Genomic DNA, 284795 nt, shown 5'->3' on the forward strand with positions numbered 1-284795 from the left:
TTATTAATTTACTCTTGTTGAATTGATATGACGACATCTAGTGGCGAATGTATATATATTTCAAGGTGAGAAGGTGTTCACTCTAAGATTTGAATTTTTCTAATATATATTTTTTTGAATCGATACACTATCTAATTTTTTTTTACATTAAATTATAATAAATAATAGAATTCGAGGGTTAAAATTATTATTCAAATTTTATTAAATATCATATCATATACCTTAATATTTTTAATGAAAACGAAATAATTTGTTATTTATTTAAAACTGGTGACCAGTTTATAATTTTTTATAGTATAAATACTCAACAAACAATATCCCTATAATCATGAGACTATTTGCATATTGTACCCTTTGTTTCCAAGCATCCAAATCTCTCGCCAAACCCTAAAACCAAAGAAAAAAGTAATAAGCCTTCTATATAAGCAGCGGCAACATCATAGAAGCAAATTCTGGCGGCCAGCGGAAACCCTAATTTCCCGGTAAGCATACATCTTTACTTCATTTATAATTCTCGATCAAATATTATTTCAGCGTAGTAAAATTTTGTTAATGGTAAAGGAGGTAAGAAAGAAGAAATGGCGGTTCCACTTTTAAGTAAGAAGATCGTGAAGAAGAGGGTCAAGAAGTTCAAGAGACCCCAAAGTGACCGCAAAATCTCCGTCAAGGTATATTAACACATTTTCCTATTATCATTGAAGTTTGATTTTTTATTTTCTGTGGTTGAATTAAATTTGATTGAACGTGGATATGAAGGTAGATTTTGACACCCAGTCTGAGTCTATATATGCTGAGGCAGTTTCGATCGACTATCATGTACCATTGCTCCAACTGGGCTCTTCAGTCTTTTGAAGTATTGTAAGATTTTTTTTAAAGATATGGTAGGAGACATGATGATACATATCCATCGTTTCTGCATTTGAATGATGAATACAAACATGCACTACCATCTGATCTCTTTTGCATATTTTCTTGACTTTTTCAGAATTGTGGTAAAATTTTAATTGATTTTTTTTCTGTCGCTTGCTGCTATTAGTCTACTTGTTTCAATTTGGTTTTGCCTCTTGGAAATACTAATGAGAAGATTCTCTCAATATCGTCCGTGGTATCTAATGTCTGGTTTGTATGTATTTGTAACTTGGCATTGTTAGCTTTTTTCTATAACAAGCTTTCTGTTACTAAATCCCTGGTCACATTGGTTTGCCTCATATCCATGCACATTTTACTTTGTTTGTCTTAATATTAAATATATGAAACTTGTCTTACTTGTCATGTTTACCCGGTTGGTTGATGACAGACGAACTGGCGTAGACCAAAGGGTATTGATTCTCGTGTTTGAAGGAAGTTTAAGGGATGCACTTTGATACCCAACATTGGTTATGGTTCAGACAAGAAGACACGTCACTATCTTCCGAATGGTTTCAAGAAATTTGTCGTGCACAATGTTGGAGAGCTTGAACTGTTGATGCAAAACAGGCACCGTTAACTTACCAAGAATGAATGAATGATTGATTAATCACTGTTGATGTATATTGTTTATTTATGTGTTCTCAATTTATATTTGTTGCTTATCAGGACATACAATGCCGAAATCGCTCATGATGTTTCCACAAAGAAGAGAAAGAGATTGTGGAACGAGCCGCACAGCTTGATGTTGTTGTTACTAACAAGCTTGCCAGGTTGCGCAGCCAAGAGGATGACTGAAAGCATAAGCTTATATGGTTATATTTATAGGTGAGCTTTGTTTGATCAACTTGCTTATAAATTTTGGATAGTTTTGTTTTGCCGTATCACTTTCTTAACCGTGATTTTTGTTGGACATTGATGATCTAAGCATTATACGTACAATTCTTAAATTTTCTCATGTTCTTGGGTTTTCATTGACTTTTTGAATATGAGAACACCTCCAATATCTGTTGCTGCAAGATATAGTTCTCTGAGATTAGTTAAGTTCCCAATATTGTTCGATCCTGTGATATTATTAAAACATGAAATCTGCAACTTCCAAGGAGAAAATACCATAGATGGATAGTGGAATGGGATTCGAAAGCGGTTTGTATCTCAGACGAAGACTCTTCATCTTTTGAAGCTACTGATCTCGGACGGAGATTCGAGGCCGTGACTCGGCATTAATGCCATATGAAATGCCGGTCTAGTTGCATATAGAGCTGGCAGAGGGCCAGTTGTACGGTTGGATATTTTGAATTTTTGTAGTGATATGGGCTTCGAATTTGAGAAGAAGACATTGATCATTTGCAGCCATGCGTAAGGCTACGAAGATGGCGATCGAGTATTGTAACAGTGATATTGGGACAAAAAATGACAGATTTATGCTGGCCATTGACGCTGGATTATTATTATCATCTCCGAGTGAATGTGAAACGGGGATGCTTAATTTAGTTAATTGCTATACAAAATGGAAGGGGAATATAAAGCTTGTAAGGTCAGGTTTACAGTGTTTTGTAGGCTCTATTAACATGAAAATTCAAGATACTAAAAACACAATACACCAGCAAAATGGATAGGGCAATTTAACAATAAAATCAGATCAAGATCCGAAGAACATCAGAATGGAACACAAATTACCCAAAATCCATATGAGATCCGAATCAAAAAAAAAAAAACCGAGTGAATGAAACGCTCATACCTCAAAACGTCTAATGGATCGGATTTCAACTATCAGAAAAATGAGATCGAACATAAACTCTTTATCGGAATATTGAAACCAGACACGAGTGGAATACTCCACACATACCTCTTTCTCAGATCTGCTGTGAGGAGCCATTGTATTGGATTACGATGTGAAGCCAAAGCAGAGTTGCCGAAACAAAGAAAACAGAGGAGGGGATGAGGAAGTACCTGAAAAAGAAAGCATAAAAAACAACAATCAGTATTTGAGAAAAGGAGAGGAAAAAAAAAAAGTGGAAAGCAAAGGAATAAAAAAATCAAAGAAGAGAGAGAAAAGGCAGAAAAATGAAAACAAAAGGACGAAGAGAAGAAGAAATTTACGGTTGATAATAAATAAAATTCAATGCAAAAAAAGAAAGTAATAAAATTATAATATATTTTTAAAAAAACAAAAAGGGAAAAGTCAAGATATTTTCTAGTTAAAGTTAGTTTGAAAGTTGGTTAATCCTCCTCTGTCGAAATGAGTAAGATTTGATTCAAATTTAAAATATTTAATATCTAATGATAATATGGATTTTAATTATATCTGAAATTGAATTAAGTTAAATATTTAAATAAAAAAAATCGGAACCTTATTAATTTGTAGAAGTTAATTGCAAATAATTGAGACGAAAAAGAATTTAAAATTCCCACTATCTACAGACGGATGAGTTCTATATATTTAGAACCCTAATTCACTCCTACATGTTGAAAGGAAGCTTAACATGATTCGTTTTGGCGCCTGTTCTTCTCTGATTTAATCTGCGCCTTTGCGCTTGATCGCCCCATAAAAAACACGGCAGCGGCGGCGACGGCTACAGCTCCGACCGATGCAAATATCGAACCCCATTTGATCTTACTCCCATTATCCTCCTCCTCTTCATCTACTTCGTCTTCTTCTTCTTGTTCCTCATATTTCAATTCATTTACTTCCTCTTTCAGAGTCCGACCAATCAATTCCTTGGTTTTCCTGCTTTTCAACTCAACAATGGCGTTCCTCAGCTCGCATAACTCGGACTCCAACTCAGTCATCTTCTCCTTGATCTCATTCGCCATCTTCTCCGACCCTTTTATGGCCTTAACTTCATCCATCATCATCTGCAAATCGAGCATCCCGTAACTTCCCCTCTCTAACATAGCTTCCAGTATCTCGATTTCTTTACTCAATTTCTTCTCATCTTTAACACCATTACCATCGTTCACGTTCATAGCTTCGCCGATCGCTTTCCTGGTTTTCTCAATTTTCTGGGCAGCTTTTTTCTTATTCAGATTCGCTTTGCGCCTGGGAATATCGGCTTTTGAAATCTTACCCTTTCCGGATTTTTTTCTTCGTTCTTCAGCTCCGGTCCCTAAATCTTTCAATTTCTCGTTCAATTTCATCGCTTTCAAAATCTCTTCATCTTCCACCAATTTCTCCAATTCATCACCTTTCAACCCTTTCGCGAGCATCAACATCAGAACTTTCCGCTCCAATTGTTCGATTCCGAGATCCATTTGATTCTCATCAGTTCCCAATTCTTCAACCCCACGGTTTAACGAATTCAACATCTTATCATTCTCTACATCATCGAGGTTCAATCGAGGCGCCCCATGCCCTAATCTCTTACGAAAACGGTTCCGATCCGAAAGCTTACCTTCCATCCCTATTCCCACGCGGTCCTCGCCTTCGTTCTCCGCCACCTGATGGACCCGCGACGATGACGAAGAAGAAGACGATGAAGACGGCGGCGATGGGAAGTTGTAGAGCACGGAACTTCCCATTAGATTAACAGAAGAGATCCCCATTACAAGATGGAACGTGGATCGAGAAAACAGATTCTTATACTAAAATTTGAAAAAAATAAAAGAAAATTACTTTAATTTAACCAATCTAATGGAAGATTGATTTAAATTGCACGGTTGCGAGAAACGGAGAGTTTGGATTTTCCGTTTCTGGAAAATATTTTCGCGCCCTAATTACGGGGTCAACTATCATACATGTCGACAATTGATTGGATTAAAACTATTCATCTTAATTTAATCAGATAATAAGATAATAAGCTTAAGTTAGCTGACAATGAATGAAAAAGTGGCTAAACATGTAGTTTTAGATAAAAATATGATTAATACGACTATGACATATATAATTATATAATATAATTCATTAAAATCGTATACCATTGATTAGTCACTCTCACCTCTGCAGTATTTGATCTGGATTAGTCGATCATTAGATCGGATAGCAGTGCCGCTACCACTACCCATTGTTCTTTAGGGGGGAAGCATTGGCATTGAGCCTTTTAAATAAATTAGACTTGCCTTGTCTAACAGATCCCCATGAACAGATGGTTCTGCAGTAAAAAAGAAACCACATAACATGCGAGACATATGTGTGTATATGTATGTATATAAAGAACATATATTGATGGCGCAGAACAACAGGATTGTGCACCATAACATGATACTAATCCGGACATTTTTTCAAGAGGGGACTGCTTGTTATATGATTGCCTACGACTGCGAAGAAAGTGTATCAAATTGAACCTAGAACTACTGGGGATTAGTTCAAGCAAGGCATTTGCAGATCTTTGAATAATACCAGGTAGCTGAAAAACACTGATCGAATGACCAGCAATAAATTCCATATCTCAAGTTTCAGTTTCTCGTTGAAGCACTCTCGTATACCCACAAAAGCACAGAGGGTATGAGTTGCCGAGCATATATCGATATTCGATATGCAGCACTACAAACTATAAGGGAAGCATAATCTAGATTTTTCTTTTTAACTCAAAAGGATAGCCTGAACCTGTGATTATCTGTTCGAACCAGTGAGGACATCAAACAACCCACAGCAACTAAACAACGACGTTCTTTGCACCATCAGTGGAGTCGAAGCAACAAGGGGCTGTGAACCAATTCAGCAAATAAGCAAGACATCACTTTCCAGTCAAATAAGGGACTATTGAAATCCACAATTCTCAAAAGAAAAAGGGCAACATATACCTGTTTTTTAGAATCATCATGTGGCTCAGCATCCCGGTTTTTTCCCGCTACATTGCTAGTTTCAGCAGGTGGCATGCTTGAGGATGGGGAAGACTGTCCATTTCCTTCCAATTCAACCCCAGATATCCCATTTGATGGGGACAATAACTCTACTTCACTTCCCTTGGACCTTGATTCAACTACATTGTATTCTGATCTGTTTGCTGAAATTTCAGTACCATTCCCAACTTACAATGTCACAGTCTCGATAACGGATTCCGCTGCAGATTTACCATTAACATCCATATGAGTTCCATTTTCAGCAACTTTCATAGACATGATGGTAGCTGACTTGTCTTTCTTACCACATGAGGTCTCTTCAGAACCATTGTAGTCTTCTTCCTTCGACTTCTTCTAGGAGGCTCGAGATTCATCATCTGAACTATCGCTGCAGATAGAACTCTTATCGTGCTCAACATGCTGAATACGAGCATTTGCGGTGCCCCCAACATCATCCAATCCGGATTTTTCCGTGACTTTTGAATCTCTAAGGGTTTCTTCCACGGAATTTTCCTCAGTTACAAGTGATTCAACAGGTGATGGTGCTCTTTTCCTTTCTTCTTCCTTGTGATTGAATGGATGCTGGTGATTGTGGTCACCCTGAGATGCAGGGGAACCGTCACTGTCCCTTTCATCTTGTCTTTTCGTATCATAATTTCCTGGAACCATTTCATAAATCAAAATCATTTCAATAACCATGCAAACAAGAAATTTATCAATCCCATCTTGAAACAACCAAAATAAACTCTAGAAAACAAATCTGTCTTCAATTAGAAACTTCATTCAACAGCAAGAACAAAAATCTCCAACACAGTAATCCAAGAACAAAATGCCACTTACAAATAAAAAAGAAAACTACCCATCATCTCAAATCAAGGGAAAAAACAAAAACCCGAAACAAAATTCTCAAAAGCAAAGCAAAATACCATGTGGGTTGACTGGTTGTTGTTCCTTCTTCTTCTTGGCAGCTTTTCTCTTCTTAGAACCCGATGGCATGATTGCTTCCCTTCCTCTTCACTGAGCTGTGCTGGATTAAGTGATGTTTAGAAGGTGAGCGTTCACAAATTATGCTGCAATTAGTGGCAACAGCCAAAGAGAACCGCTGTTACTTGCTAGAAACTACTTAAGAAAACGCTGGTTTGTCCATCCGATTGCTTGGGTGCTCACTTGGAGAGAGATTTGGAATATTTAAGAGATTTTGAATTGATGGGGGAAATATTTGGAGGGTGTGGGGTATGTTCGAAAATGGATTGAAATGATGAAAGCTGCAATGAGTGGGTTGATTTTTGTAAAAGTTAAAAGGTTGTTTTGTTTTTGTCAATGGAGTTGGCTTACCTGCGGCTGGTTTATTTAAATATATTATTTTTTTATTACTATTCATAAAAATAACACTTTATAATTAAAGAATCATTTTATAAAATAATATTCTATAATCAAATAGTTTGTGTATTTTACCCATTTAATATTACTTACATATATTTGACCTCATGTAAATATTTTATAGATAAAAAGTATTAAATTAGAGTAAATATATAACTTAAACAGGGCTAATAGAAGAATTTGGCACAAATAAGTAATAATGTAATATGAAAGAAAAAGGTGCAGTAGAGGAAGAACAAAGGTTTATCTTTGAGCTCTCAAGTGTACCCAACACTCAGATCTGATCAGACATCCAATCAACAAAATATTAAGTAAAGTCCAGATCTTTAACAAATCCCAATTCGCTAATCGGTTTATTTGTGTTCAAAGAGTCGGAAGAAGAAGCTGCAATGGATGCTTTGAGGAGGCAAGCCAGTAAGCTCAGAGAACAAGTTGCCAAGCAACAGCAGGCAATTTCATCACTAACCTTTCTTTGTTTCTACTTTCAATTTTTTTGACTAATGAGAATTGGATTCTATTCATTGGTTTCTGGGGAAATGGTGGAAAACAAGAAAATTAAAAGCAAAGACTTTTCCTTTTCTCTTGCTTTGGTTTTAAATTTTAAGAAATGAACAATTTAGTATGTGTTACAGAGTTAGACGACAGATTTGGTTACTTTTTACTTGTAAAATTTTTGGAATTTGAGGACCTAATTCATTTGTTTCGAGAATTAAAGACTGAATTGTGAAGGTAATTCTAAACATTCAATGTATTTTATAGTCATCAATGTGGGACAATTTATCTGTATTTTATCTGCAATTTTCATACTTTTCTAACAAATTGAAAAGATTAGATATGGAGTTTCGAAAGTTTTATTATTGCAAAGCTTCATCCTTTACCTGAAAGCTACTGAGGAAGAGTGTTTTTCGAGGAAATGAAAGATAAAGTGAAAGTTGAGTGATCAATGAGATGTTTGAAACATCTACTGAGTGACGATGGACGTTTGAATGTTTTATGGAATTTGGTCAAAGCATAAGCATGAATGTCATTCATTTTGTTATTTGTTAGGATCGTTCATGTTTTTGCTAGTCAAGTTCAATTCTTGCATGTTCTTTTGTTACTTTGCCGGTTCCGTTTTGCTTCAAATGATTAATTTCTTCTCTCGTCGAGTTACAAAACTTGTTTTGCAGGCTGTAATCAAGCAACTTGGTGGAACTGGTTACGAGAGCTCAGATGTTGTAGTGATTGATGAGGTTGAAATGCAAAGACATCAACAACTGGACAAATTGTACAGGACTACTCGTTCGGGAAGGGTGATGATCATTCTCCACTTCATATTTCTGAAACTTACATTTGAAAAATCACATAGCATTCGTTTATCATCCATGTTTCATCTTCTTGAGAAAGGACTGAATACTCTCATGATCCCCTGCAATAGTTACAATTACAGTAGCATCCCCCTTAAGTTTCATTTTAGTGAAAAAATTTGCAGTCTGCCATATGACAGCAACGGCTTCGAAAATGGGCATCCTTTGTACTTAAGTTATTGTTACAACCTTTCGGTAATGAAATAACCAGCTAAAGGTGAAAAATTGCAGGGGGAAAGAAGAACATGATATTTTGAGCCTGCTAATGGCTTTATCATGCCATGATGTTTTAGCGACTCAGTTTATTGTTTCGTCTTGGCACTCTCTAATTTTCTTTTGTACTTACTGCAAATTTCATGGATTGATGGATATACTTTCTTCCTTTCAGGACTTTCAGAAAGATGTTATTAAGCTGCAGAAGCGTTTACGGCCATTGGGTATAAGCACATTGAAGCAGGTGCAACACTAGTTCATACTATTTGAACTTAAATTTCCCTATTATGGGTACATGTGCAATTAAATAACAAACATATATTTTGGTGATAAAACTTCACACTTATGGTTCTTAATTTTTATGGTAATCAGGAACCAAGTTCTCTGAAGAATGCTGTCAATATGGTGATGGTCGTAAACATGCAGAGAAGGAGCAAGAAGATTTAATCAAGCTGTTATCCAGCAGGTTGACTTTGATCAGATGCTATGCATTTTTGACCATATCGGAAAATGTGTTTACTTGTAAAAGAATTCAATAAAAACGAGTATAATGCTTTCTTTGGTCTCAACTGCATGCTTGTATATTGGCACAAAGCAGTATTTTTTATTTCGCAATTCAAAGCAATTTTTCCTTCTGTTTAATTTGGTCATAGTTGATTGAGAATAGCTAATGCCTAGTAGAAACATGACACTGTTGCCCAATGCATTAGGTTTTGGATCCATTGAGAGCAATGATCGCTGGTGCTCTTTAGAAGATGCTCGTCATCTTGCTCAGCGCTATAGTCGAATGAGACAGGAAGCCGAGGCCCAGGTAATTTAATAGAAAGACGAGCTTGCTCTGCATAAGTAATTTTCTATATATTAGACATCAGCTTAAGTTCCCTGTTCGTAAGATTTGCTTCAGAAGCTGAGTACATACTAAATATAATAAACAAACAGCAGCAGAGGTTTTCAGAAGACAAGCACGAATAAGAGAAGCTCCACTTCCTGAAAATGTTGCAAAGTTGCATGCCGCTGAAGCAAGGATGCAAGAACTTAAAGCAAATATGGCGGTTCTGGGTAAAGAAGCTGCTGCTGCATTGGCTGCTGTTGAAGCTCAGCAGCAAAGACTGACTGTATAGAGACTAATAGCTATGGTATACATGCAAATTAAACTTGGCATACAGAGTCTCCTATTTGAAGCATTGATACATAAAAGACACTTAAGATTCTGATATATGCATTTGTAGGTTGAAGGAGAAAAGACTTACCATTTGAGAGTGGCTGCTATCCTTAATGAGATTGAAGCTGAGGTTATTTCCAGTCTTCATTCTTTCTGATAAAGATTTTTATGTCGAATTCTGTAACCTGTACATTTCTCTGGAGCTTGTCAGATGGTATCAGAGAAACAACGTAAAGAATCTGCTCCTCCTGTGATTGCACCCGAGAATGGCTCAGAGAAAACCATATATTTCTTAGCTGAAGTAAGTTCACCTAATCTTGGAAATTTATGGAATGTGAATCAAGTAGTTGTTCCGATCTGTGAGCACTAATAATTTTTGAGTTTCATGGCACAGGCTACGCATCATTTTTTTGCTGAATCGGAGAAGGAACTGAACTTGGCTGCAGGTGACTTTGTTGTTGTGCAAAAGGTATTCTAGTTCCATGTTTAGACTTTACCTATGTTGCATATAGGTTACATTTAGTTCGATAGACTCAAAAGATCTGGATTATAGTCGTCTAAATCACTCTAAGCTAATGTGAAGGACAGAAAAATCAAAGAATAATGCTCTGGTTATATAATCTAGCTTAATGCCTACATAAAAATAACACTAATTGTAATAAAACTATGCAGTTGAGCCCATCTGGATGGTCAGAAGGAGAATGTAAAGGTAAAGCAGGGTGGTTTCCATCAGCTTATGTTGAGAAACGACAGAGACTCCAGTCCAATAATCTGGCCGGTGAAGCGTACTAAGTTAGTCGAGATTTAATCATTTATCCGTCTTCTTTTTTCCTTTTCTTTAGCCTGTATAAATCTTTCCATTACAGGGGAAAGGCATATTATGCTTCTAGTAATCATATGGGTTCTTTCACAATGTTCATGTATCTGCAAAAGAGGTAAAAAGTATCTTATGAAACATGCAACGCTATGAAACTTTTAACCCTGAACATGTTTTTCATTATGTCTAGAGAAAGAGGTAAACAGATATTTCAAAAACTAATCCCAAATCAAAATTTCGTGGTTCTAATATGAACACCCTTTAGCTGGAGAAATTGGAGTCTAGTTTGAAAATCTTGTTCATCTGCATGGTTATTGTAGCATAGCCTCTTCCATTAAATGTTTCTGCCTCACGTTGAAGTGTTTAAGTGAAGTGCTACCAAGGAGGCATAAGCCCCATCAGTAATATTCATCAATGCATCGTGTCCTCCTTTCTCAACGATGGCTCCGTTTTTCACGACTGCAATAATATCAGCGCCCTTTATAGTGCTAAGGCGGTGAGCAACTACGACAGTTGTTTGGTTCACCATTACTGCATCCAATGCCTCCTGTACCACACGTTCCGATTCTGCATCTAGAGCACTTGTTGCCTCGTCAAGCAGAAGGATCCTGGGGTTCTTCAATATGGCTCTCGCAATGGCAATCCGTTGCTTTTGCCCTCCAGACAACTGAACTCCTCGTTCTCCAACTGAGGTCTCGTAACCCTGCGGCAATGAGCTGATAAAGGTGTGCGCATTCGCTGCTTTTGTTGCTGCCACGATCTCTTCTTCGGTTGCATTTCCCTGTTTGCCGTAAGCTATGTTGGTACGGATGGTCTCTTTGAAGAGTATTGGCTCTTGGCTAACCAATCCCATCTGTTGCCGCAGCCAGCTTAATCTTAACTTTCTGATATCGGTGCCATCCAATAAACACTACCTGAGTTTGGATCATAAAATCTTAAGATGAGGCTAATGACAGTTGACTTCCCACTGCCACTCTCTCCAACAAGTGCAACAGTCTGCAAATATGATATAAAAACAAAGCAAAGTGAGTTCTCTAGTAGTAAATGAGATTTGGGTCTTAAATGGAATTGATAATAAATACCTTCCCATTAGGTATTGTGAGACACAGGTCTTTGAATATTTGAATGTCTGGTCGAGTCGGATACTTGAAGCTGACATGTTCTAACTCAATATTGCCTGTTACTGTGGGAATTGTTAAGCCATCCTCGCTGCTCGAGTCGATAGGAGGTTTTCTATCAAGAATGTCGAATATCGAAGCTGCTGAATCCTTGGCTTTATTGGTGTCAGGAGCCAAGGCACTGGTTTGTGAAACACCGATGGCTGAGATTGTCAATGCGAAGAAAACCTTGAATACCTCATCAAATTTTGCTTTCCCATGCTTCACAAGTATGGCTCCAAGGTAGAAACAGAAGGCATTTGTGCAATACAAGGCAAAGAAAGAGAATCCGAACCCGGTACCGCTTACAAGTCCGAGACGAACTCCCTGTTTCATGGGGGCTTCGCATTTCTGTTGATACAAATCCATCACCCTCTGTTCCGAACAAAAAGATGCAACAGTTCTGATACCTCCAACAGCACCATTGGCTACTTGGCTTGCTTCTTCATACTTCAACTGCATTCACATTGAACATATACATATATACTTTTTAGTATAACTGAAACAATCCCTTCATCTAAATTGTTCAATTTTCATAGGGTACCGCTGACCTTTGCATCAGCACTGAATCCCTTCAGAAATTTGGTCTGCAAGTATCCTTGAATTAATGTAAATGGCATGGCGGCTAGGATTGCGATCGCCAAAATCCAGTTAGCAGTAAATGCTATGACTAATCCTGCTATGATAGTAGCTAAATTTTGTACAATCAGGGCCAAGCTATCGCCAACTAGATTTCTTACAGTTGATGCATCAGTTGACAATCTAGCTCCGATGGCGCCGCTGTGAAGTTCAAAAGAAAGATTGTTGTTAAAGCAGCAAGAAATTTCACAGCATGAGAAAGTTTTAAAAAGGAAAAGGTTGCTTGAAATGTACCTAGAATTCGCAGGATCGTCGAACCAACCGATATTTTGGTGGACTACCTTCTCAAACATCATGGAACGAATTCTTTCAATAAGTTTTCCACCTGCAATGCCGAAGAAGAAATTCTGTGCCGGTCCGATAATTAGAGTAACCACACCTAATCCGACGTAACTAAGTGCCCATGCCCTGGAATTCTTTAAAAGCTTACTTGGGGATCATAGAATGATTTAATGGCTGATGAGAAAAGGAGACCAAATATAGGAAATACTAGTCCATGAACAGCTGCAGCAATGGAGCCAATCAATAGGACTGGAACCTCAGGCTTGTTAAGACTCGCCAGCCGTCTAATCGAAACTTTTTTGCGTCTTTCAACTTTAGCTTCATCCAGTATGCTTCTCTCTTCGCCTGTTTCTTCTGTTTCAGCAAAGTTAACTAGACCGGGAACACCGAAAGTATATGTGAAGGATTGTCGACTTGATGATGATGCACTTCTGCTTGTAGACCTTACCAAAGACGTACTCAATCTCTGGCTTCCAGACAGGGTAATTTCCTTATCTGTATCAGCAGTTTCATCTGATTTTTCGGTTTCCTTCCCTTGAGCACCGTTGCTTCTTTATCTCCCTCTTGCAAACGAACTAATCGGGAATAAGCACCTTCCGGATCTTTGATCAACTCCTCATGCGTTCCTAGATTTAATCTCTCAATGTTGCAGACTGGTGAATTAATATAGAAACAAAGGTTAACAAAGCTGGCATTGAGATGGTACCTTTCTCCACAAGTTTCCCTAAGTGCACCACTGCTATCATGTCTGCATTCCTGATAGTTGTCAACCGATGTGCCACCACCATGGTTGTCCTATTGGACATCACTCTCACCAGTGCATCTTGAACGATTCGTTCCGATTCGGCATCCAGGGCACTCGTAGCCTCGTCGAGGAGGAGGATTCTTGGGTTTTTCAAAATGGCTCTTGCTATTGCTATTCTTTGCTTTTGCCCACCTGAAAGTTGAGTTCCATGCTCTCCCACCATGGTGTCAAGCCCCTGTTAGACAAACAGCAATTTTTTCATTAGTCGCTTGAAATTTTCTGATCGGAAAACCAAAGTCGTATTAAGACCAATGCATTCTTTTTACCTTGGGCAACTTGTCAATGAATTTGGCAGCATTAGCCATATCAATTGCTTCTTTAATCTCTTCATGAGTCGCGTTGTCCTTTCCATATGCAATATTTTCCCTGATAGTTGTTGCAAACAGTATCGGTTCTTGGCTGACAAGTCCGATTTTCCCCCTAATCCATTGTAGCTGTATCTTTTTAAGATCAACGCCATCAATAAGAACTTCTCCGGATTCAGGATCATAAAATCTCTCCAAAAGGCTAATTACGGTTGATTTGCCACTACCACTCTGTCCCACCAAGGCTGCAGTTGTACCACTTGGAACATGCAATGAAAAACCAGCAAATATCTGCACATCGGGCCTTGCAGGATACCTAAAATACACATCCTTGAGTTCGATTTCACCCCGGATATCTTCCAGTGTTATTCCACTAGTGTCATAAGGATCAATCATCGGTTTCCGTTTAATCGTCTCGAACATCTTATACGCTGCAGCTTGCCCCGATGCAAACGCATTTACACTCGGAATTGTCTGACCCAACGACCTGAACCCAGCATAATAAACACAGTGGACGAGGAAACTAATGAAAATCTGAAGTATATAATACTATGTATACTTACATTCCTCCTGTCATGATTGCTAATATAACACTGATGACTTGCCCACCATTGTACCCGTGGTTTGCAATCAATTTAGCTCCAACCCATACAGCGAGTCCATAAGTGGAGAACACTACAAGCATCATTGTGCCAAGTCCCATGCCTGAAACCAGCCCTTGTCGAACAGTGGCACTATAGGCGATCCGCAGCTTGTCATTATATTTCTCTATGGCGTGTTTCTCGCCGGTAAACGATGCGACCTGAAAAAAGAAATCATCGCCGAAATGATTTGAGTTAGTGAATTCTTTTTCCCAAACAAAACCCAAACTTAGGTTGAATACTTACAGTTCTAATGGCTCCAACTGTTTGTTCCACAACGTTCCCGGCTTCAGCATAAGCAATTTGTCCTCTGCTTGACATTTTCGCCATTATCATCGCCATGGTTCCACCGGCAAGGACGACAAGAGGGATGCAGGATGTGAGAACTAGTGCTAGTTGCCATCCTTTTATAAAAGCTACTATAAACCCCCCAATGAAAGTTGTTAGAAGCTGTATAAACTTCCCAACCTGTAACAAAAACCATGTATCATAATCCTCCTATACACACACATACACACACATGGATATAGTATTAACCTTCTCTCCCATTGCCTCTTGAATGAGTATAGTATCCCCCGACATCCTCCCGACAACTTCACCGGTTGTCGTTTCAGTGTCGAAGAATCCGATGTCCTGTCGGAGTATGGTTTTTAAGTACAAGGCACGGATGCGGGTAGCCTGTCTCTCTGCTGTCACCATCCAACATGTTACCTCTGTAAAACCGCATAGATGTGTTAAAAATGCAAATACATAGGAAGCTGTCAAAACAGTTAATACAGTATTCAACGCTTACGTGTGAATGAAGTAATGCACGAATAAATCCCCAAGTATATAAACTTCACTGCAACCTGAAAAATCAAACAAGTAAAATATTAATTCATTAATATTCATTAATTAATATCATTAAACATTATTAGTATCATTAATCAACTATGACTACTTCACCGTATGTTATATTTATATATATATATGCTCACAGCTTTAAGCAATATTTACATCATAATACACCATAAAATAGAGAAACGATGAATATGATAATATTCGGATGAACTTTGGATCTAATGATAAGGAATTTGATACTTTTACCTTGTAAGATTACGAATTTATTACTTAAAATAATATCATTGTCAGGGTTTTAAATAGCGGTATGCGATCGCGATAGCGCCTACGAAATAGCGATAACGTCGCTTCCGATATACCCGCTATACTCACAATAGCGGCTGCTATGACTGCAATAGCGCCCACTACGATCGCAATCACAGTAAACACGATATGAAAAAAAAGCGACCGCGGTTTGATTCCTCATTGCTTCCGCGTGAAATCACGAGAAGAAAATATTCCAAAGAAAACCAAGAAAGGAAGGAAAGAAAGTTGTTTTTATATAACCTCCGAGACTATTTTAACGACATGGGATCGATCGGCGCGGGAGAAGTTATCGATCATTTCGCCGAATATGAGAGTCATGAGTGGCTGCGTCATCCCATTGGCCATGGCTGCGATGGTTCCCGCCGTTATCAAAAACACATCCAACCTATCAGCGAACGCAAACAGCTTGTAAAATGGCACTTTCTGTTGATCGGCAGATTTCTTGTTGCCGCCATTGTTTTTGCTTTTAGCTTTTCCTTCGGAAGCTGCTCCGTCACTTCTCACTACTGATGATGATCCGTCGTCATTATTAACTTCCACCATGATTCTTTATTTCGTTCTTTCGATCAAAAAAACTAAAAGAAAAAGAATCAACCCGAATCTTTTCTTGGGTTAACTAATCGATCTGGTGTTTTACCATAAAAGATTGCTTATTACGTGGAAACAAGTTCACAGAAATAAAGAGCTTATTACGTGGGTACTACGTATAAAGGATAAAATATTTAATTTTTATTTTAAGTTATGAATTTAATATTTTAAATTTAAGATAATTATTTTTAAAAGATATTATTTAATTTTTATAATTAATCACGATGATTAATTTTCATTCATCTAGAATATTAAAAGTGTATATTTAAAAAAAAATTATATTGTGTCAACTAGATTTATTTATTTTTTATAAATTTTATCTCTCTATTTTATAAAAAATTAATCTAATGATATTTTAGTTTCTTTATCAATTTAAACTTAAATTAAACTAAAATTTTGTTCCTTATAATTTTTTAGATTAGATATTTAACGAATCTTTATTATCTTGAACTTAAATAATTTATTTTTTAATATTTAATCTTAATTTCTTATTTAATTATATACAAATCATAGAACCGTTTGGCTAATTTTTACGTATAAAATTTTAAATTATTTATTTCTAGGTAACGATTTTCTAATTTAATTAATTTAAATTTTTTATAATGAATAAGCATTAAGTTATAATAAATTAAAGTAGCATAACATAACTAGCTAAAAGAGGAAAACCGTGAATAAATTTAGGGATTCGTCTAGAAAGCCAATACTACTTTGTAGTTATGGGTCTTTGTCACACCCGATTTTGCTCCCAAGTAGTAGAAACTTGTTTCCGGGCAGCTCCATGCTCTTCTTTACCTTTAAAAAGCAACTACGTGCTTTTTTTTTCATTCAAAAAATAGCTTAATATAAAAATAAGTGTTAAAATTATATATATATATATATATATATTAGATTTTTTTTATCAAATTAAGTACTTGGCTTTATTTTTATTTCCTTTAATTTAAAAAAATATATACATAAATTTTCAAAACAAAAAAAATCAACTTTGTTTCAATTTTTCATAAAATACCTCAAGACTTTCAATTCATCCTTCGGTTACTATCATCAGTGACCATCCACTCAGTCGTCGGTTACTCACTTGTTGACTACCCTCTGATCATTCACACGTTGATTGGATGGATATGTGTTAAGATTTAGGGATTTGATTTAATTTTGGGATTTGGGTTTAAGGATTTGGGGGGTCTGAAGTTATGATTGATGCTTGATGACTGGTGGATAGACGGTTCGTAGGGGCGACAGTGGCGGTGGACCGCTGATGGGTGAGGAGAATGCTTTAGGATTAAGGATTTTAGGACTTTTGAGATTTTATAATTTTTTTTGGTTTTTTTAAAATAATAATAATTTTAAGTTTTTTTTTAAATTAAAATTTTAAAAATTTATAAAGACGGTACATAGTATGTTTGGAGTGGTTGATGAAATTTTTTTAATATGTTACAGTCGATGCAACTAAATGATAACATTAGAAACATTAGACACTTATATTGACAAAAAATTTAAGCACATAAATGAAAAAGAGGTATAGTTTGAATATCATTTTTTATTTTAAACCAGAAAAGTAATTTTTTAAAGAGTATAAGTATAATTACATTTACCGGAAATTATGATGAATATAATATAAATCATTAGGAATAAAATAAATTATTATAAAATAATGATAAATTTAATTAAATTTTAGAATAAATTTGGATAAAAATTACATATGATAGATAAAGTAACAGATTGAATAATTTTCAAAATAAATATTAAAAGGTTAGTATCTAATAAACAGGATGTTATTTTCGATCAATATACTGATCAGCTTCTTCCAATTTTTTTTGGATCAATTTAAAAAATAATTAAATAAATTAAAAATAGACAAATAAATATTCCGATAATAAGTTTGAGGTAATTATAAAATAATATATGTTTAAATTATTTTCAAGTTATTGACATGCACACACTTTATCTGTAAACGTAACTATTCGAACCCGTAATTATATATTCTTAACCAAATATCGTAATCTTACATTCATGTTAAACAAATCAAATCAAACAAGATATTAACATTCTGATAATAATATTACATTCCATGAATTATATTTTTTAAATATTTAAATTAAATTTAATATTCAAGATTAAAATTTTAACTTTTTCTTAATAAAAATCAGTTTTACTGATTATCTCAATATCCATTTTCTATATGCTCATAGAAAATAAACGTGTAAGCTTTACTAGATGTAACTATATATATATATATATATATAGGATAAAATTCAATTATATTGTGTAGATTTTTTTTTGTGTAAAAAGAAAAAGTAAAATATAAATGAATTTTATATAATGAAATTGGATGTTAAGGCAATGAATTAATTGTTGAGAATAAGCAATCCCCAAACTGTTTTTGGCAAAGAAATCTTCATCTCCACCTTCATGGTCATCCGCCATTGGAGAGTGTTTCCAACGCGCCCGAAGAAACACCAAGATGAAAAAGAACATAATTTCTATGCCAACCCATTTGAGTTGCAGTTGTAGTAATTGAAGTCCACAAACCTGAAAACCAACAACAACAAAAAAAAAACTGAGACCCCAGCGTGTTAAATGCGGCCGCGCAGACAAAAATAAAGCACAAACAGCTACAGCTACAGCTACAGCTACCTCAGCAGTAGCAACAACAAATGACCACGGATACTGCAAAAAGGAAATAAAAAGCGAAATAATTCAATTTAAATTAACCCCTTCAAATTTTATATTTTTCAAATTCATCGGGAGTCGTGCAAAGCTATAAACTTTCACTTTCTTTACTCTCTGTAGTTGTGCTTGCCAGTTTTATATACCCAGAAAAAAACCTTGCTTTCCTTAAACCCTTTCTTTTTATCATATATATATAAGCTACATTTTTTAACATTAACCGTCTTTGACTCAACAAAATTTAGGGTTTAAAACGTGCTGCTGCTGCTGCTACTGCTGCTACAATGTCTCAAGCAGCTCACCGTGGCCATGGTAGTTTGCTCTTGCCACTACATTTTCCTGGGAGTTTGTTTTTGCCAAGAAGGTTCTTTCTCCCTCTTTTCCTTCATGTATCTTTAGCTTGTGTAGATGAAGATTAGTTCTTTTCTTTCTTTGTAGTGTTGTTTTTGCTGTTCTAGCTGATGGGGTTTGAGCATTTGGGGAGATTTTACTCTTTTAGCTTTGCTCCAATGATTACAATGTTGTCTGATACTGCTCTTGTTCCTCTGCAAATCCTTGCTGTTTTTGCTTAAATCCGTGTTATTGCTGTTTCCCCCCATCATAACTAAGCTACTAAGGTGACGATTAGAACAATCAGTCAAAATAGAAACTTGAATGTAGATAATTATTTGAAGTCGTGGTGTCAAGTTCTCTATGGCGACCGATCCGAATAGTTAGAGAGTTTAGATTCCAATGATGGAGCAAATATTGCAGAAAGATGGCCTAATCAAAATGCTCATCGTGTGCTTGTGTATAACTGTATATTGAAGTCTCTAGTGCAGATTTGTTGGACTGTTTGGGACTTAGATTGCTGAGCTAGATGATAACATGTGCTTTTCGGACTCGAATTATGTATCTTTGTGATGGGAAGAAATGTAATGCTACATAAGAATGAATGTCCTAAGTGTTTTCTGAGGTGCAGTTCGAGTCTTAGCTGAAGTTGTAGTTTGGATTCTTGGGAGAAACCATGACTATTCCTTGATATATGTCATATTCATATGCCAATTTTTGGTTTTGTACATTTAGTTACCTAAACAATACCATATAAATATCCTTCCATGTATCTATGACGCTTCCTGGACATGGGGAGGTGGATGTAGATCTTGGCACACCGGAGCTCCGCGGAGTCGAAATTTCCCTGACGAGTGGATTATTGTATAATGCATGTGAAAGTTCTTGCATCATAGTTTTCATTTTTCTTTTTCCCTACCAAAACGTTTTCCTCCACCATTGGAAGTTCTTCAATCATACACATACTGACTTCCTATTGATATTTCCTTGATTTCTGTATGCCCTGGTTTCATACCCCACCGTGTCTAAGTATGTACTAACTCATGAACGAGGAGGTTGAGCCATTTTGATGACGGTGTGGATTTGAAGTGACTTAGTCTATGGTTATACCTTTTTGTCTTACCTTTATGATGCTTCATATTGTTAAAACGGGTGAGCACGTGACCACCTTGTTGCGATTCTTAATTCTTCGGATAAGAATTTAATGGGTTGTGCGATAGTCACAACAATAAGCTTGTAGAGTGATGAAGCTAGTTATTGTTATGTTTGAATGTCCCATTGTAGGTTTTTCAGACTGCATTTACTGTATGCCGGCATGCCGAAGATTTGGTTTTGCTTTTACCCTTTTGAATGTGTTGGGTATTGTTAAAGTTTGCTTACAATTGTTTCTGATTTTACAATGTTAGGTCCAGGGACAATGCAACTGGTGCCGGCTGGAGTGATTCTGCTCTACTCCGAAATTCGTCATGAACGTATTAGCGGAAACCATAGATTGACATACTCAGAGTTTGGAGATAGGGAATGAAGCCTTTGGTCCTTGTAGCATAGATTAAAATTTACTGTAAATTTATCTATTTTTAAATCATTTAGATTATAGAACTATGTTTCAGCTTTTATTTCATCAGTTCATTTACTATTAATCGGAGAATTATTTTACTTCCTTTGCATTGTATTAAGATTGTTTATTTTCCGAACCATTCTCGAGTAGTTTACAAGCATGTGTTTCATTGACAGCCTGCATTCGACAATTAACATTATCGATGATTTATTCGACTCAAGAAATATATTTTTGCTGCTAGAGGAACCTAGAACGTCTACACTCACGGGGTCGACCCTGTGGAAATCGCTTCAAATCGGCACAATAATTGTACACCATGAAATACCTTTGCACCCATCTGAGTCGCCTTCTGCCACTTGCATCCAGTGCTTGAGTTTGCCAAACATTGTTTCTGGCAGCGTTCAGTACTTGCGAAGCACAATCAGATTTGCCATTCGACCATGTACATGCATTCGCTTTGAAATTCCGATAGTAAGCCGTGAAAGGAGCCTTGGACCAATCCGTTTTCACCAGCCCTCCTCTCGTTGCCCAGTCATCTGCGTCCCACAGGCTCGAGTATATGCTCATGGGCTGGTTTCTGGGGAAGGGAACTCCAATGGATTCTTCATTGTTGAATACTCTGATTGGTATGTTATCTACCAGGAAACTGATGAGTTTAAAAAAAAGAGTTAGTTCTTCTTCTAGTTTTTCATTGGCTTGGAGAATTTAAGTTACACAACCCGCCGACCGATAAAATACTATCGCTTCTCGCCGTGGCATGTCCCATGAGAGTGATAGTACCTTCCCGATCGAAGGGTCGTGATGTTTTAGCTTACATAATCCGATGCTGGTTCCAAACGATCGAGTAGGTGTGGAAATGCTGGGTCGGGTCGAACCATAGGTAGAATTGTTGTTCCCTGTCACCTTTGCCTTGGCAGTAAACATTAGTGTGCACAATATAAGGGTCCCCACTCAAGTTACCCAAGAATTCAAAGTCTATCTCATCATGGTTTGGCCCTTCGGAAGATAACTGCAAACAAAAACCAGACATTAGAAACAAGGTTTTTCAAGCTTACTACCAAAGGAGAGTAAGACAAAGACCTTACGTAGAAAGCAGTAACGGTGCCGGCAGAGTTCCCGGCGACAAGCTTGATCTGCATATCGATTCTTCCGAAAAGATACTCTCTTTTAGACCTGAAACCCGAGCCAGAGGCCTTATCGAGATCGAGTGTAAGAAGCTCTCCACCATTGAGAATCTGAGCACGTTGATCACCCCATGTCAGATCAAACTCTTGATGGAAATCACCGGCCGATGCAACTGAGAAAGAACCAACAAAAACCGAAAGCAAAAGCATCACCGGAAACCGAAAATTTCCCATCTAGAGAGGAAGAAAGAGGACAGTGTAATTTGATGTGTGTGTGAAGTTGTTGGAAACCCTTTTTACTCGTATATATATACATGATAGTGCTGCATAGAATGCGTGACCAAGAACCAAATACAGTGCACAAATAGCTGGAAACGACACTGCAGTAGCTAAAAACCTTTGTTTGGAAGCTGAGAATCTGGGGGTAGGCGTTATTAGAAACAACTTTATACGCCTACAACCGACGCAATACAATTGGCAGTAAAGGACGAGCTCGAGGGACCAGCCTTCAGTTATGGCATTTTGTCTTTGTATTTCACCAAATTAGAATACATGCAAACGTGTCTGTCTGTGAATTATCATCCCCGTATCGAAAATACGCAAGAAGATGTTTGTAACAGTGACAACAACAGTGAGTTGTTGTGATATTAGGGTAATGTTCTGTTTGAGGATCGACTTTGCTTGGGGTGGAGTGTTGATATACTGACTTTAGAACTGTCAATTTACAGAAACTTTTCTTATCTTCAAAGTAATCGTGTACATTGTTTTTATATCTGTTCATAGCTCTTTTCAAGAACAGTGGCTTAGCTAGCTAACAGTCTTAACTAACTGATAACAACTCTAACCACCTAACCAATTCTTAACAGCTTAACTGTTTCATTATTCCCTCTGCTTCTTCTCCCTTCTTCAACAAGGCAGTACACACATCTTGTTTCTGAAGACTTCGAACGCCGCTTTAGTCAGCGGTTTAGTGAGACCATCAGCTACCTGGCAGTTGGCTGGCACATAGCAGACACGCAACGCTTTGGCAGCTACCTTCTCCCAAATGAAATGGACATCCATGTCCACATGCTTCGAATGTGCATGATAGACCGGATTCATGCTCATAGCTATGGCACTTGTATTATCACACCAGATAATCGGTTCTTCACGTGGCTTGGTCCCAAGACTGTCAAGTAACGCATTAATCCAAGTTATTTCTGCTGCTGTGTCTGCTACGCTGCGATACTCAGCTTCCATAGTCGATCTAGACACCGTCTTTTGCTTCCTCGAGCTCCAAACCACAGGACACTGTCCGAGGAACACCGTGTGACCAGAAACGAACCTGCGATCACTTGCATCACCACCCCAGTCTGCATCAGCAAATGCTATTACCTTCAGCCCCGCTTCACTAGCCAGAAAGGTGAGACCATAGTCCAAGGTACCGGCTAAGTACCGAAGTATACGCCTGACTGCTGCCATGTGTGCCTCACAGGGAGCATGCATATATTGAGCAGCTTTGTTTACGCTAAACTCTATATCAGGTCGAGTATGGCACACGTACAGAAGTGCACCCACCAAGCTTCTGTACTCACGAGCATTACTGAGTGGCGATCCTGCATCATGAACTAGTTTTGTCGACCCAACCATAGGGGTTGCAGTAGGGGTAGCATGCAACATATCCACCCTCTCGAGTAACTCAAGAACATATTTCTTTTGTGACAACACTAGTTTGCCAGTGGTTCTCTTAACTTCTATACCTAGAAAGAAGCTCAGCTCTCCTAGGTCCTTGAGAGAAAAATCCTCCTGCAAGAGTCGAATCACTCCCTCAATATCATTCGTGCTCTCACCAGTAATAATTATATCATCCACGTAAACTAAAACAAGTGTATAGCAACCACTTCCACACTTCACAAAGAGCGAAACATCAGCCAAAGATTCAATAAACCCCATCCGCTCAAGACTCGCCTTAAGCTTGTCATGCCAATTTCTAGGCGCCTGGCGAAGACCATACAAAGCCTTGTGTAGTTTACACACAAGTGGTGATCCATCTGCAGCCACTTCTTCAAATCCTGGGGGCTGTTGCATGAAAACTTCCTCAGCCAACTCTCCATTTAAAAACGCGTTATTCACATCAACTTGACGCAACAGCCAATTCCTACTGACAGCCAACGAAAGCACTACATTCAGCGTTGCAAACTTCACGACTGGACTGAATGTGTCCTTAAAGTCATAGCCAGGGACTTGCGAGTATCCTTTGGAAACTAAGCGCGCTTTATACCGTTGAATAGACCCATCCGGATTCTTCTTTATCTTGAAAAGCCATTTGCAACCAACAACATCACGTCCTTTGGGTACAAGTACTAAGGACCAAGTCTTATTTCCTTGTAGGGCATCGAGTTCTGCCTGAATTGCTGCTCTCCAACTTGAAGACTGTAACGCAGCTCGAATACTGGTAGGGGTTGAGTCATCGAAGAAGCTAGTGTATGTTTTTGGCTTAAATATACCACACTTACTACGTGTAAGCATTGAATGTTTATTCCCGAGTACACCTTCAGCAGGCTGTTCTTGAGTAGATGCAGATGTACTGGCAGCAGCCCGACTGGAACTATTCTGCGCCTGACTGGTCATATGGGTGACAGAATTTTCATTGTCACTAACCAAAACAGGACTTGCCACTCTTGACGCAGCAGAATGCTCATCATCCGGACTTGCAACTCTCGATGTAACAGGATGCTCATCATCCGGACTTGCAGCTCTCGATGCAGCAGGATGCTCATCACCCGGGCTTGCAGCTCTCGATGCTCCATCATGTTCATCAACTGCGCCTGTTCCAGTTGAGAGAACCCTCTCGCTGTTTATTTCATCACGTCCCACATCCATTAAGGTAGCGTCGCCATGTGCACTGAATTTTCCTAGATCGGTAATCACTTCTAGAGGCAGTAGTTGTGGACTGATTTTGTGAGCTGAGGAACTTGTATGAGTAGGGCCTGCAAAAGGAAAATTTAGCTCATTAAAAATCACATGTCGAGACACATATATACGGCCATCGGGTGCAAGGCATTGGAAACCCTTGTGGTGAGGACTATAGCCAAGAAAGACACACGATTGCGATCGAAAGTCAAGCTTATGTTTCAAGAAAGGTCTCAAGTGTGGAAAGCACTGACAACCAAACACTTTCAGCCCCTCATATTCAGGTCTCTTGCCAAAAAATTTCTCAAATGGTGACTTCCCTTGTAACACTCTTGTTGGTAGTCTATTGATTAAGTGCACTGCAGTAATGACTGCATATGACCAGAAACGTATTGGCATAGACGCCTGAGCAAGAAGGACAAGTGCAAGCTCGATGATATGCCGATGCTTGCGTTCCACCACACCATTTTGTTCAGACGTGTGTGGACAAGTCACACGATGTAAAATACCTTCCTTAACCAACGAGGTTGACAGCCTCATGTATTCTCCTCCCCAGTCACTCTGGACTGCTTTAATGGGTAAGTTGAATTGGTTCTTGACCATTTTCTGAAACAAGCCAAACGCAACGACGGCTTCTGACTTGTCTTTCAACAGATAAAGCCACGAGTGTCTAGTACTCGCATCAATAAAGGTGACATAGTACTTAAAGCCATTTGAGGTTACTGGTGCTGGTCCCCATAAGTCTGTAAACACGAGCTGAAAAGGAGTATCATACACAATGTTCGAATTGTGAAATGGTAGTTTATGACTCTTCCCCATTTGACAAGCAGGACACATTTTATTCATTGACCTTGAAATGTTTACATTCAATTCTTTGCAAATTTTTAGTAAACTATCATGAGAGGGGTGGCCCAACCGTCGATGCCAAAGTTCGTAGGAGTCAAGTGAAGCAGCCATGGAACTAGCTTCTTCAGCAACTAGAGCTGTCACTTGAGGATCAGCAACAAACGAATACAAACCACCTTCTTCTTTTCCACAAAGCAAGACAGCCCCAGACTCTTCATCACGAACACAACACTCATGTGCATGAAATTCAAAGAAGGCATTGTTGTCCCTAGCAAGCTTCGAAACAGACAAGAGGTTCTTAGTTATCCTAGGAACATGCAACAAGTCGTTTAATAGTAAGGCTCTAGAAGACGAGCATAAGATAGAGTTACCAACTGCCTTGATGTCTAAGGCTACTCCATTGCCAACTACCAACTTACCTGGACTGTTGTAGTCATTTCTATGACTAAGGACTGTTCCATCTGGGGTGACATGATGGGTGGCACCTGAGTCCACCACCCATCTTTCGCGATTTGTTGTCGAGGTAAGCGCTTGAGGTCGTGTATCAATTTGAGACCCGCTGTTTCGAACACAACAACTTTCACACTCAGCAGGCTTAGTTTCATATGCAGAGTAATGTGCATCTGCAGGCTGGTCCTTTGAATACGACTTACTACCAGCTGTAACCCCAGGGAAGTCATGATCAAAACGATACCAACAGGTGTCTACAAGGTGGCCATTTTTACCACAGAGCTGGCACTGCATATAACGGCCACGACCTCTGCCTCTACCACCAGTCCTTCCATCAGAACTAGTCGGTGGTCGAGAAGGCTTACGATCGTAATAGTTGTTAGAGACGGATGACTTGTTTGAACCTGTCCCTTGAGCAATGTTAGCACTTATTGGCAACACTTCAGGTTGATCACCAAAGCCAGCTAACTGGGTTTTTGCATCCAGTAGCATCCTGTACACTGTGTCAGGAGTTAGGGCTTCACGTGTGGTTGTTATGACTGCAACAAACGGCTGGTACTCTCGAGGAAGGCCTTTTAGTATGCTGGCAACATGTTCAGCTTGGGACACGACACTGCCACACGACTGCAAGGCATCACACACTTCTTTTGCACGTGTGATGTATACTCTCATCGAGTCATCCCCTTTCTTGAGAGACTGCAGTTTATAGTGTAAGCTTATAACAGCAGTTATGGATCTGTTCCCAAAGAACTGAAGCACCGTGGACCAGACTGATGACGCCGTCTCAACACCCACAAACTGAGGCAGAAGCTGCGAGCTAATCGTGGAGAGCAACCACGACGCAAGGGCGCTGTCTTGAGCGACAAATTCTTCAAACAGCTCATTGGGCAAGACTTCTCCATCATCGCTAACTATGGTCTCTGGCGGAGACCTCATCGTTCCCATCAAGAATCGCTCAAGGCGATGGCTGCGAACTGTCAGCAAGATTTGCTGTTTCCAGAGCAAGAAGTTCGTTTCATCAAGAACTACGTTCACTTTTTTATTGGAGAACGCTTTAGTGCTTCTTGTGGTGAACTCCATGGCTGGAGAAGATGCATCGCTATTGAACATGATGAGAAGCAAACAACGCTAGTCACAGTTGAGAGAAGAGCCTTCTACACAGCGGAAACAAGAAACCTTTGCCCAGGAAATTTAGCGAATGATACCATGTTGATATACTGACTTTAGAACTGTCAATTTCAGAAACTTTTCTTATCTTCAAAGTAATCGTGTACATTGTTTTTATATATGCTCATAGAGCTTTTCAAGAACAGTGGCTTAGCTAGCTAACAGTCTTAACTAACTGATAACAACTCTAACCACCTAACCAATTCTTAACAGCTTAACTGTTTCATTATGGAGGAATGTTAAAAGAAGGAAAAAGGATGATGCTTCAGAGTTTGGTAAAGGATGAATCCCACACGTGAACAGAGTTGTTCATTTGCTTTGAAGGACAGGGAAGACAGGGAAAAAGCCATATAACTCCCCATCCTTTAGCCGCATATTTATATCTTAGTCACTGGTTTGGGTCATTTTAATTTTATTTCCAATTTATAGGTCATTTTTGTGGTATTTTCCCATTCTTGTCCTGTTAGGTAATTGTTAAGGTTTAAAAAGGAGGAAAACATGCTTGGGTCCCAAGTATTGCCTCATTTTTCCAAAATAGCCACCTTTTCCTTATTTATTTTATTATTTGAATCTAACGCTCTGACTTTACTAGTTTTCATTTTAGTCACAAATTTTGTGGGAAAATCGATCTTTAGTCCCCCTAGGTTTTCCTTTTTATATATTAGTCACTAGGAGCTTTATTTTCTTGCTTTTTCTGATTTTATCATTATGTTTTATTTTGTTATAATTTAGTCACTACTGTTATGCTATTTCTTTGAAAATCGTCATTGATCTTTATATTATTTCATTTTAGTCACTAATGGGTTCTGCTTTGTTATTTTATTTATAAATTGGATGTTGTAGTTTTAATTTATGCATATTGGTCACCATTGCATACTGCTTATTAATTATTTTTGTCATTGACTTCTCATTTTGTTTTATTTTAATATGGTCTCCATTTGTTAAGGTTGCAACTACTCATATATTCGATATGAATACTTAGTAAGTTTTTGTTATACCCGTATATTTTCAATAACATTTATAGTAGAATGGGCGTAAAAAGCACAACTTGATAGAAGTAGTGTGATCAAGACGACATTCGAACGAAAAGTAAACTTGAAATAAATCGAGTTTATTTTGAGTAAAATTGTACATTCTTATATTCTTTTGATGATTGTTTTTTTTTCAAACTCACTTTAAATAAAATAAATGTATTTCTAATTTTCCTACTTTCTACATTTAAACCGATAGTGCAAAATTCTTAGGGTGTTCGAATAAGTTGATAAATTATTATTCCTTTTTTAGTTTATATAAGGGAAATATACATGATTTATTTTCTTTAATAGCATTGTTTCATTTTTTATTCGACATTTCATCGTACAAATATTCGACTTATATATTCTTGTTACCAAGAATAAAGAGAGGGCATTCTTTTATAGAGAAGAAATCCATGAGATAACATTCTTAGTAGTTGGAGTGCAAATCCCTTGGTCTTAAATATGGAACGTTCTTTATTAAATAATTCGAAATAAATTAATCAATGTTCAATAAATGAATCAAAATTTAATTTTCTATTCGAATTTATAATTTCCACCACCACGACAACAAACAAGCGATTAGGTACCAATTTTTGGGCGTTGTGGGGTGCTAACTCTTCCCCATGCGTAATGGACTCCCAATCCTAAAATAAATCTTTGAATCCCGTGGTCTTTTCTCATAATATGGAATGTTCTTTATTAAATAATTCGAAACAAATTAATCAACGTTCAATAAATGGATTGGAATTTAATTTTTTATCCGAGTTTATAATTTCCACCACTACAACAACATACAAGCGATTAGGTACCAATTTTTGGGCATTGTGGGGGTGCTAACTCTTCCCCATGCGTAATCGACTCCCGAACCTAAAATGAATATTTGAATCTCGTGGTCTCTTCTCGGAATATGGAATGTTCTTTATTAAATAATTCGAAACAAATTAATCAATGTTCAATAAATGGATCATAATTTAATTTTCTATTCGAAATTATAATTTCCACCACCACGACAACATACAAGCGATTAGGTACTAATCTTTGGACGTTGTGGGGAGCTAACTCTTCCCCATGCGTAATCAACGCCCGAACCTAAAATGAATATTTGAAAAGCGCATACCAGTTTTTTGTCTTAAAAATGATTTTTTCTTAAAATTGTTTAAAAGACGTTTTTGGGGTGTTCTACCTACCTAACCCAAATGTCTACCTAACACAAATGTCGATGGTGACTTTAAATCAATTTAATCAAAATAAACAAAAAAATCAATTTTTCCCAAATAAGTCATAAATTCGAGGTTTTCATCAAAAACTTATTCGTTCATCAAAAAAAGACATTACGACAAATATTATAAATATATTTTATAATTTTAAATTATATTTTATTTATTAAATAACATTATAATGTGAATAAATATGAATATATATATATATATTATGGTTAGAGAAAATCAAAAAATAGGAATTAATTCTTACCATAATACTATAAATAATTATAAAAAAATTGTATAGAAATTCGAATAACTCGAATCGATTTGAAAAATGTTCAAGTTAAGTTCAAATTACAAAATACGACTCGTCAACTCAAATAACTCAAAATTTTTTGACTCGACTAGACTAGATCGAACCTAAAAAAAGTAAAATACAGGACATGACAGAGCGACCAATGGAAAATTTGTGTCCCATATATCCCCTTAAATTTAAATTTTGTTTTAAATCAAATAATTAAAAGAAATTGAATTCTCACCTTCCCAATTTTAATAATTATAATATTGTGTGTTGAATTTTATACAATTGAATATGATAAAATATGAAAATACATATACTATTACGGTGAAAAAATTTGAATAGATTTAAAATATATATATATATATATATTGTTATGAAATAATTTAAACGAAGCAATAGAAAATATGAAGAAGCAAAAATTGAAGAATAAGAAAAGAGGATCGTATTATTATCTCAATTTGAGTTGTGTATAATGCTTTCTCTAATTCTCTATATTTATAGTCCTAAGTAGTAGATGTAATATACATCTCTAATACTAATGGATATTAGAGACCTAATGATAATGTACATCAAAATCATAACTTATAAATAAAGATAGACATTCACGTAAATAATTATTCATAATTTTTTTTATAATGGGTTATTCAAAACACTTGGATTCAATTTGATAAAACTATAAACATAACGGACTTAACAAGTTATTTTATCTTTTTTATAGCTGTTAAGGTAGCGAGTAATTGTGAAACTGAATAGAAGCCAGGGGAGAGACCAAAGTTTTCAAATACAAAATAGTACATGGATTCAATTTAGTAAAAATAAAGTACAGGGAACAGTTTTTAAATTTTGAAAAGTATAAGGACATTTGGAATATTTAAAACTATAAGTTATACGGTATATAAACAAGCATCAGATTTCATTATTAGTCTTTGTACTGCGCATAAATAGTGATTTAACCCTTATACTCTAGCTTGGTCAAATTCAGTCCTTACACTTTTCAAATTTTAAAATTCCAACCATGATCCAAAATTCCAAATAATACATGGACAATATGACTAACTTACACTTAAAATGATCAAATTGAAAAACAAAAACTAAATCTGCAACATCTACGAATTCCAACTAATAGTATAATATGACTTAACAGATTTAACAATTATTATTTTAGTCCTTGTATTTTTTTTTAAAATTTGATAGTTGAGTCATGGATAGACAATAACTATTAAATACATTAGGTCGAATAATGTTATTAGTTCTTGTACTATGTTGAAGCTATACATTTAGTCATTGTTCTCTAATTTAATCATTTTTAGCTTGAGGATATAACGGTTATTGTTGGAGTTAAGATTACAATGTCAAATTGAAAAATTTAGGGTAAACTACGTCAAATACCACTCATCTTTAAGCTCGGGCTCGAAAATGTCACTGATGTTTTAATTTTGCCAATTTTAGCACGGACGTTTATGTTTCATTGCAATTTTGCCACTCCGCCGTTAATCCGTTAACGGGACGATGATATGACATCTTTGTTCCGTGACGGCGATGGCATGACTCCCTCATCAAAACGACGTCGTTTTGGCACGACCGTTTTGATGCTCAAAAAGCTCAAAACGACGTCGTTTTATTGATGAAAAAAATGTTTTTCATGGGATTCAAACCGTAGACCTTTAGAATCCTCTTAACAAAAGTATTATAAATGTTCATCACTACCACCGTCACCCTTATTATCTTCCTCCATTCATAACACTTCTACTACTATTTTTCAATCATTTTTATGACAGTTGAAGGAACACATTATTGCATTGCACACATGAAAATCCAAAGGAAATAGTTATTGTCAGATCCTTGAATCCATTGCTATCACGCTGCTTAGATTCATGGGGTGCATGTACTCATTAGATCCAGTCATTATTTGCTCCACAATCAATCTGTTAGCCTTCTCTGATGGATGGATCCCAAAACGCATACACAGCTCTGTTCGGACACAGGTTCGACAGCTGAGTACACAGACCGAGCCCGTTGTAAGGTCCTTATCCACAACACGGTATCTGCGATGTTACGAATCCTGTTCCAACCATCACGACATTGATTCAAGTTAAACCCTTGTTTTAAAAGAAATAATTAGGAGCAAGGAGAGTACCGAAGGCTCGAGGGTCGCTAACGAAATCGCTGTGCATCCTCTGAGTATTTGCACTGACGAAGACATCTTTGCCTATATGCTTGTTGAGTCCATTTAGCATCTGAACAAGTTGAGGATTGTACAAGGACGCAGCACGTTGTAGTTCTTCGGAGCATCCGCCATTGGTGCCACGCATAGCCAGTTCCGCTGGAATACAACCCATCGGTCCCGTGCCCGTCACTAGAACCCTGCGTGCTCCAGCCTCGTATAGCGTCTGCAATAGAAATGAAGTTTTTTTAAGAAAAAAAATGAATTCTAGGTTCTGATGTTGAAGATAATGATTGAAAAATAGTAGTATGAAGTGTTATGGATGGAGGAAGATAATGAGAGTGACGGTAGTAGTGATGAACATTTATAATAGTTTTGTTAAAATTATACTAAGTTCTTAAGTTAGCTTGATGGTTAGGTATTTAGTTTTAGATTCTAAAGGTTTACGGTTCGAATCCCATGAAAAATATTTTTTTTTATCAACAAAGCGATGTCGTTTTGAGTTTTTTGAGCATCAAAGCGATTGCACCAAAACGACGTCGTTTTGATGAGGGAGCCATGTCATCGCCGTCACAGAACAAATATGCCATGTCATCATCCCTTTAATCGATTAACGGCAGAGTGCCAAAATTGCAGTGAAATATAAACGTTCATGTTAAAATTGACAAAATTGAAACGTCAGTGACATTTTTGAGCCCGAGCTTAAAGATGAGTGGTATTTGACGTAGTTTACCCAAAATTTATTAAAATTATAATATATGAACTAAATCTATAATTTACATATAGTATAGGGACTAATAACAAAATTTGGCCACAAATAATTGTTTAATTCACATAAATTATTCTTAAAATACAATGATGTCGAGTCTCCTAATGCAAACAATATTACATATAGAGATTGGCACGAGTCGAGTTGGGTCGGGTTTTTTGTCCACCCAAGATTCGACCAAAATAAAATTTCACCCGACTCAACCCGAAATAATAATAAAATATTATTTTTATTCAATAAAAACAGTGACATAATTGAAAAATAATAATATACAGAGAGGTATTATTGTAATTATTCTTAAATATATAATGTAAAATTATATTATGTATATTTTTCACCCTAAAACCTAACTAAACCGGACCAAACCTAACCCAATCAGAATCGAGTCGGAATTCATCAGATTCGGATCCATGCCCATCCCTAATTACATATCTAAATTATATTATGTATATTCAAATTACAACAAGATCTCCTTCTAAATCATGAATATATATATGCGAATTTCCAGGATCTTCAAACTGGAATAAACAGAGGAAAAAAGAAAAGCAAATTTCTAAGCCAATCAAAACTGGAAAACAGAAGCTGTATATCGACAACAAATATTATATCAAGGAACAATCAGAGGATGCCTTAGTTCCTCTTGGGATGCTCTCTTGAAATAGGCATACAAGGCCAATTGTGCAGTCCCCAGCACTGTTCCAATTCCATTAGGAACCTGCATCGATGGCAGACAATTTTCACAAACAAAGAATCAAAGATTGAAACACTGGAAAAAATATGAGGGAAAAAAGTTTTTCAAAAAGGGAACTTACGTAGATGAAAGCGTCACGCTTGAGCATTCCATAGAGAGAGAAAGCTAGACTCATCAAGAATGTCGCCAAGGAGAGCGACAACGGCATGTACTCGACGCTTCTCATTTTGATCACCAGGTTCTGGAAAAGAAAACGGATGAGATACGGGATTCCGTCGGAAAATCGGAAGAAGGCGAAAGCTTTTAGTGAGCTTACAATGATGAGTAGAGGGGAGGCGAACATGGAGATTAGGGACGCGACGCTCAAGTATCCGACGAACAACTGCCGTGTCGGGGAGTCGAAGAACTCGAGGCTGACGAAGACGATCGAAGCGAAGAAGGCGAAAACCGATACCAGGAACCCGAGCATCTTTAACTTCATCGGATTTTCGGCGTATGCAATGAAGATGGCGATGTACACCATTTGGAAAGCTGCCCCAATGGAATTGACAGTTGCCACCAGGATGATACCTGGGGAAACAATGGGAATACCATACCAGAGACAAATCAAGCAGTTGAGGAGAGCATATATATATGGCATCCCTGAGAATTGTTCTGTTGAACCATTTCTGATAATTCTCCTAAATGTTGGTCTGAGAAACAACAAACACAAACAAATTTCAATTTCTGCAAATAAACATCGCAGATTCAACATTTTGTGCATTGTTTTTGGAAATGAACTTACATAGGTGACAAGAACAGCACAAAAGCAAAGATGTTTCCTGGAAAATTTTGGAAAAATCAACAGATCAGCAAAGCCTAGGACTTGATGAACAAGAAAACCCTATACCAAAAATCATCTTCATCTCTGAGAACATCAAAATAAACCCAGAAATCCCCATCATGTATATCTAAAAACTATGATTTAAACAAAGATGGAAAAGGAAAACCCTACCTGCAACCCCAGCTGCATCACTGCAGATGGAATAAACAGAAGATATCACTGTTAAAGACATGTCCTCTTGCAAATAAACCCCAGGAGAGAGCTTGTTAATAATATAAGACAGTGCTACATGATAATTGATAAACCAAACGTGGGAAAATAAAGATTTCTGATGTTTTCCTCCTATTGGATGGAATTTAATACCACATGTAATCAACTTATCATTGTCCAATTGGGTTTTCTCTTCTCTTTGTCGTTTTTCGTTTTTGAACCATATTCACATATTATAATATTTTTAAATAAAGTTTCGAGTTTGAATCTTGTAGGTAAAATCCGGGTCGATTCGATGTACATATTAGCAAGAATTAAGTGATAATTTGATGCAGAACACATGTTTTTGCATGCAAATCAAGCCACTGGAAAGGAAAAAAGTATCTGTTTCCTTGGATAAAGAAGGGTTGGGTTGCTGAAGATATATGGTGTAGAACGAAGATCAATATTACTGGTGTAGAATTGTAGGCAGAGATTCAAGTGGGAGGCTTTGATTTTTTCTTTTAGCAGGCTGTTCCTGATGTTGACACGTTTTCTGATATGTCGCTGTCTATTTATGTAGGCCACGTGTTTTACACGTATATAGTTGTATGTTTTGGGTGTCTTTTTCTTTAATATACGTATCTGATGCCCTATTAAACTGGATATGCGTTCTGGAGCTGATTGTAGAGATAGGAATGGTGGTCTGAGTCAAATTGATGGTTCAATTGCGTCACAAGAAGAACGACGGGGAATTGGAGAGCCTAAAATATAAGATTGAAAAATAATATAAATAGGTTGTAATTAAAAAAAATTCAGAAATATAATTTTATGTTTTGAAAGGGGTAATATTTTCAGTTGAAATAAAAAAAAACATTATATTTTTATAATATTGGATTGTAATCAAAATTATTATAAATTATATAATTTTTTAGATTATAAATCCTAAATCCATCGTAATGTAACTTAATAATGTTATAAATTCTACAATTTTTTAGGTTAAATAATATAATATTTTATGTTAAAAATTATTTTAAATTAGATTGTCGCACAACGTAATTATACAAAAACTTTATTATACGAAGTTCAGAACTTAACCAAGTAAGACGAAATTAAAATCAAACATGAAAAGAAAATTATCAAAATTATAAAAAAAAAAATAGAGATGGGTTTTCTGCAATGTAGTTTCAGTTGTAAAAAAAGCAGCAGCAAAATTTAGGCATAAAATGTATTAAGTTCCCATTTCATCTCAAATCAAAGCTTTCTGAGTTTATTTCACTTTGTTTAACAACGAAAGATGGTGTGGATGAAGGAAAGGTTTATTCCTTTGGTTTTGTCCTTTCTAACATTGGCGCATTGTTTTCTGATCCTCTAGGCACATTGAGTATTGTATGCATTCATATTTCACCCTCAATTGCACACAAACTAATCACGGTAAGTAACAAATTCTGAAGGACATCATTACATTTTCTAGAAGGAATCAATGTTAAAAGGTCCTTTTATGTTATACTGTTGTTTCTTTGTTGACATGGTCGACTGTGGAAGGTCTTGAAGAGGGAGAATATATGTTAATGTTGTGGCACCTTATGAGGCAGATGCCCAAATGACTTTCTTGGCTATCAGCAAACTGGTCGATTCAGTTATCACCGAGAACTCTGATCTTATCCCCTTTGGCTGTCCTAGAGTGAGTTGTGTATCTATTAACTACTTTCAACAACATACTACAGTTTCTCCAATGTTTACGAGAAATTCTTTTTTATCCATCTTTCAGGTTATACTTTTAAGGCCCATATCCTTAATAAATCATAGGATTAGTTAAAAAACTTATTAGTCTATTGAGAAACACTTTAAATTCCAATACCCCAACAAATAGCTCAAGGCATAGCAAGAGGTGATCTTGATCCATTTACGCAGATGCCATTTCAGGTAATTGTTCTATTTAGTATTTGAATTCTATATTTTTTCTTTCATAATTTCCACTATCTGGCGATTGTTCCTGACTACTTGGTCCTCTAACAGGGTGTCAATGATAGTTCTCGGCTAGTGCCCGACAGAAATTTACAGCTGAAAAGTTTTAAACCTGAGAGTGAAAGAAAAAGGCTGGATTTGCCTGTGCAGAAGAACCTTCTGACCAACTATTTCTGTATCCCCTGATGTTACTTTCTCTTAGCTTTGATTTATGACATATTTAGGGGGGAATTTGCTTTTATATGGAATGAGCATTATTCAGTTATCATGAAGCTGTCTAGATGTTTAACATATTAAAAGAGTACAAATGGTGCATCTTCTCATGGTAGAGAATTCTCTGTCATTTTAATCATCTCTCTCAGGAAAATTGGACAGTTTATGTTCTCTGTGTTACACAGTCCTGACATGATCTTCCTTCCTACCTGTCTATTCTTTCTAGCAAATAAGACATATAATTGTGTCCTTTATACTATGTATCTATTTGATAATTTCTCATGTTCGAAGAAATCTATTCATTCTTCCATAAGGGTTATAAAATGGCAGTGTCTAGGGAAATAACTTTCCATTATGACAGAAAAGAGTAAAAAGGCTAGAGAGCATTGAGACTTTAGGAGAAATATGGAGCTAAATGATTGTTATAAATGTATGGAAATGCCAAAGCCAATTATCTATTTAAACTAACTCTTAATAGTTATATCTAATTGATTAATTGCCTTTCTCACCATATTTCATCAGGGCGATTCTTCTTTGTCTTTATTTGTATGTTGTTGTTACTTAACAACTAAAGGCTTTGCATCTCTTGAAGAAAAAAGAAACTTCAAGGCCCCTAGGGTATCGCATAAGCATTCAAGTCTGGTTGCTAATTCTTCTACCAGTCCTGACAAACATGTTACTCTGGAGGATGCTTCTTGCAAAATTGATACACTGTTGTCAACCTCACTCGAGTCAAAGAATACTAACAACATTGTGAGTGATGCGAATGAGAGTTACATTTAGTTCATTTAAATAGTTGTAAATTTTTCTTACGCTTTCTGCCTCAATTTCTTCAGGAAGAAAATGTCTTCATTTCCGAGCTTTCTGAGAATGCAGAATCTCCAAATCCTGGTAAAGGTACATATCTGATAGTTTGATATATAATTTTACCATGAGTTAAATGCTTACTTTGTGTGCTCATGGATATAGAAGCCAGGTTTGATGAGACGAGAAGCCCTAACCGTGTGTTGCCTCAAGAACCTGATCGGCCAAAACATAGACCTTCTCCAGCTTTACCTGAGCATAATTATAGTACTCGTGCACGTGCGGCTAAAAGTAAAACAATAACAGATAGCAAAAAGAGCATTGTAAGAAGTCGTTACTTTCAGAAGAAGCAAGTTGACACAAATGATCAGGAAGATAAGCAAGCAAAATTTTGTTGCAAGGATGATAATACCATTCGGTTCCCTGAGAGTAGCAATCCCGATAGTTATGGGAATAACTATTTTAAAGGAATGGTTTCGAAAAGAAAAAATTCCTCACTTGAATACGATGAACCGGTCGGTGCTTTCACTTTCCTTTTTAAGGTTTTATTAATCTCACTATTGCTTTTTCTTGTGTTTCCTGATTAAATTATTTTGCTATTCTTAGGAAAATGTGAATCCCCAGCAAATCTACATGGATGCATCCCATGATGATACTGGTACCTGTTAATCACAATGACTCATAATGAGCAAATTTGCTGTTCTTCTTTATGGATTGATAAACTTATCTCGCTTAGTGCTAAACTTATATGGCTGTCATGGTCCTAATCTTGAAACGTTTGCGGAGACAAAAGCTAGAGGCAAAATTTGGATCCAACATTTCACATTTAGGCCATTACTCAAACGTAGCGGAGAAATCCATGGAAAGATTTGTTTCAGTAATATCATCATTTAGATTCTCATCACCCGGTTCTCGTGCCAGCGGTCTTCGAGCCCCTTTGAAATATGCTCCGAACACATGTATCAATAGGTAAACAGAGTTAAATCTTTATCTTTGCAGAGATTTCATTTTAAGTTTATATTCCAAGCTTTCATCAGTTAAAACTTGGTTTTATGCATTGAAGGTCATCTGCTGCTGTAGATATTAACCAGTTTGCGTACATACCGAAAAACTAAAAGGCCACATTGGCAACTCGGAGGTTTTGAGTTTCGGGAAATATTTCCTCGGCATTGTAAGCGACATCCTCGGTAAGGGTTTCAAACCTGCCAGGGTACTTGTGATTCTGGACTGCTGACGAGTTCAAGGAATTGCAGCCAGCAGGATTGTTATTGTTCATTTATATGGAGCTCTCCTGACTGAATAAAATGCCAACAACGTTGGTTTTGCAGATGTTATTGTTCATTAAAATTGCATTCTTGGCTAATATAATACTGTACAATTTTCTTATACTGGTCATGAGATCGTGACAACTGTGCAAGGGCCGTGAACTTACGGTGGTGGTGATTTTCTATTCACCGGCGACTATTATGTGGCGTACTATAATTGAGAAAAGGGTTATAATGAGTTGTTAGAAGGGTAAATTACAAATTCCATCACTACTTTCTTTTCACTTTTATTTTGGTCATTAAAGTTTAAAATTTTTCAATTTACTTACTGAACTTTTGATTTACTCTTATTTTGATCAATGTGTCGTAAAATATTTAATAGCATTATAATTGGATTTTTTTTTCTTACAAATTATGGGTCAAAGCTTTCTTATTTTTTGTGTGAAAAATCTCACCGTTTCAAATTTCCTTTGATTTCTTGATGATGAAGCATTTTCTTTCAAATTTCAATGGTGGTGAGGTGGAGGACAAAACGAGTCGTATAACTTAATTTCACATTTATTGGATGGTGGATATTATAAACTATAGTGATTTTATGATTCATTGTGTATTGAGTTTGGTGATCAGAGTGATTTGTCCTTGATTTGAAGCTTGAATCTCAGTGACGTCAATTGACCTATTAAAAAGGTTTTGAATAATTAATAAATAGAGCTAGAAATCATTCCAAAAACTAAAAGAGAACGTAAAACAAGTTTGATACCCAAATTCCAAGGCTTACGTGCAACCATTCTCTTAATCCCAAACCAAACAATCCTTTGGATAAGCTTGGTATTTGGTAGCAACAAGTCTCTGCAAACCCACTTTTCGTCCATTGATAGGTTTAAAAGCTGAAGAACAAATGGGAGAAGTATAGTATAAGAAGCCGTAAATGGAAACCTTGACGTTAAAGTATAATAAAAAATGGTTGAGAGAGTGCAGTCCAATGATATTGAGTAGCCCAATTAACAAGAAATGCTTTGCGGCACGTATCTCTCTCTCTGCCTTTCATGTTCATATTTATCTTTATCTTTACTTAGCTGACTATACAAATCATAGGCTGGTATGGTATCTCTTCTTCTTCTTCTTCTTTTGAGTGCTTGACAGCAACGTTTTCCTCAAACCAACTGCTTGCAATATATATTCTTTTGGTTTCTGTATAGATTCAATTTATATTATTGTAATCCAAATTATAATTACATAATGATTTAATTCATGTATTATTCTCATATCTTATTAGCCAAGATAATGCCCTTATCCTTGTGATAAAGGAACTCATGAAGCGATCGAGAATGGGACATTCAAATTTAAGCATAATAAAAATAGTAACCTAAATAGATTTATGTCCAACTTATACAAGTTATGTTGGCCAAAGTCTCTGTTTTGAAAACCGGACCGGCCGGTTCAACCGGGAACCGTTGCTTAGTCCGGTTCAATCTAAACCGGTTGAACCGCTACTAGTGAACCGGCTAGAACCGTTGAACCGTTCGAACCGGACCGGTTGAAAACAGAGAAAAACCGGAAAAAACCGGGAATTTTATTTTATTTTATTTAAAAAATTAAACCAAACAACGTCGTTTGTTAAACGAGCCAAGTCGAACTCGAGTATTGCTGAGCTCGACTCGAACTTAAAAACTTTAAAAGTAAGCTCAACTCAACTCAAACTCACAAGCTAAAAATTATCAAGTTCAACTCAAACTCGAAATATAATATTGAAACTTGAACTCAAAAAGGCTTGAACTCAAAAAAAAAATTAGAAGCTCGATTGAAGCCTAAAATTCGAGCTTGATTGAAGTGAAAGAATAGTTCACTCAATGCTCACCAAAAGGCTCCATGATTTTGAATGCCAAATTACCTCTATTATTTATAGAAGTTAGTTGTGATGATCTTCTATGTTTCTTAGCAATGTGAGATTGTTTTGTTCTCATATTTTTACTCTTTAGACTTTTGGGATGCTCTTCTATGTTTCTTAGCTATGTGGGATTGTTTTTTAAAAAAAAATTAAACCAAACAATATCATTTTGTTATGATTTTTTTAACCTCAAATTTATTTTTTAATTATAGTTATATAATTATATTTATTATTTAATATGTTTTATCTTAAATATTATGTTGTAGTTAATTTGAATCATTTTGTTTCACTTGATTTTTATAGTTTTTAACTTATATATGTTATGACTTGCTTTGAATATGACTTGTGATATAAAAAATTATTTTTTTATTAAATATTTTTGATATTTTTATTTAATTTTTTAAATAATTATGACGTCGTCCGATTCTTCCGACCGGTCTCAACCGGTTGAACCAGTGAACCGGTAGCATGACCGGTTCGTTAACCGGTCCGGTTCTGAAAATCATGGCCAAAGTCAAATCGAGAATGTAATTAAAAAATGCAATTAAAATTATAGAATCCTTGTAATAATTACGACAAACAGGTTAAATTCTTACCTAATTGATTTGACAAAGTAAATTTAATTAGTCAACTTATTTGCAAATAATCCATTTTGCATCCTAACGACCACACACTTTCAGCTCAAATATTCAAAACAATTAAAGATTATTTTTATTAAAATAATAATAAAAAGGGGAGATTTGTTTTTAAAGTGTCTACGGCTATGATTCGACCCACGCGAGCTGATCTCATACGTGGCTTCGTTATCAATTCCATCCTTATCCAATTAATATTATTTTAATGAAAAATATATGAAAATTATTTTGGGTTCAAATTCATGAAGTTTTCACTTTGGTATAGTTGTCATCCAGATTTTCAACGAAAATAAAATAAATAAAACAGTGGAGTGTAATATGCAATTGCAGATTATTAAATGATTGAATAAGATATATCAATTGTGATGCGGTCGTAATTTTAATCAATTTCAAACCATATTGATCATATTTATTGTGATATGAATTGCAGTTCACATGAATAATTGCTAAATTTAAAATCTTGTATGTATTTGTAGAACAATTAATCCTATAAACCAATACAATGTTTGATTAGCGAAAAGAAAACATAGATCTCATCAACTCTATTGTCGTCTTCCAAAACACGCAGTAGGCTGTCAGAAATAGTTAGCTGAGTTTTCTTTACGGTTCTTTTCTCACAATCAAAGAAAAACCAGCTGTTCCTGTTGGGACTTGGGACTATGTCCATTTCAAGACAAAAACTCCAACTGTGTTTTCCTTTTTTTTGGAATGGCGGTGCTGCTGCTGGGATTTTGCAGAATTTAATCATTGCACGAAAACGACAGATTCCCATAGAAGAGTTCTGATTTGATTGTTGATTATGTGAATTAAGAATCAACAGAGAAAACCCGGATGATAATTTAACGAATGAAACCGGGTTTTTCTTTTCGTTTCGTTTCTGAAATTTGGAAATGAAAGAGAAAGGAGAACGGAGGAGTATTTGACTATGCTTCCAAAAATCCAGTCATTCTGAGAATCGAATTCCGAACACGACTCAAATCCCTCCCTTTAAGCGTCCTTCCATTGCCGGTACAAACGGAAAACGCCACTTTCCCGGCAATTCTCCTCCCCGATATCACGTGCGGCGGCACCATTTCACCTTCCTCGATGCCTTCCTCCTCAAGATCGCCGCCGAAAACACCGTCGCGATGATGACGCGGAATGTTGACGGGAAGCGAACCGGCAGCTACTTTCTTCTTCTTCTGCTTCTTCTTCTTGGATTTTTCCTTGCGTGAAACGCCGGCGTTTCTGGAGAATCCTACTCGATGATCGAAGTAGCCGCCGTCATCGTCTTCTTGGTGAAGACGTGTGGCGTAAATGTCGCTGGTGTTGTCGGAAAATATAACCTCGGACTCTTGGAATTCTTCTGCGGCCATGACGAGATCTGATTGATTAGATTTTTGTAGTAAAAGTTTTTTTATAAACGAAAGAAGAGATTGATTGAATGGTTCTTTTCGGAACACAAAACAGTGAAGGAAAATGAAAGTAAAAGGAAGGGAATTTATAGGTGCGAATCTAAACCGTACTCATTACTCTTATTGATTGTAATGTTCATGTTGCCCTAGATGACGTCTACAAATGCATCTAATGGGTCCCACTCCTTTTTAATCATCTCTATTAGATTAATCAATATATTAATCTCGATCGAGTATTGTACAAGTTTATTTATGAGATGATTTTTTTTAATTTAATTTATTATATTCACAATATCAAAATTTGATCTTCTGACTTTATTCAAATGGTCTCGTATCGTATTCTACTAGATCAATTAATTTTTAATAGTTTCGTCCAATGATGGACATAGATGGGTGACCAGAGACAATTACTCCTTACAAAATTTAAATTATCGTATAATTTAAACATTTTTCACTAAAAATATATTTTTGATCTTAAAATTTTATAAATTCACTCTCTAATATAAATATTCTTTATTTATCATAATCTCACTCTTTTAATAATAAAAAATAATTTATTTTCAAGTTGCGAATAAAATATTTTTTATTTATTTAAACTAATCGATGAATAAGTGATATATTAATTATTATACTATATTTTAAATATTTAGATAATATGATTAGACCTTTTATTTTTTTATATTTGATGAGTATTTAGTATTTTTCACCCTAAAATACAGTATTATTAATATGATATTGTCCACTTTCATCAATATATGTTTTGGCTTATGATTGTTTCTTTCTGATTGTTTAAGTTATGAGTCGGCTGCCAAACGGGTTAGCATTTTATTAACTCTTATTGTCACGTTATATATTATATTTAAGGGTATAGTCCACAAATAGTCTCTTTACTATACAATAATGTTTTATTGAGTCTTTTTATTATTAAAATTTATGAAATAGTTTATCGATTATAGGGTGTTATTTTTTTAAGTTATTCGACTACTAAAAGTTACAAAAGATCACTCGGCTATTTATATATTTCAATCTCGTCGTTTTCTGTTACAAATTGATATTCATCTGAGTTGGATGCTAACTTGTTAATTGGGATATGATAACATCATATTTTAATGATGTCTACTGGCACCGCCGTTACTTTCAAGCGCTGGCTCAACGACATAATGTTTCAAGCACTAGCTCGACGACGTATGTAAGCGAATTCTTGATCCACAAAATACAACTTTGAGATAAGATTTTATTATATCTCAATCTAATAGGTTAACGTCAAGCTTAAACGACTATAAATTCTTTAATAAAATAGGACGAGTTTAGAACATATGTATAGTCGAGTGACCATTTTATAACTTTAAATAGTTAAAGAACTCAATAAAACAACACCCTATAGTCGGCGACTCAACAAAATAACATCATATAATCAGAATATCATGTGTGTACTCTACCTTATATTTAATTAAAAATAAATGGTTTAAGTCACGATTTAGTCCTTGAAGTATATCATTTTTCATTTTGCACTTTAAAATATATTTTTTATTTAGTTTACCCTAAAAATTAGAGTCGTCCAATAGTAACTTACCACTTGATATCATATAAGTTGATGTCGGAGCTAATTTGTTTATTTTTGGAATCGAGAGGGAAGTAAGGAGTCGTTAAAACAAAACAAAAAAAATTAAGGGGTCATGGATTAATTTGTTTAATTTTACATTGATAAGGATCTATGAATAATTAAACTAAAAATATTTTGGGCAAGGCCCCTGCTATTACAAAAGAAGCCGAGCCAAATGGGAAGCGGCTTGGCTGAACCGAGCCAACAACAATGGTTGAAACTAATAAATTTACAATTCAAAATATAAAAGGCGTAAGTTTAAAGTTAAAAGTCCGTCAGCTCGGCGTAACCCACGGCTTATGCGGCGCATAAGAGGTGGTACCATGCGAGTGAGGTCCACCAAGCTACCCCATCAGATGATTTGCGAATAAGACAAACCAATTATATAATGACACGTATGAGTGACGTCAACTGGTGTGCAAAGGGAAACACGAGGGCCAAAGAGGAATCTCATTATTCCCTGACCCCGCTTAGGTGCCACGTTGCCAGCCGTTGTTTTCGTGCAAGTAATTAATTACTATTAAGAAGAAAACTCAATAATCCTATAAAGGGATAAGACAAAGACTCCCAAGCATTTGTGATTTGTTAGCAACCAAAACAAGAGGTGTTATAGCGTATAGGTTCGGGTTCGGCTTTGGGTTCGGGTTCGAGTAACTACGTTTGAATTTATATTTTTTTAAAATATAATAATAATGATAATTTTGTGAATTGAGTTAAGATTAGAACATCTGATACTTAATTTCAAATAAGTTTGTGATATTTTGATACATAAATTTTGCAATTTTTCTCAAGTTAGTATAGTTTTTAATCTCAAAATAATATAAGTAAAAAGATAATATATTATGAATAATATTTGTTGTTATCTCTTGAAGTTCAGTGTTCGAACATCGCATCATTGTAAAAAGACCCATTATATTGATATATGAAATTAATAGTTGAAATGGTAGCAAGGCCCAATACCAAAGTCTAGTGTATTAGCATAACATATAGAAGGCTTAAAGTTGGGCACTTGACGTACACATTCTCTTTTCAAAGAAAATGACCCCAAACTATTTCTCCCTCCATTCATTGTATATTATCTATATTTTTTCAATGTATTTATGATATCGAACCAAGAATCTCGTCTATGAAAATTTTGATTAAAATTCTTGATTTGTGAGAGTTTGTGTCACGGCATTAGGCTACCTAATCATTGGAACAATTTGAATTTTGATTAAAATTTTTTTTATTTGTGAGGGTTTATGTCACGGTATTAGACTACTGAAAGCTTTTAATCACGAGTTTGTTTACATTTAATGGCCGATTAACACTTAGCAATGATAGATCTAAAAATATTGGCCGATTAACACTTAGCAGTGATAGATCTAAAAATATTTATAAGAGTGGATATATAATTTTTTTCTCGTATAAAATAGATACAAATAAAATTTTATGATGGGTATCATTTAAAATAAACAACTAATATAAAAAAAATCTAAATTTCAAAACGAGAAACAAACGCTTGCATCCGTGACTTACGTTTAGGGGAGGGAGAACCTATGCAGCGGGAATGTGGAATCCTTGTTATACGTGCACCAGAATCTATAATGATAAGAGTGCATGCTTATTTGGACTAATATTTTCACTCGAACCTATTAGAATAAAGTCTCGAAGATTCAAAGCATATATATTGTGAAGTATAATGTGAGTGAATTCTTAAAAGGTTATGACTTTTCTCCCTCTGATGTTTAAGATTCGAGGTCGAATCTTTTTGAAGAGAGGGGGGATGATACATGCACCACAAGGCTCACATTAAAGGAAGATGGACTAAATCTTCCAATTGATCTGCATGTCCAAGCCTAGGAAAAGAAGACCAAAACACCAGCAGACTTGCAATGACTTTTTGAATAGGATTCATGTGTTATTTGGTCGACATGTCTTCTGAAGATATGACTGAATGTTTCTTTTCTTTCCAAAAGTACTTGAATCGCATCAATCTGATGTCGGAAACTCAAGTTACATCAATTTTATTGAAGACAACGCATGCATAAAATCCTATAGGAGATTAATACATGATTTTATAAATATTATGGATTTTTAATATTTTTATTGATTATTTGTAATATAATTAATATAGCATGATGTGTTATCTTTTAGGATTAGATTTATTATTTTATTAGGAATTAGGATAGAATCGGAATATTATCTTTATTCATTAGTCATGTTACAACAAGGATTCATCCCCTATATAAAGAGGCTTCATTCAAATTTGTAAATCAGATTTCTCTTATTAATAATATAACTAGAGTTCGTTTTTGCAAGTGACAGTTGCCTTGTGCCTTCGAAGCATTCTTCATCATTAAGTCCTTTCAAGTTCTTCGTGAGGGAGATCTTCACATTCCGGTTTGCCTTCTCATTGCGATTAGAAGGGTTGGTTAGAGTCAATTATCAAGTTTGCCTAGTCAATTGCAACTAGGAGGGTTCGTAGGACAAATATCAATATATCTTCATTGTCACCATCATCATCCCACGACAATTACATCACCATAGCCATCTTCACATGCTAGGAGGAACTTTCAATTCAAGTTCTTCATATCTTTATTATCTTTTCGTAATTCTTTTACATGTTTATCATCTTTATTGTATTATTTTCCTAATCATCATCTCTTGTTTAATTTCCAGCAAGCTTCCCATTCAAGAAACCCTAATTTGCGACAAAAACTCTAATTACATGCAATCTCATTCTTTGATTGAGTCGAGATCCATAAGCTTGATTCTTTGACTTCGAGTAACGTTCATATCAATATAAACTGTTAGAATTAATTCCACCCTAATTAATAATTATTCAACCCTATTCTCATCGTGAACATTTTGATGCCAATAATGCATGTGGAACTCGTAAAACTGAGTCAGCAAGTACACAACTAAGTTGAGGTGCACATGCATGTTACTTTGTATGAATCAGCCCATCCTTCATTAAATCCGGTCATCTACCACCATTCATCACTTTCATTGCTTCATTTTTCAACGACGTAGACCTTTGCGGGATAAAATTCTTGAATCTTGACCTTGATATATCTACGTTTTGCCCTCTACTATTTTTTTTCAAGTCTTTTAATATTCGATAATCATATCAGATTTCGATTATATTAAAAGTTAAATCAAATTAAAATTCTTCAAACCTTATACATCCGTGTGAATCATTTCTTGTTTTTTTAAAAAAAATAGATTATGATGATTATAAGATAATATATGTTTATAATATTTTTTAGCTATTGACAAACGCACACACACCTTGTAGACATAGTTACTTAAAATCAAGATCTCGAGAGAAAATAACATCTCATTTAACCACTAAAACTTCTACGTGTGAATAATCTCAAATCTTCAAACCTTGTACTAGTATATTATGTATGTATACATATAGGTCAAGCTTTTTAGGATCGACTTTGCAAGTGTTCTTTTCCCCATGTTAAACAAATGGCTGCACTGTGGGTTATGTATAGGCGTTAAAAGCTAATGTAATGAAGAGCAAATCGAGTGAAAAATGGGGAAATGAAACGATAAAACCATGCGCACATGGTCATATTCAATAGCGTAGCTATAATATTAATTAGGGCAGCACTTCTATTTATTTTTCTTTCATTTATTACAAGCATAGTGTCGCAACCGTCTTTCGGTTGGGCCTCGGAATTGGGCTTCGACGTGAAAAATGGATTGGGAGTCGCCACCGACCACTTTAAAATGAATTTAGGTGGGTCAGACACCATCTTACCTGATCTGCGTTGTACCAGAAACGTGTCGAGTTCGGGAGTCGGTTACGGTCAAGGAAGGATTAGCACCCTTGAACCGCCCTTTCGGTACCAATTAATTTGCCGATTGTCTTTGATTGCGAAAATTAAAAATTTAAATTTAAATTTAAAATATTCGATTCGAATTACTTACCTCTGATTGGTTGGAATTACTACTGAAAAAAAGTCAAAAATATTTGATTCAAACATACTCAATTTCAACATCATGCATCAAAATTATTATTCGAATTCTTAATTAAGGCCAAAAGAGAGATAATTATTGAATCATCAAATTATTTCCCTATAGTCCAACTACGAATAAGAATAATTAATGTGAGTGTCTAGGTGTCAAAATTAAAGTCAATTAAAACCAATTAATAAATAATGTGAGTTTAAAACTAATTATCGAAACTGACAAAGCAATTAATCAATTAACAAAACGTTCCAAAAATTCTGATCTAATTATTAATAACTTATTAACAAACATGGAAACTAATCACGTTAGTCCACCCCCATTAAAACAATTAACGTCTGAATTAACCAAATTAATACCATAATTAAAAACCTCCATCAAAACATGGAGCTTAATGGCAATCAATGGTCACGTTTTCTTCATGCAAGTAATTCAGGGAATACAAAAAGCACCAAATCATGAATTCAAAGAAAATTAAAATTAATTAAACTAATTATGGAAGTTAAAGCCTGCGTATTATACAAAGAAGAAGTCACGTTTGTTATCAATTAATTAACCAAATCAAATTACGATTATTGGTAAAATTAAACTAATTAAACTTCGGCTAATGTTTAATTACCAATTAATACCATAAAAATTAAAATCAAGAAAATAAGATCAATCATGCTAGCCAAGAAGAGATGGAAATCACGTTTTAAACAAATGAACCAGGGAATGCAAAGCCATAAATTATGATTTTCTTGTCTTGTTTAATGAAGATAATGCAGATTTTAATTATTCCAATGCATAAAAAAAAGCCAATACAGAATTTGATCATCCTACTCAAGGAAAGAAATTAAGCCACGCTCGTTACAAGCACTTTCACCGAATTTGAAAGCATTCAACCATCAACCATGCAAACTCCAAAATTGTGTTGATACAATGAAAACAATTTCGGTTCTGTTACCTTCTTCCAGTTAAAAAAAATTTGCTGTTGAATGTTGGTTCGCCGAGATTTGAAGATTTACTTGCCGGCTTGATGCTTTGGCATTCTACTTCCCATGATTCATGGAGCTTTTCCTTTTCTCTTTTCGTAGGTTTTTCTTCTCCAAGAATTTTCCTCCCCTTTACAAGGTGTGAAGATGGGTTTAAATAGGGATATATGAGAGATGATGGTGAGAGTTCAAATTTTATGGGACTCTTGGGGAAGTTGAGTTGTAGTGGGATATTGGATTTCATGGGATAAGGTTGTTGTTAGTTTAAAGGATGTGGTGGTGGAAGAGTCCTCCTAGGAGATGAACTCTAGTTAATTTTCTTTTTATGTCTATTTTTTTGGAGGAAAAAAATAATAAGAAAATGAGTGTCTACAGCTGCCCCTCTTTGTCCTTTTTCGTGGAACGAAAAAATAGGACAAAGATAAAATGACACGAATTTTCGTTCGGTGGAGTTGACTCTGATGTTTCAATAACTCTCTATCGAATTGAGTTGTGAATGACTATTTCGTTGCGAAGTTGAGTCCTTATTGAAACGGAATTGAAGCCGTAGTTCAGAATTTGAATCAGAATGTGACTTCTTATTGCCAAACTGTAATCCACTTTGGTCTTCTTCTTGATTGAAAGACATTGGTTTGAGAATTCGACTGAAAAATCATTCTTTGACTCTACCATATGGTTGATAGGCCCTTAAGCTGACTGAAATCGAACCCGAAAAGGTCTTCATTGACAGATAGCTTTTCACGACTTAAGCTATGCTGCTGGAAAAACGATTTATTTTCACTAAGGCACGGTTAACCCAGGTCTTCTTCTCGACTTGAAAACCTTGATTGTAGCCGAACAATAGTGTGGTTGGGGTGTCATCGAGCTGAATGGAACCGAACTCGACAATTTTATTGACAAATAGCCCTTCTTGCCTTGAGCTATGTTGTAAATGATATGACCTCGAAGTTGAGTGTAATCGAACTCGGGGGTCTTTGGCAGATAGCCCTTCTCGACTTAAGCTATACTGCAAATGATGCGCCTTGGAGCTTAGCGTAGTCGAACTCAAAGGTCTTTGGTTGGCAGACAACCCTTCTAGACTTAAGTTGTGCTGCAAATGATATGCCCTCGAAGCTGAGTGTAATCGAACTCGAAGGTCTTTGGCAGATAGCCCTTCTATACTTAAGCTATGCTGCAAATGATGTGCCTTGGAGCTGAGCGTAGTCGAACTCGAAGGTCTTTTGGTCACAGATAACCCTTCTAGCCTTGAGTTATACTGTAAATGATGTGCCCTCGAAGCTGAGTGTAATCGAACTCGGGGGTCTTTGGCAGATAGCCCTTCTCGACTTAAGCTATGCTGCAAATGATGTGCCTTGGAGCTGAGCGTAGTCGAACTCGAAGGTCTTTTGTTGGCAGACAACCCTTCTAGACTTAAGTTGTGCTGCAAATGATATGCCTTGGAGCTGAGTGTAGTCGAACTCGAAGGTCTTTGGTTGGCAGATAACCCTTCTCGACTTAAGTTATGCTGCAAATGATGTGCCCTCAGAGCTGAGTGTAATCGAACTCGAAGGTCTTTTGGTCACAGATAACCCTTCTAGCCTTGAGTTATACTGTAAATGATGTGCCCTCGAAGCTGAGTGTAATCGAACTCGAAGGTCTTTTGGTCACAGATAACCCTTCTAGCCTTGAGTTATACTGTAAATGATGTGCCCTCGAAGCTGAGTGTAATCAAACTCGGGGGTCTTTGGCAGATAGCCCTTCTCGACTTAAGCTATGCTGCAAATAGTTTGTTTAAAAAAATGGCTTCCCTTAACGGGTCGAAGCCGGTCATGATTCTTCAGGTGGTTCCTCTGAGCGAGAACCAAGTAAGACAATCTTTGGATGACTCCCATTTTATGGGAAAGCCCGTTGATGAATTCTGACAACCAAATATCTTCCGTTGTGGAATTGAAATCTGGCTTGAAGACATACACTGGAAACATGTTGCTCATTGTTGAGTTGAGTTGAACTGAATTTGATCTGAATTGGTTCTCGAACCCATCTGAAATTGGTTCTGAGATCTGTAGATATGTAAAGTCAGTTGAGGTGTAGCTTCTTGCTGCTGAGTTACACCATCGTTCTTTAAAGGTGCTTGCAAGTCGAGTAGCCTTCATCCTGAAGTCGAAGCTTGACTCTGAAAGCTGCAAAATTATGTATGCTAAAATGATGAATATGATGCACCTAAGTATGTCTAAGATGCATGCAACATGAATAAATTATGTGCAATTTCTTGGATGGAGTCTCGTGCTTTGTCTGCTAATCTGGTCCTTGGAATCGATCGTTCCCCATTTGCTTCTCGAGCTTGGGCTTTACAGACCTTTCATATTTGAGACTGTCCTGTTTGAAAATGTTTTCTCCTTTTTCTTGTTTTAGGAGGGAAAAGGATGAAAATTCTGTAAATATTGTTCGCAGTTGAATCAAATTGTAAACATGAGTTCAAAGTATATCAAATGAATCAATAGCTCTTTTAACGTTTTCAGAGTTACAGCTCGTTGACAAATATTCAAATGGATGGGTTGGCTCTAGCTTGGCCTCCTTTCTAATGTCATTTTTTTTTGAAATATCGCAACATGCTTTGGCACTTCAATTGGGTGCGGACAAAATGACGCAACTAGCATGATCACTTACTAGACCTTTTATTTCAGTCCTCTGAAATCTTCTATTTGTTCAAGCTTTGTAGGCTCCTCTAACAAAGACAGTGCAAAAACATCGGTCTAAAAATGAAATTCTTGAGTGCTCGTGTGTAGTTGACTATAACAGGTGTTCCTTAACTCCCTTAGTCCATTTTACCGAAAATTTCTTGCTTAGATAAATTTGACTTAACTTGTCATTATCTGGCTAGCTGAATCCATAAAGCCGGGGCATTTAACCAATTGCTTTAGAGGGACAGCTTAATATTATAATCACTCTTATCAAGTTAACTGAAGGGTTCATTTCATCACAGAGTCTTCCGCCTGACAAGAGCAGTGGAGCAAACACCGAATTGCCAAGTGTCCGAGCAATGTCATGGTTTGAACGTAATCTACCCATAAGGCCAGGGCTTTCAAGTTTCCTCTATAACCAATTGCCTTAGCGGAATAGCTCAATTTTACGGATTTAATTTCTTAAGATTGTCAAGAAGAACCTGTCATAGTCTAGGTGTTTTTGAAAGTCAAGGAATCTCATCTTTAGAGTTCAATTTTCAAGCAACTGACCTAAACCAGATTCACCTACTCGACTCTTTCATTTGTAAAGATTCTCATCGTCATTGAACATCTTAAATAAAAACATAGTAATTGTCATATGCAAAGGATGCCCCATGTTGTCCGTACCTTATGAAAGGAAAGGGTTGTATTGGTTAATTGTAAGAGCAGGGTACGGTGTTTGAGGGTATATTCTGGGTAATGTCAAGGTCCTTGTTTTAAAACATGTTACTTTGTCAAAGATCCGTAACTTTGAACCATTCACATAGTTTCTTAATTCAAATGATATTCAAAGAATTGCAAGTTTGCAAATGTGATCCATTGCTTAACATCTTTTAAAGTAACATAAATTGATTCAAATGTTCTTACAGAAACTTGAGAAAAAGTGAAAAAAAAAACAAGTTCAAACAGAATGCCTCAAATGACGAAATGATATTCCTCACTTGGATGCCCCCAAGTTGTTGAAGTCGATCCAGTTGTGGTTACGCATCTTCTGTACGACTCTTTTGAATGCGTAACAGTTCTCAATTGTGTGTCCTGGGACACCGCCGTGATATTCACAATGTACATTCTCATCATACCACTTGGGGTATGGGGGATTTATGGGTTCCACCGGGTATGGTGACACTACATGGGTGTCAAGAAGTTGCTGGTAAAGCTCTTTGTAGGTCATGGGAATAGGGTCGAAATGTTCCCTTTCCCTCCTGGAATCTTGTTTAGAAGTACCTGACGGTACAGCTGCAGTTGATTTTGGGCTGGAGATTGTAACACCTTTGTTGAAGTGTTTGATGTTGTTAACCTCTCCATCTCTCTCCCTCATAGGAGGCTTCTTACTGGCTTCCCTATCCTTAATCTTGCCTTGCTTTATGGCCGACTCAATCATTTCTCCGGCCATAACCAAGTCTGAAAAGCTTCCTGATGTGATCGCCACCAGGTGCCCGAAGTATGGAGCCTTCAGGGTCTGCACGAAAAGTTTCCGGGTTTCCTTTTCATCTAACAGTGGATGAACTTGCACAGCTAAGTCCCTCCATTTTTGTGCGTACTGCATGAAACTCTCGTTATGCTTCTTTTCCATGTTTTGTAGCATAACTCGATCTGGCCTTATGTCATTGTTATGCTTGTATTGTTCCAGAAATGACTTGGCCAGGTCCTTCCAGGTCTTGATATTTGATCGGCTGAGCTGGTTGTACCACCGAATGGCTGAGCCCGACAGACTATCCTGAAAACAGTGGATCAGGAGTTGGTCGTTTCCTCCATATCCTGTCATCTTTCGGCAAAACATGGTGATGTGAGCGGATGGGCAACTGTTCCCGTCAAACTTCTCAAACTCCGGGGACTTAAATTTCGGGGGAAAAACCAAGTCCGGGACTAGACTAAGTTCCGCTGCATCGATTTCATGGTAGTCACGGTCTCCTTTGACTATATTCATTTGGTCCTCCAATTGTTTGATTTTTTTCTCCATCTTCCTCGCTTTTTCCTCTTCGTCCAAATCCGGTACATGGTAATAACCCGGATTGTTCTTAGGGTTAAATACAGAGGACGAGGGCTTTGCTTTTGCAGCAGATGAGTCCCCTCGAAGTTCTGGTAAGATTTCAGGTGAGATAACCACTTGTGGGGTAGGTTGTATAGTTACCCCTTCCGATGAACCTGCCCCAGGCGCACTGGTCTGTTGTAGGCCAACTAACTTGGCAACGATCTGATCAACCAAGGACTCTTGGTTCTTTGTGATTGTTTCTAGAGTATTTCGACTATTTTGGTCTATCTTATCTTCTAGCTCTTTCTGTAGTTTCAACATATTCTCTTCGATTTGTGTAATTCTGGCTTCCATCCTCTTCTTCTTCAAACGAGTGTTATGTGGATGGGGTGTGTCCAACGCTTGAGGCGGTGTATCCAGTATTTTCTCCTTTTGATGAGACATGTATATGTTAGTTAATGTGAATGCAAAGAAAAATGACAAAATGCAACATATGTCTAGATGCATAATGCATGCAATGTTCGAGGCATTGATCCAAAAAATGTGTCTGTTACTAGAAATAATCCTTATTGGGGACAAAAGTGTTTTATCTTTTAAGAGATAAAAAATATTCTGACAGCTTCTAACATGTTGACTAGTCTTCTGCCTTCATCCGTCATCAGTTGAATAACCTGTCGAACCGCTCTGGCTTCTCTGGATGAACAGTGCAAATGACGAGTTGTTTGCCCTAAAAAAAAGTCTTAAAGGACTGCACCTTCGGCATTTATCTTTCGTTGAGCTTGTTCCCAACGAATACGTCATTGGAGCCCTTAATTGATAGGAACTACGTTAAGTCCATTTGTCTGTTTCTTGAATTCGTCAGTAATGGTCTCCCATTTCAGTTATCATTTTGCCATTGTCGTCTTTGAAGTGACTCCTAAGATCAGTGGTCTTCATCTTGCCCCTGTAACTTCTACCAGTCAGTTCTTCAAAGATAGACTTTCATTGTGCTTGATGTAGACCCGGTTCATTGAGTCATTTATAATCCAGTATAGTGATATACTCTTCAATCGCGGGCACCACGTCTTCTGGATTAAATGTGACACATAGTCTCCTTGTAGACTGTCCTCTGCATTTTCATCTCTTGTATTACAACCCCTTTGTCCATTAATGCAGATTATTCATGTTTAGCAACACGTTTTTAGTGGATCAACACCTCTTTTAAATGATGCAAGGGATGAAAATAAAGTGAAAGAGAAAAAAAAAGTTAGTGAGGTAAAAATAATCATGAAAAATAAAAGTCCTACCCCACATGATATCTACCCGAACATGCTTAATATTCCTACTCGGACATGATTTCTATCCCGTATGCTAATTTCAAACAAATCCTAACCGCATATTTGTCTAGTTCGCATGCTTTGAACATAAAATAATGCAGGAAACGAAACAGCCTAGGGTTTGGAATGAGGTTTTGGGGTGGGCTCTAATTCCCTGTACTCTCCCGGTTTAGGTTCTAAAAAGGTACTCGAGTTCTCCTTGCCGGTGCCCCCTTGGGCTTGCCAGACCCTTAGTCCTAAGCCTATTACAAGCTTATATGGACTAAGTTAAACTCGAGAGGAAACATTCCCTTATGCCCATACGGAGAATAAATTCACACGAAGGCATAAGGTATATGAATCCCGAAGGTTACTTGCTAGGCCCATACGGTGAATAAATTCACACGAAGGCGTCGCTTTCGCCCCCACTTAAAAGGGTTCGGAGCTCGGGTATAGAGCCTGAGATAGAAACTTTTCAAAAATCTGAAATCATTGAAAAAATGTTAGTACAACTATTTATTTGAAAAATAATCAAAGGTAAATAATCGGAACCGAATAAATAAATTAAAATTTAAACTTACAATTTTCGCATAAAAAGACAACCAGAAATTAATTCTGGCCTGACTCACTTACCTGTCCCCAGCGGAGTCGCCAAGCTGTCGCAACCGTCTTTCGGTTGGGCCTCGGAATTGGGCTTCGACGTGAAAAATGGATTGGGAGTCGCCACCGACCACTTTAAAATGAATTTAGGTGGGTCGGACACCATCTTACCTGATCTGCGTTGTACCAGAAACGTGTCGAGTTCGGGAGTCGGTTACGGTCAAGGAAGGATTAGCACCCTTGAACCGCCCTTTCGGTACCAATTAATTTGCCGATTGTCTTTGATTGCGAAAATTAAAAATTTAAATTTAAATTTAAAATATTCGATTCGAATTACTTACCTCTGATTGGTTGGAATTACTACTGAAAAAAAGTCAAAAATATTTGATTCAAACATACTCAATTTCAACATCATGCATCAAAATTATTATTCGAATTCTTAATTAAGGCCAAAAGAGAGATAATTATTGAATCATCAAATTATTTCCCTATAGTCCAACTACGAATAAGAATAATTAATGTGAGTGTCTAGGTGTCAAAATTAAAGTCAATTAAAACCAATTAATAAATAATGTGAGTTTAAAACTAATTATCGAAACTGACAAAGCAATTAATCAATTAACAAAACGTTCCAAAAATTCTGATCTAATTATTAATAACTTATTAACAAACATGGAAACTAATCACGTTAGTCCACCCCCATTAAAACAATTAACGTCTGAATTAACCAAATTAATACCATAATTAAAACCTCCATCAAAACATGGAGCTTAATGGCAATCAATGGTCACGTTTTCTTCATGCAAGTAATTCAGGGAATACAAAAAGCACCAAATCATGAATTCAAAGAAAATTAAAATTAATTAAACTAATTATGGAAGTTAAAGCCTGCGTATTATACAAAGAAGAAGTCACGTTTGTTATCAATTAATTAACCAAATCAAATTACGATTATTGGTAAAATTAAACTAATTAAACTTCGGCTAATGTTTTAATTACCAATTAATACCATAAAAATTAAAATCAAGAAAATAAGATCAATCATGCTAGCCAAGAAGAGATGGAAATCACGTTTTAAACAAATGAACCAGGGAATGCAAAGCCATAAATTATGATTTTCTTGCCTTGTTTAATGAAGATAATGCAGATTTTAATTATTCCAATGCATAAAAAAAAGCCAATACAGAATTTGATCATCCTACTCAAGGAAAGAAATTAAGCCACGCTCGTTACAAGCACTTTCACCGAATTTGAAAGCATTCAACCATCAACCATGCAAACTCCAAAATTGTGTTGATACAATGAAAACAATTTCGGTTCTGTTACCTTCTTCCAGTTAAAAAAAATTTGCTGTTGAATGTTGGTTCGCCCGAGATTTGAAGATTTACTTGCCGGCTTGATGCTTTGGCATTCTACTTCCCATGATTCATGGAGCTTTTCCTTTTCTCTTTTCGCAGGTTTTTCTTCTCCAAGAATTTTCCTCCCCTTTACAAGGTGTGAAGATGGGTTTAAATAGGGATATATGAGAGATGATGGTGAGAGTTCAAATTTTATGGGACTCTTGGGGAAGTTGAGTTGTAGTGGGATATTGGATTTCATGGGATAAAGTTGTTGTTAGTTTAAAGGATGTGGTGGTGGAAGAGTCCTCCTAGGAGATGAACTCTAGTTAATTTTTTTTTTATGTCTATTTTTTTGGAGGAAAAAAATAATAAGAAAATGAGTGTCTACACATAGAGTGCTTTTGATATTCATGAAAATGATATATATATATATATTAATTGAAAATATTTATCGTCTTTTCTGATCAGCCTGTGTGGATCAATGTATAGAATCCCACACAGGCTCCCGCGTGAAATTAATGCGTGCAACCTACTACTTCAACTGTTACAGCTAAAAGAAATAATAGCAATTTGCCTTTGTGTTTTGATGATTGAATGCTCTTTTTCTCTATATAAATTCTCACCTGTTACCATTTATATTGCTCACCCAATGCCATTTATTTCCACTGCCTGACTTTCACACTTTTCCATCGTTCTTTCTCTTTTCTGATCAGCCTTACAAGTTTAATATGGAGAAATGGTATGGGATAGTGTTCTGGTTCGTGTCGGTTTCGAGTTTGTTGTTCGAGGTCAAGGCAGAACCTCAGGTTCCTTGTTACTTTATTTTTGGGGATTCATTGGTGGACAATGGGAACAACAATCAACTTAATTCGTTGGCCAGGGCTGATTACTTGCCTTATGGGATTGACTTCAACAATGGACCGACCGGCAGGTTTTGTAATGGGAAAACCACGGTGGATGTCATAGGTGGGTGACCTTTTCTGACTCTCCTTTTCTTCTTCCCGTTTTGACTCGTTCAACTTTGCTTTTTCCTTCACCGTTGTCGCCTTTTGAAAGCAACTGCTTCAATTAAACCATGAGATAGCCATCTATTCAGTACTTGGAGTTGATAGTTTCTAGTGTTTATGTTTTGGAAACTTCTTATTTTAGCATCATCTACCAATTGGTTGAAAGGATCGTTTTTCTAAATGTTTTTACAGATTAATTGATCGATGAATTGAATACTGATAATTATACTAAAATATCTTTTTATATTGGTGTTTTTGAAGTTTTCATATTTACAACATAGAGTGCATTTTGATCGTTTTACTAGTTTTTCTTATACATTACCCTTTTGTTTCCTCATTTTAGAAGTACAATGATTTTTTTTGAATAATCCGAGTGATTATAATGTATTATATGTTCATAATTTTATTAATTAATTGACAATACATACATTTTATAGACGTAATTGCTCGAACCTAAAATCTTTAAAGAGCAATAGTTTCTTTTACCACCGAGATCACTTATGGGTTCAAAAGTATAAGGATTAAAAGTCAATTTGTGAGGGCAACAATTGTCTTACTCTTACAACTCTAATCAAGTTCTACAATTGTATTGATAATTCATATATTTTACGGACGTAATTGCTCGAATCTAAGATCTTTAAAGAGTAATAGTTCTTTTTACCACCGATATCACTTATGGGTTCAAAAGTATAAAGATTAAAAGTCAATTTGTGAGGGCAACAATTGTCTTACTCGTACAAGTCTAATAAAGTTCTACAACTATATTGACAACTCAAAATCAACAATTTTTTATTATGATATTCTAAAATTTCGTGTTGTTTGTATATAAATTTTTTTAAAACGTAAAGTGTTTAAATATGGTATTCTAAACATGCACTCATTGAATGATTGAATACATTATCTATACACGAGCATTCTACAAAACACTTCTTTTGAAAAACGTTTTTTACCTGATTCGTTTTTACAAAAATAATACCATTTTAGTCAATAATATTATTTAAGAGCCATTTTGATAAATTAATATAAAAGGAGTATTATTCTTAGAATATTGCCGATATTGTACCTCATTTTAACACATTTATTTTCTATATAATTTGCAGCTGAACTTTTGGGCTTTGAAGATTACGTCCCTCCATACTCAACTGCAAGTGGTAGACAGATACTGGGAGGAGTTAACTACGCATCCGCGGCTGCCGGAATCCGAGAAGAAACCGGACAGCAACTGGTAACGATCGAAATCGATGGTTGACTTGTTTCATCATTCCATAACGATAATCATTACCCAAACTAAGACTACTTTTATCTGCAACTTTCTCTACAGGGTGCTCGGATCAGTTTCAGTGGCCAAGTTAAAAATTACCAGCAAACAGTTTCACAAGTGGTGAACGTGCTTGGAGATGAAGACACAGCAGCAGATTACTTGAGCAAGTGTATTTACTCCATTGGATTGGGCAGCAACGATTACCTCAACAACTATTTCATGCCACTTTACTACTCGACCAGCAGACAATATAGCCCCGAGGAATATGCCGATACTCTTATTAAAGAGTACACCGAGCAGCTTCAGGTTTGTAATGCCGTAAACGTTTTAAAGTTTAAGGAACAATCTAAAATCCGGATCATAGCTTGACGACGTAGGTGCCATTGGATGAATGGCTTTCAGGCTTTGTACGACTATGGAGCGAGGAAGTTCGTGTTGATCGGATTGGGTCAGATCGGATGCAGTCCGAACGAATTGGCTCAAAACAGTGGAGATGGTCGAACTTGTGTGGAGAGAATCAACGCTGCCAACCGGATTTTCAATAACAAGCTTAGGGGTCTCGTTGATCAATTCAACAACTCCAATTCTGATGCTAAATTCATCTACATTAATGCTTATGGAATTTTCCAAGACATCACAAGCAACCCCGCAGCTTATGGTAAACATACTATGATGCTAGAAATGTTTACGAAATACGCGAATCGAATTATAAATACGTGCACCTACTACATGGACACCTTGAATATGTAGCGTTAAAGATTAATAGTAGCGTAAAAGTGGGAATAATAGTGTACTAAAGACTTGATATATATTTCAGGTTTTAGGGTAACAAATGCGGGGTGTTGTGGAGTGGGGAGGAACAACGGGCAGATTACATGCTTGCCTTTCCAAACTCCATGCGAGAATAGGGATGAGTACATGTTTTGGGATGCTTTTCATCCGAGCGAGGCAGCCAATGTGATCATCGGAAGGCGATCGTATAGTGCTCAGTCTCCCACTGATGCGTACCCCATAGATATCCGCCGTCTTGCGCAGCTCTGAAGGCGAAGGTCGACGAGGTTTCTGATGGCCGGTTTTTATTGATAACTAATTAAATCATCCGTGTATTTCGTTACGTTTTTGTTGTTGTTCTGAACCATGAAAATCATTGTTCTATGGTAAGTGGCAATATGTTGTTTTCTCTTAGTGTTGTGGAGTAATTGATGTAAAGTTTTGGTTTGTATCATCAGTTAATAATGTTAAATGCTAAAATGTCAATGGCTTTTGGATTTGCAGTACCTGATCATAGTGTGTTCTTAGAAATGCTATGAATACAAAGAATCTCACATGGTAAATTTGGAAGATTACATGCTATGAATACAAATTATCAGGAAAAAGCTAAAGACAACGGTATGAAAATTTTATGCACAATTATATATTAAGCTGTGGAAGAATAGCTTCAGTCACTCATAATCTGCCGGTGGAACGAGACGATCCGCTCGGACTTGAATGATCTTTCTTCAGCATTTCCTCCAGATTGTGGAACCACTTTAATGGCCTAATCTGAAACATAATGCACCCCATAGAGAACAAATATCAGCCTAATGCTTAAAGTTTGCACCAGACCTGCACAATGGACTGAAATGCTAACAGATAGAATGACTGATGTTGGGATACAACGAAAGGCGGACACTTTTTTTTAGCACAGACTAGCCTAAAAAACACATCATCCCAAACTACAGATTTAAATTCGGCAACTTCGTACGACATCGAAACTTGATGTACACTCAAATTTCAATCATTAATTCTGAACTTTCATTGTGGGACCATAAGTAACTAATGTCTGAATCATTCTTCTTTGACAATTCAACAAGCAAGCATACAGACCTGAGAGTAAATGAGTGCAAGGGAATGGTACAATGGAGGTTTCAAGAAAGAGAGAGTAATACCTTCCAACTTTTTTATGACTGAAACTGTTGTGAATGGATTCCAGTCTTTTTATTATCTGTCTAAACGTTGGTCGCTTAGCGGGCTTCTCGTTCCAGCAATCCTCGATTAACCTGTAAGGAGGAGCATACCGTTAAATATTAATCATTCGGACAGAGAGAAATAAAATGACTAATATGCTAAAAGCCTAGTACTCACTCTTTGAGTCCATGGGCATAATACTTTGATGGAGCTTTGAAATGTGGACGCTCCCTTGATGCATATGCCTTGGGAACTTCATTGTCTAGCTTTGTACAAAATGGTGGGCAGCCTTCAATCATCTAAATCATATACCACATTTAAACCACTTATCAAGCCTGTTCCGATTATTTGACTTTGTCAAAGAACAATAATAAATAGGGATTGAGTCCGACATTGTCTCAACTTCACCCATTCACTGAAAATATGAGCTGAAGCCCGAAAATTTACCTCCTGTAGGATCAGAGCAAATGAAAACACATCCACTTTGGTATCATAGTCGTAGTTTTTGAAAACCTCTGGAGCGACATATCGGCCTGTGACAACAACAATCAACATGTTTAAGGTTAAAGAGGAGAGAAGTTAAATATACAAAATAAAGCCCAACATATCCAGATAGTTTCTAAAATGATTGGTTACATATAGAGGTGGGTATATGGGCTAAGGCCCGCGAGCTACCCGTTTAACCTGTGACCCGTGCGGGTTTTGGACACCAAAAATTGAAGCTCGTTTAAATTACGGGTTTTTTAGCCCGGACCGTTAAACCCCCGGGTTTAATAGGTATAACCGCGGGTAGCCCGCGAAATTTAAAATTTATAAAATTTAGAGATAATAAACTTAAAAAAATTTATATAAAAAAAAAATAAATTACCTATAAATATGATGTTACTTATAACAATTGTAGTTCTTAAATTTATTAGAGCATTTGTCATAATTCTACCGCTGCTTGATATTTTTTTCATTTACAATGTATCAAATTATTCTTCATTTTAAAAAATTAAAATTAAAATATTTATATAGTATTTTAGTCTTATAAAATTTACATCATTATCACTTTGATATTTAAAGATTTTTTTATTTAATTTTGACCTTTATTTTTTTCATCAAGTATGTTATCCATTTCGTTATTTAATTATAAAAAGTCACGTGATATTTTAATAATATATCACATGACACATAATATTTGAATTAAAAATAAGAAAAAAAGTAAAAGAAAAAATTGAAAACATACTTTGTTGAATTTTTCTATTTGAATTTCTGCTTGCAGACACTTATGTGTCTTCATATTATAGCATTGAATAATTGTGTTTTATAAAAGTATATTGTGGTTATTGTTTTATTTGTTTTTCAATTTGGTGATATAAGTGAATATTGTTTTTTTTTAATTTGAGTTTAAGTAATTATATCGTTATATATATATATTAATGATTAAAAAATAAAAAATTATTTTATAATCATTTATGACTATTTAAAATAAAATTTAAATATTATTTATTTTTTTACTGTGCTACATTCTTTTTCAAGTTACTGGATCATTTTTAAAGGTGTAGTAAGTTAGAACATTATTTTTTATTGCATTTAAAGCATTTAATTTTTTTAAACGGGCCGCGGGTAAGCCCGTTTAACCCGCGAGTTAAATGGATGGGCCACGAGTCTTAGAATTCAAAACCGTTTATGCATGCGGGCTTTTTATACCGCTCCGTTTAAGCCCGCACCGTCAAAACCCGCGGAATAAACGGACAGATAGCCCGTATACCCACCCCTAGTTACATAGTAAGAAGGGGGATAACAAGAACCAAATCGAAAGAGAACTTACAAGATGTCTCCAGACATGTTAGAGGTTTAACTTCTTTAACTGTGAGAAGCTTGCTAACGCCGAAATCTGCGACTTTGAGATGTCCAGAGTCATCCCGCAAAATGTTTCTGTCAATACAATTACAGGCACGTAAATGGCGCTGACTTTCAGAAAAATAAGGAGAACAAAACCATTGTCAACACGAAAACTTACGAAGGCTCGAGATCACGATGTATTATTGGTGGTTTGTTCTCATGCAAATAATTCATTCCCCTGCAAGAAAGTGGAAAATATGTTAAAGACAAGTTCGACCATTGGAAGCTCCTCCCAATAAAACTTAATTACCAACTTCATTCATCTAAAATAAACAAGTGAAGTTTGTGAAGTTTAACGTGTCACCACCAGTTTTCTCTCTACACTAATCTATCATGATTTTGGATTTCAGATTTGCCTATTGTCTATAGATATTCTTGACAAACATAGCGACCTTGTAACAGAGTACCTACTCATTTAAAACTAGCTGTAATTCTCAAATCAAAGTTGAAATCAAACTTCCCATTTATGAAAAGGAAAATAGCAATATGGCGTACTAGAGGAAAAGTTTATCAAGTGCAAACTGCAATAATGCCGTAACAAACCTTGCAATATCTAGTGCAAGCCGCAGAGCCATTATTGGTTGCAATGCTCCTTTTCCTTTCAAATAAGCTCGTAAATCTCCCTGCAAAATAAACAATGAATTAAAGTTTGAAAACCTTACTCTTAAAGAAGCAGATAAGGTTAGAGCTATGTTACAAAATCCAATTATCTAAAATCACCGAACAATAGAAGGGGGAAACTAAGATATGATACAGAAAATTCATATCAAGAATTATCCAGCGCTCAAACACAACAAAAGAACACAAGTTGAAATCAACTCAGCAAGCCATGAAATCAGACATAAGTAAAGGCATGTATAGATCATATGTACTATGATAGCAAATTAGATGCTAGTGTAATACCTTGGGTAGATATTCCGTCACAATCATCATTGGACTACTCTGAGTTACTGCACCAAGAAATTGGACTACATTTGGATGTCGAATTTTCTGAAATAACGCAAGTTCGTCTCTAAATGCCCTCCTGAAAGAATAAAAGAAAAACAGAACACATAAAGAACCCAGCATGGTTCAGTGGTTCTCTTCCCTAAGCCCACAGCACCCAACCCCCCCCCTCCCCAACACAAAGCTTCACTTAGTGAGCAACTTACACTTTATTCTCGTCAGCGATAACTTCATCCCCAAGCTTTTTTACAGCTACTTTTGTTCCACGCCATGAGGCTATACAAAAGGTTCCCTGCAATTTAATCACGGCAGAGAGCTAAGAGAAAAATTGAAGATGTAAAAGCACATGCTTGTCAGATTACGAGTTCAATATTTCATATGCTTGCAACTGCAACGCAAAGGGGCAAAAGCAGCCTAAGTTTTTAGTAGGAACTTTGTACATAACTTGTCTATTCACGCCTCTGTCCCGTATCAAATTTCAAACCTGCATTGCATAGATAACAAAACTTTGCTCCAGGCAACCGGGGGAAAAAAAAGATCTTCCAAGAGTAATCTAGAAACTCCCCATCGAATGCTCAAACTTACCACCACAACTAGAAGGAACAAAAGAACTCACAGTGCAACAATTGAGCCACTATTTCAAAAATACCAAGCATTCCTCACAAATTTGATAGGCATTATGCTAGAGAAACTGCTATAATGTAATAGTTTCCTTCTTATCAATGCCATGTGGGCAATATTAGCTAGTCGCCAAAACTTCCTCAATTACTCAATAAAACTATTCCTAAAGATCCCTATGATTTAAATCGTTAAAATCATGAACAATTACGCATTAAGAAAAAGAGATTACCTTAGTAATGTTGACGCTGTTAGTAAAATCAAGTTCTTTTGGGTCTATTTCGTACTCCGGGACTTCACGAGCGTGATTTACATGCATTGGAGCCATCTATTACCAAATTTCAACAATAAATATCAATAAAAAATAAAAAAAATGCGAAAAAATTTTCAACAATCAATGATGCAAAACTCACCAAAGGCTTAGCTCCATGCTTCTCCAAAAGCTTAATCACTTCATGATTCTTATAATATATAGCATCCTCCAAAGGCTATAACACCAAAATAGACATACATTAGAATAAAAAAATAGGAAAAGAGGCAAAACAGGAGAAGATGGCTCTGGTTTTTTGCTTTCGCTTACAGTGCTTCCCCAGCGATCTTTAGAATTGACGGTGGCGCCATATTGAATGAGCAAAGAAACGACATCGTTCTGTCCTTGACAGGCGGCGACATGGAGAGCCGTCCGATCATCGATGTCGCGGAAATTAACGTTGATCCCGGAGTCTAAGAGCTCGCGGATGCCGTCCAAGTCACCTTCGTTGGATAAGTACATCAGCCTAACTCCTTCATCTATATCGTCTCCTTCCTCTCTTCCATCCGGTTCGCCTCTGTCTCTCACCGGCGCCAGCGACGATTGCTTCCCTAACATAAACTTCATCGCCATCGATTATAACAGAAACAGAACTAGGAAATCAATAAGAGATCGCTACTTTGTTTTCCGAAATGAGTAAGATTGAATTTGATTAAAGTCTTAATTAAACGAGATTTAAACGGAATTAGTATGCAATGAGAGTCGATGAGAGAAGGATTTTAAAGAGGGGGAAAAGATAAAGGATAGGAGTTTGGGACGGCAGTTGAAGAAGCTTCAGTGACAGTTGCGTCGCGGGTTTTTTCTTCTTCCTATCCAAAGGGCGTGCCATTCACACGCTGCTGACGCGTGAGGCAAATTTCCGCGAAACGCCGCAGGAAAATATTCAATTGAAGGAAAAAGTATTGTACAGATCCCGTGCTATAGTGTAGATCATATTTTGGTCCTCATAGGAAAATGTCATTATTCATTCTTTTATTAGAAAATAAAAACTATTAAAAATAGTATTTTATATGGAATCAATTAAATTATTTGATTCTAAATATGAAATTTTTAAGTAATATAAAATAAATAATTAATTAAAATTTAAGAATCGAACAAATACATTTAATATGAACTGAATTTATAGACAATTCACATATTGAATGTAAAATAATAAGTTTTTTAAGTCATAATTGATCGGATGAATATTTTAAATCATAATTTAAACTAATATCACATTATTTAATTATGTCTGTTTTGTTGAATATTAATAGTAATTTTAAATGATTACATAAATGATCATTTTACATGATTTTCAAATGAGGAATTAAATTACAATTTCCATTATAGTACAAGGACCAGTACAGAATTTTTATTATTACGTGACCAACTAAAATCATGCTGTCAACGGGGCACCGAACAAGGATAGGGATGAAACGAGTAAAAGAACAAAGAAAATGACGATTTTCTACTTTTGATATTTTAGGAAAGGGTAAACAACGGGGACCGTCGATGAATCATCGGACGGTTGCTATTTTTGGTTTAGTTGATTGGACTACGTTATTTAACGCGGTTTAACCAATGCGAAACGGTGCCGTGCTCTTAATCCATGTAATTAAAAATTTAAGATTGCACGTGAGCAAATGATTTTCGGATAATGATCAGCATTCTTAATTTGTGGTCGGTAACATGAGACAATAAGTGGTGTCTGCTTGAATTGAATTTTTCGCTTAAGCCGCCCTTCGAATCATTATATGAGAGTAGTTATGGGTAGGGTAACCTTAATATACGGTTAATAAAAAAATTTATCGAAATATTAATATTTTTTTAACATTTTTGATAAAGCATTATCTAAAATATTATTTTTTTACCGAAAATGTTAATTTCGCTACTTAATTTTCGATAGAAAAAATAACATTATCGGTAACGCCTAATATTAACATTTATGGTAGAAAAAAATAATATTTTATGTAGCGCTTTACCGAAAATGTTAAACATTTTAGGTAGCGTCCAATATTAACATTTTCGGTAAAAAAATAATGTTTTATGTAGCGCTTTACCGGAAATGTTAAAAAATATTAATATTTCTGATAACGTCTTTTCTTAACCATATATTAAGACTGTCGTACAGTGGCGGATGCAGTAAGCTCCCATAGAGGCAAAGTGCATCTCATTATTTTGAAAAAATTGTTAAATTTAGCTTAATGTGTTAAGAAAAAAAGAAAAAAATTATAAATTTTGCATACTCATTATTTTTAAGAAAAGAAAATTAAAATTTTGAATCCCGATTTTTAAAATTTTGAATTAAAATTTCGGATGCAGTGGCGGATGCAGTAAGCTCCCATAGAGGCAAAGTGCATCTCATTATTTTTAAAATTTTGAATTAATCCTGTTGTCGTCCTAGTAATACAATATGTAATTGTTGAAAATTTCAACCAAACGCACAATTGAAATCTATTTCAATAATTTTCAAACCTTTAATCATGTCATAGTACAAAGCTCCGATGACACTGAAAGATAAATCAATGATACATGTTTTACACATTACACGATTTTCATAATATATTCTCTTTGTCCAAGGTACTTTTTAAAAGGAGAAAATAACTTCAGTGATTAAAAATATTTTATAATATACGAATTTAACTAATATTTTTTGAATTTGTCAAAATGACCAACAAATTCGCAACGTGAATTTCAATTTCGCAATCCAGTTTCCAATTTCGCAACGCGAATATGTAAATCGCATTGCGATTTTCCAAATTCGCAACGCGAAAGTCAAATTCGCATTGCGAATTTATAAATCGCAACACAGTCAAATTCGTAACGCGAAAGTCAAATGTTTTTACGCGAAACACAATATTAATTTCGCAACACAAATGTAAACAGTATTATTGCAAATCATCTCTAACCTAAAACCCTAAAGCACAACTCAGTCCCATCTTCATCTCTTACTCTCTACGGCGACATCCGTCCCCATCTCCGACGAAATCCATCCCCATTTCCGACGAAATCCGTCTATCTCCATCTCTCAGAGCAACCCTCACAACCATTCACAGTCAGAAATAGAAAATCAACCACCGAGGGTTAGTTTTTTTAATCTCTTATTTTTATTTTGAAATTTTTGTATTATTATTATATTAACCATTTCACTGAGATTGCTAAATTCATTCGGTTGCTGCCAATACTGCTAAACTGTTTAGTCTTTAACCCTGTGAAGTTAGTATTTGTCTTTGTTTTGTCTTTTTGTTGAAGAAACCCTAAATCGCAACACCAAATTCGCAACGCGAAACTAAAATCGCGTTGCGAATTTAAGTTTCATAAACTACTTTTATTCTGCAAATTGAAACTTGAATGAATTGCATTACTTCAACCAAAAAACAAAGACAAATACTAACTCCACAGTGTTGTTAATTTAAGTTTCAAGAATAAACTACTACTCTTTATGTTGTCCTTGAACCTGCACTAAACCTATATGTTGTCCTTTTAAATGTTTATATAAGTGCTTACTTCTGGAATATTATCTGATGCATTTTGTGAACTATGATAGAATAATGACTTGGGTGAATACCGTGCTAGTTTGAAACATATTTGGCTTTGTTTTCACTGTTTAATATCATGTCTGTTTATAGTGTATAATAAGGAGTTTTTGGTAAATCTAACTGTATGTTTATTGTTTTTGTAGAATTTTTTTTCGGCTGCATTGACCTTAAGGAATAAATTAAGCCTAGCCACTAAAATTGCGTCGACGCTTACACCTCTATAAAGAAAATTGTTTGAGGATACTTGCTTCGGGCCATGGCTGAAAGTGCACATACAGGTGGAGATGCTATGTTGACACATTTGTTTCTTCATACCATGACTAACGATCTACTCGAGGGGATATAACGTGGTGATGAGGAGATATGGTTTCATTTTTCTCTGGCAAATACTTGTTTTGGGCAGGAGGAGTTTTACTTAATTACTGGTCTACGCTTCGGGCACGATGATGTAGGTCTGTACACTAGTCATATCGCCCGCCCATCATGGTTATCTCGGGTTTTTCCTGAGCTGGCAAAGTCGAAGCCGAGTTTACATGTCGACGACTTAAAGAGATTATTTGATAAAGATGGTTTTACTCGGATGGATGACCTTGATGTTGTCCGAGTATGCAATTTATTACTTTTGCATACCGACTTTTTAGGCAAAGAGGGCAGACGACCTATCTCCGAGGACCTAATATTATTAGTAAAGGGCCTAAATGCATGGAACCTATTTCCGTGGGGTTCATATCTATGGAAAGCTACCTAGAAGAAGTTGTCGTCTGCATTTGAGGACCGAAAAAGTTTACGGGGCGATGGTTCTAAATAGACTTTGACAGGCTTTACTTGGGCCTTTAAGGTAAGAATTTCTATATAATGTTTCCAAAATTATAATCAATTATTTAACAATTACTAATGTTTGTGTATTATATTGTTTGTAGATTTGGATATTTGAGGCTTTCCCCAGCATGCGGACTATGCGATAAAAAGATCAAATGATATTCCTAGGGCTATTACCTGGAAGAGGATCCGCATGTTGGATTGGGAAGAGTTACTCCCATATACGACGATGAATGATGTAAGTTAACACACAAATAATACCATATATAAACAAGTTATTACTAGTACAAGTTTAACTTTGTTTGAGCTTTTATATTGTTAGGAGGCCAACTATCCATTACAGAGGCTAAGCTTGCCACTGATTGGTGGCAAGCTAGTAAGCGGTTTTTTGATGGGACGGATGATGAGCACCCCCTACTTCGAGAGCCATCACCTGATCGGGCCGATTCTACAGCTCGACACCCAGAGCCATCACCTGATCGAGCCTTTTCTCCACCTCCACCATCACCTATTCCATCATATCATCGAGCCTCTTCTCCACCATCACCTCATGATAGGCGACCGACAAAGAGGCCACGACATTTATCTCCATGTTCTCCACCTCTACGGGATAAGTTAGGGGAATTACGTGATGAGGTTGGTGCTTTGCGTCATGAGGTCGGTACTTTGCGTGAAGATAATGGTGCATGGCGTGATGAGGTTCGATCTTTACGTGGTGAAGTGGATTTTTTACGCGATGACAATGGTGCGCTACGCGGTGAGGTATCTACTTTACATGATGAGGTTGTCGCTCTACACGAGATTGTTTCATTGTTGGAGAATGAGATTCATACTCTACGCAATGAGGTAAATTTGTTTAATACTATACTAAAAATGCAAATAACCGTTTTTCGGCATTATTTATTTATTTATTTACTGATTTATGTATTAATTTATTTTTAGCAGCCCGATAAGGTAGATGCTTTACGTCGGGTTTTTTTTGCACGACGGGGTTCACGCATCAGACGTCGTGCGCGTGCCATTACGTCTCCGTTCACCCCACTAGTGCTAAGACTCCGTAAGAATAAGCCCGATACACCTATCATCATTCAAGAGGAGACTCTTATCATTCAAGAGGCCCCTCTCATCATCGAAGAAGCCCCTCCTACTGTTCAAGAGGCCCCTGTCATCGTTTAAGAGGTCCCGCCCACCGTTCAAGAGCCCGATTCACATGGCGTCATATGTCGACATATTGATAAACCCCCTCCCGTGCCCGATATGATGGACGCGAGTTTGCTTTCATATGTGTTACCGGCCAATACCATTCCTCAGCAGGAGAGAGAAACACTACCGGAAACAATTACGGATAATACCCTTTGGGCTAAGACCGTAGTTGATTTTTATCTACATGAGCGGAGCAAGGGGTGTTATTCTGACATATGCCAAATCGACGATGCTATTCATTTGTTTCTTGATCAGTCTTGGTGGGGTATTTTATTAGGGGTTGAAGATAATGGCTACCTCGAAGGGGTGGTAAGTATTATATTCTTCTTATATTGCATTTTGATTATTTTTTTAAATTATTAATAAATTCACTAATATATTTATTTTTTTTATAAAACAACATATTAATGCATGGGTGTCACGTCTTCTAATAATAAGTAAATTGAAGAAAAGAGGTACTCGATGGACTATTATGCCGACGTCTTTTCACGCAGCTCACTTGAAGGATCAGAGAGATGCTTCATATAAGTTGGCTAATGGAAAAGTTGTTTAATTGAATTTTACATTGAAAGTTGATTTGTTTAATTAATGAGGAAATAAGATTTATTTTTTGATTAATTGATTTGTAAAAGTCGATTTGTTTAATTTGATTTGTAAATAAGAATTATTTTTTTGCTTGTTTAATTGATTTGTAAAAGTTGATTTGTTGTTTCTAAAAAATTCAATCTGCATTATGTTTGAAGGCAAAAAAGACTTGTTGAAGGTACAAATTCGCAACGCGAAAGTCAAATTCGCAACGCGAAATAAGCGTTGCGATAGTCAAATTCGCAACGCTTATTTCACGTTGCGAATTTGACTTTCGCGTTAATCGCAACATACAACATCAAGGTATATACAACATCAAACACATTCCAAGCTATAAATACAAGCTAAGGACAGTTGAAGAAGCAAGAGAACAACTATCTAAAAAATCAAACACAAGAGAAAGTCCCAACATGATCAACTGAACAGATCATATCAATGTTCAAACTCAAGTTGTAGATTTTGATTTCCTTTTGCTTGGCACCATATGATATTTGGATTTTGATTTCCTTTTGTTTGGCACCATGTGAGCTTTGGATTTTGATGAGCATTGGAAGCATTTCGGACTTATGATTTGGGTGGTACTCAGAAGCATTTCGGACTTATTATTTTTGTTATTATTACAAGTTGTAGCCCTCAATTATCGGGATTTTTAGTTGCCATTTGTTGCATTTCTCGTATATCACCCAGATCATATGCCCAAAACATTTCTGACGCTTTAAAGTTGACCAAAAAATACGATGGTCGGGATTTCCCTCGCATTTAAAGTTGAAAAAAAAAATTATACATACAATATAATCAAACCAAAACATACATACACAACAAATTTATACATAACAATGTTCAAATAATGTACCCACAAAAACGAAATTAATCCGATGAAAAAGGGTTATTTCTAACGAAGTCCGGAACATTATTTTTCCAAATAATGTACCCATAACAATGTTCAAATAATGTACACACAACAATGTTTAATTGATTTGTTGTTTAATTTTCAATATGCATTATGTTGAAGGTAAATTCGCAACGCGAAAGTCAAATTCGGTTTACGATTTCGCGTTGCGAATTTGACTATCGCAATGCTTATTTCGCGTTGCGAATTTGACTTTCGCGTTGATCGCAACATGCAACATCAAGGTATATACAACATAAAAACACATTCCAAGCTATAAATACAAGCTAAGGACACTTGAAGAAGTAAGAGAACAACTATCCAAGCAATCAAACACAAGAGAAAATCCCAACATGATAACAACTGATTAGATCATAGAAATATTCAAACTCAAGTTATTAATGAATGTCTAACTGAAAATGTATGCATTCACACATAAAATACACATAATACAACGTTTGCATTTAAAAATCACCTAAGTTAATAAGTCCCAAAAGGTGAAGTCGGTTGTGATTGGGATTTTGATTTCCTTTTGCTTGGCACCATATGAGCTTTGGATTTTGATGATGATCCATTTTTTTGTAGAGAAAAAGATGATTGTGATGACACTGGTGATCCACAGGTCAACATTGTATGACCACTTTCCTTACTCCGACTACATGTCGATATCCTCTTCTCTTCACCCTTAGACGGTATACGATCGTGATTTTTTGGTCGGCCAGGTAGCCTGCTGTCCATGACTGGTGGCAAAACTGTTTTTAAGTCATCTGGTATGTCTCACTCAGAAGGATGTGGACATGGGTAGACAATCTCGGCTTAAGTCTGTCGATATACTTCTATAGTGTAGCAATCCATAACTTATGCGCTTGAATCATCTTGGTTTAGATGAAGAGCAACTTTTATAACATGGTCACACGAATAACCAGATGCTAGCCATTTCTTACAACTACACGTCTTTGCATTTAGATCGACAAGCCCATTTAAGTTATTATCCAATACTTCAAACAAAGTGTTTGAACATGGTTCAACTCTCCAGGACTTTGACTTCACAACACGTTTCGTTATTTTTTTTCATTCCATGGTGTAACATGACGTTCTAATGTTCCTGTAAATTTAAATAAATAATACTTAGTAAAATATATGATAAGTTAAGAATTTAAAGAAATAATACATGCATGGTTTCTTTTCTTGTAGTACCACTGTTGAATAGAGGCTCGAAAAAACTCCATTAACATAGTAATGGGTAATTTTCGGGAATGACGACTTAGAGCGTTGATTGATTCTGCACTATTAGACGTCATGAAACCATATCTTGCTCCAAGTTGATGTACTCTTGACCATCTTTCAAACCCGACATCTTTTAGTGTTTGAGCACATTGAGGCAAAACACATCTTAAACAATTTATATGCTTATTAAAATCCACTTCCCGATAAGCTTTTACAACCTTCCAGTATGTCCATTTGTGATTTTTTATACCAGCAGACCTTGATTTTAGATTTCTGTACAAATGAACACCACAAAGTCCATGAAAAGCATCTGGGAAACACCTTCTAACAGCGTTGTCAATTGAGTTTTCCCTATCGGATATGATTGTCAGATTGCTAATAGGACCTATGCAATCCCTAAGATGCCCCATAAACCATGTCCATGAATCAGAGGTTTCAGATTTGCCAACCCCGTAAGCTATTGGCAGTATCTCATTGTTAGCATCCATGGCTACTGCTAATAAGTTTACTCCAAGGTATCGACCTTTCAAATGTGCTCCATCAACTATAATAACTGGGCGCATGCAAGTAATAAACGAACGAATCTACAAAATTATAATTATTTACTAACCGCAGTACCAATAGCGATAAACAGCAACTCAAAGCGTCCATCTCTATCTGTTTTGATATGAGTTACCGACCCAGGATTTTTCAGCTTTAAATTGTGACAATAAGTCGTCAGTTGGGCAAACGATGCTTCTGGCGACCCCCTCAACAATTCCAAGGCATAACATTTGGCTCTCCAAGCTTGAGAATATGAGATACTAATCATGAATCGAGCATTCATGTCAGTCATAATTTTATGTCCCCGATATACCCTTCCATTCAAAAACATTAACTTAGCCAGAAAATCACCCAACACCTTTTTGTTTGCCTGTCTATGGTGAGGAAAAACTTGGGTTCTTGAACATGTATGTTTATCAATAAAAATCCTAACTTGAAACATTTTGCAATCTTTTATCCTCTTTGCAATCATACGCCACATACAGTTTTTGTCAATCATACACCTTGTTTCGAAACGATCTTTGCTTGATTTGTTAACTCTTAGTTGATAGCCATCTTCCACACATTTCGTATACAAAGCTATCTTCAAGTCTTCCTTTGTATCAAAACAATCATCTTTCTTGATACAAATAACTTTTGTGTAACAATCAACTGATATCTTTACCAATTTTTCTTCCGGTATCTGAAGTAATTATGGCATAACATTTGGCTCTCCAAGCTTGAGAATATGAGATACTAATCATGAATCGAGCATTCATGTCAGTCATAATTTTATGTCCCCGATATACCCTTCCATTCAAAAACATTAACTTAGCTAGAAAATCACCCAACACCTTTTTGTTTGCCTGTCTATGGTGAGGAAAAACTTGGGTTCTTGAACATGTATGTTTATCAATAAAAGTCCTAACTTGAAACATTTCGCAATCTTTTATCCTCTTTGCAATCATACGCCACATACAGTTTTTGTCAATCATACACCTTGTTTCGAAACGATCTTTGCTTGATTTGTTAACTCTTAGTTGATAGCCATCTTCCACACATTTCGTATACAAAGCTATCTTCAAGTCTTCCTTTGTATCAAAACAATCATCTTTCTTGATACGAATAACTTTTGTGTAACAATCAACTGATATCTTTACCAATTTTTCTTCCGGTATCTGAAGTAATTATGGCATATTCCAGTTATACTCCTGTGGCATTTTCTTCTTTTTTCTTTCTTCGGGGACTTCTTATTCTTCTTTTTCTTCTTCAGGGTTATATGAATTACAGAATGGATGTTCAACATGTTCATTCATAGTCGTAACTTCCTCCTCATTATCATCAACAACATCTTCCTCGGCAGCGACTGTTTCATTATCAAAATTCGGGTATTGACTAATATCAAAATCATTACATGCAGGGTATGTTTCTTCTTCCATCACATAATCAAAATCCGAGTATTGACCAAGATCAAAGTTCGGGTATTGACCAAGATCAAATTTCGAATACTGACTAGTACTCATAATTTTTTTTGTTGGCTCATAATCGTCTAACTGGTCAATACGAAAACCGAAATTTGGTGCTGAAAGTTGATTGGGATTTGGATTAGAAAAAGGTTGTGGGTTTTGAGATTGTGTTTGATATTGTGTTTGGTATTAGAAATGTAGTGAAACAAAATTTGCTTTTGTGGTAGAACCATTAAATTTTGGGTTAAAGAACTTAGTTGATTACTACCTGCTACTGACTCAACTTCACTACTTCTAAGTTCAACAACATACAATGTAGCATCATCTTCTTACGAAACACTAATGTAAGCAATGAATCGTTCAACATCTTCATTGTCGGTTAACAAATAAACTTTACATTTTCTCAGATAAGATAGCCTAAATCCACTTAGAGGCTCTAAATTCAATTTATTTGCAACACGTAATATTAGAGTTTCATAAGTTAACTTTTTTAATGACAGTTTTAGTTGAAGATTCATTGGTAAAGGCACATATTGTAAAACACCATGAACATTCTCCCATGACCCTCCAAAACACAAATCTATCCAAACATGATCAACATTAGATGATTTCATTCTAAAAATTGTAAATTAATTTACTAAACAAACGAGCTATAAACTAGATATCATCACTAACTTAGAGAAAAACATACCTTTATTAAGTCGATAGTTGATAATTTGGGAGAGAAATCATTGAAAAATTATATAGAAATAAAATTATGTAAAAAAAATAGAGATGGGGAAGGATGTCGTTGGATATAGGAACGGATGTCGCCGGAGAGAGTGATAGATGGAGATGGAATGAGTTGTGATTTAGGGATTTAGGTTATGAGTTGATGTTGCTGCGTTGTTATATACCCAAAACATTTGTGTTGTGAAACTAAAACCTGTTGCGAAATTAAATTCGCGTTGCGAATATGAAATTCAGTTGCGAATTTGAAATTCAGTTGCGAATTTGACTTTCGCATTGCGAATTTGACTATCGCGTTGCGAATTTGACTTTCGAGTTGCGAATTTGGAAAATCGTAACGCGAATTTGGAAAATCGCAATGCGATTTACATATTCACGTTGCGAAATTGGAAATCGCGTTGCGAATTTGTTGGTCATTTTGGCAAATCCAAAAAAAATTGATTAAATTCGTATATTATAAGGCATTTTTTGTCACTGAAGCTATTTTCTCTTTTAAAAACTACTACCAAATGAGTATACGATACCTTATAACTAAAAACTCAAACTAATCGTACAAACGAAAAATCCCTCCATAATTCTCAATGTTTTGACTTGAGAACACCCAATCGAAGTGAAAATGATGTTATGATCATGACCATGTCTTGCATTGAAAAGGATCCCAATCAATTTGAAAATTTGTATATTTATTTTGAAGCAAACTTATATTTGACATTTGAACGAACAAGTTGAGGGAAAAGGTCATGGTTGCTTAAGGTCGCAAGTGGGGATGTCGTTATCACGTTAGAGAAACTAAGGAATATCCTTGGTGGATGCGCTTGTTTGTTGGAACTGGGTGGCGTTTTTGACTAAGTATACACATCGGATAAGATCCCATGAGATGAACCAATTGTTTTCCTTGACCTATTAAAAGGATAAACTAAACAGATGAGTACGAGGATGATTAACTTGATCGTGTTTCAAACAGTGCTTATATTGTCCACTTTGGACAAATATTTTAACTACAATTTTAAAACGTTCACTTGGCTAACGTTACAATTGTATGACTTAAGCCCATTTGTTAACTAAAGCTTAACGGCCCAGCTAACAAATTAATCAACAACTGTGTTTAGATATGAACATTAGATTGGCGGATCGTCGAACGAAATGAACCCGAAGATGAGTGTGGAAAGTTAATAGATGGCGAGCTTCCTGTCGGCTATAGTGCAGCACCGGATAAAGCAGGAGATGTCGAGTTCAACAGACAACGACATTAACCGCATCACTTTCAATCCGAACATGAGGGATGTCCAGTTTAAGTGCCATATATATGCTCTGCGTGAGAGCTGCAGCTTCAACAAGACTCGGGACCTAAGGGCTAACAAACGGAATGGCCTGCACCGGAAGGATCCCCAGATAATTGGACGACACCATCGGCATTACTGGTAATGGTCTGAATATTTAGCTTTTGCCATCTTTCAGCATCGTCCGACAAAGAAGAGGAGAGTGAGAGGCCCCGTGCTGCAGAGAACGCAAAAATAAGAGCTTGACTAGTAGAGATAATCTGCCATCCCGGAAGCAACCTTTTTCATGAAGAAAGACGTTGCGACGATGCCAAATGTTGTACAACAAAATCAAAAGCATCGTCAACGAAGAAACAGGCAGCATGGAAAAAAGAGATTATAGCCAATCGTCGGTCGAGTTCTGGGGTGTGAACAAAGCAGACGATGTGAAATAGCAGCATGGAGTGCGGAAGCAACATCGAGGCGGTCTCGTCAGGCATGTAAAACAGTTTCCTCCACCTAACCACACAAACAACAAATCCCAGAGCCAATGTCAGCAACAAAGAGCTGGCGGCTAGTAGACAACACCTCATGGGCCACACGCCAACCAAATATCTGGATTTTGGGGGGAACAAGTAAGCGAGAAAGTGAAAGCAAATGGAAAAGACTTGCGAAGAGCGTGGGCTCACGAGGTAGGAAATCCCAACCATCCAATTCTTTTAGGCTGTCAAATAGAGTGACAAGAAACCATCGGCCATCCTATGGCGGAAGCAGACCCGGACCACCAAAAATCACGGAATAGAGCTTCTATATCCGAAATAACACTCGGAAGAAGCAAGAAACACCCCATGATATATGTGGACAAAGCCTGACACCCTGCCTGACTATAGATAGAGCGACTTCCGAATGAAAGTATTGCTTCAACCAACCACCGATGCGAGTGACTAATCTGTATCGGAGGAAGCTAAACGCAGCAGCTTTGTTTCACCCAATCAGTAGAGGAGCCCCGATATAGAAACCCGGATCTTCAACAGTTCAAACACCAAGCAGACCACTAAGATGAGTACGCGCTACCAAGAGAGATTATATTAGATAAGATTAAATTGAAGATTATAAACTTTTTAATTTAATTTAATCCAATTTTAATTTTTTTATGAAAATAACTTTTTATAAAATTAAAATCTTTCAAAACTAAGTCTCGATATAAATAATGCGGTAGAAAAAACTCAGTAAAAAATAATATTTTAAGTAACACTTTATTATAAATATTATTTTTACCTAATTTTTTTATCACATTTACTTATATCAATAATTAATAATTATACAAAATTAATAAAAATAATAATATTATTCATATTTTTTTATCAATTTTATTATTTAAAATAATAACAAAATCGTTAAAAACTGTTTCTTAGCCGTAATTCTCACAAGTATGCTAAACCTATTATACAAGAAATTTCAGATATTTGCTTCTTCTAGGCGCAATGTTAAATTTTTATTAAAAGAATCAAACCGTCATTTCGTTGCCATTTTTCCCCGATGGAATCCCAAAGTTCCGACGAAGAGGATCAGTTCTTCGACGCACTCGACGACTTCCACTTTTACGATTGCCTTACCTGTGAGCAATCAGAGCCTTCCAAGTCTCACTTACCTTCAACTCTCCGCCGACGAACCTTCTCTCGCCGGGGAATCGCTGGAAAGGGACCCGTTGAATCCCTTCCAGAATCTTCCACTCTCGAAGACCATTCTAGAACCAGTCTAGAGAGCCACGATACAATCTTTTCCGCGATTTGAAGTCAAATGAAAACACTTTGTCGGTAACCGAGTCATCTCGGGACGAAGTTAACTCGATCCGCGTCTCGGATGACAACAACAGCGTCGAATCAACGGTCACCGTAGCTGAAAATGAGGAATCAGTTGAGCAAGGCAGTAATAACTCCGCCAGCTCGAGCGCTGAACCCAGTGAGTCACTAAATTCTAATTCCAGTTTGCTACTATTTATAGCTGGTTTTGTGATCAACGCAATCGGGTTACAGATAAATTTGATGATTTACTCCGTTACATTGCCTATATCAGTTTTAAGTTACGGTTACATGTTTATTATTGATCCTTTTCAAACTTTCAGCCATGGTAGAACTTATATAATGGCAAAGTTGTTAAATTTACGGGATTCGATTTGTGATTATTTTAGTCCTATGATGAATGATTGCATAACCTATCATAAATCATTATGGAACCTCGTGTTTCGTTTCTGCTGGGGATTGTTCTGGGCTTCATATGTTGTCTGTGTTTTATTTGGGTTATTGTTTACTTCACTTGCTACTAGTGGGGTTCTGATGAAGTATTTGGTGGAGGAACAATTGGAGATAAAGGAAATGTTGAACTTTGATTATACTCAGACTAGTCCGGTTGCATTTGTTCTGATTGTATCTTGTGCCGCCGTGGGTTGTGGTGCGAAATGTATGGAGAAGATAGATTTCAGGAAGAATGTGGGTCCTCGAGCTATACCGCCGGATCACAAATTGAAGGTTACTGTTTCTTTGACATTGCCGGAGTCAGAGTTCAACAAAAATCTTGGGATGTTCCAGGTATTTGTTTGATTTATGGAATGCAGAGGTTGTTATTATTTCCATGTTATTTTACTTATTCATTTATGGTTTACATTTTATATATAGAAACCAAATTCATGGTTCTGTCTGTAGTTAAAGTTTGGTAAGTTTTATATGCTTACATTTTGTCCCTTGTTAAATGAACATGTGAAGTTAGTAAATTGTCTTGTTGTGGCTTTCGGAGTGTCTTTTGACCTTAACCATCGAGTAAATTTATTTCCTCAGGTTTCTTACCTCTTGAGCAGGGCAAAAATTTATAGTCAATATGTTTGAAGGAAATGATGGTATTGCTAACCTCATGATTCAGTGAATATTGTAGCATTCTGCCTCTTATACTAGCGTGTCTGATAGGTTATATGAACATGAGATAGGAAGTTAGAAAATTGTCTTGTGGCTTTCGGAGTGGCTTTTGACCTTAACCATCGAGCGAATTTATTTCCACAGGTTTCTTACCTAATGAGCAGGAGTCAGTTTGTTTGAAGGAAATGATGGTATTGCTAACCTCATGATTCAGTGAATAGGTTAATGTCAGCCGGATATCATAAGGAAATTCTAGAATAAGTTGGGTGGTTTTCCGGTGATTAATCAAAATTGCATAGAAGCCACATGACCTTAGAATCTCAGACCACTTGCCTCTGCTCTCCACTACTTGCATTGTTTGGTGTATTACATTATTGTGAACATTTCAATCCCATATGTATTAAATAACGTTATACAGTGGCCGGGGTTGATGTTAATTCGGCTGAAACCCGAGTCTAAAAACAGGCTATGGAAATTTGGTAACAAGGAAATATGGCCATTTTTTAGAGGGTGGCTTCTTCTTGAGTAGTGAATTTCATTTAGCTTTATCAATAATTTAACCCATAGCTTTGAGTAGCGAACAAATTGGTATTTGATGAACAGTACCGTTTTTCTTTCTGAAGGTGTGGGTAGATTTCCTGTCTATTAATGGTGAAACTCTTGACAGTTCAAGCCATCCATGCATGTTGAAATACATCAGTGAGCCTATCCGCCTTCTGCGGACATTCCTCTAGGTTGCTCCTCTATTAACCGGCTACACCTCAGAAGCACAGACATTGAATCTGAAGATTAGAGGTGTAAATGAAGGAACCGTGCCTACTGCTTGCTTAAAGGTAGTACTTGAGCAACGGGCAGAGTTCAGACCGGGTGCCGGTATTCCTGAACTATACGATGCTTTCCTCATCCTTGACTCGGAACTTCCAATTATCAAAAGAATCATATGGTCTTGGAGGAGAACTATTTTCGTATGGATCAGTATGACATTGTTTACGACGGAGGTACTGTTTACATTAGTTTGTTGTAGACCTTTACTCCTTCCAAGAACACGGACGAGAGATGGTTCTGCTAGGAGCACTTCTACACGGAATAGTCAACGAGCAGTGCAAAGTTGAAAGGTAATCATGCAATTAAAGATCTACCATATTCCTTTTCTTAACAAATCACTTATATTTTGTCTGATTAGGGGCTGCATAGATGAAGGGAAGCAAAATATGCTATTTCCTAGATTTTTCGATATCGATGCATATGAACAGGTTATTCGATTCATCAGCAGTAGATTTCTCATGCCATGCAGGAATCATGTGCTTATTGAACAAGAAGGCTCTGAACAACCTTTCCGAGGCGGCGCAAGACTATGAAATGCAGACGGAACATGGAGCATGAAACATGTGATCTTCAACTAATTCTTCCGAGGATAACATCCTTTTAATTAATTAATTAAGAACAAGTAGGTTGGTTAGGATAAGAAGATAAGTTTGAAGTCTTTTTGCAGAGTTTCGAAATTAATTCAAGCAACCAAGGCGCTGGGAATATAAATCAACTGCTTTCAGAACTTGGTATTCAAGCAACCAATGCAGGGGCCAAACTGTATGGGAGGCCCTTGTACCATGCGTTTTTTATGGACATAGTCCCTTTATTATATTTTAATTATTTTTTAGTTCCTCTACATTTTGAAATATGTATTTTTAGTACCAAGTATAATTTTTAATTTTGTCAAGTAATTCGATGAATTTTTTTTTGAACATGTGTTTTGTACCCATGATTAGGGGTGTTTTGTACCATGGATTAGAGGTGTTTAACGAGTTGAGCAGCTCAAACACGACTCGGTCAAAACTCTTTAAACGCTCGACTCGAACTCGACTTGAGACCTTAGCGAGCTGAGCTTAGCAAAATTTAACCAGACTCGATAAGTTCGTGAGCTGCTTGTTAATTTTTTAAAATATATTTTTAGTAATTACTTCAGTATTTCATTCAAAAAGTAAATCTAAATAATTATTATTAATATGAATAAGTAATAAAAATAATAAGTTAACTAATATATTATTTTTTTAATAAATAATAAAATATTATTAATTAATAATAGTATTTTAATACAAAAAAGACAAATCCAACCCTAATATCCTCATATAGTATTAGTAAATTTTATTTTTAGTTTAAAAATAAGGTAAATTTTTTAGTGAGCTTAACGAGTAACAAGTCGAGCTTAACGAGCAACGAGTCGAGCAGTAAATTTTTTTAACGAGCACGAGTCGAGCACAATTTTGATGAACAACGAGTCGAGTTGAGCAATAAATTTTTTTAACGAACACGAGTTGAGCACTGTCAAACTCGCAATCGGCTCGCTCAATAAGCACTCTACCAGGGATGGCAAAACCTGAACCGGATTTTAGGGTAAACTACATAAATGGTCCATGAACTTCTAGGGCATTTATATTTTGATTCACCGATTTTTTTAAACTTGCAATACATTATTTGCACTTTTAATTTTCTTCCATTACGTATTATTGTCGGTTGTCATAAAGAAATGTCGACGAAACAGAGATATATTAAAGTCATCTCTTTTTTCTTCAAAAAACACCTTAAGTTTTCTTGTCACCCGTCGCTTCTTTTATTGTAATTTTTACAGTTATTTGATTGTTTCTTTGCTTAAAAATATTATTAAACAACTCTTTTAAAAAAAATTTATCAGTTTAAATTCATCTGAAATTTTTTAAATCCGTTATTATTAACTATCATATTAATTTTAGACTCAAATATATTAATCTTTTGACAATTATTCTTCTCAATCATTGACAACCAATCGTATGATCAACTTAAAATTGATTTTTATTAACCTTTCGGTCAAATATAATTTTTCTATTGTTAAAATTGATCGACGATCACTTCATTCATCGAAACTCACTAAAATATAATTTTCTTTATTTTATTAATTTTCTTTAATTATTTACCTAGTTTTTTTTGTTGTTTATTGTCTGCTGCTTTTGATAGTTGTGGCTGCAGACAATGATCAAATAAAATTGGTAATCATGGTTTAGGATTGATGAATTACCAGTCCAGCTCAGTTGGTAGAGTACAAGGCTCTTAACCTTGTGATCGTGGGATCTAGTCCCACGGTGGGCAATTCATAATTCTGACTGCTAGAGATCTTCCACGGAAGCTGCTCTCAAGCTGGCATTGGGTCAATCTACTACCCTACCTCCCCCTTACCCCATTACATATGGGAATAGGGTCATATAATTTTTATGGTTTAGGGTTGATCTGGTCATGGATAATAGTTGTAGCTCGTGGTTTGTGGTGTTTGGGGACGTGGATGAAGTGATAGTGATGAATGATACGATAATTGTCAATTAATCTGATAAAGTTTTGTTTGCTTAGAAAGACTAACATACCATATTAATATGAATTACAGTCGATGATAAAAACCATAATAGAAGTAAATTAATTAAAATTCCAATGACTATCCTATAGAATTTGATAATCGAAATACAGCAGTAATGAGTCAAACCCCATTCTTCTGTTAATGATAAGTACATACCTTGTAAAATTGTCATCTTTGATTTGCAATAGTAACAAGGGTCTATCGGACACCACATGTAGTTCTGATTTACATAAACAATTTAACCGGAACTACGTGAACTCTTGAGGAAGGAAGCACTCTTGGTTATCTCCCTCAATGGCTTGTCGGTGTACCTCACCATGTTATAAACCCAGGCACCCGACACCGCCCCGAGTGTCGGTGCCGTGAGATATATCCATATCCCTTTGTAGTGATTCGACACAACCGCAGGTCCCAAGCTCCTCGCGGGGTTCATCGATGCTCCTGTAATCGGCCTGCCGAAAACAGTATCTTAAAACAAATAAGAGTCGTAGGAATAGCCAAGTGGGTTAAGGAAAGAGTTTAGTACCCTGCAAACATCACATTGAGCAGCACAGTGGCGCCAACGGCAAGTCCAGCAAGTTCTCCAATCTGTGCATAAATAAATGGCAAGTTCTTCAGTATAGATCAGATTTGTAAAACTAATTCGAATCTCATCGTCTTCGACTTTTCTTTTGTCTCTAGGGTGGTCGTTTTCGTACGGAAAAAATAAATAAATATTGATGGAAATTGAAGGCATATGGGGTTGGCTACTTGATTCACCAAACCTATTGCCTCACACTCATCATACTCCTGCAAGATGTCATCGGAAAATTGACATATTTAAAGTGTGTCGATTATTCGAGGACATCCAAGGAGAACAATAAAAGGGAACTTACGGCTCTATTGTCAGTTGCAACTCCGGAGATAATGAACATGAGATAGAAAGTGATGATGAACTCGACCACGAACGCCTGCAGATCAGACCCTTGCGGCGATGTTCCGGCGAACACATCGTGTGGTCCACTAAACAACAACCGAAGAGTACCAGCAGCCAAAGTTGATCCGATAACTTGAGCCGATATATAAGCCGGCACCTAAACAAAAGGGAAATCAAAATTAACCACTGGAAATCTCCGAGCAAAACAGAGCATTGAAACACAAATTGCGTCATCAAAATTTCACCCGTCTGGCAGGGAATCGTCTGCAAGTAGCAAAAGCAATGGTGACGGCAGGGTTGAAATGAGCACCGGAGATGTGACCGACCGAGTAAACCAAGACCATCACGGCCAATCCCCACACTATCGAAATCCCCGGATGTGAAACCACTTTCTCGTTGTTTACATTCACCACAACCGATGCACAGCCGGCAAATATCAAGAAATATGTGCCCAACAACTCGGCCATCAGCTGCAAATCGTAAAATAGAAGAAACCCATTGTCATCATCATACAAACAATACTATATAAATTATATGAAAAGATGGATAGATTGATAGATAAATCGATGGATAGATAGATAGATAGTTAGATACCTTCTGTATGAAAGATACCGATAAACCGATATCGGAGTCTTTTCTTTTGGGAGCCGACGGAGGAGGAAGATGGTTATTGATTTCACCATTTACATTCAAAACAACATCATGGTTTCCATTTGTACCAGATATCTCAGCCATGGCAAGATAAATTAGCAAAACCAAAGGGGGGGGGGACAAGCGTTCTGCAATAACCTATCAAAGCCAGGCAATTTAAGGGTTAGCTAAAGAAGAAGAAAATTGATTTTGCTGATATAAAAAAAGAGAGATTTGGCTATGAACATATTCATTCCATGCTGGATATATATGTATATGATTGTATGGACTTTGGAGATAACGTTGAAAAACGACTTTATGAACATAGAGAGAGGACAAGCATTGAAGGCTGGTTGAATTCATGTTCTAAGTTCAACCACCCACCGGTTATACAGAAAGTCATGAATGCCAACCGCTAGATGAGTTATGTTTCAATTTTGTTGTTGTTGTTTGATCCTCTTTTGGGGAAAAGTTTAATGTATTAAAGGTACCAGCACGCCATTTATGTCCAAATAATAGGCTTATTTGATGTTTATCCATAGAGGATAATGATCTTAAGTCCCATAATCGTTAATTTTTTTTACGTGGGATAATAACATAATTTGATATAATAATATTTTTTATTTTTAAAATTAATATATTTGACCAATTTAATCTTAATTTGAAATGCTTCAAAAAATTTATTTTTTTCATTTTTAAAAATTAATTCAATTTAATTCAATTTAAAAATTTAATTACGTCTAATCTTTAAAGGTGCTGTTTGTGAGTATGACTCGCTTATTATATGCAATCGGTTCCGTCTAATCTTTGTAATATTCTCTGCAGATATATTCATGATCTTTCATTTTTTACGTATTAGAGACTGATTCTTTAGCTGAACTTTTCTTCTTCATTAAAAAGATATCATTTAATCGAATGATGTTGTTACATTCGACGAGCATAGATGAGCATCATTAAATTAGTTTATAAAACGTTAAATTATAATGTATTAAACGTATAATTATAAATTAGTTAAAAATATAAATGTAATTTAATTAAAAATATAATATTTATAAAAGATTAGTTTTTAGGGTAAATTATATCATTTCCCACCTAAATATTTACTCCATTTACTTTAACCATCGATTTTTAATTTTGTCAAACATATCACTTAACTATTTAAATCTTGTCAATCAAGTCACCTGTCGTTAAATATTAACGGAGGACATGACGTGGCAATTAATAAATTTGTATAATTATACATTTAGTCCTTATTACTTACACATTCTATTAATTTGGTCGTAACTTGTATTTAATTAAATAAATTTAATCATTAATTTGATTGTGACATGTGTCACTGTGTGATTGGATGCTTTTTAATATTTTTTTACTTAATAAATTTTTCATCCAATCAAATGGTGTCACGTATCACCAATTGAATGAATGAAAAATAAATTAAATCAATGACCGCTGCTGGTGGGATTTGAACCTGGGACGTAAGCCAAAAAATTAAACGCCCTACCACTAAGTTAAACCACTAAATTTGTCTAATATATAGAACTTATTATATAAAATTTATAATATAGTCAATGGTAACAAATGACCTTATAAGGACTCAAACATGAAATAATTGAATAGTATAAAAATTAAAATAAAAGTAAATTTAATATGTTATAATTAAAATGTATCATTTTACATATTTTAAATTAATAAATTATCTTCATTATTCTAATTTTATTAAACTGAAATATATCATATCTTATATTTTCAAATATTATAGCGTTAATCGGATTCTAATCTTATTTAACAACTCTATATTAAAATATACTAATTTTATAAAATCAAGTTACCCCTAAAATTTTCTTCAAATATATAATTAATAAAAATAAAATATAAAATTCTTACTCTAACCGAGATATAAGCAAGTCAACGCATAAGTTAAAATGCTTACTACGATAAGCCCTCAACTATCAGGAAAATTCTAAGTCAACGAAATTTTTCGTTATATTTCAATTATAATATATTAAAATTATATTTATTTTTTATTTTTACTTTTTTATTAAAATTATTTAAAATATAAATAAAATACATTCACATATTAATCAGTTATAATATTTGTGTATATATATCATATTATCGTATTATTCAATTATTTCACGTTGGAGTTCTTATTTTCTATTTATTCAATTAATGACACGTGTCACTATCTGATTGAATGAAAAAATTATTAAATTAAATAAAAATATTAAGAAAAAATCCAATAACACAGTGACATATGTCATCATCTAATTGAGGATTAAATTTATTAAATTAATTATAAGTTAGGACAAAATTAATAGAATGCGTAAATAATGAGGATTAAATGTGTAGTTATAGAAATTTTATTAACTGTCACGTCATCTCCTCCGTTAATATTTAACGATAGGTGGCTTGATTGACAATATTTAAATAGTTAGGTGAATCGATTGACAAAATTAAAAAACCAATCGTTAAAGTAAAAGGGGTAAATAGTTAGGTGCTAGATGATATAGTTTACCCTAAAAATTAATGTTCTATAAATATTATATTATATTTTAATTAAATTAAATTAAATTTAGATTTTTAACTACTTTATAATTATACGTTTAGTACTTTATACTTTAACGTTTTATAAATTAATTTAATGATGTTAATCATTAATTGTGTTTATCCACGCTCGACGAACATTGTAGGAATTTTTTTAATCTAAAATACCAATTCATGAAACTCTTTCAATATAATATAAAACAAATATATAAATTATATGGATAAATAAAAACAGTTTGTTTTCTAAATTTGGATTCCACAAAACAGTTTCCCGTTATAGTTCGTTAACACCGAAGCAAATTTTAAAACATCTCCATGATATTATCTTTTTCTCCCTTTTATTGGCTCTTCAATTTTTTTCTCAAGAAAACAAATGAGTACTAATTTTCTCAGTAACCAAACATGATTTCCGATAAGCAAAGAAAGGCCATCCAGCGCCAGCAACTCCACCATCGTTTCCACGTACGAAGATGTTTCTCCGACAAAAAAAAATAAACTCCATCACCATCGCTGCATCGATAAACAAGTCTATCGTCAAGTGTGGCCATCGACTCACCCGAGTTTTCTCCGAGTTTGCCCGCCTGGTAACCCCATCGTGTCACATTAAAGGGTTCGAGGTCATCGGAGAGAAAACGATTACAACCCGCTTTGACGATGTCGATGTCGATGTTAAACCCGCTCCTAAGCTTGAATGGGAAACATGTAGCTTCAATATCTTGCCTAGGTCACCAGTTCTCTTCTTGCAAAGGAATTTGCTACCACCATTGGGGTCGGATATAAAAGGGACCATCGTGCTTGACTTGGACGAGACACCGGTGCATTCAAGCCTCGGCCCACCGCGGCCGAGGTACGATTTCACTGTTTCGAGGGTTGTGGACGGGGTTACGATATATTTCTACGTATTTATACGGCCCGGGGTCGACGAATTCTTGGAGATCATCAGCAAAAAATACGAGCTTGTCGTGTTCACGTCAGGGCACAAAGCGTATGCTTCCAAGGTGCTCGACGTACTCGACCCTAACGGGTACATATCGCATAGGTTTTATAGGGACTCATGCAAAAAAGTGCGCGGAAAATTCATAAAGGACTTGCCAGTGTTCGGAAGAGACTTGAGGAAGGTCGCGATCGTAGACGACAACCCGAAAACGGGATTCCGATCAAGCCGTTTTATGGTGACGAGCTCTGGGATCGGGAGTTGATGAAGTTGGCTGAATTTTTCGTGAGATGTGATGTTTTTTCAGATATAAGGGTATGGTAATAATCTTGTTTTAATCTTTTAATATTGAATTAAATTATACTACTTTATAACTGTAAATTAATATATAATATTAAAAGAAATAGAACCGAATTGCATGGAATCGCTACCGTCGTTCATCACTCGATGAGACGATCTTCGTCTTTGTCCATCCACTGATCCACAATCCCATCATAGCATCATACAATCTTGTCCAAGTTGGCTGGCCCTGGATAGGGATGTTTAAAAAACCCGAACCCGATCGAATTGCATGGAATCGCTACCGTCGTTCATCACTCGATGAGACGATCTTCGTCTTTGTCCATCCACTGATCCACAATCCCATCATAGCATCATACAATCTTGTCCAAGTTGGCTGGCCCTGGATAGGGATGTTTAAAAAACCCGAACCCGATAGGCAAAATTGAAAATTGAATTAAACAGGGCAGAGAAAAATCGTTTATACTAAACGGAGATGGGGACGAGAAAAACCGTTTATGCTAAACGGGGACAGGGACGGGAATGGGTTTGGTAATCTTCACCCTGATACCCGGCCCGATATCCGTCTCGATAAATATTAAAAATAATAATTATATATATATAATATTAATAAATTTAAATTAAATTAAAAAAATATATAATATTTATATATTTAATTTAAATATATATATATACCCGGCCCGATAAATATTAAAAATAATTATTATATATATAATATTAATAAATTTAAATTAAATTAAAAATATATATATAATATTTATATATTTAATTTAAGGGTAAAGTATAGTAATGGTCACTGAACATTTCTGAAGCTTGCATTTAGGTCCCCCAACTTTTAAAACTTGCAATACAGTCCCCCAACATTTATTCCGTTTGCAATATGGTTCCCAACTTAAACCATCGTTAGAAATTAGGGTAAATTATATAAAAGGTTATTGAACTTTTCAGACACTTGAATTTAGGTCCCCCAACTTTTAAAACTTGCAAAACAGTCCTCAATTTCATTCTAAACCCCAATTTCCAAAGTAATTCAATTTCATTCTAAACCCTAAATTCCAAAATAATTCAATTAAATTCAATTATGTCAGATTTATTATTATTTAATTTCATCTTATTTCATGTGATATGTATTTTTTATATAAATATAATAGTATAATTCTTATCTGTTGAAGAAATTTTTTAATTAAAAAAGTAGTTAGGATATAGAAGAGGTTTAAAATAATTCGAATTTTAAATTTATAAAATGTTATTTTGACGTATAAATAAAAGTGTAAACTACTAGGTTGACAACTTAACTATCTAGCCCTTTTTACTTTTGTCATCGATCTTTTAAATTTATCAATCATACAACATAATTATTTAACTGTTTCAACTAAGCCACTAGTCGTTACCAATTGATACAAATGATGAAGTGGCAGTTAAAAGGAATTGACTTTATTATACATTCAGTCTTTATTATTTATATAATCAATTTGGTCCTAAATTAAATAGAATTTAATAAATTAATCATTTAATTAGGATCTGACATGTGTTAGCACATGATCATGACGCGTGTCATTGGTGACACATGTCACCACCTAATTATTTATATATGCTATCAATTTGGTCCTAAATTAAATAAAATTTAATAAATTAATCATTTAACCAGGATCTGACATGTGTTAACACATGATCATGATATATGTTATTGGTGACACATGTCACCACCTAATTAGAAGAAAATTAAGTTACAAAGAAGTAAAATTTGGGTCTTGGGCAAACTCAAACCTGAGTCACGCAAATGAAAGATACAGGGTGGAGCCACTAAGCTAACACCATCGTTTGTGTTAAGAGATATACAATAATACATATACTAATAGTATGACCAATGCCAGAAAAAAAAGAATATAATGGAAAATGGAAATAATGAGATTTGAACTTCGGCAAAAAATTTGAAAGCAATAAATGATGGAAAATATTATATTTTTTTACAATAAAAATATTATATTTGATAAATTGTTTGATAGATTTAATATATTTTTTAAATATTAGTTGATACAATATTTTAAAAGAATAAATTTAAGATTTATATATTTTTAAACTAAATTTAATAATTATATTTTTAATATTTATAATTCATGATTATATATATAATCTTAAGTTGAGTATTTCTAATATAATTAATAATTTTAATTTCTTATTAAAAATAAAATATTCAAAAAATATAAATGATTCATACATTAATATATGAATATATTTTTTTATACATCTAAATATAAATATACATTTATATAAATATATTTGTATTCGTATATTGAAATATTTTGATTAAAATATAAACATATTTTAAATACTAGTTTATACAAGAAAAATAAAATATATCAAAAATATAAATGATTCATACATTTAAATATAAATTGAATCATTTATATTTTCTATACATCTATATTTAATAAGAAAATAAAATTATTGGGGGACTGTTTTGCAAGTTTTAAAAGTTGGGGACCTAAATTCAAGTGCCTGAAAAGTTCAATGACCGTTTATATAATTTACCCTAATTTTCTAACTGTGATTTAAGTTGGGGGACCATATTGCAAACGGAATAAATGTTGGGGGACTGTATTGCAAGTTTTAAAAGTTGAGGGAACTAAATGCAAGCTTCAGAAATGTTCAGTGACCATTACTATACTTTACCCTTAATTTAAATATATATATATACTCGGCTCGATACTCGTTTAAATAACCGTTTATGCTAAACAGGGATATCCGTTTTCCCGCGATTTTCCCTGATTACCCGATGGGGATCCCCGTTTAAGTCCTTGCGTTTTTTAAGCGTGGACGGGTATGAGTTTTTTAAATGGGAACAGGGATGGGGGGGACCAATACCCAGCCCGAACCCGGCCTGTTGCCATCCCTAGCCCTAGACGATAAGATGACTCCAATGTCGGGCCTAAAGTTAAGCTCAAGTTCAACATCGTAGCGGAGCTTGTACGTATTGAAACGGCCAGGGGTCAATGAGATCTTGGATACGATAAGTAAAATGTCCGAGGTCATGGTGTTCCCCGCTGCACCGGAGCCGTACGCTTCGCTGTTGCTGGATCTTTTAGACCCCAAAGGTCTGATATCTCACCCTTTATATAAGGATTCATGGCAGCAATTAGTGAAAAGGAAGTTCACCAAAGACTTGTCCAAGATAGGGAGGGACCTTGGGAATGTTGTGATTGTTGATGATAACCCTTTGTCGTACACTTTGCAACCTGAAAATAGGATCCCCACTGAGACATTTATAGATAATTTTGAAGGTAGGCAATTGTAGAAATTATTAATGTCGGTGGTGTTTATTCTTTAACATTAATAATGATATTTGTCCATTTTTTTTTATTTTTTTTCGAGTTATTAATTTAATTATTTTCATATATTATCATAATGAATAATCTTTTTGGTTAATGATTGTTTTGAAGCTAATGATTGAAAATTTATTTTTTCAAAGATAATGTTAAGATAAAATATGTCATTGGTCACTAAATTTTGATCGTATTATATTTTTTTTACAGTTTTTCAATTATAATATTAAAATCTTTAAATTTATTTTTTTAGTATTATAAATTAATCGAAATTTGATTCAATATCAAAATAACTTAAAAATCATTTTTAAAAGGGTAATAATTAGTATTATTATATGGATGGTTTATTTTTTATATCACTAAAAAAATCTATGGTATGCTTTTATATTGTACACTTTTTCCTTTTCACAAAAGTTAATATAGTTTATTAATTATCAATTGGTATCGTATGATGAAATGATAAGCCTCTTAAATAATATCAGGAGTTTGAATTAAAACATTATAAATGAAGAAAATTAAGTTGACGAAGAAGATAAAATAAAAAAAGAGAGAAAAACAATATGGATGACATGTGGATACCATGTCCGTAAGAGGCAGTCCACTTCAGCACATATGGTTACCATATCATCCTTTAGTTTATGATTTAACCATCGAATGAACACAATAAGACGTCAAAGAATGTCTTAAAAAACGTCAAAGAATGATGATTCCACACAGACATGAAATCGTACTTTCACATTTGGGGAAGAAGATAAAATCAAAAGAGAGAGAGGAATGATGTGGATGACACGTGACTACCATGTCAGTAAGAGACAGTATACTTTAACACATATGGTTATCATGTCACTCTTTCATTTATGATTTAAACCCTAGTGATCACAATAAAATAAAATAAAATAATTAATGATCAAATTAAAAAAAATTAAATTTTAATGAGAAAAATTAGAATGAGATCAAAATTGAGTATAAAATTTATCAACACTTGTTAATAAAACTCCATAAATAAAAATATCAATAAAGCGTAACGGTCCCCTTACAGTCCACAGAAGTTTCGAACCAAACTTCCCACTCCGAACCTCTTAAACTTCATGACCGTTACACCGAACCAATAATTTGAAAGCATAACGGCGCCTTCACTGAATCCGTTATGATCCGAACCAAAGAAAACCTCCAATTATGCTTCCATTTTTAAAATCTTACCAACTTCTCCTATTAAACGGCTAAATGATAATTCTCCATCGTCCTTTCATAATTCACAGCCCCGAAATGGTTTCCAAGATCATCAAGAAGCGATCTCCGCCGCGTTCCATCAAGCGCCACCACCAGAGAAAGACATCTCCAACCAAGAAGAATGCTTCTTTATCCGTCATCGCCTCCTTCAACAAGTCCATCAAGACTTGCCGCCGTCGGATCGTCAGGCTTTTCTCTAAGTTAGTCAACATAGCGACAACCCCTTCCACCGCCCGCAAGCGCTTCCGCCGGGGCTACAAGACTCTTCACCAGGAAGAAGAGTTGCCTGAATTCGAAAGCAATTTCATTGTTCCCAAGGCTCTCGTATTCGACCAGTGCTTGCTTCCGCCATTGGTTTCCACGACGAAAAAGACCATCTTTCTTGATCTGGACGAGACCTTAGTGCATTCCAGCCCCGACCCAGCTCCAAAAACGTATGATTTCGCAGTAACGCCAAGCATCGACGGCCAAATCATGAACTTTTACGTGTTGAAAAGGCCCGGGGTCGATTTTTTCTTGGAAGAAATCAGCAAGAAACGCGAGGTGGTGGTTTTCACGGCGGGACTGAAGCAGTACGCTTCCCAGGTTCTCGATAAGCTCGATCCAAAAGGCATCTTCATATCGCACCGGCTTTATCGGGATTCGTGCAAGGAAGTGAGCGGGAAATTCGTCAAAGACTTGTCCGGAATGGGGAGAGATTTGAGTAGAATTGTCATCGTCGACGATAACCCAAATGCTTACTCTCTGCAACCGGAGAACGCTGTCCCTATACGGCCATTTGTAGCGGATAGTGAAGATAGGGAGCTGGAGAAGTTGCTTCAGTTCTTTGAGTGGTCTGAACAGTTTGAAGATATGAGAGCAGCGGTCAAGCAGTGTTTTAATGGTGGTGGCACCGTCGGCGGTGGCTCTGCTGATGACCATGGCTTTGTGCAGTTGAAATTATGACGCTTTGCTCTGTTTTTTCAAGGATTGTTCGATTTCTTTCTTCTTTTTGGATTTTCGTTTTTGAACAATAGATTTTGTTCAATGTTTGCGGTGTCTTTTAATCAAATTTCCACATCTTCTTCTTCTTTACTATGTTCTTCAAGTTTTTGTTTTCAGATAATTTAATGTACGAAGGATCCATAACAACTAGTTTCAAACTTTTCGAAGCGCAGATCATTGAAGTGCTTCAAGTTCAAATGAAGTTTGAAAAAGATTTGTAGGTAGGACCATTTACACCGATATATATATATATATATTATATATATATATATATATATATAGATAGAGAGAGAGAGAGAGAGAGAGAGAGAGAGAGAGAGAGAGAGAGAGAGAGAGAGAGAGAGAGAGAGAGAGAGAGAGAGAGAGAGAGAGAGAGAGAGAGAGATAAAAAAAACAAAGAAAAAAATTACAATTATAATTAGCTGACTTTATTCCCATATGTAATGGGGTAAGGGGAAGGTAGGGTAGTAGGTTGTTCCCAACGTCAGGTTGAGAGCAGCTTCCGTGAAAGACCTCCGTGGACTCAATCCCACGACCACAAGGTTAAGAGCTTGTGCTCTACCAACTGAGCTAGACAGTAAAACTTTAAATTTCAATATTATAAATAAAATTATATATTTAATATTATGTTAATAAAATTGAAATAATTAGGGTAAACATTCAAATTTTGATATTATAAATATAAAAATAATTGAATTAAAATATTTTTTTATTAATGTATATCTTATTAAATCTAGATTAATCAATCAATAAATTAAATATTTTAATAGTAAATTAATAAAATTTAAAATTTTCAAGGCAATTTAAATCCTTCAACCTTATTTCTTCAATTTTATCCCTAATATTTTTTAATGATTTGGGGGTATTATTGGAATACTCAAAAGTTTGGAAATCAATTTGGAATGAGAGTTATGATATGGGATGAAATTGAAGTGTTCAAAAGTTTATGCACCAATTTAAAATAAGAGCCATAGTTTAGAGATTAATTTGAAATATTTAAAAGTTTAGGATAAATTTAAAATGCAAATCATATTATAAAGATGAAATTAGAATATTTAAAAGGTTTAGAGACTAATTTAAATGAATGACATATTTTAGAGATGTGTGGTGCAATTAACTCTTTCAACTTATATTTGTCTTTTATATATATATATATATATATAGTTTTTTCTAGGTTAACTACTAGTTGATCACTTATGTTTATGTTTTATTCACTTTTTCTCACTAATTTTTTTTAAAATATAATATAGGGTAACTTTCGTTTTTATTTAATTAAAATGTGGTCAGTACTAATTTTTGTTAGTAGTTGACAGGTTAGGTGACGTGACAGTTAAATATTTTAGTATAATCACACATTTGGTCATTATTATTGATATATTCTCTCAATTTAATCATATTTTAAATAAATTAAAATAAATTTAGATGTGGTCACCATTCGGTTGGGTTCCAATCAAGGCCGACTCCTTTGAGAAGCTTGAGAAGGTTTGAATTATTATTATTCCTCTTTATTTTAACGCTTTCCATAATAAAATTCTTTGTTTCTGAATATCAGAAATTGAAATCTTCAAATAGTTATTTTAAAAATGAATTATTCTTCAAACAAAACATTTTTTAAATTAAGAAAATCTTAAATTTCTTCTGTTGTTTTAAGCACGTTAATGATAATCTAATAGGGAAGTTTAATCCCATGCCTGTATAATTCAAAATATAAACTTCGACCTTGTTCTGCTTAAAGCGACTCTTATAATTAAAATAATAATATTTTAAACCATCTTATTGGTGGAAAATGAATATATTAAATTAAAATAAAGTTAGTCCTCCAACCGAATGGTGACATGTGGCGTCATTCGATTGGAGGATTAAATTTATTTTAATTTATTAAAAGTACGACTAAATTGAGAGAATATATAAATAACAATGACCAAATATGTGGTTATACCAAAATACCACATCACCTAATATGTTAACTGTTTGGTGCAGTTAACCCATGATGACTACATCTTAATTAAATAAAAACGAAAGTGATGATATATTAATTAAATAAAAATAAAAGTGACCATATATTATATTTTTTGAGATCAATGAAAAAAATAGATAAAATACAAACATAAGTGATCAACCATGTAATTAACTTTTTTTTTCTAATCAATTATATTAAGTGAGTGTAAATCAAGTATAAGGGGAACCAATCATGTCCCGCTGCAATAACTCTTACATATATGTAGAAATAACAATGAGGCGTTATTACGTTAAAAACCCTAAATTATTATTTTTTAGAAAAATAACCCTAAATTATTATTTTTTTGAAAAAATAACCCTAAACAGTATTTTCTAGAAAAATAACTCCAATTAGTCTTTATTTTTTTTAGAAAAATGACTATCAAATCTCGCATTTTCTAAAAAGCGATTATTATCTCGCGTTTTACGAAATACGGGTTCTATGTATATACAATATCCTTTATCCATAAATTAATGAAGTTATATAAAAAGTTAATGGATTTAACCTTTTTCAAAAAGTATTTTGTAAAATACGATGTAGTCATACATGGACAATTTGGATTTTATTTTTCTAAATAATATTATTTGATGTCTGGAATTTTAACTTTATTACGAGTCTATTTTCCACGTAATTTTATAAGTTTATGAAGGTAAAAAATATATAAGAGAAAATATATTTTTATCTCAAGTCAAGTCGAATCAAATTTATTTTTATTTTTATAAAAATTTAATCTCATAAAAATTTATCGAATCAAATTAAAATTTATCATATCTAAATCTCATACTCATCATTACCTATAATGTCAAACAACCAAGTCCAATAAACAAAACACTTAACATAAAATAAGAAAAATAAGGGAAAGCCCTTATTTTTCTAATATTATTAGAGATTTTCTCATCAAACTCAAAAAATATTAAGATATATATCATATAACATCGTTCAAGCGATTTCAGTTATTAAAATGATGACTTTTATTCTTAGAGGTCTTAGGATCGAGAACAATACTTGTAGAGTGTTTGAACGTTCATTGTTAAATGACTGAAAATCTTTCGAATGTCTATGGGAGATTTGACATTGATTAAAATTTCAATTTTTAATAGTCATGACTAAATTAAAAAGATATTTATTAAAATGAAAGAATCCTAATAGCTTGATGACTAACTGAGAAATTTACCCTAAACTTATTACAAATTAGTATCATATTAGAAAGTCTTCCATCTTTCTCTACTCTACGGCTCTACGCGGTTCAAAGAAATCTCTACGTATTCCCGGAAAAATAAAAAAAGGGAAAAGAAAATCTCCCCAGATTTCTAAAACGATTCGCTTTTGCTTTATTTGTTTGTTGGTGGTTTCGAATTCTGGGTCTCATCACCTTCTCTGCAATATCGCCTTTTTTTTCTTCCATGTATGGTCTCTCTCAGGTAACATCTCAACTAACGCTCGTGACTCATTCATCAAATTCTAATTGTTAATTTGTTTTCTTGTTTTCTTGTTGCTTTTGCTTCAAGCTTGTTTCTTTTGTGATTTCTTTTTTCATTTCATCTTTTGTAAGAAAATTAGAAAGAAAAAAGTTTTGATTGTGATTACAGTAAGACTGTTTAGCGACCTTTCAAATGGTCGATTTTTTCCAACCAATAATAGAATCGCAGAGGGTTTCTTTTCTTATCAATTTTTAGTTTAGTTTTCGTTTTAATCGTGGATTTTGTTGAATACAGGAGCTTTGCGTTGCTAATTCTGGATATTGGTGATGTTTGTTTTCTTTTTTCAATTTGAAGCTGAAATGGAATGATATACAGTTTATTGTTGAGAACAAAGTGTTTTGATTGATCGAAATTTGGAGAATTTAGGGGTTTGAATTGGGTTTTTTTGTTGTTGTTGGGATTTTTAGCAGTCTACATTGAAACAGCTGACATCTTTGACTGGGTTTTCTTTTATTGACTGGGAAATTGAGAATCTATTTTAGTTTAGTTTTCGTTTTAATCGTGGATTTTGTTGAATACAGGAGCTTTGCGTTGCTAATTCTGGATATTGGTGATGTTTGTTTTCTTTTTTCAATTTGAAGCTGAAATGGAATGATATACAGTTTATTGTTGGAGAACAAAGTGTTTTGATTGATCGAAATTTGGAGAATTTAGGGGTTTGAATTGGGTTTTTTTGTTGTTGTTGGGATTTTTAGCAGTCTACATTGAAACAGCTGACATCTTTGACTGGGTTTTCTTTTATTGACTGGGAAATTGAGAATCTTGAACTAGAGCCTCTTGGCAAGTAATAGATCCTGGTTAATAAGGGGATAACAATCTTCGATTGAAAACGATATAAGGGTAGTCAAAGGTTTGTTCTTTGGAGTGATATTGATTGTTGGAGTGAGGATGTTCGTCTCTAAGGTCTGAGAGTTCAATTTATAGGGCAACTTTTGGAGTTGGTTGACATTTGATTGCTGGGAACCAACTTTAGGGTGTTTCAGATTACATATACTGGGATTTTGGTATGGATGAGAATCAGGGCAGCTCAAGTTCGCTCCCTCCTTTCATTGCAAAGACATATGAGATGGTGGATGATCCTTCTACGGATTCTATTGTGTCTTGGAGTGCAAATGATAAGAGTTTCATTGTATGGAATCCGCTCGAGTTTGCAAGGGAATTACTTCCCAGATTCTTCAAGCACAATAACTTTTCTAGCTTTATCAGACAGCTTAATACATATGTGAGCCGCTTTTTTTTTGTTCTTCCCCATACTTTCCACTCGATTACACTTTTGTTTCTTACAGCTTGAATCAAGTTTTTTTCCCATATTTTGGCAGGGTTTCAGGAAAACTGATCCCGAGCAGTGGGAGTTTGCAAATGAGGATTTCATAAGAGGTCAGCCCCATCTTCTGAAAAAACATATACAGACGTAAACCGGTTCATAGCCATTCCATGCAGAATCATGTAGGCCAAGGTGCTTCGTTAACAGAAGCAGAGAGACAGAATCTAAGGGATGGGATTGAGAGACTTAAGAATGAAAAAGAGTCGCTTGCTTTGGAGTTGCAGAGGCATGAACAGGCGCGGCAAGGATTTCAGATGCAACTGCAGCTTCTGAGGGAGCGTTTACAAAGTATGGAACAGCGGCAGCGAATAATGATGTCTTCTGTGGCTCGAGTCTTGCAGGAAGCAGGACTTGCCATAAACCTGACACCGCAATTGGAGACTAATGACAAAAAGAGAAGGTTGTCTAGAATTGCTTACTTATATGATGAAGCCGGGATTGAAGAGAGTCAGACAAGCAATTCCCTAATTGCTAGAGAAAATGCAAATAGCAGATCCTTGTCCAACATGGAGCCATTTGAACAATTAGAGTCATCAATGGTGTTTTTGGGAGAACGTGGTACATGATTTTGGTCAAAATAACATTCGACGCAATTCAAACCTTGTATTGGATGAATCAACAAGTTGTGAAGAAACTCCATCAATATCTTGCATGCAGCTTAGTATTGATGCTCGACCTAAATCCCCCAGGATCGACATGAACTTTGAGCCTGCCCCCGTTGTTACTTCTGAGCCTATTACAGCAAAGGAACAAGTTGCAGGAACTACTGAGTCTGCAAAAGCTGCGATTAACGATGTATTCTGGGAACAATTTTTGACCGAAAATCCAGGTTCGACTGATACTCAGGAAGTTCAGTCGGAAAGAAAAGATTTCGATGCTCAAAAGAATGAAAGCAACCCAGGTGATCACAGCAGATTTTGGTGGAATATGAAGAATGTAAATAACCTTGCAGAACAGATGGGGCATCTGACTCCTGCAGAGAGAACTTGATATTGGTTGATTATTTTCAGATGTATTAAATCTAGGTATGATTGGTTTCATGTGGTAGTAAGTAGTTAACTTATGTTTGAGTTCATCATCTCAAGCATGTCATTAACCTTCTCATGTTCATTTGTTTTTAGGTGCTATTATAGTGATTTACATGACTTTTCCCTGTCTGCTTCAATATAGTTCAGATTCACATATTTTTAGAGAATCAATACCGATTTTAGTGTATTTGCAAAGTTGTTTTGCTACTATATTTCATGGCATATGTGATGAGTATCCTGTTGCCTGCATCATGGTAGGGTGAGCATTTGATAGGATAGAATCAAAATTTTTAAATTATTCGAGTTAATGAATCTTATTTTATAATTTAAATTTTGTTTGAAATCCGAACGTTTTTCTATAATCATAATATATATACATATATCGTGCAAAGTTAAGAGTATTGATTTAAACTTGAAAATCAATCCATTAATTATTAAAATTTTTAAGTTATTCCAATTATATTTTATAACTTTACTTAAATTTAAATATTTTTTGAGATGTATTGAATTTATAAAATTACGATTTAAGTTGAATTAAATTAAGTATTTTTTAGTTGAATTGAATTAAAAGAAAAAATAATCTTTTGAATCGGATTTTGTTCACCTGTCCAAACAATATCAGTGCAATGATGCTTGATGACATGTACATAATTGCCACTAAATCTAACATACAAGTGATTACTTTGATCTCCAGAAAGTTCCCCATTGTCTACATCACTTGTAAAATGGAACAAGAAAATTGTTGGTTCTAAACAAAATCAAGTCTTTTCCAGTATTATTGGATCATTGTGATCTAATTCAGTGGGATTATATATATATATATATAAGATCAAGCTAATTAAACAGTACACTTTCTGTAAACTTTTCTTCTTCTTCAATATCTGGAATTTAAATGAATGAATCTGTGAAATGTATTTGCCAACAAAAATGGGAACTAATGAGTTGTTACAATACCGAAATCGACATAGGGACTGACACATCGCCCGGTAAACTTGAATTGTTCGTATTTGAGTTGTCTGCAAATGCATATCCGACACCCAATCCTCCGAAATGTAAAGATGCATACTCGTACCTCTGGAACACTCTAGCAAGTGATGCAGCCTTTCTTCTTGCTCGCTTTGTACCGGTAAACAATAGCGCCTGAAGTAAACCAGCCAACGCTGGGGCTTTGAGCACTCTTTTAGTTGTGGTGGCCCCACCGGTGCGGCAAAACTCGAGCAATGCTGCAACAGCGTTCTCTTTTCCTCTTGGTGTTCCGCATCGCATCATTTCTATTAACCCTGCCACTGCAGTTTCTTCCTTCCCCACAGCTTCGGCTCCGATTGGCTGCCCGACAATGAAGGCCAATGCACCTGCTGCTTCCTCCGCCACCCCTTCATTTTGTAAAGCTCTGACGAGTGCTGTAATTGCTCCAGCCTCTATCATGCTCTCACAATTGTCTGTGAGAGTCGCCAGATTAAATAAAGCGGTCACTGCATCCTTCCTCCCTCTGGGTGTCCCCACTCTCAACAACTCTGCTAAGGCTTCGACTGCTCCTCCCTGATCCGCTATTTTCTTCTTATAGTTGTGAACTGCAGAGAGGCTGAACAATGTTGCAGCAGCGTTTTGCCTGGCCTCCGTTGTGAGCCCGAGCCTCAAGACTTCAACAATCGATCCTAGACAACCATCCTCATCCATAATTCGACTTTTGTTCTTCTCATAAATGGATAAGTTCAGCAATGCAGTAACAGAATTCACTTGAGCAATAGGGTTCGAGGACGACAACAACTTTTGTAAGTGCGTTATCGCCCCAGCCTCTGCAATAAAAGCGCGAATCTCCTTTCCTGTTTTAGCCAGCAAGCGAATTTCACGAGCAGCTACAGTCTGAGCTCCCTGAGATCCATTAGCTAGTTGCTGAATAAGAAGTGTTGCTGTTGCTCTATTGGCTTCAGTTGCTGCTTTGATTGGCAAAGCTGCAGCAAAAGATTCAGCAGATGCATCTGTGATTTCCGGAGGATCGTACGGAAGACCATGAGCAGTACACCACTGCGTGATCAAATTCCTCAAAGCCCGATTAGGAACAAGGCGATTATGGACGAGCATTTGCCCCGTTTTCGGACAAGTACAATGCCCTTCCACCATCCACCGACCTATTGAAATCCGATCATAAGTCTGCCCTGTCGAAATTATCACTGGGTCTCTCATCAAGCCCAACGATATTGGGCAACAAAAGTCTTTCGGAACAGTTGAAAACGTATCGGCAATCACCCGAGTAATCAAGCCTTTTCTCGGTTTCTTCCTATTCCCCAAAGAGAACTGCAACTCATCTTCCTCGAAACCGAATAACAAAAACCTACAATATCTGGTTATTGCAACAAATCCATTAAGCACAGAAACCGTAGGTTCGATATCTCCCCCGTGATTAACAATCTGCTCCTCCAAAAACTCAATTTCAGACCTGCAACTTTTGGCATCCTTAATCCCCAATCTCTCCACAAAGAACAGCCTCAATTCAACATGATTCGGTACCCTCCCATGCTCAAATTCATCAAGAAATGAAAAGAATCTAAGCCTTAAATTCTCATCACTTTTATCAACAATCAGTTTTGCTTTCCTAGCCTGTTTCTGCAATAGCTCAACTTGTTCCCTAACATCATCACTCAAATTAACTTCATTTATTGGAAAAACATCCAAAAGGGTCGAAATTTCTCGGTTCAAATCATGGAAATGACCTGAAATCGAGTGGTTTTGAAACAGAAGCCATAACTTACTGGATTGAGAGCAATAATCAAGCAGTATCTTGGACCTATACAGCAACAAATAGAGCTCCTTGAAGCACAATACGGCTGTCGAAGGCCGGTTCGACATGGACCCTGAACTCGAATCCCTCAAATACTCCAAAAGAAGAACAACAACTTCAACCTTTCGAATCAAGGATCGAGAATTTCTTCGTTGAAAGAAGAAAACATTGTTGGAAAAGCAAGAAACAAGCTCGGAGGAGAGATTTGCAAGGGTTCGAACGAGGGATACTCCGGTTAAGTCAACGGGGGCCAAGAAAGCCTCTAGAGACGGCGACCTTCGCCTCCTTAGAGAAGAGAAAATAGCAGCTGATGCCATTGTCGATAACCCCAAAGATGAATTTCTAAAACCAACTGTTGGCTATAGCTATAACACAGAATTAGATCTGCAACAAACAAAGGAAATGGAAAAATAAAGAGTACCCAAGAATCTCAGCGTTATGCTATAGTCCTTGGATCGTTGGCTTAATCTTCAAAGGATTCTTCGAATATAGATGACAGCAAAGATTGGTTTTTCACACACAAAAAGATAGCTTTTTTATACAAGTGAGATGGGAAGATAAAAATGGGGATTCTTTTCCAAGAGTGGAATCCGCGTTTAGCAAAAAGAAAAACTTTTGTTGATCTTGCTTTCCTAGCTAGTGTAAGAATTTCCATGGAGTTGCTGTGAAAAACAAATGGTGTGTGGCTTTGACCGATGATAATCAATATTTATATGTTCATACCAAACAGAAATGGATATCTAAATGCATCCAGCTTTGGTTAACTCTATCCTTTTCTGGTTTGTTTGTAAAACCAGATATTGTTAACCTGTAAAGGACGGCCCCTTTTTTGGGGATTTTCAAGAGTGATTATGTCACTTTGTCTGATTAGTATATGAGATAGAGATGGATATCAATTCAGATTTGACAGATTTTTATTTAATTTAATTTTAATAATATTAATTTTATTGAATTTAAATTTAGGATACAAGTTCTCTCATCCTGTCACTTCCTCACTATAATTTTTTTGATAGTGAGACACATCCAGGGATTAAAATTTAAAAAATTACTAAATTCAGGGATTAATATTTGTTTTACCCATTCCCACAAAATTATCAGTTGATCTGGAGCCAGTCCAACACTCAAAACATACGGAAAGCCAACCAAAACAAACAGATTAAAGAAGGGCAGAAAATGTCTTAAAATCTGACAAAAACTGTGTTTAGACATTGGAGATTTGCCACGTGTTACTCTATGGACACAACTGGCTCAATCCTCTCGTCGGTCGAATCACACGCCTCCACGTCACATCGTTCTCCACACGTCGGAAGGACACGTGTCTCCTTCATCTTCGTCAAATTATTGTTGTCGGCTACGATTAGGCCACGTGTTTTGAGCTTGGTCAACTCACTCTATTGAAAGTTAAAGAAATATTTGCACAAAAAATAAAAATATTCTAAATTTAAATATATCTTGACCATTAATTTGTTTATTTATACATTGTTATATAAAAAAAGAACAATATCAATATTTGGACCAAAATATCTCAATTAGAGCCCACAGATCGTCACATGATTTTGATAAATATATTTAATGTTAAAAAATTGTTAGTGTATAACGTTTTCCATTAAAACAATATGTCCAAATTATAATTGACATTAATTTTATATTATTTATAAAATAATATTATATTATTTAATTTGTTACGTGTGAACTATGAACTTGAATGATGGAAAAATCGTTCAACGCGAGCGACATTTAAGTTTTGTTTGGTTAGGTGAAAAAAATAATTTCGAGATTTTTTATATTGAATCAAATTACAAATTAAAATTCCACTTGTATTAAATTAAAATTACACGATTTTTGAAGGGACTAAATGGAAATTATACCATTTTTGGAACAAATAACCTTGATAACTGCTCCTCCTTGCTAGTGTAGTGGCAGAGTTTGAAGATTAAAGTGTGCTACTTTCTATAAAACCAGGATCACACTTTGGATGTCAAGAACACAACTTGGAGAGTCCGGGTTCAAATCTTACCATCTGCGGCTTCGGTCCGGGTTTATTCCGGTGAGTTGTCGAGATGTATTCCAGATCCGGTTCGGGATGAAAGTGGAAGAAAGCCTAATAGCATTAATGATTGCATAAACTAAAAGTATGGTTTTGCACTAATCTAGTTGCCTGCCTACATTTTCCTCATTGGAAAGAACTTGTAATTTATTCTAAGGAGAAAAGAATTTGACAGATTTGAACTTACCTTGTGAACTGGCAAGAAAATAGCTAATTACAACTGTAACTATGAATTCAATCAACTCATGCACCAAATCTTCAAAGGCATCCGGAATTTTCGTTTGTCTACCTCTACCTAGGAGATGTAGACGAATGACATTTTCCGCATGAGATGATCTTCAATAATGAATGCGATCTTTGTGTCCGAATTTTCAAGTGCGAGAGCTGTGGGACGTAAGCAGACTAACGATCACGCATTTTTCATTGGGATGATGCTAGATTAAGTAGGTTAAACAAATTACCTTCCGACGAGTTACTCTTGATGCTTTCCAGCAAAGCAAGCTTTTCTACCTAGGTTCCAATCTCCTGAAATGTACAGATACGAAGTTAATTCTTAGTTGAAGATGATAAAACAACGGATTTGTGCTTCACGGCAACTCCACCACAAAAAATAAAAAGCTGACATAATTGGAGAAATCATAATTGCACCAGATGTACACATACAGGTTCTCCTGTTTGAGTTTTTCAGCGATGGAAACTGCTTTGTGCTTTGACCACCCGTTCCGTTGTGTGCATCCTTCTGCCTGTTGAATTACATGTGCGAGGGACACCTTGCTCCTAACAATGCTCCGACTATGACTTAGTTCCCCGGGTTTCTGTCTTCTTGAGGTAGATGCCAACGTTGGTTTCCTATAAGCCGTAGCATCGGTCAGCGTTAAACTTCTTCTGTTGGATTCTAAGCTATCAGTGTGTTTGTTATCCTTGGCTTGTATTGGAGAAGCTGGTATTTCAACAATTTCACCCCCAGCATCAAGAGATTCGCCATGCAAGGTTGTGAGCCAACCCCGGCCATATGCATCCTATTTCCAGAATTGGACTCTGGATCCATGACCACCTGAGATGGACCACCCTCGGAAGCTGGTAAGCAAAGAAGCCCGTGAAAGACAGCTCCACCATCTTTCTTCACTTCACATCTAATTTCAATTGTCACAGACGAACCTAGAACAGACTCGAATGCTTGTAAAATATGCCCCATAAATTTCTCCGCCTTAGATTTTGTCATACGTGAACTGAACATCAACTGTACAGTTGGAGCTGAAGGAAAAGAACACTCGATTAAAAGGAGAAGAAATACACCACCCGTAGAGAGTTAGACTCTTAGTTCCGACGACAAAGGTTCAAATTCTGGTAACGATCAACTAACAAAAGAAAAAATATATAAACATATATACAAAGCATCAGTCAAGCAACCATCATTTCAAGTAAAATTATCATACCATTTCGTTCTTGTAAATAAAGGGGGGGAAAGAATGAATTTTTGAGTAATTATTATGTATATGTGGATGTGGAGCATGAAGCTACAATCTAGATGGGAAAGAACAATTGAAATAAACTTTTGGAACATCTTATTCTAGCTCGACCATAAACTTCAATAAACTTCATAAATCACTAAAATCTGTGTTACGGCTTCAGGTTTGCTAAAGTTTCTTCAACATAGTAATTTAGAAAAGTAACTGGCAACGATTCTCATCTAAAAGTATGTTGTAGCTGTATGATCAAGGCATGCAAAGATGAGCATGATGCACAGTAGGATATACCTGCACCAAAACTGACAGAGAGCAGCTTTCCTTCTTGATATAAGAACTCTTGCAGACAACTAAATTGAATCTTCTCGAGCACCTGCAACCAAATTTCTTCAAGTCCCTTACAGTTTTTGACCAAATTCTGCTTCCCGGGTACACAATGTCTCTTCTTATCATAGTGTACACCATTAGTTATACCCGTTTCGAAATCCCCTAAACTTCCAGCATGGAGATTTTACAACCAAGAATTTTTCAGCAAGCCTCGAGAGCCATTACGGAACTCATCTCTTCTATCCGTGTTGCTTTGAGGCAATGGGCTATGATGAGAACTAGTGCCGGCGGAAGACATAGGGAATATATACTGCTGATCAGGAGCAAGCTGAAGCAAAGCAGCAGTTAGCCATGTTAGTTTGTCACTTGACATCCTCAGTTGTTTTTCTTCCTCGGATAATCTTTTCAAAGCTTGGCGTAGTTTCTCCATATCTTCTTTGGACACTGGATAGCATACACCGAGTAAGATTCACAAATATGAAACTTCAATGGGAGCATATATACAACTACTACCAAAGTTCAAGAGGAAATGAATTATTTAGAATTAAAAGGCAGAAGATTAATTTTTCCTTTTAGACTCACATGGCCGTTGCCGAAAGAATTTCCTCCTATGCCTTTCTTTAATGAAATCATAACTGCCAGCAAGAATGTCAGTAATCACTGTAGCAAGGTGTGACATCAAAGCTAAAGGCACCACACCAGTTTCCATTATCACCCTCAAACTCTTTACAGTGTTTACGGTGTCCGCGGACAATGCAAGATCGAGAAGATCGACCAGCTTTTCATCAGAGATAAGCCCAACCTGTGAATCAGACCCAAAATATTACTATAGGTTATAGAAATACTAGTGCGTGCATGGTGTTATGAGTTATTATACTATAGGTTATAAAACTCACCAGTTCCTGAATCAGAAGAACCGAGATTTTTTGCCCGAGCAAACTGAGCTGCTCGAGTGTCGTCTCTGTATCCCTCAGTGATCCATCAGATCGAGAGACAATCAGTTTAAGCGCGCCTTTATCAATTTCGATATCTTCTCTGGATGCAATCCACTGCAAAGTATTAATGATATCTGCATTCTTCCGTTTGGGGAAGAAAAATTTCGAGCACCTGGACACGATTATATGAGGCAAAATATCAAGACATGAACTGACAAGAATAAAAACCACACGCTTGGGCACTCGATCAATGACCTTTGATATGGCACTCCAACAATCAGGGGACAAAGTATCACAATCATCAAATATAAAACCCCTGTACTGAGAAGGTAGCTGAGAGACGATCATATTATCCAGTAGGTCCATGATACTGTCGAAGTCGAAATTACTTACAGGACCAACTTCCCAAATATTTCGACTCTTACCTATATCATGTGAAATACAAGAATCGCAAAAGCCACACGGTTTAGGTTCTTCAAGTGATTGACAGTTCATAGCTCTGGCAAATATCCGAGCACATGAAGTTTTCCCCGTTCCATGAGGTCCATAAAAGACATAAAGGAACCCAATCTTCCTTTTCATAACAGCATTAGAAAGGGCTTGTGATACCAAGTTTTGTCCAACAAGGTCTTTAAAAGTTCTAGGCATGTATTTTTGTGTTATGTTTTGGTGCTTGTCACGGAGGTTCCTGCCTGGTCTGCATTGTTCACCGAATCTAGCTTCGGAAGCAAGGTCGGAATCAACATTGTGCTTCAATAAATTATCAGAAAATATACATAGCTCCCCTGAATAGTCATTTACCCAACGAGGATTCTCAGCGCTGTCCAGAGATCCAGATGCCTCGATTAGAAGAGGCAGCGCCTCCGCCTCAGATTTTGCAGATGAGCTTGATGGATCAGATTCCACAGGCATATCAAGAGCATTTCTTCCATGGGAACCTGCTCGACCTTTCCTTAATCTAGAATCCGATAGACCACAAGAAAAGCTCCTCCCTGCTATGTCAAGGAAAGTTTTACCCCGGTTGTGAATTCTTGACCAATTAAAAGGGATCCCACACCCATTTCTAGGAGCCCTAGTGACATTTCGTTCATATTCATCTTCTTCATCTTCCGTACCACACTATTGATGCAAAAAATCATGAGCAAATGAATTAGAAGCCACTGACAACTCATTTTGACCTCCAACCTCTCTAGAGGAAGGAGCAGCCTGAGCTCTTCTCGTTCCTTGAAACTTGCGCCTTCTCCCCCTGTTTAGTCCACTGGAATGACCACGGATGGCGACTTCAGGTTCCACACGAGTTTTCCCTGGTCGAATATGCCTTCCAAAAAGGTTAGCATTTGAAGATGCTACATCATCATTGTCTAGGGGGAGGTCATTCAATTGCTCAGACAAAGTTCTGACCTGAATACCTTGTGCTTGCTCCCCCTTTAATTTTCTACTCTTTCTATTTTTCAGTCCGGAATTACCGGAGATTGCATCAGGAGGCAAACTACTACCATCTTGTTCCATTACAGGCTCCTTGGTTTCACCAATAAGATCAGCCCTATTACTTCTCCTACCAGATTCTTCTCTCCTAATTCTTCTACCATCTCTAGCTCCACTCTTATTACTACGATCACTAGTCGCAGGCACTCCTTTGTTGACCCCACTAGCTTCAACCATTGCAACTCTTGAAGCTGCAAAATCATCTAAAGGTGGCGAGCTTACCGACAGCCTCCTTCCATCTGTCTTCTCCTCGACGCCCAAAGATCTTCTCCCCTCCCGGGCAAGTATCCTTACGACCCTTCTTGTAAAGCAAATCAACAACAGACGGCGAATGCCAAGAGGGAGGACTAGCAGAAGGGTCCCTGAGGGAGCGTGACCGTTGAAGGACAATAAGGTCCCTCATAAACGACCGGTCAGCCAACATAGGGCTGTTCTTATGCATATGGTTCTTCAAGTGGATACAATTAGTCAAGTGAATGTGGTTTCGAAGATGATCGCTAACCTTACCGTTCGCATCCTTGAGTACCCTATCTCCAACACCCCTGGTCATGATCAAAGCATTAATTTGTTCCACTGCAGAATCTCATTTAGCCTAAACATGCATACTAAAAACAGATCGCATTTTCATCACTCTCATTGATTATGGCTATTCCCATCGATTATTCCGCAAAACTGTCTTGAAAACCGAACTTGAAGCTCTGTCAGTCTTTTCCTCGAAAACAAAGCATTCATTTTCAAGGCACAGCAAACCCTCTAAGCTAGCCATCGTGTATTCAACGACATAGGCCTACAAGCATCAAACTGAGGTAAGCAACATAAATACCCAAGAAATCCAAGAATTCAAGCTTGAAAACCCAGAGGTTGAAGGCACAGAACAAACAACTTTTCAAACATGCAAAAATCAAATCATGGAATCAAACAAACAGAAAGGACAAAAGCAAACTCAATAGTTCAAATTTCATAGCTTTAGATTCCTCAAAGTTGTAGCCTTTTTTGAAAGAAATGGACACTAGAGAGGGAAGAAAGGAGAGAGCCGGAGGCTAAAAATCCATGGTTTTCAACGTCCAAAAAAAGTTAAAGGGAGGAAGAAGATGAAAGAAAGAAAGAAAGAAAGAGGTTATTTTCAACTGCATTAACCTGATAAATCCCAAAAAGCAAAAACAAACCGTTGCCTTCATTAAGAACCAATAGATCTCTCTTACTGTTTCGTCACCGCACTTCACATGTTGTTCCACAAAGCTGGCCCCTGGCTCTATCTTACAAGAGACAGAAACTGAGTCTCATTTATTTTTGTTTTCCCTCGAGACAGAGAGAGTACTTTAATTGAAACCAAAAGGAGGGGTGATCTTTTTCAAGTGTTTGTGTAAAAATTATTTCTTTAGCTTAGATTAGATCTGTTAACGATAGTAACAGAGAGACATCTCTTGAAACAGGACATGGTACCAATGAGGCGGTTTTGTCCGTTTGTTTTCAGCTTGTAAACTCATTTTTTGTGCAGATTTAAGGGTTAATTTCATCATAAGTCCTCAAACACTCAGGTTTTAGATTTGATCCTAGATTTTAAATGTGTTAATTGAGTCCCTAAAGTATCATTATCTCATCAACTGGGTCCTTGGTTCGGAGGCTAAAGCTATACATTTTATTTTAAAATAAATTAAATTATTAAATTTTAGGAGAGCTAAAATTGAAATTATAATTAATGTTACGTTTTTTTTAATAATCTAATGCGATTTCAAGTTAATATATGTTCAGAACTTTCTTAACCAATTGACAACGTACACATCTTGCAAATAGAGTTGTTTGAACTCAAGACCTTCAGGGATAAATAATAATATTCATTTTTACTACTAAAGTCACTTGATAAGTTCACGTTTTTATTTTTATTTCGATACTTTGCTGTCGAATTTAATCATTTGCTAAATGAAAATAGTGATGTGACATGATATGAGTTTTAATCTCCAATAATTACACATACTGTCAAATTAATTTTTATTCAAAATAATTTAATAAATTATTAAAATTAACGATGTAATATCAAAATAAAAACAAAACATAAATATTAAATATAATTTTTAAAATATAAATAATCAAAATATAAATGTCAAGAAAGAAATGCCGACGTTATCGTCATTGAAATATTGGGTGGATTTTGCAGAGCAGTATTAATTCAGAGACGGACAGAGTACATTGTTCTTTGGCTTGAAGCGAACACAATTCCTGCGTAACAGCGACGTCCCATTCCAAAATGTTGGGGACTCTTTGTTTTTGCGTAAGCACATCATATATTTTGTCATTCTCAGATACCTCTGTACAAATTTAAATAAATCTAAATACATAAAAAATTATAAAGATAATAAAACTTGGAAGAATGGAATGTTCATTTTTTGGGAACTTGAACCAGAGGAAGCTTGTTATCAATGGTGGGTTTCCAGATACGGCTTTTTTTCCCAGTTTATGCAGAGATGGGAAGAAGATTTTGGCTATTGCGTTGCTTGGGGTTTACGATGAGTGAACAAGTTTCAGTCTTTCAGGTGAAGAAGGATTGTAGATTCTCCGACGTTTATATGGAATATGTCAGTGAAGAATCACTCTATTGCGACGAAATTATCAGCAACGAAAACGTTGATTTTAGAGTTTGTTTCACGGTGGTTCCGGGGTTCAAGATCGGTAAAACTGTGATCCAAAGCCAAGTTTACTTATCTCCGGTGATTACTTCGGTGAGTTTAAAAGCATAGTAACTTCGCCATTAAATGGAACATGTAGAGATAATGTCATCCACGCTCGGACTGGTACAAGCGCCGCCCGTAGGGAGGTAAGTGCTGTTGTCAAGTGGGTTTAACTTCAGTTTCCACTCGAGAACTGCAATTATCTTCCATGATACGGAGACAGACAAAGCGGAGCATGAAGTGGCACTTGAACTTTGGTCTGTGAGCAGCGGCAACAGCATGTGGACTCATGGCCCGAGGAGATAGTGGAGCAGCAGCTAGGTTTTGGCCTTAAGGAGGAAAGGACAGTGGTCTTTTTTTCTTGGTATTTTTAGATTAGGTTTATAATATATTTATATAGGAGGAAAAAGAATATAGTAGTAGTAGTTGTGGAATACTGTTTTTGTAAATGTTAACTTGTCGAAAAGAAATCAAAGACAATATTTGCAAGTTGCATTGGGATAAATAATTTTCAACTCAAGTTTGCCTTTTCCATGATGCATGCATACGTGCATAATTCATACAGACATGTACATGCATGTATATATACATTTATGCATGCATGTGTGAATATAATTCACATACATCCACTTTTGAAGTTAAAGACTTGAGAACTAGATGGTAGAAAAACCAGTGTAAAAAGTTTACATATTCAATGAAGCAGATGGATCCAATAGAAAAGAAAGGCACTCAAATATATAAATTTGACATTTGGATATGTTCATTCAACAGGATGACCTTTTCAACCAGCTGAGGGAAACCTGCTATACCAGAAAGAACAATTTATATATTTTTTTGGGTGAAATCAATGATATACTATACTAATCAGGCTGTACTGCAATTCAATACACACATCCTTTATGTTACCCTCATGTTAGTCACTGCACAAAGGAGACTCCAAAGCACATGCATGTGATTGTAAGGAGTTTTTCCGTGGTTTTTTCTTTCAGTTTCCTGTCGTGTCTCTATGAATCAAACCATGGCAATGGCTTTCTTCCTCATCCATGTCTGGATGTCAGCAGGTCACACATCGATAGGTCAACCATGACATTCTTCCTGACTGGCCAAAACGGATAACAGGCCCCAAGTTCAATGTTAAAGTGGAGTATGTTTCAAATGGAGCTTTCTGATCCAGTATCTGATAAGGAATCGGGGTCTGAAGCTTCTGCCAAAGCTTTTAGCATGTTTATGACCTCCGCCGGGTCGTCCAAATAATACTTGGCTTTGCTAGGCTTCTGGCCAACCGTGCAGGCAAAAACAGATGTGTTTGAGGAGAGAACACCGCTGGAAATTGCACCACTGATAATCTCAAACATCTCCTCATCGGATCTGTCGTCGCCTATGCAGAGAACAAAATCAGCCTGCTTTCCCTTCTCGGTCATGGCTGTGAAGATCTTCTCGGCGACCACACCTTTACTGACTCCCTAAAGAAACAGTAAACGGTTGTTTCAATATCATGCATTAGTATAAACAACAATGATAATGTCATTAGATCACCTACTAACGTATTCATGATCATTAGAACAAGAAATGGATTCAATCAGTTTGCAACAATTCGAAACTAGAAAATCAAGCCGAGGTAAAATACCTGTGGTTTCACTTCAACAATATACTGGCCACTTTTAACAGACACAGGTTCATTTGCTAACACACTCTCGAGATGGTCTAACATCTCCTTCGCCTGGCTAGATCCGAAACCCAGGTCGGCGTCTCGATGATGCCAGACCAAGGCACTCTCCTTGGTTTCAATATTCGAGCCATCAGTGGCCTCTGTATACAATTTCATAACAGGCTCGGCTATTTGCTTCCACCCGAATTCACTGTTCTGTCCACAAATTTCCCACTCGTCATTAGCAGACCACCTGAAATATCAACAACTTCAAAGTAAGTCCACATATTGAAGAAGCACTAAACGGAATCAAATGCGAAAAGAAAAAAAGAAAAACAGCATACCTCATGAAATAACCATGTTCAGCTGCAATTCCCAGTTTCTTACATGGAGAAAACCACTTGCTTAAACTTTCTCTTCCTCTTCCACTTACAACAAAGACTGTATTCTTGGTATCATTAGAAAGCGAATTTACGATAGAGATAACCTCTGCACTTGGTGTCTTGTTATGTGACGTTTGGGGCATTACCGTTCCATCATAGTCCAATAGTATAGCCCTGTTTTTGGACCTTAGATAAACAGATACAGTGTGATCAATAGACAACTTTCTGAAGTTGGGATCGAGGGCTACCACTCTGAATCCAAAGCTCAAACCGATCCCCCAACAACGTCTTCTGAAATGATCTTTACATGTCCTTTCCATATCTTGGAAGAAGCTTCGTGACCAGAATGCTACATCATGTGAGCTAACATACCTATAATGCTTCTCATGGCGTAACTGCTTCTCACCGTCAGCCATGGAGATTGCCTCGTTCATTGCCTCTGCAGTTGATTCAATGTTCCAAGGATTTACCCGAATTGCGCCACTGAGCGAAGGAGAGCAGCCGATGAACTCCGATACAACTAGCATGCTCTTCATAGGTCCATTTGATTCTGAGGAAGATTCTGATTCAGACACTCCCTGCCGGCACACAATGTACTCATAAGGAGTAAGATTCATTCCATCCCTCACAGCAGTGACTACAGCACACTCAGCTATAGTGTAATACGCAAACCTTTCACAGAGGGATACCGGTCTATCAATTAAGACAATCGGTTCATAACCAGGCTGACCAAAATTCTCGTTTATTCTCTTGCAGCTCTCCTGTATTTCAGCCTGTATCTCCTCAAGATCTTTCCCTCTACCCCTAGCCGGGTTTGTAATCTGTACCAGAACTGCTCTTCCCTGCCACTTCGGATGCTGTTTCAGCATCTGCTCCATTGCCAACAGCTTCATGTTGATACCCTTAAAGACGTCCATGTCATCAACTCCGAGCAATACGGTCTTTCCTTCAAACTGTTGTTTAAGCTCAGCTACTCTCCACTCCTTATCCGCAAGACTCAATACAGACCTAATCTGCCCCATGTGGATCCCAGCAGGCATGATCTTTATCCCAATCGTCCTTCCATAGTACTCCAATCCGATGTAACCCCTCTTCGATTGATACTCTAAACCCAACATTCGACTACAACAAGACAGAAAATGCCGAGCATAATCAAAAGTATGAAAACCAATGAGGTCAGAATTCAATAGTGCCTTCAATATCTCTTCCCTTACAGGTAAGGTCCTATATATCTCGGACGAAGGGAACGGGATATGTAGAAAAAAACCCATTCTCAATCTATTAAACCTTCTCCTCAAGAATGTCGGCAGTACCATCAAATGATAGTCATGTATCCAAATATAATCATCTTCAGGGTTTATAACCTCGATCACCCTTTGAGAGAAGATCTTGTTCGCAGCAACATACGCCTCCCATAAAGATCTATCAAACCTGCCTCCGTGATTGGCAGAAAAAGGAAGCATGTAATGGAAAAGCGGCCACAAATGCTGCTTGCAGAAACCATGATAGAACTTTGTCAAAATGTCCGGCGGCAGAAAAGCCGGGACACACTTGAATTTATCCAACAAAAGCTGTGAAACATCATCTTGTTCAATAGGGTCGACATCAACCTTCAAAGAACCAACATACAAAACCTCCATTTCTTCTGGCAAACCATCTTTCAACTGTAACAACAAAGAATCGTCGTCCCAACTAAAACTCCACCCTTTATTATCGGGCCTCCGCTTAGCTTTAACCGGGAGTTGATTAGCTACAATAATAATTCTATCTTGAATAGCCGACGACGGCGCATCTGAGGTAACACTATTAGCATGATCATCATCGAGCTCCGAAATAACCCCGGGAACAGTCATTACACGCGGCAGCCGCTTCTTTTCACGAGGCTGACCCATCACCGGGAAATTACCGGACGCTAGATCTAAAAGATTGGTATACGACCTCGACATCATCTTTACCGACTTCTTTAGATACTAACCTCAACAAGAATCAATCAACAAAGATCCTAAAACTATAAAAACAAAGACCCCTCGAGATTTTTTTTGTTCAACTTCCAAAAACACTCTTTTAATTTGACATGATCTGCATTGAGTATCAACAAAGATGTCATCTTTACATGAATCACATAAATCATATAAATCCATGAATAAATAAGATCCAAGAAGAACACCGAAACTAATATCATAATCAAAATTACACTAAAAAGATGAACTTTTTTTCAACTAGATGAATCCAAAACAATGGTAGTAAATTGAACTTTGAAACTACACTTACCCCTTCCCAGCACAAAGTTGGTGTTTTTTAATGACCCTTTCGATGCAAATATGAAAATTTTTAGGGTTTGTTTCTGGTCCTCTCTTTATCTCAAAGAGCCGCATTAACAACCCCTTTTTTTCTTTCCTCCTTTATATTATACAAAGTATTGGAATATAAAAAAACAAGAGGATAAGGCCGGCCAGCAGACAACCCAGTAATGCCAGCTGGCATTGTTGAGTTTTTCACATCACGCGCCCTTTCTCTCTACGACCGAGGTATCTGCTTACGTGTCAGACAGTCGTATTACCACGTGTCTCTTTCAGTGCTACCCTCTTCGGCCCCACGCTTCGTCTTCCGAGAAAAGTATCCTAACCACTTTTGTTTCGACACGTAGGAAGTACCTTACGTGGCGCTGAATCATTGGATAAAGACTTGGATTACTCTGTGGTACGCCGTAGTACCCGAACGAACCCCCGGTTCCCTTACCGTTTTCACGACATCGCCACGTAATACGGACAAGAGTGTTTTTGCGGATGAGGTGGAGTACGTGATAACGTGGAAATAATTGACGTCACTGGTGAAGTCATGGTGATGAGGTGGCGAGACATGATTGGAGGACCTATTTTTCTCGATTTAACGCTGCGATTGGCTTATGATCTTTGGGGCCGGAAACAAGGTTTCTTTTCTGGCCTTTTTATCTTGATATGAAATGTCATTTCCACCCTTATGGAGTTTGCCACTTAGTGTGTCTATAGGGATTGAAATTTGGAATTAAATGAGAAAGTAGGGGTTAGAATTGAAATTACACGAAAAATGTGGGGTTTATAAAAATTTAATGTAGGTGTGACCAGACACCAAAGAAGCTGGTTAGGATCAGACCAAATTAGTGGTTCTTTTGTTTTGTTGAATATGATGTCTTTTAGCCATTTACCCAATTCTCCCTTGACATGTTTGGGGAATGGAAGCAAAATAATAAGAAGGGGGATGGAAGCAAAATAATAAGAAGGGAAATTGAATAATTCATGGTTTTATTATAGTTCCAATCCCTATACTTTTTACATGTTCAAAATTCAACCCTATTTCTAATTCCATAATTATGTTCTTACTACTGTTTTTATTTACATGTTTATGATTTAGTCATCAAACTATATTTTTTAATAAAATCATACCTAACGTCATCTTTTGTTTTTATTTTTATCATTTATCCAGCCTTAGGTTTAAACATTTTTATTTGTTTATTCAACTTTTTTTTCAAGTGTAATATTAGATACGTGTGTGAATGTCTTTTTAAATGCCAGCTATCTAATCTAATAAAAAATAAGTCACATTAAAATTCGAGGGATTAAGTTTTCTTATTAGTCCGAGATAATTACAATACAGTATTTGTTAGAAATATCCTCAATCATGTGATAAGAAACATTCAAAACACTCTTATAAATGCCGTGCTTGAATCCAAGATCTCTAAAAATAATAATCATCTTTTAATCACCAAAGTCGTTTAATTCGTACGAGAGGTTAAATTTTAAACGTAGATAGGAAAGTGGAAATAAATATGCGTTTGAGCGAGGGAAAATCCAATTTCAACATTTCACTTTCTTTTCATTGCCAAATTTTAATTTATGTAATTTAATTAGATGGAGCATATCCCTTTGTTCAGGACCACCTACCAAACTAATTTGAATGACCCAACATTTTAAAGTAAAGCCCACCTGACAAAATTTGGTCACGGTACTTAAATCCATTATTATTTTGCTTAAACGATAATCAAAATAATCTTTATTATAATGATAAATTAAGCAAGCAAGGCATTGCATTTTCCAAGAAAAAACAAGAAACCTAAGAACAAAATGCGTGTAAAAGCCAACTATGTGAACGTTCATCAATGGCGACAACATGACCATATTACAGCAGTAAAAGACATACATGAAAATGAAAAAAAAAACGAAACGAAACGACAAAACACTAATCTAGGCCTTGTGAATGTGGTTTTCGTGCTTTATGATTTCAACAAGAAAAATTGGTGATTTGAAGGCATTAATGATGACTTGTGTGCCATCTAGATTCCTGGAGCGGCGTCCGCAAGCAACAACATTATAATTAATGCTTTATTTTCTGATGTGAGTTAAACAATATCGATTTCTTTTGATTGATTGTTCTTTTACTTTATGTTATTCGGACCGAGTCTAAACATCTAATATGAATATAATTAGATTTTTTAGGTCACTTTTCTTTATTTATATATCTTTAGTCCGTTTATACTTTATCCGAAAGATCATAAGAAAAGTTGATGCTATACTCCAACGGACAGGGCATGGGGTTGGCCATCGATGATATACATCCCAAGGTCAAATTCATTTGCTAGCTATATTCATAACTTCAAAACAAATCTCAATTCGTTTGTGAATCAAGGTGCAATATTACAACAATGAATTTATTATTATTTCTAAAATTTATTGCTCGTTGTATATCTGACGTTTGTAATCCAACGGTTAGGATAATTGCCTTTCAAATAATAGATTCATGTTTGACTCTCGATAAACGAATTTTTATCTCTTGAACTTTTGAAGAGTTTTGTTTAAGAAGAAATTATAGAGTCCAAAAATAATGTTGTAAACAAATAGTGTGTGTATATTGTCACGGGCCGCGAACTTGTGATCAAGATCGGCCCACACCAGATTACCCATAGAGCTACAACCAGCACAAGGCAGACTGCCTCCACCATGGGGCCGAGACGAACACCCACCAGGACACCCATAGGAGCGGGACAGACGCGTCGCACAAGGCTAAGGACGCCCGCCCCAGTCTGCCCGCAAGCAAGACCTATGCACGTCAAGGACTGCCTAGGACCGAGGCCACTGCACACCAGGGGTCGCCTAGACCGCACGGACTTGTTAGCCGACAATCTAGTCCCGTTAGAATATATTATAGATTCAAAGGTGTGGTCGTTTTTAATTAATATAATGTTGCTTTATATGAAGAGGAAGTTCCGGAGTCTGCACCATGAAAATGCTTTAATGGCCCACAAATCACATTCCACCATGAACTATATATATTTCCTTCATCAGTTGGATGATACTATTTCCAATCTTCTCATCCGGAACCGTCTCTGCAATTCGAAAAACGCATTCGAGCGAGAGGGAAACCACCGCTGCTGCTCGAAACATGCTCTCAGTTTATGTCAAAAAGCCTTGAACAACGCCTTCCAGTCCAAGCCATTGGGGCAATATCATGCCCATTTTGGCCAACCATATGATTCAACTGTTCTACTTGTAGGCGTCACAGGTTCTTTGGTTGAACTTCATTTTTCTTTATGTACTAGTAGTTTATTTAGAAACTATGCATAGAAAATGCGAAAAAGAAAAAGGGCTTTAATATATATAATCAATTTTACATCCTAAATTGATAAAATTCAATTTTACATTGAGCAGAAGCTCTTGGTTCTTTCAAGATCCTTGCCTCTGTTTCTTCATTTATTTCCCCAGTGTTGTAACAGTGTCCTATCATCAGCTTCTTCAATACCAATGCATTCTTCAAGAAATATTTCACAACTCCCATCTCTCTTCTTCCATCAAATCCACCGATTTTAACTGTGTCAAGCTTCTTGTATAAAACGTTTGGTAACAAATTTGTCTGCAAATTATCATAGCAATATTGATATTCCTGTAATAAGTAGTAAAAGTATGAGTTAGATCAATATAAAAGTATCATAGGTTAAACCAAATTCGAGTCAAATCTACGTATAATATTAACATTCATATACAATTGTATGAACTTAACCTAAAATATAGAACACCAAAATCTATATCCATGGACGTACCTTTTCGAGAACCAAAGAGATCAAATTAGGTGAATGTGCCAATAAGAGAGACAAAGCTCGAGGGTCATACAAATTATCACTAGCTTTAACCTCAAGATGCTTCAAATTTGGCCAAAATACCGGTCCATCCACATAATTACTGTTGTAAATTTCATTCTGCAACACCATACATTAAATTAAAATCTGCAAAATTAGATATAAACATTAAATCAACTTTTGAGACTTACCCTACTCGTGAATAACATCATCTGCTGTACTATACCAGAGATTGAGTTCAAAAGATCAAAGGTGACTTGAGAATTGTGTTCATGGGTTTTAAGATCAATAATGCTTGCAGAAGCCAGGGATGATACACGGTTTGAATCACCATCTTCATGTATCCCACTAGGTTTAAGTTGGTATTTTATTTGTAGTTTATTGATCATAACCGTGGGTGTGTATATGCCAGATAGAACATAGCAACGTTCAATGTTAAAAGTTTCAAACCGAGGGCAGCCGGAGAGAAGCTTGTTCAATGTGTTACCGCCAACAATGGAAATCGATTTAAGTCGGAGGGTCTTAAGACATGGGAAGAACACTCGAGTATCGGTCGGAATTTCGTTGATATAGATTCCACCAGACAACCTTATACTTGTAAGTTTTTTACATGAAAAGATAATAGGAGATAAATCAACAAGATACCCCTCACCTAGATAAATATCCAACACTTGAAGATTAGAACAGCTTGCGGCTGTAGCAGAATCGATACACTTAGAAATCAGAGACTCCTTGCATGGAAGACTGATACACCAAAGACGAAACTTCCGGATGGTTGCCAAATTTTTATGAAACTTCAAGCCATTTTCAATGAGTTTTTCGAAGATACGTTTTGAATGATGATTGTCCCAAAAATCAAAAGTGGGGACTGACCTCCATAAGTACCGATATCTTGAGGATAGAGAGCTTAATCTTATGGATTGATGAGATTCAAGAAAAGAAAAAATGTGGCAGAGAATCTCATCAGGCAAATCGCTCATCCTGTCAACTTTTGCGGCAGCCTCAGCATTGGCCATTGTTGATGAAGGTTGCTAGGTATGACTTAGAGAGGTGGTTAGATTATATATATATATATATATATATATATATATATATATATATATATATACTGTGGAGAAGATTATATCTGTATTAGTTTAGAACTTAGACTTTTAAAAAATATTATTGAGAAAGTTGGAGTATTCGACAAGGTTAAGGAGTCTTCTTTTAATATAATTTATTTATTTTAATTAAGGATAAAAAAACCACGTAGAAAAGGTTTTTATATAATTATATTAAAAAAAATCATTGGCAAAGACTCCTAAACCTTGTGGAACGCTTAAGATGAACTTTTTTTAAAATATTGTTTAAAATTTTAATTCTAAACTAATACAAATAAAATCGTCTCAAGGATATATATATATATATATATCTAACCCTACCTCTCTAGGTCATAGCTAGCTAACCTTCATCAACAATGGCCAAAGCTGAGGCTGCAGCCGCTGAAGGTGAAGAGAGAACCGTTGATAGGATGAGCGATTTTCCTGATGAGCTTCTATGCCACATTTTTTCTTTTCTTGAATCTCATCAATCCATAAGATTAAACTCTCTATCCTCGAGATATCGGTTCTTATGGAGGTCAGTCCCCAGTTTTGATTTTTCGAACATTTATCATCCAAAACGTAGCTTTGAAAAAATCATTGAAAATGCCCTGAAGTTCCATGAAAACTTGTCAATCATCCGAAAAATTCTTCTTTGCTATACCAGTCTTCCAAGATGCAAATATTCACCTAGCCGAGACCTGGTATTTTGTTAATTTATCTCCTACTCTCTTTTCATGTCGAAAACTTACAAGTTTAAGATTGTCTGGTGGAATCAATATCGACGAAATTCCGACGGATACTCGATTGTTCTTCCCATGTCTTAAGACCCTCCAACTTAAATCGATTTCCATTGTTGGCGGTAATACGTTGAACAAGCTTCTCTCCGGCTGCCCTCGGTTTGAAACTTTTAATATTGAACGTTGCTATGTTCTATCTGACATATCCACACCCACGGTTATGATCGATAAACTACACATAAAATACCAAATTAAACCTAGTGGGATACATGAAGATGGTGATTCAAATCGTGTATCATCCCTGGGCTTTGCATTCATTTCTGATGAGACAACCCGTGATTACAACGCTCAAGTCACCTTTGATCTTTTGAACTCAATCTCTGGTATAGTACAGCAGATGATGTTATTCACGATCAGGGTAAGTCCCAAAATTTGATTTAATGTTTATATCTAATTTTACGTATGATGTTGCAGAATGAAATTTACAAAAATAATTACGTGAATGGACCGGTACTTTGGCCAAATCTGGCGTATCTTGTGGTTAAAGCTAGTAATAATTTGTATGACGCTCAAGCTTTGTCTCTCTTATTGGCACATTCACCTAATTTGATCTCTTTATTTCTCGAAAAGGTACGTCCATGATTATAAATCTTAGTGGTAACTTTACGTGAATGTTAATATTATTATTAGAGTACTCGACTTGAATTTGTGAAATACTTCTTGAAGAATGCATTGGTTTTGAAGAAGTTGCTCAAAGGACACTATTTTCATACCAAGAAATTGAACGAGTAAATGAGATGATAATACAAGTACCTCTAGGTATGTTGCAAGTGTAAGCCGCATTGTGGTCCATTTTATAAATAAAACAGTACCATTAACTAACCCTATTTCAATGTCAAGGCAATCAAAAAGGTAAAGAAATTATATTTATAGATCTACCTTTTCGAGAACCGAAGAAATTAAATTAGGTGAATGTCCCAATAAGAGAGACAGAACTTGAGAGTCATACAAACACAGATTAGCTTTCACCAGGAGGTGTATCAAATTTTGCCAAAGTATCATTCCATTTACATCATGATTCTTGTAAATTTCATCCTGTAATTCACATCATACACGAAGTTAAATATGATATATAAACTTTGAACTTAAATGTGTTAATCAAATATGATAATACACGATTCGAATCACCATCTCCATCTATCCTACTAGGTTTAATGTAGTATTGTATGCATAGTTTCTTGATGGTAATCGTGGGTGTGGGTATGTCAGATAGAAGATAGTAACTTTCAATATCAAAAATTTAAAACCGATGGCAGCCGGAGAGGGGCTTGTTCAACGTGCTACCACCGACTATGGAAATAGATTCAAGTCGTAGGATCTCAAGACATAGGAGAACACAAGAGAGTCGGTCGAAATTTAGCCATTAACGATTCCACCGGAAAATCTTATACGTAAGTTTTCGACATGAAAGATATTTAAAACCGAGAGGCTTGTTGAACTTTAATGTGTTAATAATATATGATAATACACGATTCGAATCACCATCTCCATCTATCCTACTAGGTTTAATGTTGTATGTATAGTTTCTTGATGGTAATCGTGGGTGTGGGTATGTCAGATAGAACATAGCAACTTTCGATATCAAACATTTAAAACCTAGGGCAGCCAGAGAGAGGCTTGTTCAACGTGCTACCACCGACTATGGAAATAGATTCAAGTCGTAGGATCTTAAGACATAGGAAGAACACAAGAGTGTCGGTCGAAATTTAGCCATTAACGATTCCACCGGAAAATATTATACAAGTTTTTGACATAAAAGATAGTAGGAGATAAGTCAACAAGAAATCCCGTGACTAGATTAATATCCAACCTTTCAAGATTAGAACAACTAATATTTGATGAGGAGACGACCAAAAGGGTGCGATAGTTTTATTTATTTATAATTTTAACAAGAACAAGAAGTTGACTTTCAATAAAAGTAATAACAAATGTACACACTTCAATAATAAAGCGAATCTTGAGAATTATATCCACCAGAAAGCTCATGAAGATAGAAATGTCAAATAATAAACTTAATTTAAGTTAAATTAAACTATTATCTATTAGCTCTTGAGAAAAGTCGATGCTATCTTCATAACGCAAGCAAATCCCCATTCGTTTGTGAAAGGGGCAATATTACCACAATGATTTATTTTATATATTTATTTTCTTTGAAACCAGTGCATCCTGCGTTTGTAGTCCAACGGTTAGGATAATTGTCTTCCAAGCATTAGACCCGGGTTCAATTGAAGTGGTGAGGGGGCAACATGAAAGGGTGAAGATGTAGTGTGTGGTTTTTAATTAGGATAATGTTGTTTTATGTGAAGAGGTAGTAACCAGAGTCTGTCTGCACCATGAAAATGTTTGGGGAAACATTAATGTCTAACAAATCACCCTCCCAGTTCACCTTCCTCCATCAACTATATGTTTCCTTCATCAGTCTGATGATACTATTCCCAATCTTCACATCGAGAACTGCCTCTGCAATTTGAATAACGGATTCGAGTGAGGGAGAAACCACCGCTGCTCGAGACATGCTCTCAGTTCATGTCAAAAAGCCTTGAACAACACCTTCCGGTCCAAGCCATTAGGCATGCATATGATGCAACTGTTCAACTTGTAGGCCTCGGGTTCTTTGGTTGAACTTCATCTTTCTTTTACTGTACCAGTTTATTTAGAAACTATGCATAGAAAAGTAAAAAAAAAGATCAAATTTGACATGAGAATTGTGTTTACGGGTTCTAACAGCAATAATGCATGCAGAAGCCAGGGATAATACACGATTTGAATCACAATCTTCAAGTATCCCACTAGGTTTAAGGTTGTATTTTATGTGTAGTCACATGATGGCAACAGTGGGTCTGAACATGTCTGATAGAATATAGCAATTTTCAATATTAAAAATTTCAAACAGAGGGCAGCCGAAGAGAAGCTTGCTCGGTGTGTTACCACCAAACATGGAAATCGATTTAAGTCGGAGGGTCTTAAGACAGAGGAAGAACACACGAGTATTGGTCGGAATTTCGTTGATAACGATTCCATTAGATAATATTATACTCGTAAGTATTCGACATGAAAAGATTATAGGATATAAATCAACAAGATACCTCCCGGCTAGATGAATATCCAGCACTCGAAGATTAGAACAACTTGCTGCTGTAGAAGAATTGATACACTTAGAAATCAGAGATTCCTTGCATGGAAGACTGACACACCAGAGACGAAAATTGTGGATGATTGCCAAGTTTTCATGGTATTTCAAGGCATTTTCAATGAGTTTTTGGAAGCTACGTTTCGAGTTATGATTGTCCCAAAAATCAATTGTGGGGACTTACCTCCATAAGTATCGATATCTTGACGTTAAAGAGCTTAATCTTATGGATTGATGAAGTCAAGAAAAGAAAAAATATGGTGGAGAAGTTCATCAGTCAAATCGCTCATCCTGTCGACGATTTCATCTTCACCTTGAGCGGCAGCATCAGCATTGGCCATTGTTGATGAAGGTTAGGTAGCTACGACTTAGAGAGATAGGGTTAGATTATGATTATATATACTGCGGAGAAGATTATATTTGTATTAGTTTAGGCTTTAAATGATAGGTGTGGTTCATAAATATACCAGTAAAGAGGACAGGGGATGGAGCGGAATGAGCGAAGCGAACATCCACTGTCCTTACAAAGAAAGTCTCGTAGAGGGGGTTACGATTATGTGGGTTGGGGGTGCGAGGGCGCAACCCCGCGGTACGGTACAAGGTTAATTATGTAATTATGTACTAGATTTTTTTATTATAAATAGAGATGTAACCTAAACCTATAAGACATTGAATAAAACTTCTAGCGTCGCCTAGGCACCGAGGACGTAAGCACATTACCGAACCTCGTTAAAATTCTTATGTTTTTTCGTTATCTTTATCCAATTTTTCAACATTAAAGTTTGAGTATTCAATAAGGTTAAGTAGTCTTTGGCAATGATTTAATATCAAAAGAAAACTCACCAAAGACATTTTAACTTTATCGAATATTATTTAAGCTTATCGGGTCGGGTTTTTTCAAAGGGGAGATTGGGTGCTTTGAGTTTAGGATAAAAAAATTTAATTTAATTTGAAAAAATAATATAATTAAAGATAATTGTAATAATGTTATTTCCTATATTATTATTTTAAATTAGGTTCTTATTTTACCTAATAAAAATGAATTATATACATAAGTCAGGTTTAATCATATAAGAGTGACAAACGTGATTTTATTGTCAAATAAAATTCATTATTCTCAGAATAAAAAGTAAGAAAGAGAGTAAGAAAAAGAAGTAAGGGTTGATCCATAGAGACTTTGGAGTTTTTGATTTAGAAGGCTTTTTGATTCTGATTTTGGGTAAAAATAAAGATAAAATGGGGGAGTTTGTTCTGAAAAATTGTAAAATAAAATAAGAAAGAACGTAAGAAAATAAATTAAGATAAAAATTCAATTATAATAAAAACAACCTTAAGTTTTTGTTTTGCCTCAATTTCAACTGATCATTGAATAAAATCTTCACTTCAGATTACAGTTGGTTATTGTCTACAATGTCAAACCCTTGTAACTTATTTTTCTCTCTTGTAAACCGACAATCTAAAAGCTATATTTGAAATTCCAGTCTTTCTGTGGACTAATTACGGCTATCGTCGTCAGCGTCAACTCAGTTTTAAGTTTTGGGAAAACTCGACTCGAACTATGTTGTCTCTATGAGAATCAAACTCGATCTTAATTTTCTTAGCGGACCACCGCTACGTGCGTTCACAGGAAGTCGAACTTGCTACCGGCTGATTCTTCCTCCTAACTTTAAACTAAAACAACATCCAAACCAACGTCGACTTTTTGATTTAAAAATGTTTCGATTTTTAAAGGAAAGGCCGATTGCCAATTCTAGTTTCTAGAAAATTGAGAATATAACCCTAATGCTTTATGTGCTTTTCAATTATTACAACCGGAATTGAGTCATCGCTTCACAATCGGGTTGGGTTTTTTAATAAAAAAATCGGGTTTGGGTTTGGGTTTTTTTAATGTGATGTTCGGGTTCGATTTAGGGTGAAAAATACCCGACCAAACCCGACCCGAAAAAAATAAATAATTTTACCTTATATATTTATTCCTTATTCTCGGGTCGTGTCAGGTGGACCAAAAACCCCACCTAACCCAACTCATGCCCATCCCTAGTTATAGGATCGTCTGGTATTCATCAAAAAGAGTTGTGGAGGATAATAGACGATATATATTCTTCGAGGGATTGGATATTGTCGGAATCTGACATATTTGTGGAAGGTTTGATCGACATCCAACGGCGAATCCACATTTATTTGATGGTGGGACATATTTATCCTGAAATCCAAAAAAATTTCGATTAATTATTTATTTTATCAATGATGTCTACCCTAAAATTTTATTATTACTCACCACATTCATTTATTTATATTATCGTTAACATACATGTGTATGCTCTCAAAAAAATATTTCTAAATCTGTCATTATCAAACTTTATTCATTGGCACAAGGAGTGTGGCGGGCAATAGGTTGTATATGTTTTCCAAAGGGTATTTGCCTATTGAAGCTATGGGTGCGAAAAAATTTCGATCCAAACTATCTGAAATTTCAGATATTTATCAAGTGATCTCATTAGTAAAAAAAATATTTAAATTTATAGACTTAAAGTATTTATTAAGTGATCTCATTAGTAAAAAAAGATATTTTCTATGGAGATCGTAAATTCGAGTAATTACGTTTGTAGGATATGTTTGTTGTCAATCAATGAAAAAAAATTTAAACAAATATTATCTTATAATCACTTTAAATTATTAGAAAAAATAATTTAGGCCCTTATTAACACGTCATAAAAGGTGGCCTTGATTCTCTAAGCTGGCATTTGTCTTAACTAAGCATCCCTGTGCAATAATCCATAAGAAGCTTAATTAATTAATTAATTAAATTTAAATTTCATTGATAAAACGTGCGATACGTTCAAAACTAACCACCACTGTTAAGTGCGGACAAAACTTTATATTATTTTAATTAACAGTAATTATTAACCAATTATTATAAAAGCAACTAAAAAATTTTAATCCTTTGTTAATATCAACTTGAGTCCTTCCCTCAACTACTCATTTTATTTATTATTATTTTATATAATATATTATAATATCGATATTTATATAATATATTTTAGCGAATTTAGTAAGGAGAGCTAAAATCGAGTTTAAGAGAGAGGGAGAAATCAAGAAATGCTGGTGAACATACTGGTTTTAGGTGAGATAAAATTGATTATTTTTCAATTAAGCCCCTATAACAAACGACGATGTTGGTGAAGATAAAAGATAAGGACGGAGTTTGTAATTTCGGAATTTTTTAATTATGCATATACTGCACAGAAATCAAGGCAAATTAATTACTGTGAAACAAAAATAAGAAATTCCAAATGTAAGAATTATTATTTTTAAATAAAATAAAAAAAAATTTGGTTTTTCATTTTTCTCTCACCATCCAAAGGGTACCGGACGACGAAGGAACCAACTACTTCACCACTTGCTAGTTGTTAATTATCCACGTGTCAGCAGATCCCAACTTGTGGTCCCACATTCCGATGGTGCCGAAACACAAACGAGCACTCCGGCAACTCGCCCAGATCGGCGAATAACGACTCGTCCTCTTCCCTCGTCGGGAAAATCACCGCTGCGTCATCCGCCTCTCCGATATCGCTTTCCGCAAATAAGGTGCTCTCCAAAACTGTCGACGACGCCGTTTCCATCTCCCCAAACCAAGCGAATTCATCCCCCGTCGTAAGAATAGAATCGTCCGTCAAACCAGGGAAGCTATCTTCCATCCCCGATTCCGGCTCAGTATCCGGCTGCGATGTGGACGGCTCCTGCTTTACAACTGTCGTACATTTAGTTGGCGTCTCTGCTTCTTCCGCCGCCGCAGCAGCAGCAGCAGCAGCAGCTTGTTTAGCGGCGGATTTATTGTTTCTAGAAGCTGGCCAAGGATGATTATGTTCGCAGGAGTAAGTGATCACTAACATTGCAGGATCTACACGGCTTCTATCGACTTGTTTCCTCGCCGGACATCCCTTTGAGCTACTACACCGGTAGTAACCCCTGCCGGCCGGTGCCGCAATATGAAAAACAAAAACATCAATCAAAACGTTTGATGATTACAAATTTACAATACATAACCCTAAACAACGTACTGCCCTTGTTGTATATCTTTAAATGATTTTTAGTTACCTGGGATAAGGTGAGCCTTTGATGGGTTTTTGGCCGTACTTCCGCCATGCCCAAGAATCCGACGGCGGAGCACTACTCTCACCTTTAAGGCGGGAACTTTCAAACAAATTTACAATACATAACCCTAAACAACGTACTGCCCTTGTTGTATATCTTTAAATGATTTTTAGTTACCTGGGATAAGGTGAGCCTTTGATGGGTTTTTGGCCGTACTTCCGCCATGCCCAAGAATCCGACGGCGGAGCACTACTCTCACCTTTAAGGCGGGAACTTTCAACTTCCTTGATTGGTATCGACACCACCCTTTTCTGCATGGATCTTTTAGTACTGTAAAGTGTAAACAGTTAACAAAACCCCATCACTTCAACACCCAAAAAAAACGAACTTCACAAAATTTTGATACTTATCCATAGGGATAGAACAAAATTACCCTTTCCGAGGGGAAGTGAGTTTCATATGGTTGAAGCTGGGAGGAGGAGGAGTTTCGGGTTCAGATGAAACGCTGTCGTTTTCTTCTGATCCTCGTTGATTCTTGCTGACAAAAGGGTTAACCATGGTTTTCGATGATTCAGAAGAGTTTTCGTGGTGATGCTGACTGATTAAGCAAAGGAGAGAGAAGAGGGGGTTAGGTCGAGGAAGAAGAAGAAGAAACAAAAAAGGGTGGTCCTTTTAAAAATGAGCTAGGGGCGGCATGTTGTTGACAGATCAATTGGAGTTTTAGACCCCCTTTTGTTTATTTATTTATACAGGTCGTGCAAGCAAATGTATATAAAATCCTAAAACTTATCTTTATTCAAAGTTTTATTTGAAAATGACCCAGTTTTTAACTATGGATTTCTTTCTTCTGCAATCATTCTACTCATGAATAGAAGGTTTGTTATCAAGCAATTTTATCTTATTAATTAATCTTTTTGTTAAGCTAATAATTAATTTAAAAATATCCATTTAAATATGGAGTGAAACATGTTTAAAATATTGTAAATACGAGTGTATCATGTATAGGTTTTCGGGTGTTAAAAAAGAAAAATAATAAATCAATAACTGGTTGGCCTAGTAGGATGAGACACTAGATCTCTTAAGTCAGACTAAGGATTCAAACCTTGGTGTTTGTGAATGGAGCAAATTGAATTGGGAGACTCGCCCTTACCTCGGCACTACTTATTTCAAATTAATCGATTAATAAATAAAAATGTGGTTATAAGAAAAAAAAGAAAATAACCATATTACATTTTATTGATAATAACTTTTTAATATGTTAGATTCAAGTTATTTATATGATAGACATGTATTTATACTTTAATTTATATATTTTAAATATATTTTTATTATATATGAATTATTTAACGATAGTTGGAGACTAGAAGTGCAATAACCCTTATATAATTTAAAATTTTATTTTATTTTGAAAGATATAATATTCCTCTGCTTAATAAAAATATTTTAAATTGACGCGATTAATCTAAACGTATTCTATTAAATAGATAGATGAAAAACATTATAATTTACATCAAAATAAATATTAAAAAATCAATAAAATTTATCTCTATTTATACTATTAAATAAATAAGTGAATAATACTCGAATTTTAATAATAAAATAAAAATAAAAGTTGAATAAGATTTGCATAAACCCAGCATTCATATACTTGTTAGGCACGACATGCGCGACTATCGACATAAATATATTTTAGTAGAAATCGTTTTACAAATGGCAAATATTATAATGTTTTTCTATTGAACAAACAAGATTATTATAAGATTAACGATTTAATTATTGTTTAATAATTAATTACAACATGGATTGTAATGGAATGCACATGACTACACTTTTTTCCTACATCCATGTAAAGTGGGAAACAAGATGGTTTGGATCAAGTTGGATAAAGTTTTCTTTTATTAAGTTGCAAATCACACACTTCCCCATTCTTAAACTAAAAGAAACTCCTTATGATTATAAAGCATTAGGTAAATTATTCGTTTGTTACATTAACTATTACTTTTGTTGCGTTTTGATCACTTAATTATTTTTTTAAAACGTTTCATTTTGATTATCCACCGTTAAAAAATTAATGATGATCAGAAGAAAACCTTAGGGTGTGTTTGATTGGGGGAATGTGAGATTCCCATGGGAATGGAATCCACATTCCCCCGTTTGGTCGGCCGGGAATGTCATTCCCGGTAATCTTACATTACCAATAGTGGATTTTTCGGGGTATATTACCGGGAATGTCATTACCATAATTTCTTTATGTATTGTTGGATTACCGGCGTTTTGGACTAAAATGCCCTTAATTTTTTTTTCTTTAAAAAATATCCTTATTCTGTCATTGAATAATAAAAATTCTACGAAGGTTCAATTATAAATTTATCCTTAAACTATTTTAGATTTACAAAAAAAACTATAATTAAAATTTTATATGAAATTCAGGGGTTAAAATAAAATTTTACCCTTTCATTAAACCTTTTTATATTTTCAATTTTATAAAAAAAATTATATAAATTTTATGAATTTAAATTTAAAAAAAATATATATATATAAATATTTTCCAACTTGTTAAAAAACAAATATTTAACAATGACAATTTGGTCAAATATACATTCCAATAATCTTTTATTCATTTAACCAAACACGATAATCTTACATTCTTACTAAACCAACCAAACACAAAATACAACATTCACAGTAATCTTATTCACTGATAATCTTTTATTCCAACTGATAATCTTACTGTGAAACAAACGCACCCTTAAAAGTAAAAAGTGTTGGTTTGCCGTTGGGATGGAACCCATATGTAGCTTTGTATTTCGTTTTATCCGTAGGAGTAAGTGTAGGTACCGACAGCACCAACTAATGAGTTGTCCAGAAGCCTTGACATCAATAAGTGGACCACCATTTATGAAATGCATGGACCAAACTCTTACCATACTGTGTACTCCCATGTCATATAGTAACAAACATTAAAGATCATACAATTTTCATCTTCCCTATCACATCAATTTATTATAATCTTTGACGGTCAATATGCACACACCATTATTTTGTTGATATTTTGAGCTTTCATCAGCTTTGGTTTCTGTCAAATTCTCTTAATTTATTTTGAAGATATTTGTTGATATAGTGGGAATGGTCAGACGTTGAACTACCTACCGGGTTTAAATTATTTTAATTCAATTTCCGGCAATGGAAATTTTTGGTTCCCTGTGTTTTTTAACTCAATAAGAAATGAATATTATAAAAAATATTATTCCATTGTCGTCCAGTGGTTAGGATATCTGGCTTTCACCCAGGAGACCCGGGTTCAATTCCCGGCAATGGAAAATTTGGTTTTTACCTCCCATTAAAGAAATTCGGGCATTTCATTTTTTTTTTCATTTTCAGTCTTTCATGGCATTAATCATATGGGTCTAGATTGCTGCTATTTAGAAAATAATTCAGGCTCTTTCATACCATTAAAAAAGAAAATATTGAGAAGGTAGCAAGATTGTTACTTTGTTAGATACAAAACATTAACATTCCAATCACATGACAACATTAATCAATTAACTCCTCTGTTACAAGCGTCTCCAGCTTCCCACCCTTGCTTTTCATCAATGGCCTTAACAACAGCATGTTTAATATCTCTGATACCAGTTGTTTGCTGTCCTCGAGCAACGGCAATGACTTCCATGGAAAACAAATGGCCGCAAGAGACACTAGCTCGAACAACATCCAGACCAAGTTCATCAAACGCCTCTAGAATCGACACCAGCTTGTCCCCTTCTCTGTTGCAGCAGCTCACTTTAACCACAAACTGTTCTCCAATCTTCTCCACTTTCACCTCCTGCTAAGCTCCACCAAGAACATCTATCTATATATATAGGCACTGTCAACATGAAAATATTTGAAATTAAGTAAAGCAAATCACCTTTGGGATTTGTATATGGTTCAATAGAGTGATGTACTCGTTTCTGATAACCCTGAGGATCTGGCACTCTCTTTGTAGTTGTTCCAACTTGAGTTTGAGCTTGTAAAAACGGAGAATATTTTTGAAGATGGAACCCCTTTTAGCCTTCAAAAAAAACATAATGGAACCAAAGTAAAACAAAATGGTGATGAAAAACAACAGTATAATATCTCATCATCTTACAGATTTGGGGTTTGCGGGAGTTTGCAGAAGGTGAAGCTTTGATGTTCTTCTTTGTAGCTTATTAGCAGCCATTTATGGTTTTTTGCCTATTATCTTTCAATGTAAAATGTTATATAGATTTTGAATTTAGTGTGTGTTGGAATTCAATATTTGTTTGCTAATTTTGATGTTTTATTGAAATGATTGTCAGATAATTAATTAGGTTAGTGCCCCAATAGGGATATGAACATGTGACACAAGGCGGCTGGAAAGTAGTTACTGCAAAGCTTAAGACATGGGAAGAGACAAAAGGGGTTTCATTGATTAACAGTAATAATTAAAGGTGCTGCAGACTTGAATCCTTTCTCCACTTTTGGTTTATATCAACCGACTATGGAGTATGGACAAACAAGGTAGTGTGTTGATAATGCAAGAGAAAGGGCAACTTGGGGCTAACAAGAAACACCAAAATGATAAAATGGATTATTAGGTTGTCATAACCCATATATTCCCTGTTTCAGTTAGAATTATTAATTTGCATGGGAAATGATGTGGGAATTTATTCATATGATTTCGGGAGCTACTAGCTAGAGCCAGAGAACCAGGCAGTCAATCAAACCATGGGTGCTACCAGTCCATGTTGGTTTGAGCCAGATTTCAGAGTCTTCCATGGATGGATCGAAAGGGTCGGAGGGGTGGTAGTATCTCTAAAAATTTTAAACTTTTATACAATTTAAGCATTTTTTTTAATATTTTCTATTGATAATCTATTTTTTCCTTCTTTAAATTTTATAAATTTTGGGACGTAGGAGCATTATAGGGATAGCCAATTCTGTTTTTTTTTTGGGTTAATAAAATGAAGAATCTCTGCTCTGTACATATCAGAAAGCTGGAGTACCCTATACCACTATGTTGTAGCAGTGTGTACAGTGTTCCTGTAATGACAGTACAATATACGAATTTCTGCAACAATAGCTATTATAAAGCTATCAATAGCTAACAAATATATTCTTTATCTTGTAATCCAAAATCATTCATATCTGATTCATGATATACATATGCATAAGTAATACAGATCTAAATAATAAATATTAAAGTGTGTTTATTCGCATATACTCTAAATTTGTAATAAGTAATAGTTCAATATCTGAATCCGCAATCTGAACTATAATTTCTATACATAATACATTCAGGATATGCCAATGAAAGAAGTAGCATATGCCAAGACAAAGCTGTAAAGATTCCCCCATTTCAATCATATGGATACATACATCGGTTTAGTGTCATCCTTCATCTTCATAAAATAGACAAAATCTTGGTGATCAAAGAGATATGCAATGGAACATGCCACTGGATCTTCCTTCTCAATGCTCTATGACTTTTCCTTTTCCATGCAGAAAATCTGAGTCTGAGCCATCATTCCATTTGGAATTCCACTAGCTCTTTGCATGCATGTTCTTTAACTTATAGGATCCAGGACCACATTGTCTCCAGGGAAAGTTCAAGCACATTACCACATGCTGATTTGCCTTCCTTTCCGCAAAGGCAATCACATTTAGATGGCAAGACAGATGTTTTCTGAAATCTGCAGGCTGAAATTTAGGCAGTAAGTTCAGTTTCTTTGTAACCATGAAAAAATATCAGTATGGTTAATAAACATTTGTCAAGACCTAGTAAGGATGATGCCGTTTCTAATGGAATCAAAAGGGATAGGACCAGTTTGGTTTAGAAACTAGTTAAACAAACTGGATTGTGCCTCGAATATACTGTTCTTCATCAACAATATATATAGGACTCAAGACCTGGAACTGTTTCATCAGAGTGAAATGCATGCATGCATGGTTGTATTGGTTTCAAGCAAAGGATGTTGGAAAATGCATGGATGCATTACTGGGTGAATCTCCTTTGGAAGGCAGCTAAAACTCATCTGCATCGTATGTCGATCGCCGAGGCACGTGGCCAGCGTCGGCAACATACGAAGCTTACTGCCAAAGGAGATTTGCCCCGCAATTCGGCCATGCTAAGGAAAAGATCAACCCATTGTTGGCGGTACTGTCTGGACAACATTAGAGGTTTACATGGGTTGAATAGTATCATCCTTGCACATAAGTTTGTATTTCACACAATGAGAGTAAATAAGTTCATGGGTAAAGCTTTCCCTTTTTTTCTCATGTCATATAAGTTTTATCATTGCTTACATAATTCATGTGTGGATTTACACTAAATTTGCCCATGAGTTGAATGACTCGTCTACCTGAGTTGGATATAGAAAAAATTTATAATTCTTAATATATTTTTTCCTCTTCATTTCTTCTCTTTTTAGTCATTTATTTTTATATATTTAAATTTCTGCACTGTTCTATTTAATAAATCTTTCCTTTTCTAGAAATGATGAATGTTTATTTCCTGCTATTGTAATGCATTTTTTTCTAGAGTTTTAGTTTATGTTATCTTTTAAGGTGAAGTTTATTCAATTATTTTATTGATATATCTTTAATTTGAATTTTTAGATTGATTTCCTATATATATATATATTTACAAATTCAATCTTCTTTTTTCCCTTGGAAAACATGAAATGTAAGCTTTGATTGTCAGATTTCTCTGCAAATACATGACACCACCAACCCACCCTCCATATGCCACCAAACGCCTTCCTTCAACCTTTCTTTACCATTACAACATATTGTCATCTCTGTTGGGTTCTTTTATTTCATATAAAAAAAAAACACTCTAACAGACACAAAGGACTGAGAGAACTAGAGGGAGACCCTTGGCTAGCATATTGTAGCATTGGGTTAAAGCCAAGTTCTTTTAGAGATGATGGAATCCGGGGCTCATGCTTTCACACTTTGTGGTGAAAATGTGGGGTTGAATGCCAGTGGTGAACCCTTTTTGGCTTGTCATGAATGTAATTTCCCTGTTTGCAAGACTTGTTTCGAATACGGCCTCAAGGAAGGTCGAAAAGTTTGTCTCCGGTGCGGTAGTTCGTCTGACAGTGTGTTTCATTTAGTTCTTGATTCTAGCTTCTACATTTTAAGTTCATTTCCCTTTGGTTCTTGATAAATCTTTTATTTTCCAAATGCTTGCTTGATTTTCCATGAGAAGAGTTTCTTCGTAATGGATTAATGTTTTGAAGTGATTGCATTACTTACCACTGTGAACTCCCCAGAGAACCTGCTGTACGATGTTGAGAAGACATCCGGCGATCAATCCACGATGGCTGCCAACTTGAGCAAGTCTCAGGTACTGTTTTTGCTGCCTTTGAAAGGTAATTTAGTGTTTAGGATTCTGAGAGCTCTCTTATATTCATGTTGGTTTATACAGGAAGTTGGGGTTCATGCAAGGCATATCAGCAGTGTGTCTACATTTGATAGTGGTATGTAACATCAATTTGTTCTATGGTATTTAATTTCTCTTATCAATTTTCGAAAAAAGATTCAATTCTAAAGCACTAATTGTCTCATCCGATGTTTTCATGAAGAAATGACCGAAGAGAACGGGAACCCGATTTTGAAGAACCGAGTGGAAAGTTGGACAGAAAAGAAGAGCAAGAAGAAAAAGCCTGCAAAAACTAAGGCTGACACAGAAGCTCAAGTCCCACCTGAGCAGCAAATGGAAGATAAACCGTAAGTACTTAACTAAAAAGCATATTAATGATAAGATCCAATTTAGTGCAATGTTTGTGTTTATGGCAAGTCTTACTGATAAATACAACATTTGCATTTGCAGGGCAGCGGATGCTTCACAACCCCTCTCGACTATAATTTCGATTCCAAAAAGCAGGCTGGCACCATACCGAACTTTGATTGTTATGCAATTGATCATTCTCGGTCTTTTCTTCCATTACCGTGTAACGAACCCTGTCGATAGTGCTTTTGCCCTGTGGCTCACTTCAGTCATATGTGAAATCTGGTTTGCCTTTTCCTGGGTGTTGGATCAGTTCCCTAAGTGGTATCCTATTAACAGGGAAACATACATTGATAGACTATCTGCAAGGTACAAATCTAATGATCAAATACATTCAGACATACCATTAATGTTGCTAATAATAGAAGTTATCTTATTTCAGTTGATTCTGTATCATAACTATGTAATATATGGTTTGTTGCTAAGCTTGTTGTATCTAAAACGACGTATTTTTTTGGGGATACCATGACAGATATGATAGAGAAGGTGAACCTTCTGCACTTGCTGCAGTGAACTTCTTTGTGAGTATAGTGGATCCTTTGAAAGAACCCCCGTTGATCACCGCCAATACCGTGCTTTCCATCCTTGCCCTGGACTACCCTGTGGATAAGGTCTCTTGTTACGTATCTGATGATGGTGCCGCGATGCTGACATTTGAATCTCTAGTCGAAACAGCCGACTTTGCAAGAAAGTGGGTTCCATTCTGCAAAAAGTTCGCCATTGAACCATGGGCACCGGAGTTTTACTTCTCACAGAAGATTGATTACTTGAAGGACAAAGTACAACCATCTTTCGTGAAAGAACGTAGAGAAATGAAAGTAAGTTCCTCAGGCTTTCTTTGGCTACATTTCTTGGAACATTATAGAGCCTAATAACATGTATGATTTGGTAATATCCTTTCGATTTGATTACAGAGAGATTATGAAGAGTTCAAAATCAGAATCAACGCTTTAGTTGCAAAGGCTCAGAAAACACCTGAAGAAGGATGGACAATGCAAGACGGAACTCCATGGCCGGGAAATAACACGCGTGATCACCCTGGCATGATTCAGGTTTTCCTCGGATATAGTGGTGCACGTGACATCGAAGGAAATGAACTTTCCCGACTGGTTTATGTCTCTAGAGAGAAGAGACCTGGCTACCAACACAACAAAAAAGCTGGTGCAGAAAATGCTTTGGTCCGGGTGTCTGCGGTTCTTACAAATGCTCCATACATTCTCAATCTCGATTGTGACCACTATGTTAACAATAGCAAGGCGGCTAGGGAGGCAATGTGCTTCCTGATGGATCCACAAGTCGGTCGAGATGTATGCTATGTGCAGTTTCCTCTAAGATTTGATGGCATAGATAGGAGTGATCGATATGCAAATCGCAACACAGTTTTCTTCGACTTAAGCTTAAAGCTAAACCCAGTTTTCTTCTTGGTTATAAAAGAAGCCTCTTGACTTCTAACAATTCTTCCAAATTTTCAACTTCAGGTTAACAATTCAAGGGCCGGTTTATGTGGGAACAGGTTGTGTTTTCAATAGGCAAGCACTTTATGACTATGGGCCACCTTCAATGCCTAGCTTGCCCAAATCATCTTCTTCATCTTGCTCATGGTGTGGCTACTGCTTATGCTGCTGCCCGGGCAAGAAGGACCCAAAAGATCCATCAGAACTTTATAGGGATGCAAAAAGCGAAGAGCTCGATGCTGCCATCTTCAACCTTAGGGAAATCGAAAGTAAGTTGAAACCTTGACTAGTACTATATCGAGTTATTGAATTGTTGACATATTACTCATGTTCTATTTTGTAGACTATGATGACTATGAAAGATCAATGCTGATATCTCAAACGAGCTTCAAGAAAACTTTCGGCTTATCTTCAGTCTTCATCGAATCTACACTAAAGGAGAATGAAGGAGCTGAATCTGCAAATCCTTCCACACTAAGCAAGGAAGCAATTCATTTTAGCTGTGGCTATGAAGAGAAGACCGCATGGGGGAAAGAGGTTCGAATTTTGATTCTTAATTATCATATGAACATTCTATATGATTGGTCAGATTGGATGGATATACGGCTCAGTCACTGAGGATATCTTAACCGGTTTCAAAATGCACTGCCGAGGATGGAGATCGATTTACTGCATGCCCTTAAGGCCTGCATTCAAAGGGTCTGCACCAATCAATCTGTCCGATCGGTTGCACCAGGTTCTTCGATGGGCTCTTGGATCTGTCGAAATTTTCCTAAGCAGGCATTGTCCTCTATGGTATGGCTTTGGAGGCGGTCGTCTTAAGTGGTTTCAAAGGCTAGCATATATCAACACCATTGTCCGTCCTTTCACAACTCTTCCTCTCATTTCTTATTGTTCTCTACCGCCAATCTGTCTTCTCACCGGGAAATTTATCATCCCCACGGTAATGATTGCTAGTAGTTCCTGTATTCTTGTTTAGTTTTCAAGATCATGATCATAATTCATAAGTGCTTGCATTGCTTTGCATTTTGTAATATGATGATCAGCTCTCAAACCTGGCAAGCGTTCTCTTTCTTGGACTTTTCCTTTCCATTATCGTGACCGCCGTGCCCGAGCTCCGATGAAGTGGAGTCAGCATCCAGGACTTATGTCGTAACGAGCAGTTTTGGGTCATCGGAGGCGTTTCCGCCCATCTCTTTGCCGTGTTCCAAGGTATTCTTAAGATGCTGGCGGGTATCGACACCAACTTTGGCAAAGTGTTCTTTTCATTTTGGGTCATCCTCCATCTTTATCCATTACTCAAAGGTCTCATGGGTAGACAAAACAGGACACCAACCATTGTTGTTCTTTGGTCGGTGCTGTTGGCATCCCTGTTCTCTCTCGTTTGAGTCCGGATCAACCCGTTATTCAACGCCGCCGGTAGCACCACCGTTACCTCGAGCTGCATTTCCATTGATTGCTGATGGTATATATTGTTGTCTTCTTCAAGAGTGAACCATTTGCATTTAAACTGGACTGAAAGATGTCTATAGTCTAAATTTTGAACAGTTTGTAAATTGTATGTACTCATTTTGTTCCCATAAGCGTGTAAGTGTTTCTAAGCAATGCTTAAACATACGATATTATCTTCAACTGCCAAACGGTCCCTATTAGAGAGTTTAAACATTTTAGACGTATGGTTCCTGCTTCTTTGGGCTACTATAACTTATTAATAAAGTAAATCTCATTTATAAGAAAATAGAAATATTTTTAAGTCATCAAGGCCGAAAACCATTTGGTCCTATGAATGAAGTCCCCTTCATTTTAAAATAATACATTTTAAGTCCTTAGGATTCATCATTCTTTTTCTAGTATTTTCCTTGTAAATTACAAAAGGTTGGACCAAATAGAAATATTAACACTTTGGTGCTAGTACTATTAATAAAAAGTGGAAGTTGGAATCCACGTCAATCCAGCTTCCAAAAAGTATTTTGGGATAAATTAATTTTTAGTCCTCCAATTTAATAATTTTTTGAACTTGATTTTTAATCTTAAACTTGATAACTTTTTTCATTGTTAGTTCCTTAGATGATGTGATGTTTGAGATTGTATTATGTGACACACACACCATTAACATGATTAAAAATTATTAAATTTCAATTATAAATTTAATTTAATGTGATAAAAATTTAAAAAATTATCACTTTGAGCCTTGTTATTTGTTTCGTACATCCCATGCATGGATAACATAAAATCTAGTCTTTTAGCTGTAAAATAATACGACTCCCAAGTCCCCTGTTCTTCTTTGTTGTCTTCTGTCCTGTCTTTTGCTCTTCACTTTGAGCTCCAACCTCACTAAAACTCTTCGACCGTAGACCACCACCGCTATCACTTAACTTAGTACCGTTCTTCTTCCTCCTCATCCTCCTCCTCGCCGTCTCTACCACCACTAATGCCACCATTGAAACACCCTCTTCTCCTTCCTCATCTATTCTAGACCCCAAACAAATAGAAGCACTCGATTCCCTCAACATCCCCACCGCAAGGGAACCTTGCATTCAACCTTCCCCTCACAACGCCACCGTCTGCGACAACTCTGAGCCCTTCCGCAGCCTCGTTTCCCTCCACCTCTCCAACTGCTCCGCCGACCTTTCCCTCTCTTTCACAGCTCTCAAGTCCCTCTCTTCCCTCCATTCTCTTTCCTTCACCAACTGTCATACTTCCCCTATCCGTTTCCCTTCTGATCTCTCCCTTTCCCTCACTTTCTTCTCCTGCGTTCGCTCCCTCCGCCGCCTCACCGGCGTCTGGCTCTCGCGTTTCGTTAACCTGGCCGATGTCACCGTTTCATTCACCCCGGTTAACACCACTGGCCTTTATGTGATCCTTGGCAATATGCATAAATTAAAGACAGTAACCATTTTCTCATGCTAATCTCACCGGTTCTCTTCCAAGGCACCTGCATCAGAATCTGACCCATGTTGATTTATCTGATAACAAGCTCAAAGGGAACATACTGTTGAAGAATGGGGAAAAGTAAATGAAATAACATAAGAATTTTAACGAAGTTCGATAATATGCTTACGTCTTGGTGTCTAGGTGGCGTTAGATCTCTATTTATAATAAAAAATTCTAATACATAATTATGAGTCATACCCTGTTGTCTTTACTGATATATTTATGAGTCATATTTTACCCATACCAACTTCTCTTACCTTTCTTGAAGATCTTGAATACTTAAACCTTTCTTCAAATAGGCTAAATGGGGTGATTCCCACTGAGTTTGGTGATTTGATATCATTAAAAACCTATCTTTGGTTCCAATTCATTTTCTGGGTCAGTCCCAGATTCTATATCAGGTATTCCAGGCTTGGTTCATGTTGATCTGAGTAATAACCAATTGAATGGTACTGTCCCAAGGTTTTTCTCAGAGTTGAAAGGCTTGAAAGTGTTGAAACATAAGAACAATGATCTTCATGGGGTTTTGCCTTTCAATGCTAGTTTCATAAAGAGACCGGATGCTTTCAAGGTTGGTGGCAATAGCAATTTGTGTTACAATCATTATGTTTTGTCATCAAAAATGAAGCTTGGGATTTCTCCTTGTGATAAACATGGAATGCCAATGTCACCTCCTCTTTCTAAGGGATCTTCTGGAGAAAGTGACAGTGATGCTTCGGATTATGATGATGATAGTGCAGATGATACAAGTGAAAAGAAACATCATCGGCCAAATAAGGCTGTTATTGGTGTTGCAATTGGACTTTCTTCAATTGTTTTGCTTATTGTTCTCTTAATTCTTATCTCAAAATGGTGTGGTTGAACGAAACAGCACTGGATTTTTGGACTAGAGGAAATTTGTGATTAAAGTTTTCATTTATTTATTATTGATATTTGATACACTTGATTTATGATAACTGAGAAAAAAGGTAGCTATAGGTGGAATTTTGAGGGGGGAAATGAAAAAGAAGAAGCAAAGGAATCATTGAACTGGTGTGTTGTTCTTTTCTACTGTTTTTTTTGGGGTCATTTAATGGTTAAAATACAATGATTTATGTGTTAATGTGTTGGCCTGAAAAGTTATGTATTCTTCTTGATCTTCAAGCATTTGCTTTTTGACACCATTTCAACGATTTTATCCTTTCTGGTGTCATTCACTGTGCTTTACTTTGATTCAGTTTGTTATCTAACTATGTTATTCAACATTAATCCAAAATTTATATGATCTCTTATTTCAATCGAGTTCGGTTTAGTATTTGTTGTTCGACTAAACATTTTCAACCGAATGGTCTTTGTACATACAATGAATTGTAAAAATGGCCCAATGGAGTTTACAAAATTGTGTTTTCCTTCATATCGTGCCGATATCGAAAGGGTAACGACGCATTTAGTATGTCGGTATACCTTCTGGAAAATCTCCGCATCACCATGAACTCGGAGATAATGATTAAAACCGAGTTGTTGGTGATGGTGGATGAAGTTGTAGATGTTAAATTAGTTGTGTCCTGGTCTAAGGTACCAATGAAATTTGAAGTTTCGTGGTTCTTACATACTCAGAATGGACCACACTGTGGATGGATGGGCGGGGTACCCATCAAACATGGCCAGGTTGCTGCTGTGATCTTTACCTTTACCAGTAAGTTTAACATTGTACTTCAAAGTAAATTTCCTACTCTTACCACACATGTTCCGAATATGCTCCATGTCGTATTTGAATAGAATAATCTGATTGATACAATATTAATACATTGAAAACATAATTACATAATTAGAAGTGCAATTTACCCAAAAAATACATAAGTGTTGGCCTAGTCACCAGAAACCTCTGCAAGAACAATAACCATCCTTGAAATGGTGAAATCGATTTGAATCTCTCAGCACAATTTCTCTACCAGTTTCCTTAGACATGAACTTGGCCATTTCGTGACAGTCGCCGCATACTCGGAGATTCTTGGTTACTCGTATTGCTTTTCTCGGTGGCAATGTTAACAACCCGAAAACCATGGCTAATTTCTCACTGTGCCCACAGAGAGCTATTTCTTTTTGCATATCATCTGCATTAATCAAAGCATACTTGGTTTTGGGGAAATAACCGTCTTCCTTCATCTTCCTCCTCAGCTTCTTTAGCAAAGATTCTATCTTTTTGGATTGTGGGTGTGAATTGTTTCCACTAACAAAGAGATTAACTTTGCCCTTTATCTCTATCCAGCTGCAGCCTGGCTTCTTTCTTAAGCCTTTCCTTCCGATTTTCTCTCTCATTCTCTTCACTTCCTCCCACTTTTCTGCCTCAGCATAGATATTAGCTAAGAGCACGTAATATCCGGTATTTTCTGGCTCTAGCTCGAAGACGCGTTCTGCAACTTTCTCGGCTAATTCAACATCATGGTAAATCCTGCAGCCACAAAGCAAAGATCCCCAGATTGTGGCATCTGGTGCAATAGGCATGGTTCCGATGAATTCATATGCCTTTGAAAGATTACCAGTCCGAGAAAGAAGATCTACCATGCAGGCATAGTGTTCCAATTTGGGTTCAATGTTGAAATCATTTTTCATTATGTAGAAGAATCTCCAACCTTCCTCAAGTAGTCCAGAATGGCTGCAGGCATACAATATAGAAATGAAGGAGACTTCATCTGGCTCAATTCCTGCATCTCTCATCTCATTTAAGGTAGTAATAGCTTCATTCCCAAACCCATGCATACCATATCCGGCAATCATTACTGTCCATGAGACTAAATCTTTAGAAGAAATCATATCGAAAAGTAATTGTGCAAGACCTAGAACTCCACACTTTACATATAAGTCGACGAGTGCGTTTGCAACATGTTGATCCGAAGAATACCCGTTTCTCAATACGTGACCATGAATTTCTTGGCCTCTTTCTAGAGCAGATAGGCTGGCACATGCAGGGAGAATACATGCCATAGTTCTGCTGTCGGGTTTCAATTCTTCGAGCATTGCAGCAAACGTTGTAAGAGCTTCGTTGGGAAGACAATTCTTCGAGTAACCCCCAATCATGGTATTCCAAGAAACAATGTCCTTCACGGCCATCGACGAGAAGACAGAATTTGCATCGTCCATGCTTCCACATTTAGCATACATATCCATTAGTGCATTACACACAAACAAATTTGATTCCATGTTATTTGCTTTTATGTAACCATGTACATCCTTGCCATTTTCCAACGAACCACTTCTAGCACAAGCATGAAGAATGCTTGTGATAGCAATTAAATCTAGTTTAACACCTTCCTTCTCCATTTGTTGGAGCAATCTGATGGCTCCATCAGACCGGCCATCCCGGGTGTAACCTGCTATCATAGAAGTCCATGACACAACATTTCTTTCTCCCATCTTCTCGAAAACTCGTAAGGCACCATCGAGATCACCACATTTCGAATACATGTCTAGTAAAGTGTTACTAAAGTTGATTCTCCTCTCAAAACAAGATTTCATTGCCAAAGCATGAACAGCCTTCCCCAATGAAAGAGTACTCGAATTCGCACAACCGACAAGAACACTTACAATAGTAGCCGAATCGACTTCAACACCCAAATGCAACATCTCTTTAAAGATCTCCAGCCCTCTCTGTGCAAGAGCATTTGATACATAGCCACTTATCATAGAGTTCCATGATATAACATCTCGGTCACACAATTTATCAAACAGTTCATAGGCACTTTCAGGTCTTCTGCCCTTGAAGTAAAACGCAATAAGAGAGTTCACAACACTATTACAACAACCAAAACCCAGTTTCAACAAATACCCATGAACACATTCACCTTCTTTAAGACCTCCAAGAGCTGCTAAACACTTCAGAACGCAAGAAAAGGTGTAAGAGTTCACTTCAATTCCCTTTTCCACCATCATCTTGAACAAACGAATGCTCTCCCTGAAATCCCCAATTTTTGCATACTCACTCACCATAAAATTCCACAAATAAACATTCTTTTTCTCCATTCTATCGAAAACCCTCCTTGCTTCCTTTAAATCCCCACAAGTTGCATAAAAGGATACAAGCTTCGAGCCCAAGAGTTCATCGAGTAGAACATTATTAGAATCAACGATCGAATGAACTTTTTTACCATCCGTTAATGATTTTAAACCAGCACAAAGCTGTAAAACAGAGCTGTACGTTCTGGGTTCAAGTTCAGGTTTTTTAGACATGAAAAGCAATTCCATGGCATTTTGAAGATCACCCAACTCGCAGAATTGAAGAATTTTGGCATTATAATCTGTAAGATGGAGATCAATGGATCTTCTCGGCGAAGCTGAGATTCGGATAGGGGTGCAAGAGCTGAAAATTGGAGACAAGAGAGTGATTTTTGAAGAAGGTTTATGGATAAAGCAACCGTTTTTAGATAACAACAAGTTTTCTCTACGGTTTTGGTTTTGATTCAAGGGAGAGAAACACAAGTTTGGTGCCGTTTTAGCCATGGAAAAACAGGGAACCCTGTTTCTGAAATGCGAAAGTTACAAGCTTCAACTAGAAAAGCTAACGGTTAAGGGTCTAATTATGATCTCAGCCATTCGTATATTTAAATTTTAGTTTTATTTTTGTTCCTTTTGATCTTAGAAGTTTAATTACTTTATTCTTTTGATTTAAGTGTAAGTTATTCACATAGGGACGTACCGAGAAGGAGCAGGTGCAGACAATTGTCCCCTACAAATTTTAAAATTTTAGATATTTTTTTTATATTTTTAATTAAAATTATGTTATCACCATCTAAATTTTTATAAGTTTATTCTCCTTAAATTTATGAAGTCGTCTCTTAATATAAAATTTTACGATCATTTATGAGTCAAATGCTCTTAAATCTTCAATGTAAGTGAAAATAACGAAGGCTAAAATCCCACAGTATTCTTTTTCTTATGTTTGGTGGAAAGTAACTATTAGCATATATATGATTCTTCTTTTACAAGGTTAACGTTTCAAAACTGCGGTTGAGGGGCTGTGAGTTGAGTCGAGCTGAGTTCGTCCACCTATTTGCCTTGCATTCCACTCTTTCTACGTCTCCAACTCACTATATCACCAACACCTACTTCTTAACGTCACTTTGAATTCTTCCACCTTCTTTGACATTCTTATTTTATCAAACTCTACACCATCGATCCATTTTCCCCCCATTTTTTTAATGTTACTTCTTCTTCACCAACAACTGGAACTTGATTAGCTTATGACATATGTTCATATTTGTTGGCATGTCTTTGTTAGAAGAAAGCCAACGAGAAAATAGAGTAAAACAAGGAGTTTCATATTTTCGATAATCATGTCAAGGCAATGAATGAAGGATTGAGGTTTGATAGAGAGGTAGTGTAGCATTAGCAAGGATCGCCGAGAAGTTCAAGTCGAATGTCTAAGAATCATAATAACAAGTCATTTTTCAGGTCTTCGGGGGCCAATGATTCTTTTATTGGGAGGAGAACATTAGGAGTTGAGAATCATTTTAACCCTTGCAAGGGTGTTCATGTTGGGAAAAGGCACACTTGGTTTCGCCGGAACGTGAAGTCCTTTGCTTTTATGGTTGTGTTAATGATTTTCGTGTTCTTGCTCGATTCTCTGATGGTGTCGGTTTTCAGTTCGATCAAATTTCACAGAATTTCGAATGAGAGGAACTCCAATGGTGGCGAGGTATGGTTATTTTCCATTAGTACTTGTCATTATGAAACCTTGTTTAAAATGATGAACTGAAACAAACTGTTTCTGATATGCCATATTCACATGTATGCTAAGGGGGATAGTGTTGCATATGTTCATGAGGAAAGGTCCACGGTTGAGATGTATAGTAGGCTTCTAAATTCGGCTTCGAGTGCACTCACCAAGGTAGGCTTTTCAACAACAACTAATCGGAAGGATCCAATATAATTTTTCGCTAAAATGCGAATATCTTCATTGATTTTCAGGAGGAGTTTAAGCAAGATAGTTTGAAGTTTTGGGAGGAACCATCTCGGGAAGCGTCCAAATGGAAACCTTGTGCAGATAAAAGATATCCAACTAGCCTAGGTAAAATACCTTGTGTGTTTGGTGTATGATAATGGCAAGTTATCATGATTAAGTCCTTTCACTTTCGATGTCGAGACAGGGAAGCCTGAAGAGAGTAATGGCTATATAATGGTAAGCGCGAACGGTGGTCTGAACCAACAACGAGTAGCAGTAAGTGAACAACTGATCTTCTTTTCTCATTTTTCATTAGGAACGTTCAATGTCTGTTTCGGTGAATAAGTTCACCGGTGAGTTCTTGAAAGATTGAATTCAGTCATTAAGGCACCATGCAATGCAGATTTGCAATGCAGTTGCCCTGGCATCGTTGCTCAATGCGACTCTGGTTCTTCCCAAATTTCTTTACAGCAATGTATGGAAGGATCCTAGGTAATTATGTAATCTTCTGCTTCTTTGATGAAGTGGCCTCTGTTTATTCACATTTCACCATCGTTTTCCATGTTCGTATATGAATATGCAACCGGTAGAAAATCAAAATACTTAATAGTGATTTCGAACCGAAATGCAGCCAGTTCGGTGACATCTACCAAGAAGACTATTTTATGAGCATGTTGAAGGATGATATACATATTGTGCGGGAACTTCCTCCGCATTTGAAGTCCTTGGATGTCGAAGCCATTGGTAGTCTTGTAAGTTCTCTTTCTTTCTACATTGCATTGAAAGTCTGAAAACTCTAGTCTTGCTTTTCGGTTTTTGTTAACCTCGATACAGATTACGGATGCAGATATCCCGAAAGAAGCGAAGCCGAACGATTATGTCGGCACTGTACTTCCCCTCCTTATGAAGAACAAAGTTGTTCACTTCCTTGGATTCGGCAACCGACTCGGCTTTGATCCATTACCTTCTGATCTCCAGGTGTGTGACATCCGTTGCATGTTTAACTATTGCAGGATGAAACCTTTTAGTATATCAGCACTGTCACTGATATAATCTTCGCTCCATTGCAGAGATTGAGATGTAAATGTAACTTCCATGCATTAAAGTTCGTTCCGAAAATCCAAAAAGTCGGTTCACTATTAATCAAAAGGATAAGGAAGTTCAAATATGATGCTACCGAACGTCAGTTGGATCAACAACTGCTAGGAGATTTCGGTCCCGGGAATTCCTCCGAAGAGATTATGTTGCAAGAGGCTCATCTAAATACCTTGCATTACACTTGAGATTCGAAGAGGATATGGTGGCATACTCCCTATGCGATTTCGGAGGCGGAGAATACGAGAAAAAGGAACTTGAAACCTACAGAGAGATGCACTTCCCTCTGCTCATCGAGCGCTTAAAGAACTCGAAGTATGGCCCTAAAATCCTTCTGTCATTATTATTTAGCTTGATATTGTTTCCATGCACATACCTGATCTATCCATTCATTCCACCATTGATGTTTGTAGGCCTGTTTCTCCTGCGGAGTTGCGGAAGTTGGGAAGATGCCCATTGACACCCGAAGAAGCCGTACTAGTTCTTGCCGCTCTTGGTTTCAAGCATGGAACTTACATTTATCTCGCAGGGTCTCGTATATATGGCGGAAGTTACCGGATGCGTCCTTTTACCAGTTTATACCCCAATTTGGTCACTAAGGAAACACTGCTCACTCCCATTGAACTTGCTCCTTTTCAAAATTTCTCTTCTCAGGTATTTTCGGATTCAGACAATCTTTGTAATAACTTTTTTTGGGTACATATTTATAACTTACAAATGCTTTGGATGCAGCTGGCAGCATTAGATTTCATTGCTTGTGCAACTTCAGATGTCTTTGCCATGACAGACTCCGGAAGCCAACTATCATCGCTGGTATCCGGATTCCGAACTTACTACGGTGATGGACATGCTCCAACCTTGCGACCTAACAAGAGGAGGTTAGCAGCGATTTTTTCAGAGAATAGCTCCATAGGATGGAATACACTTGAAGATAGGATAAGAAAGATGATCGAGGAAGGCCAAAGAGTGCGAGTGAGGGGCTCTGGTCGAAGCATTTATCGACAGCCAAGGTGCCCAGAATGCATGTGCAGATCATAAGATTTGTTAATAAAATTGCACATATACAAAAAAGAGAAGAATTATGATTAATTTTAGATATTGAATTCCTCCAAGCCAAAAAGTGCATTGCTACATTTGATTGACAGAGTTCTTGCAAAGTCACTTTTGCAAACACTGTTAGAGCTAGCAGCAACTCAACATACATAAAAAAAAGAATTTAATTTAATAACCGAATCGATATCGGATTAAATCTATATAACCCAAGTCAGATATACATATGGCCAGTGCGCTTTTGGTAGCAACCCAAACACCGTTGTCGATGATGATCTATGATGGGGGGAAGAAACGATTGAGGTTGAAAGGGAGTGTATAAAACTCTTCACTCCGGGCATCGCCTTTGAACGATCGGAAACTAGCCCACCATGGCATTCCTCTATCTCTGGCACTGTCTTTATAGTCGAGTGAGTTATCTAAGAGTACGGCAACAACGAATGCAACAGTCGGAGATGAAAAGAAGATGGTATTAAGGAAATCATTGAACTGCATATGCCAAAAATAGTACAATACAAGTCAATGGTATGTTGCTTATCAGAAGAGTTGAACGAGAAAAGTGCTATGGAGACACATTTAAAACTGACCCATTCAGCTTGGGTACTAGCAGGACCATGTAGAGCCTTGGCAGTGTATTCTCGAAAGTATTCAGGAACCGACAAACCTAAGAACAATGCAACGCCAACGATAAAGAGGTTTCTCATGGAGTTCATGTTCGTAAATTGCAAGAACGAAAGCCCCACGGAAGCTGAAAGCAATTAGTAGAGCCATAGTCAGAAGCAAAGCAACATATTGAAAATAACATTCCTATGGGGTTATACAAGAATGTTATTGTGAGAGGTATCAATACTCACCAACGTAACCGAACAAAACACAATACACAGCAGCAAATATGGTGAAAGGTATCGATGCAAACAAAGCTCCGAATTTTCCTGCAGAAGGAAAGAAATCGACTTTAAAGTCGATAGAGGAAACAACGATAGACAGAGATACTAAAAGACTTTAACACTCACCTAACATCGAAAAGAATATCATAAAGCCTGCTGAGATTTGAATGACCCTGCGACTTCCAACACGAGTGCTTCCGAGAAGCCCCACGTTTTCTCTGTTGTTTTACCATGAATTAGTATGGTATGGTGTCATAATAAATCAATAATTTTCAGAGCAAGAAGCAATCATACTTACACAGAGACTGTTGAACCAGTCAGTGTTCCAAATAACCCATCCAGAAGGATCCCAATGCCTTGCCAACCAATACCACGGCTAAGAATATGAGCCGGAGGTGGCGTAGCACTGGCTAGGCGTGCAGCAGCCTTGTAAGCTCCCGTTGACTGCCAAAGCAAACATTTATTAGCTTTGAATCACTAACTAACATACGACTATTCAATTTATGAATTTTAATGAGTACCTCAATCAATGAGACTAAAACAGCAGCCATCATTCCAAAAGAATGACCGGCATCAAAAGTAGGAGCACCCCATTGAAGAGGATAAGGAATCTTTATCCTGAATGAATAAATTTCAGTCAGAAAGGCAATACTAAGAAGTATTCCATGGATTTGACAAGAACATAAAAACCGACCCACCATGGAGCAGAAGAAACGAGGTTGGCTTTGTCGGTTCTGCAATTCAATTGGGTTAACTCGGGACGATGTTTATATGCACCACTTGCTGTCAAGAGATGTGCATATGCCCAAATTACCGCGATTGATATAATGAGAGCAAACCGCTCCAGTATTGGCACTTGTTTTATAAGAAAATTCTTCAAGTACTGTTTTTGGCAGAAGATAAACACAACACATTAATATTGATACTTCGCAAATGTGAGACTTCTCATCTTAATATTAGATACAGTATGCAAGCACTTGATGTAGCAACGTTTAATGCAAACAATATTAGTCCATTACATTGCTAGAAGGAATAGTAGTACCTGGGAGAAGGCTATAAATAGAATGAGCATCGGGAGGCCGATTTCGATGCAGCGACCAACCTGATAGTGAGTCGATAACAAGTTAAAACAACACAGTGATATGATAGGAAGAAAAATTCTCATTAGGGTTCAAAAAAGTCTCAGGGCTTCTATCTTGTACCACAGGGAAGCCTCTGTCAAACAAGCCAAAGCCAACTAGTGCAATAACCGGAACCATTCCAAGGGGGCTAAAGAACCTGTAAAAAGGAAAACGAAAACAAAATACCACTCAGTTAATAGTTTCTCAAATTATGTCTCTCCATAATTTTGATACAGAAACTCCATTTAAGATCAAAGTTGCACCTGGTGCAAATAGCCCACATTTGACTGTATCCCAAGATAATTTGTATGCTTGATGCTACTATTAGTGCACCTTGGACAGCTCTCATAGTATATAGAAATCTCTGCATACACGTAAAATATTGAACTTTACGAACAAAGTAAAAGATTTGGGGGAAATGATCATAGAATTGTACTAACCATATGGTTATCCTCAATACTCAGCAAAGAAGTATCATGAATTATTGATATGATGGGAACCATGAAGGCATAAGAACCGCCAATAACGGTAGGTAGTCGAGTTCCGAACAGTGTTTGTAAAAGTGTATTAATCCCTTCAACAAATAGCAGTGTCTGAACCACTCTTACTTTATCATCCTAAACCATCACAATGCCGAAATGAAAATTTTTCAGTAACAAATATAAAAGAACAAAAAATAGTATTGTAATTCGTTACATGTGCAAAGTGACTTACATCAGTTCCTCCCATCAAAGGGACAAGAAAAGAAGGGATCATCACAGCAGTTCCTAAGGCCAAAATATAATGCTGAAACCCCAAAGCTATAGCTTCTCCTGCTTCCACAAGCAAAAAGAGAGGGTTACAAAAACAGAACAAACAAAAACAACTGCTGGAAAAGTTTAGGGGGGATGGGGTAAAAGAAAAATACTCACCCCAAGAAGGATTTGAGTCAATGCAGTACTCTAGGCCTTGAAGTTGGTCCATTGGTGGGTGGCTTATTTCCTCAGGTTTTGGTTCTGCCATAGCTTAAAAATTTTGGCTTTTTTGCCTTTGAAACTCTAGTAGGGTGCTCAACAAATGATCAAAAAACCAAATTTTAAGCTCAAACCAGACTAAAAACAGATGAAAAATTCACTCAAAACCAGAACTTTAGTTTAAATGTTCAAATGGGCATTCACAAAATGAATAAAAGAATCGATCTTTAAGCTCAAACCAGAGTAAAAACAGCAGAAAATCCACTCAAGATCAAAACTTTAGATTGAATGTCAACAAAAAAAGAAGGGAAAAGAGGAACTTTGCTGCCCACCGAAGGCTTTTCCACTCTCCACTTTACTTACTGCAGAGAGAGTTTGAGATTTGTTTTTCTAACCCCATGTTTTTTCACAGCTTTTGATTTATGTATAAAAAAAAGTTTCCGTTAACTTTATCCGGTATTCCGAAATTACCCCTAAAGCAACATGCCAAAAGCACCCAAATGTTACCGTTGGTGGATGGTGTTATGATTGGTCGATATAGACAATCATCTCAATAATTGGTGGTGGCATTGTGCTTCTTTTCTCTCATTAGTGTACTTAAGTAACTAATAAAGGAAAGCAAATATATATATATATACCTTCTTCAACTGGATTGTTGGGCTTGGGTGTTTCAAACATAGAAGGATCTGAATTCGAGACAGAAATAGATGCAGGGAACACTGTACGATTCTCCAACGTCTCTAATTTGATGCCATAGACACAACACAAGCACCCCATAGATCTTTGAGCCCTTAATTCTGTATCCCCATCCCCCACGACCATGATCCCATCTTTTATATATATATATATATATGGCTTAATTATAAAATAAATGTTCAAACTATATCGTTTTTCATGAATAGGTTAATATATTAATTTTTTTAATAATCCTAAATACTAACTATAACCCACTCTCGTCGTTTTTTCTGGCCATGACCATCGCCGTCGACTTAGTTCCTACCATCCTCCTAGTCATACGTCGCCGTAGTTGCGACCGATTGGTCATCAAAATCGCACGAGATCACGATTTTCATTCTATGATTCATGGGATACAAAACCTCACTCAGTTGCGATCTCATAAGGATATTGATGGTCGGAGATAGGTGAGGTCCGATAGAGCTTCATCGATAGTAGAGGACGAGGACCGACGGCCAATGTGAGTTTAGATGCTGAAATGAAGATTTTCAAAGTTTTATACCTATTTCGAAATTTGTGTGTTTTTTCTAAAATATATAATTTTAATTTTTAATTTAAAATAAAGTTTTTAAAATTATAAAAAATATGACATGTCACTTAACAGAGAAAATTAACAATATTTACGATCCAAACACCTAAAGTAATAACGTTTGTAATGTTAAGCACTGGAATCATTCAAAAAATAATGTAGGCACCTATTCGTGAAAAATATTATAATTTGGCCACTTATTTTACTAATTAAGCCTATATGTATTGACTAGGATGGAATTATTCTAGCTTAACCAAAGGCTTGGATTCGAGCTCTTGACAATACAGCAATGTTAAATACTTTGAAGTATTTTTGTATCGGTACAGCATTAATATATGGCTAAAATTAGGTAATAAGTGATCTACATGGTACAATTTAAGTGTATAAATTTACTATAAGCATTACCAAAAACAGTTGTTGGGAAAATTTCTACCAAAACTAAAGAAATGACCTCAAGATCTTCTATCCAACCTTTTTTCACTGGATTTCTTCTCTTCTGTTTCTCTCCGTTTCTGCTGTCTGCCATTTTACAACAAAAGGAAATCAGTGCCGATCACTAAGCATTATGCACAATCTCTAAGTTGTTTGTTTCAATAAGTCAATCATGTGGCCATGATAAAGAGTCTCATCGGGATTAAAAAGGACGGATGATGTGAACAATTTTCCATTAAGTTATAGGACTTACGCAAAAGCTGTGTACCCACTTCCAGCATTAGCAGCTGATAGAATAACCGTATGTGCTCCAGCTGCGGATAGAGAATGCTGCGCTCCAACAGGTAGAGGATTTCTTCTATCACTATCCACCTGGACGTGAAATGAAACAATGAGAAAGTTAGGGTCCATGATATCGCAGACGAGTTATTGGAACAGAGATGCACTGACAAGTTAGAACCTTATCCCATTTTGATTTCTTGTTTTGTCTACCATCACGAACCATGTTGTCCACTGCAGTTGGAGCTGACGGCAAGCCACCAGCACCCACAATTAAAAGATTCAATATAAGGACATCATTTCACAATCTCATGATACACGCTCGTATAAGAAGATTTCTTCCAAAAGCAAAAAAAAAAAAACACCTGCAGTAGGCAAGTTAACTTTTGGGGCAGTAAGAACTGCTCCAGGTTGACTTCCACCAGATACAAAATCAACCTTTTGGTTCTTCTTGCTTTCTTGTTCCTTCCTCTCTCTTTCATGTTTCATATCAGCCTCTGCATTTAAACAAACAAGGGTAAGAAGATTAAAATTTGAGAAAGCCTACTGGGATCATTAGCAAAAACTTCAATGAAAACAAATAAGAGAAAGCAACACTCAACAGGTAATGCATTGATGCGTCCAGGGTCAACAAAAAATAGTAAGTGCTTTCAATATATAAAGGAGAGAATTATAGAAGCTAATGTTATAACCTATTTCATCATAGTAGTCGCTTTTGTCATATCCATGTGGATCAAATACATCTTTACTGAAGCAAGACCCTATCTGATCAATGTCTTGATATCTCACAGCATGCAGCAAAAAGTCCGGGTTCCTATAATCCTTCCTATTACGAACTTCTGCATTGAAGCTTTTCCCAACTCGTTTCAAGTTGAGAAATTTATCTATTTTCCTCTGTAGCAGCAAGCAGAAAGAAATGAAGGTCGTGAAAACATAAAACAAAAGGAAAAAAGCAATAAAGCTTGGATCATTTTTAAATCATCAACAATGGATATTTCATTGATATAAAACAACCACTACATTCATAAGAATTAGATATCATGAGCTACCCATCTTTCTTTCAACAGCAGAGGGTGTGGATAACCGATATTGCAATTAACCAAAATCCCAGACGAAACTCAAAATCAGCCAGACTAAAATTACACAAATATAACTCAGCCCTGTAGAAACCAGATTCGACATCTACAACTTAGTGAGTGCCACGGATCAGATGGTCTTCAGATAACAAACGGAAACACCTTAAATACGCCTACCTTAATTCGTCTCTCATAAAAACAAAATAGTTCTAGCACAACATCTTCAATACATCTCAGCAGAAAAACATGCGGGTGGGTTACAGAAGTATAACTTCAGTCTGTTTATGTTAGGTCCAAACAATTATAAACAATGACTAATCGCATACAAAAGACACTTACTTGTAACTCCTCCGAGCACTTGGCTTTTGGTGGAGATGGAAGAAACTTATCCAAAGGATCAACATTGTCTACAGAAACGGTTCTTCAAATTCTATACCTTCTGATTCAGTAACAGCATTGGTCAAGGCCTCAGGCACTAATGGTTCTAAATTTGAAGATTGCGGAGTCAATTGAACAGCTGCCGGAGGCGTTATTCCTTGAAAATCACCTGCAAAACAAATGATAAGTTAGTAAGCAACTTACATTGATAAAAGAAAACAATAATAATAAAATTAATCAAATACCATTGGCATTTGGTTTCTCTATGTCAATCATAAGGTCATCATTGCTTCCTAATCCCCCTTCCTGTACTTAAACAAGAAAAAATAATCTAATCACATATCATTAAACAATAAAAGGAACCCTTTTTATTTTTATCTTTTTAAATGACTTTGGCGAGATGAAGAGGGGTTACCTCGGGCTCCGGTGACATGACAGCTTCATCGTGGCCATACTCAACAATGGTAAGCCTTCCTCCTCTACTTCTCTTCGAAGAAACCATGGGTCGATGTTGCTGTGGGGAAGAAACGGAAGGCTCCTGCTGTTGTTGCGAAAGGGATGAACTTTGGTGAAGAAACGGCGGCGTATTATCGTTAGTTCTCGAATCTTCTTCCATGTTGTTAGATTCTCTGCGCTCGTTCTCTTCCTCTAACGGGCGCTGCTCTTCTTCTTCCTCCTCTTCTTGTTCTCCAGCTTGTTGGATTTGTTGGTTGTCACCTTCTTCAATGTCTCCCATCTCTTCGTCATCTTCGTCGTTATACATGGATAGCAACGCAATCCCTTCATATTCTTTTTTCCTCGACGCCATGTAATCTAGGGTTCCTGATTCGGGGAAATTTTGAACTGAGATGAAAAATTGATTGAATTAGGGATATGGGTTAGAAAAATTAGGGTTTGGCTTTTAGAACCAGCTGATCGGTAATTTTCGAAAATTTTAGGGGGCGGAGACAGCTATGGTGAGGTCTGAGGAAGGGGGAAAGGCTGGTTTTTGGAAGGTGAAGTTGGGACGACGCGCTGGATCTGAAAGTGGGGTTAAGACTCAAGCCCAAAAAAACATTTTAGTCTTCCAAATTAAGTCCAAGCCTATTAAGCCCAGCCCCATGTATAGTTTTTTTTATAACATTAAAGTAAGACTATATATTTTGAAATTTGAATTTATTTAAACATATTTTTTACACAGAATACAGGATGAAGTAGAGGAGGAAAAAATTAATCACTTAAAGAACAAATAATTATCATATAAGGAAAAAATTAAAAATTTTAATCAAATAAAATCGAACAAAAGATAAATACGAACAAATTTGACCACATCGATAAACGAACTACAAAAATATATCAAATTATTGAAAGATTATCGATAAATCGTAAATCAGATTCGAGCGACGTAAAAATTATATTCACGAATGCAAATCGCTTATCCAAACCAATATGATAATTTATAGTATACAAAACCATTATGGTAATAAATAAACGACATCTTAATCAGTAGTTGTGATTTCAAATTTAACACTAAAAAATGAAAACAACGATCAAACAACTGATAATGAACCAAAGACAGATGAAAGCGTAACATAAAGATAGAGTTGTTAAAATTAAAAAAAAAAGATATAATAAAATAAATAAAAAATAATGAATAATGACTATCACTGATTAGTAACAAGAATAATATCATTGTTGGTCACTTAACTAGGGCTAATTGATGTTTACTTTACTGTTGTTGTTATTACTGTTCTTATTTTTTAATATTATCAAATCACGACTATAATATCAAAAGAGAAAAATAAATTATCATAATTAGCATTAGGATAGTTTTCATATTTATAAGGATTAATACAAAAAAATCAAATTATATCATTTTTCTAAACTAGTGTCTAATTTTTTCAGTCAATATGAGTGTCTAATGTTACAGACGTTACCACTTTAGGTACCACGACCGTTAAAAACTTATGTTAAGTAACACATGTCACGTCCTGATAATTTTAGAAATTTTATTTAAATTTTTTAAAAATATTATTATATTAAAGAATCCAAAATTTTATATAATTACAAAAAAAATCCTAAATCCCTAAAAGACCCTAAAATCAACCCTAAAAATCATAACTTAACCTTATCATCTCCCCTTTTGGCTATGGTCGTCGTCGGCGATGCCTCCATTGCCTTCTCCTTTTTCGACCGTCAACACCCACATTGCTCTTAGATATGAATTCTCTGTGATATTGTCTTGATAATGTATAATGTTTATCCATGGAATTCATTCACGTGTTTATCAACTTAATTGATTTCTAGGTGTAGAGTATGATAAATAAAATTGTGTGCAAGGAAGGGAACTTGTATTAGTTTGCAACAAGAGAATAGGTGTCAAAATCTGACACCATGCATGTGTTCAAATGACTATAGTCTCTTGCAAGAAATCGCATCTCTCTTTATCTGATCATATGTGTATTTGCACATTTGATGAAGATGAAAGCCGCAAGTAACATTTCTATGCACTTTCAAATCGCTCAACGTCACTGTGAAGTTCTAAAACAGTAGTTCAATGGCGTCTCGCATTTTTATAGTTGAAGGGAACAAATGAACTTTAACATCTGATTCATCGGTTGTTGATGTCAAATCAGCTTGATTTAGGCTCTGGGTTTTGTTGGGATATGACAATTGTACAATCAAGCCACTTTTGAGATACAGTTGTGACATTAACGAATGTGGTCCTGTGTTGTCATTATTACAACCCCTTAGATCGAGTTGTAAACCCTTTTTTGTGTTTTTCTTGCTTTTGGAGGTTAATGACCTGACAAAAAATTAAAAATGGCAATACCACATGCTAGGATTGCTTATCTTTTGATACCAGTCAATCTTCATTCCCATCGATGGGAAAAGTTGCAGTTGCAAAAAAAAAAAAAAAGGTGAACTACACCAACAGTCCCTTTATTTTAGGTTCATCAGATTTTAGTCATCGGTTCAAAAAATAATAATTTTGGTCCCTTACTTTATCATCCCACATCATCATCCCACATCATCACAAAACATGTAAGATAAGAATATATTCAAATGATTCTTTCGAGAAAAGTTTATTTAAGAGTGAACCATCGTAATTTTCGGTTTAACATTAAAATTAAAAGATGTGAATTATGTAATTTAACCAACCTTTTCCATAACGATAGCACCACGACTAATCAATATATTCATTACGTTACTAATATAATCAATTTGAATTCTAATAACGATGAAGGTGAACCAAGTACTCAAAATCAAACATCGTGGACATTAAGGTTACGAGACGATGAACATTTGTAGTTCATGAGGTGGGTTTGCCTTATATTCACTCAAATACGCAAAGACACGTGGAAAATATCATCCTCATGAACAACTCACACACTGCCCGACCCCATGCAAACATGGTTAAACCGGTTCTAAACTTGAACTCAGTGAACACACACGAGAGTTTTCATGAGCAAAGCACAGACAAAAAAGGCTCGTACCAAAACGTGAAGCGTGAATGGGTTCCACGTTGAACCGAGATTGTTTCCCACATCGACACGTTAATTCACACAAGAATATCTGCACCAGCTGGTGAGACGCATGCATGACTCCTTAACCTAGTCAAAGGCTGAACCTTTCCTTCTTCTTTTTTCCTTCAAAAAGAAATCTGCATATTCAATTGCATGCTGTGATGATGAAGAGTAAAGTCGGAGAACGGTTCACTGAGTTCTACGAGAAGTGGATATGTCAACTCGATGTGTACCTTCAACAGTTGCTGTACGTGTCCAAGGACAGTACTCTTGTTTTAACCGAAGCTGACCGTCAAGCTCTGGTGTGGAAACTGACGACTCATTACAAAGAATACTACACGGTCAAATGGGCCGCCGCGCATGAAGATGTGCTTGTATTTTATTGTCCGGTCTGGTTAAGCAAGCTAGAGAATGCTTATTCGTGGTTGACCGGTTGGAAGCCGTCCATGATATTCCACCTCGTCGACTCAATGAGGAACATTCCGGTGCCCGGTCCGTGTTTGGCCGAGTTGACGGAGGAACAAGTGAGGAAGATAGAGCAGTTGAGGGTGAAGATAAAGTTGGAGGAAGAGAAAGTGGAGAGGGAAATGGAGAGGCAGCAAGTGGCAATGGCTGACCGGAAAATAGTCGAGCTGGTTCGGATTGCGAGGCGTATAAGGAACGAGGAGCTGGTGGTGGTGGTGGCGGGTCAGGTGGAGGGATTGGTGGAGGTGGCGGTGAAGGGGATACTGACGGGGCTGGAGAGGGTGATGAAGGCGGCGGATTGTGTGAGGCTGAAGACCCTGAAAGGTGTTCTTGATGTGTTGAATCCGTCCCAATCTCTGGATTTCCTGGCCGGGACTTGCATGTTGCAGATTCAGCTGAGGAAATGGGGACAGAGAAGAGATAGCCAGAAGGGTTTGATTATATCGGAGATGTACAATGATCTTACTTTTTAAGCAAAAACAGAGACGAGTCATTGAGTTTACATGTTTAAGAACCCGATCCCTACCTTGTTTGTCCATGTACTTTGCCTTCTTCTCTAACCTGTTACAGATTTGCATGAAACTAGGACAAGTATAATTTTATTTTTTACTTTAAAAAGTAGGTTTTGTTGTATATATTTTTTTATATTGGTATCATTAAGTTTTGTCATGAGACATAGACCGTCGTTTTCTTCGATTAATGTTCCCCATATGATTAGTTTCATATAATGAATTTGACATACACTAATTACCATTAGTGGTAATGCTTAATTGGGTTCATATATTACGAAAAAAATTATTAGGTGATTGAGTAATCAAAACGTTCAGATTGTTTTGTCTATAAGTTCGAATCTTGATATTTAATTTAAAAAATAATAATAAATCGTATTATATCCCTCATAACAAACTGCTTGTGAATGTCATTTAGTCAAACTTAATCTTTTAAGTTATTCTTATTTTCCTTTCTAAAAGATTATATAATATATAATCAGATTTATGTGTGGAATAAGAGAAGACAAATCAGTCCAAATTTATATTTTCTCATTATCGAAAAGTAAATCCTTTTGATGTTACCAAAAGATAATAAACAAATCTGATTATTATATTTACCATCATTGTCCTCTCACTTAGATATTTGTTTGTTTTTTGCTTACTAATATTCCATTAATTTTCCTTTTTAGCATATTATAGATGTTAATAATGCATTATTCAATAGATATTCAACAAAAGTATGATGTATTATTACAATGAATGCTCAATCACCTTTGTAGTCTCTGGTAGGGGTGTATTCGATTCGGTTTTTTACTAAAAATTAAACCGAACCGAAATAAACGGGTTTTAGAATTTAAACCGAAACCGAATGTTTAAAAAACCGAATTATGTGAAACCGATTTTTTTGGTTCGATTCGGTTTATCGGGTTTTCAATGAAAAATTCACTTGAAACTATAAATTTTTTAAAAAAATTGTCTATTCGGTTCAATATGGAACAAATGGGTTCCATATGAAAAACCCGAACCAAATCAATAGAATTGAGACTTTAAACCAACCCGAAAACCGAACCGAACCGTTTTACTCGGTTCGTGTCGGTTTTTCGGTTTCCTCGATTTTGTTGCTCAACCCTAGTCCCTGGTTCTTAAACTCTTAACTTTTAGAAACACCAACGATTCTTTTAGCCACTAAAATAAGTTTATTCATGCTCACTTTTAAATTTCTTAAATTAACTCCTCTATTTATCGAAATCAAAATGCATATAAGATATATATATATATATATATATATATATATATCACAATGTACATTGATAATATAGTAGTAACATGATCTAATATTAAGTAATTAATCAATTATTTTTCCACTTTTATTTTTTGGGTTGATGTAACTTAAAAATTAAATAAATAATAATTTATCAATTTCTTATTACATTTTATGTATATAATTGAAATAAAATGTAATGAAAAGGCAACTTGTTTGAAAATAGTAGACTTTCCAAAATTGACCAAATGTTGCTTGCTCGCCATGGTCGACCCCATACTAATTCCAGCTTAATAAGGACACCCATTTTTCTTATTTACATGTGATTTTATGGTAAACGATAAATTTTTAAAATTTTAATGAAGAATAAACTAATAAAATTTTAAAGGGGCGAATATAGATTATTAATAGAGAATAGAAAATATATAAAATATATGATAATTTAAAATTCGTAGACCCTAAACAATAAGAGCACGGGAGAAGACAAGAGTGATGCTCTGATTTAATAAGTAAAATTGGTGCAACTGTATGCATACATCATTGTAATTAAAAAGTCATTAATATTTATTAAATTTGAGGACAAATTGTCAGATTAAGAAAATGAATTTATTCATGGAAGTAGGAGTAAGAATAAGGTCAGATGATGTATGCAACACTTGCAACTGTATCTATAATGTGAATCTGTGAAGAGAACAAGTGGATTTTGTCAAAACATGGTTGAATATATATCCTTCTCAAACCATTTCTCAGGTAGAAGAAAAGGGGTTTTCAGATGATCAACAACTTGGAAGGAATGTAGGCTCAAGGATCTTCATCTTGAATGGTAATTTGATTCTTTGAGGAAGATTGAAAAGAAAAGAAAAAACATGGTTTCCTTGGTTTGAGAGATCCATTTCTTAGTTTGTTTAACTTTTATTTTTCTATCTTCTACTGAAAATCTGTTAAAACTGTTCTTCTTTTCTGTGTCTGAGGAATGATCTCTTTTCCCTTTAAACTTTAGCACTAGGGTTATAGATAATTAATCTATAGGAGTATTTAAAAGTATTCTGGAATAATAAGAAATGGTGTTCTTGAATGAATGAAAGATGATGTTTTACTATGTTATGAGCTGCAATTCCCAGTTCTTCACAAGTAAATCTTTTCTGACATAAAGCTTTGTTTAATCATCTCTTCCCCTTCTGTTCTAATCAACAGACAACAGCAGTGCAGTTCGGATTCTTTTTATTTACTTGGTACCACTTTTGCAGAAACTGAATTTTAAGCAATAGTGATGATTTTTACCTAATAAATCATACATAATACTTATATATGTATGTATGTATGTATGTATGTATGTATGTATGTATGTATGTATGATATATGAATTCAAGAAACCAACCAATGCAATAAGTTTGTGCAGTTAAACCTGTCACCTAAACAATGTCCTCCTCACCCATTAATTGTTGCATTTACTGAATCACAAGTTCATCTAAAATATTTAAAACCCTACAAGTGATGGGGTTTCATTTGTTGATTCATTTCATATATAATTCAAGGGTCCAAGTTTATTTTTAAACGAATGTTGCATTAAATAAACAGATTTGAAGGCAATATTTGCATCAGCAGGAGGCAACGTTGAAGATGCATGATGAAGAGCAACAAGCTGAGAACTTGTCTGCAATGTCGTTTGGACATAAGTGTTCCTCCTTCGACTTGAATGAAGATTGTTGTCATGATGAAATATCAAGTACTGAAGAGGGTGATGAGATTGACAACAGAAATGATGGAAGAAGAGAGAGGCAATACATTAGGTCGAAATCGCCTAGGCTGCGGTGGACTCATGATATGCATCTCTCTTTCGTGTGAGCCGTCGAAAGGCTAAGTGGTCAAGAGAGTTAGTTCTTCGACTATCGCACCGACCGGGATTTCATTTTGACGGAAGTTGTTTCGAATCAGTCGACCATTTCCTTTGCTTTTAGTAACTGTGTTTATAATTTATTGCAGGAGCAACTCCAAAGTTGGTTCTTCAATTGATGAATGTGAGGGGACTTGGCATTGCACATGTAAAAAGAACCCATTTTGATCTTCAATATTTACCTCTCCTTGCAGTAATTTTCAAGTTTTATAATCCATTATTTTACATTTTTATATCGATATTCTTGTTTCAGATGTATAGAAGTAAGAAGCTTGATGGCTGGACAAGGTGAAGTTCAGCATTATCACAAGCAAATGACTTCTGTTGCAATCCAAACCAAATCCATGGAAAAATTGGACCAATTAAAGCACTTGCAGGCAGATTTCTCAAGACAAGAGGTGGCATCCTTTTGAAAGAATATGTTTACTCCACAAGGCCATATGAAGGAAACCTTGGAAACAAGCACCATTCCGTGAGCAAATTCAGTAGCTGTAGAACAGAGTTGATAATCGCCTGCTGACTTTGATTATACATATAATTAACTGAAACTAATGTCTTTATTTGTTTTACTGGAAACGCAGTTGAACCGGGATAAACCGCTCAAGGACAGGGAATGGTTGCCTGATTTGCAGTTAAGTCTAAGCCGAAGAATCGGATTATTTGATGATGGCAAGAGTAGCTATTATAAAGACACGCAGGAAATAAGCACTCAGATTTCGCTTTCTTAGTTTGTTGCAGACGAGGCCGATCGAGGTCGAGTACTTAACTAAGGATCAAACAACGTAAAAACAAACCCACAGGAAGAAGTGGAAGTGAGATCTTTCTAAGTACTCGTCTAGAGCCTATAGGAAATAGGTAGGTGTGTGAGTTGTGATTTACAATTTCTTGATATTTTCGCCATTTGCAATAAAACTAGAGATTTAGCTTGAAGATTGGTAGTCAAATTCATGCATGTGTCACTGTTCGCAACTGAGTGCTGATGGTACCGCCTTTTGGTGTGACCATGGTGGCAGCTGTACGTGTGAAAGCTCGGGATGTTTCGTCCCAAAACTCATATCACACAGTGACGGAGACACATGCATTATGTTAGTATATTTGAACAATTACAATCCAAGTTTACTTGTACAACAAAGAAGCGTTTTATATCCAATATATTTTCACAAACACCTGTTGGATTCCTGTGTAGAGAAGCACCACAACCAATTACAAAAGTGGAAAAAATATTTGTAATCATTACAAGATTTGAATCGGACTTGATGTAAAAGCAGCCGCTGCCTGCAGTTATGGTTGATGTAGAGAAAAAGAAATGAACAGCTTACAAGCTTGTACAATAACGAAAGCTAACAAATCCGATTGCCTACCGAAGGCAAGTGGAAGGAGAAAAATGGTAGGCTGCAGCAAAATCTTTAACCAGCTCTGACCATGTCGAAACTGAAACAGCCCAACCAAAGGCAGTGAGCATGAGGAATTCGATGATGCCCTCGGTGTTTTCCTTTTTAAGTTTTGGATTGCTGAGAAAATGGAGTTACTAGTTCCTGTAATGGACACAAATGTTGAAAGTTTACAAAGATGAAAGTTCTTATTAGAGAGAAGACAATCTCATTGTTTAAAAAGAATGACAAGATTACCTCGGAATAGCGAACGTGATCATGATGCAAGTAAGATGTTTTGACAATTGTTTCCCATTTGGCATCAGTAGCAGGTGTCTTAGGTTCCTGTTTTTTCGGTTTAAAACGAGTGCCGTTGTAAGACTGACGATAATTTCTCGAAGGCAGGGCACGCCAAAGCCAAGACTCGGATGGCATTTTCGGCAAAGGAGGTGGAAGAGGAGAGTAATCGAACCGGCACTAGCTTCATCAGCTGCTTTCGAATCATCATCAGTATGGCTCAGATTTCCATCAGCTCTACTTTTAAACGCTCCAAGGACTTAAATACATGATCCAGTCCTCGGTTCTGTCCGGGATCCAGTTTATCAGAGAAAGAAGATCGACTGGATTTCACCGACCCCGCGATTTCATATTCCGATATGCCTTTTCCATCCAAAACATTGAGGCCTTTTATGTCTTCAAGGGAAGATTTCACAGCAATAGATTCTTCCAACACTTTGGTATCTGAGGAATTTACACTATCTACATACGATGTTTTCTCAACTGCAGGGCTAGGCGAACCCGAGCCTTGCCCAGTGCTCTGGTACAGTACTAGTTCCTGCGAGCTGTTATTGCTTCGGGTGTACTTAACCATCATATTTGCTTTGTATTTCTCAGCTTCTTTAGGCAAGCCAAGGAACCTCCTCCGCGGAAGGGTGATGGTCTCTCTCTACGATACGGAGAAATGCGACCGCTACATGGAAGCCTCTCGGGAGGCGACCTATTCACCATCTGCTGGTCATTTGAGCTGCTAAACTGATTTGATACACATATCAGCTCTTTTCCGATCTCGGGAAGCCTAGGATGTTGAAATTCAGTATCTGGTTTGTCCTTCGAGAGCCTCGGTGATAGAAATGAACTATCTGATTTGCTCTAGGAGCCTTGGGGATTGAACTCCCCAATCTGGTTTGTCCTTCAAGAGCCTTGGTGATTGAAATGCATTTCTGATATGTTCACTAGGGGACCGGAAAATAGAACTCCCCTATCTGATTTTGCCTTCGAGAACCTTGGTGTTTGAACTGCACTATCTGGTTTGTTCCTGGCAGTTCGGCGGATTGAACTCCTCGATCTGATTTGTTCTTACGAACAGCATCCCAAGCATTCTGCAAAGATACAAAATACCAGTAAATGTTCAAGCAATGTATTAGAGTATCTAACAGTTACGGATAGATCGCCGAATGGTGATTTGAAGGAAACAGAAAAGATCTATACTAACCTTCTCAACAATTTGTGTTCGAGACTTCGAGTAAGTAGCTTTTCGTGGTTTCACAATTTCACGAGTAGAAGACATTGAAGAGTGGGTTCTAAGTTTTAGTCCTGGAACAGGATTTAAGAGGCCCAGAGAACTCTTGAAGCATAACCGAGGCAACAAGCCGCAAGCTTTTCTTGATAAATCGCCAGAATCCTGATAGTCATCATCGTATTTGTCTTCTATTTCTTCCTCATCTACATCCTGGTTATAATATGGAACGATAGCCGACTCGTATTGATTGATAGGAGATTTCCTATCCCCAACAACCACTTTCTTAACCTCTCTAGGCTGTTCTGGTGCCACAGATTGTTTCCTCGAAGCATACTTCGGTGTCTCAAGTGTCATTGCCATGGCTGGGTAAAAAGCGCTGCAACATGAAATCCTGTGTTTGTGGATCTGTAGAGAACGTTCCTGATGGTTTTGCAACTGGTCCATCCGATCCACTCAGACCACTTATACTACAATTCATGGAGAACGAATCAGTTGGGGTAAGGTATCCAGCGCATCCGAATAAACATCATCATCGTTATCAGATTCCGAGACACATTTCTCGTTCATTCCTCATTCAAACAGTCTACTCTCAATTTATCATTCACAGCATACATTTCAGTTTGGGGCCTGACCACACCCTGATTTACACACTCTTCTTCACAGGACACTTCATGACCTTCGAAATCCGACCCGGCGGAAGCCTGGGAGTACACAAAGCTTCCTTATCTGGCTCAAACTCATGCTCCACACAACCTTTTGCTTTCCCAGGGATCTGCTCCCATACGAAAGGAACCGCAACAGGTTCCGTTACCTGATCCAAACATGCATCCGAGCAATACAGGGAGAGCAAACCGTGCCGTGGAAGGAGGATTTTCAACCTTCTTCAACTTATTTCGATCTCGAATGGAAGATGTCCCAGAAAACCGCCTCACAGATAAAAGCGGAGCATCGAAATTCAATTTCTCTCCTCCATTACGTTTCACAATCAAGAAATTCAACAGCTTTGTTCCCAAATATTACTCAGAAACTCAAAACATGACAGCAATACCTGAGAATATGCTAATTAAACTGGGCATTTGAAGAACCTAGACTCACTGCAATATATCCATATATACATGTATATAAACCCTAAATCAACTAACATAAACTGAATCAAGCTACAGAATCAATGTTTTGCATCTCCAACAGCCAGGATAAGATTGTGTTTTTGGTCCACTGTAACAAAGAACTGTAAATATATAAAATAGGGGTGAAATGAAAAGAAAGACCGCATTGATTATAAGATAATCTTGTCTACTCTGCCATACTTGATTATTGGCATCCACCAAGAAGGAAAAAAGTAAATCATAGTAAAAGAGAAGACAACAAACTTGATCAAGAACCTGGTAAAAAACCTTAAAAGAATGTCATAAATATTACCAACAAGGAGAAAATAAGTTCATCTAAACTAACACCACAAAAAGAAACAAGAATCTGTATGGACAGAACCCGGTATAGCTTTCAACCTACAGAGCAACATAAACATCGTCTGAAACAAATGAAAGGAAAGAATATACCTGCGGCAGTGAGCAGTGAGTTTCGTTTGTTGATGGTTTTGGGTGTCATAAAATGGTGGCAAGGGCTCAGGGAATGAGTGAAAGTAAAAAAGCAGTACAATGAAGAGAGAGATTGGATACCACTGGAGATTTTCTCTTGTTTCTGAAGTTTTCTTTTTTCTAGAGTCTTGAGACTGTAGATTCCAGATATTCCGGTTCCAAGGCTGTGTTAACAGGGATGAACCCAGGGTGTTTCAGTTCCAAAACTCTGACATGTCTGAAATTTGTTGCTTGTTTAGATTCTTGAAGGAAGAAGGCAACTTTTTGGTCATATTGGAGGGGCGTGGTCATGAGTCACACAGTTGGGGATGGTCGAAATGTGATGCTTGTTAAGACATCGGTCCCTTTTAATACTTCTTATTGGACTATTTCAATACTAATAGAGAAACCAATATTATATTTCTTTATTTAGATATCTAAAATGGAAAATCAAATAAAGAAATCTTATCATATCATAATCACTCTTTTTTTCCTTTCAAACGTGACTGCTTTCTCCACTAGCTTCTTTTTATATAACGACATTGACTATAACCCTAAACGACGACCTTTTAGAAATTCACCCCCTTTTAACCTAATTCTACGTGATAATTTATTAATTCAATATTTATTTATTTATTTTCTAAAAATCTTTCAATAATTAAGATTTTGAATAATCTAAAGTTTGATAAAGTAGGTGGTAAGGCAGTCCAGAATCCCTTGTAAAGTTCTTGTGTTCAAATCACTCAAAGGGGGATTAAATTAATAAATAAGAATTAAACAAAGCTTAACTTTGCTTTTTGTCTCGATATATTCTCTAATTTTCCTTAATCAGCGGCTCAAGCACCGATCCCTTGCTTAGGATCTGGCGTCTGCCGATCTCGACTGTATCTGTCTATGAATACAATGACGGATTTATAAATTTTTAAAGGTAACTAACTGAAGAGGTTTCAAATTTCAAAACATATGTCTATCATAAAGTAAAGACGGATCCATCGCTGTTTATATATGTTATAAAGGTATTTAATACTATTTTTTGAATATGAGAGACAAAATTCCATGGCCCGGATCAAGTGATGAGACTTGTTTTATAGTAGAAATGTTTGCTTATAACACATGGGGGCCATGTTCAAGTTTATCTGTTTGTTTCCATGGTTTATATATGTTATAAAGGTAATTTAATACTATTTTTTTGAATTATGAGAGACAAAATTCCATGGCCCGGATCAAGTGATGAGAGCTTGTTTTATAGTAGAAATGTTTGCTTATAACACATGGGGGCCATGTTCAAGTTTATCTGTTTGTTTCCATGGCACCCAACAACTTATGGAATTCTCTTGTGAGTTCCATGTAACACATGAACCGAGTGCTGAATGGTTTTGAAATCTTGAGCACCCTTTGAAAGCGGTGTTAGAGTTATGTGATTTAATTTTTTTTATTAGACTCGAGATGATTACGAAAAAATTCACTTAAAATGAAGATATCTACGAGTTGACGAAGAGTACCAACAGTAATTTGCTTGTTAAAGTTGAGAGAGGAAAAAGAAAGAAAGATAGTGTAACCAACAATAATTTTGCAAGCAACATGAAAATCATAGCATGGCCCCCGTGGGGATTTCATTTACCCAAAGAAAAAAGCATTGCTGTGGGGGAGAAAAATTGAGAAATGGTACGCAGCCAAGGCACAAATCCCCAAGTGACACGCCGAGGAATGTAGAGCCCGTCCCTCGGCGCCGACCGCACATGGTGGGGACTGGGGATGTTTTTTTGCACTGCTCAACCGCACGTCAGCCTGGATTGAGACAAGCCCAAAGAAAGGTACATTCATCATCTAATGTAATAGATTGAAGGACTATAGGCCCTTACTTTTGAATCAATATATAAAAGATATACAAAAGCCCAAACAATAACGAAATATTATTCTTATTTTAAAAAATTGAATTTAAACCGCTACATTTGTAACAGATAGAATGTATATATATTGTCAATAAAATAAATAAAAATTTAAATTGATATTACACTGTAATTATCTCGTACTATTAAAGAAATGAACAACGATATAATGACCAAAGGTTGCACCCAATTACCATATAAGCAAAAGAGCATGTATCTTCCTCGTTATTCCTTGCCGGGACATCCTACAAGTACAACTCTACCGCCACCGTACTGGAACAGTAACTAACAAGCTTATGGTCACCGCTGGTAATGTTAACCATCATTGTATGTAGGTCATCGTCGAGTAGGTCTACTCTCTCCATGCTCGTGGCAGCAGGTGTAGACACTAAGTTTTTGCCCCATTATCATTATTATTATTATTGTTATTATTAATATTATTATTTTATTATTATTAAATAATAATTATTACAAATACATTACAAGCCCAGCACTATACCACAAAGCCCATTTACAAATCAATCCCGGAGACCCATATCCAAGAATCCCAACCCAACCTAAATCCAGTCCAAACCCGATCCGGCCCAGATGACCTGATAAGGTCTAGAACTCGTTTAGGGTTTCTATATCTCGTTTCAACCGCCAACAAGCTCACCCGTTAGATCTGGAGAGATCCAACGGCCCAAAATGAACCCAGTAGAAACCCTAAGGTTCGCCAACCCTAGGGTGATTTCGGCAGCGCCTTCAACCACTTCGCCACCTCTAACTGCTCTGTCGTTATGTTCCCCAGTCAGTTGCTGCCACGACGCCACCCTCAACCAAAGCTTCCAGAAGATGATAGGAGCACCGCACATGGCACAATCCTTCGGTGACTTACCAAAGGGTACCCTTGTAATCTTCCCGAGAAAGGCGAGCATCACCGGGGCCTATAAAAGCCTCGATCCCCTGTAAAGAAATAACGAAGAGAAGATAAGAGACGAACAGAGCAAGAAAACAACCACGAGGAGACCAACAACAAGCATTCATACGAAAGCAAACAACACAACCCATAATATCCAGCAGTAAAATAATGGGAAAAAAAAGAATGAATCTAGAAGACTTACCCACAATGGTTGGAGTGTAACATCCTCAATACCAGGTTAGTGACTAAATTGTAAAGTCTCATAATTTGGTGGTTAAAATAAAATAAATGAATAGTATAAAGATTTACATTTAAATTATTGTGTATGATGGAATTGAAAGTAATAAGGAATGGAAGGACAATAGAGTAATTGAAAGGAAAAATAATTAAAAAAATGATAAGTATATATATATATAAGGATACACGGGGGTGGAAGGGGAGAAAACACCCAAGGCTTCCAGAGTTCTCTTTTTCTTTTTTCTTCCTTGTGCGTGTGAACCAAAGCAAAGGTAAGATTTTTGATTATTGAGTTTCTTATTAAATTTAAGATTGGTTTTTGATTATTAGATGATAACTAAGCTTAAGGAAAACTTAAGTTATCTTAACATCAAAGGATGATAGAGTTAGGAGAGATTTAAGATTTGAAGTTCTTAAATGAAATCTTGGAATAGAGTTCATAACTCGAATTGAAAGTTAAATTTGACTTGTCATCAATCTAGTTAAGATATACGAAGTGTTAAAAGTGGAATTCTAACATGTTGAATTATTGATGTAATTGTTGAATTATATATGAAGGATAGGATTTGGAGGTTTAAGATTAAATAAATGAGTATAAATTGGTTTAAGGATGTGTACTAGAGTTAAGAATGAAAAAGGGGATTAAACATGAAGGGTTTAATTCAAAATGAATGAATTTTCGGGTTCAAAAAAAAGATTCTGGGCAGAGTGCATCGATGCATATTCATAGTGCATCGATTCATCAAGGTTAAATCCCATAAATTGTTTGAAGGTGTATCGATGCACAGGTAGTGCATCGATGCACTCTTTTAAAATAAAAGCATCGAATGCAATTAGTGCATCGATGCATGCATCGATGCATTCCATTAATAATAAAACATCGAATGCATTTTATGCACCGATGCACAAGTAGTGCATCGATGCATACCTTCATTAAAAGAGGAAATTGTCATTTATCTTAATCTAAAGAGTGAACCATTAGAGTATATTAGCTATAATAATGATATAGATCTATGTGTGATTATGTAGTTACTAAAAGTAAGCTTATTCTGGAAAGATCAAAGGATTAGAATCGAATCGAAGCAAAGCTAAGGTGAGTGCATACTATATGTATAGTATAATGGAATAAGACTTGTGATAAATCTAATCCCTATATTGATTTTCATAGTACAATAGTTGTGAATACGCATACATGATAACTATTGTAATACATGCATAAGGCATATATATGTTCATGTGATTGGATAAATGATGTATATATATGAATAGATTCAAATACACATGTGATATGATATGTGATATGAGAACATGACATGAAGTAAGCGACATGAGCTACATGATCACAAGAGAAATGACATGAGTACATGAACATGTTAAATATAAGAATAATGCTCATAGTATACGATATGAGAGCTATAGGTGTAATTGGCATGCCAAGAGTCGAGGGTATAATAGTCCTTTGGGACGTAGTCCTTCGGGATGTAGTGGTCCTACGGGACATATATATAACAGTCCTTCGGGACGAATACTGAACTAAGGTTCGGTACCCCATGAGGGAATTGATACGAGCTTTGGTGACAGTATTAGTGCACAACCACAATGTACTCACATACCTCTATTCTCAATAATATACATGGGCAATTGAACAAGAAGGTAAGTTTCGTACATGCATGATATGATTATATATGTTATTGTGTAATAGATACATGCATATTGAAATGTCATGAAGGAAATGGTAAGAATGCATATTCATGAAGATATTGTTGCATATTCATTTATTGCCTCACTAAGTCTATGACTTAGCGTGTAAGTGATTTACACGTAGGTACCAAGAAATAAGAAGATTCATAATAAAAGTGGTACGGACAACAACATTACTAAGAAAACAGATCAGAAGTAATTGACAAAGTAGGTATTTTGTTGTGTATAGAGTGTTGGTATGTAATAAATGGTTAATTACGAATGCTCTGATCGATTTTGTATTAAGTGGTCTATTTTATGTCAATTAAAGTATTTTGTTTTAATGAAAGTTTTAAATTTCTCTATTATTTTTCTTTAAGAATCAAAGTTTAAAAGTCAATGTGACATCTCGGACTTGTATTCGGGTCGAATATGAGTTAGGGGTATTACATTTAATGGTATCAGAGCTACAGTTTAGTCGATTCTCGATATAAACCAGATTCTAGAGTGTCTGATAATGTATACATACCAACAAAATAGTGGAAAATTCTGATCTGATAGAATAGTAAGTATGTTGTTTTGCTAATAGAACTATATGGTTGTATTTTTATAGATGTCCAGACGAGGTAGTTCTAGGAATGAAGCGGGAGATGATAGACCCGCTGAAAGCAGTAATTCACCTGCCCTGGCCAGGCAGAGTGAAGAACAGACATCCTCTGGAATGCCTGTAAATGATCAAGATATATTCTTTAGAACGATAGACACGGTATTGACGTGTTTCCAACCTCCTGTTACTTCAACTTCAAAAATGAATGTTGTGAAAGAGTTGAAGGGATTAGGAGCTCCAGAGTTTAGAGGGGAAGCCGATGAAGGTCTTGTTACTGCGAACCTTTGGCTTAATGACATGAAGGTCATACTTACGGGACTTCATTGTTCCGATGCTGAGAAGCTAGATGGAGTAATTTCCTTGTTAAGAGGAGAAGCAAGGATCTGGTGGACCAATGTTACATTGAGGATGTCTAACGCCCAAGTAACTTGGTCATTGTTTTTAGAAGAATTCAAGCATAAGTACATCAGAGATCAATTTGTTCGTCAAATGAAACAAGAGTTCATGAATCTGAAGTAATGGAATCACACTGTATATGAGTACGAGTGTGAATTCAATAAGTTGAGCCGCTTTGCTGCTGAGCTAGTTCCTACAGAGAATGATACTTATGAGTGGTTTGTAGAGGGGTTATGTCCTCGGTTGAAGGAAATGTTAATTGTCTTGAATTTATCCTCGTTTCAAGAGGTAGTCAACCGTGCCAAGGCTATGGAAACAGCTCAGAACGAGAGGTTTGAAAATTCGAGAGCTCAGACAGTCAAAAGAATGGGTGCTTCTTCGAGTTTTGCACTATCAAAAAGGGGTAGAGATGCTGGTTTTCGACCCCAAGTTAGATCAGAGTCAGTGGCCCTCCGCTAGAGGATCAAAGCAGATGAGAGGTAGAAAAACTCAGTCAGTGGGATCTGGAGCTGGGAGATCTAATCAGAGTCAAGTCAGACAATGCCCACATTTTGGAAAGAATCATTCAAGGATTGTCCAATGTTAACCAGTAAATCTACACAGCCAGAGAGATCTATTTCTACAGGCCAAAGAGGAAGAGGTAGAGGCAGAGGAAGAAGCCAATCGGAATCCTCTACTCAACAGGAGATACACTCTACTGCTCGAGTGTACAACCTCAAGACCAATGAGGATTGTGATGACCCAGATATTATAACAGGTACCTTTCTATTGTTTGACAAAAGTGTTATTGTATTGATTGATACGGGGTCTACATATTCATACATTACAAGTAAGTTAGTGAGAGAATTGAACATTCCGTTAGAAACTACTAGCAATGAGGTGATAGTGACGAATCTGTTAGGACACAGTGCTCGGGTAAATATGGTGAGTCGAGGATGTCCCATACGAATTCAAGGAATTGAATTCCCTTCTAATCTGATGGAATTACCTTTTGACGAATTTGAAGTGATACTGGGAATGGATTGGTTATATCGTTATTACGCTAATGTCGATTGTAGATTGAAAAGAGTAACGCTGAGAAGTCCAAAAAGGGTATATGTGGTGGTATTTAGTGAAGGATGAAATCCATTGGCAAATGTAATTTCAGTAATGTCAGCGAAGAAGTTATTGCTACAAGGATGTCAAGGGTTCATTACTAATGTGATGAATGTTAGAACCAAGGAGAAAGGGATTGAAGGAATTCCTATAGTCAGAGAATTTCTCGATGTATTTCCTGCAGAGTTTCCAGGTTTACCTTCGGACAGAGAGGTAGAATTTCAGATTGAGATAATACCGGGAACAGCGCCCATTGCAATGGCACCATACATGATGGCTCCAAAAGAGTTACAAGAATTAAAGATTCAATTATAGGAGTTACTAGACAAAGGGTTTATTAGACCAAGTGTATCACCTTGGGGAGCTCCAGTTCTATTTGTTAAAAAGAAAGATAGATCAATGCTTCTTTGTATCGATTACAAACATCTCAATAAAGTGACTATCAAGAATAAGTATCTACTTCCCCAAATTGATGATTTATTTGATTAATTAAAGGAAGCTTCAGTGTTCTCAAAAGTTTATCTACGTTCGGGTTATCATCAATTAAAAATTCAAGAGAAAGATATTTCAAAAACGACGTTTAGAACAAGATATGGTCACTATGAGTTTATCGTGATACCGTTTGGAATTACGAATGCACCAGCTGCTTTTATGGATCTAATGAACAGGATATTCCAACCTTATTTGGATCATTTTGATGTGGTGTTTATTGATGACATTTTAATATATTCAAAGTCATAAGAAGAACATAATTCACACTTACAGATTGTTTTATAGATTTTACAAGACAAGAAGCTTTATGCTAAATTTTCTAAATGTGAATTTTGGTTGAATGAAGTGACATTCCTTGGACATGTAATTTTTATAGAATGAGTTCGAGTGGATCCCCAAAAGATTAAAGCTATTATGGAGTGGGAAGTTCCAAAGAATGTATCAGAAGTTAGAAGTTTTTTGGGGTTAGTTGGTTATTATCGAATGTTCGTTAAAAACTTTTCGATCATAGCATTACCCCTAACTAAACTGTTGAAAAACGAAGTAAAATTTGTTTGGACTCAAGAATGTCAAGAGAGTTTTGAAAAGTTAAAGAAGATTCTTACAGAAGCTCCAGTGTTAGTTCAACCTGAGTCTGGCAAGAACTTTATAGTGTATAGTGATGCGTCTCATAGTGGTTTGGGATGCGTATTAATGCAAGAAAGCAAGGTGGTGGCCTATGCTTCGAGATAACTAAAACCGCACGAGAAGAATTATCCAACACACGACCTAGAGATGGCGGCAGTAGTGTTTGCTTTAAAGATCTGGCGTCACTACTTGTATGGTGAAAAGTGCTACTTGTATATGGATCACAAGAGCTTAAAATACTTGATGACTTAGAAAGAGTTGAATTTAAGACAAAGAAGATGGGTGGAATTTCTCAAGGATTATGATGTTGTGATTGATTTTCATCCCAAAAAGGCAAATGTGGTAGCTGATGCCTTGAGTAGAAAGACGTTTGCAGCTTTGCGAGCTCTTGATGCTAGATTATCGTTAAGAGAAGATGGTGCAATCTGTGCAGAACTGACTGTCAAGCCAGCATGGCTAGATCGAATTAAAGAATTGCAAGCTAAAGATGGAAAATGTTTAAAGAATATACAATAAATAAGGAATGGAGAGGGTACGGATTATGAGATTAAGTCTGATGAGAACTTGTATTATCGAGAAAGATTGGTAATTCCGGATGATGATGAATTAAAGAATGATTTGATAACGGAAGCTCATTGTAGTCCATTGACAATGCATCCGGGAGGGAACAAAATGTATATCGATCTCAAGAGTCGATATTGGTGGCCGGGAATGAAGAAAGACATCACGAAATTTGTATCAAAGTGTTTGACTTGTCAACAAGTCAAAGCTGAGCATCAGGTTCCGTCAGGATGATGGATTTTATGACGGGGTTGCCTTTAACTCCGAACAAAAAGGATTCAATCTGGGTGATCGTAGATAGATTGACTAAGTCAGCCCATTTTATTCCGGTACGAACTGATTTCTCCATGGATAAATATGTTGAGCTGTATATTAGAGAGATTATATGTTTGCATGGTGTACCTATTTCCATAGTTTCTGATCGAGATCCTAGATTCACATCACGGTTTTGGAATTCATTAAATGGAGCACTGGGAACTCGGTTGAACTTCAGTACAACGTTTCATCCTCAAACCGATGGTCAATCCGAGCGAACTATTCAAATTATGGAGGATATGCTAAGAACTTGTGTCATTGAATTCAAAGGATCGTGGGAAAGGTATTTACCACTTGCTGAATTTGCGTACAACAATAGTTATCAGTCAAGCATCAAAATGGCTCCCTATGAAGCTCTATACGGAAGAAGATGTCGTACGCCCTTGGACTGGTATGAACTTAAGGATCGAGAAGTTATTGGTCCTGAGTTGTTTCAGAATACGGAAGAAAAAGTTCAAGTAATTCTGAATAATCTGAAAGCTGCAGCTGATAGACAGAAATAGTATGCTGATTTAAAAAGGAAAGAGATTGAATTTCAAGTCGGAGATAAAGTGTTCTTGAAAGTGTCTCCGTGGAAGAAAATATTGAGGTTTGGACGGAAAGGAAAGTTGAGCCCTCGATTCATTGGACCTTACGAGATTACTAAGAGAGTAGGACCAGTAGCATATCAGCTAATTTTGCCACCTGAAATGAAAAAGATACACAATGTCTTTCATGTCTCAATGCTTAGGAAATATCGATCTGATTCATCCCACATTGTGACTACTGAAGAAATTGAAGTTCGACCAGATTTAACTTATGAGGAAGAACCTGTTCAAATATTAGCTCACGAAGTCAAGCAACTAAGGAACAAGACTATTCCATTGGTTAAAGTCTTGTGGAGGAATCACAAAGTAGAGGAAGCGACATGGGAACGTGAAGAGGACATGAGGATTAAGTACCTCTAGTTCTTTGCATAATGAAAATTCGAGGATGAATTTTCTTAAGGGGAGAGTTGTAACATCCTCAATACCGGGTTTGTGACTAAATTGTAAAGTCTCAGAATTTGGTGGTTAAAATAAAATGAATGAATAGTATAAAGATTTACATGTAAATTATTATGTAGGATGGAATTGAAAGGAATAAGGAATGGAAGGACAATAGAGTAATTGCAAGGAAAAGTAATTAAAGGAATGATAAGTATATATATATATATATATATATAAGGATACACGTAGGTGGAAGGGGAGAAAACACCCAAGGCTTCCAGAGTTATCTTTTTCATCTTTTTTCCTTGTGCGTGTGAACCAAAGCAAAGGTAAGATTTCTGATTATTGAGTTTCTTATTAAATTTAAGATTGATTTTTGATTATTAGATGATAACTAAGCTTAAGGAAAGCTTAAGTTATCTTAACATCAAAGGATGATGGAGTTAGGAGAGATTTAAGATTTGAAGTTCTCTTAAATGAAATCTTGGAATATAGTTCATAACTAGAATTGAAAGTTAAATTTGACTTGTCATCAATCTAGTTAAGATATACGAAGTGTTAAAAGTGGAATTCAAACATGTTGAATTATTGATGTAATTGTTGAATTACATATGAAGGATAGGATTTGGAGCTTTAAGATGAAATAAATGAGTATAAATTGGTTTAAGGATGTCTACTAGAGTTAAGAATGAAAAAGGGGATTAAACATGAAGAATTTAATCCAAAATGAATGAATTTTCGGGTTCAAAAAGAGGATTATGGGCATAGTGCATCGATGCATATTCATAGTGCATCGATGCATCAAGGTTAAAACCCAGAAATTGTTTGAAGGTGTATCGATGCACAGGTAGTGCATCGATGCACTCTTTTAAAATAAAAGCATCGAATGCAATTAGTGCATCGATGCATTCCATTAATAATAAAACATCGAAAGCATTTTATGCACCGATGCACAAGTAGTGCATCGATGCATACCTTCATTAAAAGAGGAAATTGGCATTTATCTTAATCTAAAGAGTGAACTATTAGAGTATATTAGCTATAATACTGATATAGATCCATGTGTGATTATGTAGATACTAAAAGTAAGCTTATTCTGGAACGATCAAAGGATTAAAATCGAATCAAAGCAAAGCTAAGGTGAGTGCATACTATATGCATAGTATAATGGAATAAGACTTGTGATAAGTCTAATCCCTATATTGATTTTCATAATACAATAGTTGTGAATATACATACATGATAACTATTGTAATACATTCATAAGGCATATATATGTTCATGTGATTGGATAAATGATATATATATATGAATAGATTCAAATACACATGTGATATGATATGTGATATGAGAACATGACATGAAGTAAGTGACATGAGCTACATGATCACAAGAGAAATAACATGAGTACATGAACATATGAAATATAAGAATAATGCCCATAGTATACGATATGAGAGCTATAAGTGTAATTGGCATGCCAAGAGTCGAGTGTGTAATAGTCATTCGGGACGTAGTCCTTCGGGATGTAGTGGTCCTACGGGACATATATAACAGTCATTCGGGACGAATACTGAACTAAGGTTCGGTGCCCCATGAGGGAATTGATACGAGTTGTGGTGACAATATTAGTGCACAACCTCAATGTACTCACATACCTCTATTCTCAATAATATACATGGGCAATTGAAATACAAAGTAAAGTGAAAGTGGTATAAGAAGGTAAGTTTTATACATGCATGATATGATTATATATGTTATTGTGTAATAGATACATGCATATTGAAATGTCATGAAGGAAATGGTAAGAATGCATATTCATGAAGATATTGTTGCATATTCATTTATTGCCTCACTAAGTCTATGACTTAGCGTGTAAGTAATTTACACGTAGGTACCAAGAAATAAGAAGATTCAGAATAGAAGTGGCACAGACAACAACATTACTAAGAAATCAGATCAGAAGTAATTGACAAAGTAGGTATTTTGTTGTGTATAGAGTGTTGGTATGTAATAAGTGGTTAATTATGAATGCTCTGATCGATTTTTTATTAAGTGGTCTATTTTATGTCAATTAAAGTATTTTGTTTTAATGAAAGTTTTAAATTTCTCTATTTTTCTTTAAGAATCAAAGTTTGAAAAGTCAATGTGACATCTCGGACTTGTATTTGGGTCGAATATGAGTTAAGGGTGTTACATGGAGTCTTTACGCTTCATCGGAGACTTTAAATGCCGAAGGTAAAACATTTAGATCTAGTCCGATTGATCCACTTTTAGGACAAAATGGACTTAGATATGGGTTCAGGGGGAAAAGAGGACTAATTTGGGGTATTTTTATATTTTTCGTCCACCATGAATAGTGACTGACAGTGGTTAATAGTGTCCGGAATAGTGACTGACGGTGGCCGGAATAGTGACCGACGGTGGCCGGAATAGTGGCCGACGGTGGTCGGCTGATGACGGCTCTCCCTCCGGTGAGGGAGTTTAGAGAGAGCAACAAAAGAGAAAAACGAAGAAGCATAACTTAAAATGACCATTTAAGGCCTATTTATACCCTTCTCAAAACTACGTCACTTGGTGGAGGGCTTCTGCGTAATTTCATTATGGAAAAACCCTTTCTTCTGTCCCTTGGATTCGTAATAGTTTCAATTTGGTCATTAAAATCATGTTTTTGTGCCTTTTAATTTGGACTTCACATTTTTTTATTTATATTTTAGTCTCTGCTAGTATTTATATATATTTAGGGTAAATATTAAATTTAAACCTTTATATTTTAATAATTTATAATTTAATTCGAATATTATTTAGGGATAAATTACACAGTTGATACATAGATTTTATTATATTTTGAATTAGGGTTATTAATTTATATATTTTTGTAAATTAATCTTATAGTTTTAATTTTCTTTATTTTGATAATGGTTTAATTGAAATTTTATTTTTATTACCCTTTAAGTTTCAATATTTTTAATTTAGTATTTTAATTATTGTTCATTTTAATTATTGTTCTTTATTTTATTTAATTTTAGTCACGTTATATATATATATATATATATATATATGAAAAATTCATAAGTATTATTTGATTAAATAATGATATTTATTTATTTTTAAATATTAAGAAATAGTTGTCTTAAAGTAACTAGATGTTCTATTATGATATTTTAAAATAAATAAATACCTTACTTATAAAAACCTAAAAAAAAATAGAATATGCCTACTTTAATTATATTCATTTTGTTTATATCAAATTATTTAAATATTGAGTTCTTAGGAGAAATTATCATATTCTTATTATTTCAGTCAAAAAGATAAATATTCGTCCTAAAAGCATTTTAGGGATTAGTTTCTCTTCGATTGAAAATATTGTAATATTTTCTATTTTTCCTTAGAATTTTCTTTAAATAAAATTATGTGATTGAATATGAAATAATAGAATCGTAAATTAAATTTATATTCGATTTCTTAAATTTATATTATCAGAGACAATTTATAATAAACATGTATCAATTTTGGGCGTTCTGGGGTGCTAATCATTCCCCAAACGTAACCAACAACAAATCCTTTTTTATTACTAAAAGAATGGATTTTTAGTTATACGCAAACCAAATTATATTTTAAATAGTTTTTTTCTTAAAATCTCTTTTAAAATATGATTTTTATGTAATCGACCTACCTAACCCAAAAGAGTCGATGTCAACTCCAAAACATTTCTTTAAAAAACCATTTATTTATTCACTCACTTTTTCATAAAAAAATATTCGTGTCCGGACTAAAATCAGATACCACAACACAACAGGTAATCTGAATAATTGGATATCTCGTGAAGCACACGATGCTACATTATTTTATTTATTATAGCATAATATCAATCTAATAACTCTCCATTTACAAACAATTTTTCAGTTACCCTAGCTAATGACCTAAGGTTGCACCCAATGATCATATCAGCGAAAGATCGTGTATCTTCCTTGCTATTCCCCGCCGGGATATCCACCACGTACGACTCTACCACCACCGTTTTCCCGCCGCCATTTCCTTCTTCATTCCTACTCTTATGCAGACTAGTCGTGGAACGGTAATTAAGGAGCTTATGGTCGCCACCGATAATGCTAACCATCATAACATGCGTGTCATCGTCGAGTCGATCTAGCCTCTCCATGCTGGTGGCGGCCGGCATCCCCGAAACGACCATCACTTGTCGTACGCTCCCGATCCCGCCGTCGCCGGCACTCAACGTGCAGCTCTTGACGAACTGCTTGTAGGCTTGAGGGTTATCGAAGCGACGGAGAATGGACCATACTAGAGGCAGCGGTGCATCTATAGCTTGAACCAGGCTTGAACCACATTGGTTGGGTGATAAGGCACCATGGGTGTCGTGCTGGTTTTCCATTGATTGCTTCTGCCGTTGGGTGGCCTACTCGAAGTTGCTCTGTTGATAAGAGATAAAGAGGATTAATGATTGACAACTTCAAAAACTGGGAAACTTTGATCAATTGTTGGCAAGCAGTAGTAAATAGTAATTATATATATAAGAGGTTTGATTGCAAGTTGAAGGCGGCGGTGCAATCAATGTACGTAACGTCGGTTGCGCTGCAAAATGCATGTGAAAGTGATGATGCAAGTTGCAAATTGTCCTTTCTGCCGCCTGACTTTACCAGCCGTTGGCCATGTGCTTTCCTGTTTTTCTCCACCGTCGGTGCAAGTTGCTTCATCGTTTGAATTTTTCTTTTCTTTTCGCTCTATATCTATCTACTTATTGTTTTAAGATACGTTCATACATCGGATCACATGGCTGGATAATGACCATCTAGCTTAGTTGGTAGAACACAAGGTTCTTAATTTTGGGTTGTGAGATCGAGTCTCACAGAGCGCATTTCATAATTCGAAGATTTACTACGGAAGCTGTTTCCAACCTGGTGTTGAGGGCAACCTACTATCTTACCTCCGCTTACCCCATTACATATGTGTCGGAACCGTCTTTCCGTTGGGCCCCGGAATTGGGCTACGACTTGAATGAAATGGGTTGGAGTCGCCACCGACCGTTTTAAAACGAAATTAGGTAGGTCGGACACCATCTTACCTGATCTGCGTTGTACCAGAAACGTGTCGGGTTCGGGAGTCGATTACGGTCAAGGAAGGATTAGCACCCTTGAACCGCCCTCTCGGTACCAATTAATTTATTGGTTGTCTTTAATCGTGAAAATTAAAATTTAAACTAAAATTTAAAAAAATTTGATTCAAATTGCTTATCTCTGATAGATTAAAAATATACCCTTAAAAAGTCGAGAAACATATTATACGATAAGATAAAGAGAGTAACTAAAATAAGGAAAACAAAATAAAAGGAAAAATGGAATAAGTAAAACAGTAAATAAAAAAGATGGAATAAGATAAAAAAATAAATAAAAGAAAAGAAATGAAAATAAAAATAAAGATGCAATAATGAAGAAAATAAATAAAATGAAGAACATAATATAATATGATAAAATAAATAAAATAGAAACAAAAAAAATAAACAAATAAACAAATACATTAAATAAACGTAAATGAGATAAAAAGAATAATAGTAAATTTATATATATATATAAGGGACCAAATCGAAAGAAGACCGAAATAGGAGGTCAAATTCGAAAGCAAATGAGAGTTTAAAATCAGATTTGGGATTCAAATTGAGCCTTAAAAACAATGGGGACCAAAAGTAGATTTTACCCTTTTCAAAGCGAAAATGCGCGGGTCAAGTGAATGGGCCGGGTTGACGCGTGGATCCAGAAACGGGTTGATGGGTCGTGTATATAACCTAAAATCAGGCTAAAACCTCTCATTTTTTCCCTCTTCCCCAAAATATCATCTTCCCATCCTCTCAACTCTCTGAACCAAGCCCCATATCACGGCCATGCACTCCACCGTTCGCCGCCGCTCCGGCCACCGTCTCCGGTGGCCGGAAAAAATCTAAATAGCCTCAAAACGCTCCCCTCGTCTCCGTAGAACCAAAACCGTAGCCCAAATCACCAAGATCCCTATAGATCGGTGTAGATCTAGGAAAATAGCCTCGACTTTTTACCTTCTCCGACGACCGTTCGCTTTTCCGATGGTTTCTTCGGTTGATGCTCGGTTTTATGTGTGTGTGGCTTTTGTTTTGGTACTGTTGATAGCTGTTGTGGCTCTCGATGATGTGTATTGTGGTGTGGGTATTTTTTGCTGTTGTCTCTCTGTCGATTTTGGGTACCGTTGTGTAGTGTGATGGTTGTGGTTCTTTGTGTACTCGATTGTGGTCTGTTGTTTCTCGATGTACTGTGGTTTTTTGTGTTCCCCCCTTCGCCGTGGGTACTGTTGTGTATTTATACAGTCCCGATGGGGGCTGTTTCCGGCTATCTTGGGGTCGATCCCGGATTTTCCGGGGTTCTTGTTACGGGCTGTTGTGATCCCTTGTTCCACGCCGGCCGCCTCGGGATGGTTCAGTCCCGTTGGTGGCCGGGAAGTGCGCTGGGCACTGACTGTGTCGCTCCCTTCCTTGCGGCGCTGATGACAAACATTGGAAACCCTAGCGTGGAATCTGAGCTGGGCCAGGCCCGTTCGGTGGACTATTTGGATTTGGACCCTGGACTGAAAAAAACAAAGAAATAAAGAAATAATAATAAAATAATAATAAAAATGTTCAAAAGCACATAATAAAATTTTCAAATACAAATATATATACGTATTTTCAATTTAAAAATGTTTTAAAAGTTATATATTATATATATTTTCAAAAATGTTTTTTTAAAAAACCATATAACATATAAATGTTTTCAAAACTATATATTATATAAATTTTCAAAAATGTTTTCAAAATTATATATTATATAATTTCAAAAATGATTTTAAAATTATATTATCTATATTTCTAAAACGTTTTTTAAAAACTGTATATTATAGTTTTCAAAATGTTTTAAAAACTATTATTATATACGTATTTTCAAAGACGAAAAATAGGACAAAGATAAAAAGACACAAATTTCGTTCGGTGGAGTTGAAGAATAACTCTCTGTCGAATTGGGTTGTGGATGGCTCCTCCGTCGCGAAGTCGAGTCCATCTTGAAATGATACGGAATTGAAACCGTAGCTCGAAATTTGAATCGGGATGCGGCTTCTCGTTGCCCAATTGTAGTCGACCTCAGTCCTCTCTCTCGGTTTAGAACCTTGGCTAAAATTTGACTATAAATAGTTACTTGACTCCACCATGTGATTGATAGGCCTTGAGCTGAATGAATCGAACTCGAAAGGTCTTCATGACATATAGCTTTTCTCGACTTAAGTTATGCTGCCGAAAAAACGGTTTATTGTCACTAAGGCACGGTTAACCCAGGTATTCTTCTCGACTTGAAAACCTCGATTACAGCCGAACAATAGTGTGGCTGGGGTGTCATCGAGCTGAATGAAACCGAACTCGACAATTTTATTGACATATAACCCTTCTTGCCTTGAGCTATGCTGTAAATGATGTGCCTTGGAGTTGAGCGTAGTCGAACTCAAAGGTCTTTTTGTGACAGATAACACTTCTAGCCTTGAGTTATGCTGTAAATGATGTACCCTCGAAGCTGAGTGTAATCGAACTCGGGGGTCTTTGGCAGATAGCCCTTCTCGACTTAAGCTATGCTGCAAATGATATGCCTTGGAGCTGAGCGTGGTCGAACTCGAAGGTCTTTGGTTGGCAGATAACCCTTCTCGATTTAAGTTATGCTGCAAATGATGTGCCCTCGAAGCTGAGTGTAATCGAACTCGGGGGTCTTTGGTGACAGATAACCCTTCTAGCCTTGAGTTATGCTGTAAATGATGTGCCGTTGAGCTGAGCGTAGTCGAACTCAAAGGACTTTTGGTCACAGATAACCCTTCTATCCTTGAGTTATGCTGTAAATGATGTGCCCTCGAAGCTGAGTGTAATCGAACTCAGGGGTCTTTGGCAGATAACCCTTCTCGACTTAAGCTATGCTGCAAATGATGTGCCGTTGAGCTGAGCATAGTCGAACTCAAAGGTCTTTTGTTGGCAGACAACCCTTCTAGACTTAAGTTGTGCTGCAAATGATATGCCTTGGAGCTGAGCGTAGTCGAACTCGAAGGTCTTTGGTTGGCAGATAACCCTTCTCGACTTAAGTTATGCTGCAAATGATATGCCTTGGAGCTGAGCGTAGTCGAACTCGAAGGTCTTTGGTTGGCAGACAACCCTTCTCGACTTCAGGTATGCTGCAAATGATGTGCCTTGGAGCTGAGCGTAGTCGAACTCGAAGGTCTTTGGTTGGCAGACAACCCTTCTCGACTTCAAGTATGCTGCAAATGATGTGCCCTCGAAGCTGAGTGTAATCGAACTCGGGGGTCTTTGGCAGATAGCCCTTCTCGACTTAAGCTATGCTGCAAATGATGTGCCGTTGAGCTGAGCGTAGTCGAACTCAAAGGTCTTTTGTTGGCAGACAACCCTTCTAGACTTAAGTTGTGCTGCAAATGATATGCCTTGGAGCTGAGCGTAGTCGAACTCGAAGGTCTTTGGTTGGCAGATAACCCTTCTCGACTTAAGTTATGCTACAAATGATATGCCTTGGAGCTGAGCGTAGTCGAACTCGAAGGTCTTTGGTTGGCAGACAACCCTTCTCGACTTCAGGTATGCTGCAAATGATGTGCCTTGGAGCTGAGCGTAGTCGAACTCGAAGGTCTTTGGTTGGCAGACAACCCTTCTCGACTTCAGGTATGCTACAAATGATGTGCCCTCGAAGCTGAGTGTAATCGAACTCGGGGGTCTTTGGCAGATAGCCCTTCTCGACTTAAGCTATTCTGGAAATGATGTGCCGTTGAGCTGAGCGTAGTCGAACTCAAAGGACTTTTGGTCACAGATAACCCTTATATCCTTGAGTTATGTTGTAAATGATGTGCCCTCGAAGCTGAGTGTAATCGAACTCGGGGGTATTTGGCAGATAGCCCTTCTCGACTTAAGTTATGCTGCAAATAATGTGCCTTGGAGCTGAGCGTAGTCGAACTCAAAGGTCTTTGTGGCAGGTAGCCCTTCTGGCCTTGAGCTAAGCCTGAGCTAGTCTGGGAAACCTACTGATAAATTCTGGCAGCCGGATATCTTCCGTCGTGGAATTGAAATCTGGCTTGAAAGTGTTGCTCATGGTGAGTTTGAGTCGAATTGGATTTGATCTGAATTGGTTCTCGAACCTATCTGAAATTGGTCTTGAGATGTCAAGTCGGGTGAGGTGTAGCTTCTCACTGCTGAGTTAAGCAACCACCATCATTCTTTAAAGGCGCTTTTGAATCGAGTATCCTTCATCCTGAAGTCGAAACTTGACTTGAAAAGCTGCAAAAATCTTATATGTTAAAATGATGAATGTGATGCATCTAGGTATGTCTAAGATGCATAGAATATGGATGAATTATGCTTTATTTCTTGGACTGAAGTCTCATGTTTTGTGCCAATCTGGTCCATGGAATCGATCGTGCCCCCATCCTCTTTTCGAGCTTTTGGCTTTACAGACCTTTCAAATATGAGACTGTCCTGTTTGAAAATGTTTTTCTCTTTTTCTTGTTTTAGGAGAGAAAATGATAAAAATGCTGTAAAATATTGTTCGCAATTGAATCAAATTGTAAACGTGAGTTCAAAGACTATCAAAGGAATCAAGAGCCCTTTTAATGTTTCAGAGTTACAACTCTTTGACAAATGTTCAAATGGATGAGTTGGCTTTAGGTTGGCCTCCTTTCTAAGGTTTTGGTAACCCAAAATGTCATTTTTTGAAATATCAAACCATGCTTTGGCATTTCATTTGGGTGCGGACAAAATGACGCAACTAGAATGACCAATTACTAGACATTTTATTTCGGTCCTCTGAAATATTTTATTTGTTCAAGCTTTGTAGGCTCCTCTAACAAAGGCAGTGCAAAAAATATCGGTCTAAAAATGAAATTCTTGAGTGCTCGTGTGTAGTTGACTATAACAGGTGTTCCTTAACTCCCTTAGTCCAACATTACCGAAAATTTCTTGCTCAGATAAATTTGATTTAATTTACCATTGTCTGGTTAGCTGAATCCATAAAGCCGGGGCGTTTAACCAATTGCTTTAGAGGGACAAATTAATATTATAATCACTCTTATCAAGTTAACTGAAGGGTTCATCTCATCATAGAGTCTTCAGCCTGACAAGAGCAGTGGAGCAAACACCGAATTGCCAAGTGTCCGAGCAATGTCATGGTTTGAACGTAATCTACTCATAAGGCCAGGGCTTTCAAGTTTCCTCTATAACCAATTGCCTTAGCGGAATAGCTCAGTTTTTACGGATTTAATTTCTTAAGATTGTCAAGAAGAACCTGTCATAGTCTAGGTGTTTTTGAAAGTCAAGGAATCTCATCTTTAGAGTTCAATTTTCAAGCAACTGACCTAAACTAGATTCACCTACTCGACTCTTTCATTTGTAAAGATCATCATCGTCATTGAACGTCTTAAATAAAAAAACATAGTAATTGTCATATGCCAATGATGCCCCATGTTGTCCGCACCTTATGAAAGGAAAAGGTTATACTGGTTAATTGCAAGAGTAGGGTATGGTGTTTGAGTGTATATTCTGGGTAAGGTCAAAGTCCTTGTTTTTAAAACATGTTACTTCGTCAAAGATCTGTAACTTTGAACCATTTACAGAGTTTCTTAATTCAGATGATATTCAAAGAATTGCGAGTTTGCAAATGTGATTCGTTGCTTACAATCTTTAAAGTAACATAAATTTATTCAAATATCCAAAGAAAGTTCATAAACAAGTTCCAAACATGAAAAAAAAAATCAAAAACAAATTCAAATAAGATGTCTCAAAATTGAATAAGGCCTCATCAGAATGCCCCACTTGCCATGATTCTTTCTGCTTTAGGAGTGTCATTGCTTTCATCGTAAAATTCCAGCTCTTTCCTGTCCATCATTAGTTGGATCAAGGCTCTAAATTCGGCACATTCTTGTACATCATGTCTATCTTCATTGTGATAACAACAATAACTGTCACTTTTGGAATCTGATGTGCTAAGATGTGGTGCAAGAAACCCCGCATTTATCATTTGCCTCCATACCCAAGCAAGAGGTGCCTTCAATTCGGAAACTCTGGTTTTGGCCTTTTTACCCTTTTCCTCGGTGACGACACTTTCCTTATTCTCTTTATGATTTGGTTGGGGGTTTTGTGCAACGTGGGGTGATTCTAAATTATTAAAATGAATCCAACCCCTGTTGTGCATCCTTTGGATAACCCTCTTAAAGGGGAGGCAATTTTCGATAGCATGCCCTAGAACACTGCCATGATATTCACAGTGCGCATTTTTGTCATACCACCTTGGGTATGGGGGCTTTAGAGGTGTCTCGGGATAGGGTGACACCACATGTACGTCAAACAGTTGTTGGTAGAGCTCCTGGTATGTCATGGCAATGTGATCAAAATGCTCTTTTTCCTTCCTTTGTTTTTGCCTACAAAAGGGTGCGACTGGAAACGACTTTGAAATGTTGATGATCTCTCTTTCTTTCTTCTTCAGGGGAGGCTTTCCACCCGTTCTACCTCCTGGGTTAATGGTAATTTCTACCCTCGTTGTTTTGACCTCTTCTTCAAATTTCGGAATGCGATAACTATCCGAATTATCTTGAAGTCCTGGTAAGATTCTGGGCGAGACAACCACTTGCGGGGTAAGTGGCATGGTTACCCCTTCCGATGAGCCTGCCCCAGGCACACTTGTATGACGTAAGCCAACTAACTTGGCAACGATCTGATCGATCAATGATTCTTGGCCTTTCGTGATTGCATCTAGGGTACTATGGCTATTCTGATTTATCTTTTCTTCTAACTCTCTCTGGAGCTTCAACATGTTCTCCTCGATTTGTGTAATTCTGGCTTCCATCATCTTCTTCTTCAAACGAGTGTTATGCGGATGGGGTGTGTCCAACGCTTGAGGCAGTGTATCCAGTATTTGCTCCTTTTGATGAGACATGTATATCTTAGTTAATGTGAATGCAAAGAAAAATGACAAAATGCAACATATATCTAGATGCATAATGCATGCAATGTTCGAGGCATTGATCCAAAAAATGTATCTGTTACTAGAAATAATCCTTATTGGGGATAAAAGTGTTTTATCTTTTAAGAGACAAAAAATATTCTGACAGCTTCTAACATGTTGACTAGTCTTCTGCCTTCATCCGTCATCAGTTGAATAACCTGTCGAACCGCTCTGGCTTCTCTGGATGAACAGTGCAAATGACGAGTTGTTTGCCCTAAAAAAAGTCTTAAAGGACTGCACCTCCGGTATTTATCTTTCGTTGAGCCTGTTCCCAATGAATACGTCATTGGAGCCCTTAATTGATAGGAACTATGTTAAGTCCATTTGTCCGTTTCTTGAATTCGTCAGTAATTGTCTCCCATTTCAGTTATCATTTTGCCATTGTCGTCTTTGAAGTGACTCCTAAGATCAGTGGTCTTCATCTTGCCCCTGCAACTTCTGCCAGTCAGTTCTTCAAAGATAGACTTTCATTGTGCTTGATATAGACCCGATTCATTGAGTCATTTATAATGCAGTATAGTGATATACTCTTCAATCGTGGGCACCACGTCTTCTGGATTAAATGTGACACATAGTTTCCTTGTAGACTGTCCTCTGCATTTTCATTTCTTGTATTACAACCCCTTTGTCCATTAATGCAGATTATTCATGTTTAGCAAACACGTTTTTGCTGGATCAACACCTCTTTTAAATGATGCAAGGGATGAAAATAAAGTGAAAGAGAAAAAAAGGTTAGTGAGGTAAAAATAATCATGAAAAATAAAAGTCCTACCCCACATGATATCTACCCGAACATACTTAATATTCCTACTCGGACATGATTTCTATCCCGTATGCTAATTTCAAACAAATCTTAACCGCATATTTGTCTAGTTCGCATGCTTTGAACATAAAATAATGCAGGAAACGAAACAGTCTAGGGTTTGGAATGAGGTTTTGGGGTGGGCTCTAATTCCCTGCACTCTCCCGGTTTAGGTTCTAAAAAACGGTACTCGAGTTCTCCTTGCCGGTGCCCCCTTGGGCTTACCAGACCCTTAGTCCTAAACCCATCACAGGCTTGTGTGGACTAAGTTAAATTCGAGGGGACACATTCCCTTATGTCTATGCGGAGAATAAATTCACACGAAGACATAAGATATATGAATCCCGAAGGCTACTTGCTAGGCATATGCGGTGAATAAATTCACACGAATGCGTCGCTTTCACCCCCACTTAAATAGGGTTTGGATCTCGGGTATAGAGCCTGGGATGAAAACTTTGAAAAATCTGAAATCATTAAAAAATGTTAGTACAACTATTTATTTGAAAAATAATCAAAGGTAAATAACTGGAATCGAATAAATAAATTTAAATTTAAATTTACCATTTTCGCATAAAAAGACAACCGAAAATTAATTTCGGCCTGACTCACTTACCTGTCCCCAGCGGAGTCGCCAAGCTGTCGGAACCGTCTTTCCGTTGGGCCCCGGAATTGGGCTACGACTTGAATGAAATGGGTTGGAGTCGCCACCGACCGTTTTAAAACGAAATTAGGTAGGTCGGACACCATCTTACCTGATCTGCGTTGTACCAGAAACGCGTCGGGTTCGGGAGTCGGTTACGGTCAAGGAAGGATTAGCACCCTTGAACCGCCCTCTCGGTACCAATTAAATTTATTGGTTGTCTTTAATCGCGAAAATTAAAATTTAAACTAAAATTTAAAAAAATTCGATTCAAATTGCTTATCTCTGATAGATTAAAAATATACCCTTAAAAAGTCGAGAAACATATTATACGATAAGATAAAGAAAGTAACTAAAATAAGGAAAACAAAATAAAAGGAAAAATGGAATAAGTAAAACAGTAAATAAAAAAGATGGAATAAGATAAAAAAATAAATAAAAGAAAAGAAATGAAAATAAAAATAAAGATGCAATAATGAAGAAAATAAATAAAATGAAGAACATAATAATAATATGATAAATAATTAAATAAAAATAGAAACAAAAAAAATAAACAAATAAACAAATACATTAAATAAACGTAAATGGGATAAAAAGAATAATAGTAAATTTATATATATATAAGGGACCAAATCGAAAGAAGACCGGAACAGGAGGTCAAATTTGAAAGCAAATGAGAGTTTAAAATCAGATTTGGGATTCAAATTGAGCCTTAAAAACAATGGGGACCAAAAGTACATTTTACCCTTTTCAAAGCGAAAACGCGCGGGTCAAGTGAGTGGGCCGGGGTTGACGCGCGGATCCAGAAACGGGTTGATGGGCCGTGTATATAACCTAAAATCAGGCTAAAACCTCTCATTTTTCCCTCTTCCCCAAAATGTCATCTTCCCATCCTCTCAACTCTCTGAACCAAGCCCCATATCACGACCATGCACTCCACCGTTCGCCGCTGCTCCGGCCACCGGAGACGGTGGCCGGAAAAAAAATCTAAATAGCCTCAAAACGCTCCCCTCGTCTCCGTAGAACCAAAACCGTAGCCCAAATCACCAAGATCCCTATAGATCGGTGTAGATCTAGGAAAATAGCCTCGACTTTTTACCTTCTCCGACGACCGTTCGCTTTTCCGATGGTTTCTTCGGTTGATGCCTCGGTTTTTATGCTTCTTGTGTGTGTGGCTTTTGTTTTGGTACTGTTGATAGCTGTTGTGGCTCTCGATGATGTGTATTGTGGTGTGGGTATTTTTTGTTGTTGTCTCTCTGTCGATTTTGGGTATCGTTGTGTAGTGTGATGGTTGTGGTTCTTTGTGTACTCGATTGTGGTCTGTTGTTTCTCGATGTACTGTGGTTTTTTGTGTTCCCCCCTTCGCCGTGGGTACTGTTGTGTATTTATACAGTCCCGATGGGGGCTGTTTCCGGCTATCTTGGGGTCGATCCCGGATTTTCCGGGGTTCTTGTTACGGGATGTTGTGATACCTTGTTCCACGCCGGCCGCCTCGGGATGGTTCAGTCCCGTTGGTGGCCGGGAAGTGCGCTGGGCACTGACTGTGTCGCTCCCTTCCTTGCGGCGCTGATGACAAACATTGGAAACCCTAACGTGGAATCTGGGCTGGGCCAGGCCCGTTCGGTGGACTATTTGGATTTGGACCCTGGACTGAAAAAAACAAAGAAATAAATTAGAAATAATAATAATAATAAAAATAATAATAAAAAATGTTCAAAAGCACATAATATATAAATTTTCAAAATATTTTTTTTAAACTATATATTATACGTATTTTCAAAAACGTTTCAAAAAACTATATAATATATGTATTTTTTAAAAATGTTTTAAAAGTTATATATTATATATATTTTCAAAAATGTTTTTTTAAAAAACCATATAACATATAAATGTTTTCAAAATATTTTCAAAACTATATATTATATAAATTTTCAAAAATGTTTTCAAAATTATATATTATATAAGATTTCAAAAATGATTTTAAAAATTATATATTATCTATATTTTCTAAAACGTTTTTTTAAAAACTCTATATTATATAGTTTTCAAAAATATTTTAAAAACTATATATTATATACGTATTTTCAAATATCGTTTGCAAACTATATAATATATATATATATATATATGTATAAAATAAATAAATAAAAAGATATGGAAAAATTAGTGTCCACAATATGGTAATAAGGGTAAGCTAAAAAGTAGTAGTAGTAGTAGTAGAATTATTATGGGGGGTTGACGGTTCCCGTTGACGCGAAGAAGATAAAAACTGCATGATTCTCGTGATCCTTCCTTGACGGAAATCTCAAAAATAGCACTACTCTCGTGAAGTATATTATTATATTTAATTTTAAAAACAATATTATTTTAATTTTGACTAAAAAATTTTGAACATCTAAAGATACCCTTAATTTTCAATTAAGTTTTAATTTTAAATCTAAATGTTATTTTTAAATTGTATTTAAACAAACATTTATATTATATTTAAATAAATTTTTAATTGTTATAAAATCATAAAAAAAAAATCATAAGGATAAAAGAGACTAAAGAGAAAATATAGAATATGATATGAGACTGGGAAATAATTTCTGTATTTCTTGTGCACTATAAGTTTCTACATGACTTCTTTTTAAAGAATTTCAATTACCATAGGTTATATGAATACGAACATCAAAGCTCATAATACAAACAATATGAGAGTTATATAATATATATATTTTTAAAATTTATCCAATTTTTTTATTAATTTAAGTGATTAAAAGGTAATATATATTCTGAAGATTCTCAATCATTTAACAATGAAAGCTCAAACATCTTTACAGTCTTTGATACTCAAACATAAGACATTTAAAGATAGCAATTATCATTTTAACCACTGAGATAATTTCATTAATGTATTCACCAACTTTTTAAATGTTAAAAGTTTACAATAATTTCATAAATAATCAACCAAATTATCACGTGAACCAACTTGTTAAACTTATATTCACATTTTTCTCAAAGATAACACAGTAAACTACACAAGTGACCATTCAACTATTTACCTCATTAATTTTGATCATAGATGTTTTGATTTGTCAATCAACCATCCAATTATTTAAATAATTAAATCAAACCACCCGTTGTTAAAATTTAATGATAATGTGACCATTAATAATTTTGGTATAATTACACATTTAGTCCCTATTTTTTTTATATTCTATCAATTTGATCCTACTTTTAATCAATCAAAATAAATTTAATCCTTGACTCAAATGGTGCCATATGTCACTGGTGATAGGTGTCATCATTTGATTGAAGGGTCAAATTTATTTTAATTTATTTTTAATTCAATAGATTTATTTTTCACCAATCGAATGATGACACGTGTCATGACACCAATTACCAATGACACATGACGCCATCTGATTCAAGAGTTAGATTTATTTTAATTTATTAAATTTAAGACAAAGTTGATAGAATATATAAGTAACAAGACCAAATTTGAAATTATACCAAAATGTTTTAACTCCACGTCACCTACTTTGTTAGGTGTTAATTACAAGTGACTTGATTGAAGGATTTAAATAATTTGATGGTCTAATTGACTAAATCAAAAAATCGATGGTACGAATGAAAAATGACAATAGTTGAGTGGTCACCTATCTAATTTACCTAAGATAATAAGTGAAGATTAATTTTAGTGACACATTTTTTATCTTCTTTAATATATCATCTTTTCAATTAAAGGGTACATGCTACATGGGACAGGCATAAGATGGTTTACCATTTCGTTGATCAATGGGACAAGGATAAGATGGTTTCCCATTTTCGTTGATCAGTAAATAAATCATTGTTGCATGCAGTGGCGGCTAAAATTCGTTCATTCATTTTATTGATAGTGCTAACCCTAAAATTTATTATGTCTGCCACATACAATTTTTTTATTACCAATATATGTGTTCCCTCCAAAAAAATATTTTTAGATCGATCACTAATTGTATGTCATGTAATGATGAGGATAAAATGGTTCTTCTTCCTAATGTTCTTTTACAAATACTCAATAGAACAAGGATAAGATGGTTGTTCTTCCTAATGTTCTTTTACAATTTTGGCTTTTGCTAGGTATAAAATATTGTAGAACATGTTTCTCATATACAATGATTGAGTAATTAATAATAAGAAACGAGAAAAGTTTACATTATTATAAATATTTGAAGTTGTGTCCTGGTATTGTAACGTGCAAGTCGGCCAATGGTATACCAGCAGCATCTAGGATCATGTTTACCAGTCTTACTCAAATTAACTTGCACCAGATTCTCTTAGTTATCTTCAATGGCATGCTATCCGAGTCATTAAGACCAAACTCTAAATAGATTTCACACATCTACTGTCTTGACCAATATGCTGGACTTCTCCCACATTCGAGCGGGAACGACTCGATTTTTTTCCATATTGGTGAGGAGCTATTTGGCTAATCTTAACCGTGGGAGCCCGATGGTATTCAAGGGCTATCCTTTTGAATCATCAGAAGAAACAAAGGAAACGTTTTAACTAAATGCCTTGACTAATATCTACAAGAACATATATCCTAAACACTGCCAAGAACTATCAAGAAATTGATCCTATTTGTAATAGGTTCCTTGAACGATCTAATGCTTTAGCTATGATTTGATTCTAATTTGCATAATCATCCTAATAGCTCTAGGTAAAGATGTTGAAAGTCCAAAGCAAAAGCAAAAGGTTAAGTATGGATGAGTTTATTCTATGAACTAACCATATAATGTACTAAACTGACACCGGCAAGATCGACAAAAAAAGGGAGGTAGGCTTCTCAAAACATTAATCAACCAGAGGCAGAAATGACTCTAAACAGCTCTGCCACTAACTGTAGAAGAAGCTGACGGGATTGAGCAGCAACAAGTTTAGGTATGGAACGAACAAAACCATCCCCAAGGATCACACCTCCGTTCTATTTGTTTAATACACACTAAATGCAGATGATCAATGTCTAAATATTGACTATGGCGTATAGTTTCAGTTTCAAGCTTACAGAGGCATAAGAATTCAATATCAGCACTCTTAAGTCTCATACAGTCCGCTTGCTAGCATACGGTTTTGAACCGAGAAGGAAGGCAAAATAAAACTGTGTGAAGAAAATAAAAACGCCTTTGCTTTATTAGAACTGATATACAGAGGAATCCTATCCGAAATCCAATACAATTAACATTACTTACTCATCGAGAACATGATGCAATTGTGCAAAGCCATGCCATAGCCAAACCAAATTACAATTAAATACAACAGCATCATGTCCCCATCACCCAATCCCCTTCCAAAGTATATCATTTACTCATTCATCACTTTTTACCTATTCAAATGTCGAAACCATTCGAGTATTCAATATATAAAAATGAATTACACAAAAGCAAACAGAAACGAAGAAAAAAGGTGTGAAGAATACACTTTTAAGATGCTCTCGGGTCCATCCCCTGCTGCCAAACGTAAACAAGCTCGTCCCAGCCAGTACTAGCCATAAGCCCATCCACGAGAACACTGAGATCGACCCCGACCGCAAATTCGGTATGGTGATCATGCCTTCCGACAAGTGCATCTTCCACCATAAAATCCCACAAACAGACCGTCATATCATACGAACAAGACACGAGCAAATTCCTCCTATGGGGCGAAAACTTAACTTTCTTAACAGCATAACCATGACCATTAAGGACAGAGACCGGCACCCTGTAGTTCCTAACATCCCAAATTTTAATACTCTTATCTACACTAGCAGTGGCAATTAAACATTCATCGTATTTATTCCAATCACATGACAATATTTCGTGTTCGTGACCAGGGATTACCATCGTCGAACCAGGTTCCCTAACGTCCCAGATTCTTACTGTACAGTCACCGGAAGCAGAGGCAAAAACGTCGGCATGTTTGGGGTTCCATGCGACGGAATACACGCAATACGCGTGTTCACGGAAAGTACGTAGGGAAACGGGCCGATCGAGGGTCCATAGTTTGACAGAATCGTCCCAAGAAGCGGAGAGGAACGAGTCGCGGCGCGTCGGGTTGTAATCGAGACCGTGGACTTCACGGGCGTGTTCTTTCAGGGAGCGGACGGGGTTGGACTGAGGAGGGAGAGCGGTGTCGTAGACCTTGATAGATCCATCGGCTATTGCGGCAACGAGGACAGAATCGTGGGATTCGGACCAGGCGACGTCGTAGACACCATCAGCCGTGTCGAAGGCAATGAGCTCGTTGATGACGGGGCCGGTCGGGGCGAGGTCGATGACGTGGACACGGCCGTTACCTAATATGCCGAAGTTTTGAGCGGTAGCTACGGCTAAACGGGACTCGTAAAAGGGGGAGAACCGAACGGAGTAGCCGTTGAACGGGGTTTTGAAAACGGGCATCGTTGGATTAACCGACGATCAAAGTGAAAGGATCTGGGTTTTCAAGTACTTAGATGAGGCAAGCGATGGTTGCATAAATACAGCACAATTGTCAAACTCCTATGCCTCATGGAAGATTCGATTTTAGTAGGAATTGAATTCTGTAATGGGCTCAAGTGGAGAAGAAGCAGAAAATAGGTCGGATCCAGTGGGAAAATTTTCGATTTCAATAGCTTGTTGTAAAATGGGCTAGACCCAGTAAATTGGAAATATTAATTGTGCTAATTTGAAGGCAATGGAGGCATATATATATATATATATATATATATATATATATGGGTGTAAATGAAGAGTGTTTGGTGAATTGTTCTTGAAGTGTTCGTATAACTTTCGTTTATGTTTGTTTGTTAAATTAAATAAACGAGTATGAACAAAAAATTTATGTACATTTAATAAATGAACGAACACGAACAAATGATTGTTTTGTTCGTTTATGTTCACGAACAAGCTCATTTATTGACTTGTTTATTTATGTTCATGAACAAACTTATTTGCCCAGTTCTCATTTTTTTTTTCATTTTACATTTGAATATTGGTGAAAGTAGGGACTAAATTGAACACATGGTAAAAGTTAAAATTTGACTTGTGAATTTTAAGGAGTTTAAGTTGGTAAAACTAAAAATTGAACATATAAACGAACGATAAACGAACACTAAACGAACATGCTCGTGAACGCTAAATGAACACTTTCATGAACATATAAACGAACATGTTCGTGAACAATAAATAAACGAACACGAATATCTTCAAAAATAAATAAACGAACACAAACGAACATAAACACCTTAAAAAATAAACAAATGAATACGAGCCGAGTCGAGATAGAGTATTGCTGAGCTCGACTCGACTCGAAAATTTTGAAATGGAGCTCGACTCGACTTGAAAACTCGCGAGCTTAAAATTTTCAAACTCGACTCGAACCCGAAATCCTGAACTGAAGCTTGTGAGCAACTCGAAAAAACTCGAAATGAAAAAAAAAATCTTAAACTTAACTCGATTGAAGCCTCAAACTCAAACTCGAACATGAACCTTAAATACATGGAATCTTATTGTATTTTTTTAAATCAATACATAAATATTAATATTATTAATAATTTATTTTAAAAAATAAAATCTTAATATATTATATTTTCGATCTTCTCACGAGCTTTTCGAGTCGAATATCGAGTAGCTCGTTTCAGCTCGTTAAAAACTCGAGCTCTAGCACGAGTCGACTCGAGTCCATTTGATCCGAGTATTTATCGAGCCTTGATCGAGTCGATCTCGAATAATTCGCGATCTGTCTCATCTCATTTACAACTCTAAGGGTGATTCGGACCACAAAAGAATAGTTTGAGTACCACTTTCAATTAAAAGAATAATTTAAGTACCAACATAGGAAAAATGTATAACTTTAAGCATCAATTTGTTAATTAAGCTGTTTTCGGAAACGTTAAGCAGGCCAGCGGCAACAAAAAAGGTAACGTGAAAAAAATGCCAACTGGACTAGTTGTAGCCGAGACTAATCCGATGAATGACCCGAGCCACCTGAGCCAGCCAGTCGGCCCAACCTCACGCGCTCTCTCTCTCACGCATCCCGGCGATCCCCCCTTTTCCCCTATTATTCCCTTTCCCTGCTATCACGCTCCTCTCATGTGTCGGCCGAGTCATCGCCGAACCCTTTTTAAAAATCACTAACCCTAAATTATTCCCTTTCTAATAAAAAAACAGCCCTCCTCCTTTCGTTGTTTCAATGGCCGATATCACCGATTCCGTTACGCCGTTGGCTATGATCACCCCTCCTTCAACCACTCCCGGCTCACGTATACCCGTACGTGAGGATTGTTGGTCCGAGGAAGCTACGTCCACCCTCATCGACGCTTGGGGTCGACGTTACGTCGAGCTTAATCGTGGGAACCTCCGTCAGAAGGACTGGCAGGATGTCGCCGACGCCTTTAATGCTCTTCACGGTCATAATAAGAAGACCCATCGTACCGATGTTCAGTGTAAGAACCGGATTGATACCATCAAGAAGAAGTATAAGATCGAGAAGACTACGGTTTCGGCTTCTAACGGAACCCTAACGTCGTCGTGGCCATTCTTCGAACGATTGGATTCTCTCATCGGATCCAATTTTGCAGCTAAAAAGGTATCACTGTCGCCTAAGATGTCACCGAAGCCGTCGCCGAGGATCCCCGGGTCTCCTCCTGTGGCTCTTCCGCTTCCGTTACCGTACAGGAAAACTCCGGCGCCGGTCACGGCCACGGTTGTCGCACTCCCGCAGAAGAGGCCGGCTGTCGACGATGGGTATTTCAAGAGAAATTTTACGGCCGTGGCTGCTGCTGCAGCGGCTTCTGCTGTAGAGAGTGACGAGGAAGAGGGAGAGGAAAGTGAAGGTGAAGGGGAGGAAAGGGAAGGGATGAAGAGATTGGCAAGAGCGATAGAAAGGTTTGGTCAAGTGTATGAAAGGGTGGAAGGAGAGAAGCTGAGGCAGATGGTGGAACTGGAGAAGAAAAGAATGCAGTTTGCTAAAGATTTGGAGGTGCAGAGGATGAGGATGTTTATGGATACGAAGGTGCAGCTCGAGAAGATCAAGCGTGTTAAACGTTCCTCAGGTTCCAGTGGTGAGGCTATTCTTCCTCGTAAACCCCCTATATGCTTAGCTTTATATATTGTATTTGTTATTTGATTGATTAAGATGTATATTTTCATGTAATGTGTTCATTTATCTTGTGCTTTTGTAGCTACTTTGGATTTTAAAATCAATTTTTTATTGCTCAGTTGTTTCAGTGTTTTTTTACCATTAGATAGAATGAAATGATAAGGGTTTTAACTTATTGGGTTTTGTTTAGTGATTGAGGAAGTGAGTGGGGCTGCTCACTTTATTTTTGGATAGTCTATGTTATCGTTAAGATTCTAGCATGAGAACTTAAAGATGTTGAAAGCTATAATTAGGAATGGCAACGGGTCGGGTTCGGGGCGGGTTTTGCTCTCCCCGTCCCCGAACCCGAAATGAATCCCCATCTTCAACTCCGACCCAATCTTCGACGGGTTTTTTATCGGGGCGTCCCGTCGGGGATTTTTCTTGCCCCGAACTGACCCGAAATATTATACCCGAACCCGAAAATATTTTATATATAATTAATATAAAAAATATAAAATATTATATATATAATTAATATAAAAAATATTATATATTATATATATATATATATAATCAGGGCGGGGCGGGGATACCTTTCCCCGAACCCGACCCGATATCATTCAACCCGACCTAAATTTGACCGAGTTTCAGGTTTTCCCATCGGATTCGGGTGATACTGCCATCCCTAGCTATAATTGTTTAATATTGGTAATGAACCATTTTCTTCAGTTTGTTGTGTTATGTTTGCTTTATTTGATTTTATAGATGGCCTTTTAGGGAACTGGTCACCCCATTTCGAAATCAGTATTGATGATACAACGGAGTGATATACGGTTTGGGATATATTTTTGGATTAAACAATGACAGTGAATTCCTCAATGATGTTGTTCTTCTACGTAGGGAGTGACCTTGATGTCCTTTTTTTTTATGCTTTGTGGAAGTGCTGTTTTGGAATCCGTTCAAAGCTTTCTTCACTGTATACATGTCTAGATTTCTGCCGATTCATAATTATACTACTGTCTACACTCTACTGTGTGTTTGATGTTGAACCTTTCATGATACCTGGTGTCCCTTCACTTGTTGAACAAAAAAGATATGTGTGCGACTTCTCTCCCGAACATACTTATTTACAAAAATTCTTCCAGTCAGACATCCAGACCGCTCTATTTAGCATAATGGTTGTTCTAAGTATCTATCTAATACACAGGGACAGCGGGTTGAATGATTAATTGTTCAAACTCTTATCGACCTGCTCAGGTTTTGGTGTGAGGTATTTCTGCGGCAAAACGCAGAATATGCCACTCAACCAGTAGGGTTGAATCTTGATTTAAAGTATTCATCCTATGAATGGTTAAGGAAATGAGGTGCATTTGTATACAGAAGCTACTTTTGATCATTGTTGTATGCATTATCCCCCTGCCAGTTTTGCATTGTTTAACATGATTCTTGCATACATAAGCTGAGCAAAGCCTCATTTTCCTTTGTTGCAGATATTTACAGCTAGCCAGTCTGGGGAAGAGTTTTGACAGATATTTCCATGAAGAATATAATATTTCACCATTTACACTCATCCCTTGAAAGTATATATAGATATTTGTAGCAGACACTGGGTTCTCAGAAGATAACCAGCAATTGGCAGATAAGGATTGCCTGGAGATTTTTGCCCTTCATTTGGGGGACACAAAAAAAGAAAGAAAGTGAAGTCGTTGTAATTTAATTTGGACCTACACATTTGGTCCAAATCTCTTCTGTTTTAGTTATTGAGTCTCTTGTAAGTCTGTGTTTTGCTGCAATGCACAAGGTTGATTGGGTTGTATCCATTTAGCTAAATGGCGCTAGCCAAGACCAAAAGTCCAAGTATCCGTGAGACTCACGTAACGCATCAGTCGGCGGCCGTTCATCAAAATCATTCCCAAACATCGACGCAACCGCCTCTCAACGCTTCCCTTATTGGCCCATGAATCGGAATTTGGACATTCTTTTTATTTTAAATATTCGATCTAAATATGATGAATTTTAATTCTACTTATATCAATAAGATTAATTTTTATTGAAAATTTAAATTGGGATTAGATTTGAGTTTAAAGTAAAAGATATTGTTTTGGATTCGATTTAGAAATAATAATATAATTAATCTTTACATTTAGAAATAATTATTATAAGAGTAAAGTACATAAATGATTCTTTTACTATATGATGTTTTGTTAAGCTATTAAAAGTTACAAAATAGTCGTTCGATTATAGAGAGTTGTTTTGTTGAGTCTGTCGACTATTAAAAGTTACAAAATGATTACCCGACTATTCATTATATTCTAAACTCATCTTTATCTGTTGAAAAGTTAACGGTAATCTGAGTTGGACGTTAACATGCTTATCAAAATATGATAAAATCTGATCTTATAATCTCAAACGATTATCATATTTCAATTAACATGTTAACGTTCAACTCAGACCATCGTTAATATTTTAACGAAAAAGGACGAGTTTGAAACATCATGAATAATCATGTGATCATTTTATAACTTTTAATAGTCGAAGAACTCAATAAAACAATACTATCAAGAACCATTTTATAATTTTTAATAGTCAAAGAACTCAATAGAACAATACCCTATAGTCAAGGGATCATTTATGTACTTTATAATTATTATAATATCCTTTTATTTTTTTCCAATCAGTCCCTATTTCGTTAAATATATATATATATATATATATATATATATCGTAATATCAAAATGATTTAATTAATAATAATAATGATAACAAAAATGTCATTTAAATAAAGAATCATAATAGTATAGTAATTATAAAATAAAGTGGATATCCCGGGGACGTTAATCAGGCCAGCAGCAAGAAAAAGAAAAAGAAGAGATAACGTCAAAAAATGCCAACTACTCTAGTCGTTGCCGAGCCTAATCCGATGATGAGCCAGCCAGTCACCAGTCACCCCACCTCGCGCGCGCACTCTCTCTCTCTTCCCTTTCCCTACTCTCACGTGTCGGCCGAGCCATCGCCGAACCGCTTTTTAAATCTATAACCCTAATTTCTCCCCCTCCTAATCAAAACCCAACCCTCATTTGTTCATCTTTTCGATGGCCGATATCACCGATTCCGTTACTCCGTTAGCTATAATCACCCCTCCTTCAACCACTCCCAGATCACGTACGTTACCTGTCCGTGAAGATTGTTGGTCGGAGGAAGCTTCGTCTACCCTCATCGACACTTGGAGTCGCCGTTACGTCGAGCTTAACCGTGGGAACCTCCGTCAGAAGGACTGGCAGGATGTTGCCGGCGCTGTTAATGCTCTTCACGGTCATACTAAGAAGACGCATCGTACCGATGTTCAGTGTAAGAACCGGATTGATACCATTAAGAAGAAGTATAAGATCGAGAAGACACGGATTGCGGCTTCTAATGGAACCCTAACGTCTTCGTGCCCGTTCTTTGAACGATTGGATTCTCTTATCGGATCTAATTTTTCAGCTAAAAAGGTTTCGCCTTCGCCTATGATATCACCGAAGCCATCACCGAGTTTGTCACCCGGGATTCCCGGGTCTCCTCCGGTGGCTCTTCCACTTCCGTTGCCCTACAGGACGACTCCGGCGCCGGCTACGGTTGTCTCGCTTCCACAGAAGAGGCCGGCTGTCGACGATGGGTATTTCAATAGAAATTATTCCGCCGTTGCTGCTGCTGCTGCTGCTGTAGAGAGCGACGAGGAAGAGGTAGAGGAAAGTGAGGGAGAGGAAAGTGAAGGTGAAGGAGAGGAGAGGGAAGGGATGAAGAGTTTGGCAAGAGCGATAGAAAGGTTTGGTCAAATGTATGAAAGAGTGGAAGGGGAGAAGCTGAGGCAGATGGTGGAATTGGAGAAGCAAAGAATGCAATTTGCTAAAGATTTGGAAGTGCAGAGGATGAGGATGTTAATGGATACGAAGGTGCAGCTCGAGAAGATCAGGCGTGATAAATGATCCTCGGGTTCCTGTGGTGAGGCCTATTCTTCCTTATAACACCCCATATGTTTAGCTTTATATATTGTTGTATTTGTTATGTTTCCTAGTTATTCTTGGATTTTTAAAATATTTTTTTAATACGGGTAAATACAGTGCATTATCTGTTCAAAGATACCTCTCAATCATTTGTTACTGAACGTTCATACCCTAGCATTCATGGGTCTCGAACCTAAGACCTCAAGGAATAACAATAATTCCTTTACTACCGAGGTCGCCATGCTTTTTGCTTATGTTTTTAAATGTGTTTTGACCATTAGATGGAATGAAATAATAAGGGTTTTAACTTATTGGGTTTTAATTATGTGGATTCTTATGTGCTCTGTTTAGTGATTGAGGAAGTGAGGTGGACTACCCACTTCGTATTTGGAGAGTCTTTTATCTTATTATTAAGATTCTAGCATGAGAACTTGAAGATGTTCAAAGCTGTAATTGTTAATACTGGTAGTGAACCATTTTCCTCAGTTTGTTGTGTGTTGTGTTTTCTTAGTTTGATGGACGACCTTTAAGGGAACTGGTCAGTGGGTGTTGAAATCAGTATTGATAATATGTAGGGTAATGTTCTTTCATGGAGTGATGCATCAGTTTGTGGTATGTTTTTGGAATAAACAGGGGCAGTTAATTCCTCAGTGATGCTGTTCTTCCCCAAAGAGGGTGACCTTGCTGTCCTCTTTTATGCTTCTTGTGGAGTGCTGTCTTGAATCTGTTCAATATTTTCTGTTGAAAGCTTTCTTCGAAGTATAAATGGCTGTAGATTTTGACTGATTCATAGTTATACTACTATATTTTGTGTGTTTGATGTAGAACCTTGCACGAATACCTGGTCTCCCTTCATGTATGCTATACAAAATGCATTTCAATTGATTTCAGTTTGAAGATTATATGCCAGAGCATTAAAAGTTTTTAGTTTTATGTTTCTTTTGATGTTGGAAATGACTGACTGAACAGAAGTGGCACAATTTGCTTATCTTGTTATCCATATAGCTGGTAAAAGGAGGTTGATCCTGTTTGATCATTTGCCTTCCCGAATGTTGCTTATTATGTTGGCTTATTGGGTATTCCGTTTTGTTAAATGCATGTTTATGATGGCCTTAGTCTCATAAAGTATGCTTATTTGGAATGTCCTATTGTGTGCAGGCTTACTAAGTTGATAGGTCTGAGGTGTGAATGTGTGTGTGTGTTAAGGGTGGGGTGTGGCTAGGTAGCTTTTGCTTGCAGACCGGTCAGATTTAGGCTTGTGTTGAGATAAACTTTATCTGTTCGTCTAAATTATTTTCTTGGCGTGTCTAAATTATTTTCTTGGCATGTCGGCATAAATTGGATGTTTCTCCAATGCTGGTCAGCTAACAGAGGTTGGCTGCTTTATCGGCAGTACCATGTGCCTAGAATCTTATTGATACCCATCAAAGACTCAATAGCTAAATATGCTTCAGCATTTAAATTGCTCCCAACTCTGGGGTGCACATAGCACAACATAGACGATTTGTCTATAAGTTCTCTGTATGGTTAAAAATGTTGGCATTTCCTGGTTTAGAAAACAGTTAAATAACTACCAATTTTGATGTTTGCCTTTTGCAATATAAGTTGTCTTTTGAATGTGATTCACGATGAATGGCTCCGAGGCCGAAATTTTTTGGATCCGCTTAAGCTTGTGTTATATTATATATATGAGTTCTTCTCTGTTGAACAAAAAGATGAGCGTGACTCCTCTCCTGGGCATACTTATCTACAAAAATTCTTCCAAAGTCTGACATTCAGACCTTTCTGTTTAGCACAATGGTTTTTCTATGCATCTGTTTAATGCGCAGGGAGCTCGAGTGATTAATTGTTAGAAGTCTTATTGTGCTCAGTTTTTGTTGTGTGATACGTCTGTGGTAAAATACGCAGATGTTCCACTCAACCAAAAGGGTTGGGTTTTGATTTGATGTATTCATCCTTAGATTTTACGGTCAAGGGCATGAGGGGCAATGAATGCATCATGTTCCCGGTAGTTTTGCATCGTTATCAACCATAAGATTTGATGTAGAGATGATCTCTAAAAAAGGCCCATTTTCCTTTATTGCAGATATCTATAGCTAGCCAATCTGGGAGTGAGTTTTGACAGGGAAGAACATGAAGAATATGATATTTGACTTTTATACTCGTTCCCTTGAAAGTATATAGTTATTCTGGTAGATACTGGACTCAGAACTCAGAAGATAACCAGCAGTTGGCAGATAACATTGCCTGAAGCTTCAAAGTTCCTTTCTTTTGCCTTTTGCCTTTTGCCCTTCATTTGGGGGTTACAAAAACTGAAGTTGTAATTTAATTTGGACCTACACATTTTGGTCCTATGTATTTTGTTTTAGTTAACTTTTTGTCTTTTTTTTTGTAAGTCTGTTTGCTGAAATGGACAAGATTAGGTTGTATTCTGAAACACTTGTGGTAACTATCCCCCGCCAAAAGCTTTGATTTCGCGAGTCTTTGTTCCTCTATTTCTATTGAATCTGGGCTAAAATCTTCACAAAATTCATAAAAGAACATTTTTCTGAAGTGGTTCGTCTCATGCTGTAGACTATGCCACAATGAGCCTATATATGTCCCGAAAAGCATTCACATGAAGGGGTTCGTTAAGTTTACAGCAAACTACAAAGTAGATGAACGTCCACCAAGAGAATCCGATTAGCTGACCTGGTGCAACCTAGCTAAAAACCTTCTGAAGTGTCATTAATGGCAGCGTATCGACCTACTAGTACTTTAAAACCAAGCCTTCTCCTTGCGCACATCCACTGCTACACCCCTCAGGCAGGTGCCATGAGAAATCAGAACAACAAAATACCAAGGAAACGTTTGATTTACGTAAGATTCTTAGAATATAACATTATCAGATACATTATATAAATTTATTGGATTTATTTGATATTAATATAAGATTAGAATATTTAATTAGGAGAATATAATATTATTTGAAATTAGATTTTATCAAATTATCCTTGTAATATATTTTTTAACAAATTGAATTTTAATATTAAATTTAAATATTTATATAAAAAAATTATAAAACTAATTTATTATAATATTTTAATTTTCCAAAAAAATTTATATTTCGTATATTAGTTTTCAATGATAACAAACAACAACAGGAATGAAGATAATTGAAAAAATATTAGGGTTTACTATTACCAATAAAAGTCGATAGAGAAATATAAATATCTAAATTTGTTCTAATGGGTTGCTTTTCTTTTAATAGTATGATGTGATTATAAGATAGTATTATGATAAACATACAAGGATCATAAAAACGCAGCTACTCGAATCTAAAACCTTTAGAGAGAACAATACTCCCATTAATTACTGAAGCCATAATTACATTGTAATATCATAATAAACATAATGACAAGGATCATACAAAAATCTTCAAATCAATGACATAAGTACATTGATAACATCAAATTCAAATAATGACGAATGCATCCCTGTTGCAGACATTATTATTCAGTTCTTGCTTGGGCTATTTATTCTTAGTGGTAGGTGTCCAGTAGGTTGCAAATGGCTCTTTATTCATCAAGAGAAACGTGGATGGGTGTTGGTTGCAAATGACTATAAAAACGCCGATGGTTAATCTACTGTCTTTTGTGTGCTTGATCGCATGAATACATAGTCACCCTTCATGTATTCTCTATAAGATGCATTACTTGAAAGTTGCATACCTGCGGTGGTTATATATTGTATGCTATGGATCATCTCCCTGACTTTCCATGTGGAGTTCATGTCTAAACAATGTCCCATTTTCTTTGTTACAAACATTTATAGCTAGCCATGTGAGGAAGAGTTTTGACAGAGAAGAAATGAAAATGACCTCACCCCATCTCATTACTATGACGGAGAAGAAGAGTTTTGTGGGAGTGTTCCACCTCAAAATATTTTTCTTCAAAATCTCCATCGACGTTATTCTCATAAATGCAATACGAACAGAACCGCTTGGTGAGCCAGTCGTCTTTTGACAAATCCAAATGAGCTTATCCCTACGAACCATGCATGACTAGTATAAGAATACGATACTTGAAGAGCTAAATCAATGGCAGCAACAAATCATAAGATGGCCCTGCTTTTCTTTTTCTTCTTTATCTTACAGGTTTGAGGGACCTCTTCCTTTTGAACTTGAAACTGGGTAATCTCATGCAATTTCTGGGGAAATTCTACACATTTTTTCTATTGAAAATACTTGTTTCAAAGATGTCATATCTATGTGTATGATATTTTCTTTGTTTGTCAGGTATGTTGGTGTGGGTGACTCTGAAGATGATCAACTCTTTTACTACTTTATAAAGTCGGAGAGGAAACCTGAGGACGACCCTCTTCTGCTATGGTTATCTGGTGGCCCTGGCTGCACCTCCTTCACTGGTCTTGTTTTCAGAATCGGTAATAGTGACGAAAATAGACATTAATAAATTCTCGTACTATATATCCGTATTGTGCTTTGCTCATATTAGATGTCCATTTGCAGGTCCTTTGAAATTTGAGGTTGTGGAGTACAATGGAAGCTTGCCTACTTTGGTTTTAAACCCGTACAAAACTATAAAAACTGACAACTGAATAAAAAGCCTCTTTTCTGTTGTGTTCTTTTGGACAATAAAGATTTGTTTTCAGATGTCAAACTTCCTATTTGTCGATTCACCAGTCGGAGTCGGCTTCTCCTATGCAAGAAACGAACTTGATGTGAAAACAAGTGACTCCAAACAAGTTCGCTATCTCCACCAATTTCTTCTAAAGGTCATCCTAAAATAGCTGTCTTCAGTTATCACCGTTGTGTATACATAAATGAATCACCGTTGGCGGGGATTCGTATTCTGGGATTACAGTCCCAGTCCTTGCTCAAGAGATATTAAACGGTAAAGTACTAAAACCCTGAACTGAAAAAGAAGAAGAAAATCTTGTGCTGCACTTTCAATTTCCCGGGATTCCCGTTTAAATGAATCACCGTTGGCGGGGATTCGTATTCTGGGATTACAGTCGGAGTCGGCAAATTCCTAGTGAACCGCACCTTTTTGGAAGATTGCAAAGGCTTTCGTGGTCTTCACCATCAAAGAGTTTAAAGGTGTTGTCCCAATATCCCCAATTGACGTTTTCATTGTATGTGTAGATCTTAAGGTTACCATCTGATTCCACTCGGAGCATGGAATATGTGCCATTGTATTTAGGCCTTGCCAAAATGTGGGTTCCTGAACTGGAAGAGCCTTTCATATCATATGCAAACCCTAACTCGAAAGCATATGCTTGTTCGGTCTCCGGCGAGCAGTAGAACTTCAGATTTGCTAAGGAACCTTGCTGGATTCCGAACTCATATGACCTATAATATAGCAAAGGCAATGCTGAATTCATGCTTTTATGGTACATCTTTAAGTATCTTTCCTCCATAACGAAGCTGTAAGCTCCTTTGGAGCCATCGGCAATAGACGTGCGGCTAACCAGCTTGTTTGGACCATTGGCTCGCAGGGATTGTCCCACCAAAAGTGTGTCCGTCGGGTGGTCGAAACTCTGCCAAATAAATTTGCCTTTCTTATCATACAAAACCAAGTTACCGTTTTGTAATAGTTTCAATCCTACCACACCCTTGTTGGCCGTGCCCGTCTGCCATGCCACGGTTCCATCGGCATCAGCCAGCTCTAGATTTCCGTTAGACCCGAATGTCAATGTGGCCCTTTCACCGACAGGCCTTCCTCGGTTGGCTTCCCAGACCCATCTCATTATGGACTCGGACCGGCGACTTCCCATTCTTAGTGCTAAGGTGAAAGCATTAGGAGTGGTGTTGTAGAAGCATAATTGGAATGGTAACAAGGCAATGGCTAGTGCACGATAGTCTGCGAGGTACTCGACGCTTAATTCTCCTAAATCACCTTCGTTTACGTACTTGAAGGTCCTTGAGGGTGGAACAATGGCATCGGCTACATTCGAAGAACAAGAGAGTAAAAAGAAAAATGTGATTAAAGAAAGTAAAGAGCTATGCATTTTGGGGCTTAGGGTGTTTGAAGCTTCGTGGATGACATTTTGGGGGAAAAAGATGGTGATTTTATAGTGTAGTTTTTCATTCAATTCTAAGAGCCCAAAACTGACTGGCGTTCTCTTTCGATGGCATTACCATTTCGTGTGTTTGCGTAGATCAGCAATTGTATTTGAAATGGGCACAATACCATTTTCTTCTAGCTGGCGCCCACGTCCATAGTATTTGAAAACAAGCTGCAAATCTTCAAATTCAAAACCTCCTCAACTTTAATTGATTCATATAGGTTGTCATTTTTATATAAAAAAGTGGGTAAACTACATATCTAGTCACCCAACTATTCATGTGGTCCATTTTGGTCACCTAACTATTTTTTTAATTATACCTAACATTACATTTTAGTTTTATTTTGATCATCATCCGTTGACGTGTCACTGTAAGATAATGTCACATCATTATTGGAAAAAATGTCAGCTCGACAGTTTTGTTATTTTTTTAACGACGGATGACTAAAATGAAACTAAAATGTAATGTTAAGTATGAAAACTATGAATCACTTCAAAATTTAAGGTATACTACTTTACGAACTTAACAACAAAGGCCTCTCGTTTCGCTCATCAATGGTAATATCATTTCTCTCAACTTTCAAAGTTTCTCTATTCTCTTCTGTTGTTATTTCAACATATGAAAGAGATTTTCAACTCATTGAAACGACCAAAAGGAATAAAAATACATTTAAAATGGAAAAACAGCAAATAGAAATGACAAGGGATGCTCTCATGCACATATTTGGAATGGGAATAAGTAAATGGACGGTACACGATAGTCTGCAAGATACTCAACACTGTATTCTCTTGAAAGTCCCCGAGGGTGGAACAATGGCATTGGCTACATTCGAAGAACAAAAGACTAGGAAGAAGATGGTGATCAAGGGAAGTGAAAATTTAGGCAAAGAGCAAGGCATTAAAATTAGTTTAAGAAATTCGTCCCCAATAATAAACATCCATAGTACCCAATTCGACACTAAAATTGCTGCAACCAGGGATGGATCGAGTGGGGTGCTGGGGTGCGATCGCACCCCCTAGAAATTTTAAAACCTTTTATATTTTAAGTATTTTCTTATATTTTATATAGATTATCTAATTTCATACCCCCTATATTTTTAATATAATTTTTTAAGTTCGCACCCCTAACATAAATTCTTACGTCGTCCCTGGCTGCAACTGGATCTCTGTAGATAGGTTTGCACCCAATTGGATCTAATATAATCAAAAGGACTATAGTGGTACAGTCAATGACGGACGCATGAATTTATGTCAGGGGGTACGAATATAAAAAATTATACTAAAAATTTAAGGGTGTGAGATTATAAAATTTCAAAGGGTGCGAAACCAAATAATTTATATAAAATACAAAGAAAATACCTAACATATATGGAAATTTAAAATTTCTTGGAGTTACGAGCGCAACCATTACCCCTGGTCCATTCCTGGGCACAGTTACGAGGAGGAAGTGAAGAATGTGAGGTTGAAGATACGACAAAGGTGGTTGCATTATGGGGCTAGTGTCCCTCTAATAAGACACTTAAATTGTGGGTTTCGATGATGAAGTGAAGAATGTGAGGCTGAAGATACACGGCAAAGGTTGTTGCATTATGGGGCTAGTGTCCCTCTAATAAGACACTTAAATTGTGGGTTTCATAGGAGGGTGTTTGCCCTGGTTTTATCCGACCATTCCTTGTGGAGTTGCCACAAGATAGCCATGGTTGGATCGGCTTATAATTAACTGACAGAAGTTCGCTGTTTTTTTCACTGATAATGATATGGAATGATACCAGCCTTTTTGTTGTTGTTTTCATTGTTAATGTGTAGTTTGCTTTAATGATTGATTATAGTCAGTTAGCAGAATTTGAGGATGCCAGCAATCTGATATATTATGACCATTATAGACTGTTCTCACCTATTTTTTATTTTTTATGTAATATCTAAAAAAAATTGATGTTATTTTTTGAGGTCTCGAGTTTGAGCATTTTGATTGAGAGTTATTTTTTAACAGATACAATATTGTATTTACTCCATATTAAAATGGAAAAAAAAACTGACATAAAATACTTAAAAAACATAAAAGAAAAAATGGTATAAACATTAGGGGTAATTTTGTCATTGTATCTGATTTTATTTAATTTTTGCTTTTGTGTTGGATGTGGGGTTCAAATAATTTAAAAAGCTCGGCCGAAAGAGACATGACCGGAGGTATCAAACAAAAGTAATGGTCTGCCCTTTCGTTTGATGTTTTTGGCTTTTATAATCAAGCATCTTAGTAACATGTTCATTGTAACATGGTTCTAACGTTTTGTTTCCAGAAAAAATAAATAAATTTACTCACCGACATACACAACAGCCATTTGAAAGACGTAAATGGTGTTTGGAATTGAAGATTCATCCGCCGGTTAATGATAATAAATCGAGTATTTTGTCTTTCGATCAATAGAATCGTTAGCCCATCTATTTCAATGAGAGTCACTTAACTGCGCATTCTACCATCAACGTGGGTACTGTCTCGGATCCTGCTTAATCTTCACTTGACTTGTGAAGAAAACCTCCATCAGCAACGTTTAAGATTAATGTCGATGGTGCTCTCCTTCAAGGTGCTCGGATCTGGTCCATCGAGGTGTTAGCACGTGAATCTAAGGGGACTTTTGGTTCACTGCATACAATATTACTTAAGTAAAAGATGTAATGACAGGAATAATATTTTTGAAATTTTTTTTAAGATATTTTAGTTTAAAACATCGATAATCTAAAAATATCTAAGAAAAAAATGTAATGACATTCCCGGCCTAAAAAATCCACTATTATTAATCTTACATTACTAGAAATGAAATTTTCGACTAACCAAACGAGGAATGTGGATTCCCAAACGCCACTAAAAGGTTAATTTCGTACTTTCGGTCAACAAACCTGGGTTATTGACTGTGTAGACTTCAGCAACAAAATGATCTGGAGGGCATGCCTTGCAGTGTGGGCAATGTCCTTCTTCTTCATCTTTGCTTTCTCTTTCAGAAGTTAGTTCTGCTCAAATCTCTCTACATACTCTCTCTTTAGGAAACACCACAATAATTTACTTTAAATCATTGTACCATTGGTTCCTCTTGATATAATTCCATTCATTTTTTTAATTCACTCAGTACACTGTTCTTCTAAATTTCTCTCTTGAATTTTTTTTTTGAGAGAAATTTTGAAAATGCCTCTGGTTAGAGCTCAAGTAAAGAACGAGTATAGCCTTGGTAAACCGGAGCTTTACAAGGAAGTTAATAGAGAAGATCCTAAAGCTGTTCTCGATGGCGTCACCGTCTCCGGTCTCGTCGGGATCTTACGGCAATTAGGCGACCTTGCTGAGTACGTTCACTCTTTTATTCGGTTTATTGGATTTTACAGTTTTAATTTGTTTCTCTGGTTCCTTGCATGCTAAGAATTAGTACAAATCGAGAACTTACAGGATATTCGTATTACTTCTCTTAACTGCTTAGCTTATTATTTTAAAAAAATCAATTATATTTTTGAAGAAATATAATTAACTGGTGTGATATGGTTGTTATGATGTAGATTTGCAGCAGAGGTTTTTCATGGATTACAAGAGCAAGTGATGAGCGCAGCTTCTAGAAGTCATAAATTGACGGTTCGTGTCCAACGGATTGAAGCAGCGCTTCCGTCTCTTGAGAAGGCTGTTCTTTCCCAAACAAGTCATATACACTTTGCTTACACAGCTGGTATGGCCTCTGTACACGTCTTTGCTCGGAAGGCCTCTGGTTTTCTCGGTAGATGATGCTTTTTTTTTGCGTTGATTGTACTGTTAAAGAGATGCCTGAATTCAGTACATAATACTTTCTCCTTGTTTGTTTCATTCATGTAGTATGATGCTTTTATGCTTTGGTCTTTTGGCATTTGTTACCTGAATTTGGATTGAGAACAAGGACATCTTGGTTATTGAAGTTCAAATAGTCAATAAGAACTTTTTTTTCTCTGATAAACAAAATAGTCAATAAGAACTTATTTTCAAGGAGAAGCTCATTTTTGGTCAAGCAGTTTTCATGTACTGAGACCAGTATGTTGAAAACATGTTCGATGGAAGGTTTACATTGATTTCATACTAAATGGACCTTGAAATGTTTCAAACTGTTTTCTTTATCAATTTTTATCTTCTTTTAGTTGCGTTTTAGATGTATGTTACTTTCTTGCAGAACATTGCATATAATACACCTTTATGTTTAAGAATCAGTAAACAAGGAGAACAATCTTGTTTGTTTCTTAAGTAACACAAACTAATTTCAAGTTTGAAACTTTGTATTAGCTATGGAAACTTCTATAAAATCTTAATGGGCAGTTGCCCTTGCTATACAGGTTCCCAATGGCACCCTCAAATGCACATTGAGAAAAAACATTTCATCTACAATGACTTGCCACGCTTTGTTATGGATTCCTATGAAGTTTGTCGTGACCCTCCATCTCTGCACTTGCTTGACAAGTATGGTTACTGACATCCACTCCCCCTCTTTGCAATTAAAAACATGTTCAAGTAAATGGATTTGTTACGTGTGTGTCAGTTTGTGTATTGTTTTGGATTCTTATTTTTGCTTTGCTATCAGATTTGATGCTGGTGGCTCTGGCTCTTGTTTGAAGAGATATTCAGACCCAACTTACTTCAGGAGAGCATCAGGTATCTCCATTGAAGAAGATGCTGAGAAATACCCAAGAAATAGGAAGACTCGTAAAAGCAAGGTACCATTTACTCTATTAACCGTCCAGGCTTTGAATCCTGATATTTTGAGGAGCATTTATCTACCTTTCAATCAATTTTCATAACAAGTATTGACTCTCAATTCATGTTAATTAAGTAATTAATTACTTTACTCTTTGTCAAATGAAATTCTTCACGTCACAATTAATAGGAATGTACTTGTTTCCAAGACTCCTATATGTGGAGGTACACTGGATGCAGTTATAACTTTTTCGGGCTCACGTTTCAACTGAATAGCCTACATGTCCTTCAAGTTGTAATAATTTCTGACTTGAAATTGTGAATGATGACCAGAAAAGAAGATCATCCCACAGGAATGGCAAACTGTCACGTGGTGCATCATTGTTTGATCATAGTAGCAGGTATTATTACATGTACATGCATACAACTGCTTACGTGCTCTTACATTCTTATGGACAACCATATCATCAAAATGTATGTGCATTTTCATTTGACTTAATGTATTGAATAAGGTCGTATTAAACTGAAGACTAAGAGAAATCTGACAATGCAGAATGCAATTTACTTCTCCAATTGATTTTGGGCAAATTTCTTCCCCTCAAACTGCATATACAGTCGACATGACACTGACATCTGAAGTGGGAGAGCGTTCAAATTCATTTGATTCGAGAACTGTTTCTGGATATCATGAATCTGTTTCAGAACTGGGTTCATCCATGCTTCCTGAGGAACAGGAACTCAAGGAACGTTCTTCTAGGTTGCTGCATGAAATTGATACCCTTGGTTCAGATTTTCCTGTAGAACAAACTCTGGTTATGAATGATAACTTATCTCACGGTTCATCACAAGAGCAGATCGCCCCAAGTCCATCTTATGTAATGTGGGATGAAAAGGCAGAAATATTGGAGTCCAAAGCAGGAAATTGGGACAGAGGTGAAGTTCCTGAGACAAACTTTGACTTAGATGTGCAGGAAACTGGAGCTGTCAGTCTTGGGGATGGTGACCAAATGGACATCACATCTACTCACATGGATGCTCTCCGATCAAGTTCTATTGAGAACCAAAGTTACGAAATTGAAAGTGAACCAGACTATTACATGGATGCACTGAACACAATAGAATCAGAATATGAAAATGATATTGGGTGCTATACAAAAAGAGAAGTGGAGCAGTGGTCTGAAAATGAGGTCAAGTGCCAAATGAAATGGGAAGTGGAGCAGAATGATGGTGCTAACCATGTTAACACGGAGAATAGAGAAGATGGAATGCCTGCAGTTACAGATGATAATGTAGTTCATCATCTATCTATGGTTGAATCCTCTGCCTCATCCAATATCATTTCTAGCAATGGAATCTCCACGAGTTTACCTGATCCATATCCCTCACAGAATCCTCCCATTGAACAGATGTTGCAACTCTCGGGGAAATCTTCTGATCCTGACAATTTACCCAGTACAGATTTATACACAAGTGATGAAATTCATAATATTCACCCAGTACAGATGTTGCCTAAGGTTACAGATGATAATGCAGACCATCATCCATTAATAATTGAATCCTCTGCCTCATCCAATATCATTTCAGGCATTGGGATCTCCACGAGTTTACCTGAACTATCTCCCTCAGAGAAATTTTCCACTGAACAGATGTTGCAGTTCTCAGGGAAATCTTCTGATCCTGACAATTTACCCAGTACAGATTTATGCACGAGTGATGAAATTCATAATATTTCACTAGTGGAACCTGTCATCAGTGATCCATCCTCCTCCTCTGGCTACTCGGTTTCTGATTCAGCAAGTGATAGTATCATAAACAGTGCCAGTGACTCTCAAAATTCCCATACTGAATTTTCTGGTGTGCATTCAGTAGGGTTCTGGACAAATGGTGGTCTTTTGGGACTTCAGCCATCAAAACCTCCTGATTTTGCTGTATCAACTACAAGTCAGGGTTCTGCAGCCAAAACTAGTGAAGCATTTGGTCCTCCAAATCAAACTGTTATGGCCTTGCGCAATGGACCTGAAGGAAACTCAATTAAAGCTGTTGAGAATGAAGAAAGTATTCAGAAGCTTCCGGGTTCATGTTGTGAGAAAACTTCCCTTCCGATAGCTGATTTGGATGCCAGTCTTGCAAAACCTGTTACTTCTCATTGTAATAGTAGTCTTGATAGTTTTAATGATGTTGGTTCGAGCATAAACACTTCATTCTCACATGGAAACAATCAGCCGGTCACTCTTAATGTTAAAGCTACATCTGTTGAATCTGATGAGGAAAATGATGACAACTCATCTCGGATGTTTGGACTTGGCCATAAATCACTTGTAAATGGCTTTCAAAGAAAAGTGTCGATTGGCCAAAATGGTGAATCTGAACCAACCACTTCTAAAACTGGGGCATTTGAACAGAGGAATGGACATCAGACCACATCAAATCAGAAAATTTCCTGGACAGCCTTCAATGAGCAGATTGGAAATGGATCTCCTGTAAATTCACTTACTTCTTCTCCACCACTTGAACATATGAAAATATCTTTCAACGCCATAGATGGATTTGAGACTTCCAAACTCATATTGCAATTTCCTGATGGGAACCATTGTAAAGAAAGCATTAGGGACATCTTTCCAGCTTTCCAATTGGTCCCACTGCCTGCTTTTCCTGGTCATGATGTTGCTTCGGACTCTGATGACGACACTTTCTGCAGATCATCCCCTTATTTGTCAGATGATTGTCTTAGTCCTTGCACTGAGTCAAATTCTGAGCAGTGGGAATCTGGAGAAACCCCTGAAAGTAAGGACCCTGAGCTGTATGATGCATTAAGAAGATTATCATCAATGGAGCCTGTTTCAAGCTTGTTACAAACTGTGGAAGGAGCCAACGATAGTGCCCATGTTAATAGGGGAAACAAAAGTATAGTTCATGGGAATGGTTTAGAACCATCTCTTCTTGTGTTTCCTGATCTCCCAAGTTTTGATTCTACTAACCCTGTACTACAGGATGAAACCAAAAGCAATTCCAATCAAAAGAACCATCTAGAATTGCAAAATACTATGGAGCTCACATCCCTATCAGCAGCACCTCATCCACAATGGCGGGTTTCAGAACCCTGCTTTGGTGTGACAGAAGAAAGACAACATTCATTATCAGAGTCACTCAGACATGAGCTTGATCTGAAACTTTTAGGGTCTATCATCTCTCAGAATTCTAAGCCACCCTCTGTTAAGCAACAACAAATACATGACAATGGAATTGCAGTAGAACCAGATAAAAAGGTATTATAGCGGTGTTTTCAAAATTGTCTTTTAAACATTTCACATTGAAAAATCTTATAAAGTGGAAACTCCTCGTATATAAATCATAAAAAAACTATGCACGCAGGTGGACCAAGAGAAGCTGTATAGGCAGAAAGACTTATTCATGCAGGTGAACCTAGAGAAGTTGAATAAGCAGAAAGACGCAAATCAGCTGATTAGTGGCAGTGATGTTGATGAAAAGGAAGAATTCTTGCATCAGATCAGAACTAAAGTGAGTAGTCATTTCTTTCTTGATATGTTTCTCTTCGACACCAAAATGAAAATGGGTCTCTCAATTTGGCTCTACCTTTACAGATTAGAATTTCTATTGCTTTGAAGTACAATTTATTTTATCAAATTCCCCGAAAAGGAAAAGAAATAAAAACAGAAAACAGCTGCGTAAATACTTCAAAAATGTCATTAATTTTATAAAAAAAAATAAAGTTTAAAATAACCAGTTTTTTCTGCCTTTAACATTGTTTTGAGATATAATAGTTTCCCACCTCTATTTCACTCTTCCTCCTGTAAAAAGGAGAAAAGTAAAAGAAATTCCTTTGGCATGGGAACAAGCTGGATTGCTGGAGTCCATTGGTTTAGATTGAGCATATTTTGTGTTCTTTGATTGTGAATATCTTGATACTAGTATGATATCTTCATCTTAGCCGTTGGATTTTGTTTAATTGCTTTGAATGTAATCCATATATAATGTGCAGAGTCATATATCCCGTGTAAAGGATGTTACCAACAAATGGTATAATTCATTTACTTGCTTTGTATTCTTTGCTATTGCAGTCTTTTAACCTAAGACCCACAGTCACTTCAAAGCCAAGTGTTACTTCTGCTCCCATGACCAATGTCTCAGTCACCGCGATTTTGCAGAAAGCAAATGCAATCCGTCAGGTTTCCAATTGTCCTCTTTCACCTTTTTATTCCCCATCTGTTTTATCATGAATCATAGCATTAAATTAACAGTTAGGAAGCTTGTTCAGGCTGTTGGGAGTGACGACGGTGAAGATGATGATACCTGGAGTGACAATTAAACTCTTTTGGATGTAAATTCTGCGAGTCTCCATCGAGCTTTACACAATTAGGTGAGTTTTTTTGACATGTGTATAATCCTCGTTTCTTCTTGTAATTAGTTAGTGTCATTCATCTTGTACCTTGTAGCGATCATTAGCATTCATTTCTTGAATGGTTAATGTTTGGAACAGGTATTTAAGTATTTTATGATCCAATCTATCGTTCCTTTATCCATTACTTTTTAATACACTCATTCTTATGATTTAACATAAGATCCTTTTGTTAACCATGAAATTCGTATTTGTGTATTGAAAAGTAATGGATGAAAAATAATAGGAAGGAACTAGATCCAGTCTTTATGTGAGTCGTAATGTAATAAGGTACAACATTTAGGTAATGATTTTATCCATGTGAAAGTGAGAGTCTCTTGAGTTCTCTTTTTCCATTTTTTAGTTTATTTGGACGGACAACTTGTTCTGAAATTTGAGATGTAATCTTAAACTTTAATTTGGGATAACATTAAACAATTTGGGTTGTCATCCCCAATTACTATTCGGCTAAAATGTCTAAGAAAAGCATCTAATTTTTGCCCTTATATAGAAGAAAACGGTGGAGTCTAAAGTCGCCTTAGAACAAGGATTTTGCCAGCTTAAGGTGCAAATAAAAATGGTTGCAATTGCTTGCTTGTCTTGCTTAATGAATGATATCTTAAAGGCAATTTTCACTACATTGCTTCTATTCGGCATTGAAATGTTCAATCTTTCATCTTTTCAATCAAGAATCTTTGAATACCTTTGGGTTTTTAATCTCCACGGACTAAACCAATAAGTGTCTTTAGAATCTCTCAAGATAAAGGAAAATGATTAGAATATTGGGGTTTCTTGCTTTTGTTTAATTTGTCATTTGGTATTTCATATATGTTTTTAATATTCTTTTTTTCTATTTTTTCTCTACCGGGAATAAAGGGAATAAGAACTAGCCGTCATTGAATTAAAAAAAAAAACCATTAAAATTATTTAAGAGTTGACAAAAATTGATGCCCAGTACGTACGCATAAATTTATATTTATATTAAAGATTTAGGGAGTGTAGAGTTATAAAATTTTATGAAGTACGAAATTAGATTATTAATAGAAAATACAAAGAAAAAATTTTAAATATAAGAGAATTTGAAATTTTTTGAAGTGTGATCGCATCTAAGCATTCCTCGGTTCAAATCTGATTAGTTTTGTTTACGAGGCATGGATAGACCAGTATTTTTGAGTCTTTTTATTATTCTAGAGTAAGTACAATGTAGTATCTGTTTAAAGATAACTCTCAATTATTTGAAATTTATCGTTTATACCCTTGATATTTATAATACTCAAACGTGCGATCTCAAGGAACAACAATAATTCTTTTGTCCAAACTATCAAATTATCTTGCAAGTAGCATTGTTGGTAAAGGAGAAAAATAGCTTAAAAATGTTTTAATTAACTAATAAAGCAACAAAGTAAGACTAGATAAGATACTTTATTAATTGATTCATTTTTATTAAAGCAACTTGATATAATCAAGAAGCAACTTGCTACTATATATTAAATTTCATCTTTATACAACTTGATTAGGGCGCTCTCATCTTTTGGATAACCAAGCCTAGCAATTTGTTTTGTCTTTTTAAGGTTTAAGTTTCCAAGTTTTTGAGATTTCAAATTTAAATTTTATCATATATAAATTATGTAAATATTTTCTCTATATTTATTATGTTTTAAATTTATTTTAATTATCGGTTTAATAATTTATTCTTTCAAATATTTTTTTCACCAACACACGTGATTATTCTAGAGAAAGCAGAAGAAAGTACATTGAACTAATGAGTTCAATAGATGGCTGCCCCTGTAAAGATATCTTCTTTCTTCAATCTATACGAGTAATAATCATTTAAAAGGAGACTTCAAAAGCATTGAAAAGTGACAGCATGCCTTGCATGTTAAAGCATAAAAAAAAAGGATTTGCAGTTCCGTATACAATTATATGTATCCAATTTTTAAACATAATTTTGTGTTCGAGTAATGTGAATTAAAGAAAATAATGTTTGAAGAGATTTAAGAGCTAAATAATTATTAAAAACTCAATATATATAAAGAAAAATTCAAGAAATCATCACGTATCATCATTCCATTCATCTAGAAGTGGAATTCCCATTTTTTCTTTGTGAAAAGAACATATTTTTCTTGGATATATTATATAGTCTTATAAAGCAAACGAAATAAATGTAAACAAATCAAAGAGAAATCAAGATTTCCAAACCCTAAGTCAGAAAGTTCAAGCTTTTATCCTATGTATATCTTATTTTCCTTTAAATATAATATACTTTGGGGGGTAAACAAAACCCCGTTGCCACTAGAACCAAAACTTAATGTTTTAAGCTCCAAATTCTCCATCAACCTACCATGATGTTGATGTAAACCCGGTTTTGGTAAATATTAATTCTTTGTCTAACTTTTATTTATATATTGAATATCGATAACGTCGGGATAAACCGAGGGAGATTGATGGGCAATCGTTCTTTGAAAATTTCAAAATTTTATATTTTTTATTGGTAATTTATTTTTGTCCTCAATTTTTTTTATAAATTGTTCTCTTAATATAAAATTTTACATATGTATCTAAATAACGATGAGTGATAACGTGGACAAACAGCTTATAATTAAGCTTTTCCACGCTTAGCTCTTTGCATCGGCGGCTACGTTCCTTTTCACATTCAATTTCTCTCCCTTTTCGTCCCTATATGTTTATATATAAACCACTCTAAAAGCACCCTTTTGCCCTAAGAAACTCTTATTATCTCTGTGGTTATGGATAGCCAAGAAGCTTTGGAACAAGGGATCAAGCTATTTGGGAAAACAATTACGTTGCATGGAAGACAAGAAGTTAAAGAGGAACAAAACGAAGATGATCGTGTTCATTCAACGGTTTGTAAGAGGCCAGACAAGATCATACCTTGCCCTAGATGCAAGAGCATGGAGACCAAATTCTGTTACTTCAATAACTACAACGTAAACCAACCTAGACATTTCTGTAAAGGTTGCCAGAGGTACTGGACGGCGGGCGGGGCTCTTCGGAACGTGCCGGTGGGGGCTGGTCGTCGGAAAGTTAAGCCGTCGGGTCGGGATATCGGTGGGAACCCGGAAGGGTGTTTGTATTATGGGTCTAGTCATGGGGTGCACCAGTTTGAGTTGGAAGGGATTGTACTAGATAAGTGGCATGCGGCGATGCCTAATGGTAGTTTCCGTCACGTTTTTCCGATGAAGCGGAGGCGGATAAGTTGTACAGGTGGTCAACCTTATTGATCTTCAATAGTAGAATCTATTAATTACTTAGCTTTTCATTATTATTATTATTTTCTTACGCTTGCCAAACTTTTCAACGGAAGATTAAAAAATTGTATGGGTTATAGACTAATGTAAATACAGGCTGGTCTTTGATTAATTATTCTAATGCTACAAGTAGATATTACTTCTATCTATACATAGTATCATGTCATGTCGGTAGGTTAAAATTAACCCTCTAAAGTTATAAAAATGATCAAGGGATATGAGAGAGGATACATCATCACCAAACACCATCCTTTAATCTAATTGCATCTCATCATCATATTCTTCTTGGATTTTGATGTAGGAAAGACATCAACATATCTAGTTTGATAACATAAATGAAATAGTGATCTCCAATGGAGGAAATTTACATAGAACTACTTCCTAGGCAACATGGGCCATTGATAAATTTATTTAAGATGAAAACGGTTAGGATGATTATTCTTGTATTAAAGAATGAATTAATTATGCATTGAACCATGCAATTGTTAAACAAATAATACTTGTAATGAACAACTGAGATAAAATAGAGCTCATTTTTTAAGCTATTCCAAAGAGAAGAAAATGATAAAACTAAGGCTCAAAGTCCAAAAAATACACCACCATGCCCAAAACTATCACTATCTCAACTAGATAGGAAACGGTTGTTAAAATGACTAAGGGTATATTTGTTTGGTTGTAATTGATTTTCTGGAAATCGAATTCTGGAAAATGAATTATATTTTTTAGAAAATGTTTTCCGAAAAATGTTTTACGATGTTTGTAATATGTTGTTTAAATATTTTCCACTAGTTGATGAATTTTTTAAAAATTATTTATTACAAATATTAAATACAATAAATAATATTATTAATCATAAAATTTAATATTATTATTTTTAAAATATTAAAATAATATCTTATATTATTATAATATAATTGATTATTTTATTATAATATTAAAAATGTAATATTATATTATTAGAAATATTAATAAATATATTTTAAATATTTTAATAATTAATATTTTGATTAAAATTATATTAGAATATTTTATTAGTATTAAATTCATAAAATAAAATTATTTTGAGTATTTATTCTTTGAAGTGAAAATTTCAGAAAATGACTTACGAAAAATCAGACTGTAAGTCATTTTCCAGAAAACACAAAGGAAATTATGTTGATCAGGAAAACATTTTACGTTAACCAACCAGTTTTACTCCAACCAAACACTGGAAAACATTTTCCTGAAAACCAATTACGTACACATGACCCCAAACAAAAAGACCCTAATTGTAAATGATTTGATTTGAATTACTTCTTATTCAAGAACTTCAGTTGAATCTAGTAGCCGGAAGCCTAACAACTGTAAATGAATTGATATTGTAGTGGAGTTTACTGGTTAGTTAGATGAATTGATTAGTCTTTTGCTTGAGTTGTTAGTGCCAATTGAGCCGTTGACTAAATTGTTAGTAATTGGGCCACTAATAGTCTATTAGATAGCAGCCTATATGTACCAAGTCTAATAATGGATTTAAGGCCGAATTCCCGAAACAAAGATCAAGGCCAAGCATGAACTTGTACAAGTCATTGTTGGAAATAAAAGCCGAACTCCTCGTTGGTCAAACATGTTTAATCATTGATGTTTAGGTTTTATTAATTAAATCCATTAATTATTTAAATGATGTTAATTAAGTTCTTTTCGTTAATGTTCGACGGAGGAATTGATGTGTCATTATCTTATTGAAAAATTGAATTAAATTAAAATTAAGACCAATTTAATAGAATAAGTAAGTAATAAAGATTAAATGTGTAATTATATCAATTTTGTTAACCATTATGACACCTCCATCAAATGTTGACTAGATGCGACTTAATTGACATTTTTTAAATAGTCAAGTAAAATTATAATAAATTATTTCTTTCTATCCTTCGCCTTTGATTGACTTAATGATGATAAAAGTAAAAAAATTGGTTATTTGGGATACATCAGGTATATGAGATCTCATATATTTGTATTTTTATAATCTATACGTTTATAGTATATTATTATTTCTTTTATCCGTAGAAGTGGGTAAGGTCGAATCACTTCAAATCTCATCTCTTATATGATCTATTCTATGTTAATTTTTATTCGAATATTTTTCACTTATAAAATCTTTTTTACGAATTTTGTAACTCATTTCTTGTATGATCTTATTTTCATTATTCAGTGGATAGTTTATGCTCTTTAATGGCCTTAAATAAAAAGACCGATTAATATGATTAATCTAACTTTTTTTTTATAAACTCTGTATTCAAATTATAATTTAGGGTAAAGTATAGTAATGGTCACTGAACATTTCTGAAGTTTGCATTTAGGTCCCTAACTTTTAAAACTTGAAATACAGTCTTTCAACATTTATTCCGTTTGCAATATGGTCCCCCAACTTAAACCACGGTTAGAAATTAGGGTAAATTATATAAAAGGTTATTGAACTTTTTAGACATTTGAATTTAGGTCCCCCAACTTTTAAAACTTACAAAACAGTCCTCAATTTCATTCTAAATCCCAATTTCCAAAGTAATTCAATTTCATTCTAAACCCTAAATTCCAAAATAATTCAATTAAATTCAATTATGTCAGATTTATTATTATTTAATTTCATCTTATTTCATGTGATACATATTTTTTATATAAATACAATAGTATAATTCTTATTTGTTGAAGAAATTTTTTAATTAAAAAAAGTAGTTAGGATATAGAAGAGGTTGAAAATAATTCAAATTTTAAATTTATAAAATGTTATTTTGACGTATAAATAAAAGTGTAAACTACTAGGTTGACAACTTAACTATCTAGCCCTTTTTACTTTTGTCATCGATCTTTTAAATTTATCAATCATACAACATAATTATTTAACTGTTTCAACTAAGCCACTAGTCGTTACCAATTGATACAAATGATGAAGTGGCAGTTAAAAGGAATTGACATTATTATACATTCAGTCTTTATTATTTATATAATCAATTTGGTCCTAAATTAAATAGAATTTAATAAATTAATAATTTAATTAGGATCTGACATGTGTTAGCACATGATCATGACACGTGTCATTGGTGACACATGTCACCACCTAATTATTTATATATGCTATCAATTTGGTCCTAAATTAAATAAAATTTAATAAATTAATCATTTAACCAGGATCTGACATGTGTTAACACATGATCATGATATATGTTATTGGTGACACATGTCACCACCTAATTAGAAGAAAATTAAGTTACAAACAAGTAAAATTTGGGTCTTGGGCAAACTCAAACCCGAGTCACGCAAATGAAAGATACAGGGTGGAGCCACTAAGCTAACACCATCGTTTGTGTTAAGAGATATACAATAATACATATACTAATAATATGACCAATGCCAGAAAAAAAAGAATATAATGGAAAATGGAAATAATGAGATTTGAACTTCGGCAAAAAATTTGAAAGCAATAAATGATAGGAAAATATTATATTTTTTTACAATAAAAAATATTATATGAAAAAAATATAATATTTGATAAATTGTTTGATAGATTTAATATATTTTTTAAATATTAGTTGATACAATATTTTAAAAGAATAAATTTAAGATTTATATATTTTTAAACTAAATTTAATAATTATATTTTTCATATTTATAATTCATGATTATATATATAATCTTAAGTTGAGTATTTCTAATATAATTAATAATTTTAATTTCTTATTAAAAATAAAATATTCAAAAAATATAAATGATTCATACATTAATATATGAATATTTTTTTATACATCTAAATATAAATATACATTTATATAAATATATTTTTATTCATATATTGAAATATTTTGATTAAAATGTAAACATATTTTAAATACTAGTTTATACAAGAAAAATAAAATATATAAAAAATATAAATGATTCATACATTTAAATATAAATTGAATCATTTATATTTTCTATACATCTATATTTAATAAGAAAATAAAATTATTGGGGGACTGTTTTGCAAGTTTTAAAAGTTGGAGACCTAAATTCAAGTGTCTGAAAAGTTCAATGACCGTTTATATAATTTACCCTAATTTTCTAACAGTGATTTAAGTTGGGGGACCATATTGCAAACGGAATAAATGTTGGGGACTGTATTGCAAGTTTTAAAAGTTGGGGGACCTAAATGAAAGCTTCAGAAATGTTCAGTGACTTTACCCTATAATTTAATTAATTTTTTCTTTATTTGTTTATTTTAAATTCTTATCTCCATGTCGCTTTTTGGTCTGTCGCCACCGACTTTGCATTCTGGAATTTTAAAAAAAAATGTTTGCAATTGACATTTTTTTTTCATTTCCTTTAGAGAAGGGTTGGTTGTCCCTTTTTCCCATATGTACGGGGTAAGGGGGAGGTAAGATAGTAGGCTACCCCCAACACTAGGTTGAGAGCAGCTTCCGTAAGAGACCTCCGAATTATAAAATGCCCTCCGTGGGACTCGATCCCACGACCTCAAGGTTGAAAGGAGGGTTTTTTATTTCTAGCCACAAGATCAATGGACCTTTATAAATTATTACATTGCTATCAATTGCATGATGTGATAACCCTAAATAAATGAAGCAACTTCAATTTGAAAGTGATAAGTGATAATTAAATTTATCATAAAGCTTAGGACCAATTCTTTATATTTGCAAAGGGAATTGCCCGTCCAGCTCAGTTGGTAGAGCGCAAGGTTCTTAATCTTGTGGTCGTGGGATCGGGTCTCATGGTGGGCAATTCATAATTTTGACTGTCGGAGATCTTCCAAGGAAGCTGCTCACAACCTGACGTTGGGGGCAGCCTACTACCTTACCTCCCCTCACCCCATTACATATGAGAATAGGGTAAGCTAATTTTTATATTTGCAAAGGCATCACATCAAATAAAAATTTGTTCTAATCATTTCTCTCACTACTTATCATAAAGCTTATGACCAATTCTTTATATATATTTGCATTAACCAAGACCATCAAAGCATATATAATGGGGTTATATGCTAAAGGTGGTGACAAAAGTTAGGTAATCAACAAGCTTAAGGACAAAGCTCGTATGATTTATAAATATTATCTTCAAAATGCATTGAATCTACCCAAATTAACCCATAATTATATATATATTGTAAGTTGGTCCAATAAGGAAACTTTAACCACTTCAAGAGTGAGATGTTGACAAGGCAAAGACCTCCACAGCCTCTAAAAAGGAAGTATTCCACTAAAATTCTGTTTAAATGCAATTGATAATATATTAATAATGTGATGGAAGTAGTGAGGGTCATGTGGTAGCCTCAAACCTTATCATGGCTTATACAATGGTAGAATGATTTTTCTGACCCCTCAATTTTATTAGTTTAGTCATTTTAATCTTTAAATTTTATTGTGTTAGTTTTAGCTCTTGTTTTTTTTATTCAAATTGGCCCTAATATGATGGAATAGGTACGACACCTTTAAGTCGACATCCGTTATTTTGTATTTTTCTACCATATCACCTAGAAATTCAAAATTTAGCTACTTTAATCTTATTGAAATGTTAATATTAGCTTTTCTTTTTACGATTTTTAGTATCGATTTAAAAAATTGATGACATGATAGAAAATGTTAAAATAGTTGATGTCAACATTTCCATGGGGACAAAATAACGTTACTATTCTGTCTCATTTGGGTTAATTTGATAAAGAAAATATAAAAGTTTGAGGGCCAAAAAGAATATATAAAAATTTAAGGGTTAAAATTACTAAATCGATAAAGTTAAGGGTCAAAAAACCATTCTACCCTTATATCATCGAGGATGAAGCTAAGTACAGGGAATAACATTGCTCCTTTAATTAAATAGGATAATTGTACTATTAACAAACAGAAATAATAATTTATTTTAAATACCTTTAGGCCTTGATTTAATGGAAAATTTTCATAGTTGGCCCCTAAAAGAAATAATAATTCAATTTAATCTCTTTTAACACCATCTTTTTAACTTTGACACCCAAATTTTATGATTTTATCTCAACTCCCAACACAAATTACTGACTTTGTCCGTGCTTACAACATTAAACCACTTTTTATATATTGACTTTAAATAACAATTCAATCATCCACTTAAAATAAAATTAAAATATAGGTACATATTTTATATAAAAGCCAAATATTACCTACCAAATAAAGTATATTACACCATGGTTTAAATGTGGTGAAGATTAAGAGTGTGATTATACAAGTAATTTATATTTTTTATACCATTAAAATACCTTAAATTAATAAAATGAACTGGTTTAGCTTTAATGCATTGATCTTCTTCCTTTTATGCACATCGAGTTAGATACTGGAATCTCAAAGTCTTCCATAGAATTTCTCCTCCTCCTCTTCTTCTTCTTCCCTCTGTTACTTGGATTTGGTTCGAAAACGCAGTTTCATTTGTATTTTCTGTCTATTTCCATTGAGTATTCATCGAAAACAAATAAATTTTTTTGTTTTTTTGACGTTCGAAGCCTCAAACCTCTCAAAAGATTCACACATATCTCGAAGAAATGGACGAATTCAAGACCATCGAGAAGAAAACGTGGATGTTTTCTTTGTAATCTTTTCATCTGTTTTGAAACTATCTCCCCCTAGAATTGTCCTCTTGCGTTATGGAAGCCATTGCACTGATCATCAACAACAACAACAACAAGAAAGTCGTTAACCATCAAAACTTCCCTCTCCACAAGCTCTCCTTCTGGTTCGCTCCCACCACACGTCCACCCGGTCTACTCTCTTTCACCTCCGGCTCGTAAACAACAAATCCAAACTCGTATACTACTTAGATTTGTTACCCCTTTCTTTTTGGGTGTCTTACATGGCTGCTTACTCTTTCAACAATAACTTTTCGTTTGAGAATTGTTGTGCTGGTTTTCTTGATCCGTTTTCGCGTGATTTGAGACCGTGCGATGGGATTTCCCATGGCGGGTCTTTGTCGGTGGCGGCGGCGACTGTCTCGCAGTCGTTAGTGTTGGACACTGAGAAAGGAGAGCTGGTGAAGACGCCGGTGAAGGCTGGGAAGAAAAGCGTGCCGGAAGAGAAAGTTATAGCGGCTTTGAAGAGCCATAGCGAGGCTGAGAGGAGAAGAAGAGAAAGGATCAATGCTCATCTTGATACGCTTCGTACTCTCTTGCCCAACAGAGAAAAGGTACTTGTATCACTACACTTTATCTTGTAGTAATTTTTTCCCGGATTATAGCTTAAGTTATTCTTTAAGAGACATCAAATTTATTACCATCCCTTGATCCAAAGAATTGAGTAAAACTTAGAATAAATACTATTTTACAACAAATGGTTAGCAACTCCCTCTTGTTACTATATTCGACTTCTTCTCCTCACCTATTATGTTCGTGTTAGTTGACAATTAACATAATCATAATATAATCAGTTGACATATGATTTCTTAAAATATTATTTTTTCAGTTAAGCCCTAACGTAGCAGCTGTTCTGCTATGGGTTCTGTCTATGTCTTAATGTATAAAATAATGCAGTTGACAAATGAATCTGTCCTTTTGTAATCGATGCGTTTTTTCTTTAATAATTAACCAAGTCAAACGCTCATTGCAGATGGATAAGGCCACATTACTTGGTGAAGTAGTTGCACAAGTGAAACAACTGAAGAAGAACGCAACTGAAGCCAGCAAAGGGTTTCTTGTTCCAATGGATGATGATGAGGTCAGAGTTGATGCATGTGATGATGAAGCCATGGGGACTTATTGTTTCAAGGCATCGATCTGTTGCGATTATAGACCCGAACTCCTGACCGATCTACGACAAGCTCTCGATGCCCTTCCGGTTAAGATGGTGAAGGTGGAGATATCGACTTTGGGAAGTCGTCTGAGGAACGATTTCGTTTTTACCGGCTGCCGAACAGCGTGTGCAGCTGAGGCAAGGGAATATCTAGCACGTTCTATTCGTCAGGCCATGAACTCTGTCCTGGAGAAGGCTTCTATCTCGGCTGAATACTCGTTGTACTCGGCATTTCCGAAGAAGAGGCAAAGGCTCTCGTACTTTGATTCTTCAAGCTCATCCTCATGAAAGAAAGATTAGCCTTGCTTCGTTTGTGTCAATCCACTGCGACATGCATCTCTTTTATTTGCTAAGAAACATGTTATATATATGTATATCATTAGATCTAAGAGAACAATATTATCCGATCATGTGAATGTTGGCTGTAAATTTATATGAATTTACCTGTTTCCGTTTCATGTTATCGAATTAGCTCAGTTAGCATACATTAATTTTAGCACAATAGTTTCTTGCCCAATAGGCAGTAGCTATATATATATATACATACATATCATTGAAGAAGCTTGGGAAATACAATTGATCAAAACTCGTTCTTATCAATGAGATCAAATTTTCAACATGAATCTGTCGAATATACGTTCCAGCTTCCGGGTACCACATTCTTCTGCAATTGTATCTTGTTAATTTGTACAAAATAAATAATGTTTAAAAATATATAACGCATCAGTAAACACACAGCACCAGTGGTCTAGTGGTAGAATAGTACCCTGCCACGGTACAGACCCGGGTTCGATTCCCGGCTGGTGCAATCTGTCTTTTTCTCTCTCTCTTTTTTTTTATTTAGATATGTTGGGTTTTTATCATCCATCTTCCCAATTATTTCATCTCATCGACTTCCACGACCTATGAATTTATAATCCCGAACAACTCATAATCATGTTTTAATTACGTTGATGAAATAATATATAATAGAATTCAAAGCAAAACAAAAATGAAAAAGGAGAAGAGAAACAGGTTCAAAGCTGAAACCATAAACCTAGTACACGGTTGTTATTTTGTTAAGATATCCTTGGCACAAGGAATCAATTCCCTTCAGTAACAAACAACACTTCAACTTCGTAAGTTACTGTAGTTTATCTACACCCCTACAACTCTTTTTCCACTTCCCCCACGTTTGTCCTCCCTTTTTGGATTTGATTCACCTTCTTTTTTTCTTTTCTTTTTTCTTTTTGTTTATTTCCCAAATATATAATAATAAATTATAATAATGAGGTGTTTGTATTTGCATCAATATGTCCTTTGAGAAATATTACTTGTTGGATCAACCTACTAAGAGTTCTAGTTTGGACTAACTAGAACAAAGGTTTAATAAAAAGAACTTCCCCTCTTCCTTCAATCTTTGTTTGTTAAAATCTGTTTCAATTTCTATGCATTTGACTGCTGAATGTTCTTTTAACTCTTTGGATACCGAGTCTTGTTTTCCTGTTATGATCTTTTGGATAATACGGTTCTTTAATTAAAACACTATTGTTTCTGTTCAATGGAAGACGAATCCAAGGGCATTGTGTAGACACTAATTTCCGTCCACATTTTTATTTTATACATATATACACATATATATTATATAGTTTGCAAATTGTTTTTGAAAATACATATATAATATATAGTCTAAAACATTTTTTGAAAATATGTATATTATATAGTTTTTAAAATATTTTTGAAAATTATATAATATATAGTTTTTGAAAACGTTTTTAAAATATATATAATATATACTTTTGAAAACGTTATGAAAACATTTATATAATATAATTTTAAAAACCATTTTGAAAATATATTTTTGAAATTATATAATATATAGTTTTTGAAAACGTTTTAAAATATATATAATATATACTTTTGAAAACGTTATGAAAACATTTATATAATATATAATTTTTAAAAACCATTTTGAAAATATATATAATATATAGTTTTTTTAAAAAAACATTTTAAAAATTTATATATTATATGTTTTTGAAAACGTTTATATATATATTATTATTATTTATTTTTACTTTTAATTTATTTATTTCTCATTTATTTTTGTGCAGGGTCCAGGTTCAAGAATCCAGTCCAAGTTTGGGCCTGAACTAGCCCAGCAAGAGATTAGGGTTCCCAGTTTTCAGTCACCAAGCAGTCAGGGAGCCAAACGGTCAACAGTGCCAACGGCCGGCCGAGATCCCCGGGACTGACCCATCCCGGGATGACCGGCCACAACAACCACGATCCCGAGATTGTCGGGACTCACAACGGCCAGTGGGGGTTATAAAAACCCACGGGCGACGGGGAACAGGGGAGGGCAGAAACACAGTTCACCGAACCTCAACAAGATCGGAGTAAACCAAGACCCACGAAAATCATCAGTCACAAAAAAACCCAAGAGCCGGTCACCACAAGACCAACAGTACCAACACACACCATCATCGAGAAACCATCATAAGCCGAAACGTCAGATACAAAAACCCATCAAACCCAGTCGAAACCAAAAGAAAAACAACCGCTCACAGTAAACCAAGCACACAGAAAAAACAAACAGAGGGCCATCACAAACAAATCGGACGAGAATCCACGAGAAAAGTAAAGGAGAACACAAGAACAAGGCAAAAACAGAAGCATCAACCGTGAAACCAAACCACAATAGCCAACACCAAAACGCCAAAAATACAACAAATAAAAGGAAAACAAGCAAGGACATCCAGAACCAGAGGAGCGCATCAGAAAGGTGAGGAAGCCGATTGGTTTCGGCTTAGATCTACGCCGTTTAAGGGTGTTTTTGCATGACTTGTGCTCGGGGTTAGGACGAGGGGCTTTAGAGAAGCATTTGGTAAGGTTTTGGCATTTTTTTCGGCCGCCACGGGCGGCGGTCGAAGACGGCGATGATCAGTGGTCGAGGTTCGGTCGGGAGGGCCGGTTGAGAGCATATCTCTCATGAGATGATTTTCTGATAAATGTTGAGAATGAAACGAAAATAGGCTGGTTTAGATATATATATATACCAGGGACTACCGTGTAATTACAGGATAGTTAAATCCTTTCCGCGATCCATGTAAGTTTGAGTCGCAATCCATTTCAGTCACCATATGCAATTCGGCCACAGGATTTTCAATTGTTTCAATTCGATCCCCGTTTAAATTTTACATTTTTGCAATTTGACCCCCTAAATTCTGACCTTTTTTATTATCATGCTTGTTAATTATTATTCTTTTTATTTTCTTTCTTACTTCATATTGTTTCCATTTTATTACTTTTAAAATAATATTTTTCTTATTTATTTAATATTTATTTATTATTTAATTTTAATTTAATTTCTTTGATTTATTGTTTTTTTATATTATTTACTTTTATTATTATTATTATTATTATTATTTTGATTTATTTAATATCTTTTTTATCATCTAACATTTTCTTTAACATTTTCAGTGGTCCTTTAAATCGGTCAAAGGTAAACAATTCGAATCGAGTATTTAAATTCTAATTTAAATTTTTTATTTTCGCCATTAAAGACAATCGGTGAATTAATTGGTACCGAAAGGGCGGTTCAAGGGTGCTAATCATTCCTTGACCGTAACCGACTCCCGAGCCCAACATATTTCGGGTACAACGCAGATCAGGTAAGATGGTATCCGACCTACCTAAATTCGTTTTAAAATGGTCGGTGGCGACTCCAATTCGTTTAATCCAAGTCGAAGCCCAATTCCGGGTCCAACCGAAAGACGGTTACGACTGCTTGGCGACTCCGCTGGGGATAGGTAAGTGAGTCAGGCCAGAATTAATTTTCGGTTGTCTTTTTATGCGAAAATTGTAAATTTAAATTTTAATTTATTTATTCGATTCCAGTTATTTACCTTTGATTATTTTTTAAATAAATAGTTGTACTAACATTTTTTTCAATGATTTCAGATTTTTGAAAAGTTTCCATCTCTGGCTCTATACCCAAGCTCCGAACCCTTTTAAGTGGGGGTGAAAGCGACGCCTTCGTGTGAATTTATTCACCGTGCGGGCCTAGCAAGTAGCCTTCGGGATTCATATACCTTATGCCTTCGTGTGAATTTATTCTCCGTATGGGCATAAGGGAATGTGTCCCCTCGAGTTTAACTTAGTCCACACAAGCCTGTGATGGGTTTAGGACTAAGGGTCTGGTAAGCCCAAGGGGGCACCGGCAAGGAGAACTCGAGTACCGTTTTTTAGAACCTAAACCGGGAGAGTACAGGGAATTAGAGCCCACCCCAAAAACCTCATTCCAAACCCTAGGTTGTTTTATTTCCTACTTTATTTTCTGTTCAAAGCATGCGAACTAGACAAACATGTGGCTAGGATTTGTTTGAAATTAGCATGCGAGATAGAAATCATGTCTGTGTAGGAATATTAAGCATGTTCGGGTAGATATCATGTGTGGTAGGACTTTTATTTTCATGATTGCTTTTTATTATTTTCACATCACTAACCTTTTTCATTAATTGTTCTCTTTTGTTTTGTTTTCATCATTCGCATCATTTAAACGAGGTGTTGATCCACCAAAAATGTGTTTGTTAAACATGAATAATCTGCATTAATGGACAAATGGGTTATAATACAAAGAGATAAAAAAACTCAGAAGTCCAACCGTGGTCAAAGAATACTCAAAGACAAATTTGCAGGGGCAATACGAGGAAAAGGTCATTGACCCGGTCGCTCCTTTCGAAAACTGCGAGATCAAGATGGCGAAACCCTAGCTAAGCTGGAGATCATTATTGATAAATTCTAGAAACAAATCAATAAACTTTGGGTGGAAGGCTCCGATGGCACTTTCGTTTGGAACAAGCTCGACATAGAGTGAAAGCCGACGATGCAGTCCTTCGAGACCTTTTGGGGCAAGCAACTCGTCACCCGCACAAGTTTAGCCAAAGAAGCTGGAACGGTTCGACAGGATATTCAACCGGTGAAGAAGCGGAAGACGAATCAACTTGCCAGAGGCTGTGCGGGATCTATACCATCAAAAAGTTTTTGTCTCTTCAGACGTAACATTTTTGTCCCCAATAAGGATTATTCAGAATAGTAGGCACATTTTTTGGATCAATGCCTCGGACATTTCATGCATCATATATTTAGACATTTTGCATTTTTTTTATTTTCTTTGCATTTTATTATTTTCTCTGCATTCACATTAACTAACATAAACATGTCTCATCAAATGGAGCAAATACTGGATACACCGCCTCAAGTATTGGACACACCCCATCCACATAACACTCGTTTGAAAAAGAAGAGGATGGAAGCCAGAATTACACAAATCGAGGAGAATATGTTAAAACTACAGAAGGAGTTAGAGGACAAGATAAACCAGAACAGTCGAAATATTCTGGAAACAATCACAAAGAACCAAGAGTCCTTGGTTGACCAGATCGTTGCCAAGTTAGTTGGCCTACAACAGACCAGTGCGCCTGGGGCAGGTTTATCGGAAGGGGTAACCATGCCACTTACCCCGCAAGTGGTTGTCTCACCCAGAATCTTACCAGGACTTCAAGATAATTCGGATAGTTATCGCATTCCGAAATTTGAAGAAGAGGTCAAAACAGAGAGGGTAGAAATTACCATTAACCCAGGAGGTAGAACGGGTGGAAAGCCTCCCCTGAAGAAGAAGGAAAGAGAGATCATCAACATTTCAAAGTCGTTTCCAGTCGTACCTTTTTGTAGGCAAAAACCGAAGAAAGAAAAAGAGCATTTTGATCCCATTCCCATGACATATAAGGAGCTCTACCAACAACTGTTTGACGCACATGTGGTGTCACCCTATCCCGAGACACCTCTAAAGCCCCCATACCCCAGGTGGTATGACAAAAATGCGCACTGTGAATATCATGGCAGTGTTCCGGGGCATGCTATCGAAAATTGCCTCCCCTTTAAGAGGGTTATCCAAAGGATGCGCAACAGGGGTTGGATTCATTTTAATAATTCAGAATCACTCTACGTTGCACAAAACCCCCAACCAAATCATGAAGAGAATAAGGAAAGTGCAGTCACCGAGGAAAAAGGTAAAAAGGCCAAAACCAGAGTTTCCGAAGTGAAGTTACCTCTTGCTTGGGTATGGAGGCAAATGATAAATGAGGGGTTTCTTGCACCACATCTTAGCACATCAGATTCCAAAAGTGACAGTTATTGTTGTTATCACAATAAAGATGGACATGATGTACAAGAATGTGCTGAATTTAGAGCCTTGATCCAACTAATGATGGACAGGAAAGAGCTGGAATTTTACGATGAAAACAATGACGCTCCTAAAGCAGAAAGAGTCATGGCAAGTGGGGCATCCGGATGAGGCCTTATTCAATTTTGAGACATGTTGTTCGAATTTGTTTTTATTTTATTTTATTTTATTTTCTTTCATGTTTGGGACTTGTTTTTGAACTTTCTTTGGATATTCGAATAAATTTATGTTACTTTAAAGGTTGTAAGCAATGAATCACATTTGCAAACTCGCAATTCTTTGAATATCATCTGAATTAAGAAACTCTGTAAATGGTTCAAAGTTACAAGATCTTTGACGAAGTAACATGATTTAAAAAACAAGGACTTTGACATTACCCATAATATACCCTCAAACACCGTACCCTGCTCTTGCAATTAACCAATATACTTTTTTTTCCTTTCATAAGGTGCGGACAACATGGGGCATCGTTTGCATATGAAGATTACTATACTTTTTATTTAAGACGTTCAGTGATGATAATGATCTTCACAGATGGAATAGTCGAGTAAGTGAATCTAGTTTAGGTCAGTTGCTTGAAAATTGAACTCTAAAGATGAAATTTTCGACTTTCAACAAATACCTAGGCTATAACAGGTTCTTCTTAACAATCTTAAGAAATTAAATCCGTAAAAACTGAGCTATTCCGCTAAGGCAATTGGTTATAGAGGAAACTTGAAAGCCCTGGCCTTATGAGTAGATTACGTTCAAACCATGACATTGCTCGAAAACTTGGCAATTCGGTGTTTGCTCCATTGCTTTTGTCAGGTCGAAGACTTTGTGATGAAACGAACCCTTCAGTTAAACCTGATAAAAGTAATTATAATACTAAGCTGTCCCTCTAAAGCAATTGGTTGAACGCCCCGGCTTTATGGATTGTGCTAGCCAGACAATGGCAAAGTAAATGAAATTTATCTAAGAAATTTTCGGTAAAATGGACTAAGGGAGTTAAGGAACACCTGTATAGTCAACTACACACGAGCACTCAAGAATCTCATTTTTAGACCGTATTTTTTGCACTGCCTTTGTTGGAAGAACCTACAAAGCTTGAACAAATGAAAGATTCCAGAGGACTGAGATAAAAGGTCTAGTAATTGATCATGCTAGTTGCGTCATTTGTCCGCACCCAATTAAGTACCAAAGCATGTTGTGATATTTAAAAAATGACATTTTTTTACCAAAAACCTTAGAAAGGAGGCCAACCTAAAGCCGACTCGTCCCTTTGAACATTTGTCAAAGATTTGTAACTCTGAAAGCATTAAAAGAGCTCTTGATTCCTTTGATATTTTTTGAACTCCCATTTACAATTTGATTCAATTGCGAACAATACTTTACAACATTTTTATCATTTCTCTCTCCTGAACAAAAAAAGGAGAAAACGTTTTCAAACAGAACAATCTCAGATATGAAATGTCTGTAAAGCCCAAGCTCGAGAAGCAATGGGGCACGATTGATTCCATGGACCAGATTGGCAGACAAAGCACGAGACTCCATCCAAGAAATAAATCATAATTCATTCATGATTGCATGCATCTTAGACATACTTAGGTGCATCACATTCATCATTTTAGCATACATAATTTTGCAGCTTCAGAGTCAAGCTTCGACTTCAGGATGAAGGTTACTCGACTTGCAAGCACCTTTAAAGAACGATGGTGTAACTCAGCAGCAAGAAGTTACACCTCAACCGACTTTACATAACTACAGATCTCAGAACCAATGTCAGATGGGTTCGAGAACCAATTCAGATCGAATCTAGTTCGGTTCAAACTCACCAGGAGCAACATGTTTTCAGTTAACACTTTCAAGCCAGATTTCAATTCCACGACGGAAGATATCCGGCTGTCAGAATTTATCAGTAGGTTTCCCAGACCAGCTTAGGGGAACCACCGGAAGAATCATGACCGTTTTCGACCCGTAAGGGAATTTTTAAACATTTTTAAACAGCTAGCTCAAGGCCAGAAGGGCTACCTGCCACTAAGACCTTCGAGTTCGACTACGCTCAGCTCCAAGGCATCATTTGCAGAATAGCTTAAGTCGAGAAGGGCTATCTGCCAAAGACCCTTAGTTCGATTACACTCAGCTTCAAGGGCATAACATTTACAACATAACTCAAGGCTAGAAGGGTTATCTGTCGCCAAAGACCTTTGGGTTCGACTACGTCAGCTCCTAGGCATCATTTGCAGAATAGCTTAAGTCGAGAAGGGCTATCTGCCAAAGACCCTTAAGTTCGATTACACTCAGCTTCAAGGGCATAACATTTACAGCATAACTCAAGGCTAGAAGGGTTATCTGTCACCAAAGATCTTCGAGTTCGACTACGCTCAGCTCCAAGGCACATCATTTGCAGTATAGCTTAAGTCGAGAAGGGCTATCTGCCAAGACCCCAAGTTCGATTACACTCAGCTTCGGGGCACATCATTTGCATAACTTAAGTCGAGAAGGGTTATCTGCCAACAAAAGACCTTCGAGTTCGACTACGCTCAGCTCCAAGGCATATCATTTGCAATACAACTTAAGTCTAGAAGGGTTGTCTGCCAACAAAAGACCTTTGAGTTCGACTACGCTCAGCTCAACGGCACATCATTTACAGCATAACTCAAGGCTAGAAGGGTTATATGTGACCAAAAGACCTTCGAGTTCGACTCCGCTCAGCTCCAAGGCACATCATTTGCAGCATAGCTTAAGTTGAGAAGGGCTATCTGCTAAAGACCTTCGAGTTCGATTATATTCAACTTACAGAATAGCTCAATGCAAGAAGGGCTATCTGTCAATAAAACTGTCGAGTTCGATTCTAATCAGCTCGATAACACCTCAATCACACTACTGTCCGGCTGTAATCGAGATTTTCAAGTCCAGAAGAAGACCTGGGTTAACTGTGCCTCAGTGATAAAAAATCGTTTTCCAGCAACATAGCTTAAGTCGAGAAAAGCCATTTGTCAACAAAGACTTTTCGAGTTCGATTTTATTCAGCTCGAGGGCTTGTCAAACCAGATGGTGAAGTCAAAGAAATATTTTCCAGCCGAATTTTTAACCAAGGTCCTTAAACTGAGGAAAAGACCGAGGTTGACTACAATTGGGCAACAAGAAGTCGCATTCCGATTCAATTCCATATCATTTCAAGATTGACTTGACTTCACGACGGAGGGATCATCCGCAGCTCAATCCGACAGGGGGTTTTTCTTCAACCCCACTGAACGAAAATTTGTGTCTTTTTATCTTTGTCCTATTTTTCGTTCCACGAAAAAGGACAAAGAGGGGCAGCTGTAGACACTAATTTCCGTCCACATTTTTTATTTTATACATATATACACATATATATTATATAGTTTGCAAATTGTTTTTGAAAATACATATATAATATATAGTTTAAATTTTTTTTTGAAAATATGTATATTATATAGTTTTTAAAATATTTTTGAAAATTATATAATATATAGTTTTTGAAAACGTTTTTAAAATATATATAATATATACTTTTGAAAACGTTATGAAAACATTTATATAATATATAATTTTTAAAAACCATTTTGAAAATATATTTTTTGAAAATTATATAATATATAGTTTTTGAAAACGTTTTAAAATATATATAATATATACTTTTGAAAACGTTATGAAAACATTTATATAATATATAATTTTTAAAAACCATTTTGAAAATATATATAATATATAGTTTTTTTTAAAAACATTTTAAAAATTTATATATTATATGTTTTTGAAAACGTTTATATATATATTATTATTATTTATTTTTACTTTTAATTTATTTATTTCTCATTTATTTTTGTGCAGGGTCTAGGTTCAAGAATCCAGTCCAAGTTTGGGCCTGAACTAGCCCAGCAAGAGATTAGGGTTCCCAGTTTTCAGTCACCAAGCAGTCAAGGAGCCAAACGGTCAATAGTGCCAACGGCCGGTCGAGATCCCCGGGACTGACCCATCCCGGGATGACCGGCCACAACAACCACGATCCCGAGATTGTCGGGACTCACAACGGCCAGTGGGGGTTATAAAAACCCACGGGCGACGGGGAACAGGGGAGGGCAGAAACACAGTTCACCGAACCTCAACAAGATCGGAGTAAACCAAGACCCACGAAAATCATCAGTCACAAAAAAACCCAAGAGCCGATCACCACAAGACCAACAGTACCAACACACACCATCATCGAGAAACCATCATAAGCCGAAACGTCAGATACAAAAACCCATCAAACCCAGTCGAAACCAAAAGAAAAACAACCGCTCACAGTAAACCAAGCACACAGAAAAAACAAACAGAGGGCCATCACAAACAAATCGGACGAGAATCCACGAGAAAAGTAAAGGAGAACACAAGAACAAGGCAAAAACAGAAGCACCAACCGTGAAACCAAACCACAATAGCCAACACCAAAACGCCAAAAATACAACAAATAAAAGGAAAACAAGCAAGGACATCCAGAACCAGAGGAGCGCATCAGAAAGGTGAGGAAGCCGATTGGTTTCGGCTTAGATCTACGCCGTTTAAGGGTGTTTTTGCATGACTTGTGCTCGGGGTTAGGACGAGGGGCTTTAGAGAAGCATTTGGTAAGGTTTTGGCATTTTTTTCGGCCGCCACGGGCGGCGGTCGAAGACGGCGATGATCAGTGGTCGAGGTTCGGTCGGGAGGGCCGGTTGAGAGCATATCTCTCATGAGATGATTTTCTGATAAATGTTGAGAATGAAACGAAAATAGGCTGGTTTAGATATATATATATACCAGGGACTACCGTGTAATTACAGGATAGTTAAATCCTTTCCGCGATCCCTGTAAGTTTGAGTCGCAATCCATTTCAGTCACCATATGCAATTCGGCCACAGGATTTTCAATTGTTTCAATTCGGTCCCCGTTTAAATTTTACATTTTTGCAATCTGACCCCCTAAATTCTGACCTTTTTTATTATCATGCTTGTTAATTATTATTCTTTTTATTTTCTTTCTTACTTCATATTGTTTCCATTTTATTACTTTTAAAATAATATTTTTCTTATTTAATATTTATTTATTATTTATTTAATTTTAATTTAATTTCTTTGATTTATTGTTTTTTTATATTATTTACTTTTTATTATTATTATTATTATTATTATTATTTTGATTTATTTAATATCTTTTTTATCATCTAACATTTTCTTTAACATTTTCAGTGGTCCTTTAAATCGGTCAAAGGTAAACAATTCGAATCGAGTATTTAAATTCTAATTTAAATTTTTTATTTTCGCCATTAAAGACAATCGGTGAATTAATTGGTACCGAAAGGGCGGTTCAAGGGTGCTAATCATTCCTTGACCGTAACCGACTCCCGAGCCCAACATATTTCGGGTACAACGCAGATCAGGTAAGATGGTATCCGACCTACCTAAATTCGTTTTAAAATGGTCGGTGGCGACTCCAATTCGTTTAATCCAAGTCGAAGCCCAATTCCGGGTCCAACCGAAAGACGGTTACGACACATTGCTTGGGTTGGAAACATCTATCAGAAGTTCGAAGCTGTGTGCATGGAGGTTGATGACATTGTGTGCCCGGTATTGGTTTCATTCATCTTCCCCCCCCCCCTCAAAAATAGTCGAAATTATAGCAGTTTTGTTCTGAAACATCGAAATTTGATGGTGTTCTTGGTCAGGAAACATTGAGATATGTAGAAAACCAGTTGCAGACAGTTGGTTCGAACGTTAGACAGTTCTGTGCTGAACTCTGCGAAGAGTTGCTCCCTTCGTCTCCTACTGATCCGGTAGAAGACCTTAACTCGAACCGGGAGCAAAATGCCAGTGTTGCTAGCTACGAGGACTCGAACATAAGCGTTGATGAAGATCGACCTCATACAGAACTGATCGGTTCCTCGTTATCTAATGATGAGCTTCAGGACCATGATTCTACTGCAAATGACACGTCATTAGAGTCTATTGGTAAGTATTCCATCAAGTTTTAGTTTTAAGTACTTCGTGTTGTTATACTGAAATTATATGTTTCTTGTCACATAAGAAACTAGCCATGAACCCAAAGTTCCATCAATTGATAAGATAAAGTTCGAAGAAAGCTGCATTATAGTAGAAAGTAGAGAGCTTCATTCCCTCAATAATGAATTCAGAAAACGCCAGCCATCCAAGGTATGAATCCGATACTCCCTCCCTCGATCCGATACGGAAACCAACTTTTCAGACTTGTGTTACTTGAACCTGACATTATATGTTCTTCCATTGAACAGAGAAAGCTCCGGCAGGCCTTTTCTTCTAAGCTAAGGTTGGCAAAGCTGGATGACAAAGTGAGTCCGCTATCCGGACGTGCCGACCAAAGAGAATCACTAGACGGAGGGTTTTGCGAATCTGATTGGGAGATTGTTTAGACAAGTTGGTTCTTTTTTCTTTACTCGTGCAATTTAGGTTATAAGAATACCTATAATCAAGCATATTACAAATCAGAATTAACAAATCTAAATGATGCTAAAGCACACCGGTTGGTCCATAAAATTAATGCTAAAGCACACCGGTTGGACCATGAAACCGGTGCATTAATTTCACAAGATTAACAAAGAGAAAAAGGGCTCATGGATAATCATTGATAACTTTCCATTTCGACCTTACAAGTCACGACACTGCATCCCATTGGCTGCAAGTATACAAATTCGTTAGATTAAGAACTTTACTTAATTCGCATTGAAAACCAATCATGATCTTTAATCTATGTGGCGGACACTAAGAGAATCTTTAAAAAAAAAAAGATTGGTAGTTTATTTATTAATGTTGCTTGATGAGGACATAACGCGTGGTTGGTCCAAATTTGAGACCTCTTGTTTATTCACGACTCCAGTTTATCCAGACATTATGGTGGTGGTGTAGGTTAACAATTGCTTTTGCTTGTTGAGACCGCTACCTAAACAGGACATGGGGTTTGGTTTGGTTGGTTCAACTTTAACGCGATGGTTCGGGTCTCATGTCCATCCCTATTTTAAACTAATTAGATTTTTTATCATTTAATTATTAAATTTTTATATTTAAAAATTGAATAAATGGATTAGATCATTCACTCAAGTTTTCACTATTGATATTGAGTTTTATTATTAATAGATTTAAATAGTGTTTGTGGTTGTGGTTTCGGTCGCATCGTATTTATCTCATTTGTGGACATAACGGGTGTGATGTATTTGATGGAGGCAGAAGGGATTTGATTTCTTCCTTAAACAGTTCCTTGGGCAATTAGCAATTTGTCGTAAATGGTCCTCCACCTTACGGATACAGCTCCATTTCCTCACTTTTAGCCTACCTCAGTCAATCTTCATCGCAAAATACGATTTCAGTCGAATTATGAATATGTTAAAATTTATATAAATAATTGATACCGCCAAAAATTAATATGAAAATGATACAAATTCGTGGATTATGTTATTTAATTTCCAAATTAGTGCCAACTTTGGTCCACTCAACAAATTGAGTTCAAAAAGTGGTGGCAAATATAGTGTGGATAATGTAGTAGCTAAGCCATCCTGGTCAGGAAATTCTCATCAATCAACGTCTACACACTGCATGCCATTGCCTGATGCTTCTTTTGGGAATTTAAGCAATTATTATTCTTTCGAAACAAACAACTGCCGACTTTCTTCCCATCCATTCTCAAATAAAAAGTTTTTAAGGATCAAAGTTAAATTATAAATTTTATGAGAGTTAAAAATGTAATTTTATATTTTTACCCTTATCGTTATATGCTAATAAGTTTGGTTCGCCGGTCGTGAGTGATTCATCCTTTTTGGTCTGGGCGAAGACTTCCTATCGATGAGAGAATAGTCTTTGGCCGGTGTTTGAAGGAAGGAGATAGTGGATTATCATAAGGAAAAAAATGAATGTAGGAGGGTCATCCTCTTTTTCGGTCTCGATTAAGCAGGTTAGGATTTTATAATGACTTTTAGGGTGTGTTTAGTTGGGGGAATGTGAGATTCCCATGGAAATAGAATCCACATTCTCCCGTTTGGTTGGTCGGGAATGTCATTCCCAGTAATCTTACATTACCAATAGTGGATTTTTTGGGATATATTACCGAGAATGTCATTATCTCCCTTAGGTGTTGTTGGATTACCTGCGTTTTGGACCAAATTGCCCTTAATTTTTTTTTTCAAAAAAAAAAATCTTTATTCTGTCATTAAATAATACAAATTTATCCTTAAACTATTTTAGATTTACAAAAAAAAAGTATATAATTAAAATTTTATATGAAGTTAGGGGTTAAAATAAAATTTTACTCTTTTATTAAACATTTTTATATTTTCAATTTTGTAAAAAATAATTATATAAATTTTATGAATTTAAAATTTTTAAAAAATATATATAAATATTTTCCAACTTGTTAAAAAAAATATATATAATAAGAACAATTTGGTCAAATATACATTTCAATAATCTTTTAGTCCTTTAACCAAACACGGTAATCTAACATTCCTGCTAAACCAATCAAACACAAAATACAATATTCACAGTAATCCTATTTTCTGATAATCTTTTATTCCCACTGATAATCTTACATTCCGTGAACCAAACGCACCCTTAATGCATGTGTTAGCCGTAAGATAATCATTGATATATGTAGGTCGGTAGGCAAAGTAAATTTGTTAATTAAGCTTTAAGTTTTATTCTAGTGTACAACGTGGACACGTCAAAGTATTTATCTGTCAGAAATATTATATATATATATATATATTGTAATTAACCAAAAAAATATGTGTTTTAGGAGATATGAGTTAGTTGGTGGATGAAAAGATTTCTGAAAACCATATTTGAAGGTATAACATAAATAATTTTTTTAAGCTTGAATTAGCTCTGGGCCACATTGTCACGGATTTTTGTCCCATTGCCGACAAGTATCACGAGGGAGACTTGTGTGCTATGAGTGATGATGCACCTTCTGAGATTCTTGTCAAGAGAGACGTACTGACCATTCTAAACTGAAAAATGGTGTCTCTGGCGTTGTAATCTGCACATTGGTCAATGTATCTGTAAAAGGACCCCTCCCCCCCCCCCCAATATACAGCCAATTTCCCATCACTCACCTATTATAATGTAGAGAAAAAAAGGAGGGCAATTGCATGAATCATAATCTCTTTTATTAGTTATGGAACATCCAGGCTTGGAGAATCTCAACAGGTTAATTATTGTTTTAAGCATATGGATTCTGACCATCAAGGCATTTGTTTTATTAATTAGCTAGAAAAACCAGTGAGTGGAAAGCTGAATCGAGTTCATGCATTTGAAATCCCTAGTGGTGAGCTGTTTACTTGTGGTTTAGGATCAAAGTATATAGAAGAAAATGAAAGATCCATGAATTTTCAATCATTTTGTTTCCGTTCTCCTTTTGACTTTTTTAGAGGTGGAACCTCAAAATTATTGTTGACTACTTTGTTAAAATTTTCCATGAACCTTAGGGGGCGTTTGGATCAGGTTACGTGAGATTACCGGGGGAATGGAATGAGATTCCCCCGTTTGGATTGTAAAGATTCTCAACCTCGGGCAATAAGTTATTCTCAACAGTGATATTTTGGGGGCTTATTACCTGGAATGTGATTTCCCCCTTCCCTTAGGTATTGTTACATTTCCGGCGTTTTGGACTAAAATACCCTTAAATTTTTTTCTCAAAAATATCCTTCTTCTGTCATTGAATAAATTTTTTTACGAAGGTTAAATTGTAAATTTATCCTTAAACTATTTTAGATTTACAAAAAAAGTCCATAATTAGAATTTTATATGAATTTCAGGGGTTAAAATAAAATTTTACCCTTTCATTAAACATATTTATCTTTTCAATTTTGTAAAAAAAATTATATAATTTTTATGAATTTAAATTTTTTAAAGAAAATATATAAATTATTTATAGTAGAATTTAACTTGTTAAAAAATCAAATATATAATAAGGATAATTTAGTAAAATATACATTTCAATAATCTTTTATTCCTTTAACCTTAACCAAAAGCTGTAATATTATATTTCTGCTAAACAAACCAAACACAACAATGCAACATTCCCAGTAATGTGTTAGGTAATGTTACATTCTGGTAATTCTATTCCCGCCGATAATCTTACATTCCGTAAATTAAACACACCCTTAATATTTAGGAATCATTCATTAATTGAAATTGTTAAAAAAAAAAGTGTCTCTATTCTTCCAACCCCACTACTGGCTATTGAGAGAGTTTTTTTTTTCCTTTCCATTTTCCCATTTTAGAATGCCCAAAGTGGTGAGAATGGCGAAATGCCTAATGGCGAGCGTAGGCACTAGGCATGCATCAACGTACTTATCTTTGCTTATACAAATACCAATTTCACCATTTTTGTAAAAAGAAATTGAGTTCAAGTCATGTTAAATGTTAGGGTTTGCCATCTAAATTTTATTTTAATTTGATATAAAAAGATTATAATGTGACATGTTTGGTGCAAAGAATCTCTTATCGTAGTATACCACTAATCTCGATTAGAGGTGTGGGATGAAATTTCAATCGATATAAGACTATACTTTTTATGTTAATTTTTCACCTAAAATTTGATTTTATTTATTTTACTCGTTTTTACCTTCTTGTAGAGTATAGCAGTAAAGTTTTTTTTATATACCTATAGAGTTTCAATTGACAGGTATTCCATTTCGGATTCATATAAGACAGGTTTACCTATCGAATAATGACATCCTACTAATGGAGCATTAACTAACCTGATTGTAGTACTGGTACAAATAATGCTAAGAATGCATAAAATGACATTTTGGAAGTAACTATCTCTTAGTTCCAAGGTCCTATGAATGTTCCAATCGAGAACATATGCACATTTAACGTGGCAAATCCTGAAGTATGAAGCCATGAGTGAAAGCACCAAATTCAGAAAAATGATGATTCGCTTATAAAAGTTGCATCCAAATGCCCTCAAATTGATTGATGACCAAACCTTTGATATGACAGTGATTCACTTTAAATGTAGGACCTCCATTTGGAAATGGGTGTCCCACTGAGCCCTGGTGAATGGAATATCGTGAAGCTTAGCTAGCTCGGTGCCGAATGCTTAACCGCCAAAGTGGTGGGCCTGTTGCCGTGATGGCTGGGAAAGAGTGACCTGAGAAGGGAAGAGGATGTCGTAGATAAACAACCAACTCCCCACAATCTGACCTTGGCGTTTTGAAAAAGGCTTTATAAGTCTTGTATCTGAAGAAACTCTTCTAGGTCTTTCAACAGTGCGAAACAAAAATCAATCTTTCGAAGGAGATTTGGAAAGGGTATAACAAAGTTCATTTGATGTCGTACAAGGATCTGTTCGGGACTTTTACCTTCAATCCCTGATAATTTCAAATTCTCATATAGTTTAAGTAATTTTATTTTCGCACAACAAATATTTTATTTATTATAAAATCCATACACATTGAATTTAAAATGGTCCCCTACGGAATCAATACAAAGCCTTTGCCTAAAACAAAAGACAATCCGGTAAAAAAAGGCTCGATAAAAAACTCCTTACAAGAGTAACTATTATCCTCTAATTTCTCCACAGATTATCTCCTAATTGAGACTGATTTTTTTTTTTACAGTTAAATATTTTTTATTGATAATTTATTTTCGTCTATAAAAATTTTATAAATTTGTCTTAGGTTCGCCTCTGCCCTAAGTTGCTTGTTGGTGTTAAGCACCCCACTCCTTTTAATTTGGCCGAGGAATCAGCCGTGAATCTGGGTTTATTCGGAAGGAAGTCTTCCGTCAGGATTCAGGCCCCCATGTTCCTGTCTTCTCATGTCTATATATTTGTTTCCTTGCATGAGTTGGTCATCACATTGGCCATCTGGTCCCCTACTATATATATATATGCTTGTTTACCTGACACCTAAGAATTAGCCATTCCAGAATCAGGCCAAATCATCAAACGCCAGTCTCTTCCACAAATGAGTTATCGTCTGGTTCTCAGTCGGTCAATGATAGAGATGATGCATGTTCCACTATCTTCAAGTTGTTAAAACTTATCTTTCAAGCCCAAACCCACCTTTCTCTTAACTAAAATGGAATAGTCATCTGCATTTATAAATATCAAGGTGATTTTAATCATCCAGTTGTTAAATGAATACGACACGTGAGATTGAGTGATGAAGAGTTTATTATGTGAAATTCAGCTCGATTCCCATGCTATAGAGAAAGGAGTGAAAGTCAAGCTAATGTTCCTTTTCCTTTGTTTTCGACTCTTCTTCCCGTGAAAGCAAAATACATCAGAAAATTTTAGACTGCTTTCTTTTGCTTGTAAGCGATCGATGCAGAATATAGAATCATTGATATCATCACGGGTTTCATAAATTAGTATATTTTACTCCCTTGTTAAACTATACTATCAATTTCTATACACATAAAAGTCAAGACAAGGGCCAAACCATGTGCAATTTTTATTATTAGCATATGTCCCATGACATGCACGACAATATAATGCTGTACAACTCTTAAGAGAAAATTGTGCTATACAAAATATTTTTTTTATCGTTCTTTCGTTAAAATCCTCCGTATATTTTATTTTTGCACCTCATAATAATTAGAAGATCAATAACACTTATGAACCCCCGTCACCTCGGAATTTCGGAGTCTATGGCAGTTATTATAATCTTACTACTGACACGTTTACTAAAGACCTCTATAAAATCTCTCGAGCATGATCAATATATGGGATAAGACCTCTATGAAATCACCTCACTTGTATTCTTCTCTGCTCTACCTCTTTACGAAAACAAAACACTTCGAACTAATTACCGATTGATTTTCAACTAACTATAAATATCACTCAAATTAAAAGAGATAAACCAGTAATAATTGTCCCAATCTATTTTGTCCATCAACAATTTTACATTTTGATTTTACTCAATCAGATAAATTTACAGCAGCTAATCCTTCCAAGATTTGTCAAATTTGAAAATCAGATGGTGTCTAGCTTATTCCATGTGAACCCACCAAGCAGCCTTTTGCCCTTGGATTAATTGCCTACCTCTCTCTCTCTCTCTCTCTGTTTCTCACGTTCACTCTCTCATCCACTTGTATATAAGCTCTGGGTCTACAGACAACTTTGTTCTCAAAACAGAGCTTGTTTTATCTTTAAAGCAACTCATCAAAGAACACAAATTCCCTGATGGGTTTCAGTTGCAAAACCCTGTTGTGTTTGGTTCCCATACTTGTGCTTGTGTTGTTGCAAGGGGCAAGTGCCGGGCAATATTACCACAATGCGACCGGGTTAGCAAGTCGAAAACAAATGGGTGGCTGCAATTTATTTCAAGGCCAATGGGTGTTTGATCCTTCGTATCCTTTCTACGACTCCTCAGGGTGTCCCTTCATAGATGCTGAATTCGATTGCCTTAAATATGGCCGACCAGACAAGCAGTACCTTAAGTACGCCTGGAAACCTGATGGCTGCAGCTTGCCAAGGTACCCCTTTTCCCCCTCTTTGTTTTCTTTTTTAAATTTAGATTCTTTCAGCGAGAAAGATTGCTTTTTGTTGTTGTTAGATTTGATGGGGCGAGTTTTCTGGCAAAATGGAGGGGGAAGAAGATAATGTTTGTGGGCGACTCACTGAGTTTGAACATGTGGGAATCTATGGCCTGTATGCTTCATGCCTCTGTGCCTAACTCCAAGACCACATTTGTCAGGAAAACCCCTTTGTCTTTTGTCATCTTTGAGGTGAGTTCTTGTGCTTCTTTATTTTTCCTGTTTTTTTATGCTAAAAGTAGTAGTAATAATTATTTCCTTTGGAGTAATTTGTGAGATTAACAAACGCAATTCTGAGAAAATTACATGCTAAAAAAAACAGAAAAAAATTCAAGACATGCCTTTATTCTATTTACTTTAACTTGTTAAGAACAAAACATCCAGCACAGCACAACAGCTGTTCAAGCTGACCGCCAGCCAATCTGCTTTTATTATATAATATCTAATCTAACCTAACCTAATCTTAATTATTTAATCTCATTAGTTGAACATTGCTTACTGGCACCGCTGATCTTAATTTATGAGGTTAATTCATTTACTTACCATGCAGGACTATGGGGTGACTGTGTATTTGTATCGATCACCGTACTTGGTGGATATAGTTAAAGAGAATGTTGGTGATGTGCTTAATCTAGGCTCCATCAATGGCGGCAATGCATGGAAAGGGATGGACGTGTTGATTTTCAACAGCTGGCATTGGTGGACCCACAAGGGGAAATCTCAAGGGTAGGGTTTTCATCTTCATCGTTTTGTTTTATACACCGTGTTGCATCAGATACGAATATATTTAGAAATATCATGTTTGCTTAATGTAGATGGGATTACATTAGAGATGGGTCTACACTATACAAAGATATGGACCGTTTACAGGCATTCAACAAAGGGCTTACAACTTGGGCTAATTGGGTTGATAGCAATGTTGATCCTACCAAGACAAAGGTCTTCTTCCAGGGCATTTCACCCACCCACTACGAGTAAGTCCGGAAATAATCTAAATCTGATATGATCCTATCTAATTTGTACTGACTGTGTTGGATGAAACCAGAGGTAGGGAGTGGAACCAACCGAAAAAGAACTGTAACGGTGAGCTAGAGCCGCTGTCCGGTCCGACGTACCCGGCAGGGGCTCCTCCAGCCGCTGCCATCGTGAACAAAGTTTTAGGGTTGATGAAGAAACCGGTTTTCTTGCTTGATATCACGACGCTGTCGCAGTTGAGAAAAGACGCTCATCCCTCGACCTATAACAGTGATCATTCGGGCAACGACTGCAGCCATTGGTGTCTTCCGGGCTTGCCTGATACATGGAACCAGCTTCTATATGCAGCTCTGGTTATGTGAAGGTGACACATTGGGAAAACAAAGAATTTACATCTCTTTTTCTTCTTCATACAAAATTAAGTTGTACAATATTCAGGAAGATGATGAAAGTTATATCATTATATGGGTGGGGGTGATTAATTATTAGGTGAGCAAAGCTCAATTGTGAAGTGATTGATTTTTTTAAACTAAAATTAATCATATATGAACACAAACACCTTAAAAAATAAATAAACAAACACGAACCAAATATGAACACCTTAAAAAATAAACAAACGAACATAAACACAAGTTTGTTCCTCAAAACTCAATTCATTTACTCATCTACAAACACCAGCTGACATACAAACAGCTGGGTTTAGGTGAAGCGGTGATTTCCAGCTTCAATCGGACAGCATTGCAGTTATGCCCTGGAGTTAATGAATTGAATGTGGGTGATGAGAATAACAGCAGCTGGCGTTGTATTCACAAACATTTCATGTTTCCATCTTTACAACTGAAACTGGTACATTCATACTTTCTGAGCTGTGAAGCAGAGTTTGTTTACAGAGATTTTTGTTGGTTTTGGAATTGAACGTTGCATGATCTGTCTTTGTCTCTCAGTTCCTGGAACGCCCTCATCGTTTCCACGCCAAATCCGCCGGCAAACTGTTAAAAAATGGGTTACCTTTTGAGCCATCTTTCTCCAAGTTGAGTAAATTAAATGAGAATGTTACCTGATGCACACGTAATGCAAATCTGACGCCTTGAACAATCAGCTCCTCTTCTTCAGGCTCACTTCCAACTGCTTCAAGCTCAGATGATACCCGTCTCATGTACTTCATCGCTAATTTTACCGACGTCAGCTTAATCTGCCGCAATTTGTATGCATATTAATGAGTTAATAGACAACTAACATCTCATTCTCACTGATTGATATAACGATTAACCCAATAATTTTACCCGGCTTACGATTCCGGTTTCAAGCATCCAGTCCATAGGAATGTGAAATCCTTTGTATCTATTTGCATCCTCACAAAGAAAGTTCAGAATTTAGAAAGGATAAGAGATTAAGTAATCATGGCTACTTCTTCCATAACATCTCGTTGGAGAGAACTTAGTGGTGAGAATAACTGGGAGGGTTATTGTATCCTCTTGATCTCGATCTCCGCCGCAATCTTATTCACTATCTTCAAAGGGCCAGCGTTGTCCCCGATTCTTTCAACGGAACCAAGGCGTCAAAGGGTTATTCCTTTAGCCTATCCCACTGGAGAAGTTCTTCTCCGGGGCTGGTCTTGAAAATGGTAACCCATACCATTATAGAGTGACCAACTTTATATATGCTACCACAGCCGCCGACGAAATGGCATATTTCGGGTACGTTGCGGTGGCCACCGGTGAAGGAAAAGCTGCTCTGGGAAGGAGGGATGTTCTCGTTTCATGGAGAGGAACCATAACAGAAACAGAGTAGCATGACGATGCAAATCTTTTACAAATATCGGATAAAGAATTGTTCGGAACTGACCTAGCTCAGGTGCACGCTGGTTTTTACAACATCTATACAATGACCATAGCAGATTCCCATTATGTTAAGACCAGTGCCAGGGAACAAGTATTGATCTATACATATATGGCAGGGATATATCAATCAAGTCATCCAGAAAAGATTTTAAATTATCGTATATTTTATATTTTTTCTTTATATTTTTTCTTGATATTCTCTTTCCTCACCCCCTCTATCGTCGTCAACGTCCGTCAGGTTCGGAGAGCGGTGCAGGAGCTGGTTGACGAGTATCAAAATGAGGAAGTTAGCATAACTGTAATAGGACATAGCCTGGGGTCTGCACTGGCAACCCTAAATGCCATGGACATATATAGCTCACAATGGTTTCATCAAGCCGACGGGCAACCCTAATAAGACCTTCATGGTGACTACTTTTCCCATTCCATTCGCAAGCCCTCGCATGGGGAATCTGTTCTTCAAAGGAATTTGTGACTGGCTTAAGGATTTTCATCTCCTTCGTATCGTGAACTCCACGGACCTCGTTCCTAAGGCCCCATTTACACCAGGAATGCATCTACTTCCATGTCGGACAAGAGTTAGGGATCGACACGACCGAGTCACCCTACTTGAAACCTGACGTTAATCTTCACAATCTGGAGGTTTACCAGCATGGAGTTGCAGGTGTTCAAGAAAATGGAGAATTCAATCTGGAAGAAGAACTTGGTTTTGACAATGCAGTGGTGAACAAATATATATAGTGATGGTTTACTGGACGAATACGAAATACCAGATAACTGGTGGACGAAGGAGTTGTTCAAGAACATGGTTCAGATGGACGATGGGCACTGGAAGTTCATTGACTCTGCCTATGTGCCGGATCCTTCGATCGCTTAATGGATCATGTCAAATAATTCCCATTCTCCCTTTCTGAATTCCAATCACGTCTCTATCCTGCACAAGTAGTGGGTGTTTCTTAAATAAAACTAAGGGTAAACAGAACCTTTAATATCTCAATTATCACTTTTCTTTTATTTTGGTCACTCCAATTATTTTTTGTTTTAAAATCATATCTAACAGTTAGATTTTGGTTTCATTTTAGTAACTCACCGTTAAAAAATTAACGTGATAATAATGTGTCACTATAAGTAATCTGACGTCTCCACTGTTTGTCTGTATGTTTTAATGAATAACATTAATTTTATCCTTTACACCTATTGGATCATTAGGTTATTTCTGTGGGATCTTTCTGTGATCTGATTCGTTGGCCAAAACTAGAGCTCAGAGATAAAGAATAGTCTGTTCTTTAAATGCAGAGTTGGTGGAAAGAACACAAGGAGTTTTGTTTAATTACATTACATGTCCTTGAATTATGACCTTTATTCTAAATTTATCTTTAAACTTTTGAATATTACAATTTTATTCCTATATTATGACTCATTCAATGTTAGTTCGTAAACTTTTGAACATTTCAGTTTCACCCCAAATACTAACATTCATTCAGAATTGGTCTCAAAACTTTTAAATATTTCAACTTCATCCCAAACTATAGGTATATGTTAATCACATCTGTTATTCATAAAATCGTTATGTCGAGCTATATTTTTTGTATATTTGGAAAAAAATTAAAATTTAATTTAAATTATGGTTGAAAGTAATCACATATTTAGATGAATTTAAGGATAAAATTGAAAGATTCATTAAGTTCATTGTCGAATCTTTATAAGAACTAATGCGTTGGTCAAAATCATAGTTCTAAGATAAATAATACTGTATTTTTTAATGGGGAGTTGGTGGAAGAACAAAAGCATTGATCCTTTCAAGTTCCATTATTTTTGTTTGAGTTAATTGATCACAATTCACACATGCCTAAACTGTGACTTTCATTGATAAAGTTTTGGATGTTCTAATTTTATCCTCAAATTATTATTCTCATTTTACAATAGTTTTCAAACTTTTAAATATTTTAATTTCATCCTCAAATTATGACCTTCATTTTAAGTTGGTCCCTAAACTTTTAAATATTTCAATTTCATCCTAAACTATTAGTCCCCAAACTTTTAAATTGATCACATCCCTTATTAATAAAACCGTTGGTTAAAGCTATATTATTATATGTTTGAAAAAATAAATAAAACTAAGGTTAAACTACGGTTAAAACTAATTACATATTTGGATGAATTTAGGGATGCAATTATAAGATTCAAAAGTTTGGGGATGAATTTAGAATGAGGGTCATAATTTGGGGGTGAATTTGGAACACTCAAAAGTTTGAGGACTAGTTTAAAATGAGAGTAATATTTTAAGATACAATTAGAATATTTAAAAGTTTAAAGATCAATTTAAAATAAAAATTATAGTTTGAAGATATATAATACAATTAACTCTTTTGTTTTGCTTTTTTACCGTTTTAACTCTTTTGTTGCACATCATATGTGCGATGGAATTTAACCATTAAGTTTACAGTGTTAGTGAAAAAAAAATGTTTCAGATGACATCGATAGTTTAAAGATAAAAGAATATTTAAAAATTTAAAAATAATTTAAATTCAAAGTTATAATTTAAGAAGGTTTGGCGTAATTTTTTTCTTAACACAATATATTATTCCTTGTTAGAAAATTATAAAAAATGATTAATTTTTTAGATAAATGGTGAATTTTATTATCCTAAGAATTTTATTACTGGATCATATAACAAGGTAAAGAAATAAAATACTGCTAACCCACTTTATACATAAATATCTAAGGGCATTTATAATTCGATTAAAACCAAATTATTCAATCAAACCGAAAAATTTCCGGTAAATCGATCAGTTAATTTTGGGTTCGATCGGTTAACGGTTAATGATATTTTCAAACTTCGATTATTGATTAATTCGATTCGAAATCGGTTAATTAACCAAAATTATTAAATATTTAATATATTATATATATTATTTAGTTTTAGGTGTGTTTAAACTTCAGTTTTAATCGAATTAACTAAAATATTAAATATATAATATTTATATATTAAATATTTAATAATTTCGGTTAATTCGGTTAACCGACGAAAGTAACCGAACTTAGTTTGGTTTGGTTAATAGGTAAAGAAAAAATTCGATTAATTCTGTTAATATTTATTCGGTTCGGTCGGTCACCAAGTTAACAGAATGAAAACACTATAAATATATTATGAATTTATAGAAACCCATTAAAATTATCAGTCATATCAAGGGGATCCAGGGGTTATAGGATGCGATTATATCCTTTAGAATATTTTTAATATCAGTTAATTTAAATATATTTTTACATTTTTTATTAATAATATAATTGAACGATTTCTTAAAAATTATATAATTTTATATTTTTAAATTTTAATATAAATTCCTATATTCTTATCTCTTAAAATAAAAGTATACATCTGTTCTTGGTTGTATCTATAGACATTAAGTTTGATGTAAAAAAAATTATGGAAGCAATTACGTCAACCTTTATTGTCCAGTGAGTTGCCTTTTATTTGTTCTTCCAAATCAAGTAGATGCTTGCACTCAATGCATTTTAAAGAATAAAAATGTTTAATGCTTTTTGGTTACAAAATAGAGAAAGCTATTGGTTTAGCAGTTTCTAGGAGATCTTCTCCGAGCCTGCTTATCAACCTGAAGAAGCATCTGAATTCCAGCAGGTGGGATTTACATTTTAGACAGCCCCACTGGTATCATACGACCATTCCGAGCAAGAGCGTCGGCCACACCGTTGATTTCCCAACAGATAAGGGAAAAAATGGATTTTCCAGCCAGGATGAAGAAGCTCACGTAGAAACTAAATATGGTCCCTGAGATTTTATTTCATCAATCGGTAGAAACTAAGGGGCTGTTTGTTTACTTCAGAATGATTAAGCGCTGAATGATTCAGAGGCTCTGTATGAATTAGCTCTGAATGTGACATGTTGTTTGATAATGGTTCTGAATCATTCAGAATGTACTTCTGTGCTGAATCATTCAACACTGTTTTGTTGAATCAGTCAGCACTGAATCATTCAGAAAGTGCGAAACAAACGCACTGAATGTTGAACGGATCAGCATTCAACGCTGAATGGTTCCATTAAGAGGCAAACAAACAGCCCTAAATTTTATTAAATTCAATTTCAATAGTAAAAGGAAGTGATATTTTCTTTAGAATTTTTGTGTTTGTACAGCTGCGTATATAAGATGTATATTCTTATCAATAACTTAAAAATATTCTAAACATATATTATATTATAATTATTTTATATTATTAAAAAAATCGTCGAAAGATTAAACAAATGCTTTGATCCTATCCGTCGTGTCCTCATCGGATGTCATTAATAAGAGCACCTACTCTTGCTAAAGTTGTTTTCTTTCATTAGTTGTTGTAGACCCAGTTAGTTAATGCATCAAACCTACTTATTTTGAATTTGGGGGTATACGTACCCTGATATTACATGATTTTTTTTTTAAATTATGATTATTAACTTGGGACTTGTCTGCAAAATAAACGTGACATATAACAAAAATCAATAAATCAAGTGGTGGAAACCGGGGTGGTGATGTTCTCAAACTAAATGAATAGCAATGGTATTTGACACTGCAACATACTCATAAAGGCTCATGGGTCCATCGAGCTTGAAATAATTATTCATTTCGCATGCTAAAAACATGACATTACCTATTTTCTTCGTCTTTAGTTATTACATACCATCGATGTCCGGTCTATATAAACCATGCACAACAAAGCTAAGAATGCACCCTCACAAAGAAAGTTCAGAGTTCATAAACTAGAAGAGATAAAACAATCATGTCTAGTTCTGGAATAGCTTCTCGTTGGAGAAAACTTAGCGGCGAGGATAACTGGAAGGATCTGTTGCACCCTCTCGATAACGATCTCCGCCGCTATCTCATCCACTATTGTCAAAGGGCCGGAGCCGCCGGTGATGCTTTCAATGGGACTAGGGCATCGAAGGGTTATGCACATACCCTATATCCTGCTGACGAGTTTTTCGCTAGGGTTGGTCTCGAAAATGGTAACCCTTACAGGTATAGAGTGGTGAGCTTCATATATGCTGCTACCGCTGCGCATGAAATAGCGTATTTCGGATACGTCGCGGTGGCAACGGATGAAGGAAAAGCCGTGCTGGGGAGGAGGGACATTCTCATTTCATGGAGAGGGACCATAACGAACACCGAATGGGGTAACGATGCTAATCTTTTTCAAACATCGGCTAAAGAATTGTTCGGAAATGACTTTATTCAGGTGCATTCTGGTTTTTACAACACCTATACGAAGTCGATTGAAGATTCCCCTTATGTCAAAATCAGCGCCAGGGAACAGGTAAATCTAGACATATATACATGTACATACACATTTGACACACACACACACAGATATATATATATATATATATGATGACTAACGTAATCGGTTCATTAATTTGCCGGTCGACAGGTTCGTAAAACGTTGCAGCAGCTAGTGAATATGTATAAGGACGAGGAGGTGAGCATAACTGTGACAGGCCATAGTTTGGGAGCTGCACTTGCAACCCTAAACGCCATGGACATAGCTCACAATGGTTTCAATAAGCCTGCAGGCAATTCGAATAAGGCCATCATGGTGACTGCTTTTCCGGCCGCCAGCCCGCGCGTCGGGAACCTGTTCTTCAAAGGCGTTGCCGATAATCTCAAGAATTTTCATATCCTACGGATGGTGAACTCGACGGACCCAGTTCCTAAGGTCCCATTTGCACCTGGAATATACTTCCATGTGGGAGAACAGTTAGATCTTGACACGACCAAGTCACCCTACTTGAAATGGAACATTAGTCCTCACAATTTGGAGGCTTACCAGCATGCAATTGCAGGGGTGCAGGAAAAGGGAGAATTCAAACTGGAAGAAGACCTTAACTTTGATAATAACACCATAAACAAATACACTGATGGTTTACTGGACGAATACAAAATACCAGATAACTGGTGGAATAAGGAAATGTTCAAAAACATGGTTCAGGGAGACGATGGCCACTGGAAGTTCCATGACGTTGCGTTTGTGCCAGAGCCTTCAATTGCTTAAGCGGATCCATCGTTGCATGTCAAACGAGTATAAGATCGAATATCTTATGTTATCATTAAAATAAAATCATGTAAAACCAGTATTGTATCTGTTTCCTGCAAAAATAAGAACCTCTACTTATCTAAGTAGATGGGATTTCTCAAGTTTAAATAAAGTTGGACGTTAAGCCTCTTTCGTCCAACACGATTGTGCTGTCTTAAGTTTGTGTGTTCGTCTACATGTATTTTAATAAGTTTTCATTATTATTGTTTCTGCAAAGAATAGCGTTAATGCTTGAAAATTTTAGTATTAGTATTTGGAGTTAATTGTTAACTATGTCTAGACTATAAATGAATCTCCAAACTTTAAAATATTTTAAATTAGTCTTTAAATTATTAATACCATTTTAAAAATATCATTATGATAGTTTACCAAATTATTTGAGCATTAAATTTTTACTTAGATATATTGCGAAGCATATTTAAAACACGTGTATCAATATTTAAATATCGTGTATTACTGTATGAATAACTTGAATCTGATGTGTTTTAGTTTGGGATGAATACAAGATAGTATTTATTCGAAAAACTCTCAATCAATTGTTAATGAACGCTCATACATCTCTGTAAATAAATATCATGCTTGAACCCAGGACTTCAAGGAACAACAACAATCTCTAACTACTGAGATCGTTTGGTTCATACAATATATGCACATATGTTTAAAATTTTAATAACTATTATTTTTTATATGATAGATCCAAATTATTCATGCAACATATGCATGTATATTTAAGATTTGATCCAAGAATTTCAAATAAGAATTAGACACGGATTGATAATTAATGCTTAAATTATTCGATAAATTAGCTGAAAAATGTTTAAAATAATATTAATAATTTAAGAAATAATTCGGAATATCTTAAAATTGATTAACTAATATAAAATCTGGGTATAATTTAAGGATGCATGGATGGAGCAATTAATTAACTCTAGTATTTTACATGAAGTTTACGTATTCGTTGCATTTATATACTCATTTCGTTCCTGTCGTACGTTCACTTCCTCATGGATTAATTGTATACCATTATACATACGAATCTAAGTTTTTTAATACATTGAAATAAATGTATCATCAGCCTAGTGGTCCAATGGGGTCAGAACCAGCTAATAGGGGTGAACATCCTAAGCGATTGTTCATGGCTCTCATTTTTAACAGAGCTTCCAATTTTTTTAATTTAATTTTTTTTATATTTATAATAAAGGTTTTTAATTTTTATAATCTCACATTTAACTTTATAATTGAGCCCCTATTTTTTTTCAATCCCACTTTTTACCTTTATAATTGAGACTCTATATTTTTCAATCTCACTTTTTACCTTCATAAGGCCCCTAATATTTTCAATCCCCTTTTCTAACCTTTATAATTGAGACCCTTAATTTTTTTCAATCTCACTTTCCACCTTTATAATTGAGGCCCCTAATTTTTTTTAATCTCACTTTTACCTTTATAATTGATGCCCTTAACTTTCTAATTTCACTTTTTACCTTTTTTAATTGAGGCTCTTAACTTTTTCAATCTTATTTTTTACCTTTTGTAATTGAAGCTCCTAATTTTTTTCAATTCCACTTTTTACCTATATAAGACCCTAATTTTATCAATCTCACTTTTTACCTTTATAACTGAGACCCATAATTTTTCAATCCCATTTTTTACCTTTTGTAATCGAGACTCTTAATTTTTCAATCTCACTTCTTACCTTTACAATTGATGTCCCTAATTTTTTTCAATTCTATAAAATTCTCAATTTCCTATCCCTTTCTCCACGCTCTCATTAATTTATCTACTTTTGAATCATATTTTTCTTTTTCTTTCAAGTTGCATTCTTCAATTTATCAAATATTCTTTACATCTTAATCTTCTCCAATCTCAATCTAATGGTAAACTAATACACTATTCTTTATTTTTTTCATTTATTGTTCGAAATCAAGATTCATATCATACCCAAATTCAAATCTCTTAGTTGTATTTAAGGTGCTTCCTTAACAAAATAATAAAACTAATATTTGATAAAATTTAATCATTTTTCTATGACTTATTAATATAATGTTAAATTGATTATCCAAAGTAATAGAATATACTTTCATTCTATGAAGACTTATTTTTTAGTTCCGTTCAGGGTCCCGAAAATGTCTAAGAGAGTTTTGAATAGAGTTGAATAAGATTAATGGATGATGCGACTGCCAGGTTTTTATGGCTGCTGAAGCTTGCAGCCATTCTGACCTACTAAAATGAAGGCTTTGTTTTGCTGATTCTTTGGCAAAACTGGGACTTCATAAACCAATGATTATTAAGCTTGGCATTGATTTGTTTTCTTTTTAAGTTTTTTTAGTGTGTTTTAAGACTGGTTTAGATTAATAAACCAAATTCACGTTATCAATTTAATCATTCAGCAGATTCGAAAACATCAAAGAGAAAATCCAATCATATTTTTGCTCGGTAGATTAATACAAAAATGCCAAATTTCGATTTTGAGACATATTATAACACATCTGTGTGGATTATAATGTATACTTTAGAGCCAAGCACTCATACAAGGAAGAGGAAATAAAATGAACCCTCAATCAAGCAGATTGAGTAGTTGACAAATGAACCACCCTTGTAATATAAGGATCTAATGTTTAAGCTATCGGAAGTTCCCACTTTTATACACCAAACTAGCCTTCTTGCAAATTGATCCAAGCTCATTTTCAGCTCTCCTTTTTCGACATTTAGGCTGAGAAACCAAAGCTTGAGAAGAGACCGTATTTGTTGTATTGGATTGAGCCGGAGTTGAACCGATTTGGGGAAGAATGAGATGGGTTATGTCTTGAAGGGGTATTCTTAGTCTTCTTTTTTGTTTTTTGGGTGATGAAGGTTTCGAGACAACAAATGTAGGCTGTTTAGAGGAGAAAGGAGGGGCGTTCTCCTTGTTGTCATTTTCACTGAGGGAGAAAACAGCCATTTGATTTTTGAATATGGGAGAGGAGGAGGATGGGAGTGAATGGTGGAATGGTGGAGATGATGAGAGACATAAGTAGTGGTGGATTTTGGAGGGGAGTTAGTGAAAGATTTCAATTCAAACTTCAAAGCTGCTTTGGGGTTTTTCACTTTAGTTTTGGTTTCAAGGAGGGAATTTTGGTGGGTTGAATTAGAGAAAAATGGTTTTAGTTTGAGAATATTGTTAATGGAGGGAAGGTTGGACTTTGGAGGCGGAATCATTTTTCAGGTTTCTTTTTTGTTTCTGTCGAGGCTTGAAAAATGGCTAACGTGAAAATTACTCGATAGAAAAGGCGCGCATTTTTAATTTTAGTGCTGTACAAATTGGGGCAGCACCGCACGAGGAGGGAAGCGTTAAAAATTTCACTCTTACAACTGGAGTGGAGAGGACCCTACCATTGGAATTCAGCCCTTTTTGTTGGGCTTTAAGGGAGTATACAGTTTTACACAATTCGAATTTGACAATATCTCTATCCAGTCTGATCCAATTGTCATTAAAGTATTGGAGCGATAATAATATTGAATAGAAATAGTCATGGCTGGGTCCGGTGAGTTAGATTTTTTTGGGGTTATTTGTTTACTTTTGAATGATTAAGTGTTGAATGATTCAAATGTTGAATGATTCAAATGTCGATTGATTCAGGGGCTCTGTATGAATTAGCTCTGAATGTGACATGATGTTTGATAATAACTCTAAATCATTCAGCACTGAATCATTCAGAGGTACGAAACAAACGCGCTGAATGTAATTTTTTACTTTAAAAGTAGGGTTCAGCATTTAACGCTGAATGATTACATTAAGAGACAAACAAACAGCTCCTTAGTTAACGTAAATTTGACTCGAGTATAATATCCTTAAATCACTTGGTTCAACCTAGATTTAAAGAAAATTTACTCAACTTGAAATCCAACCCTACTTTTAAAGTAAAAAATTACATTCAACCCAATCTTATATATATATAAATATTTTTTTATTATATAAAATAAAAAAAAATTAATTAAAAATATATATAAAAAAGATATTATAACAATTATCCTTAAATATGTAAAAGTTAATTATACCATTAATTTTAGGTCAAATATTTCTCATCCTAAACTCGAATTTGATCCACCTTGTATTTCAAAAAGTTAAATTCAACCTGAATCATAATTGAAAACCTCGATTCTATAGAACCAAGTCAAAATCCGTCGATTTGAGTCAAAATGCCTATCCCTGGTATTAAATCATGCAGATTGTTTAATATTTTTACAGTTTCTCATGGTAAGATTGTTGAACCTTAACCTATTAGTAGGGACGGGCATGGAACCTGAATTTTACTCAATCAAGTCGTATTTTTTAATTTGGGTGCAGATTGGATTGAAATTTTTATAGAATGAGTTGAGGTCAGGTCGGGTAGAGTTTAGGGTAGTTTGGTTCACGGAATGTAAGATTACCAGTGGGAATAAAATATTACCAGAGAATAGAATTACTGGGAATATTGTATTTTGTGTTTGGTTGGTTTAGCAGTAATGTAAGATTATCGTGTTTGGTTAAAGGAATAAAAGATTATTGGAATGTATATTTGACCAAATTGTTTTTATTATATATTTGTATAATATTACAAATTGTAAAATATTTATATATTTTCTTTAAAAAATTAAATTCATAATATTTATATAAATTTTTTTTACAAAATTAAAAATATAAAAAATGTTTAATGAAAGGGTAAAAAAATTTTAACTCCTGAACTTGATATAAAATTTTAATTATAGACTTTTTTTTGTAAATCTAAAATAATTTAAGGATAAATTTGTAATTTAACTTTCGTAGAATTTTTATTATTCAATGACAGAAGAATGATATTTTTGAAAAAAAATTAAAAATTTAAGGGCATTTTAGTCCAAAACGCCGGTAATGTTACAATACCTAAGGGAAGGGAGGTAATGACATTCCCGGTAATATACCCCAAAAAATCTACTATTGGTAATAAAACATTACCGGGAATGAGATTCCCGGCCAACCAAACATGAGAATGTGGGGGAATCCCACAATCCTTGAACCAAACACCCCCTTAGGGTGAAAAATACCCAACCCGACATGACATGAAAAATAATATAATTAGAAATAATTGTAATAATACTCCTCTTTATATTTTTTTCAATTAAATCTCTATTTTATTGAATAAAATTAATAATTTTATATTATTTCGAGTCGAGTTAGGTTTCGGGTTTCAAGTAGGGTGAAATTACCCTAAAAGGGTCAAGTCGGGTTTCGGGTGAAGAGTATAAAATTTTTGGGTTGGTTCGGGTTGGTTGAAAACCCGACCCACGCCCAACCCTACCTATTAGCAAATAATGAAGTTCTAGATTGATAAATGTTCAGTACCTATACTTGATTGCATTGTAAAGATTCAGTTCAAGAACCACTTCAATGAGTAAGAGAAAAACATGTATCCTGTTTCTGACAATTTAATGGAGCAAGAACATATAAAGTAAAACTGGGGAGAAGTTTGAATTACCATGCATCTTTATTTATGTGTTAGAGATGAGAGAAATACCTTATATGGGCATATAAGTGTTGTCCGTGCCTTCGATCAAGTATTCAAGTTGGCATTTCCTTGGAAATCAATAGCTCAGCAAATTTCTGAACCATATTAACGTTCTTAATCGTGAAGGAATGTGCAACACTAGTTATAACAACAGTGTGTAAGCAGAGAAAATCTTATGAATGCAAAATAATACAAAATGGGAAGGATATCTTCTCTTTATTGATGGGATGGTTAAGCATCAGTAAATTGTTGTTGTTCACAATAGCCCGAACCATGAGTTCTTTGGCTTCCTCATGTTTCTTTTTGAGCATGTTGCGTATCTGCGAAGAAAAACAACAAATTTATACCAAATACTTTATCCGTCCTATTAAATTTGTCTTTTATTAACTTTTTCAAAAGTAAAAAATTTTAAACTTTAACCTTGATTATTTTAAATAATTTAAACAATTAAATTTTATAAAATATATATTTAAAAACTACTTGAATAAAAGTTTTTAAAATATATAAATATTTATATTTTTATCAATCACAAATTTTAAATACATCAGTAACATGATATAAACTTCAAAGAATCATACTTTGCTTGATGTGTTTTACTTACATCACCAAGCTCCTTTCCATAAGCTTCAGCCTTTTCCACATTTTTATCATGTTCCATGACCGAAGATAATTTGAGTTCTGTCATAATCACCTCTCGAGGAATTTCAGATCTGGAGGTCAGATGATCGAAGAGAACATTCTCTATTGAAACATCCATGCGATTGTTATGCTCCTGAACCTAGTATAACCATTTAATGTAATTAGAGTCGAGTTTACCAAACATTTTCCGCCCTTTCCATGCAGAAATGTATGAGTTTGCCAGTTTGGTCGAACTGATACCTCTTTATCAGCAACTCTTTCAAAAGATTCTGTATTCCTGCATGTTTGTTTTATTAAAATGTGTTATTATCGCGAAGAAGGCTGTAGACTGGTTAAGATGTGTGTAGAGTTCAGAAGCAACAAGACCTGCTTTCAGTTGGTGATTGCGAAATCCTTTTGAGGGGTTTCGACAACACCATGTCTTCATTTGATTCCTACAGAACAGCTTTGAGAAAATATTGGTGATACATCATATTAACTACATGAACACGATACTATTTCCGTGACATCATATTTAAAGAAAATTCTGCAATTTTAAGTGAAAAATGTAATTTTGCACTGAAAGTAGTAACTTGCATGAGAACCTGAAATGTTTTCCGCTTCAAGGAAGGGAGCTTTGGTGTTTGTTTCTCAGGAAAACCAACAGGAGGGATAATCTTTGATGTATTTCCTGGAGTATCCTTCTTTTGCTCTAAGTTTTTCAATGAACTGGTTTCCTTCTGAGAACCCAGATGATCTATCTTTGTTACTATACTTCTACATTGAGAAGAGGTCAAACTTTATTACAAAAAGTTTAACCGATAATCCCTCATATATAGGCCTTAAAAACATCTAGCTTGCTAAATCAACACCACACCTTGTGCTTTTGAAGGTAGAAAGAGTAGGTGCTTTCTTGGCAATTTTATGTGCTTCAGAATGAAACTTTGAGTTCTGAACGGAGTCTATTTTGGGAACCTGAAGTTTGGGATTCACTGATGTGTACACACGAGATTCAGTTATCTTCTCAGCATGGTTATGAGGGTAAGCGTTCAAACTGCAAGGATTCCAAACAAGCTTGCACAGCTTAGTCCACAATTTCTTAAAGCGTCCAAACAAAAAACAAATAGATTTAAGTAATAGAAGATTCTAACTACAAGATAATATATGTATTAAGTTCTAAATTTTTAATGGAAGATGGAGATCAAAACATATAAAAATAGCAATTATGCAAATAAAATAATCATAAGATAAAGCAAGAATCTGCGGGAAAATATAAAACTCATAAGAAATGTGTGTAACATACTGGTCAGGAAGAAAATGTTCCTAAAGAGGATGAAAATTTCCAATAACCAAATCAATGTTCATCTTACTTTTTGATAGACAGATATCCAAGATAATTTATGAATAAACAGAAACTACAGGCCAGAAAGGAAGAATCCTAGCATAGATTTCTTATTAGAACATCTTAACCTTTCACTAAGACAATGATCAAACTTAGACCAAGAAAACACTTAAGATGCCAGCCATACCAATGCTTACTTTGCGTATTCAAAAAATTGCATGAGAAACTAATGTTTCTGGAATTAAGGCTGACAGAAACTTAGAAATACAAGCACATATATTGTAACACCACCTAGCATTCTTTTCAATTCTTAAAAGGACAGGATCTCCTTTTCGTGCTGCTTTATCTTGCACAACTGATTTATCGATCAATTTGTTGCCACTTGCTACCCTTTATTGTCTCTGACGTTAACAACTAACAAGTCCCACCGACATCTCCAAAGGAGCAACCATTTATCACTACTACCATAAATGCGTTACCTGATATCAGTAGAACTTCCAATATTGTTTCCGCTTTGAAGCAAAACATGCCTCCCTTTTTTTAGTTCTTGTGAATTTGAATAATCAATCAGTTTTCTTCCACTCTGTGCTTCAATAGCTTTAGAGCCCTCCCTGGTGAAGATGCAAATAGTCTAAAAAGCCTATCTATCTTGGAAAACACTATTTAAAGTTATTAGAGAAAGCATGACATACCTTTTCTCATATGTGGGGTATAAATGCATGTCACCACTTTTTTCCTGCTAAACGAGGAGACCTCTTTTCCAGTTTCTGATGGCTGATGCAATTGAGATCTGTTTTCCTCTGGTCTTCTGGAAAACCTTGAACGAATTGCCCCAGTTTCTGTGTGTTTTTTTGCAGAAAGTTTTGCGGCTGTTGGTTCACTGCATCTAATTATAAATCAAAAGTTAGCTGCAGTTCTAGACTTCTATACAAGTTTTAATGAATTATCAGTGCTAATCGTAGAACATGTTAGTATCAGTAGCTAGTGTTTCTTAATCAATGTAATAATAAGCAGTTACAGTAGCAGATGCAGTAATGTATATTTGTTCTTTTCAATCCTCCAACTAATAATATATTATTAATATCACCATCAACAATACCTCCATTCACATAGTTCATCTAGAAAATCACAAATTAGAACACTTCGATATTTAAACAAGAATGGCACATCATTACAAGATTTTTCGGGTATCTGACCTGTCCAATGAAACAGAAGGAAGATTGGGAGCTGGAGTCTGGATATCCTTCGAGGGTGCAATATGGTCTAAATTTTCTGTTGATAAGCTTGCAGTGGAACCTTCCTTCACAATTATTTCATCTTGCACTAACTGATTTTCTTCTATTGCTGCTGGGATATTGCCACCCGCCCCTTCTCTTTCATCTCTATTATTCTCTGATAGCGGAAATGAGTTATTCTGGTGCAAACTTTCATGAATGGACTCCTCATTGATTATCACTTTGTCACTTATATTTTTCTCTGAAGCTGAACTGGTTTCTATTCTTCTTCCATGAGAACAAACTTCTGCCTGCATGTCTGAAACAGTTTCAGGGTTTGAATTATTCCCACTGCAGGAATCCAGGGTGAACTTTGTAAGGACTGCTGATCATAGAGTTCTGATGCAATCTCCTTGTCTGGAGGACTTGATTTATATGTCTCTTTGGCATTGGTTTCCTCAGATTTCTCTGGAGAATTTCTTGATTCTTGTGCCGTAACCAATTTTTCTGGATCAGTTCCCTTTGCAGGAACTGCTTTTGAGGGACAAGGGTTATCTATGGTATCACAAGCCTCGGCTCGACCCTTGGATGTCTCAGCCTTTGAATTGGCAGCATCCCTTGGTTCTGGAAGTCTTGCAATTATGCAATCATCCTCTAGTGCCTGGTTAACTTCAGAAACATCTGTACTCTCAGAAGCAGATGCTTTGCTTTCCTGTTTTTTCTTACAAGTCTTCTCTCCTTTATTTAGGGTTGAATCAAAATCAGAACCATCCAACCTGCAACAGATACAACGTACAGGCTAAAAAATAAAAAATGAATGTCAAATTGACGTATGTTCCCACAAAATAATTTTAAAGCAAAAGCTTAAACATGTGAAGATTGAAACATAAAAGAACTATACACTCACTCATTAAAATTAAAAGAAAAGGTTAAGCGATTTTTTTCTCTTGTTGCTTCCCATTATCAGTGTCCTCTTTAGACTTTTCCTTTGCTTTTGCATCCTTTTTTGCGGGTGATGATAAGTCAAGATCAGGCATGTCCACTTTGAATGATGATAACTTGGCAAAATCGTCATCCAGATTAAAATCAATATCCCTGAAAGGAACAAATATCTTCAAACCTCGGTAATTCATCCTACTCGCAGAAATAATTTATACTGGAAACAGCAGAATGATGAGTGATGACATCCATAAAGAGGAGGAACCAAAAAGGGTATAGTGAAGTAACGAATAAAAGAAAGAAAACACAATAGTACACTATTCCTACATATGATATGCAGAATAGACAAACTGTGCTAGGTTCTGATGCGATATAATGACACCTTCATTTTACAATGACAATAAAAACTCCAAGAATTGGCAACACTTACTGCTTATCAAAGTTGAACGCCTTTTTCTTACCCTTCGTGGTTGTCTCAAAGTTAAAATCCATATCATCATCTTTCATTTTCCAGGAGCTAAGGAAATCTTTACCGATATCCTAATCTGTTTTAAGTGGAAATTGGGATCTCAGTACACAAGTCGTATAAATTATTGAAGAATGTGATACTAGAAAGACTTATTGAATCATCTTTAGACTTTAGAATTGAACTTAACTATTCTAGTCATGGGAGATTCCAGAGCAATCAATCATAAAAGGTTAAGGGTAGCGTTTCTAATAATGTATTCATTAAGAAATCACCACAGTTAATCATAGCTACCCATCTACTATAAAGCTACAGTCTCTTGTTAATTTTGCATGCTTTCTAAAGCATTTTTTCTTCATTTTAGCATGCCAGGGAATACCTAGCACTATATCTTCTTTGATTTTGAATCCACAGCCGAAGAAGTTGCCTTCTTTGTCTCTGCCATCTGCAAGCAACATTCATATATAATTATTTTCAACTGCAGCCATAAAAAATACTGTTAACAAATCAATATGAATTGCAACAGAAAGCTAAGTAACAAAATGGTGCAGCAGCAACATACGGAATATTCTTGGTTTTAATCAATGAAGTGTAAGAAAAGAAGTGACGATGTGATACTGCAAACTAAATGCTTTTGTGGTTATGTAGTAACGGACTACCTACGAGGTTCCTTTGCAAATTTATAACATATACAATATTTCATAATTCATTATAAAGCAGTTATACAAAATTTTAACAAGCAACCTCTCGGATTGAATCAGAGATCCACCATCTATGAGATCTAATACTGTTAAAGCAATGTAAACCTAAACTATGCATTTCTTGGAAACATGTAATTAGTAAACTTCAGCTCAAACACAACATGATTATATATAAACTCAAAATACCTGAGCTGTTCAACAACAAAAAATTCCAGGCCAAATTAGTAACAAACATAATCAACGCAAAGTGGGGAATATGAAGGTGAAAAACACATTCAATAGAAGGAAAATATAGAGACGGTGATCATCAAAGAAACACATAGAGCTAAAAATGAAACAAAACTGATCCAAAGCCTAAAATGGCTCCAAATTCACCAAAACAATCTATCAGCGACATGATATGATCTAAAGGAAAAACGAAAGTACGAGTTCATTTCAAATCAATTTTCTGATAAAATGAAAACAAATTCGCAATAAATCAATCTAAAATTTAAACTCTAGAATGTTGCAAAGTCATAATAAACTCTAGATCTTTAATTTTACAAGGTGTACGGTTTGAAAGCTTACGTCGTTAATCTTGGTGAGAAATTGTGAAAACGAGGCTGTTTGGCAGGAAAGAAATTCGGGGAAGGAAAACGTGGGTTTTGTGGTGAATTGGCTTCGTCTGTGTTCAAATTTGCTCTGCTTTTATACTATAGCTCCGATAGTCATGGTTTTCAAAACCGGGCCGGTTAGCGAACCGGTCATGTTACCGGTTTACTGGTTTAACTGGTCGAACCGATCCGATCGATCGAAAGAACCAGACGACGTCATAATTATTTAAAAAATTAAATAAAAATACCAAAAATATTTAATAAAAGATAATTTTTTATATCACAAGTCATATTCAAAGCAAGTCATAACATATATAAGTTAAAAAACATAAAATCAAGTGAAACAAAATGATTCAAATTAACTACAACATAATATTTAAGGTAAAACATATTAAATAATAAATATAATTATATAACTATAATTAAAAAAAAATTGGGGCTAAAAAAATCATAACAAATGATATTGTTTGGTTTAATTTAAAAAAAAAACAATCTCACATGGCTAAGAAACATAGAAGAGCATTCCAAAAGTCTAAAGAGTAAAAATATGAGAACAAAACAATCTCACATTGCTAAAAAACATAGAAGAGCATCACAACTAACTTCTATAAATAATAGAGATAATTTGACATTCAAATTATGGAGCCTTTTGGTGAGCATTGAGTGAACTATTCTTTCACTTCAATCAAGCTCGAATTTTAGGCTTCAATTGAGTTTCTATTTTTTTTTAGTTCAAGTCTTTTTGAGTTCAAGTTTCAATATTATATTTCGAGTTTGAGTTGAACTTGATAATTTTTAACTTGCGAGTTTGAGTGGAGTTGAGCTTACTTTTAAAGTTTTCAAGTTCGAGTCGAGCTCAGCAATACTCCTGTTCAACTTGGCTCGTTTAACAAACGACATTTGGTTTAATTTAAAAAAAAATTCTGGTTTTCAGCTGGTCCGGTTCAAACGGTTCAGCGGTTCTGGCTGGTTCACTAGTAACGGTTCAACCGGTTTAGATTGAACCGGACTAGGCAATGGTTCCCGGTTAAACCGGCCGGTCCGGTCCGGTTTTTAAAACAGAGCCGATAGTTGACGAGGCGGGAGTTGTGGAGTCACCCAGCCGCTTCTTAGGTCAAACTATTTTATTAGTCCCTATACTATATGATACAGGAGATCCGAGACACTGAGCTGTCAGATTGCACATTGATGGCTCTGAGATACCATGAGTTGGCAGATCAGCGCAAAGGCGAGAATTGATTGTGATATGTTCCTCATTTGAGTCTTTTGGCCATAACTTTGGCTACGTGTGTCAGAATCGCGCATAAGACCCCAATCCGAAAAGCTTTTTTCGAAGCGCACGCTGTCTACATCGAGCTATGCTCCATGTGGCCTTTTTTTCAACCTCAAATTCTGCCGTTTTCTCCTCCGAATAACTAGATTTAGATATTTTTTACTGTTTATGGTAATATTTCGATTGTCAATTAGGAAGTCATTTTAAATCCGATTTCGGTCGAATTTTTTGCAGATTGCTTATTTTATTTTGAATTTCAATTTAGAGTGATTTTCGGGATTTTGCTATTTTTGGTAAAATTCCGATAAACAAGATTTTTGGCTATAACAGTCCGGCTTGTGGACTGATTTTAGATAGTTTTGATTTTATAATATTTTATTAAACCCTAGAGACTTTTTTCTCTGGTTTTTGGACGAATTTTCTCTTGTGAATTATTCTGTCTGTGGTCGTCGTGAGCATGTTCCGAATGAGGAAGCCCAACGTCGTGATCGCAGCGTTCAGGATGTGATGACTGCGGATTTGCAAAGGCAAGTCGCAGAATTAACCCAACGCCTGGCGGCACAGGATTTCGATGATCGTGAGGCCTCTGATCACGATACCAATTCCACTTTCGAAAACCCATATCACAATCGTGCTCTATTCCGGGAGAACCGGGAGCACCGTGGTCGGGAGGAGCGTCATGGAGACCTCGATTTTTGGGTCGGTCTCCTTGAGTTTTCTGGTACGTTACAGGTCGAGGGATTCGTGGATTGGATTAATGAAGTGGAGCGTATTTTTGAATATGAGGAAGTCCCCGATCGTGTGAAAGTGAAACTAATCGCCATCAAACTCAAGGGCAGAGCATCTGCGTGGTGGGAACAGTTGCGACGTTCACGAGAAAGACAGGGCAAGGCCAAGATCACTGATTGGGAGAAGATGAAGAAGAAGATGAATGGTCACTTTCTTCCTTTCGGCTACACGCAAACCTTATTTCAGCGACTTCATGCGTTGAGACAGGGCGCGCGATCAGTCGATGATTACACGGAGGAGTTTTACCAATTGGTCGCCTGAAACGATTTATCTGAGACGGAGGAGCAGATGGTGACGCGATACTTGGGGGGTTTACGCCAACCCTTACAAGATGTCCTAAGTCTTCATTCACTGTGGAGTGTTTTGGAAGCATAACAACGTGCACTTGCTATTGAAAACAGCAAAACAGGAGACCAGTGATCAGGAGCGATCACAACAGTTGACCAGCTCACCCTCAGGATTCCTGTCCTGCTCAGCAGCCACCGCAAGGTAATTCTAACCCTACTATTAGATATTTTCGTTGCGGTGAACAAGGGCATAGGGCGACTAATTGCAGGAAGCCTGCTAGTCAAAAGGGCAAATATTTTTTGATTGAGGAAAACGCGGAAGACGAGACTGAGGAGATTAGCGAACCCGTGTATGATGATGATGAGACTGATGATGTGCTGTATGGAGATGGTCATGAGACTCTGGTCGTTCGCAAGAGTCAACTTACCCCCAAGGGCCATTCAGGGGACGATTGGTTGAGAACCAATATTTTTCACACGACCTGCACAGTTGCAAATAAAGTCTGCAAAATGATCATTGACAGCGGCAGTTGTGAGAATGTAGTATCCGAGGAGGTTGTCCAGAATTTCAGTTGAAGACGGACCGTCATCCTAAACCATACAAGTTGGCATGGCTAAATAAAGGAAGTGAGGTAACAGTTTATAGGCGATGCCTCGTATCTTTTTCAATTGGAAGAAAATATTTTGATAATGCCTGGTGTGATGTTGTGTCTATGGATGCGTGTCATATATTGTTGGGTCGACCTTGGCAGTATGATCGCAGTGTTATTCATAACGGATGGAAGAATACATATTCCCTTAGCATCAAGGGAAAAAAGATTGTGTTGGCGCCCCGGCGGGAAGGACTCACTCCTACCCCGATAATCAATAATACTAACCTGCTTTCTATGTCCAGGTTTTTAGATGAGATTGAGCATGGAGGCGTGGTCTATGTCTTACTACCTTGCGAGAATAGTGTCGTAGACGTGGATACAGATTTACCAGTCGAGGTACAGCGGCTGCTAGCAGAATTCTCTAACTTGATGCCAGAGGATCCTTCTCCTGGGCTACCGCCTATGAGGGATATTCAGCATTAAATTGACCTTGTTCCTGGGTCAAGTTTACCAAATCGACCAGCATATCACCTCAGTCCCAAGGAGGCTGAAGAGTTGCATCGACAGGTGGAAGAGTTGTTGGAGATTGGCTATATCCGAGAGAGTATGAGCTCATGTGCAGTCCCTACCCTGCTAGTGCCAAAGTGTTATGTATGGCTCATAAAAAGTCTCGTTGTGGGGTTACGAATTATGTGGGTTGGGGGTGTGGGGGCGCAGCCCCCGCGGTACGGTACAGGGTTGATTTTGTAATTATGTACCAGGGTTTTCTATTATAAATAGAGATGTAACCTAGACCTAAAATATCATTGAATAAAACTTCTAGCGCCGCCTAGGCACCGAGGACGTAAGCACATTGCCGAACCTCGTAAAATTCTCGTGTTCTTTCGTTTTCTTTACCCGTTTTCGTCAACAATTGGTATCAGATGTCAGGAGCAAAATTCAAAGTCGCGAAATTCGATGGTCAGGGTAACTTCGGATTATGGCAAACGAGGGTGAAGGATCTATTGGCGCAGCAAGGGATCTTGAAGGCTTTGCGACCTACAAAGCCGGCGTCGATGGATGAGGAAGATTGGGAAGAATTGCAGCAGCGAGCGGCAGGAACCATACGATTATGCTTGGCGGACGAGGTCATGTATCACGTCATGCATCTATCGTCTCCAGACAAAATTTTGAGGAAGTTGGAAAGTCAGTTTATGTCCAAATCCTTAACGACAAAACTGTATCTGAAGCAGCGGCTGTATGGGCTGAAGATGCAGGACGATCACGATTTGGCGCAACACGTGAATGTCTTCAATCAAATCGTTTCTGATCTGGCTCGGCTTGATGTGAAAATTGAGGATGAAGACAGAGCGATGATTCTGTTGTGTTCGTTGCCTCCCTCTTACGAACACATGGTGACTACTCTTACATATGGGAAAGAGACTATCAATGTTGAGGAGATTACTGCAGCCTTGTTGGCTCACAACCAGCGGAAGCAGAATGCAGGGGAAAGCTCTCAAGCCGATAGCTTATATGTCAAGGGTAATCGAGATCGTGGACGGAAGCCAGAGAAGGCAGGGTCCGGGAAGCGGAATTCCAGATCCAAATCCAGGGATAAGAAGACGATTCACTGTTACAAGTGCAAGGAGGCGGGACATATGAAGCGAGACTGTCCGAAGTTGAAAAAGCAGACAGATGAGAAGTGTGATGGCTCATCCAAGTCTGTGAACGTGGTCGAGGATGATAATTCTGATTGCAGTGAGGGTGATATGCTTTCTATTTCAACGACACAATTGACGGATGCTTGGATTCTTGATTCTGGATGTTCTTATCACATCACGCCAAATAGGGAATGGTTTTCGACATACAGGCCGGTTAATTCTGGTTCGGTTTATTTGGGTGATGATCGATGTTGCAATATTGTTGGTATTGGTGATGTCAGAATTAAGATGCACGATGGCTCCGTTCGGACGTTGAGTGGTGTTCGACATATCCCAGACTTGAAGAAGAATTTGATTTCCTTGGGCACTTTACACAAGAATGGTTTTATCCCTAAGGCTGACGAGGATAGGGAAACCATTCGGATTGTTAAAGGAGCATTGACTGTGATGAAAGGCAAGATGACTGTAGGGAATATCTACAGATTGTTAGGGAGTACCGTTGCAGGTGGAGTTCACTCTGTTGAGTCCTGTGATGATACGACAAAATTGTGGCATATGCGCCTTGCTCATCTTAGTGAACGTGGTATGGCAGAACTACACAAGAGAAACTTGTTGCATGGTGTCAAAAGCTGTAAGCTCGATTTTTGCAAGTATTGTGTTCTTGGTAAACAGACTAAAGTCCGTTTCAAGACTGCGAAGCACACAACTCAAGGGATTCTTGATTATGTGCATTCTGATGTATGGGGGCCTTCCACGACATCGTCTTTGGGTGGATCTAGGTACTATGTTACTTTTATTGATGATTTTTCACGGAAAGTTTGGGTGTATTTTTTGAAACAGAAATCTGAAGTTTTTGAGAAGTTCAAGCTGTGGAAAGCTGAGGTAGAAAACCAAACAGGACGAAAAATCAAGTGTTTGCGGTCTGATAATGGTACGGAGTACACAGATTCACAGTTCCTACAATTCTGTAAGGAGCATGGGATTCAGAGGCATTTTACAGTGCGCAAGACACCACAACAGAATGGTGTTGCGGAACGAATGAACAGGTCGTTGAATGAAAGAGCCAGATGTTTGCGGTTGAATGCGGGGCTTCCCAAACACTTCTGGGCTGAGGCTGTTAACATGGCGTGTTACCTTATCAACAGATCGCCAAGGGCATCGCTGGCTGGGAAAGTTACAGAAGAGGTATGGACTGGTCATGATGTTAGTTTTGATAACTTACGGATTTTTGGTTGTCCTGCTTATGTGCATGTACCTGCTGATGAGAGATCCAAACTTGATGCAAAATCGAAGGAGGGCATTTTTCTGGGTTACAAGAAAGGTGTCAAAGGATTCAAGTTCTGGGATCCAGTTGCGAAGAAAGTTGTGATTAGTAGAGATGTCGTTTTTGATGAACAGTCTATGTTGCAGCAGAAGCAAGACACGACAGTGGTAGATTTCGAGCAGTTTCCAGTTGAGAAACCAGAAACTTCTCAACCGACTTCTGGTGGTTCGACTACGGATGATTTGCAGGATTATAGTCTCGCCAGAGACAGGGTGAGACGGACGAATATAAAGCCTCCGAACAGATTGGGTTTTGAAGACTTGGTATCTTTTGCACTTACTGTTAGCAGTGATGATCCAGTTACTTTTCATGATGCCGTTACTAGTCAGGAAAACGACAAGTGGATGGCAGCCATGGTTGAGGAGATGGAGTCTTTGAATCACAATCGCACATGGGAGTTAGTTCCCCTTCCTGAGGGTAAGAAGCCGATTGGTTGCAAATGGGTGTATAAGAAGAAACCAGCAGTAACAGAAAAAGAGGGGGAGAAGTTCAAGGCTCGTTTGGTAGCGAAGGGTTTTTCACAGCAGAAAGGAGTTGATTATGATGAAATCTTTTCTCCTGTGGTCAGGCACACTTCAATCCGAGCAGTACTTGCATTGGTGGCTAGTTGGGATTTGCATTTAGAGCAGATGGATGTTAAAACTGCTTTTTTGCATGGTGATTTAGAGGAGCAGATCTACATGCGGCAACCTGAAGGTTTCACTCAACCTGGAAACGAACATTTAGTTTGCAGATTGAAGAAATCTTTGTACGGGTTAAAACAGTCTCCGAGACAGTGGTATAAACGGTTTGACTCCTATATGATCAAGTTTGGCTACAACCGATGTGAGTATGATTGTTGTGTCTATGTTAAGAGCCTTGATGATGGTTCTTTTATTTTTCTATTACTGTATGTTGATGATATGTTGATTGCTGCGAAGAACATGGATGATGTTATCGGTTTGAAAACTTTATTGAGTCAGGAATTTGATATGAAAGATTTAGGTGCTGCAAAGAAAATTCTTGGAATGGAAATTTGCAGGGACAGAGACTCAAGGAAACTGCGGCTATCTCAACGGGGTTATGTTGAGAAAATGCTAGAAAGGTTTGCGATGAGCAGCGCAAAACCAGTTAGCACTCCATTGGCGAATCACTTTAAGCTCTCATCAGAACAGTGCCCCAAGACAGATAAGGAAGCTGAAGATATGGCAAAGGTTCCGTATTCTAATGCTGTTGGCTGCTTGATGTATGCGATGGTATGTACTCATCCTGATTTAGCTCATGCTGTTAGTCAAGTTTGTAAGTACATGTCTAAACCTGGTAAGCAACATTGGGAAGCAGTCAAGTGGATCTTTCGGTACTTAAAGGGTACTGTGAGACATGGAATTGTTTTTGGGAGTCAGCGGGATAATCCTTTGGTTGTAGGATATGTGGATTCAGACTATGCAGGTGACTTGGATAATAGAAGATCTACGACAGGGTATGTCTTTACTCTTGGTGGAGGGCCTATTTGTTGGAAGTCTACTGTTCAATCTATTGTGGCTCTATCTACAACTGAAGCTGAGTACATGGCAGCGGCTGAAGCTGCAAAAGAAGCTTTATGGCTTACTGGTTTAGTGAAGGAGTTGGGTGTTCAACAAGGTGGAGTTCAGTTGCTTTGTGATAATCAAAGTGCTATTCACTTGGCTAAGAATCAGGTGTATCGTGCTAGAACTAAACATATTGATGTAAGGTTCCACAAGATCAGAGAGTTGGTTGCATCTGGAGAGGTTTTGTTTCAGAAGGTACATACTGATGAGAATGCCGCTGATATGTTCACCAAGCCAGTTACGACAGACAAGTTCAAGCATTGCTTGGACTTGTTGAATGTTTCGAGTTGTTAAAGAAGCAAGGTAACCCAACCCACATTGAAGTTTCCAAGGGGCAGGATATTCGCCAAGGTGGAGATTTGTTATGTATGGCTCATAAAAAGTCTCGTTGTGGGGTTACGAATTATGTGGGTTGGGGGTGTGGGGGCGTAGCCCCCGCGGTACGGTACAGGGTTGATTTTGTAATTATGTACCAGGGTTTTCTATTATAAATAGAGATGTAACCTAGACCTAAAATATCATTGAATAAAAACTTCTAGTGCCGCCTAGGCACCGAGGACGTAAGCACATTGCCGAACCTCGTAAAATTCTCGTGTTCTTTCGTTTTCTTTACCCGTTTTCGTCAACACAAAGAAAGATGGTTCTTGGTGTATGTGTGTTGACAGCCGAGTGATCAACAGAATTACAGTAAAGTATCGATTTCTAATTCTCCGTCTAGATGATATATTAGATCAACTATCCGGTTCTAAGGTCTTCTAAAAAATTGACCTTAAAAGCGGATACCACCAAATCAGAATAAGGCTTGGAGATGAGTGAAAGACAACATTTAAAACGCCTCAAGGTTTGTATGAGTGGATGGTCATGCCTTTTGGGCTATCCAATGTGCCCAGTACGTTCATGAGATTTATGCATCAGGTCTTGCGACCTTTTATGGGGAAATTTGTTGTAGTTTACTTCGATGATATCCTCATTTATAGTCCGACATGGACTTCACACTTCGATCACCTCCGTGCTATTTTTGAGATGCTGAAAAAAGAGTGCTTGTTCGTCAATAAGAAGAAGTGTTCTTTCTTCACTACTTCTGTGACTTTTCTTGGTTTTGTTGTGTCTACTGATGGTGTTCATGCAGATCAGTCAAAGATAGATGCAGTCTTGGAGTGGCCCAGACCAAGGACCTTACATGACATCCGAAGTTTCCATGGATTGGCATCTTTCTACCGTCGGTTCATTAGAAATTTTAGTACTCTGATTGCCTCTATCACAGAATGCCTCAAGGGGCGTGATTTCCAGTGGTCTGAGGAGGCAGAGGCTAGTTTTCAACTGGTCAAGCAGAAGATGACCGAGGCACCAGTTTTGTCACTTCCTGATTTTGACAAAGTGTTCGAGGTAAATTGTGATGCATCTGGCGTTGGCATTGGTGGTGTTCTGAGTCAGGCAGGTCCTTCGGTTGCTTTTTTTTAGTGAGAAGCTATCAGGATAAAAAAAACTACTCCACTTATGACTTGGAGTTCTATGTCATAGTTCAGTCCCTGAAGCATTGGCGTCACTACCTAGTACATAAGGAGTTTATTCTATTTACTGATCATGAGGCCTTGAAGTACATCAATGGTCAACACAAGCTGAGTAGATGTCATGCCAAGTGGGTGGCATACCTGCAAGAATTCACTTTTATGCTGAGGCACCAAGCAGGGAGTTTGAACCGCGTCGCAGATGCCCTGAGTCGTCGTACCTTACTCCTCACCACCATGAATACCAAAGTTGCAGGCTTTGAGACGTTCAGAGATATGTATGCAACTGATCCTTCCTTTGGAAGAATATTTCAGGAGGTAACTGAGGGTCACCGTCATGATTTTGTTTTGCATAATGGGTATCTATTTCGTGGATTACAGTTGTGTATTCCAGATTATTCATTGAGGCAACAAATTATAAGTGAACTTCATAATGAGGGACACTTTGGTCGAGATAAAACATTGGCCCTTATATCTTCTGACTTTTATTGGCCCAAGTTGACTAGTGATGTGGCCCATTATGTGGACCGTTATTATGTGTGCCAGCGGTCTAAGGGAGTTCTCACCAATGCGGGCTTGTACACTCCCTTACCTGTTCCTGAAGCTCATTGGTTCGATGTCAGCATGGATTTTGTACTAGGCTTACCCCGCACCCAAAGGGCCTCGGATTCTATCTTTGTTGTGGTTGACAGGTTTTCCAAGATGGCTCATTTTGTAGCTTGCAGAAAGACTATGGATGCTGACCAGATTACCCATCTTTATTTCAAGGAGATTGTGTGTTTACATGGTGTTCCTTGATCCATCACTTCAGATCGTGATACTAAGCTCATCAGTCATTTCTGGAAGAGCCTGTGGGGGAAACTGGGAACGCAGTTGAATTTCAGTAGCGCCTACCACCCCTAGACGGATGGCCAGACCGAGGTGGTTAACAGAAGTTTGGGAAACCTTTTGAGGTGTTTAGCAGGAACGAAGCCGAAGCAGTGGGATTTGGCATTGCCTCAGGCAGAATTTTCCTATAATAAATCAAAAAACAGAAACACAGGTTTAAGCCCGTTTGAGATTGTATATGGTCAGAACCCATCTGGGGTGCTGGACTTAGCTCATATTCCACATATAAGACGTTTTAGTCCTAAAGAAGATGAGATGACAAATTATCTTTGGGGTATCCATGAGCAGGTGAAACAGACCATTCATGAGAGCAATACCAAGTACAAGACTCGGGTTGACAATCATCGTCGTCAGGTACTTTTTGATGTTGGTGATTTTGTTTGGGTTGTATTAACTCATGATCGTTTTCCTGTTGGTGAGTATAATAAGCTTAAGGATCGGAAGATTGGACCTTGTGAGGTCGTTCAGAAGATCAATGATAATGCTTACAGGTTGTGTCTTCCCAATCACTTGAAGACTTCTGATGTCTTTAATGTGAAGCACCTGAGTCATTGTTTTGTGGATTCTGATGACACTACTCTGAACTCGAGGACGAGTTCTTTTTAACATGGGGTGATTGATGCAGGGGGATCCGAGACAGATGATGTTGAGCTGTCAAATTGCACATTGATGGCGCTGAGATACCATGAGTTGGCAGATCGGGAATTGATTGTGATATGTTCCTCATTGGGGTCTTTTGGCCATAACTTTGGCTACGGGTGTCAGAATCGCGCATAAAACCCTAATCCGAAAAGCTATTTTCGACGCGCACGCTGTCCACATTGAGTTACGCTCCATATGGCCTTTTTCGACCTCAAATTCTTCTGTTTTCCCCTCCGAATCACTAGATTTAGATATTTTTTTACTATTTATGTAATATTTCGATTTTCAATTAGAAAGTCATTTTAAATCCGATTTCGGCCGAATTTTTTGCAGATTGCTTATTTTATTTTGAATTCCAATTTAGAGTGATTTTCAGGACTTTTCTATTTTTGGTAAAATTTCGATAAACAAGATTTTTGGCTATAACAGTCCGGCTTGTGGACTGATTTTAGATAGTTTTAATTTTATAATATTTTATTAAACCCTAGAGACTTTTTTCTCTGGTTTTTGGGCGAATTTTCTCTTATGAATCATCTGTTGGAACTAGCCTACAGGATAATCGTTATTCTGTCTTGCGTCACTATATGAAAGGTATAGATTTAATCCTTATACTCTCTTTTGATATTTTTAAGCATCTTCATGCTTCTTGAATTTTATAAATCTTTTCAATTTGAAAAAATAAATAAATTTTAAATGATAAAATTTATTTGTAAATTCAATTAATTTAAATGATTTTCAGTTATTTGATTCGACTTAATCCCTTACTAAATTTTGTATTCATTAGTATATGATTTATAATCAATTTGGACACATTAAAAATTAAAATACAATTAATTTTAAGATAAGATACACAAATGATCATTAAATTATTTTAAAATATTTGTTATCTTTAAGGTCTCAAAAGTTACAAAATAGTCATTAAACTTCTCAAATTATTATAAAAATTATTATTAAATTTTATCAAACTATTACAAAATAGTCATTAAACTCATCAAAATATCATGCAATTATCCTTAAGCTTATCAAAATTTATCACTATTTTATATCATTGCAATGATTATTTTATAACAATTTAATAAGTGTTATAATAATTTTATAATATACACAACTTTAGTAACCAAAAGGATAATTTCAATATAATTTAGGCATAATGAAAAATTAGTCCCCGATATTTGTGTAATGATCACTTTGTCTTCTATTAGAGCATTTTAGTCTTAATGTTTTAATTTTTAGTCAAAATAAAATATGTTGGATGAAAATCTTAAATTTACTATCGATCAATATATGTTATTGATGTAATATTTTTATATATATTTAATTAATGATGTGATATATATCACGTCAGTTAAAATAATAATGTGACATATATTATATTATCTAAAGTGATGATATGATACGTGTTACATCACTTAAAGTAATAACATGACATATGTCATTTAAGTGACATGTGCTAACTGTTAATGAGCTAATATATTTTATCTAATATGGACTATTTTGATCAAAAAATAAAAATCAAAACTAAAATATACTCAAAAAAAGAGAAACTGAAGGTTAATTTTATCATTATGTATATAATTTAGTGACTTACCCTTAATTTTATTTTTTAAATTTATTTTAAAAATGATTTTTGAATTGATTTGATTTTGAGAAGATGACAAAAATCAGAGGTAACGATGAGAGAAAATTTATCATCTTATCCGGAACCTAACAAACCAATAAGAACCCACGTCAAGCTGCAAGTGTCAAGCAAATCAGAACATTGTGACAGTCACACAGCCGCACAACACTCACCCCGTTAAAAGAAGGAAATAAACAACCGCAAATGCAGGCGGCAATGGCTTCCGTACTTGGATCCTCTACCGGAATCTTAGCTTCTCGGCCTCTCATTTCTCCTTCCTCAAAGCCTGCCACCATTCCCTCTATCTCCATTAACCCAGGTACATTTCTCTATCGACTTAATTCAGACCTGTACTTTGCTTTACCAATGAATGGGGCTTTGGGTAAGATTTTACAGCTTTTGTTACGGTGGTACAGGGCAGGGTTCTTGGAGGAAACTGTACGGAGGAATTGGGATTCAAGGTAGAAGGGGAAGGCCTCGATTTCATTTTGCAGTAACTAATGTCGCCACAGAAGTTAACCCAATTGAACAGGTAAGCAATTGGCTGCTTTATTTGAAGAGTTTGTTTTTTTGTACTTCTATGGCGCCTGGAGAATTGGGTATTTGCAGAACAGGTGGATATGGAGAATACTATTTGAATTCATGTGATTCTGTGAATGAAGCTTGTAAAGTAATGATTTTCAGGTTCAGAAGCTTGCTGCTAAAGAGAGTCAGAGACCAGTGTTTCCATTTGCTGCTATAGTAGGACAAGATGAGATGAAATTGTGTCTTCTGTTGAACGTAATTGATCCCAAGATTGGTGGTGTCATGATAATGGGTGATAGGGGAACTGGCAAGTCCACAACTGTTAGGTCCTTGGTCGATTTACTGCCGGAAATCAAGGCAGTCTTCGGTGATCCTTATAACTCCGACCCAGAAGATCCGGAAGCAATGGGTATAGAAGTCAGAGAGAAGATCACAAAAGGAGAGGAACTGACTGTTACAATGACTAAAATCAACATGGTTGATTTGCCATTAGGTGCTACTGAAGATAGGGTCTGTGGAACCATTGACATTGAGAAAGCCCTCACCGAGGGTGTCAAGGCATTTGAGCCTGGGCTTCTAGCTAAAGCTAATCGAGGGATTCTTTACGTCGATGAAGTTAATCTTTTGGATGACCACTTGGTGGATGTTCTTCTGGATTCTGCTGCATCCGGATGGAACACTGTTGAGAGGGAAGGTATTTCGATCTCTCATCCTGCACGATTTATTCTGATTGGCTCGGGTAATCCAGAGGAAGGGGAGCTTAGACCGCAGCTTCTCGATAGATTCGGAATGCATGCTCAAGTCGGAACAGTGAGGGATGCGGAGCTTAGAGTGAAGATCGTGGAGGAGAGAGGTCGGTTTGATAAAAACCCGAAAGAGTTCCGTGCATCTTACAAGGCAGAGCAAGAGAAGCTCCAACAGCAGATTGGTTCAGCTAGGAGTAATCTTTCTTCTGTTCAGATTGATCAGGACCTGAAGGTTAAAATATCAAAGGTTTGTGCTGAGCTGAATGTTGATGGATTGAGAGGAGATATTGTCACCAACAGAGCTGCAAAAGCTCTTGCAGCTCTCAAGGGAAGAGATAAAGTCACTGCAGAAGATATTGCCACCGTCATCCCTAACTGCTTGAGACACCGTCTTCGTAAGGATCCTTTGGAGTCTATCGACTCCGGTTTACTTGTTATCGAGAAATTCTACGAGATTTTTGGCTGAGATATGCATACAAAAGTCATTTTTCTAAACGTCTTTAGTTGCTTCGAAATTGTTTTGTCGTGTTATCTTTCCATACAATCAAACATTATGAGATATTCAGATCAATGTAGATTCATGGTCTCATCTAATCATGTGAAAGAAGAGTAAAACGAAGGATTGATTGCTTTGAATGAATACTCTGTTTAGGTTTTCGGATGGATTATTAGATTTTTGGACTTGTATTACATACATTTGCAATACAAGGCAACTTTATTCAACGCATAACAGTAATTTTGTTCACATCTCTTAGAAATTCGTCGTACTTGGGACTCTGTTCCAGGAAAGCCAGTGGTCGAACACAACATCCACTTCAGCAGAACGAGATAAAGAGAAAAAAACCTAGTGGAGCGTCGAACACAACATACAGTATGCCGATAACTGGAACTACTCTAAGGAGATGCTGCACAAAAGACCATAAATCTGTAAATAGCTGAAAGCCGGAGCAGAATACAATGTAAATTGCAGCAATGCCATTTACCATACAGATGAATGGTTGAAGAAGATGCTAAAAGAGCTTATAAGATAAATATTTCAATACCTTGGGGAAAAAATGGTT

The 284795-nt window shown here is 36.2% G+C and overlaps 32 protein-coding genes, 4 long non-coding RNA genes, 3 other non-coding genes and 13 pseudogenes across 46 annotated transcripts; 29 read left to right on the plus strand and 23 right to left on the minus strand.

Moving 5' to 3' along the window:
• The first annotated feature begins 361 nt into the window (after window positions 1–361).
• On the plus strand, window positions 362–1496 carry LOC120205998. The gene is made up of 3 exons (XR_005524074.1): window positions 362–482; window positions 570–668; window positions 1298–1496. It is a non-coding gene; the product is annotated as an uncharacterized LOC120205998 (long non-coding RNA).
• Window positions 884–960, plus strand: LOC120206123. Its single transcript, XR_005524082.1, has one exon. It is a non-coding gene; the product is annotated as a small nucleolar RNA Z195/SNORD33/SNORD32 family (small nucleolar RNA).
• Window positions 1497–5425: 3929 nt separating the features above from the next.
• Window positions 5426–6846, minus strand: LOC120205997 (annotated as a pseudogene).
• Window positions 6847–7311: 465 nt separating this feature from the next.
• Window positions 7312–10682, plus strand: LOC120205999 (annotated as a pseudogene).
• A 172-nt stretch (window positions 10683–10854) lies between these two features.
• Window positions 10855–16124, minus strand: LOC120206000 (ABC transporter B family member 9-like). The gene is given in 14 exon segments (XM_039205748.1): window positions 10855–11512; window positions 11515–11602; window positions 11689–12219; window positions 12315–12543; window positions 12637–12835; window positions 12838–13228; window positions 13231–13310; window positions 13391–13664; window positions 13756–14281; window positions 14358–14596; window positions 14682–14903; window positions 14973–15148; window positions 15229–15283; window positions 15822–16124. Coding segments are annotated over 14 exon segments (3870 nt in total). The 3' UTR covers window positions 10855–10955.
• On the plus strand, window positions 11286–18842 carry LOC120206004. The gene is made up of 2 exons (XR_005524075.1): window positions 11286–11331; window positions 18672–18842. It is a non-coding gene; the product is annotated as an uncharacterized LOC120206004 (long non-coding RNA).
• Window positions 14313–41760, minus strand: LOC120206002 (bidirectional sugar transporter SWEET2a-like). 2 transcript variants are annotated; one of them, XM_039205751.1, is made up of 9 exons: window positions 41747–41760; window positions 38935–38938; window positions 34338–34401; window positions 34128–34164; window positions 33660–34035; window positions 33465–33584; window positions 33250–33367; window positions 30640–30643; window positions 14313–14333 (listed from the first exon to the last, which is right to left on the minus strand). In XM_039205751.1, exons 3-7 carry the CDS (start codon window positions 34396–34398, stop codon window positions 33260–33262), a joined length of 702 nt encoding a protein of 233 aa, XP_039061682.1. In that variant the 5' UTR covers window positions 34399–34401; window positions 38935–38938; window positions 41747–41760; the 3' UTR covers window positions 14313–14333; window positions 30640–30643; window positions 33250–33259. The 2 variants fall into 2 exon arrangements, with proteins under 2 accessions (XP_039061682.1, XP_039061681.1); XM_039205750.1 differs by lacking the exons at window positions 14313–14333; window positions 30640–30643 and having other exon boundaries at window positions 33070–33367.
• LOC120206001 (xyloglucan endotransglucosylase/hydrolase 2-like) lies at window positions 20911–22106 on the minus strand. Its single transcript, XM_039205749.1, has 3 exons — window positions 21807–22106; window positions 21537–21730; window positions 20911–21367 (listed from the first exon to the last, which is right to left on the minus strand). Exons 1-3 carry the CDS (start codon window positions 22077–22079, stop codon window positions 20959–20961), a joined length of 876 nt encoding a protein of 291 aa, XP_039061680.1. The 5' UTR covers window positions 22080–22106; the 3' UTR covers window positions 20911–20958.
• Window positions 31483–32448, minus strand: LOC120205862 (GDSL esterase/lipase At5g33370-like). Its single transcript, XM_039205642.1, has 3 exons — window positions 32413–32448; window positions 31857–32109; window positions 31483–31781 (listed from the first exon to the last, which is right to left on the minus strand). The coding sequence occupies exons 1-3, from the start codon at window positions 32446–32448 to the stop codon at window positions 31747–31749; spliced, it is 324 nt and encodes a 107-aa protein (XP_039061573.1). The 3' UTR covers window positions 31483–31746.
• LOC120205863 lies at window positions 35959–38455 on the plus strand (annotated as a pseudogene).
• A 137-nt stretch (window positions 41761–41897) lies between the features above and the next one.
• Window positions 41898–42576, minus strand: LOC120206003. The gene has a single exon (XM_039205753.1). It carries the CDS (start codon window positions 42481–42483, stop codon window positions 42052–42054), a length of 432 nt encoding a protein of 143 aa, XP_039061684.1. The 5' UTR covers window positions 42484–42576; the 3' UTR covers window positions 41898–42051.
• Window positions 42577–57618: 15042 nt separating this feature from the next.
• LOC120206006 (GDSL esterase/lipase At5g45670-like) lies at window positions 57619–60424 on the plus strand. Its single transcript, XM_039205755.1, has 5 exons — window positions 57619–57937; window positions 59079–59203; window positions 59300–59545; window positions 59642–59897; window positions 60057–60424. The coding sequence occupies exons 1-5, from the start codon at window positions 57700–57702 to the stop codon at window positions 60278–60280; spliced, it is 1089 nt and encodes a 362-aa protein (XP_039061686.1). The 5' UTR covers window positions 57619–57699; the 3' UTR covers window positions 60281–60424.
• A 196-nt stretch (window positions 60425–60620) lies between these two features.
• LOC120206005 (integrin-linked protein kinase 1-like) lies at window positions 60621–66324 on the minus strand. The gene is made up of 13 exons (XM_039205754.1): window positions 66313–66324; window positions 65217–65539; window positions 65050–65124; window positions 64869–64964; window positions 64225–64310; window positions 63977–64097; window positions 63617–63696; window positions 63192–63251; window positions 63000–63106; window positions 61634–61719; window positions 61364–61485; window positions 61168–61278; window positions 60621–60781 (listed from the first exon to the last, which is right to left on the minus strand). The coding sequence occupies exons 2-13, from the start codon at window positions 65517–65519 to the stop codon at window positions 60769–60771; spliced, it is 1260 nt and encodes a 419-aa protein (XP_039061685.1). The 5' UTR covers window positions 65520–65539; window positions 66313–66324; the 3' UTR covers window positions 60621–60768.
• A 12345-nt stretch (window positions 66325–78669) lies between these two features.
• Window positions 78670–81532, plus strand: LOC120206007 (annotated as a pseudogene).
• A 2122-nt stretch (window positions 81533–83654) lies between these two features.
• Window positions 83655–85158, minus strand: LOC120206008 (aquaporin NIP1-2-like). Of its 2 annotated transcripts, none has more exons than XM_039205756.1 (5): window positions 84962–85158; window positions 84613–84837; window positions 84327–84524; window positions 83978–84039; window positions 83655–83903 (listed from the first exon to the last, which is right to left on the minus strand). In XM_039205756.1, the coding sequence occupies exons 1-5, from the start codon at window positions 85100–85102 to the stop codon at window positions 83690–83692; spliced, it is 840 nt and encodes a 279-aa protein (XP_039061687.1). In that variant the 5' UTR covers window positions 85103–85158; the 3' UTR covers window positions 83655–83689. The 2 variants fall into 2 exon arrangements, with proteins under 2 accessions (XP_039061687.1, XP_039061688.1); XM_039205757.1 differs by having other exon boundaries at window positions 83658–83919; window positions 84962–85157.
• Window positions 85159–88011: 2853 nt separating this feature from the next.
• On the plus strand, window positions 88012–88740 carry LOC120205864 (uncharacterized protein C2F7.02c-like). Its single transcript, XM_039205643.1, has one exon. It carries the CDS (start codon window positions 88012–88014, stop codon window positions 88738–88740), a length of 729 nt encoding a protein of 242 aa, XP_039061574.1.
• A 4512-nt stretch (window positions 88741–93252) lies between these two features.
• On the plus strand, window positions 93253–94361 carry LOC120205817 (carboxy-terminal domain RNA polymerase II polypeptide A small phosphatase 1-like). Its single transcript, XM_039205612.1, has one exon. The coding sequence runs from the start codon at window positions 93323–93325 to the stop codon at window positions 94271–94273; it is 951 nt and encodes a 316-aa protein (XP_039061543.1). The 5' UTR covers window positions 93253–93322; the 3' UTR covers window positions 94274–94361.
• A 3221-nt stretch (window positions 94362–97582) lies between these two features.
• LOC120206015 lies at window positions 97583–100399 on the plus strand (annotated as a pseudogene).
• A 596-nt stretch (window positions 100400–100995) lies between these two features.
• Window positions 100996–108327, minus strand: LOC120206012 (U-box domain-containing protein 17-like). Its single transcript, XM_039205760.1, has 2 exons — window positions 108323–108327; window positions 100996–103275 (listed from the first exon to the last, which is right to left on the minus strand). The coding sequence occupies exon 2, from the start codon at window positions 103238–103240 to the stop codon at window positions 101090–101092; it is 2151 nt and encodes a 716-aa protein (XP_039061691.1). The 5' UTR covers window positions 103241–103275; window positions 108323–108327; the 3' UTR covers window positions 100996–101089.
• LOC120206018 lies at window positions 105086–109929 on the minus strand (annotated as a pseudogene).
• LOC120206016 (probable WRKY transcription factor 65) lies at window positions 108553–129667 on the minus strand. 3 transcript variants are annotated; one of them, XM_039205763.1, is made up of 6 exons: window positions 129524–129667; window positions 129350–129420; window positions 129094–129175; window positions 128393–128964; window positions 123499–123504; window positions 108553–108565 (listed from the first exon to the last, which is right to left on the minus strand). In XM_039205763.1, the coding sequence occupies exons 1-4, from the start codon at window positions 129646–129648 to the stop codon at window positions 128421–128423; spliced, it is 822 nt and encodes a 273-aa protein (XP_039061694.1). In that variant the 5' UTR covers window positions 129649–129667; the 3' UTR covers window positions 108553–108565; window positions 123499–123504; window positions 128393–128420. The 3 variants fall into 3 exon arrangements, with proteins under 3 accessions (XP_039061694.1, XP_039061695.1, XP_039061696.1); XM_039205764.1 differs by lacking the exons at window positions 108553–108565; window positions 123499–123504 and adding an exon at window positions 128211–128297 and having other exon boundaries at window positions 128376–128964; XM_039205765.1 differs by lacking the exons at window positions 108553–108565; window positions 123499–123504; window positions 129094–129175 and adding an exon at window positions 128211–128294 and having other exon boundaries at window positions 128373–128964; window positions 129268–129420.
• On the minus strand, window positions 112565–133119 carry LOC120206011 (probable alpha,alpha-trehalose-phosphate synthase [UDP-forming] 7). The gene is made up of 5 exons (XM_039205759.1): window positions 133108–133119; window positions 116463–116465; window positions 113842–115882; window positions 113477–113750; window positions 112565–113312 (listed from the first exon to the last, which is right to left on the minus strand). Exons 3-5 carry the CDS (start codon window positions 115827–115829, stop codon window positions 113001–113003), a joined length of 2574 nt encoding a protein of 857 aa, XP_039061690.1. The 5' UTR covers window positions 115830–115882; window positions 116463–116465; window positions 133108–133119; the 3' UTR covers window positions 112565–113000.
• On the minus strand, window positions 118424–121002 carry LOC120205865 (FBD-associated F-box protein At4g10400-like). Its single transcript, XM_039205644.1, has 6 exons — window positions 120178–121002; window positions 119951–120106; window positions 119553–119793; window positions 119164–119284; window positions 118814–119036; window positions 118424–118495 (listed from the first exon to the last, which is right to left on the minus strand). Exons 1-6 carry the CDS (start codon window positions 121000–121002, stop codon window positions 118424–118426), a joined length of 1638 nt encoding a protein of 545 aa, XP_039061575.1.
• LOC120205867 (FBD-associated F-box protein At4g10400-like) lies at window positions 121443–122597 on the plus strand. Its single transcript, XM_039205645.1, has 4 exons — window positions 121443–121473; window positions 121733–122223; window positions 122280–122435; window positions 122496–122597. The coding sequence occupies exons 1-4, from the start codon at window positions 121443–121445 to the stop codon at window positions 122595–122597; spliced, it is 780 nt and encodes a 259-aa protein (XP_039061576.1).
• Window positions 132339–132410, plus strand: TRNAE-UUC. Its single transcript has one exon. It is a non-coding gene; the product is annotated as a tRNA-Glu (tRNA).
• On the minus strand, window positions 132516–133291 carry LOC120206017. The gene is made up of 3 exons (XM_039205766.1): window positions 133220–133291; window positions 132998–133141; window positions 132516–132913 (listed from the first exon to the last, which is right to left on the minus strand). The coding sequence occupies exons 1-3, from the start codon at window positions 133289–133291 to the stop codon at window positions 132629–132631; spliced, it is 501 nt and encodes a 166-aa protein (XP_039061697.1). The 3' UTR covers window positions 132516–132628.
• Window positions 133292–135840: 2549 nt separating this feature from the next.
• On the plus strand, window positions 135841–139838 carry LOC120206019 (annotated as a pseudogene).
• Window positions 139839–140557: 719 nt separating this feature from the next.
• LOC120205868 lies at window positions 140558–142535 on the plus strand (annotated as a pseudogene).
• A 569-nt stretch (window positions 142536–143104) lies between these two features.
• LOC120206009 (pentatricopeptide repeat-containing protein DOT4, chloroplastic-like) lies at window positions 143105–145814 on the minus strand. Its single transcript, XM_039205758.1, has one exon. The coding sequence runs from the start codon at window positions 145747–145749 to the stop codon at window positions 143125–143127; it is 2625 nt and encodes an 874-aa protein (XP_039061689.1). The 5' UTR covers window positions 145750–145814; the 3' UTR covers window positions 143105–143124.
• A 710-nt stretch (window positions 145815–146524) lies between these two features.
• LOC120206013 lies at window positions 146525–149489 on the plus strand (annotated as a pseudogene).
• Window positions 149369–152663, minus strand: LOC120206014 (nucleobase-ascorbate transporter 2-like). The gene is made up of 13 exons (XM_039205762.1): window positions 152255–152663; window positions 152058–152155; window positions 151784–151960; window positions 151607–151707; window positions 151425–151500; window positions 151265–151324; window positions 150921–151105; window positions 150744–150840; window positions 150521–150666; window positions 150349–150440; window positions 150190–150267; window positions 149923–150083; window positions 149369–149824 (listed from the first exon to the last, which is right to left on the minus strand). Exons 1-13 carry the CDS (start codon window positions 152343–152345, stop codon window positions 149612–149614), a joined length of 1575 nt encoding a protein of 524 aa, XP_039061693.1. The 5' UTR covers window positions 152346–152663; the 3' UTR covers window positions 149369–149611.
• A 1203-nt stretch (window positions 152664–153866) lies between these two features.
• LOC120206021 lies at window positions 153867–156709 on the minus strand (annotated as a pseudogene).
• Window positions 156710–159395: 2686 nt separating this feature from the next.
• LOC120205869 (protein DOG1-like 4) lies at window positions 159396–160169 on the plus strand. Its single transcript, XM_039205646.1, has one exon. The coding sequence runs from the start codon at window positions 159396–159398 to the stop codon at window positions 160167–160169; it is 774 nt and encodes a 257-aa protein (XP_039061577.1).
• A 5012-nt stretch (window positions 160170–165181) lies between these two features.
• LOC120206022 lies at window positions 165182–168140 on the minus strand (annotated as a pseudogene).
• A 13301-nt stretch (window positions 168141–181441) lies between these two features.
• On the minus strand, window positions 181442–181992 carry LOC120205870 (abscisic acid receptor PYL11-like). The gene has a single exon (XM_039205649.1). It carries the CDS (start codon window positions 181964–181966, stop codon window positions 181442–181444), a length of 525 nt encoding a protein of 174 aa, XP_039061580.1. The 5' UTR covers window positions 181967–181992.
• Window positions 181993–196194: 14202 nt separating this feature from the next.
• On the minus strand, window positions 196195–197525 carry LOC120206023 (peroxisome biogenesis protein 7). Its single transcript, XM_039205767.1, has one exon. The coding sequence runs from the start codon at window positions 197461–197463 to the stop codon at window positions 196510–196512; it is 954 nt and encodes a 317-aa protein (XP_039061698.1). The 5' UTR covers window positions 197464–197525; the 3' UTR covers window positions 196195–196509.
• Window positions 197526–198916: 1391 nt separating this feature from the next.
• Window positions 198917–206582, plus strand: LOC120206024 (trihelix transcription factor ASIL2-like). 2 transcript variants are annotated; one of them, XR_005524076.1, is made up of 3 exons: window positions 198917–200105; window positions 201616–201718; window positions 206286–206582. XR_005524076.1 is itself a non-coding variant. In XM_039205769.1 (2 exons), the coding sequence occupies exons 1-2, from the start codon at window positions 199235–199237 to the stop codon at window positions 201627–201629; spliced, it is 885 nt and encodes a 294-aa protein (XP_039061700.1). In that variant the 5' UTR covers window positions 198917–199234; the 3' UTR covers window positions 201630–201945. The 2 variants fall into 2 exon arrangements, 1 of the variants encoding a protein (XP_039061700.1); XM_039205769.1 differs by lacking the exon at window positions 206286–206582 and having other exon boundaries at window positions 201616–201945.
• Window positions 202992–206582, plus strand: LOC120206025 (trihelix transcription factor ASIL2-like). The gene is made up of 2 exons (XM_039205770.1): window positions 202992–204106; window positions 206195–206582. The coding sequence occupies exon 1, from the start codon at window positions 203218–203220 to the stop codon at window positions 204088–204090; it is 873 nt and encodes a 290-aa protein (XP_039061701.1). The 5' UTR covers window positions 202992–203217; the 3' UTR covers window positions 204091–204106; window positions 206195–206582.
• Window positions 206583–208170: 1588 nt separating this feature from the next.
• LOC120206027 lies at window positions 208171–209025 on the plus strand. The gene is made up of 3 exons (XR_005524077.1): window positions 208171–208279; window positions 208385–208530; window positions 208616–209025. It is a non-coding gene; the product is annotated as an uncharacterized LOC120206027 (long non-coding RNA).
• Window positions 209026–209100: 75 nt separating this feature from the next.
• On the minus strand, window positions 209101–211068 carry LOC120206026 (epidermis-specific secreted glycoprotein EP1-like). Its single transcript, XM_039205771.1, has 2 exons — window positions 210969–211068; window positions 209101–210024 (listed from the first exon to the last, which is right to left on the minus strand). The coding sequence occupies exon 2, from the start codon at window positions 209881–209883 to the stop codon at window positions 209116–209118; it is 768 nt and encodes a 255-aa protein (XP_039061702.1). The 5' UTR covers window positions 209884–210024; window positions 210969–211068; the 3' UTR covers window positions 209101–209115.
• Window positions 211069–213155: 2087 nt separating this feature from the next.
• Window positions 213156–219576, plus strand: LOC120206028 (protein SCAR1-like). The gene is made up of 9 exons (XM_039205773.1): window positions 213156–213507; window positions 213715–213878; window positions 214510–214633; window positions 214755–214887; window positions 215201–215268; window positions 215421–218133; window positions 218240–218386; window positions 218947–219054; window positions 219144–219576. Exons 1-9 carry the CDS (start codon window positions 213353–213355, stop codon window positions 219192–219194), a joined length of 3663 nt encoding a protein of 1220 aa, XP_039061704.1. The 5' UTR covers window positions 213156–213352; the 3' UTR covers window positions 219195–219576.
• Window positions 219577–221931: 2355 nt separating this feature from the next.
• LOC120205818 (dof zinc finger protein DOF1.5-like) lies at window positions 221932–222651 on the plus strand. Its single transcript, XM_039205613.1, has one exon. The coding sequence runs from the start codon at window positions 222011–222013 to the stop codon at window positions 222503–222505; it is 495 nt and encodes a 164-aa protein (XP_039061544.1). The 5' UTR covers window positions 221932–222010; the 3' UTR covers window positions 222506–222651.
• A 6229-nt stretch (window positions 222652–228880) lies between these two features.
• On the plus strand, window positions 228881–230663 carry LOC120206029 (transcription factor bHLH30-like). The gene is made up of 2 exons (XM_039205774.1): window positions 228881–229696; window positions 230116–230663. Exons 1-2 carry the CDS (start codon window positions 229367–229369, stop codon window positions 230584–230586), a joined length of 801 nt encoding a protein of 266 aa, XP_039061705.1. The 5' UTR covers window positions 228881–229366; the 3' UTR covers window positions 230587–230663.
• Window positions 230664–231035: 372 nt separating this feature from the next.
• On the plus strand, window positions 231036–231106 carry TRNAG-GCC. The gene has a single exon. It is a non-coding gene; the product is annotated as a tRNA-Gly (tRNA).
• A 10939-nt stretch (window positions 231107–242045) lies between these two features.
• On the plus strand, window positions 242046–242930 carry LOC120205871. Its single transcript, XM_039205650.1, has 4 exons — window positions 242046–242112; window positions 242211–242493; window positions 242570–242694; window positions 242793–242930. Exons 1-4 carry the CDS (start codon window positions 242086–242088, stop codon window positions 242928–242930), a joined length of 573 nt encoding a protein of 190 aa, XP_039061581.1. The 5' UTR covers window positions 242046–242085.
• A 6773-nt stretch (window positions 242931–249703) lies between these two features.
• On the plus strand, window positions 249704–251513 carry LOC120206032 (protein trichome birefringence-like 37). The gene is made up of 5 exons (XM_039205775.1): window positions 249704–249996; window positions 250077–250248; window positions 250607–250782; window positions 250872–251030; window positions 251102–251513. The coding sequence occupies exons 1-5, from the start codon at window positions 249704–249706 to the stop codon at window positions 251391–251393; spliced, it is 1092 nt and encodes a 363-aa protein (XP_039061706.1). The 3' UTR covers window positions 251394–251513.
• A 77-nt stretch (window positions 251514–251590) lies between these two features.
• LOC120206034 lies at window positions 251591–252284 on the plus strand. Its single transcript, XR_005524078.1, has 2 exons — window positions 251591–251877; window positions 251976–252284. It is a non-coding gene; the product is annotated as an uncharacterized LOC120206034 (long non-coding RNA).
• LOC120206033 (protein CHUP1, chloroplastic-like) lies at window positions 251877–252377 on the minus strand. Of its 3 annotated transcripts, none has more exons than XM_039205777.1 (3): window positions 252318–252377; window positions 252089–252229; window positions 251877–252020 (listed from the first exon to the last, which is right to left on the minus strand). In XM_039205777.1, exons 1-3 carry the CDS (start codon window positions 252348–252350, stop codon window positions 251916–251918), a joined length of 279 nt encoding a protein of 92 aa, XP_039061708.1. In that variant the 5' UTR covers window positions 252351–252377; the 3' UTR covers window positions 251877–251915. The 3 variants fall into 3 exon arrangements, with proteins under 3 accessions (XP_039061708.1, XP_039061710.1, XP_039061707.1); XM_039205779.1 differs by having other exon boundaries at window positions 252089–252223; window positions 252315–252377; XM_039205776.1 differs by having other exon boundaries at window positions 252089–252226; window positions 252315–252375.
• A 5-nt stretch (window positions 252378–252382) lies between these two features.
• Window positions 252383–253749, plus strand: LOC120206030 (annotated as a pseudogene).
• Window positions 253750–257604: 3855 nt separating this feature from the next.
• Window positions 257605–259114, plus strand: LOC120205835 (phospholipase A1-IIbeta-like). Its single transcript, XM_039205627.1, has 2 exons — window positions 257605–258179; window positions 258294–259114. Exons 1-2 carry the CDS (start codon window positions 257646–257648, stop codon window positions 258912–258914), a joined length of 1155 nt encoding a protein of 384 aa, XP_039061558.1. The 5' UTR covers window positions 257605–257645; the 3' UTR covers window positions 258915–259114.
• A 5519-nt stretch (window positions 259115–264633) lies between these two features.
• Window positions 264634–269484, minus strand: LOC120205872 (annotated as a pseudogene).
• A 13168-nt stretch (window positions 269485–282652) lies between these two features.
• On the plus strand, window positions 282653–284331 carry LOC120206035 (magnesium-chelatase subunit ChlI, chloroplastic-like). The gene is made up of 3 exons (XM_039205780.1): window positions 282653–282782; window positions 282880–282995; window positions 283148–284331. The coding sequence occupies exons 1-3, from the start codon at window positions 282668–282670 to the stop codon at window positions 284198–284200; spliced, it is 1284 nt and encodes a 427-aa protein (XP_039061711.1). The 5' UTR covers window positions 282653–282667; the 3' UTR covers window positions 284201–284331.
• The last annotated feature ends 464 nt before the right edge of the window (window positions 284332–284795 follow it).

The sequence above is a fragment of the Hibiscus syriacus genome, unplaced genomic scaffold (assembly GCF_006381635.1).
Source record: "Hibiscus syriacus cultivar Baekdansim isolate YM2019G1 unplaced genomic scaffold, ASM638163v2 tig00013285_pilon, whole genome shotgun sequence".
NCBI classification, from domain to species: Eukaryota; Viridiplantae; Streptophyta; class Magnoliopsida; order Malvales; family Malvaceae; genus Hibiscus; species Hibiscus syriacus.

Bases quoted from the DNA above. Each gene is read 5' to 3' on its own strand.
- LOC120205865 (XM_039205644.1), bottom strand. From the start codon at position 121,002: ATGGCCAATGCTGAGGCTGCCGCAAAAGTTGACAGGATGAGCGATTTG. The intron at 120,107-120,177 runs GTAAGTCTCAAA...ATGGTGTTGCAG, and splicing joins TGATGTTATTCACGAGTAGG to AATGAAATTTACAACAGTAA. The intron at 119,037-119,163 runs GTGATTTGTGGG...TAACGGGACTAG, and splicing joins TATATAGTTCATGGTGGAAT to ATTGTCGGCTAACAAGTCCG.
- LOC120206006 (XM_039205755.1), top strand. From the start codon at position 57,700: ATGGAGAAATGGTATGGGATAGTGTTCTGGTTCGTGTCGGTTTCGAGT. The intron at 59,204-59,299 runs GTAACGATCGAA...CTTTCTCTACAG, and splicing joins AAGAAACCGGACAGCAACTG to GGTGCTCGGATCAGTTTCAG. The intron at 59,898-60,056 runs GTAAACATACTA...TATATATTTCAG, and splicing joins AAGCAACCCCGCAGCTTATG to GTTTTAGGGTAACAAATGCG.
- LOC120206003 (XM_039205753.1), bottom strand. From the start codon at position 42,483: ATGGCCGCAGAAGAATTCCAAGAGTCCGAGGTTATATTTTCCGACAAC.
- LOC120206029 (XM_039205774.1), top strand. From the start codon at position 229,367: ATGGCTGCTTACTCTTTCAACAATAACTTTTCGTTTGAGAATTGTTGT. The intron at 229,697-230,115 runs GTACTTGTATCA...CGCTCATTGCAG, and splicing joins TCTTGCCCAACAGAGAAAAG to ATGGATAAGGCCACATTACT.
- LOC120206023 (XM_039205767.1), bottom strand. From the start codon at position 197,463: ATGCCCGTTTTCAAAACCCCGTTCAACGGCTACTCCGTTCGGTTCTCC.
- LOC120206012 (XM_039205760.1), bottom strand. From the start codon at position 103,240: ATGGCATCAGCTGCTATTTTCTCTTCTCTAAGGAGGCGAAGGTCGCCG.
- LOC120206025 (XM_039205770.1), top strand. From the start codon at position 203,218: ATGGCCGATATCACCGATTCCGTTACTCCGTTAGCTATAATCACCCCT.
- LOC120206033 (XM_039205777.1), bottom strand. From the start codon at position 252,350: ATGGACTGGATGCTTGAAACCGGAATCGTAAGC. The intron at 252,230-252,317 runs CGGGTAAAATTA...GCATACAAATTG, and splicing joins TTGAAACCGGAATCGTAAGC to CGGCAGATTAAGCTGACGTC. The intron at 252,021-252,088 runs GTAACATTCTCA...ATTTTTTAACAG, and splicing joins TTGCATTACGTGTGCATCAG to TTTGCCGGCGGATTTGGCGT.
- LOC120206016 (XM_039205763.1), bottom strand. From the start codon at position 129,648: ATGGTTAACCCTTTTGTCAGCAAGAATCAACGAGGATCAGAAGAAAAC. The intron at 129,421-129,523 runs GTAATTTTGTTC...TACACTTTACAG, and splicing joins CTCACTTCCCCTCGGAAAGG to TACTAAAAGATCCATGCAGA. The intron at 128,965-129,093 runs GTAACTAAAAAT...ACCGGCCGGCAG, and splicing joins AAAGGCTCACCTTATCCCAG to GGGTTACTACCGGTGTAGTA.
- LOC120206014 (XM_039205762.1), bottom strand. From the start codon at position 152,345: ATGGCAGAACCAAAACCTGAGGAAATAAGCCACCCACCAATGGACCAA. The intron at 152,156-152,254 runs GTGAGTATTTTT...TTGTGGAAGCAG, and splicing joins TGACTCAAATCCTTCTTGGG to GAGAAGCTATAGCTTTGGGG. The intron at 150,441-150,520 runs GTAAGTATGATT...GTAAAACAACAG, and splicing joins ACTGGTTCAACAGTCTCTGT to AGAAAACGTGGGGCTTCTCG.
- LOC120206008 (XM_039205756.1), bottom strand. From the start codon at position 85,102: ATGGCTGAGATATCTGGTACAAATGGAAACCATGATGTTGTTTTGAAT. The intron at 84,040-84,326 runs GTAAGTTCCCTT...ATTTATGCACAG, and splicing joins TTGCAACTGACAATAGAGCC to ATTGGAGAACTTGCTGGACT. The intron at 83,904-83,977 runs GTACTAAACTCT...TGTTTTCGGCAG, and splicing joins CTCAATGTGATGTTTGCAGG to GCCGATTACAGGAGCATCGA.
- LOC120206032 (XM_039205775.1), top strand. From the start codon at position 249,704: ATGGGTTTCAGTTGCAAAACCCTGTTGTGTTTGGTTCCCATACTTGTG. The intron at 250,249-250,606 runs GTGAGTTCTTGT...CTTACCATGCAG, and splicing joins TGTCTTTTGTCATCTTTGAG to GACTATGGGGTGACTGTGTA. The intron at 251,031-251,101 runs GTAAGTCCGGAA...GGATGAAACCAG, and splicing joins ATTTCACCCACCCACTACGA to AGGTAGGGAGTGGAACCAAC.
- LOC120205818 (XM_039205613.1), top strand. From the start codon at position 222,011: ATGGATAGCCAAGAAGCTTTGGAACAAGGGATCAAGCTATTTGGGAAA.
- LOC120206011 (XM_039205759.1), bottom strand. From the start codon at position 115,829: ATGATGTCGAGGTCGTATACCAATCTTTTAGATCTAGCGTCCGGTAAT. The intron at 113,751-113,841 runs GTATGCTGTTTT...TTGATATTTCAG, and splicing joins GAACATGGTTATTTCATGAG to GTGGTCTGCTAATGACGAGT. The intron at 113,313-113,476 runs GTATTTTACCTC...CTGTTTCTTTAG, and splicing joins TTGTTGAAGTGAAACCACAG to GGAGTCAGTAAAGGTGTGGT.
- LOC120205867 (XM_039205645.1), top strand. From the start codon at position 121,443: ATGGCCAAAGCTGAGGCTGCAGCCGCTGAAG. The intron at 122,224-122,279 runs GTAAGTCCCAAA...ATGATGTTGCAG, and splicing joins TGATGTTATTCACGATCAGG to AATGAAATTTACAAAAATAA. The intron at 122,436-122,495 runs GTACGTCCATGA...TATTATTATTAG, and splicing joins TCTCTTTATTTCTCGAAAAG to AGTACTCGACTTGAATTTGT.
- LOC120206026 (XM_039205771.1), bottom strand. From the start codon at position 209,883: ATGGGAAGTCGCCGGTCCGAGTCCATAATGAGATGGGTCTGGGAAGCC.
- LOC120205869 (XM_039205646.1), top strand. From the start codon at position 159,396: ATGAAGAGTAAAGTCGGAGAACGGTTCACTGAGTTCTACGAGAAGTGG.
- LOC120205870 (XM_039205649.1), bottom strand. From the start codon at position 181,966: ATGGAAAACCAGCACGACACCCATGGTGCCTTATCACCCAACCAATGT.
- LOC120205871 (XM_039205650.1), top strand. From the start codon at position 242,086: ATGGAGGTTGATGACATTGTGTGCCCG. The intron at 242,113-242,210 runs GTATTGGTTTCA...GTTCTTGGTCAG, and splicing joins TTGATGACATTGTGTGCCCG to GAAACATTGAGATATGTAGA. The intron at 242,695-242,792 runs GTATGAATCCGA...TCCATTGAACAG, and splicing joins GAAAACGCCAGCCATCCAAG to AGAAAGCTCCGGCAGGCCTT.
- LOC120205864 (XM_039205643.1), top strand. From the start codon at position 88,012: ATGTTTCTCCGACAAAAAAAAATAAACTCCATCACCATCGCTGCATCG.
- LOC120205817 (XM_039205612.1), top strand. From the start codon at position 93,323: ATGATAATTCTCCATCGTCCTTTCATAATTCACAGCCCCGAAATGGTT.
- LOC120206009 (XM_039205758.1), bottom strand. From the start codon at position 145,749: ATGGCTAAAACGGCACCAAACTTGTGTTTCTCTCCCTTGAATCAAAAC.
- LOC120206005 (XM_039205754.1), bottom strand. From the start codon at position 65,519: ATGGCGATGAAGTTTATGTTAGGGAAGCAATCGTCGCTGGCGCCGGTG. The intron at 61,720-62,999 runs GTAAGTTCTCTT...TTGTTGTCACAG, and splicing joins AACATGTCTGGAGACATCTT to GCCGATATGTCGCTCCAGAG. The intron at 61,279-61,363 runs GTGAGTACTAGG...TCCTCCTTACAG, and splicing joins TATGCCCATGGACTCAAAGA to GTTAATCGAGGATTGCTGGA.
- LOC120205862 (XM_039205642.1), bottom strand. From the start codon at position 32,448: ATGACATGGCTCCCTCATCAAAACGACGTCGTTTTG. The intron at 32,110-32,412 runs GTGCAATCGCTT...TTTCTATTGCAG, and splicing joins ATCAAAACGACGTCGTTTTG to ACGCTATACGAGGCTGGAGC. The intron at 31,782-31,856 runs GTACTCTCCTTG...TGGTTGGAACAG, and splicing joins TAGCGACCCTCGAGCCTTCG to GATTCGTAACATCGCAGATA.
- LOC120206035 (XM_039205780.1), top strand. From the start codon at position 282,668: ATGCAGGCGGCAATGGCTTCCGTACTTGGATCCTCTACCGGAATCTTA. The intron at 282,783-282,879 runs GTACATTTCTCT...ACGGTGGTACAG, and splicing joins CTCTATCTCCATTAACCCAG to GGCAGGGTTCTTGGAGGAAA. The intron at 282,996-283,147 runs GTAAGCAATTGG...AATGATTTTCAG, and splicing joins AAGTTAACCCAATTGAACAG to GTTCAGAAGCTTGCTGCTAA.
- LOC120206028 (XM_039205773.1), top strand. From the start codon at position 213,353: ATGCCTCTGGTTAGAGCTCAAGTAAAGAACGAGTATAGCCTTGGTAAA. The intron at 213,508-213,714 runs GTACGTTCACTC...GTTATGATGTAG, and splicing joins CAATTAGGCGACCTTGCTGA to ATTTGCAGCAGAGGTTTTTC. The intron at 215,269-215,420 runs GTATTATTACAT...CTGACAATGCAG, and splicing joins TTGTTTGATCATAGTAGCAG to AATGCAATTTACTTCTCCAA.
- LOC120206017 (XM_039205766.1), bottom strand. From the start codon at position 133,291: ATGGCTGCTAATAAGCTACAAAGAAGAACATCAAAGCTTCACCTTCTG. The intron at 133,142-133,219 runs GTAAGATGATGA...TTTTTTTTGAAG, and splicing joins CTCCCGCAAACCCCAAATCT to GCTAAAAGGGGTTCCATCTT. The intron at 132,914-132,997 runs GTGATTTGCTTT...GGAGCTTAGCAG, and splicing joins ACCATATACAAATCCCAAAG to GAGGTGAAAGTGGAGAAGAT.
- LOC120206002 (XM_039205751.1), bottom strand. From the start codon at position 34,398: ATGTCTTTAACAGTGATATCTTCTGTTTATTCCATCTGCAGTGATGCA. The intron at 34,165-34,337 runs GTAGGGTTTTCC...AAAATTTTCCAG, and splicing joins TGATGCAGCTGGGGTTGCAG to GAAACATCTTTGCTTTTGTG. The intron at 33,368-33,464 runs GTAAGTTCCCTT...CCATCGATGCAG, and splicing joins AGCGTGACGCTTTCATCTAC to GTTCCTAATGGAATTGGAAC.
- LOC120206001 (XM_039205749.1), bottom strand. From the start codon at position 22,079: ATGGGAAATTTTCGGTTTCCGGTGATGCTTTTGCTTTCGGTTTTTGTT. The intron at 21,731-21,806 runs GTAAGGTCTTTG...TTTTGTTTGCAG, and splicing joins GCACCGTTACTGCTTTCTAC to TTATCTTCCGAAGGGCCAAA. The intron at 21,368-21,536 runs GTAAGCTAAAAC...TAAACTCATCAG, and splicing joins TGGAACCAGCATCGGATTAT to TTTCCTGGTAGATAACATAC.
- LOC120206024 (XM_039205769.1), top strand. From the start codon at position 199,235: ATGGCCGATATCACCGATTCCGTTACGCCGTTGGCTATGATCACCCCT.
- LOC120205835 (XM_039205627.1), top strand. From the start codon at position 257,646: ATGTCTAGTTCTGGAATAGCTTCTCGTTGGAGAAAACTTAGCGGCGAG. The intron at 258,180-258,293 runs GTAAATCTAGAC...GCCGGTCGACAG, and splicing joins AAATCAGCGCCAGGGAACAG to GTTCGTAAAACGTTGCAGCA.